The 288,358-nt window shown below is 38.7% G+C and overlaps 4 protein-coding genes across 16 annotated transcripts; 2 read left to right on the top strand and 2 right to left on the bottom strand.

The window, feature by feature from the left end:
- Nucleotides 1-67,481: 67,481 nt before the first annotated feature.
- GABPA (GA binding protein transcription factor subunit alpha) lies at nt 67,482-103,742 on the bottom strand. Of its 7 annotated transcripts, none has more exons than XM_036850020.1 (10): nt 103,656-103,742; nt 95,719-95,828; nt 91,973-92,117; nt 88,748-88,832; nt 86,413-86,658; nt 80,077-80,271; nt 76,250-76,303; nt 75,176-75,316; nt 74,744-74,936; nt 67,482-68,550 (listed from the first exon to the last, which is right to left on the bottom strand). In XM_036850020.1, exons 2-10 carry the CDS (start codon nt 95,793-95,795, stop codon nt 68,322-68,324), a joined length of 1,365 nt encoding a protein of 454 aa, XP_036705915.1. In that variant the 5' UTR covers nt 95,796-95,828; nt 103,656-103,742; the 3' UTR covers nt 67,482-68,321. The 7 variants fall into 7 exon arrangements, with proteins under 7 accessions (XP_036705915.1, XP_036705916.1, XP_036705912.1 ...); XM_036850021.1 differs by having other exon boundaries at nt 95,719-95,820; XM_036850017.1 differs by lacking the exon at nt 103,656-103,742 and adding an exon at nt 103,143-103,351.
- On the top strand, nt 103,075-110,860 carry ATP5PF (ATP synthase peripheral stalk subunit F6). 3 transcript variants are annotated; one of them, XM_036850025.1, is made up of 4 exons: nt 103,075-103,737; nt 107,462-107,638; nt 110,102-110,226; nt 110,730-110,860. In XM_036850025.1, exons 2-4 carry the CDS (start codon nt 107,475-107,477, stop codon nt 110,765-110,767), a joined length of 327 nt encoding a protein of 108 aa, XP_036705920.1. In that variant the 5' UTR covers nt 103,075-103,737; nt 107,462-107,474; the 3' UTR covers nt 110,768-110,860. The 3 variants fall into 3 exon arrangements, with proteins under 3 accessions (XP_036705920.1, XP_036705919.1, XP_036705921.1); XM_036850024.1 differs by lacking the exon at nt 103,075-103,737 and adding an exon at nt 103,765-103,865; XM_036850026.1 differs by lacking the exon at nt 103,075-103,737 and adding an exon at nt 103,839-104,059.
- Nucleotides 110,861-117,959: 7,099 nt separating this feature from the next.
- Nucleotides 117,960-185,496, bottom strand: JAM2 (junctional adhesion molecule 2). 2 transcript variants are annotated; one of them, XM_036851371.1, is made up of 10 exons: nt 184,924-185,491; nt 145,142-145,207; nt 137,813-137,920; nt 136,241-136,393; nt 133,266-133,468; nt 129,316-129,415; nt 124,728-124,835; nt 122,943-122,958; nt 120,157-120,199; nt 117,960-118,575 (listed from the first exon to the last, which is right to left on the bottom strand). In XM_036851371.1, exons 1-10 carry the CDS (start codon nt 184,988-184,990, stop codon nt 118,543-118,545), a joined length of 897 nt encoding a protein of 298 aa, XP_036707266.1. In that variant the 5' UTR covers nt 184,991-185,491; the 3' UTR covers nt 117,960-118,542. The 2 variants fall into 2 exon arrangements, with proteins under 2 accessions (XP_036707266.1, XP_036707267.1); XM_036851372.1 differs by lacking the exons at nt 117,960-118,575; nt 120,157-120,199; nt 122,943-122,958 and adding an exon at nt 122,965-124,601 and having other exon boundaries at nt 184,924-185,496.
- A 29,962-nt stretch (nt 185,497-215,458) lies between these two features.
- Nucleotides 215,459-237,700, top strand: MRPL39 (mitochondrial ribosomal protein L39). Of its 4 annotated transcripts, none has more exons than XM_036851280.1 (10): nt 215,459-215,626; nt 216,427-216,633; nt 218,427-218,566; nt 220,955-221,054; nt 222,109-222,176; nt 225,949-226,061; nt 228,588-228,653; nt 229,893-230,046; nt 234,625-234,684; nt 237,593-237,700. In XM_036851280.1, exons 1-10 carry the CDS (start codon nt 215,563-215,565, stop codon nt 237,602-237,604), a joined length of 984 nt encoding a protein of 327 aa, XP_036707175.1. In that variant the 5' UTR covers nt 215,459-215,562; the 3' UTR covers nt 237,605-237,700. The 4 variants fall into 4 exon arrangements, with proteins under 4 accessions (XP_036707175.1, XP_036707176.1, XP_036707178.1 ...); XM_036851281.1 differs by having other exon boundaries at nt 234,625-234,686; nt 237,597-237,700; XM_036851283.1 differs by lacking the exon at nt 229,893-230,046 and having other exon boundaries at nt 215,520-215,626.
- Nucleotides 237,701-288,358: the final 50,658 nt, after the last annotated feature.

Genomic DNA, 288,358 nt, shown 5'->3' with positions numbered 1-288,358 from the left:
GTTCTGAGTGATTGGACTGAGAAAGTAAGGGGAAGAATGGTAGCATGAAATGTCAGGGATGGAACACAAAGGCACATGATGCAGGACCTCGTAGCTAGAGCAGGGACTTTGGATTTCATTTTTATTGATACTAGAAGCCATTGTAAATATGATCTGACTTATGTTTTTAAATTATTATTCCTCCTGCCAAATGGAGAAGAGACTGCAGGGGGTTTATTCATTCAGGAAATAGAAACCACCCTAGGTATTTCAGGATGATCCTAATTGGAGCAAAAAAAAAAAAAAAAGGAGTCTTTTTTCCTTCCCCTTACTTCTCAGCCTCTTTCTAGTGCCCCTCATTGTCAGAACTAGTGGGAAGCCAGGGGCAAAGAAGCGCAGTTTGTGCAAAGCAGGATCCAGAGAGCAGTTTGTATCACTTAGGGATGAAATAAGATGCACATCAAAGAGAAATCTATGAACAGTGGCTTCAATAAGTAAGGACTGATTTTTTTTCAGTAGAAAGAAACAGGGTGGGGATGGGGTGGCTGTGAGCATTGGTTCAGTGATTTAATGGTGTCCGGACATGTGTCTTGGAGAGTCTCTGGGATGTTACAGTTCCAGGCACGGCATTCAGAGCATCTAGAAGGAGGGAACAGTACCAGATCCCAGAGACCCTTGATTGTAATTCTTCTGACCTCTTATTGACCTGAATAGTCAAATGGCCACTTCAGCTGCAAAGAAGACTAGGGAAGTGAGAGCTTGTCTTCCTGTTTCTCTAGTGGATATTGGCAGGGGAGAAAGCTGTGGGACATCCGTGTTGAAACAGACAGTAGTGACCACCATATGATCTAAGGGGGTCAAGCTTTGAATCGGAGGAAGAGTAGGGAATGCTATGAAGACTCAATGAACAAGCTTACTCAAAGATGCTTCTTAAATGAAAGAAGCTTCTACTTGGCTCTGTCCAGTGTGGTAGACTCTGTCTAGCAGCTACATGCAGCTGGTGAGCACTTGAATGTAGCTAGTCTGAATTCAGGTGTGCGATATATGTAAAGTACACAGCAGATCCCAAATTTCTAATACAAAAAAAATTTTTTTTAATCTCATCAGTAATTTCTTATGTTGATTACATGTTGAAATGATATTTTGGATATATAATAAAAAATTTAACCTATTCCTTTTTACTGTGTTTAACACAGCTGCTAAAGAGTCTTAAGTTACATATGTGCTTGCACTATATTTCTGTTGGATTGTGTTGCTCTAGATTATTGAATGACCCTTTCTTTCTCTAAAGAGAGTCCTTAATTTCGCGTCTCTAAGTCAACTTTTCCTCTCCTGAGGATGCTGGTTGTCGTGGTTTTCTAAATCTGGGAAGAACTTACCAGAAGTGCTTCTTCCCTGATCTTTGTTGGTCTGATAGCTCAAAAGGTATCTTCCAGTGACAGGTTGAAAAAACAACCCAAATCCTCCTCACAAGACACTAGCCATGGCTATTGTATATATTTCAAGCTGAAGTAGAAAAGAACAATTATAAAAGTGATTAATTCAAGGAAAAGATTTAAATGAGGAATGAAATTATTCAACATCAGTAATACCCCAAGCTATCTGATGAGATGATTTGAATAACTGGTGAAAGGGAAATCCCAATTTAACTTAATCCTTTACTTAATCCCTAATTTTTTTTTCCCACTGGATGCAAGGAATCATGAAATTCTAATTTGCTACAAGCCTGTCCATGGCTTCGCATTAAAAATTTCTTCAGTGACTTTGGTGGGAAGATGGATGAGATGGATGATGAAATCTGTGGCCAACTTGTGGTAGGCAGAATAAATACCCCCCTCCCACCAAAGATGTCAACATTCTAATTCCCAGAACCTGTTAATATGTTACCGTATATGGCAGAGGAACTTTCCAGGTATGATTACCTTAATGGTTTTGAGGTGAAGAGATTATCCTGGATTATTTGGGTAAACCCAATCTAATCTCTCTTAGGTCCTTACAGCAGAGAATCTTTCCCAGCTGGAATCAGAGGGAGATGTGACTACAGAAAAAAAGGACCAAGTGATGCAAAACACTGCTGGCTTTGAAGATGGAGGAAGGGGCCATAAGCCAAGGAATGTGTGCAGCCTCTTGAATCTGGAAAAATTAGAGGAAATAGATTCTTTCTGAGAGCCTCCAGAAAGGAACACAGCCCTCTTGACACCTTGATTTTGGCCCAATGTGACCCTTCTAACCTCCAGAATTATAAAATAATAAATTTATGTTGTTTTAAGACACTGAGTTTGTGGTGATTTGTTCCAGCAGCAATAGGAAACTAATATAAAACCCAAAGAGATAAACATTAAAACAATAAAATGAAAACATTAAATTTTGAGAATATTGTTGTTTTCTGTCAAACTTCTATCCTCGCAAAATTCTCACCAGCTTCCCTGTCAGCTATTAGAGGCTAAAAGTAATAGGGCAACCAGTTTATGAGACGTTATTCTAATGTGATATTCTCCTTTATTCATTATCCCTTCTCCCCACATACACACAAAAATGCACAAACATTTCCCAAAGGATTAAAAACAAATTTCCCTCTCCTGCTACTTACTCTTTTCAAATAATACATAACACTATAGGTTTAGGGGAAGAAGTATCTTTTCATTTCCATGTTTATATCTTATTTTTGCTAGCTGATAGATCGGTTTCTTTTGCCTTACCCTTTATCTTAGTTTCTTACTTACATTACAGAAGTCATTTTATCCATCCCTCTCAACTGTGGCGATACTTAGACTACCAGGCCTTGCTCAACACCGTTTGTCTGTATCAGGAAATAGGTTCGTGCAAGAGAATTTTGCTGTCAGCAATAGAAACAATAAATTCTATCCACTTTGTATTTAGACCAGATGAAATTGAACAAAATCATATATGATGAAATACTATCCACTTCATGAGCAAGAGTTTATTTGAAAATTTAGCACTGGGTTGACAATAAAAATCGCAGAGAACTAAGCAAATATAATCTGAGGGAAAAACTGGTAAGGAGATATCCATCTGTTACCAAAGTTTCCTTCAAGAGTCCTCTTTCAGATCTCCAGGGAAACTAGGGAATCTTTAGGGTATCTCTTACTCATATAACTGAAAGGTCTTCAGTCTTCCAGTCATTAAATGGGTCCAGATCAAAGAACTCCAAGCCCATGCATAAATGTGGCTGTTACAGCACACCCAGAATCCTGCTTCATCGTCTCCCCCATCATGGCTGGCTCTCTGAATCTACCTCCTGATGCTGCTTCAGGTCTCTCTGATCTACCCTGTTCCTGAGCCCCAGAAGGTAACCTACTAACATGAGGCTCTAGGGCATGAAGGATTAAGATTGTTGAAAACAAGATAAGAGGCACAAAACAGAGTCATTTATGCTAAGCTCCATGTCACGAAATCAAGACTTCATTACAGTTTCAGCTCTCTCAGGAATGGCATCTTAAGCCAGTTCATCCGGAATCTCCTGATCAGAACTACTGAGGTCACCTGCCTGACAGACCCTGCCATCCTCTAAAGGAAAGTGACCTTGCAATAACCCACACACTTTTTTGTCTAGTCTAACTTCCTTGATCTCTCCCACTTCTGCCAGTAAGTCTCTCATTTTGTACAGCTCCTCAGAGCTCCTTTCTATCTGCTGGATTGGATGCTGTCCAATTCGAATTGACTTTTGCTCAAACTCTTACAACTTTTCTTATGCTTCAGTTTATCTTTTCTCAAAAGAGAATAATTTGCAGCAGGTAGAATTAGCAGCCCTGATGCTAAAGTTTATCTACCTTTCCCTGCCCCAGGGCATCTCTCGATGACTTTTTCCTCCTCTAACCTCCCATTCTTCCGTCTTGTCATTTCAGCCTGTTCCCTCCCCGTCTTCCCTAAGTTCCAGGGATCTGACATCTACTCCTTCTGGAAGCCCACATAGTAGCTACCATCCTAGGTCACTCTCTCCATCCCCAGGGAGGACACCATTTTAGTTGGTCTGTTACTTCCTCTCTAGCCCAGACTGGTTCAGGCCTTTTCGTTTTATAACCAAAGGGCCCACTAAGTTGTTTTTCTAAACAAAAGCATATGATTTTCCATGAGGTGAATTCTGCTATCCCCACAGAATAAAAATGTGGCTAGTCAGTTGAGGTTTTTCTTTAATAATAATATTTTTCTTCCCGCTGAAATATAGGATGTATTTCTTCATCTTTTTTTGCTGTGTAAGCCCACAAATAGTTGCATTAACATAGGACGTTGGTTTTAACAAAATGCTATCGCAGCACATTGGAAAGTGGTTCTGCCCATCCAGCGGGGGTACAAAAGTGCTTTAAAGAGGGGGAAGGCACTGGGTTAGATCCTAATTGCATGTTATGCCCTGGGGTGATGCCAAAGAGGGCAACTCAAAATGAAATTTTCCTCTATTCCAGCATCACATAAATGGAAATGGCAATTTCTGAGTATATCCAGAATTTCTTAATTTCCCTTTACAGTGTAGGTCTATTTTCTCAAAGTGTATGTAGTCTAGAGACCACTGTATTAAAATAACCTCTGTTTGTTAAAAATGTGGCTTCCTGCCCAAGGTCTCCCTGTCCAAATGAATCAGAGTTTTCAGGAGTAGGACCCAGGAATGTGCATTTTTAAAACTGGCAATGCGGGGAATTCCCTGACGGTCTAGTGTTTAGGGTTCCGGGCTTCCCTGCAGGGGGCAAGGGTTCCATCCCTGGTTGGGGAACTGAGATCTTGCATGCTGCATGGCACGGCCAAAGAAAATTAAAAAAAAATAAAAACGGCAATGCAACTTTTATGGCCAGCGAAACTTAAAAGCCATAGCCAGAGTAAAGTGGCTTCAATACATGGATTAAGCCATTGAGCATTCCAGGAAACGTATCTTATCCTTTGTAGTCATCGTTTCCCAGAATAAAAAATAAGGGTCAAAATAAGGAGTAACTTTACAATAGAGAAACCTGACAAATACTTCTCAGCCAGGTGATCAAATTCAACAACTACAGTGATAAATTGTGTCGATAGTAGGTACCTTGATGTGATATGATGAAAATGGTACTTTACCTCTGTGATCTTCCCCTCAAAGCCCATAACCCCCATCAAATCATGAGTAAAACAGCAGATAAATTTCAACTGAGGGATATTCTACAAAATCCTAACCAGTACCCCTCAAAACTGTCAAGGTCAACAAAAACAAGGGAAATTTGAGAAGTCACAGCCCAGAGGCGCCTCAGGAGACATGATGACTGAAAGTAATGTGGTTTCCTGGATGGAGTCCTGGAACAGAAGAAAGACATTAGGGAAAAGTGAAAGACATCTAAAGAAAGTATGGACTTTAGTTAATAATAATATATTAACATTGGTTCACCAATTGTGAGAAATGTACTATATTAAGGTAAAATGCTAATAACAGGGGAAGCTGGGTGGAGGATAGACAAAAACTCTCTTTACTACCTTCACAGCTTTTCTGTAAATCCAAACCTCTACTACAATTAAAAATTCATTTGAAGTTTTTTTTTTTTATAATTTTTTTTTATTTTTTATTTTTATTTATTTATGGCTGTGTTGGGTCTTCGTTTCTGTGCGAGGGCTTTCTCTAGTTGTGGCGAGCGGGGGCCACTCTTCATTGCGGTGCGCGGGCCTCTCTTGTTGCGGAGCACAGGCTCCAGACGCGCAGGCTCAGTAGTTGTGGCTCACGGGCCCGGTTGCTCTGCGTCATGTGGGATCTTCCCAGACCAGGGCACAAACCCGTGTCCCCTGCATTGGCAGGTAGATTCTCAACCACTGCGCCACCAGGGAAGCCCTCATTTGAAGTTTTTTAAAAATGGGAGTCAAGACAGAGAAGATTGATCTACACTATTGTTCTTTGCGCTGACTTCCTAGTCCATCAATCAAAGCTCTATTCCACACGGGTTAACATCAGTAAGATAAAAAAGTTGATCAAATAACTGATATCATGGTATACGTAACCGATAGGTTTAATTCTTCTATGTTGTTTACACACAGGGCTCCCATGCTGTACAAGTCCAGAAGGTTCTAGTCACACAAGGTGAGAGTGAAAGAAAACCATTTCTGTAAACCTGTAGGGGAGGAAAGACTTTCCCTACCTTCCTAGGTCCAAAAGCTGAGCCTATGAAATAAATTGACAACGGTACATTAACAAGAGAAATTGTTTATAAATTTATTAACTTAGTACTACATGTATGGAGGCATCACAGAAAAAAAAAATAGCGCAAAAAAGAGTGATATATGAGAGCTTACATATTGTCTTAACAGGTGGAGGGGTGATGTAGACCATTTAAAGGAAAGTAAATGATTTTTAGGAAAGATGAATGAGCCCTTAGAAAAACAGATGGGAGACATGATAATTTGTGATAAAGTCTGTCTGAGTGTGGTTTCCACTTCTACTCTCCTCTCCTGTGATTAGAGCATATCTTCCCTGGTTGAAGAAATTCCCAGAGAGGAGATTTATAACTGCATTCCTTTTGAAGAATCTGTCTTTAGGCAGAAAAGGGGAGTTCAGAGAAAGTCTCTCCCTGCATTTGCTGTTTCTCAAGTGCCTATAGCTCAAAATAATCAATATACCAAAGTGGCATATTTTGGGGCAACAGGTCCTGAACTTCAGAATACAATATGAGTATCTCTGGAATTGTTCTAACTTCTGGCCTATTTACATACCACGAGTAGGAATGATCAACCCATTTAAGCTTCTAGTGGGTAAAATGTACAAGTAGGATATAAATAGGGAGCCTTTGGTGTGCCATGTTTATTTCTCAAGTAAGTCTACCAAGAATAAAAAAAAAAGGCCATCCCCCAATGTATCTGCTCCTGCCACCACTAATCTTTTCTTATGAATGAATACTCTATTCACCTTCTCAACTGGCAGGACATTGCTTCTCTCCATCAGTAGTTATCTGCTGTGCTCATTTCTCCTCACTCCTTTTTAGATAACTTAGTCTCCTCCAACTGAGAACCCACTTCTCACCACTCATGTCAAAATGTGAAGGGAAGAGTGAAAAGGGAGAAAACTCCTAAGGGTCTTTCCCCAACCACTTGTTCATGTGTGTTACCCTAGAGCAAGTGCTTATTGGCTTGCTTGCAAGAATCTGTTGTTACATCTACAGCAATTTTGTAAGTTGGTTGTTAAAGTATTAATAGCTTTAAATCATCATGATCGGAGTATTTTATACTCAAAAATTGGCAAACACTACAAATCGGGGCTTTTTTCCCCCTCCAGTACCCACCACACCTTATTTCATATACGAATCTACAGACCTCAGAGCCCTGTTCTCTTCCCCATTTCCTGTAAAAGTTCCTCTGGCATGTAGAAGATGGGTTTTGGGTTTTTTTTTTTCCTTTTTTGTTTTTATCCTTAAACACCTAGCTCCATTGTCTTGGTCAAACTGTTTTGGTCTCAAGAAACTGAGTCCCAGTCATCATAACTCAAAAAAAGAGATAAGAGTTGTGATAGTAACTGAAAAGACACAGAAGAATCTCAGATAAACCAAGACAGAAAGTACACAGTCTGATGTTAGGGTACATGAACCCAACAGGTCCCCACCACTAGGAGTCACCCAATTAGCTGGTTTATGGTACAATCAGCCACAGGCTGGGGAATCTCTCAGTAAATTCGGCTGCCTCTCTGCTTACAGGGCCAAGGTTCACACAGGCTAACACAGTGAAACATGGCCAGCACATCTTCCTATAAGAGTTAGGACTTGTCTTTCCCTACAGGCTCTGGGTAGAAATCGATGCCTTATTTTTATTTAACTGTTTGCAATGAAACTCACAAGATGCGTCCAAAAAGCTGAGTTCTTACCTGAGTTGACAGTAGAACTTGAGTTCTATGTAAGAGGCAGGAGAGAAACTATCAAAGTATACAATCCTCCTTAACAGATCAGGAATGGTTATAAACTGGAGGGATTTCATTTCAACGATGATATAGCCCCTCATATGTGACAGGAAATGTGGTTAGACAGTCATGATAAAGGATTTATCAAGGATCAATCTTTCCAGGAACCCATCTTTTAATAAGAAGCTCATGATCTAATTGGAAATAAAGGATGGTAACAGCAGACTTTGTAGCATGTTGTAGAGTAAGTCTTGGGGGTTTCAAAAAAGTCAGACTGAGTTCAGAGGTTACCCTGCAGGTGGTTCATGTCTTCCAGGTTCTTGTTGCCTCCTGACTTCTCATTGTCTGTTTGGTCCAGAGGAGACACCTCCTGCTTAGGTGGACAGTGGAAGCATCATTACTTTCAAAGACAGCAAGTAGAGGGTGGAGAGAAGTGTGGTCCCTAATTTCACTTTTAAGAAAGATACATTTCTGGCTCCCTAAATGGAGAGTCTAAAAACATCCCATACAACAATCATTACAAATGATGGCTGGATTTTCTAGCATTATTCATATGGAATTCCCCCTCTGAGTAAGACTAATAGGATTCCTTAATCTGGTTGTGAAACCTAACATTGTTACTCTAGGGAAATTCACTGCAAATTAAACCATCGGATTGCAGCTGGACTTTTGGAAAGAAGGGCATCCCTCCCAGCCAGCAGAAATAAGACTGTTGATCTGGGTGAGAGTTCAAGCCACTGACCTCCCCTTCCCCACCTTGCAAGTGTGCCTGCAATTTAGGAGAAACAGGAAGTTAACCCTGAGAAGGGAATCATAAGTTATTGTAACAAATTAATTGAATTCTTGACTGGAGACTTCTCAAACGCAAGGGCTTCCTATACAGATACGGATATTTTCCTGTTTTTCTTTTCATTCTTCAGTTTTAAGAGTAAAGGAAATTTTGAAGAGCATGGCTGTGAAAATTATGGATTTCCAGTCAATCTTTTCAGTGTCTAACACTCCAAAAATAATGTTCTAAGCAATTTTCATTGATGAAAACAGCTAATGTGGAAATAAACCTCCACCCTCTAAGCTATGTGGTTATAAGACATTGCGGCCCTCCCTCTAAGACCTGCTGAGTTCTTTTTGTGTTTGGGCTGTGAACATAATCAACCAGCTGTTCCTAATCCCTAAATTACAGAGTTTGGGGAAAACAAGAAACAAAGAGGGCAAGAAGGCAAAACAAGAGCTTTGTCAGTCGCTCCATGTATATATTTTGTTGCTATTAAGTCATTCACAAACATTTATTGAGCCCCACTATTTGCCAGACACTTTAGTTCAGCACCGGGGATATATTGGTGCACAAAAAAGATATGTTCCCTGCAGTCCTAAAGAAGTAAAAGCTAGAGAATTCCCTGTCAGTCCAGTGATTAGGACTCCACGCTTTCACTGCTGAGGGCCCGAGTTCAATCCCTGGTCAGAGAACAAAGATCCCACAAGCTGTGCGGCGTGCTCAAAAAAAAAAAAAAAGGTAATAGCTAACATTTACGTAGTGCTTATAGTTTCAGACTTGTTCTAAGCATTTTCTTATATTAAACTCATTTAATTTAATTTATGAAATAGGTACTGCTATCATCTCCAATTTAGAGATGAGGAAACTGAGAAGCAATTATACTCCAATAAAGATGTAAAAAAAAAAAAGAGAGATGAGGAAACTGAGGCATAGAGAGTTTTAAATGATAATCACATAAATTCACTAGTGAATATATAATTTCAAAGCAATCTAAGGTCTCTGATGGAAAGTTATACCAGTGGCTCATTTCAAGCAGTGGATCTTGGGATCATACATCATTCCTTGAACAGTTCTATGGTAAAGGGCAGATCCAAAAGATGTGTTATTAGGCAAGTGGCTTTAGTCCTCAAAAAAAGAGCAGTCAGTTAAATATAGAGGAATTGTCTCTCTAGAATATCTCTCTAGACTTAGAATGTTAAAACTCCATTCTGTATCTCTATCTGCCATTGCCCTGTGAGGAAATGTCATAAGTCTTGGTCTTCCTGTTTTGGGGAAAAACATCTCCTACGAGATTGATGTCTGAATAAAGTTTCAGCCATTTTCAGGTATTATTGTAAAAAATGTTCTCTGTAGGAAAATGAATTTCATATCATCAGAGATGCAGACTAATACACTGAGTTTTATCCTGGAGCAATAGTGAATGGGTGTGTCTAAACCTGGTAACCCAATGGCATGCATTGGAAACATGCTAAGTGGATCAAGAGTTCTAATCTGGTCGAGGGGAGACAGTTTTTTCATTAGAGCTATGCTGTACCTTTGTCTCATCAGCACTGTGTTCTCGTCAACCAAGCCTTCTGGACCAGCTCAAATGCTGTTAGTTTCAGTGGCAGAGTCTACCTCTCCCAGGAAATGTGCATAGCGTTAGGTTAACAATTAGCATCAAACAATTAGCATTAAATTAAGACACAATCATTTGGAAATGTATGTATTCAAAAAAATGATAATAGAAAACTACATAGAAATGCTACCATTAAAATGACAATATAAAGACTACATAGAAATATAATTTGTGACTTGAATTCATTGGGAAAAAATAGGATATAAAACTGCATGAATTATATTTATAATTAAATGAATTATCAAAGCACCAAAGACTAGAAAGTCACAAAAAATAAAAAGAGGTTAAGATTGAATCAGAGTGAAGAAATTATGATACTTCTTATACCTTTCTAGCTTTCTATAATGGGCTATGTCTTTTTAAATTGAAAGGAAGAAAATGTAATGTTTTATGTGCTATTTTAAGATGTCAATGGCCTTGGTTTACTACTAACTGCTCTTGTCAAAGTTCAGAAATGGGAGCCATACCATGACTAGAGGTATAAATCCACAGACTTACTGTGTCCTCCTTCATCAGAATAGAAATCCTGAAAAGAAGAAAACAAAATCTATCTGCATAGCTCCAGAGCACAGAAAGATCACATGGTGACTTTACTTAATAGGACATACACAACCATTTTTTAGGAGGGTTCTGGAATAATGCATATTTGTCTCCAGTCTTAAATACCTGTGATGCTCTGTTGTTTAAAAAAAGATCTTGGAAATTCTCTGGCAGTCCAGCGGTTGGGACTCTGTGCTCCCACTGCAGGGGGCCAGGTTCCATCCCTGGCTGGGGAACTAAGATCCTGCAAGCCACTGTTCAGTGCGGCCAAAAAAAAAAAAGATCTTGTGCACATGTCTCTGTCCTCCCAGCTCCCAGGCAACTTCTCCTTGGCAAGCCTGTGATTCAAGGCTGTCTGTGTTAGAGCGTGGATACGGGCTCTGCGCCACTGGCTCATCCCCAGTCCATATCTCACCGGCCTGGGAAGGGGCTGAAGGGACCAGCAGTTCTGAGTCTCTGTCGCGCCCGTATTTATTTACTCGAAGCAGATAGTTAATGTTCTTTCAGTGGTTCTCAAAGTGTGGTTCCCCAGACCAACTGTGTCAGCATCACCTGGTATCTGGTTAGAAATGCACATGTTTCAGGCCCCACCCCAGACCTACTGAATCAGAATTTCTGGGTGAAGCCCAGTAATCTGTTTAAACAAGGCCTCCAGGTGATTGTGACACTCACTACTGAGAACCACTGTCCTGTTCCATAAGCCTAATTATAATATATTTCTACTGAGATACCAACACAAGCAGCAAGAATATATTACTTTAAATTCTAATTTGCTATTGTAATCACAAATTATCTTAACATCTTATTTTTGAAATAATTATAGAAGTATAGAAGAAATGCAAAAAAAAAAAAATGGTACAGAGACATTTTTATACCCTCCACCTAGCTTCCCCTAAGGCTAACATCTCACATAATGAAGGAACATGAATCAAAACCAGGAAATTAATTTTGGTACAAGACTCTTAGCTAAACTACATTTTCCACTTGGATTTCACCAGTTTTCCCACCAACGTTTCTTTACTGTTCCAGGATCCAATACAGGACTTCACATTGCATTTAATTGTCACGTCTTCTTGGTCTCTTCTCATCTGTGACAGTTCCTTGGTCTTCCCTTGCTTTCCATGACCTTGACATTTTTGACGAGTACTAGTCAGATAGTTACAGAGTATCCCTCAGTTTGAGTTTGATATTTTCTCATGATGAGATTGAAGTTATATGTTTTGAGGAAGTAAAATACAATGATGATGCGCCTTTTTATTGCATCACATCAGCTAGTATAGTATATTGATAATATATCTTATTAAAGGTGATCCACTTGGTTAAGCTGGCATCTGCCAGGTCTCTCTACCATAAAGTTACTATTTTTCCCATTATTATTAATCATTGAGGCTATGCAAATATTCAGCATCTCTTTAAACGTCCATCTACTCACCCTAGCGTTTATTGGATAATCACATATTTTAAAAAATATATCTCAGGCTTCCCTGGTGGTGCAGTGGTTAAGAATCCACCTGCCAATGCAGGGGACACGGGTTCGAGCCCTGGTCTGGGAAGATCCCACATGCCACAGAGCAACTAAGCACGTGCACCAGAACTACTGAGCCTGCACTCTAGAGCCCGCAAGCCACAACTACTGAAGCCCACGTGCCTAGAGCCCGTGCTCCGCAACAAGAGAGGCCACCACAGTGAGAAGCCCGCGCAACGGCAATGTAGAGTAGCCCCCGCTCGCTGCAACTAGAGAAAGCCCGCACACAGCAACGAAGACCCAACGCAGCCAAAAATAAAGAAAATAAAATAAATTAAAAAAAATATATATATATATATATCTAATCCACATCACCATAGTTTAGGTGGCTCTGGCTAAGATTGGCTGAGCAGGGCACACAGGTCTCGTCTGTGACAGTGGTGTTTGAGGCATAGTTGCTTGGGATGGAGACAGAAGACCTGAGGAGACAGAGGGCAACAGGATCACACACTCTTTGCCAGTCCCAGGGATATGTCTGATCCCATATAGAACACTACTGAAGGGAATGATTTCCAGCAGGGATTTTAAGAGCAGCTTATAGTACTGCTCTGGGTCTCAGATGATAAAATGGAGCCCTGAAGTGGGAAGAGAGGCATACTGATTTCTGCATGGAACGCCAGCAAAAGAGTGACAACTGACAAGAAAACATAAGGAAATTTCTAGTAGGAGAATCGTGTTCTTCCTTAGGGCAGGGGTGAACTACAGCCTCTGGGGACGCCACCTTCAGTAAGGATGCCAGAGCTAAAGAAAAGAGTGGTCTTTTTCCAGAGGAGGGGGAGACTTTGTGAGGAGGCAGTGAGAATTGTGAGGTGGTGAGTTGCCAGGGGAGTGAATAAGCCAGAAAGCTGAGGTGAATAATGTGACAGCACTCCATTTGTACCAAAAGACTCTGGTGGAGGCAGAAAGGAAGGGCCTGGGCATATAATTATGCAATCATACATTCAATTCATCACATGACCAACCAAAACTCTATTTTTTTTTTTTAGGGGTTGCAAATATTTATTTCACAGTTGACACCTTTCTTCTCACTTTGTATAAGGCATTCCTTACCTTACAGAAATGAGTTGTTATTTTTTAACATCTTTATTGGAGTATAATTCCTTTACAATGATGTGTTAGTTTCTGCTTTATAACAAAGTGAATCAGCTATACATATACATATATCCCCATATCTCCTCCCTCTTGCGTCTCCCTCCCACCCTCCCTATCCCACCCCTCTAGGTGGTCACAAAGCACCGAGCTGATCTCCCTGTGCTATGGGGCTGCTTCCCACTAGCTATCTATTTTACATTTGGTAGTGTATGTATGTCCTTGTCACTCTCTCACTTCGTCTCAGCTTACCCTTCCCCCTCCCCGTGCCCTCAAGTTCATTCTCTACATCTGCCTCTTTATTGCTGTCCTGCCCCTAGGTTCTTCAGAAACTTTTTTTTTTCTTCTTTAGATTCCATATGTATGTGTTAGCATATGGTATTTGTTTTTCTCTTTCTGACATACTTCACTCAATATGACAGTCTCTAGGTCCATCCACCTCACTACAAATAACGCAGTTTCGTTTCTTTTTATGGCTGAGTAATATTCCATTGTATATATGTGCCACATCTTCATTATCCATTCATCCGTTGATGGACATTTAGGTTGCTTCCATGTCCTGGCTGTTGTAAATAGAGGTACAATGAAAATTGTGGTACATGACTCTTTTTGTATTATGGTTTTCTCAGGGTATATGCCCAGTAGTGGGATTGCTGGGTAGTATGGTAGTTCTATTTTTAGTTTTTTAAGGAACCTCCATACTGTTCTCCATAGCAGCTGTATCAATTTACATTCCCACCAACAGTGCAAGAGGGTTCCCTTTTCTCCACACCCTCTCTAGCATTTATTGCCTGTAGATATTTTGATGATGGCCATTCTGACTGGTGTGAGGTGACACCTCATTGTAGTTTTGATTTGCATTTCTCTAATTGTTAGTGATGTTGAGCATTCTTTCATGTGTTTGTTGGCAATCTGTATATCTTCTTTGGAAGAATGTCTATTTAGGTCTTCTACCCATTTTTGGATTGAGTGTTTGTTTTTTTGATATTGAGCTGCATGTAAATTTTGGAGATTAATCCTTTGTCAGTTGCTTCATTTGTAAATATTTTCTCCCATTCTGAGGGTTGTCTTTTGGTCTTGTTTATGGTTTCCTTTGCTGTGCAAAAGCTTTTAAGTTTCATTAGGTCCCATTTGTTTATTTTTGTTTTTATTTCCATTTCTCTAGGAGCTGGGTCAAAAAGGATCTTGCTGTGATTTATGTCATAGAGTGTTCTGCCTATGTTTTCCTCTAAGAGTTTGATAGTGTCTGGCCTTACATTTAGGTCTTTACTCCATTTTGAGTTTATTTTTGTGTATGGTGTTAGGGAGTGTTCTAATTTCATTCTTTTACATGTAGCTGTCCAGTTTTCCCAGCACCACTTATTGAAGAGGCTGTCTTTTCTCCATTGTATATTCTTGCCTCTTTTATCAAAAATAAGGTGACCATATGTGCATGCGTTTATCTCTGAGCTTTCTTTCCTGTTCCATTGATCTATATTTCTGTTTTTGTGCCAGTACCATACTGTCTTGATTACTGTAGCTTTGTAGTATAGTATGAACTCAGGGAGCCCGATTCCTCCAGCTCTGCTTTTCTTTCTCAAGATTGCTTTTGCTATTCGGGGTCTTTTGTGTTTCCATACAAATTGTGAAATTTTTTGTTCTAGTTCTATGAAAAATGACGTTGGTAGTTTGGTAGGGATTGCATTGAATCTGTAGATTGCTTTGGGTAGTATAGTCATTTTCAAAATATTGATTCTTCCAGTCCAAAACATGGTATACCTCTCCATCTGTTTGTATCATCTTTAATTTCTTTCATCAGTGTCTTATAGCTTTCTGCATACAGGTCTTTTGTCTCCTTAGGTAGGTTTATTCCTAGGTATTTTATTCTTTTTGTTTCAATGGTAAATGGGAGTGGTTCCTTAATTTCACTTTCAGATTTTTCATCATTAGTGTATAGGAATGCAAGAGATTTCCTGCATTAATTTTATATCCTGCAACTTTACCAAATTCATTGATTAGCTCTAGTAGTTTTCTGGTACCATCTTTAGGATTCTCTATGTATAGTATCATGTCATCTGCAAACAGTGACAGTTTTACTTCTTCTTTTCTGATGTGGATTCCTTTTATTTCTTTTTCTTCTCTGATTGCTGTGGCTAAAACTTCCAAAACTATGTTGAATAATAGTGGTGAGAGTGGGCAAACTTGTCTTGTTCCTGATCTTAGTGGAAATGGTTTCAGTTTTTCACCATTGAGAACAATGTTGGCTGTGGGTTTGTCATTTATTATGTTGAGGTAAGTTCCCTCTATGCCTACTTTCTGCAGAGTTTTTATCATAAATGGGTGTTGAATTTTGTCAAAAGCTCTTTCTGCATCTATTGAGATGATCATATGGTTTTTCTCCTTCAGTGTGTTAATATGGTGTATCACATTGATTGATTTGCGGATATTGAAGAATCCTTTCATTCCTGCGATAAACCCCACTTGATCATGTTGTATGATCCTTTTAATGTGCTGTTGGATTCTGTTTGCTAGTATTTTGTTGAGGATTTTTGCATCTATGTTCATCAGTGATATTGGTGTGTAGTTTTCTTTTTTTGAGATATCTTTGTCTGGTTTTGGTATCAGGGTGATGGTGGCCTCATAGAATGAATTTGGGAGTGTTCCTCCCTCTGCTATATTTTTGAAGAGTTTGAGAAGGTTGGGTGTTAGCTCTTCTCTAAATGTTTGATAGAATTTGCCTGTGAAGCCATCTGGTCCTGAGCTTTTGTTTGTTGGAAGATTTTTCATCACAGTTTCAATTTCAGTGCTTGTGATTGGTCTGTTTATATTTTCTATTTCTTCCTGGTTCAGTCTCGGGAGGTTGTGCTTTTCTAAGAATTTGTCCATTTCTTCCAGGTTGTCCATTTTATTGGCATACAGTTGCTTGTAGTAATCTTTTATGATCCTTTGTATTTCTGCAGTGTCAGTTGTTACTTCTCCTTTTTCATTTCTAATTCTATTAATTTGAGTCTCTCCATTTTTTTTATGAGTCTGGCTAGTGGTTTATCAATTTTGTTATCTTCTCAAAGAACCAGCTTTTAGTTTTATTGATCTTAGCTATTGTTTCCTTCATTTCTTTTCATTTAATTTCTTATCTGATCTTTATGATTTCTTTCCTTCTGCTAACTTTGGGGGTTTTTTGTTCTTTCTTTCTTTAATTGCTTTAGGTGTAAGGTTAGTTTGTTTATTTGAGGTGTTTCTTGTTTCTTGAGGTAAGATTTTATTGCTTTAAACTTCCCTCTTAGAACTGCTTTTGCTGCATCCCATAGATTTTGGGTCGTCGTGTTTTCATTGTCATTTTTTTCTAGGTCTTTTTTGCTTTCCTTTTTGATTTCTTCAGTGATCTCTTGGTTATTTAGTAGTTTATTGTTTAGCCTCCATGTGTTTGTATTTTTTCAGATTTTTTCCTGTAATTGGTATCTAGTCTCACAGCACTTTGGTCGGAAAAGATACTTGATATGATTTCAATATTCTTAAATTTACCCCGGCTTGATTTGTGATCCAAGATATGATCTGTCCTGGAGAATGTTCCATTAGCACTTGAGAAGAAAGTGTGTTCTGTTGTTTTTGGATGGAATGTCCTATAAATATCAATTAAGTCCATCTTGTTTAAAGCTTGTGTTTCCTTATTTATTTTCCTTTTGGATTATCTCTCTATTGGTGAAAGTGGGGTGTTAAAGTCCCCTACTATGATTGTGTTACTGTTGATTTCCCCTTTTATGGCTGTTAGCATTTGCCTTAAGTATTGAGGTGCTCCTATGTTGGGTGCATAAATATTTACAATTGTTATATCTTCTTCTTGGATTGGTCCCTTTATCATTATGTAGTGTCCTTCTTTGTCTCTTGTAATAGTCTTTACTTTAAAGTCTATTTTGTCTGATATGAGAATTTCTACTCCAGCTTTCTTTTGATTTCCATTTACGTGGAATATGTTTTTCCATCCCCTCACTTTCAATCTGTATGTGTCCCTAGGTCTGAAGTGGGTCTCTTTTAGACAGAATATGTACAGGTCTTGTTTTTGTGTCCATTCAGCCAGTCTATGTCTTTTGGTTGGAGCATTTAATCCATTTACATTTAAGGTAGTTATCGATATGTGTGTTCCTATTACGATTTTCTTAATTGTTTTGGCTTTGTTATTGTAAGTCTTTTACTTCTCTTGTGTTTCCTTCACTCTAGATTAGTTCTGTAGCATCTGCTAAAGTTTATTGCTTCTGAACATTTTCTAATGCTTTTCTTTTCAAGTGGCACTAGAATGATCTTAGGAGTTGAGACCATATTATCCAACAAGGCCATGAGAGAATATCCAATATCCAATTAGATGTCATTTTAGTATCTAGTAGGAGTTGGGACCTTACAAGATAAGGAAATTAGGAAGAGGATGAGGAATTCCCTCAAGTTCAAAATGTTTTGGATCTAGCTGGAAAAACATTTAAGTATATTATGCAGCAAAGAAATGTAAAATTCAATTAAGTAAAGTACTGTCCTGGGTCTGAGCTGCAATCTTTTATCCGTAGATGGAAGGAAAAGATAAGGATATCAGGCAGTCTCAGGTGTCATCCTTTACTTTATGTCAACTTGACTGGATCAGGGATGCTCCGAGAACTGACTAAACATTGTTTCTGGATCTGTCTGTGAGGGTGTTTCCAGATGAGCTAAGCATTTGAATCTGTAAAGTATATTGCCCTTCTTGGTATGGGTGGCCATCTTCCAATCCACTAGCATCTGAAAAGACAAAAGACAGAGGAAGGGAGAATTTACCCCTTTCCGGCCGGAGTGCTTGAGCTCAGACATCAGTCTTCTCTGCCTTGGACTGAGACTTAACACCATTGGCTCTCCTGGTACTCAGGTCTTTGGATGTAAATTGAACTATAGCATCAGCTCTTCTCGTTCTCCGGTTTGCACATGGTGAATTCTGAGACTTACCCTTCATAATTGCATGAGCCAATTCCTCATAATAAATATATATATATATAAAATACATGTTTATAGATATAGATATATAGGTATATGCTATTGGTTCTTTTCCTCTGGAGAACCCTAATACACCAGGGAAATGATAACTCTCTTCTCTAACTTTGGAACCATGATACAGTGACTGTGCTTGGCTTAGCAGTTGGGATGGGGAAGAATCAATCCAGTCGTCATCCTAGGTAACATTTCCACTTGTTATGCCACCTCAACCAGCTGTTTTCTGGAAAACTTTAGAATTAGGTCTAGAGATGTTTCAGAGAATCAAGCGCATAGTATTAACGTTCTTTGTATTGTGCTTAAGAAAAATACATATAATATTTGGTACTTAAAACCTGTCATGCTTAAGAGAACTTGGCCTATTACAAAAACAATTCAGCCTATGATATCAACTTAAAACATATCATTGATTAATTGATCTTAACTCATGATTTTAATAGAAAGGAATGGGAAAAATTCTTACTGAACTTATGACATTGAAGTTATACAAAGGTTTAGGATAGACCATATTAATAAACTTTATTTTTTATTGAAGGATAGTTGATGTACAATAATATAATATGTTACAGGTGTACAATATAGTAATTCACAATTTTTAAAAGTTTTACTCCATTTATAGTTATAAATTATTGGCTATATTCCCCATGTTGTACAATATATTCTTGTAGCTTTATTTATTTATTTATTATTTATTTACTTTTATTTTTGGCTGCATTAGGTCTTCATGTGCGGGCTTTCTCTAGTTGCAGTGAGCGGGGGCTACTCTTCATTTTGGTGCGCGGGCTTCTCATTGTGGTGGCTTCTCTTGTTGCGGAGCACGGGCTGTAGGCATGCAGGCTTCAGTAGTCACAGCACATGAGTTCAGTAGCTGTGGCTCTCGGGCTCAGGCTCAGTAGTTGTGGTGCACGGGCTTAGCTGCTCTGCAGCATGTGGGATCTTCCCAGACCAGGGCTCAAACCTGTGTCCCCTGCATTGGCAGGCGGATTCTTAACCACTGCGCCACCGAGGAAGGCCCCCTTGTAGCTTATTTTATACTTAATAGTTTGTACCTCTTAATCCCCTACCCCTATGTTGCCCCTCCCCCCTTCCCTCTCCCCACTGGTAACCACTAGTTTGTTCTTCATATCCGTGAGTCTGCTGCTTTTTTGTTACATTCACTAGTTTGTTGTATTTTTTAGATTCCACATGTAAGTGATAACATACAGTATTTGTCTTTCTCTGATTTATTTCACTTAACATAATGCCCTCCAAGTCCATTATGAGAGTTATAAGAATTTAAGTACGTTTGAGGTTTATTTGATAATTGAAGTATCTTAAAAGGTAATCAAATATGTAAACTGTGGTTTAAGCTGCTGAAAGGAGTTTAAGTTTGTAAATGAAACCAAGGATCAAACCCCTATATTAGTTTCTATGGCTTCTGTAACAAATGACCACACATTATATGGCATAAAACAACAGAAATTTATTGCTTCCCAGTTCTGAGGGCTAGAAGCCTGAGATTAAGATATCAGCAGGGCCACATTCCTTCCAAACTTTCTAGGAAATAATCCTTCCTGCCTCTTCAAGCTTCTGGTGGCTCCTGGCTTTCCCCGGCTTGTGGCAGCACCCCTCCAATCTCTGCCTCCGTCTTCATATGACCCTATTCTCTGTGTATTTTCTGTCTCTAATAAGGACACTCTCATTGTATTTAGAGCCAGCCCTAATCCAATATGATCTCATCTTGATCCTTACCTAAATATCAACTGCAAAAATCCTATTTCCCAAATAAAGTCACATTCTGAGGTTCTGAGTGGACATGAATTTGGAGGGGACACTATCCTACTCACTACACATTTTGAGAGTGATTGTTAGAGTTTGCTAGACTTATAAGTAGAATAATGAGATTTGTAATCTAAAGATTACTAAGAGCAAGGGTTTTGAGTATGTTTCTTTAACTAACTGATTATTAATTTGAAAACCAAGGTCACCTCTGAATAATCTATTCTGCACTCAGTTCTCTCTCAAGGTCACCCAGCAACTCACAGTCACACAAAAGAATACTTTTATTAAAAAGGCTCTGGCAAGGTGGCTTTCCTCCTTCTCATTCTGCTCTAATATTTCTCTTTGAAGACAGCAGCATTTCTGCCTGTTATTCACTTAAACTGACTAAACCTGGGCAAAATGAACACCTGTCATGACAAAGCAGTTTAAGAATAGGATTCGTATCAAAGGCCAGAAGAATATCCCAAACACCAGGATGAAACAGCTCTAGAGAACAAAGCTGCAAAGCTACAGTCTCAGGTGAAGCCCAAAATACTCTTTAGCTGATTAAAAGAAAGTAGACCACAACAAAAACATAATTTGTCAGTGTTTGCTATTTTTAGAGTCTTCAGGAAGCAGAATTATAAGACAGAAAGGATTTTCAGATAAAAACATCTTAGCTAACTCTAGCAAATCTTGCAAAAGTCAAACGATCCCGAGTACAGATGAACTCCTTCCAGATTTCTTGGAGAATGGCTTCTACTCCACTGCCAGCTGCTGAGGGCTCAAGGCAAGGGGCTGCAGGTCTGGACCCTGCCCATTGAGAACATTCAGGAACTTCATTACTTCCTAGAGACAACCTACAGCAAGAGCTTAGAAGAAATGGTGTATGATATGTCTGTCTCCAGGCGCTGGTCTGCAACAGGGCGAGGGAGGTAATGAGGAAGCTCCTATCAGACAGATAAGACATCACACAGAAGCTCCACTCAACTCAGCTTTACAAATGGTAAGAGAAGCAAAGGCACCAAGAGCAACAATTCCTAGAGGCTGATTTCCCCAAAGAAGTTTAGATAAAGCAGTATTTGATCATAGGAAGTAGGCTTCTTTTTTAACATTCATTGTATGTGGCTTTTTAAATGTACATATTTTTCAGATAATTATGGTACTTCTCTAATAATATCCTCATCTTTAAGGAGGCTGGATAACAAATTCTTTGATTTACAGGTGTAGTTCCAAGTTCTCTCTTTAGAAACATTACCGTTATTTGTTAAACAATCCCAAAACCAAGTAATGAGCACTCTTCAGACTGCTACCCTCCTCCAAAGAGCTGAAAGCACTTTATATTAGTTGCCGAAATAGAGTTCAGATTGGAGGTGGGGAAAAGAAGAAAATACAGAAAGTAAAAACTTTGATATAATAATGAGAAAGAATTTTCTAGGCATAGAAGAAAATAAGATATAAGATGCAATAAACAAATTGATAGGCAAATAGCAGACTGAAAAGAAGTTTTCAAATAATAAAACAAAGAAAAATACAAACAGTTAAGAGTCTTAGTTCATCAAGAGCTTAAAATCAATGAGAAAATATTGATGGGCCATTACAATTTGGCAAAGGATTGAACAGGCATTTCCTAAAAGAAAAAAATATGACAAAAAAACATGTGAATATATATTCAACATTATTAATTGTCAAAGACATCCACAACAGAAATCACTGGGCACAGATTTAATGTGTGAATGTAGCACTTATTAGACAGTATTATATAGCTTTGCATCTGCCAATCATTTAATTCTTGCAACAATTCAATATTAGTAGTACTATTATTATCCTCATTTTACAGTTGAAGAAACTGAGACACAGAAATGTAAGTAATTTAACCAAGGTCATGTGGCTAGTAATTGGCTTAGCCAGACTCCATGCCCAATAGCTGGGCTCCCTGCCCAGGCTCTTACCATCAGGCTTTACTGTCTTTCTGAATACTTACAATGAGCCGAATGTTTGTGTCCCCCTGAAATTAATATGTTGAAATCCTAACCCCCAATATGATGATATTAGGAGAAGGGGTATTTGGGAGGTATTTAGATCGTGAGGGTGGAGCCCTCATGAATGGGATTAGTGCTCTTATAAAAGGGACCCCAGAGAGCTTTCTTGCCTTCTTTCTGACATATGAGGATACAGTGAGAAGTCAGGCAGGGGTATTTGGGAGGTACTTAGATCGTGAGGGTGGAGCCCTCACGAATGGGATTAGTGCTCTTATAAAAAGGACCCCAGAGAGCTTTCTTGCCTTCTTTCTGACATATGAGGACACAGTGAGAAGTCAGGCAGTCTGCAACCCTAAAGAGGGTTCTTACCAGAGCCTGACCATGCTGGCATCCTGACCTTGGACTTCCAGCCTCCAGAACTGTGAGAAATAAATGTCTGTTGTTTATAAGCCACCCAGTCTATGCTAGTCTGTCACAGCAGCCTGAACGGACTAATATAGCACTGCTGGGTGCAGTGAGACTCCCTCTCACATATTGTTGGTGGACAGGAAAACTGGCGCAATTGTTGTGGTAATAGGTGCAACTGGTAAATGAAGCAGTGGCTTTGTGTAAAAGTTCTGAAATATCTTTGTATGGAATAAGATTTTTTTAAAAGGAATAAAAACCTTGATGACAATGAACAGCATAAATGTGGACTGGATCCCACTGACAACTCTGGCGCCAGGAGTGAATGCAGAGAAAGGGGTCTCTACCTAGGGCTAGGTTGCTGGCAAAGCTGGAACTGCAGAAGCAAAAAAGGGGAGGATTGAACACGTGTAACCGAGGGAGTCCCATTTGGTGGCCTCATCTTCTCAGTAACACTGGAAGCAAAGTCACTGGCAGAAAGCTTTGAGAAGCGGGAGAGAAAGGATGCCTGGCACAATCACTGCATGGATTGTGGTAAGGAATCAGAAGAGATGAATTAAAATTTTTCTGAGCCGCGGAAGGATGAACTTTAAGCAAGACAATGGGAATTTTCAACGGACTTGGATTTGGTAATGAGTTATGTCAGCCTTGGTGTCACCCTGGACTAAGAAGCTCAGCTGAAGATAGGGGCAGGAATCCAAGGTTTGGAGTGGATGAGAAGACAAGGGGAAAAGGACATAAGGATTACTGAGAACATGGGCATCGTGCTGGACCATTACAACATGATTCAGGGTAAATGACAGCAAAAAATACCCAGGAAAACAGTACACAAACCCTGAAGTTTCACATTTGTGAATTGCTTCCTTGGGAGATCTTCAAGCACCTCACTGAAAATGTCAGGGAACAAATCAACATTCTTACAAAACGCCAAGCATTTAAGAGAAAATGGAAGAAAATTTCTTACACTCTCTCATTGACTTTATCAGAATCTGGGGAACTGATTTTCACTTACTTGACGGAGAAAGAGCGTTACCTGCTTCCTCCAATACTAATTGCACATGTGGCCACCAACACAATTAAGATATAGGACGTTTTCATAGAGAACAGACTTGTGGTTGCCAAGAGGGAGGGGGTAGGGGAGGGGTGGATTGGGAGTTTGGGATTAGCCGATTCAAACTATTATATATAGAATGGATAAACAACATGTCCTACTGTATAGCACACGGAACTATATTCAATATACTGTGATAAACCATAATGGAAAAGAATATGAAAAAGCATATATATGTATATATATATATATATATATATATGTGTATAACTGAATCACTTTGCTGTACAGTAGAAATTAGCATAATATTGTAAATCAACTATACTTCAATAAAATAAATTTTTTTAAAAAGATACTGGACATTTCCATCACCCTGAACAGTTTTCTTGTGTCCCTTTGCAATCAATTTTCTGTCCCTTCTCTCTGGTCTGATCTGCTTCCCACTATTATAGATTAGTCTTGTCTGTTCTAGAAATTCATACAAATGAACCATATAGTAAGTACTCTCTTGGTCTGGCATCTTTGGCTCAGCCTAGTGTTTTAAAAATTCATCCAAATTATGTGTATCAATAATTCAGTCCTTTTTATTACTAATAAGTATTTCATTGTGAATTTCACAATTTGTTGATCTATTTACTTGTTGACAGATACCTGGGCCTTTTCCAGTTTGGGGCTATTAATGAAGCTGCTGTGAACATTCCTGTACAAGTCATCTTAAGGACATGTTTTCATTTCTCTTGGGTAAAGTGTAGCAGTGGAATTGCCAGGTCTTATGTAAAGCGTATGTCTATCTTAATATGAAAGTGCCAAATTGTTTTCAAAGTCATTGTACCATACTATATTTTAAATTTTTCTTTTCTTTAATTATGGTAAAATACACATAACCTACAATTTACCATATTAATCATCATTAGGTGTATAAAGTTCTGGAGTGTCAAGTACATTCACATTGTTGTACAACCAGTTTCCAGAAGTCTATTCACTTTGCAAAACTGAAACTCCATATCCATTAAATAACAACTCTTCATTCCCCCCTCCCCCAGCCCCTGGCAACCACCATTCTACTTTCTGTCTCTATGAATTTGACTATTCTAGATACCCCTTATAAGTGGAATCATACAGTATTTGTCTTTTTGTGATGGGCTTATTTCACTTAGCATAAAGTCCCCAAGTTTCATCCATGTTCCTTTCATTTTCAAGGCTGAATAATATTCCATTGTATTTATATAACACATTTTGTTTATCTATTCATCTGTTGATTAGGTTGCTTCTACTTTTTTGCTATTGTGATGATGTTACTAAGAACATGGAGTACAAATATCTCTTCAAAACCCTGATTTCGGGCTTCCCTGGTGACGCAGTGGTTGAGAATCTGCCTGCCAATGCAGGGGACACGGGTTCGAGCCCTGGTCTGGGAAGATCCCACATGCCGCGGAGCGACTAGGCCCGTGAGCCACAATTACTGAGCCTGCGCGTCTGGAGCTTGTGCTCTGCAACAAGAGAGGCCGCGATAGTGAGAGGCCCGCGCACCGCGATGAAGAGCGGCCCCCACTTGCCGCAACTAGAGAAAGCCCTCGCACAGAAATGAAGACCCAGCACAGCCAAAAAATAAATACATTAATTAATTAATTAAAAATTTTTAAGAAAGCAAACAAAAAAAACCCCCTGATTTCAATTCTTTTGGCTATATACCCAGTAACGGAACTGCTAGGATCATACGGTAAACATATTTTTAATTTTTTGATGAGCCACCGTGCTGTTTTCCATATTGGCTGTACCATTTTACATTCCCACCAACACTGCACAAGAGTTTCAATTTCTTCACATCCTCATCAATACTTGTTATTTTCTGGTTTTTTGATAGTAGCCACCCTAATGCGTGTGAGGTGGTATCTCGTGATTTTGATTTATTTGCATTTCCTTTATGATTAGTGATGTTGAGCAACTTTTCATGTGCTTGTTGATCATTTGTATATCTTTTTTAGAGAAATACCTATTCAAGTCCTTTGCCCATTTTTAATTGGGTTATATTTTTTGTTGTTGTTGAATTGTAGATCTTTATATATTCTGGATATTAATCCCTTATCAGATACATGATTTGAAAATATTTTCTTCCATCCTATAGGTTGCTTTTTTCACACTGTTGATCGTGTCCTTTGATATAAAGAAGTTTTTTTAATTTTGATTTAGTTCAATTTATCCATTTTTACTTTTTTACCTATGCTTTTAGTGTCATATACAAGAAATCATTGCCAAATCCAAAGTCGTCAAACTTTTCCCTTGTTTTCTTCTAAATGTTTTATAGTTTTAGCTCTTATGCTTATGCTTTGATCCATTTTTAGTTAATTTTGTATATGGTGTGAGGTAATGTCCCAACTATATTCATTTGCATGTGGATATCCAGTTTTCCCAGCACCATTTGTTGAAGACTGCCTTTCCCTATTGAACAGTCTTGGCACCCTTGCTGAAAAATCATTTGACTATCTATGTGAAGGTTTATTTCTGAATTTTCCATTCAATTCCATTGTTCTATATGTCTGTGTTTATGCCAGTACCACATTGTTTTGATTACTGTAGATTTGTGTACCATGCTATTTTATATTTCCACCAATAATGTATAAAAGTTCCAGGTGCTCCATATCCTCATCAAAATTTGGTATTGTCACTCTTTTTCATTTTAGCCATTACAGTGGAGATACAGTAGTATCTCAATATGGCTTTAATTTCCATTTATCTTGTGACTAATGAGACTGAGCATCTTCTCATGTGCATATTAGCCAGTTTTATATCTTTAGTGGAATGTTTGTTCAAATCTTTTGTCCATTTTTCACTTAGTTGTATGAGTTTTTTGCATATTCTGAATACAAGTTCTCCGTCAGAAAAATGTATTGCAATTCCCGCCCCACCTCTGACTGTGGCTTGCCTTTTTCATTTCTTATAACACAGTTGTTCAAAGAACAGACACTTTTAATTTTTATTAAGTTCACTTTATCATTTTTTTTTTTTTTTTGGTTAGCAATTTTTGTATCCTAGTAAATCTTTACCTCCACTTCAAGATTGTTTTAGAAGTTTTATTTTCTTTTCAAAATGTTTTTAGTTTTAACTTTTATATTCAGTTAATCAATTATTTAGAGTTAATTTTCATGTGTGGTGTGTTGTAAGGTTGAGGATCAGTTTTGTTCACACAGATACCCAATTGTTCCAGAACAATTTGTCAAAAAGACTCTCCTTTCCTCAAATATTATTTTAGCAACTTTGTCAAAAATTAATTGACTGGACTTCCCTGGTGGCACAGTGGTTAAGAATCCGCCTGCCAACGCAGGGGACATGGGTTCGCGCCCTGGTCCGGGAAGATCCCACATGCTGCGGAGCAGCTAAGCCCTTGCGCCACAACTACTGAGCCTGCACTCTAGAGCCCACAAACCACAACTGCTGAGCCCACGCACCACAACTACTGAAGCCTGCGTGCCTAGAGCCTATGCTCTGCAACAAGAGAAGGCACTGCAATGAGAAGTCTGCGCAGCACAATGAAGAGTAGCCCCCCTCACCGCAACTAGAGAAAGCCTGCACGCAGCAATGAACACCCAACGCAGCCAAAAATAAATAAATTAAATAAATAAAAAAATTTTTTAATTAAAAAAATTAATTGACCACATAAGTTAGTGGTATATTTTTGGAATTTCTATTTTACTTCATTGATCCTTACTCCAACACTATATTGTTTTGAATATTTTATTTTATGTCAGGAAATTGGGTGATGTAAATCTTCCAACTTTGTTCAAAATCGTCCTGGCTATTCCAGGTATTTTGTAATGACGTTTCACATAAATTCACAATTCACATAAATTGTAGAATCAGTTCATCAATTTCTACAAAAAAGCCTAAGGGATTTTGATTAAGGATGCATTGAATCTACAGATAAATTTGGGAAGAATTGTTATCTTAACAGTATTGAATCTTCCAATCCAACAACATGGTGTACCTCTCCATTTACTTCTGTCTTCTTCCAGCAGTACTTTGTAGTCTTCGGTACACAGATAAATCTTGCACAAAGTTTTTTTCAACTTATCCTTTAGGATAATAATGTTCTGGGTGCTGTTATAAATGGCATTCTTCATTTTAACTTCATTTTCCAATTATTTTCCGCTAGTCTTTAAAAATTCAATTGATTTTTGTTCATTGACTTCTTTCCTACAAACCTGCAAAATTTGCATAGTTATCAGTCAGGTGCAATAAGTCAACAAAAAGAAAATTAGAAAACAGAAAGATTGGAAAAGAATGTGTATTTCTAATCCATTAATTATTTTTAAATCTTTCTTTCTGAAAAAGTCTGATAGTCTATGAACTATGATATAAAGTAAACTGCAATTTGAAGTCCATGAGTTTATTTTTAAAAAATTTAAAGGTGATACTAGAAGAATAATGGCTGTCTACTGGAGCAGGATTTATAGAATCCAGGGTTTGAAGGAATCTTAAATTACCTAGTCCAACCAATCTTCTACATCTTCTCAGCTAAACACTTTTACTACCTGGGATTAAACCCCTTCAGAGATAGGAATTTCCTTTCTGCTCCACCCACTTCATCTTTGGTTGGCATTATAAGAATGTTCTTAATTTGAGCTCAAAACTGTCTCTCTGAAGGTTCTATTCATTTCTTTTAAAATGTATGATATGACATAAGGGTGGGCATTCAGCTGGTACATACTGGTGCAATGTACTAGTTGCTAAAATATTCAAGTACCAGTTATTTAAAAACCACACTACCTTAAGTCCACACTACTGCCACTGGACAGTTCTGGACCACTTCATAATCTGGGAACTAAGTGACCCAGCAGAGGGCCCTGGGGCCCTGCTCCAGAAATATGACCTATACCCCTTCTGCTGTACTTGGTATTTTTAACATCATCCTTGCTTATACCTCTACCACATAGAAGCTTGTTACTTGGCTTCTAAAAAGCTCGAAAGCCTTGCTAGTCAAAGAATGATGCATCACCTTGGAGTTTTTGAGATATGCAAAATTGCAGGCACCACCCCAGACCTACTAAATCATAATCTACATTTTAATGAGACCTCCAGATGATTCATATGCAAATTTTGTTTGATTTGTGCTAGCTTAGATCTTGCTTCTAGGTCGGGGCTTGAAACCTAGTGGAAACAAAGCCTTGGCAGTAGTGAGGGCTCAAAGTAGTGGTTATTTAACAACCACTACATGAATATTTTAACAACTAGTACATTATACCAATATTTACCAGCTGAATGCCAACTCTTGGGTTGTATGATAGATTTTCAGAGAATTGAATAGAATCTTCAGAGAGACAGCTTTGAACTGGTAGATTAATAATGTAGAGAGAGGAGAGTTCATCAAAGGATCTAAATCCTTGAGAAGGCAAAATGTTCTAAGTGCATTGGGCCAAACTGGCCTTTGAAAGGAAGAAGAAATAGGTAGGAAGAGGAAGCCAATGCAGAAGTAGGAGTTTTGAAGATTTGGTAATGAGAAGGTAAGGACATTTCTCTCAGATGGATTTTGTCATTTCAGTGAAACTTGAGGGAGTTTGTCAGCCGAAATGGGTGGGCAGGAGAATATGGAGGTTTAATCAAAGAGGAGAGGCTGTTGAATTAGTCATTTCAGTGAGTAGACAGCCTTATTAGAAAAATGTTGGTAGATTCCTGGACAGCGTTAAGTGTGTTTGAATGTTGTAAACATGAATTTAAAGAGAAATCCGTCAGCCCATTTGGGGCTGACTTTGCTCAAGTGCTAGCCCAAGGATGACAGATGACAGATGGTAAATTGCAGCCAGTGTTAGGATTTTGTTAGCCAGATAAGTCAGAAAGCTGAAAAAGCAAGGAGTTGAGGACATTGCAAGGATTTTCCATAATGTCATTCAAGACAGACAAGGAGGGAAGTGAATGCAGAAATGGGCTGGGAGCTAAGTGAGAAAGTTGCTGTCATGTCAATGGATGGAGATCTTAATGAGACTGAGAATGCTGGAATGCTAGAATAAGTGGGCTTGAAATACAGGCGTTTGTAGTGTGAGGGTGAAAGGCTAGAAATGATTTTGGAGGTGGTAATGTACCAGAAAACTGGGTTTACTTCTTGGTGGGTGGAGAGCCAAAAGGCACAACCAAGCCAAAGATCAGGAGAAGGATTTATTACTTTCATCAAGTAAGGAGAACACCAGGGATCTTTCTCAAAGCAGTGTCTCTCCGAAAGCAAAATTGGTAAAATTTTAAGCCAAGGGTACATGCATATTCATGACGGGGCTTCAAATGGAGAATTCAGCATAGAATTAGGGCAAAGGTCAACAGAGTCCAAGCTTTAATTGACTGAAGTCACGAGGGTCAGAAAAGGTCAACCTCATCATTCCTTAGGTTCCAGTTGATCTGATGGTAGAGCACTTCAGGCTAATCTTTACCACCGAACTGGGAGTCTTTACAACTGATTTATTATCTTTGCTGTTGTTATTTTTCTTGCCTGATAACAGTTTGCTTCTGCATTCTCTTGTTCCCTTAAGATCATTAATTACTGAGACCTGTTAGAGGACAAGCATTGTAGCCAGGCTTAGATCACAAGATGGCTTAGGACCAAAATGGTTTCTCTTATTTCAAGAAAGCCATGCCTGGTTCTCTTTCTCTGGGGACCCCTACCCTATCTGCTTACAGTAATTTGTGTTGGCAAGGTTAAGTATGACCATGACACTGAGTGGTTCAAGTGGAGTAGAAATCAAGGACCTGAGAGACCATGGTGTTGGCTGGGACACTTACAGATATTTTATTTAATGTTTTATTATGGAAAACTTTCAACATATACAAAAGCAAAGAGAAGGGTATAATAAACCTCCATGTATACATCACCCACCTTCAACAATTATCAACTCATGGCCAATCTTCTTTTATCATTGGAAGCAAATCCAAACACCACATCTTGATATCTGTAAATATATCAGAATGCATCTGTAAAAAATAAGGACTCTTTTTAAAAACATATCCACTCTACATCATCACATTTAAAACAACTAACAATAAGTACATCATATCATCAAATACCAGATCAGTCACATTGATGTTTGAAGTTCCTTGTCATTATGACAGGAATTGATTTGGAGATAAAAGTTGACAGCCAGGAACTGATTCCCAAGGGAGGAGGAGGAGGGGCAGAGATGTTGCCAGGTGACAGCAATAAAGAGGGAAGAGATTTCCAAGTCAGGTAGCCTAAGCCTCAAAAGTGCAGGTGAAACCCCGCCCCCCGCTTCCAAGAAAGGTGGAGAAATGACTTGGAAATGGCAGTGAGAAGCAAAAAGGAAAGCTTTGAGTCTCAGAGTCTCACCTTGAGAAGCAAGGAGTATTAGAGCAAAACTAGTCTCCACTTGAGAGATTTGAAGGGCGAAGACATTTCACAGGGAGGAGCCAGGTTTCAGGTGAATTCAGGAAGTGAAAAAACGTTTATCAAAGAGATGGAATGTATGAGGATCTGCTGATTGCAGACCTGGAGCGCATAGTGAATAATATGGACATGGGTGAGGATGAGGGTACAGAGAAGCAAGTTAGATTTATGGGGAGATGTTCTGGACAGTGTAGGTCATGATTAGGGTGATAATACATCCCATTTTCCCAAGACTGTTCCCATTTATATCTCTCACCCTGACATGCAATTTACTATATGTCCAGGTTCAGATAATAAATTATGTGATCTCCCTAGACGGAAAGGTTGACTGAAGTCTGTTCTCCAGGCAATGACTGAGTGAGCAAGGAAGCCCAGCACGGTGAGATTGGTCCTGAGAACCAGTCTGTTCTAGCTCCGTGCAACCTTGCGGTGACCATCACCCTGCAGTGCTGGGAGCTGGTGCCTAGGATGGTCTTTTCTACACCAGTGAGAGCTTTTGGTGTGAAGAATGCGAAACTTTAGATCCAGATATTCCAAAGCTGAGAGTCTCTCCCTAAGGAGATAATCAATACTGCAGACAAAGATTACTTACCAAAAAATTCTTGCTTCCGTATTATTTATAAGAAGCTAGACTCCCCAGGATAAACAGAGACTATAATTAACCATCTTTAAATGAATATCTCTACTTCTCTCCTGGGGAATAAACTACACAGAATTATACATGTGTGAAATGTCTGAATCTCAAATAACTACCTACAATTCTCAGCATCTGCCATCATGACCTTGGATTTGAAACTCATATATGACACCACTAAGGGAGGCACTGATATCAGCGCATTTAAAATGCTTATCAATTTTTTGAGTTTTTCTCTTTTTCTTGAGCTAATTTTAATGTATATCATTTTTGAGATAATTACAAATGTGTAATTTTTCAAATTTATTGGTATGAAATTCCTCAAAATACCTACTCATGATTTCTAAATTCCTTATGTTTTTCTTTGTTCTCTTTCTTTTACTTGATCCAGTTCTAGTTTTTTGACACTATCATTTCTTGTTTTATATCTCATTCATTTCTACTCCTGCCTTTATTTCTCTTCTAATACTTACCTTGTTTATTTATCTAGCTCTTGAGATAACTTCTTACTTTTCAATCTTTCTTCTTTTTTTAATGAATGTATTTCAGAATATAAATTTACTTCTAAATGTAGATATTTGAATTCCACAAGTTTTGATATACCATACTTTAATTATTATTCAGTTCTAAATATTTTCTAATCTTCTCTTGGGAATTCTTTTGGAGGAAGTTTTTAGGATTGCAGCTTTTTAATGCAGTTTTTAGGACTGGGTATTTTAAAAAGTGATTTTATTGTTGATTTCTCATGTTACTGAGTTACAATGAGAGCACACCATATCATGTTAACTGACATCTGCTGAAAATTCTCAGTGATCCAGTGAGTGGTTAATTTTTGAAATGTCCTGTATAATTTTTGTTGGAGGCAGAGTTCTAGATATCTATTAGATAAAGCTAGTTTATTCTGTATATGTTCTTTTTTTATATATAAATTTATTTATTTTTGGCTGCATTGGGTCTTCGCTGCTGCACTCAGGTTCTCTCTAGTTGCAGTGAGCGGGGTCTATTCTTCGTTGTGGTGCATGGGCTTCTCCTTGCGGTGGCTTCTCTTGTTGCAGAGCATGGGCTCTAGGCACTCGGCTTCAGTCGTTGTGGCATTCAGGCTCAGTAGTTGTGACACACAGGCTTAGTTGCTCTGCGGCATGTGGGACCTTCCCAGGCCAGCGCTCGAGCCCATGTCCCCTGCATTGGCAGGCGGATTCTTAACCACTGTGCCACGAGGGAAGTCCTGTATATCTTCTGATCCTTACTAATTTTTGATCTAATTTATTGGCTTCTGATAGAGATACATAAAATCATAGACATTAAAATCTACGACTATGGCTGTGGTTTTGTCCACGTCTCCAGGTAATTCTATCAGACTTCCCTTCATAGAAGTCTGGGTTTTGTTATAGGTATAATCAAACTCATAAATATTATATTTGCTCAATGGATTTTTCCTTCAGTTATTAGCAATTGATCCTTATTAATCCCTATTATTTTTTGCCCTATATTTGATTTTGCATGGTATTAATATTGTTACACTTTTCTTTTTTTTTTAATTTTATTGAAGGATAGTTGATTTACAATGTTGTGTTAATTTCTGCTGTACAGCAAAGTGATTTAGTTATACATATATATATTCTTTTTTATATTCTTTTCCATTATGGTGTATCACAGGATATGGAATATAGTTCCCTGTGCTCTACAGTAGGACCTTATTGTTTATCCATCCTCTATATAATAGTTTGCATCTGCTAATCCCAAACTCCCAATCTACTGCTCCCTACCAACCACAACTCTGTTCTCTATGTCTGTGAGTCTGTTTCTGTTTCATAGGTAACTTCATTTGTTATACTTCTTTCTTTAGGTTTCTATTTGAATGGTATATCTTTTCTCCATCCCTTTTTTTTTAATAGTATATAACTTTTTTCTTTGAAATAATTACATATTCACAGAAATTTGCAACAACACACAAAAAATATACAGGGAGGTCCCATACACTCCAATCAGCCTCCCCCGGTATTCACATCTTGCATAACTATACATCCCTTTGTTTGAAATTTCTGAAGTATGCTTTTTGTAAGCAAAATACAGCTAGATTTTGTTTCTTTATCCAATCTGATCACTTCAGCCATTTTAAAAGGTGAGTTTAATCTGCTTACCTTTGGAGTTATTTATATAGCTGCAATTGTTTCTACTTTCTTATTTTCTTTCTTTCTTTGCCTCATTTTTCTGCTCACCACCCTTTTTATTTGCTTCTTTATTTCCTCTTTCCTGCCCTTTCATTTTCTTGTTGCTTAGAGATATAATTTTATTTTTTTAGTCAGTAATACTCTCACCAAAATATTATATCTGTTTCCATACTTACAGTTATTCCTTGTCTTCCAATGCCTTTTCTCTGGGTTCAGTGTTCTTCATGCTGAAGTACATTTTTTTATAGTTTTTTTGTTTTTTTAGTTGAGAGGATGTGTGTAGTAAATTCTTTTTTTTTTTTTCATTTATTTTATTTATTTATTTTTGGCTGCATTGGGTCTTCGTTGTTGCGCACGGGCTTTCTCTAGCTGCGGCGAGCGGGGTCTACTCTTTATTGAGGTGCGCAGGCTTCTCATTGTGGTGGCCTCTCCTGTTACAGAGCATGGGCTCTAGGCACGTGGGCTTCAGTAGTTGTGGCACACAGGCTCAGTAGTTGTGGTGCACGGCCTTAGTTGCTCCACGGCATGTGGGATCTTCCCGGACCAGGGCTCGAACCCGTGTCCCCTGCATTGGTAGGCAGATTCTTAACCACTGTGCCACCAGGGAAGCCCTGTAGTAAATTCTTAACCTTAGTATATCCATCATTCTCTTAGTATAAAAGTCTAGGCTGATAATTATTTGCCTTTAGGACATTTAAGATACTATTCTCCTCTCTCTATGCATCTCTCTTTGCTGATAAACTGATAATAATAATAAACCATGAACATGTGATAATCTTTCTCCCCAGTAATTTTTAAATTTGCTTAGAGAGTTTTACTATAATATATCTTGTTTCAATCTATTTTTATTCATCATCTTTGGTACTTAGAATACCCTTTTCATTTAAAAACTTAGGTTTACTTTCAATTCTGGGAAAGCCTTAGCTAATCTCTTTAAATATAATTTCTCCACCATCCCCTCATTCTCTTTCTCTGTACCTTCCAATAAGGATATGGGGGTGCTTTTCAAGTTAATTGCTATTTCTGGGTGAATATTTCCACTAAATAAGTTTTTTCTTCCATTATGTTCAGTAGTTTATCCCATTTCTTAAGGTATATTTATGACTAAATTTTTCATTTCTAATCTTTTTATTTAGTTATATTTCATAGCCATCTATTCTTGGTTCACTTATGCTTATTTTGTTTCATAATATTTTACTTTTGCTTCTACTTTTTCATTCTGAGCAATATGTCTCCCTTTATTTTCTCTTTAAGTATCTTAAAATATTTATTTTAAAGTCTTCTTTTCAGAAGGTTCTATTATATTTAATTCATTCTAACCACTTTTACCTCATGATTTTGCCAGTTGTCTTTCTTGGCATTATATTGCTAGATGCATTCTGAATATTTCGTTTGTAGGCTTTTTGGATGTTGCTTTTGTTTCTGTTTTCACTCTCTCAGTGGGCTCACCTCACACTGTCCGGTGGTTTGGCCATTGCTGGGCCCCAAGGCAGAACCAGTTCATCGCCAGGAGGTGCCGCTGGAGAGAAGACGGTTCAGTCACTGAGCAGCTCGGCGGCTTTAAGCAGCTCCTACTCGTGAGTGTGTGTATATCCTCTCTCTCTAGGTCTGCAGTGGCACAGAAACCCTAGTGTCAAGTAACAGTCAGCAGCAGAAATTCTGAATTATATTTCAGAGGCAGGGGATCCACATCAGCCTTTGCTTCAGCAATGAACTAACTCTGCCCTTTGTCTTCTATGGATCAACTTACTTTATCAGAGTCAAACTGCCCGTTCTCTCTGCCAGGTTCCAGAGCCACAGACCTGGGTCTTCAGCTCTCCCACCTCTTGCTGGTTCCTAGTCTACATCAATTTTTTTTTTTTTTGAGTATAATAACTATGTCTTTTTACTTTTCCATTTTATACTTTATCTACTAGTGCTGTATGTTGGAACAGAAGGAATATCCCAAAGAGTGAAGTTAAGGCCCTCCTGAATGGAGATTCTGTATTAATTCCAGGTCAAGGGACTAAAAGGAAAAATATAGTTTTAATGGTTGGAATATTTTATTTTAGTTGTTCAAAAGAGTTGCAAAGCATAGTAACTATGCTCTGATACATAAGAGTTTGTAACAATGCTGTTCAGGGGCTATTAGGTGGTATTTTAAAATACTCTACATGCAAACAACCCACTAAGCATTTTATTAAGTGTCTCGTGATTTTTTTCTTTGTGAAGCCTGGGACTTTTTCCAAATTTGTGTCCAGGCTCATAGTCTTTTCACTTTCTTGAGAATTGCAACAACCAATAAGGAAAATTAAAACCTCAAAGAGAGAATATTTTGCCAAACTAGTAATGGCAGGTACAGAAAGCAGCAGAAAAATAGAATATCAGAAGTCAGAGTGACTTTATCTTTCCTAGTTCCATTCCCTGTTGGAAGGATGATCTTATTCCTTGGGGGTTGCTAGAATGGAGGGGAATCTAATTTCCATATAGCAATTGGTTATAGGGAGAAAAAAAATCTATGCCACAGGGAATAAACTTTTTCTAAAAACCTATTTTTAGTTTCAGCTTCGTGCTGTTTATAATTCCCTCTGAGTATGACGCCTCTGACATTTTCTTCAACAAAATTCATGCCAAAGTGGAAGCTTTTCTTAAAGTATGCATTTCTTACATTGAATTTAATGAAATGTTAATGTTCTAAGTTTTAAAACATTAATACAATAGAAAATGTATTATTGTGCATAACTCAAAGTGCATAACTTGTGCATAACTCAAAGTCTTATATTTGAGGACTTGTCAGGCTGGAGCTCATCATATTGATTTCTAGCTTGTTAGCGTATGGTGATGGTGTGTGAGTTTAGTCTAACTATATTAGACAAGTTACTATTTAAATAACAGGAGACATGGAATGGTGAATAAAATCATTGCATGGCTATTGGTTGCAATTATGAAAAGGCTGGAATTATCTTAAACTCTTTCCATTTTTCTGTAGTGGGTTTAAGAGTTTTATTTCTTTTATAAGCAATAAGCTGTATATTTCTATATGTTGTCAATTAAAAAGCACTTTGGTACTTGTTTGAAAGGGAGTTTTGTGGATGTTGTGTACATGCATGTGTGTCTAAATATACAAACAAACACATACATACACAACACATATGTTGGCTGAGAGAGCCTTGTAAATGAACATCTTACGCCCCATTCTCTTAGGAAAACCATTATAGATTTTTTTAACATCCCTGTTTTTAGCTATCAAATTGCTAATTGTGCAAAGAATGCTATAAAGTTGCTAGCTTATCATAAAGAGAAACATAAGCCCCTCATATTGAAAGCCAAAATACAGCAGCACTTTGGGAAGGAAGTTGTTGTGAGAGAGAAAGCACCAGCTTTGGAGTCAGGTAGATCTAGACTGGACCCTGTCTCTGCCACTGACTCACAGTATAAACTTGACTTTGAACTTCTTTCCATGCATTTCCTTACCTGTGAAGTGAAGATGATCTCTGGCCTGAACACTTGTGCGATGTCAACGCTTTTTGACCAATGACACATCCAGAAACTAGGACAGGGATACTAGTAGAATAAGAAAATCAAAGATGTATGAATATGAAAATAATGTTTCAAAGCAAGTGGCATGCAATGTAAATGGGATATCTGAAGACACATGGGCTGTTATCTTCCTAAGAAAAGCAATCCCATCTGATATAGCTTAGCTTTAGCTGGTGGATACTGGTCATGAAATTTTGTTTCCTGAACTCTTCCATTGTTTCCCACTTCTCAAGACCCCCTGGATATAATCTACTAAAACTCCTACAGATTATTAGTTCTCTATTCAAATGCTCTCTGACTTGGCATCAGGAAAGGAGCACTTATTCCAATGTTTGCTGGAAGATTAAGAAACATACCACATCAACAGATTTTACAGTGTTAGGAGCCCTTTAACAACTACAGCAAGGCATCCTTTTAGGGGCTATAAAAGTGAACTTCAAATTAAAATGGGCATCCAGAGAGCAACTCCTAGTGCAGTTACTGCAAAAGTTTTCATTAAAAATCTCTGCAGTGAAATTAAGAAAACACTCCCATTTACCATTGCAACAAAAAGAATAAAATATCTAGGAATAAACCTACCTAAGGAGACAAAAAACCTGTATGCAGAAAATTATAGGACACTGATGAAAGAAATTAAAGATGATACAAATAGATGGAGAGATATACCATGTTCTTGGATTGGAAGAATCAACATTGTGAAAATGACTCTACTACCCAAAGCAATCTACAGATTCAATGCAATCCCTATCAAACTACCAATGGCATTTTTCACAGAACTAGAACAAAAAATTTCACAATTTGTATGGAGACACAAAAGACCCCGAATAGCCAAAGCAATCTTGAGAACGAAAAATGGAGCTGGAGGAATCAGGCTCCCTGACTTCAGACTATATTACAAAGCTACAGTAATCAAGACAGTTTGGTACTGGCACAAAAACAGAAATATAGATCAATGGAACAGGATAGAAAGCCCAGAGATAAACCCACGCACATATGGTCACCTTATCTTTGATAAAGGAGGCAAGCATATACAGTGGAGAAAAGACAGCCTCTTCAATAAGTGGTGCTGGGAAAACTGGACAGGTACATGTAAAAGTATGAAATTAGAACACTCCCTGACACCATACACAAAAATAAACTCAAAATGGATTAAAGACCTAAGTGTAAAGCCAGACACTATCAAACTCTTAGAGGAAAACATAGGCAGAACACTCTATGACATACATCACAGCAAGATCCTTTTTGACCCACCTCCTAGAGAAATGGAAATAAAAACACAAATAAACAAATGGGACCTAATGAAACTTAAAAGCTTTTGCACAGCAAAGGAAACCATAAACAAGACAAAAAGACAACCCTCAGAATGGGAGAAAATATTTGCAAATGAAGCAACTGACAAAGGATTAATCTCCAAGATTTACAAGCAGCTCATGCAGCTCAATAACAAAAAAACAAACAACCCAATCCAAAAATGGGCAGAAGACCTAAACAGACATTTCTCCAAAGAAGATATACAGATGGCCAACAGACACATGAAAGAATGCTCAACATCATTAATCATTAGAGAAATGCAAATCAAAACTACAATGAGGTATCATCTCACACCGGTCAGAATGGCCATCACCAAAAAATCTAGAAACAATAAATGCTGGAGAGGGTGTGGAGAAAAGGGAACACTCTTGCACTGTTGGTGGGAATGTAAATTGATACAGCCACTATGGAGAACAGTATGGAGGTTCCTTAAAAAACTACAAATAGAACTACCATACAACCCAGCAATCCCACTACTGGGCATATACCCTGAGAAAACCATAATTCAAAAAGAGTCATGTACCAAAATGTTCATTGCAGCTCTACTTACAATAGCCAGGACATGGAAGCAACCTAAGTGTCCATCATCGGATGAATGGATAAAGAAGATGTGGCACATATATACAATGGAATATTACTCAGCCATAGAAAGAAATGAAATGGAGGTATTTGTAATGAGGTGGATGGAGTTAGTCTGTCATACAGAGTGAAGTAAGTCAGAAAGAGAAAAACAAATACAGTATGCTAACACATATATATGGAATCTAAGGGAAAAAAAAAAAGGTCATGAAGAACCTGGTGGCAAGATGGGAATAAAGACACAGACCTACTAAAGAATGGACTTGAGGATATGGGGAGGGGGAGAGTTGAGATGTGACAGGGTGAGAGAGTGTCATGGACATATATACACTACCAAATGTAAAATAGATAGCTAGTGGGAAGCAGCCGCATAGCACAAGGAGATCAGCACGGTGCTTTGTGACCGCCTGGGGGGGTGGGATGGGGAGGGTGGGAGGGAGGGAGATGCAGGAGGGAGGAGATATGGGAACGTGTGTATATCTGTAGCTGATTCACTTTGTTATAAAGCAGAAACTAACACACCATTGTGAAGCAATTATACTTCAATAAAGATGTTTAAAAAAAAAAATACCAAAAAAAAAAAAAAATCTCTGCAAACACTGACATCAGTAAAAAGTCATAATACACTGAAAACCAAGACTGACATACAGCCAGTGGCCTGAATCTCAAAGATATACCACAAATTGTAAGAAAGATGAAGTCGAAATAGGAAAATTAATCAGTGGTCTGCCTTCTACCTTAGAGCTGCGGGCACTTGTGGTACCTTCCTGAGTCACCTCCCCAAACTATCGTACTCATCCCTTAACCAGTATCCCGGGGCAGAATGGGGTATAAATCCAGTCCTGCTGAGAGTTAAGTTCTGTCCCAGGTCTTAAAACTTGCTTTTGTCCCTCACATTTATGTCCAATCTATTCCCCATTCAGAGTCTGGGTAATAGTTAAAATGATGATGATAATAATCATGAAACAGCCCAAGAACCAGGTTCTGTTATCATCAGTTTTACAAATGAGGAAATCACACCCTGGTCAATCTGCCTCCAAATTTGATAAGAGAATGAAATAAGCTTTCTATCTTGTTTAAGTTCCTCTTCATTGGGGTGTCCCTATTCCTTAAACCAAAATTAGAAGAAATATCAATATAATACCTCATTTTTTCTAAGGCTGATTTTATGAGGTACGTGTTCCTCTTATCTTTCTTTCAAAATTACTTTAAAAAAAAAAGCCAGCAGTTAACCTAAGCAGTTTTTGCAAGTCTACGGTCATGCTGAACTTTCACTTTTTAAATACTATTTCCAGAGATAACCTTTCTGTCTTTTCTCTATGTCCTTGCTTTTGTATCCTTTTACACCGGATCTTTTAAATGCTACCGACTTATTTATACCCTGCTGCATTTGGAAATGGATGGGAGGTGACTGCTTAGAGATCTTACACAATTTCATACTCAAGAAACCCCAAATATGCCTTGCCTGAGAGCCTTGGCCGAGTCTGAGCTGCACCATCCCAAATATATGTGTTTTCTTACAGCTCTTCAAAAAAGCAGGTTCTGCCAGCTTGCTTGGTAATGAGGTCACCTTCTCAAGCTAGATATTTAATTTTTTAAAGAAACAATTTTTGTAACAGTTTTGGATTTACAGAAAAATTACAAAGAAAGTAAAAAGTATTCAGAGATACACATGCCCCATGCCCAATTTCCTCTATTATTAACATATTACATTTGTCACAACTATTGAACCAATAACGATACAATTTTATTAACTGAAGTTCAGCTTTTCATTCATTTCATTCACTCATTTTGCCTATTGATTTCCTGTTTTCAATTTCAATGATTCCCACTCAAAATTTTATTTTATTTTTTCTGCTTGCTTTAGCCTTAAAATTGCTCTTCTTTCTCTCGTTTTCTAAGGTGGGAGCTTATATAATAGATTTTAGATCTTTATTCTTTTCTAATATATGCACTTAATGTTATAAATTTCCCTCTAAGCACTGCTTTCACTGCATCCCAAGAATTTTGATAAGTTGTATTTTCACTTTCATTTAGTTCAAAACATTTTTAGTATCTCTTGAGACTTCATCCTTGACCCATGAGTTATTTAGGATTGTGTTGCTTCATTTCCAAACACTTGAGGGTTTTCCAGCCATCCTTCTGTTCTTTATTTCTACTTTACTGCCTTTGTGATCAAGAACATACTTTGTATGATATATGTATTTTTTAATTTGTTCAGGCGTGCTCCATGTCTATATGTTCCATGTAAGCTTGAGAAAAATGTGTATTCTGCTATTTTGGATGAAGACTTCTATAACTGTCAATTAGATCCAATTGATTGATGGAGCTGTTCAATCAACTATATTCTTATATACATCCTTACTGTTTTTCTGCCTGCTTAAACCATCAATTACTCAGAGAGGAATGTTGAAGTCTCCAGTTATAATCGTGGATTTGTCTATTTCTCCTCTCAGTTCTATTCGTTCTTGCCACATGTATTTTGACACTCCATTGCTAGGTGCATAAATGTTGAAGATGATTTGTTTTCTTGGAGAATTGACACATTTATTTTTATGTAAAACCCTTCTTTATCCCTGATAATTTTTCTTACTCTGAAGAGTCTCTTTGTCTGAAATTAATATAGCTACTCCATCTTTTTTTAAATTAATGGTATCATGGAGTACCTTTCTCCACCCTTTTACTTTTAATTTGAGTCTTTATGTGTAAAGTGGGTTTCTTAGAGACAACATATAATTGAGTCTTGTTTGTTAATCTACTTTGACAATCTTTGTCTTTTAATTCATATATTTAGACCATTTCTTTGACAATCTTTGTCTTTTAATTCATATATTTAGACCATTTCCATTTAAAGTAACTATTTAAATACTTGGATTAATATCTACCATGTTTGTAAATGTTTTCTATTTTTTTTCCTATCTTTTTCTGCCTTCTTTGGTTTTAATTGGGTATTTTATATGACTTCATTTTATCTCCTTTCTTAGCATATCAATTAAACTTCTAATTTTTTAGTGATTGCTCTAGAGTTTGCAACATACATTTGTAACTAATCTGTCAACCTTCAGATAACATTATATACCACTTAACATACAGCACAGATACTTTATAACAGAGTATTCCCAATTCCTCCTTCTCATCCCTTATGATATTTGTCATTCATTTCACTTATCCATATAATCGCTCACAACATTGTTACTATTGTTACTTAAATAATTTCTTTTAGCTCAATGAGAATAAGAAAAATAAAAATTTTATTTTACTTTATTCCTTCTCCAACAGTCTTCCTTGCTTTATGTAGATCTGAGTTTCTGACCTATATCATTTTCCTTCTCCTTGAAGAACTTCTTTAAACATTTTTTATAGGACATGTCTGCTGGCAATGAATCCACTCAATTTGTGTTCATCTCAGAAAGACTATTTCTCCTTTATTTTTAAAGATAATTTTGTGGGATATAGAATTCTAGGTTGGTGGGGTTTTTTTCTTTCAATGCTTTAAGTATTTCACTCCACTCTCTTCTTGCTTGCATGTTTTCTGATGAGATGTTCATTGTAATTCTTGTTCTTGTTTCCCTACATGTAAGGATTTTTTTACTACTCCCAAACTTCTTTTAGATTTTCTCTCTGTCTTTGATTTTCTGCAGTTTGAATATGATATGCTTATGTATAGATTTTTTGGTATTTGTCTAGCTGGTGTTCTCTGAGCTTTCTTGATCTATAGTTTTGTGCCTGTCATTAATTTGGGGAAATTCTCGGCTATAAATACTTCAAATATTTCTCCTGCTTTATCCTCATTCTTCTCCTGTTATTCTTATTATGGGTAAGTTATATCTTTTGAAATTGTTCCACCTTTGCTGGATGTTCGTTCCATTTTATTCATTCTTTTTTTCTCTTTGTATTTCAGTTTGGGAAGTTTTTATTGACAAATCTTCAAGCTCACTGATTCTTTCCTCAGCCATGTCCAGCCTACTGATAAGCACATCAAAAGCATTGTGTGTTTCTGTTACAGTGCTTTTGATTTCTAACATTTCCTATTGACTCATTCTTAAAGTTTCCATCTCTCTGCCTATATTTCCCATCTGTTATTGCATTAGATCCTTTAACATATTAGTCATGGTTATTTTAAATTCCCTCTCTGATAATTCCAAAAGTTGTATCATATCTGAGTCTAGTTTTGATGTTTGCTTTCTCTTTCAGACTTTGTGGTTTTCTTTCTTTTCTTTTCTTTCTTTCTTTCCTTTTTTTCAATTTTTTTTTTTTTTTTTTTTGCCTTTACCATGTCTGGAAATTTTTCTGTTGAAAGCCAGACATGATGTATCAGGTAATATGAGCTGAGGGTATAGGGTTTTGGAATGAGTTTGTATGTTAATCTGACTAGGAATTGTGCTGTGTGTAACTGTCCGTGCCAAAGACTTCAGATTCCTCTAGTGTCCTTGTTTATGTCTCTCCTGTTGACTTTGTGTTTCCTTAAGAACTCCTCAGAGAGAGTCTGCAGCTTGCAGTTTATGTATTTTCTAAGAAAGGAATCAAAAGGAAATTCTAGGAATGAAAATCATTGTGACAGCAATCCACTGCTATTATAGTGGAGCACTGTTGGTGTGGTGGTAAGGTGTGAGGGATAATAAATTTTCTATGCTCTTAGAATAAATCCCAGTACTTCTGTGGAGCCTATGTCCCTGGGCTATGACTTTCTTGTCTTCCCTCTTAAGTGAGAAGGGGAGAGGGGGGCTGGAGTGGGAAAAATGCCCTTTCTCAGTTGAGATAAAGTCTTGTCCACTAAGGAGTCTCCTTTGTTATGGAGAATGCCTTGGGCATGTTTCCTAACAGTTGCTCTTTCTCTCTACCAGAGCCAGGAAGGGATCTTTCTTGGATCTTCATCATGAGAACCTGATGAGATTCTTGGAAAAACCTTTGAAAGGATGGAGTTCCCCTTAGACTGGACCCCAGGAGTTTTTAACTCTCAAGCTCGTCCAAATGAAGTCTCCAGCAGTTCATCAAAATTACCAGTTAAGTGTGTTCCTACCACTTTATAGCTCTACTAACTTCTATTTGAGTGGAAGTGAGCAGATATTGGCTCTCTGAATTCACTTGTTTTGCCAGGTTTCAGATGGCACTTCATCCTGTAATTTCAACCCTCTGATGGGTCCAAGAAAAGTCATAGATTTTCAATTTGTTCAGCTTTTTCTTATTGTGAGGACAGGAGTGATAACTTCCAACTGCTCTACATTTTGGAGCTAGAATCAGAAGTCTTCCAGATATTTAATTGTAATGCTTACATTTTTCTAAACTCAAGAAAGTGCTGTGAATGTGACATAACAGTTCCACAGTAAAGATTTATTCCAAGTGTGGGTAGAAATATTTTCAACTTGCCCTCATACCATATCCAAAAATAAGCATAAACACATCATATCAGAATGTACAGTTTCAGGCCAAGAATTTTGTGCTACCAGTGATCTCTGTGTGATTGTCATATTTAGACTTGCCATCGCCACCCCAAGGCTGTAGTTTTTCCCTTCCTCTCTCTTCTTTCTTCCAGACTCACTGTTAATTACCATTTACTGAGAAAGTTTTTAATATATATGCCGACAGCTCTTACAGTCATGAAATACTTTGATGTGCTTTGTTAAGCTTCTTCCTACTGTGATATAAAACATTACTGTTGTAATGTTCCATTTTCTGTGAACTTGTTCCATTTTCTGTGAACTTGGAAACTTAAAACTCCTTGTCTCATTGTAAAACAGACCCTGGAATTTTAGAGTTGAAAGAATTCAGAACTGATACTAAGGTGCAAAATTTACCAAAGCACCAAAAAACTCAGTGATTGGGGTAAATAATATTTTAATGCAATATTTTTTTAAATGTATGCAAAGAAAAATCCATGATGAACAAAATATAGGTTTTAAATATAGGTTTTACATCAGGAACGGTATATTATCTCGTCTAAACATTGCAAATCCTTCACACCTGGGCCAAACATGGAACCAGCTCTTTACTTGCTCAAAGCACATATGAGACAGAGCACACTCTTTTATAAGACTTTTTACTCAGGACTCAAAGGTTACAGAAAGTAATTTCAATGTAATAGACAAGCAGTTTTATTTTTGCTATCAATGGATACTGCTGCTCTCAGAGCTCTTCAGACAAGAGTCATCCTGACCGGGTACCTTGGCCTAAACTGCATGAGGATAGAGGGTATTTTACCCTCCAATGAGAGTACCCTTGAGCTTGTCTCCTGACATTACTGTCCTATCCTACCAGCAGAAGATCTACACAACAAAATCAGGATCCATCCACCTCCTTCTAAGCTAACCTAGACTGTATGATCACTCCTAATTTCCTTTTTTAGAAAGCATTTCTTCCTGGGATAATTGATGGTAGGAATATCCCCTTTGTTCAACAAAAGACTTGCCTACAGGGCTTTGAATTTGTCATAGGGCCTCAGTAGGAAACTACATCAGAACACATTAGTAAAATACCAGAACCTTTCTCCAAATATGGATGATTCTGTTTTAATAGCTCCACAAGCAGGAAATCAACAGCACAGTCTGGGCTGAATTCCATCTGAGAGGTCTGGTTCCCTCTTCGTGTGAGATGAAGATCGGGCTTCACATGATTTCCAACAACATCAAGTCTCAGCTCCTGATCCCTTATGAACAACTTCTCAAACAACAGGAGCAACAATAAGAACAGCAGCAACACACACACACACACACACACACACACACACACACACACACACATACCATCTCCATAAAAGAGAGTGGCAGATCAAAGGCATAGGGCAGTTTAAATTCATACAGAGAAATATGATACACTCTACAAATGCCACCCTGCCTTCACTCCTCTCTTTCTCTCTCTCTCTTTTTCTTTCGATTATTATTACATAGACCCCTCTACCTCTTTAGGATCTCCTCTTCAGGTTTAAGGAATCTGCTTAATATATGCATTGCCAAATAATCTCTTCTGGTGGTTTCCCCAAAACAAGAGGCCTCGGGATATATACAGGTCTTCACTTCCTGCAAGGTTTTCACCAGGATGATTAAGGTTTTGAAAATGCTGGAACCAAATTTCGGTTCGGGCATCAAGTTACAATAATATTGTCCTCGTATTTTAGCAGAACAGCCCCAGTCACTAATAAAGACGTCAAGATTTCACTCGTTCTAAAAACAAGGACAAATCTATAAGACGTTTAAAAGGTTAAACGCATTTAGTTTACAGGATATTCCTTTGTTCCTTGATTATAGCCTTATTACTTCTTGTTTCCTGTTAATAAATCATTTCTTTTATTAAATTATGATGGCATCATATGTTGCTTTTTTTAACTTCTGATTTGGCAAAATAAAAAGTTTGAAACTACGTGTCATCCACTTAGGGTTGTTGGTTTGTTGCTGTTGGTTTTTGCTATGAGCTGAATTGGCCCCTCCCAAGTTCATATGTTGAAGTACTAACATCTAGTACCTCAGCATAGGGTCTTTAAAGAGGTAATTAAGTCAAAATGAGGTCATTAAGGTAGACTCTAATGCAATGTGGCTGGTGTCCTTATAGAGGAGATTGGGGCACAGACACACACAGAGTGAAGATCACATGAGGACACATGGAGAAGAAGGCCAAAGAGAGAGGCCTCTGAAAGAACCAACACTGTTAACACCTTGATCTTGGACTGTTAGCGTCCAGAGCTGTAAGAAAATAAATTTCTGTTTTTTAAGCCATCCAGTCTGTGGTACCTTGTTGTGGCAGCCCTAGGAAAATAATCTATTCTTGCTTGTATTGTCTATGTAATTTTACCCTTCCATGAAATCCCCAAATCTTAGGAATCTCATCTCAATTTATTTGCCTTACAAATGGATGACAAATGCTTCTTTTGTATCTCTCAGCATAGAGTAGACATTTAATCAATATTTGTTGAAACCTTGGGATACAGAAAAATTTGCCAGAAAGATCACTGGGGAAATTGTAGATGAAGAAAACGCTTCAACACACACTTACCAGACAAACCGGTAACTGTCTTGCTGTTAATTCTAAACCCAAACTTGAAAAACAAGATGTATTTTGACAGAATTTGCTTCACAAAGACCATTTTCCTTTCTAGATTTTATTCTGTGAACAGGAATCAACCTTTCCTCTCTCTCTTTTTTCTGTGCTCCGTTTTACCCTGGTCATTATTAGTGTTCCACTCCAAGGGGTTTCTCTCTCTGCCTCTGCTGTGGGATGAAGGTATTTCTCAGATACTTTCTAGGAACCAGCTCTGTCTTCCTAGACACCTAGCCCAGGAATCCCATTCCAGGCCCATTTGTAACCAAGTCCTGGTCAAGGCCACGGAAACCCACATCCTCTCTGTATCTTTAAAACCCATTTCATGGTTTCAGTGCCTGTTTCTGAAACACGAGAGCATCAGGAGACTGATCTTCCCCATTTTTCCATCTTGGGCCTGATACCTTCCCCATAAAACCTGGCCTGAGGCCCCTCTCTGGGTACCATGACCCTCACTGATGGAGTCCTTCAGCAGCTAAAACTGTGGATGGCCATGTGAAAGTCAGGCTGCACAATTCTGACTTTCTCCAGCAGAATTCCAAATCAATGTCCCATGCTCATCACTATTACCGGTTCATAGGTCTAAAACAGAAACAGCAATTCTTAGTTGATGTGCTTAGTTACAGCTTTAACACTGATGACGTCGCACGGTCTTGCCTTGAATTTCCTTCGACTTCACAAAGACTTTTTCTTCACTGGGAGCATTCAGTATCTTGATGTGGAAAATTGAATTTTAAACAGGTTTGGTTTCCTACTTTTAGGCAGAGGAAAAACAAAACCCAGAAACCAAGAGTAGTTGTTCTTTGAAACAAGGTAAAAGCAGCTTATTAGTATCTTAATTAGAAAAATCACCTTTCACATCGAGTGTGACAAGAGGAAACAGTCCGAAATGAGATTGTCCTTGAAAATCGTGTTCCCATAGAGTCAAGGTTTCATAACAGAAAACATTTGTGTAACCTCAGCTTGAGCACTTCCCACTTGTATCACGATATGCTCTGTGGAGAGTGCTAATGAATTCGTCTGTTTGCATCCCTGCACAGCTGAGTAATATCTGAAAACAGATCAATTTTCCCATTTCAGAGAAACACCCAGTATATGCTTGTGGATGAAGTGTTTCAGTTACGTTAAGTTCCTTTACCTTGCCATTTAAACTAACACTACAAGATAGAGGAAGCCCTAAACAGCTGCTGAAACTCAAGGACTTATTATTTACTTTGGAGCCTAACGTGCCCAAGTGGATGTTTTAATTTCAGCTTCTGTTAATTTTCGGATACTCTGAGCCGTTACCACTCCTTTAGATAAACAACGTTGTCCTTGCTGTGGACTTCCTCTGTTATCTGTCCTGACTTCCAACAGGGAGAGAGACAGTACACCTGCCCATTGCCAGAAATTTAGCCTCAAAGGGTCCATTTACTACTTTCTAAAGAGCCTAGAAGCCAGGCTAAGGCTGTAATCGGCTCCCTCAATGCGTCATGGCAGTTCAGATCACCGGGAGATTTACCTGCTGTGTCTTTGCAAAGAGCAGCAATTTCAGCAGCTTCCAAACTCGTTATAGATTTGTTTGTTTACTTTTTTACTGACTCTTATAAGATCAGATAAATGCATTCACGTAGCCACTGATTCCCAAGAATTGAATTCTCATGTTTTGCCTTGTTCCCCGTCCACATTTTAGCAACATCCCCCAAAACACGTTTCCTCCTGATTCAGCCATATTATTAGATTTGTATCTCCTCTCTCTACTGCTTTATGCCAGATGTTTGAGATACCTTTGCCATAGTGACATCAACTGGAAAAAGTTGGAACTGGAACCTCTAAGCATCACAGAAACCCCCAAATTCATCACTTTCTACGCTACTAGCCTTTACATTTTTTAAAAAGTAGATTTCTAAATAAATTCATCCTACAAATTAACAGCCAATTAATACTTAATACTTTTGGATAAATTTATTGGAGTAGTCATTCATTTACTAGGAAAATAAATCTTTTAAAATCAGATTATATGTAAGGCATCAACAATGCAAGATAGTTACAAATATGCATAATTCTTGGGTGCTCTGCCTCCTGGGAATTTACAGTACAACTAGACAAAGCCACTTACAATAAAATTGGACAAAACCCATAAAATATAGGGTGTGTCAATTGCCATAAAAGAATGCTCTAAGAGTTTAGAAGAAGAAAATCAGCATCTTAGTTGGAATTTGAAGAATAAGAGGTTTTTTTTTAATAATGCAAATAAGAAATACTATATTATTTTTTATTTTTTTATTTTATAAGGACTTTGAAGCTTTGTTCTGGGACTAAGCTTGTTTTTTAAAATTTGTTAGGTGGGACCAAAGCAGCTTTTAGTCCCTAGTCTTCTGAGTACCCTAGTCAATGCCTCATGAATTGCAAAGTTTTCTTCTTTGGCTGGTGGAAACAGCTCTTCCAGCCCTGGGGGAGCTCTGAGCATTGGTCCCTGGGCTCCTGTCAGGTGGCTCTTTCCTCAGCCTTGGGTAATGTCCTCACTTATCTGTACAGATCAGCGCTCAGCAGAAGACTCCCAGGGAACCCCTTGCGTTTCTCCCAAGCTCTGGCTCTACGTAGCCCTCTTCCCTCCGGGATCCCGTTCTGCAAACCCTACCTGTCTTGGCCTCCCAGTGGCGTCTCCCCAGTTCCCTCGCCCCCATGCTGCACGCTGGAATCTCATTCCAGGCCGTATGCTGGGGCACTCCCAGGGCTTACCTCATTTGTTTCCCCCTCTTATGATTGCCATCCGGTGCTGCTTGATGTCCAACGTCTGGAAAATGTTGTCTCATCTTTTTTATGGTTTTACATTTGTTTAAGGAAGGAGGGTAAATCCAGTCCCCATGTCTTAGCCCATTCAGGCTACCATAACTCTACCACAGCCTGGGGAGCTTATAAGCAACAGATATTTACTCTCACAGTTCTGGAGGCTTGAAATCCAAGATCAGGGTGCCAGTGTAGCTGAGGGAGGACCCTCTTCTGAGCTGCAGACTTCTTACCGTACCTCATGTGGTGGAAGGGGCAGGGAGCTCTCTCAGGCCTCTTTTATTATAAGGGGATGAATCTCATTCATGAGGGCTCCGCCCTCATGACCCACTCACCTCCCTAAGGCCCCACCTCTTAACACTATCACATTAGGCATTAGAATTTCAACATATGAATTTTGGGGGGACACAATCATTCAGACCATAGCACCCTGTTATTCCCCCTTGACCGTAAGTGGAAGTATCACTACAGCCATATGGTTTTATTATAGAAAATTTGGAATATACAGTTAAAAAAAAAAACCAAAATCATAATTCTAGTACCTGGAGATAGATAACAAACATTTATATTTTAGTGAATTACCTTCTAATTCTTTAAAAGTCATATACAATATACTCAAATGTATGCACACACAAACACAATGTCAGCCCAGAGGCTTTTTACCCCTCAGATTTAGTCATGTTTCTCAGTTAATTGCTTCCAAATCTACTATTCAATTCATTTGTATGTGAAGCAGAGATTGTGCAGGTGCAGGAAGGCGATAGAGGGGGATATATATACATATAGACAGAGAGATCTAGATTTATATCTCTATCTCTATCATCTATCTATCTATTTATCTATCTATCTATTATAGCAATGCCAACATCTTAAAATTCCATATGTGGTATTAATTTTGCTAAAAGATTCTGCAACTCAGGTCTTACAGACATGTTTGTCAGCTCTCCTCTTTTCTCTTAAATTCTGGGTCAAAAACAATGGCAAGAAAATCTTATTTTCTTGTACAGAACAACTTAGGCCTCCCCAAACCCTACCTTTAAATTCAGTTCTGGGCTTTCCTTCATGTACCCAAAGTCATGAAGATTCTGAAGAGAATAAAAAGGTCTGTTAAGGAACAGCATCCACATTTCTTATAAGTTAGCTGTGGTGTAAATGCTACATAAATACATGCAATTTACATGTATAGATATAGATGTATGTACACCTCAAAGTGAAATTTTGAATACTATGTCATAACCTGTTTTTCCCTTAATAAAACGTTGTTTATATGCTCTGTGGCTTAATACGCAATATCATTTTTAATAGATTGAATTTTTATGGGTTTCCATAATAAACTCAAATGATACCCTCTTGTGAGAAATTTGGGTTATTCCTAACTTTTTACAATTATAAAAACACTGTGATTAATATTTGAAATTAAACAACATATTTTGAAATAATTCAAGGGTGCAAAACAGGAGATCATAAGAGCATTTAAAATATATTTGAAGTATAATGAAAATACAACATTCTAAAATTTGTGTGATGCAGCTAAAGCTGTGTTTAGAAGAAATGCACAGCTTTAAATATTTACAGTAAAAAATTTTAAATGTGTAAAATCAATAACATAAGTTTTCTCCTTAAGAAGCCAGAAAATTATGATTATATTAAAGTCAAACAAGAAGGAAAGCAATAAAGATAAGAGCATAAATCAATAAAGTAGAAAACAAATAGTAGAAAAAATTAACCAAGACAAAAATTGAGTCTTTGAAAAGATTAACAAATTGATAGATTCCTAGCAAGACCAATCAAGAAAGACAAGAAAAAAGCAAGTTATCAATATCAAGAATGAAAGCAGGGTATTGCTATAGATTCTATAGACATTCAAAGGATAATAGCAACTTTATGTCAGCAAATGACAGCTTAGGTGAAATGGACAAATTTTGGGGGGGAAAAAAATCAACTTATCCAAACTGACCTAAAATGATATTTAAAAATCTTAATTTTCCTGTATCTATTTAGGAAAATTGAATTTGTTATTAAAAAAAAAGTCTTCTCACAAAGAAAACTCCAGACCTAGATGGTTTCAGTGGTGAATTCTACCAAATATTTAAGGAAGAGATAATACCAATATTATCCAGAAACTTTATGGGGTCAGCATAAGCCCAATATCAAAGCTTGATAACAAAAGAACAGTACAGGCCAATATCCCTAAGAAAACAGAAAGAAAAACCAAACAAACCCTCGGCAGAATACTAGTAAACAAAATACAGCAATATGTTAGAGCAATAATACATCAGGACCAAGCAGGGCTAATTCTAAGAAAGCCAGGTCAGTTTAACATTTTAAAATTAGTCAATATAACTCACCATGTTAAAAGAGGCTCTTCCAGAAATCCTCATGAGTACTCTAGGCTTGACAATGGGTTAGTAGTAGTGGAGTTGGAGGTGAGGGGATGGATTAATGACAGATATTAGTGATAGAATATTTACTGATAGATTGGATGTAAGGATGTGGAAAATGGAGGAATCAAGGAAAATTTTAAGTCCTTTCTCTTGAGCAGTTGGGTGGGTGGGGAGCTACTTACTGAGAAGGGAAATCTAGGAAGAGCAAAAGTGGGTTAGAAACTTAAAAGTACCACCTTCTACATATTTAGAAATGTCTTATTATGTATCCTTATAAGCAGTTGTCTTGGATATTGTTATATTATTATGGATATATTATTCTTGGATTCTGGGTGAAGTCAAGACTAGATATTAAGATTTGCAATCAATCGCATGGATGGTTTGTAAAGTTATAGTCACCTAATGTGAAGTTGAAGGAAGAAAGGGGGCCCAGTATTGAGCCCAGAAAGTAGGTGCCATTGAGGTGGGAAGATCAGGTTTGTGTAATGTCAAGGAAAGTGTGTGTGTTCAAGAAGGAAGGGATACTTGATTCAGGACAATAAAGGGTGATAAGATTTTTGACAGGCAGAGAAGTGGGAGGAAAAGGAAGAATAAAGAGAAGAAGCATTTCAATCAAAGGGAATAGGGTGAAATATAGTCCTTATTCATACTTCACTACAATGAGACACCAAGCTGACATTCTAGCTATCAACTTTTGGGAAATGGAGAAAATACAGAAAGATTTACTTCAGGAACACAGTATACTGTGTCTGGAGTAGAGATGTCCGAAGCACAACTCCCTCAGATTTCTAGGACGCTATTTACAAAGCTGAGATCAACACTGACTTTCAGAAAGAGTACATCCAGCTTCCAGGATGTGTCTAATTTACTCTCAGTAGGTCCCACAGGCTGATTCAAGTTCAACTATTCCTCATCTGAGAAAAAACACCTGGGATGATCCTGTTTCAAAGATACTGCCAATGACGTGAAAATCAAATAGCCACAGGAAACTCTGGTATCTTCACAGACGAAGTGAAAATGTAGAAAACCACCTTACTTTGATTTACCTTTGCAAAGATACATAGCATTGTTTCTCAACAGGGATGAAATAAGCTAATTTTCTTCACAAGAAATAAATATGAGGAAGAATTTTTTTTTCCCCCAGCAGCACAAAAGTTTACCAAATACATATCATGGAAAGTTTCAGCTCTAAATCCACCAAGGTGAATGATTACACCTCTGCAAGATTTTGACTTCCTGTTTGCTAAATTCTTTCGAAGCTTACTGCTATTCAATAGTTCATTGCTCTGCTTCAGTACTGAGAATTTGACAAGAACTTGTCATGAGAATTCTGCCTGGCAGCTGCTTTTTTTCAGCTTACAGAACAAGAAAGGTTAGTATGAATTTTGAATCCTTGAATAATATCTTAACTGGAGGGTAATTCTGCCATTTCTGGAATTCTGCACCAAAAATCTTCACTTAAAAAATAAAATGCAATGGACAGATCATCCAAAATGAAAATAACTAAGGAAACACAAGCTTTAAATGATACATCAAAGAAGATGGACTTAATTGATATTTATAGGACATTCCATCCAAAAACAAGAGAATACACTTTCTTCTCAAGTGTTCATGGAATGTTCTCCAGGATAAATCATATCTGAGTCACAAATCAAACCTTGGTAAATTTAAGAAAATTGAAATTGTATCAGGTATCTTTTCCGACCACAACACTATGAGACTAGATATCAATTACAGGAAAAAAATCTGTTAAAACTACAAACACATGGAGGCTAAACAATACACTACTTAATAACCAAGAGATCACTGAAGAAATCAAAGAGGAAATCAAAAAATACCTAGAAAAAAATGACAATGAAAACACGACGACCCAAAACCTATGGGATGCAGCAAAAGCAGTTCTAAGAGGCAAGTTTATAGAAATACAATCCTACCTTAGGAAACAAGAAACATCTCAAATAAACAACCTAACCTTACACCTAAAGCAATTAGAGAAAGAAGAACAAAAAAACCCCAAAGTTAGCAGAAGGAAAGAAATCATAAAGATCATATAAGAAATAAATGAAGAAGAAATGAAGGAAACAATAGCAAAGATGAATAAAACTAAAAGCTGGTTCTTTGAGAAGATAAACAAAATTGATAAACCATTAGCCAGCCTCTTCAAGAAAAAAAGATGACTCAAATCAACAGAATTAGAAAAGAAGTAACAACTGACACTGCAGAAATACAAAGGATCATGAGAGATTACTAAAAGCAACTATATGCCAGTAAAATGGACAACCTGGAAGAAATGGACAAATTCTTAGAAAAGCACAACCTTCCGAGACTGAACCAGGAAGAAATAGAAAATATAAACAGACCAATCACAAGCACTGAAATTGAAACTGTGATTAAAAATCTTCCAACAAACAAAAGCCCAGGACCAGATGGCTTCACAGGCGAATTCTATCAAACATTTAGAGAATAGTTAACACCCAACCTTCTCAAACTCTTCCAAACTATAGCAGAGGGAGGAACACTCCCAAACTCATTCTACGAGGTCACCATCACCCTGATACCAAAACCAGACAAAGATGTCACAAAGAAAGAAAACTACAGGCCAATATCACTGATGAACATAGATGCAAAAATCCTCAACAAAATACTAGCAAACAGAATCCAAAAGCACATTAAAAGGATCATACACCATGATCAAGTGGGGCTTATCCCAGGAATGCAAGGATTCTTCAATATATGCAAATCAATCAATAAGATACACCATATTGCCAAACTGAAGAATAAAAACCATATAATCGCCTCAATAGATGCAGAAAGAGCTTTTGACAAAATTCAACACCCATTTATGATAAAAACCCTCCAGAAAGTAGGCATAGAGGGAACTTTTCTCAGCATAATAAAGGCTCTATATGACAAACCCAGAGCCAACATTGTTCTCAATGGTGAAAAACTGAAACCATTTCCACTAAGGTCAGGAACAAGACAAGGTTGCCCACTCTCACCACTATTATTCAACACTGTTTTGGAAGTTTTAGCCACAGCAATCAGAGAAGAAAAAGAAATAAAAGGAATCCAAATCGGAAGAGAAGAAGTAAAGCTGTCACTGTTTGCAGATGACATGATACTATACATAGAGAATCCTAAAGATGGTACCAGAAAACTACTAGAGCTAATCAATGAATTTGGTAAAGTAGCAGGATACAAAATTAATGCACAGAAATCTCTTGCATTCCTATACACCAATGATGAAAAATCTGAAAGTGAAATTAAGGAAACACTCCCATTTACCATTGCAACAAAAAGAATAAAATACCTAGGAATAAACCTATCTAAGGAGACAAAAAACCTGTATGCAGAAAATTATAAGACACTGATGAAAGAAATTAAAGATGATACAAACAGATGGAGAGATATACCATGTTCTTGGATTGGAAGAATCAACATTGTGAAAATGACTATACTTCCCATAGCAATCTACAGATTCCATAAAATCCCTATGAAACTACCACTGGCATTTTTCACAGAACTAGAACAAAAAAATTCACAATTTGTACGGAAACACAAAAGACCGCGAATAGCCAAAGCAATCTTGAGAAAGAAAAGCAGAGCTGGAGGAATCAGGCTCCCTGACTTCAGACTATACTACAAAGCTACAGTAATCAAGACAGTATGGTACTGGCACAAAAACAAAAATATAGATCAATGGAACAGGAAAGAAAGCTCAGAGATAAACCTACGCACATATGGTCACCTTAGTTTTGATAAAGGAGGCAAGAATATACAATGGAGAAAAGACAGCCTCTTCAGTAAGTGGTGCTGGGAAAACTGGACAGCTACATGTAAAAGAAGGAAATTAGAACACTCCCTAACACCACACAAAAAGTAAACTCAAAATGTAGTAAAGTCCTAAATGTCAGGCCAGACACTATAAAACTCTTAGAGAAAAACGTAGGCAGAACACTCTATGACATAAATCACAGCAAGATCCTTTTTGACCCACCTTCTAGAGAAATGGAAATAAAAACAAAAATAAACAAATGGGACCTAATGAAACTTAAAAGCTTTTGCACAGCAAAGGAAACCATAAAGAAGATGAAAAGACAGTCCTCAGAATGGGAGAAAATATTTGCAAATGAAGCAACGGACAAAGGATTAATCTCCAACATATGAAATCAGCTCAATATCAAAAAAACAAACAACCCAATCCAAACATGGGCAGAAGACCCAAATAGACATTTGTCCAAAGAAGATACACAGATTGCCAACAAACACATGAAAGGATGCTCAACATCATTAATCATTAGAGAAATGGAAGTCAAAACTACAATGAGGTATCACCTCACACCGGTCAGAATGGCCATCATAAAAAAATCTACAAACAATTAACGCTGGAGACGGTGTGGAAAAAAGGGAACACTCTTGCACTGTTGGTGGGAATGTAAATTGATACAGCCACTATGGAGAACAGTATGGAGGTTCCTTAAAAAACTAAAAATAGAACTACCATACGACCCAGCAACCCCACTACTGGGCATATACCCTGAGAAAACCATAATTCTAAAAGAGTCATGTACCAAAATGTTCATTGCAGCTCTATTTACAATAGCCAGGACATGGAAGCAACCTAAGTGTCCATCGACAGATGAATGGATAAAGAAGATGTGGCACATATATACAATGGAATATTACTCAGCCATAAAAAGAAACGAAATTGAGTTATTTTTAGTGAGGTGGATGGACCTAGAGTCTGTCATACAGAGTGAAGTAAGTCAGAAAGAGAAAAACAAATACTGTATGCTAACACATATATATGGAATCTAGAAAAAAAAATGGTTATGACGAACCTAGGGACAAGATGGGAATAAAGACGCAGACCTACTAGATAATGGAGTTGAGGACATGGGGAGGGGGAAGGGTAAGCTGGGACAAAGTGAGAGAGTGTCATGGACATATATACACTACCAAATGTAAAATAGATAGCTCGTTGGAAGCAGCCGCATAACACAGGGAGATCAGCTTGGTGCTTTGTGACCTCCTAGAGGGGTGGGATAGGGAGGGTGGGAGGGAGGGAGACGCAAGAGGGAAGAGATATGGGGATATGTGTATATGTATAGCTGAGTCACTTTGTTATAAAGCAGAAACTAACACACCATTGTAAAGCAATTATACTCCAATAAAGATGTTAAAAAAAAAAATTGAAGCCAGTGAAAACAGAGAAATCTAAACACATTCATTGTTAATTTCGTTCTGGATATTTTCTGTTCTTTACAGCCTTGTTACACTGAGTGTCATCCCAGACAAATAGCATTAGCATCCTCTGGGAGCTTGTCAGAAATGCAGAATCTCATGTCCCACCCCAGACCTAATGAATCAGAATCTATATTTTAACAGGATCACCAGGTGGCTCATTCACAAATTAAAAGTTGAGAACAAATGAACAGAGCATTGCACACTGTTGAGTTTGATGCTTTCAATAAATGAAGAAGTGTTTATAGTACATTAGTTCTATTGAAAAGAGCATTTCATTTGTATAGACAAGTCCCGTAGTCAAGAAGTAACTTAAATGTATCCATGTATTACACACTAACTGGTTCTAGATTCCTTAAATAAAATAAGTTACTAATATTCAGTGCCCTAAACTGATAGATTTATTAAAAGCTTATTTATGTTAGGTATTAGTTTTTAGCAATTTTGAAAATATCTGCAAAGTTGCATTTGATTAGTTTTCATTTTGTCTTAATAATATGTATTAAGTGTTTTCCTTGAAGAATAATAAAAAATATCAATGGATGTTTAATATTAAGGATCACAGGGTATTTAGTCTTATATTCAGAAAATTACATTTTATCATTTTCTCACATTTCAGAATTTCATGTGGGAATTTTTCTGTTTATACTAATTTCTTTCAAACATCTTTAAATTTTTTTTTGTTATTTTAAATTTTCAGCATTTTTAGGATTTCAATGAATTCTAAAGTAGGTATAGTTTAGTTTGTTATATTTAATGACAGAGTCAAAATTTAGTATGTGACACAGCTGATTTCTGTCATCTGGGGTCATTTTAAATCAAATTTTATGGTTAAGGTATATCAATCTAGAGTAGTAACATGGTACATTTAGTAATGCCTTCTGAGAATGCTCACTTCCTTTCTTCTACTTTGAAAAGTTCTTCCCTAGCATGTTAAATTTTTTTGCAAATTATTGAGTCATTCATGTATCTAAACTGCTCTTTGTTAGAAACAAAAGAAGTATCAATATTTCATAAAATGTCAACATCATATAAAGTTTACAGCAAAATGTATTATATGTGATAGCTTCAACAGAAAAATAAATAAAATAAAATAAAATGCCACAGATCATCTTATGCCCTTCACTTTTTCAAACCTAAACCATTGGTATCAGCTGCTGTGTGTTCATAATGAGATTTGGAGTCAATCAGTGCAACAACCTAAATTTTCCATTTAGGAGAAAATACTTGAATGCAAAATAGTTTCTACAATGTTAGTTCTCAGATTGATTTTAGAAGGCATATAAAAATCAAATATATTATGGAAAAGAATTAAGCATTGAAGTGCCGAAAAACTGTTTTCCCTGTGTCTCCTATTTACCCAAATATGAGCACGCACTTTACTACCATGGCATGTTTCTTAAAAAAGAAAAAAGGGGCTTCCCTGGTGGCGCAGTGGTTGAGAATCTGCCTACCAATGCAGGGGACGCGGGTTCGAGCCCTGGTCTGGGAAGATCCCACATGCCGCGGAGCGACTGGGCCCGTGAGCCACAATTACTGAGCCTGCGCGTCTGGAGCCTGTGCTCCGCAACAAGAGAGGCCGCGATAGTGAGAGGCCCGCGCACCGCGATGAAGAGTGGCCCCCACTTGCCGCAACTAGAGAAAGCCCTCGCACAGAAACAAAGACCCAACACAGCCAAAAATAAATGAATAAATAAATTAAAAAATTTAAAAAAAAAAAGAAAAAAGAAAAAAGAAATTCCACACAAATTTTATTGTTTTCATGTCAGAAAGAGAAAATATTTCAATATAAATATATTTTTAGAATCAACAAATGGGCATAATTACCCTATCAAGTGGATAAAAATATGTGATCAATAAGCTATTCCTAATATTTTTTATAAGGAATGTGGTGTGAGATCAATTTTTCTTTTTCTTTTTTTAATATTTATTTATTTACTTATTTATTTGGTTGTGCAGGGCCTTAGTTGCGGCAGGCAGGCTCCTTAGTTGCGGCACACACGTGGGATCTAATTCCCTGTCTGGGGATCAAACCCGGGCCCCCTGCATTGGGAGCATGGAGTCTTAACCAGTGTGCCACCAGGGAAGTCCCTCTGATATTTTTAATCAATTTCTTTTTTATCTATTTCCCTATGCAATATTGATGCTGACAGTAATGTGTTTCAGCAGATCCAAATTTCAATTATATCCTAAAAAACCATAGGAAAAAAAGCAGTTCTCAAATATAATACTTATTCTTTATCTATAAAATAAGTGATATAAGATGCCATTCACGATGAATGCAAATCAAAACCACAATGAGGTATCACCTCACACCTATCAGAATGGCAGTTATCTAAAAGACAACAGATAACAGGTGTCGGTGAGGATGTGAAAAAAAGGAAACCCTCGTACACTGTTAGTGGGAATGTAAATGGCTGCAGCCACTGTGGAAAACAATACGGATGTTCCTTAAAAAATTAAAAATAGAACTACCGTACAACCCAGAAATTCCACTTCTGGGTATTTTTCTGAAGAAAACAAAAGCACTAACTCTAAAAGATACCTGCACTCCATGTTCATTGCAGCATTATTTACAATAGTCAAGATGAAGAAGATACACAATGGAATATTATTCAGCCATAACAAAGAATAAAATCTTGTCATTTGCAACATCGTGGATGGACCTAGAAGGTATTGTGCTAAGTGATCAGAATTAGCCATTATTTATTTAGTCATTCATTCAGGCATTCAACAATATTTTACCATTTTTACAGCATTTTGTCATTTTACAATATTCTATCATTTTATCATTAAATGAGATAAGCACTAATTTCAACAATAGAAAACAGTATTCTTTGGAGGGTAATTTTCTTTTCCAGACCTTTGTGCTTGTTTAGTGTTACATAATTGTAAGATGCAATGCTTTCACCTACATGATTCCATTTAATCCTCTCCATACACCTGCACTGTAGACAAATGTATCAACTATCCTAGCTTAGACAGGAGGATATGGAAGAGCAGAGAGGCTAAACGACTTGCCCTCAGTTTCGTATCTAGTCGGTGGCAAACCTAGGACTATGACCTAGTTCTTCTGGCTCTTTCCTTGACATGCTGCCTTATATATTCTGTACAGTTAGGTACTCTGTATTTGTTTAATCACTTAATAAATTTCAGACCAACAGGGTAGATATTCACAGTTAAAGAATTTTCTTTAAAATAAAAGATCCTCTCCATTTTATAATCTGAGAGCTGAAGACAAGAATCCTACTATGGGGTTCTTAATGCATAACTTTTTCCTTTAATCACTAAGCCAAGCGAACATTCTGGTTCAACTACACAGTAATCCTGATGGATGTACTAATGTAATGTGTACCATATCCTTTTATCCATAAAGTAAAACCAACCTTAGAGATAGAAGGCTTCACTTTTCCTTTAGTATGGAGAATATAAGAACAATTTTTTTGCATAGATTTCTAAGCAAGTGAATTGAAGAGTTGCTCATAGATACACTCAATAGTTTATTATCTTTAAGTGTCGTTCTATTCCATTCATATCTAGTTACTGTTACACCTAAAAATAGCATAGGTGTTAATTGGGTGTTAGTTGTGTCATGAAGTACAGACCCCAAGATCAATTACCTTGTTAGCAGATATCAGAAAATGCTTTCCTCAGATTACAGAGACATTTTCATACACTAGTGACATTGCCATAATCATTCAGTTAAAACTGATGTTCATCACCTAATGACAAAATATTCTAAAAATCAGTATGGTCTGCAGATGAATATCAGTCAACTCTTGTTATCTGTCCACAGGGAGATAAGGACAGACATTGAAACAATTACAGCAATTTGACAGGGTAATCTATGTCTGTTGAACTTGATAAATTTTAAAAAGTGGGTATTTTTGTCTTTCTCATTTCATCATTCTAGTAATTCAGTTTTTAACTTTATTGAGGTGCAATTTACATAGCCTCACACTCCCAGTTTTGCATTTAGTTTTGGCAAATTTCTCCACCCATGTAATTGTAGCATAACATAGAATGGGCTCATCAGCCCTCAAAATTTTATTGTGCCCAACGCAGAAAATCATCCCCCATCCCCAGCCCTAGGTGACCAGGGATCTGCCTTCTGTTCTTACACATTAGATGCGCCTTTTCTAGGGTTCTTGGTGAAGCAGTTGCTATTTTTTATTGCTGAGTGGTATTTCCATTGCATGAGTATTCCACAGTTCGTTTGTTCAGTCACCTGCTGATGAACATTTGTATTGTTTACAGTTTGGGGCCATTATGAATAAAGCTGCTATAAACGTGAGTGTACAAGTCTTTCAGTAGATATGTTTTATTTCTCTTGGGTAAAAGCTTTGGATTGGAATTGCTGGGTTGTGACAAAAATGTGTTTAACTTTACCGAAGTAGCGTGCTATTATTTTACATTTTCACCAGCGACATGAATGACTTCCATTTGGTCCATGTCATCACCAGCACTTGGTGTTGTGAGGCATTTAACTTTTAGCAGTTATAAGGAATATTTAGTGGTACTGAATTGTGCTTTTGTGTTTCCCGATGACTGATAATGCTGAGCAGTTTTCCATAGACTTTTTTTTTTTTTTTTTTTTTTTAATTAATTTATTTATTCTTGGCTGCGCTGGATCCTCGTTGCTGGGGGCGGGCTTTTGCAAGCGGGGGCTACTCTTCGTTACGGTGTGCGGGCCTCCCATTGCAGTGGCCTCTCCCGTTGCGGAGCACGGGCCCCAGGCGTGTCGGCTTCCGTAGTAGTGGCGCACGGGCTTAGCTGCTCCACGGCATGCGGGATCCTCCCGGACCAGGGCTCGAACCCGTGTCCCCTGCATTGGCAGGCGGATTCCCAACCACTGCGCCACCAGGGAAGCCCTTCCATAGACTTATTGACTATTTGCACATCTTTTGTGAAATGTCTGTTCAAATACTTTGACCGTATATTACTGGATGGTCTTATTAAGAGATCCATATATATCTTTGAAATAAGAACTTGGTAAGATAAGTGTATTCCAAGTATTTTTCCCCAACCTGTGTTCTGCCTTTTACTTTTAGTGTCTTTCAAAGAACAGAGCTTTCAAAAGATTTGAAGTCTATTTTACTGATTTTTTTTCTTTATGATTCTGCTTTATTATCTAAGAAGTCTTTGACTATCTCAAGGTCATGAAAATTTTCTTGTTTTAATAGTTTGAGAGGTTTTAAATTTTTTATTTTTAAATTGAGGTATAGTTGATTGACAATATTATATTAGTTTCAAGAAGTTTGAGACTTTTTATGTTTAGATTTTATGTTTAGGTTGATGATCCATTTTTAGCCATCCAATTTTTATGTGTGATGGGAGGTAAGGATTGAGGTTCACTTTTCTCCATAAATATATCCAATTTTCATAACACTTGTTGAAAAGACTATCCTTTCCCTATTCAGGTACCTTGTCACCATTGTCAAAACCCAATTAGCTATATATGTGTGAGTCTATCTCTGGACTATTCTGTTCACTAGTCCATATCTATCCTTATCTCAATACATCGTGCTGTATAAGAATAGCAAAGCTTTATATAGACAGTGCAAGTTCTCTAATTTTTTTTTCAAATTATCTTGGCTATTCTGGGTCATTTGCAATTACATACAGATTTTATAATCAGCTTGTTTACAAAAAAGACTGCCAGAACTTTGAGTTGATTATGGATTTAGAGACAATCAACATTTACAAAACTGAGTCTTCCAATTGACCATTATGGTATATATCTTTTTTTTTTTCACATTTCTTAGCAATTTCTGTGGTTTTCATTGGACCAGTCTTACACAAATTTTGCTACATTTCCCCCCAATTACTTCATGCTTTTTAATACTATTGTAAATGGTAGCTTTAAATTTCAATATCCAATTATTTGTTGCTAGCATGTAGAAATAACATTGAGTTCTGTATACTGACCTTGTGTCTTATCTCCCTAAACTCACTAATTCTAGCAGGTTTTTAAAAAAAAACTATTCTTTAGGATTTTCAATATATTTGCTGTATTCTTAAGTTTTATTTCCTACAATACATATGCCTCTTTTTTTCTTGCCTTATTTCCAGGTAGTCTTCAGTATAGTGTTGACTAGAAATGGTGACAGCAGATATTTCTTTGCCTTTCCCCAAATCTTAGATGGAAAACAAACCATTGTGCATGATGCTAGCTGTAGGTTTTTCATACGCTTTATCAAGTTAAGGAAGTTCCCTTCTAATTCTAGTCTGCTCAGAGATTTCATCATGAATGGATGGATGTTGAATTTTACTGTATACTTTTCCTGCACCTACTGAGATGATGCTTTTTTCCCTCTGTATTGTTAATTTGGTGAGTTAATTGAATTTTTAAATTCTCCTGGTAATTGATTTTTTATAAAAAAAGCTTTGTGGTAAAATACACGTACCATAAAATTTATCATCTTACCCATGCCTAAGTGTACAATTCAGTAGTGTTAAGTATATTCATTGCTGTGTGACCAATCTCCAGAACTTTTTCATCTTGTAAAACTGAAACTTTCTACCCACTAAACAACTCCCCATTTCCCCCTCCCCACATTAATTCACTTTTTATTTTATAAAAGTTTCAGTCTGTGACAAATTGGAAATAAAAAAGTCATTCTTCACACCACAGAAAAATTTAAAAGTCGTGTTCTAAATCAGTTTGCCAGTAGTAAAAAGTCTTTTAAACATGTGCTTATTAGCTTGCAAATTAAGCTTTAAAGTTGTACACAAAAAAAGTGTCTTGGGAGGACAAATATACCTCACTAATTTCCTAACGGATGATTTTCATCACTTCAAACTAGATAAAATTAGACAGTGTGAAAAGCAGTTTATTTCACTCAAACTGTTTCTTTTTAAAGCATGTCAGTCAAAATGTGATCACTGCTTGACCATAAACAAAAGCTTAAGTCAGGTTGTTCTCCTGTCCCCTTTCACCCCTCTATACTCTGGTCCTGGTTTCTCAGCCAACATGGAGAGGTCATTTTTCATAATTAAAAACAAAACAAACCAAAAAAACCACAAACTTTACTAAGAATTTCTATTTTAACGATCATCGACTTCCCTTCTGACAAGTACTCAGTGTTACCATTTCTTCTGTTGCTATTCTGAAACAGTTCAGCTTTGTGGATGGGGTTTTCATTTATTTTCTTAAGACTAAACTCTCTAACACCTAATTTTAGTTCAGTGGAATTTGTTCTTCCCAAATTGATAGTTTTTAAGTAAAGTATATGGGAATTATATGCATAATATACTAGATGTGAACTGTCATATTTTCATCTAACCTAATACCCCAGGAATTTGAGACTATCTGTATGATGGGGAAAAAACTTCTAAAAAACACAGAAATATACTGTATAATAGTTTTATTTTTCTCATTTTACTATTTTTACATTTTATGCACAAATATTTTTTTATCTGAGTAAAAATAGAAAATAACTGTCTTATGTAAAATTACAAAAAAAAAGCCACAAAGAAATACATAATTGTTGTTATGACAGTACAAGTGTCTTTATTTAAAGAGTAAAAATGTATGCAAAAATCCTCTTCCCTCTTACAAAAGATTGAGAATATTTTTTTCTGGCAGCAAGTGAAATATCACTGAAATATCAATATTTTTATACCCTCTAGATATGAAGACATTAAGTTAGTCACATGTTGTTTTGAAATTATGAATTTTAAAACATTTTTGTGCTATTTCAAAGATACATTAGTTCTTTTTAAAAGGCAGTAGCATAAAATGATGAATATGTAAAACAGCAGACCTCACCAAAAATATTCGGAGGCACAATCCTTTAAAGAAATATCATAGTTGAATTTCACCATTTATTCAGGGGAGAAAAACAACTAAACAATTTTTCCTAATTAACTGACACAGACTGACACAAAAATAAATGTGATGAGTCAATTCATGTGACAATCAACCACAGAGCAATTCTGCCTAATTTGTTTGATTTTCTGATGCCAACACAAATTTCTAAACTTAAGGTCAGCAAGATATGTATGAAAGTTGGCTCAATGAGAATCTCATGTGGAAAAAAAGTTTTAAAACAAAACTGAACACACTTCATTATTTTTGTACTTACATGGTATGGAAGATGGCCAATAATTTTATCTTTCTCCCTTTTGAATATATTGTAAATTCTTCTATGGAAATTTCATTCATAAAAGCAGAGCAAATTATTTTATATTTTCTTTCAGAACACAAGTTATCTTTCAACAAAAGAAAAGACTACTTGGCTTCTGATAACTGCAACCTCAATAAGGACAATGGAAATAGTTTATTTATAAGTTGAGACAAAGTAACAAGTTTCTTGAGTCAACTGGGGAAATTAGTCTCATTACTTATGCTATGGTGCAGAAAACAATGGTGAGAGGCAAAGAAGAAAAAAGAAACAGCACCTGATCATGTATGAGAACTGTCTCTGTTCAAATGATAATGAGGAATAAAATTAAAACTGCAAAAGGAAGAAAATGGATAGAATGTGGTTTAAAAAAAAAAAAGTATCTGAGGAACACATAAGGAAAAAAGAAATAATAGTTTGATTTTAGGGATCTAGAAGAAATATGGGTGTTCCTTGTCTTAAAAATATATATACATACAGTTGAGACATAACGGAAATCTGTCATCTTGGCTAAAACTTTAACATGTCTCCCCCAAAGCATTTTAAATCAAAAAGTCAATATTTTTAAGCTCTTGATAATATACCAGAAGAGTAAACTTTATTATTATTATTTTAAAACTGTAAGTGGCTTGTCAACTTCCCAGGCCGTAAGAGGATGGTGCAAACCTTCTTTTTATCTGTTTCTTTATCTGTTATCTGAACTAGAGCTTCTATATATTATTTCATATTGCTGTTCTATTCAGATATTCTTGCAATCACAGCATCCAAATTAAACTAATAATTTGTCAGTCTATTCTGTATGTGTTTATAAAAAGGTAAAAATGGAAATTACAAATTTTACTCTTTTTAGATTCTACAGCAGGGTCTTAGAGGACTTAGACACAATAAAAATATGAATGACGTGACATTACACGTTGCAGTCCGACAGCAGAACACTTAGTAGTATGATCTGAGGTTCCCAGAAAAGCAGGTCACCGACGCCTTCCTCTACGCGTTGCCCCTAAGACCCCTGCCCTATGGCTCTCTCCAAACCACCATTTAGCACTAGCGGCAGCCACTGCTAGCAGCGCCTCTCTGACCGCATTAGCATGGGACTTTCCTCCTAGTTAGTCAGAAGTACTGAGCTCTTATTAAGCTGTTTAGAGGGATGGATTTAAAGGCGATGATGAGGGAGAAGGTACATAAAGTAATATTTGAGAATCAATCTTCTGCTATAAGAGGATTATTTGCCAGTATCTCATATCATGATTCGTGCATAATATCTTAAAACAAAAAGAAAAAAAGCAAGGAAACCAAGCACAGCAAGCAAGAAAAAAAGAAAGACATTTCTAGCCATTTCTGTTTCATATTGGCTTGTGTTAAGTAAACAGTTTTACATATGTAAGAATTATTTAACTTTTAAAGAATTTTTTAAATGAGTTATCACCTTTTTTTTTGAGTTATCACCTTTTGAAGTATCTTTGCTTTGAATATTATGTCTTCATTTATATGTGTGTACATGTATATATATATAAGATGGTCAACTGGACATATAGATATCTGTACACTCATATATAATATTCAAAGGAAAAAATTAAATACATGGGAAATTTTGTTTTAAGAAAAGTCTGCCTACACTGGAGTTCAAAACTTCCTTTTAAAACTATTTGCAAGTAATTTACTAATGTCTTGAAAGGTAAAGTACTACTGACTGATTTAAAGTCTTCACTTCATCAGAAACCCAGGACTATATAAGCTGCTTTGTATAATAAACCAGCACTACAGGGTAATTAAAAAAAAAAAAAAAAGCCATACCAAACCAAACTAAACCAAACTTTTATTTTCGGGTTGAGGTATACTTTTTCAGTTTTTTAAATCTCTGATAGGGAAAGCAGAGATCATTTGAGAATTTTTGTAATAGTTGGTTTATTAGAATTTAATGCCTCTCTTATAATAACTTAAAACTCTTGGCCTGACATTATGAAATAGCTATACAGTAAATTCTTAAAATTGGCTTGAGTAAAGCCAGATTTAAACCTGGATCTCTTTCTTCAGCACTGTTCCTCTGCCAGTCTTTTTACTGTCCTTTGCTTGCAAATATATAAATTACTTTAATAACGTGATGTTCTTAGTTCAGTAATTTATCAATATTATAATTTTATTTGATATGACTATTTTAGCTCTGCTTGATTAGATGAAACAGGCATACATGCTTCAGCTGTGAAAAATTCCATTTTCTGGTTCTATGTAAAGCAACATCTAAAGCAGCAGAGAGGGGAAACAGTTATATTTTCAAAAATAGTTAAGCCAGACTGTTTCCTGGAGATACTTTCATTTATTTTTCATCAATAGCTACTGGCTATTTTTGGATGGGCTAGACATTAATACTGACCAGTTTAGCTTTCTTGACTGTTAACAAACTATCCCACAATGAACCTGCCTAAAGACATTGTGGTGATCGTTTAACATACATATTTTCTAAAATATATGCTCAAAGTAAAAAGATCCAAATTCACAAGAGTATGAAATATTTATAAAAAAATCATGCAACAGATTGTACAGTCTAGAAATAAAAGAAGATTCAAATTCAGTAATAAAGGTAAGAGCAATACTTGCTCTAACATTTAAGAAAGACCTTGGACTCCCAAAAGGTCCTGGGCTCAATTATCCTTTTCTGTTTGCAGAGACGCAGTAGCCAGGGCTACTGCTGTGACTGGCTGGGCAATTCCATGGAGTTGCATCTTTGCAAGTTTCTTCTGTTCACATTCTGTGACCAAACGGTTCAACTCTGCTGCACTGTATCCAATAAGAGTCTTCAAGTCACAGACAAACTTGTATACAAATCTCTTGCCTTGAACTTTACAAATCATGTCCCCATCATAATAATACCTTTAAAAAAGAGAAAACACATTAGGACTATATAAAAAAATTTTAAATTTGGACTTCTTGGGAATTCCCTGGTGGTCCAGTGATTAGGACGTGGGCTTTCACTTCTGTGGACCGGGGTTCGATCCCTGGTTGCAGAACTAAGATCCCACAGGCCGTGTGGTGCGGCCAAAAACAAAACAAACAAAACAGAAAATAAAATTTGAAATAGAATTACCATACGACCCAGCAATCCCACTACTGGGCATATACCCTGAGAAAACCATAATTCAAAAAGAGTCATGTACCAAAATGTTCATTGCAGCTCTATTTACAATAGCCAGGACATGGAAGCAACCTAAGTGTCCATCAACAGATGAATGGATAAAGAAGATGTGGCACATATATACAATGGAATATTACTCAGCCATAAAAAGAAACGAAATTGAGTTATTTGTAGTGAGGTGGATGGACCTAGAGACTGCCATACAGAGTGAAGTAAGTCAGAAAGAGAAAAACAAATACCATATGCTAACACATATATATGGAATCTAAAAAAAATGGTTCTGAAGAACCTAGGGGCAGGACAGGAGTAAAGATGCAGACGTAGAGAATGGACTTGAGGACACGGGGAGGGGAAAGGGTAAGCTGGGACGAACTGAGAGAGTGACATGGACTTATATATACTACCAAATGTAAAATAGATAGCTAGTGGGAAGCAGCCGCATTGCACAGGAAGATCAGCTCAGTGCTTTGTGACCACCTAGAGGGGTGGGATAGGGAGGGTGGGAGGGAGATGCAAGAGGGAGGAGATATGGGGATATATGTATATGTATAGCTGATTCACTTTGTTATAAAGCAGAAACTAACACACCATTGTAAAGCAATTATACTCCAATAAAGATGTAAATAAATAAATAAATAAAATTTAAAAATTTGGACTTCTTACAATATTTCACAGATTATTCCATAAGAAGAAGCCTAGTATTGTATCTATCACAATAGCAATTAACACTGAGTTTATATAAAATATTTAATGTTATTATCCAAGGAAACTTCAGAACAAAATTTCAATGCTAAGCACTCTAAAATTTTATGTACTAAATCTTCAAAACATATTTTCAAAAATTACGATGAAACACTGATTTAAAAATAAACATTACTGGGGGCTTCCCTGGCGGCGCAGTGGTTGAGAATCTGCCTGCCAATGCAGGGGACACGGGTTCGAGCCCTGGTCTGGGAAGATCCCACATGCCACGGAGCAACTGGGCCCGTGAGCCACGATTACTGAGCCTGCGCGTCTGGAGCCTGTGCTCCGCAACAAAAGAGGCCGCGACAGTGAGAGGCCCACGCACCGCGATGAAGAGTGGCCCCCACTTGCCACAACTAGAGAAAGCCCTCGCAGAGAAACGAAGACCCAACACAGCCGTAAATAAAATAAATAAATAAATTTTTAAAAATAAATAAATAAATAAACATTACTAAGCAAAACAAAAAACTTTGGGAGCAGTAATAGAGCCTAAGAATAAGGGCTCTGAATCAGAACGCCGAGATTCAAAACCTAACACCTCAACTTATTACCCTTTGTGACCACAGGAAAGGCACATTTTCTCTAAGCTTTTATCCCTCATTTATAAAATGACATTAAAACAGTATTAACGGGCTTCCCTGGTGGCGCAGTGGTTGAGAATCTGCCTGCCAATGCAGGGGACACGGGTTCGAGCCCTGGTCTGGGAGGATCCCACATGCCGCGGAGCAACTAGGCCCGTGAGCCACAATTACTGAGCCTGCGCGTCTGGAGCCTGTGCTCCACATCAAGAGAGGCCGCGACGGTGAGAGGCCCGCGCACCGCGATGAAGAGTGGCCCCCGCTTGCCGCAACTAGAGAAAGCCCTCGCACAGAAATGAAGACCCAACACAGCCAAAAATAAATAAATAAATTAAAAAAAAAAAAAAGAAAGAAACAATGTTTCTAAACCTACACAGGTACATTTGGGTAAATCACTCTAGAAGTCTGGTTTATTGCTGTTTTCTATGGATATAAAACAGAGTTGGATTTATACTTACTTTGGAAAACAGACTTTATTTACCCCAAATGCACTGCCAATTCCAATAATAGGAAAAAAGGTAAGTCGAAACTTTTCTGGGCTGGCAGATTTTGGAGCCTTTACTTTAAAACTGCACTGCCCATTTGCGCCATTTGACGAAGAGCTGTTACAAAAGAAACAACTATTTGCAAAAGGACCAGTGGTACAAACGATCACATTTAGCAGGATTTTATTATAAAAATCACTCAGTTTAACCAAAAATCCATTAATGAAAAGACTACATGCAGGAAATTATGTCATCTTTCCCTAATTCTAGAACAGCTAAAGTATAATGGTTATGTTCACTTTCCCAGTAAGAGATATAACACACTGGGCATAGTCTCCTGTCTCCTTTTTTGTCAATTACATTAATACAGAATTTAGATCTCAGCCCACAAACCACAAATGCTTGTCATCCAGTTAAAATGTTGTAGGCATTTCAATTTCTTAAGAAAATTTCTACATAATATGTAAGGCTGTAACAAATAAGACACTTGCGAAAAAAGGAAAATGAAGAGGGAAAGTGGTTTTACATTTCTAAAACAAAAATGGAGTTGGTATAATCATATGTTTCTTGGTAAGAGGTTATAAAACGTCATACACATACATTCTCATTTAAATTAACACTTAATTTTACTTAATACTTCCTCCAATCTAGTAGATGCGTCATACGACCACATATAACAGCACTCACTGCATTTGTTTCCTCCCTAAAATGAAGAAAGTAGAAAGGTACACAATGCCTGTATTTTCTTTCATTCATTCATTCATTCATTCATTCATTCATTTATGGCTGTGTTGGGTCTTCGTTACTGCGCACAGGCGTTCTTCTTAGTTGCAGCGAGCGGGAGCTACTCTTCATTGCGGTGCGCAGGCCTCTCATTAAGGTGGCTTCTCTTGTTGCGGAGCAGGGGCTCTAGGCGCGCAGGCTTCAGTAGTTGTGGCACATGGGCTCAGTAGTTGTGGCTCGTGAGCTCTAGAGCACAGGCTCAGTAGTTGTGGCACACAGACTTAGTTGCTCCGTGGCATGTGAGATCTTCCCGGACCAGGGCTCGAACCCGTGTCCCCTGCATTGGCAGGCGGATACTTAACCACTGTGCCACCAGGGAAGCCTCGATGCCTGTATTTTCATAGATATGATTTCTTTTCTCCCCACCCCTTTTTTTTATCTTATATTTTTAAAAAACTTTGAAATTGGGAAATATATTACACAAACAGAAAGGACACGAAAGCGAACAGCTCAGTGATTTATTACAAAGTGGACAGTCCCCTGTTAACTGTGACTCAGGTCAGGACACAGAACACTGTCAGCACCTTAGAGCTCCTCTGCGGCGCCTCCCCGTCATCACCCCTCCCTTGCTCTAAAAGGTTACACAATCCTGTTTCATGATAATAATTCCGTTGCTTCTTTTTATAGTCTTATCACCCAAACATGCATCCATAAATGCTGTAATTTAGTTTTGCTGTTTTTTTTTTTAACTCTACTATATAAATCCAGTATATACTCTTTTGGGTCTGGATTTTTTTCACTGAACATTATGTTTGTGACATTCACTCATATCAGTGCATTTTTAATGGATACACAGTATTCCCTTGTATATTATAGTTTATTTATTCACTCTACTGTTGATAGATTTTTGGGTGGTTTCTGGTTTGGGGATGTTATAAATAATACTGCTGTAAGCATGCATGTGAACATATATGTACATTTTTGTCTGGTACATCCTTAGAAGACAAACTGCTGGGTTATCAGCCACAGTTTACATTCCTACCAAAAGTGTAGAAGCATTCCCACTGCTCCATATCCTCACCAACACTTGGTACAAGCAATTATTTTAATTTTAGCCACTCTGGGATGTGCACTGTACCATTTTATCGTGGTTTTAAAATACATTTCCCTGGGCTTCCCCGGTGGCGCAGTGGTTAAGAATCCGCCTGCCAACGCAGGGGACACGGGTTCAAGCCTTGGTCCGGGAAGATCCCACATGCCACGGAGCAACTAAGCCCGTGCGCCACAATTACTGAGCCTGTGCTCTAGAGCCCGTGAGCCACAACTACTGAGCCCGCGTGCCACAACTACAGAAGCCTGCGCGCCTAGAGCCCATGCTCCACAACAAGAGAAGCCACCTCAATGAGAAGCCTGCGCACCGCAACGAAGAGTAGCCCCTGCTCGCCGCAACTAGAGAAAGCCCGCGCGCAGCAACAAAAACCCAACGCAGCCAATAAATAAATAAATATAAATAAATAAATAAAATACATTTCCCTGATTACTAATGAGGCTATGCACCACTGCATATGTTCATTGGCCATTTGGACAATCTCTAGTCTAATGTGTCTGCTTAAGTTTCTTGCCCATTTTTCCTAATTTTCCTATGGATTTGTAAGAGTTCTTTAGATCTTCCAGGTAAGAGTCTTACGTCAGATATGTGTGGCTTGACTTTCACCCTCCTAATGATGGTTTCTGATGACCGGAAGTTTTAAATTTAAATGTAGTCCAATTTATTGATCTTTTCCATTATGTTAGTGCTTTTGGCTCTGTTAATGTCTTTCCTCATCTACTGAAGTCAAGTAGGTATTTCTAGATGCCTCCCTATTTTACTTTCACATTTAGAGCTACAAGCGACATAGAATTGATTTTTAGTATGCTATGAGGAAGGGGTCAATATGGATAGTCAACTGTCCCAGCACTACTGATTGAAAAGTAGGTCTTTTCACCACTGCCATCTTTAAATCAAATGTTCCTATATTCTTGGTTCTATTCGGGCTATCTACTCGAATCTTTGGTCTATTTGTCTATCCTAAGCAAATAGCACACTGTCTTACTGTTGTTGTAGCTTTACAGTGAGTCTCAATATCCTGTAGAGCAAGTCTTCCCACTTTGTTAACTAATCTTCTTCAGGTGTCCTGGTTATCATGATACCTTATATTCCTATATAAATTTTACAATTATCTTGTCAAGTTCTATGAAAACATTTATTCAGGCAGTTACTGCATTGAAAGTTAGACCAATCTGGGGAGAAGTGACATCTTAATTATTAATTCTAATAATTCATCTGTAATTTTGAGGGGACTTGTATGTACACAATCACATCAACTGTCAAAACTGATTATACAGAAAGGATCTTCAGATAGTTGGCAAAGTGTTTGAGACTGAATAAGTGATAAGTACATTGAAAATAAAGCACTGTAGTTACTTATGTATGCTAAGGAAAACAAATGGTCATTCTGGAAAAGAAAAATAATCATGATAAACTATGTAATAGTACTTACATGCCATGATTCTGTAACAATAAATACTGATCTAACCAACACTTCCACATAATTATATAATTACACTTGGATGAAGGGATGGGAAGGGTGTGTGTGTTAATGATGAGAGGTAAATCGTAATCTCCGTGTGCAATTCACAATGCTCTAGTGAAACATGAAGTAGCAGTAAAAGCATGTTATTTAGGAATACGGAGGTAAACTGCAGAACTGCTTTACCAAATTCACTCTTCCAAAAAAATAGACATAATTCCTATATATCCTACTTCTCAGATACTTAAGTGCACATACTGAATTTCTATCGTTGTAATAAGCATAATTTATGACAGTAATTATGTCAAAAACTTTCATACCACTTACGAGAAATTATAAATAATTATTCTACTCCAACTCAACTGATGTAAAGTTTGGATATTCAGATTTAGGCAGATTGTGGGGGAAGGAAAAACAGGGAAATGGGTTGACATTTTGCATCTAATTATAAAAATTGACAATATCTACGTATTTGCTAGAATTTACACTCATTCAGTTCACCTATACCAAACGATAGCATCTCTGTTATGTAAACAGCAGAAACCTCAAAGATTAGATATGCTGGTTTTAAACATAGTACATGCTTTTAAATCAGATAAAAACAAATAATCTTAGAATCATCTTTTAAAAAACTCTATGTACCTCAAATTATTACTAAAAATTTTTAAGAAGTAATTTTTAACATAAATGTGAATTAGTTTTTATTTATATAAAGAAAACAACATTTTATAAACAAGTATTTTAACATCATTACATAATAGTGTTTACACTAGAATAAGAAGCTATTTTTTAGAAAGGTTTGATACTTAAAGAAAAGTAATAAATTCTTACCTTAATGCACGACTAAGTTTCTCATAGTTCATTGTAGGTTTATTTTTACGTTGTCCCCATTTTTGTGCAACCAGTTCGGGCTGATTTAGCTTAAATTCTCCTTCATCACCAACCCAAGAAATGCAGTCTCGAGCATCCTTGTCAGTAAGTAGTTCTAGCAAAAACTGCCACAGTTGGATTTGGCCGTTGTTTCCTAAAAATTGACAAGAATGACAAACATTGACCACAATGCTATGGATTAACAGAGGGCAAAAGACAACACACAGGTCTTCTAGTGCATACCTCAGCCACACTAAAAACACAAATTTTTTTTTACAAATGCTAAGTATCGCCAGAGAAACAGTCCATATTCACATTTTCATACTGTGAAATAAAACGAAATATACATAATTCGACAAATTTTATAAATATCAGATGATAATGCAAAAATACCTGTTCTGTTCCCAGGTGAACTTCTATCTTCTCCTGAAATCCTTGGAGCTCTTTGTACTTTAGCTGCCTTTGCACTACTATTTATAGCTTTAATGGCTGTTGGTGTAGCAGACTGCACTGATGCTGGAATAATTTGCACAGCTGCAAAGCAAGACAAGGGAAAAAATTTTTTTTCTCCTTCCAATACAAACAGTGAAAAAAATTACTGAAAGAAATAAAACGCAATTAGTTTAACTAACGCCCCTCTAATTACCTCAGCACAAGTTCAGAGGATAAGGTATAATGTCGGTATTACAGTTTGTGAATCTTAACATGGCGAATAAAGTTGGTCTCCTTATTTTGGAAAAAGTTATTGATGTGATAAATCTAGTGATACATTAAAGTTATTTAAAAAATCTATTTTTTAAAATATTTGTTCATAAAAAATGGTTTATCAAATTTTGGAGAATGTGGACAAATGAGAATTCACGTTCCACTGCTGATAAGAGTACAAACATACCCTCTTTGAGAAAAACTTTGGTCTTACCTAGTAAGGTTGAAAGGGTAGAAACCCCAGGATATTACAACCAGAGAATCTCACATGCATTCTTACAATATTCATTCAATGATGTTCACAAAGTTTTAAAAATAATATATAGCAGTGAAAATAAAATTGAACTACGTGTATCAACATGGGTCTCATAAATGTTAAACAAAAAAGCAAGTTACAAAAGGATATGCACAGTATATCACCATTTTTCCCCAAAAGTTTAGACATGTATACAACAATGCCCTAAAGTGTTTATGGTTATGTAAGTTGGTAAAAAGATAAAATATGCATAGAATAATAAACATCAAGTTCAGGACAGTCATTTAAAATGGGATCTATAACAGGTAAACCTGATTATATTATAAAGTTTTATCTCTTATGGTATATACAGATGTTGGTTATACTTTATTATTTCTTTGTATAACTAAAATACTTCATACGAAATTTAAAAATTAGTTTTTCTTTTTACTACCTTGCAGTACTAAATAAAGAAAACATTTCTTAGTGATAAATGGGCCACATATTATGGGCACATGAATACTCACGTTGATCAATTGTAACTATTTCATTCATCTGTTGTTCTTGGCTTGCCAATACATCTGAAGAACACACATAAAAATTTTTTGTTTTCACTTAAATCAGAAATGCAAACTCCAATCCAGTAAAATTCAGTAAAAAAAAAAAAAAAAAAAACCAACTCCACAACTAAAACAAAAACCAAGCAAACAAAAAAGCAAAACATCAAACAATTGAAACTTATTGGCATAATAACCTAAAAAAATCCTTGATAATCATTTTACAGGGAAAAGATATTTTTATGAGAAGTAGCAGAAGGAAAGTTCCAAATTCTTTTCATGTTCGGAAAAGTTATTCAGAGAACCAGGGTTTTCTAAATGTAAATACCTATTCTAAATCTATTTATCTATGTTTTATGTAAAATAGGAAATCTTCAATAACAGATCAAAGATGAGAATATACATCAGAATGAAATTATTTAGATACACTTTCTTCATCAAAAAGGTTCTTTCTCTTCAAGATGATCTGAGAGAGCGTCATAATTTACTTTTCTAACATCCATTTTTTAATAAAATGGCTTTAACTTTAGAATGCTTCTTCTTAAAGACAGCCAAATTTTCAGTGGAATTGTAGCCGTCCTCAGTGTCACAACTGAACTAAATAATTTAACATGTCTACAAATACAGCTCTCAACATGAGTTACAGTGTAAAAGGTCCTAGTAAACCTTTGGAGAACCATTCATTACTCATCTGTTGCTATTCCCTACTTAAATGCTATTCTTTACCTCACAGACAAGAGTTACACTTCCCAGTCTATATTCCTTCAGCCTATTTAGTGCCCGTCATAGACTGGATGCTTCTCTCTTGAACTGAAATTGCACCTACCAGCAGTCATCTGTGTACTGAGTGAGTCCTGGGGCCTGGGCTCCCAACACAGTTCTACTTAGGATGCCACGCCAGGATCCAACTAAAGACACAGAGCTGGAGAGGACTGGGAAACTAAAAAGAGATCTGAATCCTACCTATCAGATGGGAGCTTTCTTTGGGGGTCCTGAGTTTGGGAGTTTAAACAATTACATGGAACTAGCCTCAGATCTGGGTTCTGATCTTAGCACTCACTTACTGGCTGTGTGACTATGGTAAATTATTCAACCAACTTCACCACTGATTTCTTCATGTTGAAATGAGATACCCCCACCTACCACTTTATGAGGTGCTTGTAAGGATTATAGGAAAATATTTTTAAGAAGCACAATGCCTGAAACATAGTTAACTTTTCAGTAAATTGAAGACACTATTCTTTTATCCACATTCCTAGTTCTGAGCATTCTCCCCAAGAACCACTGCCCCTCTTGAAGAAAAATGCATGCTTTATATTTGTGGTATATTTTCCCTCACATTTTATAAAAGTAACTTGAAAAGGCAAAGTGCTATTGGAATGAAATTGTTCCATTCGTGACTGTAAATGAACACAGTGCCCTAGACCAAAAAGAGGCGAAAGAGAGTCACCACCACACAGCACAGGCATTACTGATCTGTAAGATCAGCTTCTCAGCCCTGATTTTCAGAGTGGAGTTGGTTTGTTTCCTGGGGAACTCTCAAGATAACAAGGCAGAACACAGAAAGAGAGGGGCTTTGGAAAGGCTAGTCCAAGACCACACAGGCACTCTAATTATCATATTCCTCTATAGCCCTCAAATCCTGGTCATGCATGAAGGAAGCAGAGCCCTAAGGGACAAAGCTCTGAGCGTACGGAGCCATTTTATGAAGAAACTTTGGACCCTTAAAGGTATAAGGCAATTCTTTTTTCTAAAGAAGACCCTCAGCAAACTGAGAGTTTTTTGCCTTTGGTGACAGAAGACATATTCACATGAAGAAGGACATCATAGAGCTGGTACTACTGGAACGTTTCCTAATTATCTTCCCCATGTATTGTAGGACTTCGGTGAATTTCACCAGAAGGGAAGCTGCAGGAAGCTGGTGGCTTGGGTGGGAAAACTAACACAAATATGTAAAGATGGAGCGCTATCTGTTCAGTACTGCGTCTCCTTGGTAGATCATTGAGGAAGACATAATAAATGCTGGGTTAATAAATGCCTTTCAGAAATATGCTGTAGACTTCACTCTACAGGAGGGGCCAGAGAACTAGACCCAAAGGAGCCTGTTCTGAGAGGTAAGGCTTGTGAATTATAGAAAGTCTGCCAGAAATAGCCTTACACATCACCCTATCCATTCCCAGATTCTGAGAATTAGATTCCCAAACCAGATGGGATTTCCTCACCAGGCAAAGAACCACGGCCAGATAAGCAAGGAATTCCCTAAGATACTCATCTAGGCTCTGGGGCTTTGTTACTTTTGAAAACAAAACAATTCCAGAGCAGATCTCTTCTGAAGAAGACCCATTCTACTACTGACTGCAAGGAGATGGAAAGATACACAAGATTTCTCTGCCCCCTGTACTAGGAAAAGTCTCCGAATGAGCTTTAACATTTGAGATGCACTGGGAGAACCAGAGAGAAACAACCAAAAAGTGCTGACCCGGGAGACAGAGCGAAAACCATGAATTTGAGAAAAACTAAACTGTATTCTAAACACTGTCCTTGTTCTATTCTCGAGAGTCCCTACAAGAAAATGTTTCTGTAAACATAACTTACATGTTAAAAACCTGAAACAATTCAGAATTTACCTTACTCAGCTGAAAAGCTCTGCAGAGAAGAAAACCTGTGAAGCCAAGGATAAACTTTCAACCAGAACATTCAACTTATCTAATAGGAACTGAAACTGGAAATAAACCCTGTAAATATAATGAATGTAATAAGTCTTTTAAATATTTTTTTCCTCCTAATATTTAAGAGAACCAACACAAGAGAGATACTACCAATAAAAACAATGAAGGAAAGCCTCTTTACAGAGCTCATTTCTTATTCAACAGCAGATGAAAACCCTAAACATTAAATGACTGTGAAAAATCCCTCTACCAGATCTGTCCCCTTACTGGGTACACAGTAGGATGAAATGCTACCAGTTACATTTTCATCCATAACCATTACAAAACAAAGTCAGAGTGTCCTATTCACAAATTCTGAAAACTATATGGATTTGGCTAGCATTCCTGATTTATTTAACAGCGTCAGGGAATGGGTTACTGCTAAGATATTTTAACAGTCACTGAAATATAAGATGGATTAAAATTCAAGCAAAATAATTTACATCTATTTGAGCGCTTTTTGTTGGACAGCCATAATCATAATAATAATGTCTGTCAAGCAACATGGTAACACTATAACCAGTGGCTTCCAATTCAAGATGGTGGGTTGCATACTTACACTTCCCCTTTCTCCCTTAAGATCCCATTCAATTAAAAGACATTTTAAAAGATTTAATCCCAATAATGAAGGGAATGAGAGGGAAGCCATCTGTGAACAAATAATCTTAAATTTCTAGAAGATGAGCATAAAGGACAGAAGTGACTGATGAAACAGAAGTCAACAACTAGAATATGTGAACAGAGCTAAATGCAGGGCATAGAATTTTACTTCAGAACTTGGATTCTAGAGTTAGTCTGCCTGGGTTTGGATCCTGGCTCTGCCTCGCCCTAGGTTCTATAACCTTGTAGGGGCTCTCTAAGCCTCAGATTCCTATCTATCTGAAAAGATAAGGAAAGTAATGATCTGTGGCATTAGTACAAGATCAAATGAGATAATACATATAGAACTCTCAGCACAGCCTTACACAATTAATAAATGTTAATTATTATTGCTATTATCAATGAACAATTTAGATGAAAACAAAGTTATAAAGAAATAAAACTAAACTTAAGCTACAATGCAAATAGACAATAATTTCAATTTTATACATTTTCGAAGAAGTTCCAGATGACTCCAGAGAATTTCTCCCCGAGGAACCCGCTGAAAAAAATCTTCTTGGTTGAGACTACAGAGTTCTCTTCCGGAAATATTCAGCGTAGTGAGGTCTATATCGGTCATGCTGAATTCCTTCATTACCCAAACAACCCAATGCAGGACTTGGTCTGTGGACCACTGTATGGGATCTAAAGAGAAAAATATTAGCATTGGCCTAGTTGCATCTTAGATATTATATAAATTTACAGTTAATTTGTCAACACACACACACACACACACACAAACACGCAGATAAAATCCAGACAGGTTGTTATTTTTCAAGTAAGTGAAGTAAATAAACTCATTATATGAAATAAAAAAGATTCTTATGCTCTATTTTCTCCTTAGCTCCTTTTTTTTAATTAATTAATTAATTAATTAACTAATTAATTTATTTATTTATTTTTGGCTGTGTTGGGTCTTCGTTTCTGCACGAGAGCTTTCTCTAGTTGCGGCAAGTGGGGGCCACTCTTCTTCATCGCGGTGCATGGGCCTCTCACCGTCGCGGCCTCTCTTGATGCGGAGCACAGGCTCCAGACGCGCAGGCTCAGCAGTTGTGGCTCACAGGCCTAGATGCTCCGCGGCATGTGGGATCTTCCCAGACCAGGGCTCAAACCCGTGTCCCCTGCATTGGCAGGCGGATTCTCAACCACTGCGCCACCAGGGAAGCCCTCCTTAGCTCCTTTTCAATTTCTTAATCTAAATTTCTGATGGATTCATTTATTTCTCCATCAGTTAGTCTGGAATTTTCCCAAGAAAAACAAAATGCAAAACTGCTCTCCAGTGGGCCAAATGGAAGAATAAAATACATGATTACCTTGTAGGAAATGGAGTAAATTAAACAAGTTTTTAAAAATTATTTTGTAGTAGTGTATGATTTGATGCACTGAAAAAAAAAACTATGAGGGGTTTCTGGGGAGACGTATTCTCCAAAATATGAACGTAATCTTTCCTCACTTTTACTTCTTCTTCTTTTTTTTTTTTTTTTTTTTACTTTTACTTCTTGTAAAAAGCTAGTAGCTCCTGCACTTACCCTTATGGTGGCACTTACCCTTATGGTGGCACTTACAATACAACACGTTAATTGCATGTCTACTCAGCTGTGTCCCCCTATAAAACCTTGAGGTCTTAAATATAAGGACTGTGTCTTGTAAACCACTGAATCTTCAGAGCTTACCACGGCGCTTTGTGCGTACATTTGTTAAATCTATAAAAGGTGAATCCAATCCAAATAGTTTCATTTTCTTCATCATTTTTTACTATTGAATGAATTCACAAATAAAAAAGATGGCCAACATGTGTAAATAGTTCATGATTGTATCCCTGGCACGTAACGGAATTTCTACCCACAGAATTTTAATAAATACTAGCTGAATTAATTTTGGTATAGGTATTTCTGCACGGAGAAGGTAATCTATCCAAATGGTATTGATTATATGTCCCCAAGATGCATGCTATTCAATAAGAAAATAAGTGAGGAAAAATAACACTTAGGTACTTATCAAGAGCCAATTTACAGTAAAAATGAATCAAACATAATACAGGATTGAAAGCCACAGAATTGATTTTTTATTTGATTTTTTTCACAAAGAAGTTAAGGAAGGAAGATTCTAAGAAGATGGCAGCAAAGTTTTAAAATTTCTCTGACTGCACACATAAAACAAAACAAAACCCACCACTAAAAGCAACTAGAGAGCAAAACCAAAAATCCATGGACATCTACAATTAAACCAGGTGACATGATATCCCTATGGAACCCAAAATACATGCAGGTGAAGACAATGCAGTAACAGTCACAAGACCTGTATGGTATCAGCATCTGTGCAGGAGAAAGCAGAGGGAAGCAAAGGAACATCTCACTCTCCATCCTGAGCATGCAAAAAACTGAACACAGCCAGGAAGCATTCTTTGAAAGCACAGTTTTGCCCAACCCAATAGCAGAGGAATACAAAGGTCCATGGTCAGCTTTAAAGGGGATGGAGCAGTGAAGTACCTGTGAAATTTTCAAACTAAGCCAAGGATCACTTCCAGAAGAGAAGACCACAATAAGGAGAAACTGGTGGGAGTGGAACTGAAATTGAGTAGTATCGAAACTCGAAGGAAAGGGAAAGGGAAAGAGGAGGTCCAGATAAAAGTGAAGTCAAGGAACAGACAGGAACTGAGAAAGCAAGAGGCTCTATTTTTTAATACTACTCAAAAACAACAAACAGAAGTTCTGGAAAGTTAGAAAAGCTATCCTGAAACACACTTCAAAGTTCAAGTAAGCACATTTTATGTAAACATGAACAAAAAAGTATCAAGATCAAAAAGTTAGGGGAAAATAGTTAGTCCGCCTTGTTTTCTTAAATAATATCAGGTCTTCTAGTTTAACATAACTAATTGCCATGCATGTTCTCCCTGCCTCTTTTCTCTAAGTCCTTAGTAAAATGACAGTAAAGAAACTTCTGAAAGATGTAAACTCACAGGAACATGAGTGGGAAATGACAGAAATGAAAGCATCTCCCCACCACGTAGGCACCAGGAACACTTTAGACCAGTCTACAAACCGAAGAGTGAGACCCTCTCCACCCACTCCACTCCCCTTTCCACTTCCAGAATGCAACATTCACACACACACATCAACCCTAAATCCTCACCCCAACCTTCTACTCCTGACAGGTGTTTGGCCAATTTTCCAGAGAAGTTGGGAGACCCAGGAAAAAGATCTATACATGCTGACACTTGAAAATCTTTTAATAAAATGACCAACACCCCATTTTACCAGCATAGTGAACAAACCCCTTCCAGACTTCAAACTAACTAGCTTTAAAGTTATTCACTCTTAAATATGAACAGATGGTAAAAAATAATCAGACATTTGAGAGACTAAAAGGAAACCACTAGACGACCAAAAATAAACAGAAAAACAGAACCCAGAGGAAGCAGAAATAATGCAATAACAAACTGCAAACAACAAAAAAATAATAATAAACCCCCACTTCACTGTAATCAACATAGAGAGGAGAGAAAACATGATATCTGTAATATAAGATCAGAATGCTATGGAAAGGGAACAACCAAAATAAATAGCCCTTGTAAATTGAAAATAAAAATCAGGTTGCAATATAAAGACAAGAAAGGGACTTCCTTGGTGGCGCAGTGGTTAAGAATCCTCCTGCCAATGCAGGGGACATGGGTTCGAGCCCTGGTCCAGGAAGATCCCACATGCTGCAGAGCAACTAAACCCATGTGCCACAATTACTGAGCCCGCGAGCCACAACTACTGAGCCTGTGTGACACAACTAATTGAAGCCCACGCGCCTAGAGCCTGTGCTCCGCCAACAAGAGAAGCCACTGCAATGAGCAGCCTGTGCACCGCAACGAAGAGTGGCCCCCACTCGCCACAACTAGAGAAAAGCCCACGCGCAGCAACGAAGACCCAACGCAGCCATAAATAAATAAATAAATAATATATAATTTAAAAAAAAAAAAAAGACAAGAAAATTTGGCAGAAAGTAGTACAAATAGATATGAAGATGAAAACTAAGGAAGAAAAAAGATGTAGATGATCAACCCAGGAGATTCGATAGGAGTTCTAGAAAAAGAACAGAGAAACACAGAAGGTTATTATCAAAATAATAATGAAGGAAAACTCCCCAGCACTGAAGGCTGAAATTGTCTAGATCAGCACTGTCCAACATAATGCAGGCCACAATGTAACTTTAAAATTTTCTAATGGCTACATTAAAAAGGTAAAGAGGGCTTCCCTGGTGGTACAGTGGTTGAGAATCTGCCTGCCAATGCAGGGGACATGGGTTCGAGCCCTGGTCTGGGAAGATCCCACATGCCGTGGAGCAACTGGGCCCGTGAGCCAAAACTACTGAGCCTGCGCGTCCAGAGCCTGTGCTCTGCAACAAGAGAGGCCGCGATAGTGAGAGGCCCGCGCACCGCGATGAAGAGTGGCCCCCGCTCGCCGCAACTAGAGAAAGCTCTCACACAGAAACGAAGACCCAACACAGCCAAAAATTAATTAATTAATTAATTAATTTTAAAAAAAAGGTAAAGAAACAGATGAAATTCGTTTTGATAATAATTTCACTTAATACATCCGAATGTTTTCATTTCAACATGTAATCTAGGTAAAAAATTTATAAGATTTTTACATTCATTTCCTTTTGTACTGGGTGTTTTACTCTTACAGCGTATCTCAATTCAAACCAGGCATATTTCAAGTGCTCACATGGGACTGGTGACTACGGCCCTGGGCAGCACAGGGCCAGACTGAGATGCTACACAAAAAACCTGAAATTGACAGCAAATGAAAAGATCCACACTGCCACTAGACTTGGTCTTAACAGCTTTCTTATTCTTTGAGGAATGGCTTAGGTCTCATCCTTCAAACTGGACTCTTTTATCTTGTTATGCTCCAGTGAATAACTCCTATCCTTGCTTCTTTAATCTTTCCTTCTCCCACTAGTTCCACACCATTTGTCTACAGATACACTCAGGTCACCACCAACTATTGAGCCTTCAATATTATTTATTTATTCCCCCAGCATTCTTCCCACCTGCCCCCCCCCCCAAATTAATACTCAATTTTCTCCATTTCTACAATGTTTATTTAGTTCTTATAATTCAGCTTTGTCGCTCCAACTCAGCAGCTGCTTTTATCTAAATCTACCAATGAGCCTCTAATGACCAAATGTAATAGATATTACTCAGTCAGAATTCTTTGACTTTCTCAGCAGTGTTGAGACTTGTGACCATCTAAAACTCTTTCCCAATTTCATCGGCACTATATACAGTTCTTATTTTCCTTCTATCTGTTAAGCTTTCCATGTCTCCCCCCCCTTCCTGTTCCTCAACCCTAAATGTTGACAAGGTCCAGCATTATGTTCTCTTCCATTTTATCTCTCTCCGTCAGAGACTGCATCTACTTGTAGGACTTTAACATAAATTCAACGTGACTGAGTCCCAGATAACATCTTTATCTCCAGTCCAAATTTTGTGCACCTGAAACTACTTTCTGGTGACCTCCAGTTGAATTTGTACTATTACTTGAAAATCAAGTACAATCAACACTTTCCCTTGAAAAATCTTTCCAATACCAGACTTTCCTACCTTCCCCACTAAGGTTTAGAAGGCATGGACTATCTTTCCTGTGCACTACTGAAAGCCCAGAATTTAACATGGTGCCTGGCTCAGGAAATATGTAATGAAGATGTAACCAATTCTTATATTATTATTGCCTAGTCACCCAAGCTTGAGAAGTTAGATCAATACTTGAATCTCCCCTCTCTACCCTCACACAATCCATCAATCAGTTGCTCAGTCCCATCACTATTTTGATTCATCTCCTGCTTTCTGCTCCCACAGAAATCACCTGGTCTAGGCTAACCTAAGGATTATCACCTAGTCACACCCAAACTACCTGCTCCAACTTATGCCATATACCACTGCCACATTCATTTTCAACTGTCACTTCCATCAATCAAAAACAGTTCTACAGGGCTTCCCTGGAGGCGCAGTGGTTGAGAATCCGCCTGCCAATGCAGGGGACACGGGTTCGAGCCCTGGTCTGGGAAGATCCCACATGCCGTGGAGCAACTGGGCCCGTGAGCCACAATTACTGAGGCCGCGCGTCTGGAGCCTGTGCTCCGCAGCAAGGGAGGCCGCGATAGTGAGAGGCCCGCGCACCACGATGAAGAGTGGCCCCCGCCTGCCACAACTAGAGAAAGCCCTCACACAGAAGCAAAGACCCAACACAGTCAAAAATAAATATAAATAAATTAATTTTAAAAAATGTACTTTAAAAACAGTTCTACAATGCTACAGAATAACTCCTTACCCACTGCACCGTCTCACTACTCACACATACTCCCACTTCTCAGCTTTGCACAAACATTTCCTGTCGGCAATGTCTAGCAGTTTCCTCGTCTATAAGAAACTCTTTCCCAATTTTCCCCCAGACCACTATGATCCTTTTGAGATTCTAATAGTATGTTTCTTTATACCAGTTATTGACAGCTTAAAAACATGTTACCTTTATAGCAATTATCTTTTTTCATTTATATTCTCCCTCTTCAACTACATTGTGAATGCCCTAAGGGCAGATTTTTTTCTTTGTATCTTTGTATTCCCAGCACCATCATATGTTACAGTCCAAAAAAAAAGAAAACAAAAACAAAGAAAATCAATATATTTCCTAAAATTTCTATATTTAAGATAGATAATTTACTCACCCTACTGTCTTCCACGTCAAGCTTAATTCTTATTATTCTACCTAACATAATTATTATGTATTTTATTACCATAGGGTATCCCAAGACGTTCTTGCTCTTTCCTGTAACCTTCCAGAGCAGCAGCCCATCTGGTCACTTGTTCCGAGGTTTCATCTGAAATGGTTGTAATGTGTTTCGTGCCATCGAGCGTTATCACTTGAGCTTCCTCGACAAGATGTGCTTCCGCTTCCGCGTGGTGGGCATCTGGATCAATAACTACTTCAACTGTTTCCGCAGGTTTAACAATTTCCAGGATGTTTAGCTTTGGTTCAATTCCTTACCAGTGATTAAAAAAAAAAAAAAGTATATCTAAGTGAAAACACGCAAGTCTCTAACAAATTAAAATTTAGTTTAGCTTATATGTTCTCAAATGGTAGAGCAAGGCTCCATTTTAAATATTTTTAGCATTATGTCTAGAGAACTTCAACAGATTTCTATTAAATGATAAACACAACAACAATTCAACAGAACTTTGATAGATTAGATAACAGTATTGTACCAATATTAATTTCCTCATTTTGATAACTGAACTGCGGTCATGCAAAAGAATTTCTTGTTTTCGGAAAACACACTAACGTATTTAGAGATAGGAAGGAATAATGTCTACATCTCATTCTTAACCAGGTCAAAAAAATAATGTGGGGATGAGGGAGAGAGAGACTAAAGCAAACGTAGTAAAAGTTAATATTTGGGGAATCTAGGTGAAGGATATCCAGGAATTCTTTTACTATACTTGCAACTCTTCTATAAGTTTAAAATAATTTTAAGAATAATACCACCACCACCATGCATATATACACACACGCATGCACGCAAGCACACACACACCCCACCTACAAACATTAGGAAAAAAAAGTACCAATATGGAATAGAAAATTAAAACTACACTATGGAGAGTATAAATGAGTAGCTACTTATCCTGATAAGTTGAAAAAATTAAAATTATTTACTGACTCCTTTTCTTTTTAGAAGACAAAGTACATGTATTAAAAATGAACAGACACTAAGTTTGTTACATTAAATTCACATCATTAAATTCTGATTTTCATTTTCAATTGAATGAAGAAAAACCCAAATACTTAAGATATTCAAAATAGGATAAACTAGCCCTTTATGAAATAATCTCAGATACTTATGTTAAAATAACAGCTCTAAAAAACTATCATACTACTTAACAGCTACTGTTTGCTCACCGATTCGGTTACAATCTATATCAAAATTTAATCAAAGTATACTTGAAAGAAAAAACAAAACTCAATTTCAATATTCTGAAGTTCAATCAGGAAAATCATTATTACAAGAAAATATACAGCTATCACTCATCAGGTGGTGTAAGTAGAAGTCAGTTTTTTCAAATATACATGAGGAAAAAAATTATAATTTTTGAAGATTTTTCCTAAAAATTATCCCCTAATCCTCCATTCAAATTGCATCAAGTCAACTCTTCTTTAACACACCTGTACTGAGAGGTCACTAAACTTTTAAAGATAAAAACAAAGATTGATTTTCTTTCCTATTCCCAACAATAGTAAATCCTGGGGAAATTAAGGATCATAAGTAGGTAATTACCATTTTCATAATGTGAAGAAAACTTTGGTTTGGGAAACATAATTGTGAGCAATACAGTATGTTCAGAGATGAAAATTAGTCTAAAACTCCGGTTAGAAATCCCAAAAAGCCACATTTAAAAAAACTAAAATTCAACCCACCAAAAATGGTTTCTTAATTTTCTAACTTGTGTATTTACACAGATCAGTAAAATACTGTGATGGATATGGCTGACTGGGTCACATCACATCCTTCGCAAATTCCTCTCTCTGTGCTAAATTGTAGAGACTATACATTTCCTTGCAGCTAGGGTTGCAGATGTGATTTAGGTTCTAGAATCACTGCCATGAGCGTTCTATTTGGAGATGAGTTAAGACGGGACAAGCAAGCACACAGCATCCATTTTTCGGCTAATGTGAATCACTGAAAAGGCAGCATGGTTCCAAGCCGATAGCTATAGTTGTGGCTTTCAGATGTGGCATTTTCCAGATCCCGGCAGAGCAGCAGCTTCCTTGGCAGTCCAGTTCTACAGCGTGGCTGAGGCATTCTTAGAAAGTCAACTAGAACCTGTTCTTTCAGCCCTCCCTGTGATCCTGTTATTTACTACCCTGTAATATACCCTTTCCCAATTAAAGTAGGTAGAATGTGTTACACTATCTGCTTCATCCTGACAGATAAAACAATTAAATCAAAAGCATGAATATTTGGCTATAACATCACATTAATTTAGACAACCATCTAAAACTTATAAAATTGAGTTCCCATATTATAAAAACATGAGCTAAACTTTTAAATAACAACATTAAAAGTAACTTACCTTGGTAAGAAATTACCTGTACACTAAGCTGTACAGTTCCGTCTGTCTTTACTCCTTGGTCAAATAAACTTCGTTCTGGATCCAGCTAAACACAGATAAAATGATTTAGATTATTTTAGCTCAGTCATCTTGTTTAATATAAATGGATGTGCCAAACAGAACTTAATTACTGAGGCATACTAATTAAATTATAAGAACACGTTTAATTATTCAAGTTGTCCTATCATTTAATTCTTTGCCAAAACTGAAAATAACTTAACCACTGTGGTAGCAATTAAGAACACAAACGACAGGATTTATTGTAAGTGGTGGTTTTCTCTAGCTCTGGAGTCTAGTTTAGAATTTTAAATAATGCCAAAAGGCAACTATTTTTTCCGTAAAAGTATTTAAAGTAGAAGATAATGCTATTTATCTGCCATGAATAAGCAAGGGTGTTTTATTAGTGGGGACAATTTATATAAATTTATTTACATAATTCTTGCCATATCTCCCTTGTAACCAATGATACACATTTAAGATCAGGGTTAACTCTAAATTTCTGATCATAAAGTTAATGAAGTTAAAGGACTTATAACCTTACTACTTGACCTAGCTATGAATATCTTTAATCATAATTCTGTATCCTTTCAGTATCTTTCAGTATCAGTGCTTTTGAATACATTTCACACAAATGGCAAAAAGTAATTCTGACTTCTAGACATTTTGTCACCCATTTAAAAACAGGCTTCTGTTGTAATTATTTTGAATAATGTGTATCTCTGTGTGTCTGCATATCATACAGCTGGAGGTACAAAGCTCCTCCCACTGTCATTCCCAAGAATTCAGCCAATACTGTAGTCATGCTACAAACATATTTTCTAATATTAAAAACATGATACACATAAAGCCTAAAATCTTAAGTGACTATGCATCTAACTTAAACAGAGACAAGACAAACTTTGTAACCCTACATTCGGACAGGTCAAACGTGGCAGCTTCACTCCTTAATACAACAGTCTCTGCCTGACATTTTGTTAAAAATTCTCCTCACAGCAAGATTTCTCCCCTCTCCAGTAGACACTGGTATTATCTACTAGAAGCTAAAGCCTGTGTAACTCTGAAGAGGGCTCTCAGGTACTGGACACTCTAGCTAGTGCAGTTAAGAGCTGGCACAAGGACAAAACTCAAGCATGATATTTGATCTCAGGTCATATTCCTTAGAGAAGTGCAACTCAACTGTTGTTCATCAGCTCTGAAGTCAGCACTCATCCGAAAATACAAAAGCATTACCACAAGCAGCAAGCATTCTGACTCCAACTGTATATTTGCATTAACTGACATGGGAACAGAAGTTACTATCCTCAGATCCTTTTTGAGGAGAAGAAGGGGGAGGGGTACAGGAAGAAATGCAAAATGCCCTAGATGCAAGGCCAGCTCTGAATTCTATGATACTATAAATTATGCATATTTCCATTTATTCTACCAATATGTATTGAGATCCTATGATAGGTTGGGTACTTTGCAGGTGTTACTTTCGTTTTGGTTAGGTCAGGTATTATAAGAGCAGCAACAAATATCAGAGCTAAAAAACAAGTAAGAGATTGAGTCCAGATTCCCCTTAATTTTACATATGAGAAAAAAACAGGTCAAGTCCAGTGACAATGAATTATTCAGTAAAAACTTTATTAAAAAGCCAGTCTCAAACAAGTGAAGAGTTTTAGAGTCACACAGGCCTGGGTTCACATTCCAATGCATCCCTTTGTAGCTATGCATTGGGCAAATCATTTACTTGCTTTAAATCTCAGTTGCTACATCTGCAGAATATGATTAAGAATATCCTGACTTCAAACACTGATGTGAAGAATAAATAAGATAATTTAGAAATGTTTTGCAAATATTTTTTCATTCAATCTAAATTGCCCATATAGCTCTAGTTCACCATTTTTTAATGGCTGCCTTGAATTCCAATCTATAGAATTTATCTAATTTCCTATTTTTGGATCATTTGAGATATTTTCAGTTTCTGCACAACCATGCAATATACACCTTTGCTCACCGAGGTGAGCATTTCTTTAAGAACAATTCCTTGAGGAGAAACTGCTAGATATTTCACATTCAACATTAACAAACACTAATGCCAAGTTACCTCCCAAAAAGATTATATTAATTTACCCTCTCACTGTTGAGAGACGTGAAACCTTAAATCCTAAAATTATAATAATATTAGAGCCACCTATATTCTCTTTAGAAGAACAACTTCCCTCCTCCCCCAACATTTATTAGACTTGCTGGAAAAAAAAAAGTATGGTTTAAAGGGCAACTAAAATTCACAAATTTCATTAAAATTTCAACTTATTCTACATCAAAATCTGATTTAAAAATAGACATATGATGATTTGAATTTTTAAAAATCTAAGGCAAAAGTTCTATAATATATGGAATAGCTATATTATAAGGCAGGGAAGGGGAGGAGTAAAGAAGAAAACAAACCAAACAATCCAAAAGATGACATAATACATTAGTATAAAATAGTCTTAAAAAACAGAATAAACCTCTAGTACTTATTCATATGTTCAAGGAAGGTCTGGAGAAACTATTTGAGCAATCCTATCTAGGCAACTACCTTTGATACATATTGTAAAAATACTCCTTTTCTTGAAAGAATACCATAAAACATGACTATAAATATGTTGCAAACACAATGTGTTATTATAATACTACCACAGGTAAAATCCTATTGCAGTAATTTCCAAGAAATATACATATATATTGGTATTTAAATCCTTATCCAAAATTTACTGCTGGAGCAAATAAAGATGGAAGGGAATGTAAACTCATTTGGTCAAATTATCTCTAAAAGATGAGGAAACTGATGCACAAAGAAGTTAAAAGTTAGTTAGAAACAGGGTGGGAGGACACACTTCTTCAGCTTCCAAGGTCAATGTGCTTCTCACTACTCTACGTTTTATGCTCTGATTAAAATGTATTTAAACTTCTCTGTTTATATTTGTCAAAGTAAAAAAAGAATGTTTGATTTATTACTCAATCTTTTAAAAATAATTTTAAGTGGAGGAAATTTTGCTGAAAGAATTCTTTTTACTTCTAAATGCTTACATTTTATAATAATATAGGTCAAATGGAGAAAAAGGCTACAGCTAGAGAGAAAAGGCCAACAACAACAACAAAACATTTCTAACGCAGACATAAATGCTGAAATACAAATCTCAAAAAAGAAAAAAATAATACCTGGATATCTTGCAGGCAAATTTCATGAGCATCCAAAGAACACTGCAGTCTTGGTTCTAGTAGTTTCTTTAAATTGCCTATTGGTTCATTGATGTCTATGGCCTGGCTTACACATTCAGCTGGAGTGTAGGTTTGTTCAACAATGCTAAAGAATATAATGTTCAAGGATCCAGTGTTAAAGAATATAATGGTTAACAATTACATTCTTACCCTGGATATTAATGCAATGATATGGTGAAAACAAAATTCAACACCAAAACACATTTCTGGCCTTTGAAACTCCTTTCTGCACAGACACCTTTCACAGCGGCAGGCTCATCGCCAGCTAGTGCTGCCAAGCTTAATACTGAATCACATCGCACAGAGAAATGCTAGCTTGAAATTTAAGGCACCTTTGCAAATACACCTCATTATATACATACATATGTATGCATGTGTGTATACACATACAAATATTGCGTATACAATATTTAAGGGGAAAAGTTTGCATTTATATTATATTTCCAAGTTATTTTGAAGAATTTTAGGCTCAGAAAGGAATATAAAAAGCCTCTTCAAAACTTGTATGCATGGACATATATACACTGCCAAATGTAAAATAGATAGCTGGTGGGAAGCAGCCACATAGCACAGGGAGATCAGCTCGGTGCTTTGTGACCACCTAGAGGGGTGGGATAGGGAGGGTGGGAGGGAGGGAGATGCAAGAGGGAAGAGATATGGGAACATATGTGTATGTATAACTGATTCACTTTGTTATAAAGCAGAAACTAACACACCATTGTAAAGCAATTATACTCCAATGAAGATGTTAAAAAAAAAAACAAACTTGTATGCCATCTCTACTAGTCAATTTTTCTTCTCAAGATAAATACAATAATATAAATTATAAGACATGAAAATATAAGTTATCAAAAATATTTTCCATTTAATCTAATCTGAAAACTACTGGTTATAATCAGTCTAGATCCACCTTAAAAAATTATAATTTTCCTTTAAAACTCTCTAAGGGCTCTTTTGCATTGTTATTTCATACTTTGAATGCTACAAAGTTCCTTTAGGGTAAAATCTGTGGTAAGTAATTCTACGTATCTTTTGTGAATCCTTATTTGAGGCCAAACAGAAAATAGGCACCAATTAGTATTTGCTGAATTGATAAACCTAGAATTCAATCAAGTTTCATGACATGTTTAATTTATATATGGTTTAAATTCATTTGCAGTTGTCAAAAAGTTATGTATTTAAAAATTTGTCAAGTTCCATTTTCACATAAATTCCAAGTATAATGCAACATACACATGATATTCACTGAATGTATTCAGCCTAAATTCCTAAACCTTTTAAAATTTATAAAAGAGAACAGTCATGACTGAAAAAACCAAGATTATTTTAAAATAATAGTAAACATATTCTTATTATTACTATTTGTTAAGGTAAAATAATTGGGTCTTTTGGCTAAGTGAGTATTTTTACTAATTCTTCAGCTATAGCAGAGTGGGCTATATTTTTCTTTTTTTCATAACAATAATCTTTAAAAGAGTCAAATGTCACTTTAACACAGATTTTTAAAGACCTATTTTACATGAGCTCAACATTTAAAACATTTTTTAATATTCTGTTGCCACCATTTAAACCTTGGGAGATCCATATAAAAAATCTGATTACCAATTTCCCTTGAGAAAGTGTGGATGATCTCATATCACTGGACCTAAATTTCTGCATAGCAATCTGCTACAACTAGACAGCTAGCTATAACTGCTCCCTTTACATAGCTACTCCCCAGGTCAACAGTAACTATCAACCACAGTAACTACCAATCTCTTACATGAGACATCAGCAAAGGTTTTCTGTAAGGGGTCAAACAGTAAAAACTTCAGACTTCGTGGACCATTTGTATGTATGTATATATAAAAATAAATACGTGCATGTCAGTCTCCAAGACAGCCCAAATGATTCTTACCTCCTAATATTCACACCTTTTTATAGTTCCCTCCCGAATTGTACCAAGGTTGGACTGTGTGACCAAAGGACTAAGGACTAAGAGTGATATATGTACTGCTTCTTAGATTAGGTTATTTAAAAATAAGACACCGTGGCGAAGGCTCTCTCTCAGACCATCTGCTTTAGGGAAAGCCAGCCGCCACGTCATGAGCAGCCCTGCACGGAAAGAAGCCCATGTGGTGAGGAAGCGAATGGTCCTGTCACCAGTCTTATGAGTGATCTCAGAAACAGATATGCCAGCCTCAGTCAGCTCTTCAGATGACTGTAGCCCAGACGAACAGCTTCACTGCAAGTTCACAAAGTACCCTGAGCCAGAGCCATCCAGCTAAACTGTCCCCAGGTTCCGGACTCTGAGAAGCTCTGTGCGATAATAACAGTTGGGTGCTTTAAGCTGCAAAGTTCTGGGGTAATGTGCTACATAAATAAATAAGTAAATGTATGTATGTACGTATACACACACAACCTAAACATTTATATGTGCATATGTATGAAAATTAAGAAAGGCATGTAGCCTATTGTTTCTTCTGCTGGAGAAAATAGCATAATCGAACATGTTGAAAAGCTCCATTAAAAGTTTAAGGTCTCCCAGGCAGTCATGTCAAGGTATTTTAGACCTTTTCTGTCAGGAAAATGTTTCTGTGCCAGGGCATGGTGGGAGAGGACAGGACGGAGGACACTAAACTGGGGTTTGTCTTTTGAGCTAGAGCCAAACGTCTCCTCTGAGCAGGAGGTGGCATAAGTAACCGTGGCCTCAGGGCAGAAAAAATGAGGGAGTTGCCAATTAACTGGCATGAAATCTCAATTATGCAAGACGAATAAGTTGTAGAAATCCATTGCACAACATTGTGCCTACAGTTGACAATACTGTATTGTACACTTAAAAATTTACTGAGGGTAGATCTTGTGTTAAATGTTCTTACCACAATACAATTTTTAAAAAATTTAAGGTCTTTAACCTCAGCTGCACTCTCAACACTCAGCATCCTACTCAACTTTAGTGATCTTCTCCATTCCCATCATAGTTGTTCTAAACCTTCGTTACTCTATGTAAGTTTTCTACTACCCTTTAGGTCCTTTTACTTTCAGCATATTATCTCATCTCCTGCTTTACAGAGTAAAGTAGGACTATTAGCCATTACCCTCCTCAACCTTCTTGACTCCCAAATCCCTATTTTTTACCCATATTCTCTCCTTGGATTCTGAACTCAATACCACTGCCCTCCTTCCTTAATGGAGTAAGTAATATTCTATTACTATTCCAAAAACTAACACCTTTCACTTTTCTGTATGCTTAGTACTGTGATGGCTCATACGGCTGTATGTTTCCTCAAATACAAGGTAGTCTCTACAAGGGCAAGTTACAGTCTCATTTATTCATGTACTCCAGACAGCTGTTATTTGTTGAATTAGTTCAGGGTGTGGATTAAACTCTTACTGAAATAAAAGTAATCAGCACTGACAAAAGGAAAAAGAATCAAACAGTGCCTGAGGGGGAAAAACCATCACAATCAATTGCTTGATCATTATCAGCTATGCTTATTACTATCTTTAGTTTAAAACTATCTTTTCCTCCCAGCTACAAAACCAACAAACCCAGTAAGTCTGAGGGAAAAGGCAATACATGATCCCCCAAAATGCTGAGGTCAGTTGAAAAAAAAAAAAAGGCCCCCAAAAGAACTTGGCTTGATTCTTAATTTTAATTAGGCATGTTGATAATATAAAAAGTGGTAAATTCAAAAAATACCAACCTTTCTTCTGTGCACTCTGGTTTCTCTGTTCCATCAATCTCAATTTCTATCAGCTCCTCTGCTTCTCTTTTCGTCATGATTGAAGTATTTCAAAAGCTGACCCTACAAAACTTAAAATGTAAGACATTCTGAAATTATCTGCATAAGCAGACACGGTATACAAGAAGTAAAGACCCAATTCAAATAAAAGCAGAGGATAAGCAGAAGAGGAGGAAGTAATCTTCACATATAAAAGAAAATCCACAAGTGATATTTATAAACTAGTTTTTGTTTAAATGGTGTTTATTAGCCTGACATGACATCATTATCATTCCCTTGGATTTACTGGGATGTTTTCAGCCCAATCTCAGTCAATAAATTAATTCAGGTTACTTCAAAATTAAGTGAAGGCATGTCAACTATGTTACGGCAATTCAGTCTTAATAACAGATTCAAACCTGCAGCTTAAAAATCAACATGGAAATTCCCTGGCGGTCCAGTGGTTTGGACTCTGCGCGTCCACTGCAGAGGGCATGGGTTCCATCCCGGGTCAGGGAGCTAAGATCCCTCATGCCGCATGGTGTGGCCAAAAAAAAAAACAACATGGAGATGAACAATTTACAATCGTTCAGCTAAAAGCTGTACCTTATTAGCAGAGTTTATTGCAAACCATTATACTGACAGAATAATATAAATTAAAAGTTAATCCCAGCTTTGTGTTACAAATTACATTTCTTATAAATTCCAGTACAATATTCTCAAACAGCAAAATAAAGTAACAAAATCATTATAGGTATGTGCATTATTGCCCTGATTACACACTAGAATTTTTTTTTTAATTTTTTATTTATTTATTTGGCTGCGTTGGGTCTTTGTTGCTGAGCGCCGGCTTTCTCTAGTTGCAGGGAGCGGGGGCGACTCTTCGTTGCCGTGTGCCGGCTTCTCATCATGGTGGCTTCTCTTGTTGTGGAGCACGGTCTCTAGGCACGCAGGCTTCAGTAGTTGTGGCACGTGGGCTCAGTAGTTGTGGCTTGAAGGCTCTAGAGCACAGGCTCAGTAGTTGTGGCACACGGGCTTAGTTGCTCCGCGGCATGTGGGATCTTCCTGGACCAGGGATCGAGGATCGCTGTGTCCCCTGCACTGGCAGGCGGATTCTTAACCACTACGCCACCAGGGAAGTCCCAACACTAGAATTTTTTATGATTGTTTTTCAGATGTGGTTTTATACATTTTAAACAAACCATTACTTCAGTTTTTAATTCTCTCGTGTAAAATTATTACCTGCTACATTAAACTTCCACTGATTTTTGTACCATTGATACATTATGTGCCATTTTGTACCATTTGTACTCCTGATACTAAAACATTATAATTTAAAATATGCTAAGTAATGCATAAAATAGCTGCATATATTGGTATTTCTTTATGGCCATTTCCAAGGTGTTAATGTTGTAAGTTTCAGGCCGTTAGGACCTCACTTGTAGGTCAGTGAATTTGTCTCTGGACTCGATATATACTCTCAGTCCAGAATAGAGTTTTCTAAGTTTACTACTACGTCTAAAAAAGTACTTCTAAGTGCCTTCGACTCTTTGACTTACAAGGAATGGTCCTCTAAATCTGGTACTTTAATGTTTACAAAGGAGTCCATGCTCCCACTTTAAAGATCTGACAAAATGAAGAATTCAAATATTCATTCCTATTAATAATAGCCATTATTTACTGAGTATCAGGCACCACATTCAAGTGCTTTACACAGAACAATCTTATTCTGAGTCCACCCTCATAGGAAAACTATCCAGAGATGAGTGAGGCTGAACTGCCTGTGGCTCCACAATGTCACGCTTTAGGTCCATCAACTTCAGGACATGCTCTGCACTGCAGACATACACTAGAACGAGAGCCACCACCTCTCGTACCTGCAACGGCCTCTTCCTGACACGCTTCCCTGTGTTGGTGCTCTTGCCCCCCTGCAGTCTGTTCTCAGTCAATACAACTGCCAGTGTGATCCTTTTTAAAAGTGAAGTTACATCATAGCACTCCTCTGATACCAGTCACAGTAAAAAAAATCTAAAGACTTCACAATGGCCAACAAGGTCCTACATGATCTACCCCCATCCCCATTCTACTACTGCTCTGACCCCCTCTCCCACACTGGCCTCCTTACTTGTCCTTGCATCTTTCTTCTTGTCCATAGCACTCATCCTCTAACATACTAATAATTTACTACATTTAATGTCTCTTTTTCTCTGTTGGATCATTGTCAAAGTGCAAAAACCAAAACTGTCCAAAAGTGACCCCAGGAACTTAAATTGGTTTGCCTGGCCTACGTACGGACTTCCCCTAGCTACTGGAGGTGGGAGGGGCTTTCCCAGGTCCCAACTTCTCAAGGGACCAAGGTCTTTGTGGTAGGCACAATAACAACCCAGAACCTGTGATTATGCTAAATCACATGGCCAAGGGGAATAAAGTTTACTAATAAGCTAACCTTAAAATACAGAGATTATCCTGGATTATCTAGGTGAGTCCAAGGAAATCACAAGGATCTTTCACAAGAGTAAAAGAGGGAATCTGAAGAGATCCAGAGTGATTCAAAGTGAGAAGGACCTGACTGGCTGGCTATGACTGGCTTTGAAGATGAAAGAAAGGAGCCACAAACCAAGGAACGCAGGCAGCCCCTAAAACCTGGAAAAAGGAAACAGATTCTCCCCTAGAGCCTCCAGAAGAAGCGCAACTCTGCCAACATCTGATTTTAGCCCAGAAAGACCCATTTCAGACTTCTGACTTCAAGAAATGTATGATAAGAAATAGTTTTCAAGCCACTAAGTTTGTAGTAATTTGTTACAGTAGCTCTGGGAAACTAACACAGTCTTCTTTCCCACTTTAAAAAGGACTGTAGGGCTTCCCTGGTGGCGCAGTGGTTGAGAATCTGCCTGCCAATGCAGGGGACACGGGTTCGGGCCCTGGTCTGGGAAGATCCCACATGCCGCAGAGCAGCTGGGCCCGTGAGCCACAATTACTGAGCCTGCGCGTCTGGAGCCTGTGCTCCGCAACAAGAGAGGCCGCGATAGTGAGAGGCCCGCGCACCGCGATGAAGAGTGGTCCCCGCTTGCCACAAATGGAGAGAGCCCTTGCACAGAAACGAGGACCCAACACAGCCATAAATAAATTTAAAAAAAGAAAAAAAAAAAAAAAAAGGATTGTCACTCTCCTCAGGTCCAAACATCTCCAAATGCTGGGGAGCCGGTTTTCTGACAACTTAGTCTATAAATCGCTGGCATCCAAATCTAGACTGCCTAGTACAAAAATGATCTGACTTTCCCCACATTATTAAGGTTGCTCTCACAGCTCCCCTACAATAAGAAAGGATAATAAGAGGGTGGGGCTCTCCACTGAAACAGATACACATCATGCACATCCAGCAGAATGCCTAGGGCCCAGAAGATTTTGGTCCGGATGATGAAAGAATGAAGGGCTTTTGTTTTCTTTTCTTGCTGACCCTGCTAGTAAGTCTTCCCTTTCCCCATAAAACCTATTTCTTAACAGATACTATGTGTAAGACTGTGGAATTCATCCTGAGCACTCGAGCAAAACAGGTGGTGGTGACCCAATAGGGACCATCCTTGTAGGACAACAAAAGCTCACCTGGGAAGGGGTATTTGTTCACAGATGTATACAAAGAACTTTGAACAGTGCCTCTCCCTTTGTAGGCACTGTATTAAAATGTGTTGGATAAGTGAATGTTATAACAACTACTACACACTGTATAACTGACTCCAGAAGCCTAAAAGGCTTCAATGTGAAAGGTAAAACTATGAAGCTAATAGAAGAAAATGGTGGGAATTTTTTTGTGGTCTAATGATAGAAAAGGATTTATTTCTTAAATAAAATTCCAAAAACACAAACCATAAGGAAAAAAAACTGATAGATTTCCTTACATAAAAATTAAGAGTTATATTCAACTGACAGGCTACAGAGTAGAAAAGGATATTTCCAATATCCATACATGACAAGGGACTAATAATTGGAATACACAGTGAACTCTTGCAAGTTGATAACACCCCCCCAAAAGTCAGGACAAATTAGAAAAGTCAGTAAAGCGTAGAAAAAGGAAACTCACATAAAGAGAAACCAAAATGGCTACGGACATGAAGAAATGCTCACATTCAAATTATTCACTTTATACTGTGCATATATGGGAAAGCTAGAATGTTGAATACTGAAAAGAGTTAGCAGGGACATGGGGGCATAGAGTATAGACCGGACTACTGATAGAGTATAGACAGGACTATTTTGGAGAAAAATGTAGCAGCACTTGCTCAAATAAAGTGCTTATACCTATGACCCAGCAATCTTGCCCTTAGATAAGCATTCTAGAGACATTCTCACAATGATTGATAATAGGATGTTAAGGGCAGCTTTGCTGAAGATAGCTGAAAGCTGAAGCCAATACAAGTATCCATGGTAAGAGAGTACTGCGGATACAAGAAAATGTGAAAGAAGCACACACTATGGAACTATAGTAGCCGTTAGAAACAAGGAGATAATGTACACACACATACACAAAAATCATAAAAACTGTACAGAAAAAAGTAAGAAACAGAATAAGGTTTATAGCAGGACAGCACTTAAAAGGATCGTTTATGTTATATTTTCAGGGCCTACAAGGACATCCACTCCCATCACCATAACCAACTTTTAAAAAAAGATTATAAAACAAGTGGATTTTCTAGGAACTTTGGAAAAACAGAAAGCCTAAGAAGAAGTAACTGTAATCAGATAGGGTAGGCGGTACCCAGAGAAGAAGGACCAGGCATGGCTTTCTTGACATAAGAGGAGCCATTTTTGGCCTAAGCCATTTGGGGATCTAAGCCTGGCCACAATGCTTACCCTTGAACAGGTCTCAGTAATAATGCTCTTAAGGAGTAACAATAGCAAAGATAACAAATCAGTTATAAAGACTCCCAGTTCTGTTTCCATGGTAAAGATTAGCCTGAAGCACTTTCTTAAGCTGTTTTTCAGAATTTAAACCCCCCTCTAGCGCTCAACCACCAGATCAACTGTAACCTAAGGGATGATAATGTTGACCTTTTCTGACCCTTGTGACTTCAATCAACTAAAGCATGGATGCTGTCAACCTTTGCCCCAATTCTATGCTGAATTCTCCCGCTGAAGCCCCTTCATGAATTGGCATGCACCACCCAAGACCTTTCATGAATATGCAAGTACCCTTAGCTTAAAAGGGCTTCAATTTTGCTGTTCAGGACACCGCTTTGGGAAGATCCTGGTATTCTCCTTGCTGCAAGTAGTAGACCCTTTCTTCTTCTGATCTTTGGCTTGGTTGTGTCTTTTGTCTTGCCACCCACCAAGAGATGAACCCAGTTTTCTGGTAACAACCAGAAGCTTAGAAATGGCCCTGAGGGCTTATCAGCAGGGGCACCTTTGGTACCTCTTAGTATAAGCACTAAGACAGAGGACTGCTAAGAAATTTACCCTGTGATCTTCCAAAAAAGTCATAGATCAGTCTCTAGAAGGTGCCAAATAAAGAAAAAAAAATGAATCCAATATACTTTTGGAAAAAATCATGTTACTTACAGTCCCTGAATTGATCTTCCTCTTTCTCAATTCTCTAAAGTTAAGCTAAAGAAGCAATGGAGAGATTTGGGAAACTGTCCAAATCTTTGATATCACTGCTTGAGTGGGTCTTAGCTCTTTTTCTGGAAACAATTCCCCAGGATTCTATATCAATACGTAAGAAAATGGAGAAGAGAGCATTACTTGGAGCCCTTCCCCCTAGGAAAAGGTGCCCCTTGACACCCTGGTTTCTCCTAGATTAAATCTAACCTGGGTTCAGAACACTGCACAAAATGAATACAAACTAAATTTATATTTAACTAACAATTCCAGGAAAGGCTACTATTCTTTAAAATACAGTTATGTTTATCATTCTCTTTTAGAGCCACAGATACAATTTGAGGATTATTCTTCACTGGAACACATTATTAGTTTACAGAGTTTAGGCCAATTTTTCCCAGTAAAGGACAATAAATAAATAAAGGATACATAAATACAAGTGCAATCTGGGAGTACCTGCCAGATAACTGCACATTTTTTCAAGCTAAAAAGTACTGTTAAATATCCTGAGTAAATTAAAAGACATTTTTGTTTTTTAAAGATAAAGTCAATAACTAAGAAAAAGTAACACACATACATCTATCTGTGTGTATACACATGGAGAAAGAAAGCAAGAATGGAGAAAGGTTAACACTTGGTGACCCTGGGGGTGAAGGTGTTCCTTGCATAATTTCACTGTATAATTTTTTCAATTTTCCTGTAAACTTGAAGTTTCATAAATAAAAGTTGGAGGGAGATTAAAGTCAACAGTTTTAATTTAGTATTCCGCCTCCACATGCTCTCATGACTTGCCTCAACGAAACACCTAGCTCATTATTTTCTTATTTCAAGACTATACACCCCTCATGGCATTGGTCCTGTAGACGCAATCCACGTAAAAACTGCTTAAGTACACCTAGTGTCAGAATATGTTTAAAAATAAATAAGCTTGGATCAAACCCTAAGAGAGAGAGATTATTATTCCCTTAAAGCAGTTCCGAACGAGTTGACCAGTTTCTTTTGATATTTAAGACAACAAAGTACCTAAGAACTTTATCACTGTCAAGTTCTTCACTTTGCTTAAGTGGACCTTTCTAAAACTTTGCTCCTCTCACGACTCAGACCTACTGCGTGTATTTCCAAATCACTACTCGTCATCTTGCAGGTCAACATTAGGCGTTGTCCTCTCTGCCGTAACCTAATCAAACTAGGGTTCCTAAATACAAACACGCGCGGGCGTATCTTCCAGTCCACAAAAACTAAAAAAGCTGACAAGCTACATTATCTCATCATTTTCCCCTTGCCTCACACTTCCTCGTTTTTAAAAGAAACCCAACGGACACCATATACATTAATAGATGGCTTTGATGCAACTGTAAGAATTCTAGAAAGACAACTGGATACGAAGTGAAAGCGAATCGCTGAGTTGGCAAGGAGGCTGGTTTTGCACGTTCCTCTGAAATCCCCGGGGCGTCAGGATGAGATCCCAACCGCGGCGAATGCGGACCACGGCGGACAGTCGAGCAGGGGACAGTGAGGGAAGGGGGCGGCGAAGGGTGACACGAACGACCGGGGCCCCTAGGGCGCACGGCTTAGCAGAGCCCCGCGCCGCGCGCCCCCCGCCCCTCCCCTCCGCTCCCCGCACAGCCTCCCCCGCCCCTCCCCACCCGGCTCCCTCAAGTCTCCACGAACGGAAATGGGAGTCACAGCGCCGGGGACCAGCGGAAACAAAACACAGAGGCGGCCGCGGGGGGGCCGCTGTGGGGGAGAAGGCCCCGGAACGAAGCCTGCCCGCGCGGACCCGCGCTCCCCTCCTCCCCAGCGGCCGCACTCACCCGCTCCGGATTCGGCCCCGTCGCCCCCGCCCGCAGTCCAGAGCCGGCTGAAAACCGCAGCGGCGCGGGCTCCACGTGCAGCGTCTCTCCCGGTAAGACCCGCAGCTCCAGCGACTCGAAGTGAGAGGCCCCTGGGCCCTTCCCGCGAAAACGGCGCAGAGAAACTCCAACCCCCCCTCCCGCCTCCCAGGCACCCCCGGGTCCGGGACTACAACTCCCAGCAGGTTGCGCGAAACGAACGCCCGAGGCAACGGCGGCTCACGAGGCACAAGGGAGCCCAACGCCCCAATCCGCTTTGTTTTACACTCTGTCACTTTGCCTGCACAGTCGTACACCTCAACCACCCCAAGGAAGAGGACGCTGACTCGGGGCGGTGGGGATTGAACTAGGGGAAAGGCCAGTCCAAGTGCGCATGCGTACATAACAAGGTTTCCGAGAGGGAAGAAGAGAGCAGGTCAACTTGGGAGAAGGAAAGATGGCGGAGGCGTCGCCAGGAGACCCGGAAGCACTTACCCTCCACTTCCTCCTCCTGTTTGGCTTCTGTCTCACCTAGAGCCGTCCGGTCGCCGACTGTCTCCGAGACGCTTCCTGTCCGGTGAGTGTCGACCGACTGAAACGGCGGCCCATAATGCATTGCGATGGCGGGTAGGCGGGGGGGCGGAGCCAGGGCCGGAAGTAAAACGGCGGCGGCGGTGGCTCTGGCAGCTCGGGACCGAGTGCAAGGTGACTGGGAGGGTAACTGGACTCACTTGGCCTCTAGGGACGAGGATTCTGGGTTTCTTCACGAGGTCTGGGATGCCTATCACCTCTGCCCTTCTGGAAGAGAGAGCAGCCTGTATCCCGGACACCTTCACGACCTGGCCCGGAGTCATTGCTGACCTCGGCGCCTTTAGGCCTTGAAGTTTGCGGTAGACTCAGTAGGTAGCCCTGATAATACCGCTCTCAGGGCCAGCCTGACGCTCAGGGTGGCGCGGGAGGCAGGGGCGCCGGCGCTTCATGGACCCGCCGCCCGGCTGGGGCAGCCAAGGTCATGCCCGCGGGGCCGGTCTGCAGCCAGGCCTGCTCAGCCCTGGCGCGCGGGCCATTGTTCTGAACTACAGCATTTAAAAGTAGAACGTAAGAGGGGAAAGGGTGATGGTAATTTTGAAAGTTTGCAACCCACCTAAAAATGTTGGTGGTGCTAAAACTTGGTTAAGCAGCTTTGTTTTACATCACGGATTCCAGGAGGGAAAAAGGGAGCCGGTTAAGTCAGGCGAGTTGTGGATTGACTTCAGCAATGAACATGCGCCGAATACGCAGCCAGAGGCTGGTCAGTCATCACTGTAAACGGGAGAACCGTGCTCCCTCTCAGCACAAGGCCGCCTCTTACGCTGCACCCTTTTCTTGCTGTTGCCGTCCCCAGTCTTTCTGAGTGTGTCAAATCCCAATCATAGGCTGGCGTGGCCCCTCATAGTACTCGAATAGAGAACTTAATCATAGTTGGTATTTTATACCTATTTGTGTAATAACATGTATCTTTCTCACTAGATATTTAATCAGTGGGGGGAAAAAATGAAACGGAATAAAGGAAAAGGAGCAAGTTTTGATAGTGAGATTATGTGTTCATTTTTTAGATAAGTTGAATTTGAGGGCCCGGTAGGACTTAGGAAAGGATGAGAGCTGTCGAATGTATAGGTTTGGAGTTCAGGAAAAAGACCAAAATTAGAGGTGTGATTTGGGAATCATTCGTACTTAGATGATAGAAATAGAAAAAATGAAAATGGGTTTTACCCGTGTTGCAGTAGATCTTTGCAATGTTAGACTTAGAGCAAATTAACTGTGGGAATATGAATAATCACTTTTCTTAAACATTTTCTTATCTTAAAGGAGGGATAAGAATACCTTTCCCTGTTTCTTCACAGTATTGCCATAAGGGTACAAGGAGAGAATATGTCTAGAAGTACTTTGCAAAATACCTAGGGCTGAACAAGTGTTAGATGACCACATTGCAGAGTGTTGTGTGTTTTTACGTTGCCAAAAGGGAAAATATACACTGAATTGCACAATTTGAAAAATATGTTTGTGTCCTGTCAGATTCTACTGTGTAACCTGGGATCAGGTACTTACCGCTAAGCCTCAGTTTCTGTGTGTGTAAAATGAGAATGCTATTAAGTGGCACCTTAAGGTCATTTGTTGTTTGCTTGGAGTCTCCCCTCCCCCCCCCCCTTTTTTCCCCTCTGATGAGGTATAAGAGTGATGTATGATGAAATCTTTAATTTCTTCAAATAGTTTTCTTTCATGCTGGCAGGTGAAGGATATTTGGTTGATTGTAGGATTTCTTTTGTTTTTTTTTTTTTTTAATAACAATACTTTATTTATTTATGGCTGTGTTGGGTCTTCGTTTCTGTGCGAGGGCTTTCTCTAGTTGCGGCAAGTGGGGGCCACTCTTCATCGCGGTGCGCGGGCCTCTCACTATCGCGGCCTCTCTTGTTGCGGAGCACAGGCTCCAGACGCGCAGGCTCAGTAGTTGTGGCTCACGGGCCCAGCTGCTCTGCGGCATGTGGGATCTTCCCAGACCAGGGCTCGAACCCCTGTCCCCTGCATTGGCAGGCAGATTCTCAACCACTGCGCCACGAGGGAAGCTCTCTTTTGGTGGTTTTTATGTGCAATTTCAGGGCTTCTCAACCTTTGCACTATTGACATTTTCGACCAGATGTTTCTTTGTTGCGGGCAGGCTATTGTTGTGGTTGTTGTTGTTGTAGGATGTTTGGCAGCATCTGGTTTTTATCCACTAGAGGCCAGTGACACTTGCCGCTATCAAGACAACCAAAAATGTCTTCAGACATTGCCAGATATCTCCCAGGGGATACCGCCGCCTGTATTTGAGAACTGCTGTGCTACTCCACTGTCGTCTAGCTTAGTGCTTTCCAACTCTCATTAGTAAAGGGCCATTTTCCCCTCAACCCTTGTGGATATTTTTGAAGAATACAGTAAAAATGAATTACTGGAAAAATTAGTAGATGAAAAACAAAACAATGAAGACACACAAAATATGAACTCTTTTTTGTATTATTAAATTCAACAGATATGAATTACTCTGTCAATTTGCTGTAAACGTTTCTAAATGCTTATTCCCAATTTTGGTATTACTGTAGACCAGTAAGACAATACTACCGCTGGTCCCCAGACCACACTTTGAGCAGTAGTATTATAATTTAATAGTAGTCCAGTGTCAGTGAGATGGTGCTTATTGTTATTGTTGTTATTAGGTAATTTGGTGGGGGGGGCATGGGAATCACGTTAGCATGTTGGGTTTTCACTTTAAGGTTCAGAAATTTTACCAGGCTATATTGAGGTGTGAATCTTTATCATCATCCCAGAAGGGTCTGGTAAGCCCTTTCAGTTTAATCAGTCTTTCTTCATCTTGGGCAGTTTCTTCTAATTATTTATGGTTTCCTTATTTATTTCTTTTCTTTTGGAATTTCTGTTTGCATACAATTTTTTTTTTTTTTTTTTTTGCGTTTGATCTTTTCAGGACACTAAATGAGGTCTCAATTGAGATCATCCTCTAATTTATATACTGTAATTTTTTAGTTAGATAACCATGTATTTTAGCTTCAGGAAGTCTAAGGGCTTAGAAGTCTTTAAGTCCTTATTTTTAAAGTTCAGACTTTTTTCTCCTTCACAAATTCTATTTCACTAATTAGATTGTACTGCTTGATTTTCCCTCTCTTGTTGGTGGGCTCCCTTGGACTAGTTGCTGTTTTTCCTTGCTGGTTCTTTTGGACTTAGATTTGGTTTTTACAGTGTCCTTGAATGTCTAGAATCCTGCAGTTGTAACAAGCAGAGCAGTTTCTTTCCCTGTGGGCCCGGGAAGTAGAAACTGAGGCAACTGTCTCTAGTCTCCCTGCACAGCTCCCTTTTTGCCTTTTGAGAGAGTCAGGGAAACCTGGTACGTTAATTTGGGGATCAGTATTATTCTTTTTCTGCTGAGGGTGGGCAGCCAAGAGTAATAAATTCATGGAGAAGAAAACACCCCATCCCAGATTCTAGGCTTTCTTTCTGCGTCTAACCCTAGTGGAGCCGCACGCAGGCCTGAGTGGTTCCTAACTGCTGCTAGGTCCCGGGGCCTTTTGGTTAAGAAGCAAAAAACTTGCAGTGCGGCGTAGAGAGGGGAAGGGAGCTATGGTCAGGTGACTGTTCTTAGTGTTTACTGAGTTCTGGTATGATTTAAGTTCTGTAGCAATTAGTAGAATTAGATGCCCACTATAACACATTAACAGGTGTTTTACAATTATATCTATTTTAAAGTATCTTCACATTCTGGTGCTTGTTTCCAGTAACAGAATCACCATGATTCTTCAGAGGCTCTTCAAGTTGACCTCTGTCATTCAGTCTGCAGTCTCGGTCTCTTTGAGGAGGAATATCGGTTTTACAGCAGTGGCATTTAATAAGGAACTTGATCCTGTACAGAAACTCTTCGTGGACAAGATTAGAGAATATAGAACTAAGCGACAGTAAGTGGGTAGATAATGAACCGTCGTGTAAGTGTGAATATTCAAAGTATGTAAGTTTTGAGATGGTAATAAAAATTTACTTGGCGTTTGAAAGTGTCTAAGACCTTCACTGAGCTGATCTCTGTCATAAAGGTTCATTACCTGCTCCAAAAAAGAAGATGAGAATCTTGATTTTTTTTTTTTTTAAGTCCCAAATTTTATCTTCCTTATATGGGTTCCAAGGGAGAATCCCATTAAATCTAGTGCCATTTTAGATATATCCCTACTATAATGTCATTTATTGTAAACTGGAATCAATTCATACAAGTACATGGGATCTTAGAAATCATTTAGGAACCATATTTGAGAAAACTAAGCCCCTTAGACATTGATTAGCCTAAGGTCATAAAACTAATTGTGGGGAAAACATAATCAAAATATTCTAACTCTCAATTCAGTACCCTTTCTGTGACATCATGATTTGGGGGAAATGTATAGACACAGCATTTTTTCTTTAATGCTACTTCCATATTTATATATTTCTGGGAATATCAAAAGACTCCTGCTTTATGGCATAAAGCAAGTCCAGGAGAAACATAATAATGGAACCACACAGTTTTGGAGATGAATGATGACCTTAGTCAGCATCAAGTTCAACGCCCAAATCTTTGGAAAAGTGATACAGATCAATTCAGAGTTTTGTTTTATTTAGTTGTCTACCATGTGCAAAGCACTGGACTATTAACAGTGGTGGGCTACAAAGAAAGAAGCCACTTTGCATTTCCACAATATTCTTAAAGTCTGATGGGGTAGAAGGTTTCTAAGCAAGTAAATACAATATAAGTTTAAATAGGTTAGATGCTAAGATAAGTGACACATTCAGTGTTTGGAGAACTCATAGGAAGGAATGCTCCTTTCTAGTTGGTGCATTTTGGAAGGCGGCTTGGAAGAGTGAATGTTTCTAAAAGCTTGTGGGTCCCAGAGCTGGACAACAGTCATCAAAGTATCTGGTTGAAGGCTCTATCTAGAACTGAACTGTATGTCTCTGTAGCTATTAATCACATGTGACTATTCAAATTCTAATGAAGTGTAAATAAAAATTCAGTTCCTCAGTTGCCTTAGCCACATTTCTAGTGCTCAATACCAGATATGGCTAGTGGTTACCGTATTAGACAGCACATATATAGAGCATTTCTATTACCACAGAAGGTTCTATTGCACATGCTGATGTAGAAGAAAATTGGGTCCATAACAAGAAACATCATTAACAAGTTCTTAAATTAGAGCTGGCTCAGTATTTTTTGTGGAAATTCTGTAGCATAAATAAGATCCTATGTTTTTATCATAGGCATGGGTGAAAATATTAACCTTGATAGAATTTTCACTTATAAATTTTTTTATTATATTGTTCATTGATAAGTGGGCAGTAACATTATGACAAACAGAATTTGTGCAAATAATTAGGTCTAATTGGCCCACTGCTGGTCCATGATGCTATATTTATCTTTCCAAAGCACAGCTCTAATTTTGTCATTTTACTGCTTAGCAAAGAAAATACAAACTCCCGGGCTTAACATTCTCGGCCTCCTGCGATCTGGGTCCTGCTGGCTTTTCCATCTAGGCTGCTTAGTGTTCCCCACATACAGCCAGTGCTTTACCACCTCCTCATCCTTGCTTTTTCAGTCTTAGAATGTCTCAAATTAAAATCTGACCCAAATGCATGGTTTGTCACAAAGGCCACCTTTTTAAAATGAAATTTCCCTGTTTAGCTTAGCAAAAGTGATCCCTCAATTCAAGTAGCTTTTTGTTAAACCGTGTCTTTGTAGGTTATCACCTAACTCCCTTACAGCATAATTGTTTATAAACATGTTATTTTTTTCTTCTAAATGGCAAAACCTCTGGGGGTAGGAAGTAATTTGCTTCTTTGTTAGGCCCCTATTATAGAGACTTAAAGTTTTTGAACGCCGTCCAGTGGTGGTTGATTTAAATCACAGTGATAGTAGATAACTGAGTGCTCACTGTGTGCCAGGCACTATGCCGAGTGGTACATGTACACAATCTCTCATTCTCTCAACGCCACCGTCAGGTAAGACTTCGAGTTGTAGGTGTAGAGTTTAGTTCACACGGTTTGCTCTAGTTCACACAGTTACTAAATTGTAGAGCTGACGCTGAAATGGAAGCAGTCCCAGAGCCCGCAGACTTGGCCATTATATCTTATTGCTGCTTAGACCCTGAGAGGTTCTGACTTTTAATAAGTATCCTTGATACTGACAGACCTTGAATCTTAGAGGTTTGTTTGAAGTTGCTTCATTTATGTGAAACCTCGTAATAGTTAAAATAGTTTGAGCTGAAATTCAAGTGGAAATGCTTGTTATCTTTCGGAAAAGTCTGCTTTTCCCTACATTTAGAAGATCTATGAAACTTAATTTTGTTTTTGTAAACTAATGCTTAAAATCTGTTTTTACTTGGTCATTTATACAACAGGACATCTGGAGGACCTGTTGATGCTGGCCCAGAGTATCAACAAGATCTAGACAGGGAACTTTTTAAGCTTAAGCAAATGTATGGTAAAGCAGACATGAATACGTTCCCTGACTTCGCATTTGAAGGTAAGTCTTTTTAATCACAGATTCATTGTTGTGGGAGATCATTTTAAGTGGAGAATATTTATACTAACTTGGGTTGTGTAGAGGATTAAATGACAATTACATGTGAATTTATTAGAACAGTGACATGTGCATGGGAAGCTCTGGGATAAATGCCATTGGAGTAGGAGATCACATAGCATAGAGATTAAATGGCAGGGATCTAAAATCAAACTCCTGACAATATCACTTATGAGCTGTGTGATTTTAGATAGTTAATTGGTCCCTCTTTCTCATCTGACATTTGGGGAGAATTATGCTATTTTCCTTATAATGATGGTTGTAGTTAAATGACATAGAGAGCCTGGCTCACTGTAAGTCCTGAATAAATCTTAAGCAGTTGTTATATTTCCATGTAGATGTTTCTTCAAAAAATCAGAAGATTGATGAGTTAAATATTAAAACTTTCTAGAAGATGCACTTTATTGCAGTATGGCTAAGCTTGAACCTTTTTTTCCTCTTCTTAGATCCCAAGTTCGAAGTCATCGACAAACCACAGTCCTGAAGAAATAATGTAAAATTTATCTGGTAATTTGTCCTAGATTAGTTGTACAACTGATCAGAAGTAACAGAATAAACATACATTTCACAGCTGTCATATGTTCTTTTAATTCTGATTTCAAATAAATTATTTGGTGGTGTTGGGTGTACACCTGAGTGTATTGAATTCTGTGTTTTTAGATCCTCCCGTTTGGTTATATCAAAGCAGATGGAGACCTTGGATTAATTGGGTACCACTTGCGCATAACTTGCCAGATTCTTCTGAGTGCAGGGGTGTCCTTTTTGCTGCGGAGACTCACTGCCTGAGGGGAGCCACCCTGACTTCAGGAACGTTTGCTGTGGAGAATGTTACACCCGTTCCCAGAATATGAAGAAATGGTTCATAAATCCTTTATCATAGCTTTTTCAGGAAACTCAAGTGTGATTGTGAATACGTCCAGGAACATCCCATTGTGTTTTAACTTCCATCTCCTTGTATGTTAAATGCTTTTATTATCCCAGTAACTCAGGTCCCTCCTCTTCCCTTGCAGTGTAATGATCACAGTGTCTATTATGGGGCTATATGGGTAGATCAGGGGGAGCTGGGAGCTGGGGAGGGGAGGGTTCTACAAAGGAATTTCCTTTAAAATATTCAGCTGTATGGTGTTGTTTGCCCAGCTGATGGAAGATCCAGCAGGTATGATGTGCCAGAGAAGTGGCAGAGCAAGCACATCAAAATTTCAGAGAGTAGATGGTTCTATTTTTAATTATTTTTTTTTAAAAAACAGGAAAAACAGCTGTGCCTTTTTCTATCTGGCAGTCTCTCTGACTTGTGTCAGTGAATACCTGTCTTTAGTAAAGCTTTAGAGATTTTCTTTAAAAATGTGAAGTCAAAAATACAGCCTTTCGGGCTTCCCTGGTGGCGCAGTGGTTGAGAATCTGCCTGCCAATGCAGGGGACACGGGTTCGAGCCCTGGTCTGGGAAGATCCCACATGCCACGGAGCAACTGGGCCCGTGAGCCACAATTACTGAGCCTGCGCGTCTGGAGCCTGTGCTCCGCAACAAGAGAGGCCGCGATGGTGAGAGGCCCGCGCACCGCGATGAAGAGTGGTCCCCACTTGCCGCAACTAGAGAAAGCCCTTGCACAGAAATGAAGACTCAACACAGTCATAGATAAATAAATAAAAGAACGTGAATTTCTTTAAAAAAAAAAAAAATACAGCCTTTCTTATGAGGTTAGCTCACTTCAAAAGAGAAATAGATTTTTACTATGGCATGCCATACTAGCTGAAGTCTCAACCTGGTGAGGAATACCTTTTTCAAAAGATCCACAAATATTTCCTGATGGTATAGGTGTGATTAGAAAGATGTGAAGAGATTGAATTGGGGAGGGTAAAGTAGTAGGAAGAAACTGCCCAATTTTCTTCAAATGAAGCTAAGCAATGACGGGTCAGTTGGACTACTTTTAAATAGTTGTAGACGTTGAAACAGAATTCGATGTTTCATTATGGCACCATTAAAGGTAACCAAGGAAGCCTCATTGATCTGTTCCTTTGTCTAACCTCCCCTCCCCTGAAGTGGCTCTACTCCACCCTCCTGTGGCAGGCAAGCAGCCTGGGGTCAACAGCGACCCTGCCAGTCTAGGTGGAGATGGGGCTGACCCTTTCTGTGCATGTTTCCCTCCCCCATTCAGAGTTTAGTTGAATTTTACCTTTTATAATCTCACACCTATTATCTTCATAAACTTTTTTTTGTCTGTCTTGCAACTACTTGGAGTTTGCTTGAACATCCCAATGTCTTCATTATATAAACAGAAGGACTCCATTTGTGGCTTTACTGCAAGAATACCGTGTTAAGCATCCTACTCTTATGCCCTACATCTTAGGGCTCTGCATTTAGCTAAATTTTGACCAGAGAAGTGCTCTGTTTTTTCCAGCTGAATGCTGTAGTGGTGCTTTGAGTCATGGATGTTAACTATTGCCCCATCTTCCTCATAGCCCCTTCAACTTTCTGGTGAGACTGCCCCAAATTTGCAAACTCCAGCCTCTATCTGTTACTTCAGCCTACAAGAAAGTGGTCCTGCAGTTATCATTTGGGACCACCTTATATGTTATTACAAATGACCTCAACCTTCTAGGCTTTTAGCTGTTTAAAATGGCATTTTTCTCCCTTGCCTGGTGGTGTGGGCTGAATTGTGTTCCCCTAAAGCTCATATGTTGAAGCCCTAACTCTCAGAACCTCCCAATGTGATTGTATTTGGGGATTGGGACCCTTAAAGGGGATTAAGTTAAAATGAGGTTTTTAGGGTGGGCTTGAATCCAGTCTGACTGGTGTCCTTATAAGAAGACTGGTGTTCTTATAAGGGCATATTTGAGTTGAGGAAAGGTACAGGAACTGGAAATGGACATGTGCCTACCTGTTATGTATCTAGTACTCCCTTTAATAATAATAGCACTAACCAAAGAGGGCTTCCGTTGTAGGCGATTTTTACTTAAATCCATTTAGTGTAGAATTTTGTTTTTGATTGTTGCTACCCTTGGTGTGGCGGGCCTATAAATGCTGACTCTGGTTAGATTCTTTTTTTTTTTTTTTTTTAATTTTATTTATTTATTTATGGCTGCGTTGGGTCTTCGTTTCTGTGTGAGGGCTTTCTCTAGTTGCGGCGAGTGGGGGCCACTCTTCATTGCTGTGCGGGGGCCTCTCACTATCGCGGCCTCTCTTGTTGCGGAGCACAGGCTCCAGACGCGCAGGCTCAGTAGTTGTGGCTCACGGGCCTAGTCGCTCCGCGGCATGTGGGATCTTCCCAGACCAGGGCTCGAACCCGTATCCCCTGCATTGGCAGGCAGATTCTCAACCACTGCGCCACCAGGGAAGCCCTGGTTAGATTCTTAATGTATGAGTTCTTGGAGGGCTCTGTGGGCTAGAAAGTGTTCCTCATTATGCAGATTACCTTAAATGGGAGGTCTGACCCATCTCTTCCAAACTCCCCTCAGCTCCCACCTCAATGGTACAGTTCACAGAGTCTTATTTCAGATGTTTGCTCTCAGACACTGGCAAGAAGGCTCAAGGTCAGCTACTTTCAAAGATGCCTACTTGACCACAGGAAACTCACACATCCTTGCCCTGAGACACAATCGGAAGATAGGTGCTTCACCATTTCCCCTGCTCTCTACATTGATATCTTTTTCCAACTCTGTTTTCACTCTGCTCAAATAGCTCTTTGCTTCTTGGCAGGTGCCTTCGATTGTTGCAGGTGATTCTCTTTAAAATTCTCTTTACTTGCCTTGGGGGTGAGTTGGGAAATAGAACTCACAGCTTTGACAAACTCACACGACTTGGACAGTTCATTCTCTGTCTCTCTCCATTGCTCCCCACCCCCAATCCATCCCTATACACTTCAGTTTATGGATTTTGTGTGGTGGGGTAAAGGAGAGAGGACCAGGGTAATAATTTCAGGGTAGCACAACCGTCTCTTCATGAACATCAAAGCAGGTATTTATACCCAAATTAGTTATGGGTTTCTTTAGAAAGTGAGGTAGTTGTCAGCCTTCAGGCAACAGGAAAAATGCCAGTAGACATTCTGTTACATGAATATGTCTTTACGTATAAAATTTTTTCTAATCCTTTTTGCTATATGTTATCCTACAATTTAGAAAACAAAGTTTCTTGACCTACAGCAACTTCAGTATAATTCATGGTAGTTAAATATTTGGAAGGAAAGGAAGCTTGAGAATGAAAAGTTAAATGGCAGGGGGCAACTTTAGGAATCTAACTACAGGTCGTAAAAAAATCTCAATTTTTACACCATCTTTAAGAAGCACTTCTGTGTAGCACATTCAGTGTTGAAAACAGATTATAAAATGGAGCTTTAAAACCATCTGCCCTCAGTCTTAAAGAGGTTAAATAAGTCCTTTGTTGACACACTATTTGTTTTGAGAACATTTTCTTAGTAAGAAGTATAAAGACATATTATACTCTAGTATGTCTTACTTGAAAGTAGAAAAATATTTTAAGATCTTTTTAAGAACTGTGGAAATGGATGCCTAATAACTCATAGGAGTAGAATAAAAGTCATGTCTGTCCAGCCTTAATTCATGGAGCATTAATTTGTGTGACTCTGCATAACAAATGAACGGGATTATAATAACATTGCAAAATACAGTATGTTATTAATATTCTAAATCTATGGAGAAATTTTATCAATAAATATTTAAATTGCCCTTTCACAAGTGCTCTTTTGATCTTAAAAAATTCATTTAGCACTTACTGGATACCGACTACACATTAGATACAGTTAAATACTTTGGGGCTTATAAATATGTATGTAAAATGTGGCTCTTTTCTCAAAGTGCTTCTATTAATAGATTGGTGGTAATGCCAGAGATGTACATACATAACTGTATTAAGAAATATAAAACCAACAAATGCCATAAGAAAACCAAGTGCTATGGAAATTCAGAGAAGAAAGAAACTTCTTCCAGAAGGGAGCATGAGGGAAGGCTGCATAGAGGAGGTGGAATTTGAAAGATGTCCTGAAGAGTATCTAGAATCTACGTATCTTGTGATTAGGAGAATCAGCTTTCCAGGTAAAGGAGGAGAAAAAAAGGGTCGTTGAGATACAATGACCTTAGTTCAGTTTGATGGGTGCATAAGGCAACTAAAGAGGAACAGGGGAACATGTGGCTGAACAGGTAGGTGTGACAATATGACAACGTGTGTACGTGGGGGGAGGCCCTGAATTTCAGGCTAAAATGTTTAGACGTCGGTGAGAGACTATGTAATGGAAAAGAGTGGAAGGTTTTCAGCAAGGGGATGGGAGAAAAGGGAGAAGGGGGTTGACAGTGTTCAAGTGAGTAAATCTGGCAGTAACTTAGACTGATGGGGTGTGTGAGGGGGAGACTAGAGGGCAAAGGAGCCTTCAGGACGGGAGAGATTACAAGTGCTACTGAGAGGGGGTACTTGAGGGAGGAAGGTACCAGAAGACAAAAGGTGTGAGATAGTAGCCGGAGATAAAAAGTAGTGACAATCGCGCCAATGATGGAGTCTGTGAATAAATGGGAGGTTGAAAATGGAGATAGGGAGGGTGGTAGTGGTAGAGAATATAATTTAAATGGTGGTTAAATTTAAATCGTGGTGAGCTTCAATCTTGAAAAAAGTAAGATTAAAGATTCGGGTATCTGTGGCAAGGGGATGAAGTGACCCACCATGGCATTTACCTGGGGTAGCGGCAAAGGGAAGACAGAAAGCATCACAGGCTGTGAGACTAGGCAGGGTGAAGGGAAGCTGTCCTAGGAGAGAAGAATTTGAGAATTTAAAAAGAAGGAATGTTGGGGGCAGAGAAAAAACATCTTGTGTAAAACATCCTGCATCGGATAGACCTGGGTCACGTAGACACTGCCTCTTCACTTGTCAGCTTTGTAAACTTGGCAGTCACTGACTCAGTTCATCTCAGTTTCCTCATCTGTAAAATGACGACATTGCCCTCTTTATACAATCGTTGAGGTGAATGAGATCTTACACAGCCTCACCTCCATCCACCCCCCACTTCCATGACATATATAAAGTGTTCAATAAATAGTTGTGACATTTTACTTTCAGAGCGTTTTTTCAGCATTGGAAAAGGTTGGCAGGCACCCAGCCTGAGATGAGATTCTCATCTTAGGCAGCTAAAGCATTAGCCTTGTAGCTACAGACGGTAAGAGGGACTAGTTTCCTGGGTTTCATTGAATAAAAATAGGTGAATGACTCTTCCCCTGCACCATTAAATGGGGCTAAAAAATTGAACACGTTCAGCTATTTTTATTAATGTAGACTTTAATCAGACACCACCACCTGTGAGATGAAGTTTTTTGCAAGTTTGAAAAAACAGTTCCAGATTTAATTAGGTTAAACCCCGAAGTAAACATAAATTAAATCTAGTTACAATGATAATAATTAAAACAAAACAAAACTTGCTATTAAAGATACTAATGCCCTAACCTTTATAAAACACAGTTTTACTTCACGAAAACAAAATCAAAATGTTCTAAGAATTATAATGATAGTTTTTTGTTTTTTTTCTTTTCATGCTTCACCACCGAGAGTTGGGAAACTATGCATGTGGGCCAGATCCTGTCCTTGCCTGCTGTTTTAAGAACACAAACATGACCATTTTAAAAGTATTGTCTGTGGCTGCTTTCATGCTACAATACAATGACAGGAAAAATGGCAGAGTTGAGTACAGTACAGGCAGTTATAGCAGGGACCATATGGCCTACATGTCTTAAAATATCTACTACCTGGCCCTTTACGGAAACTGTTGGAAGGGGTCTGGTGAGAATCACTGAATGTCACAGACAAGTGGGGGCAGTGTGACAACAGGCATCTTCCCAGTGACCTGGTGTCCAGGCATATATTTGGCACTTGGTGAATACTTAATCCAATTGCCTGTCCCGTGAATCCTGGCGATTCGCTCTGCCTATTGGGCAAAAAGAGTGGACTCCTTTAAAAGCAGTTTAACCATGTTCAAAGTTGTCAAAGGCAGTGAGGGACCTTTTCGTCTAGATTTGCCTGGAACTGGAAATGCCCTAGCCATATCGTCTTTTCAATATGAAACGAATAATCAAAATAAGTTCTGGATGCTTATGCTTTTAACACAGTCTAATTACTCTCCCTATTACATGGATCATTGGAATTTTCGCTGTGTAACACTAGCTGGAGGTCTTTGTGATCTATCAGTTTAGAAACCAGATGATCGGACCCATTTTTCATTTCATTTCTCCTGTGTTTTCTACGTATCAAGTGTAGCACCAGGTGCCAGGAGCCACACTGAGCTGTTTCATCTCATTTTACTTGTCAGGCAACCACTCCTCCCCTCCATATCGCTGACTTTGCCATAAGCAGGGTTGGAAAACCACTGGCCGTAACAGCGAGGGACTCGGCCCAATGCAAAATTTCACTGCACGATTTTTAGAGACAGAGAGATGTGAAGTCACCATCACACAGGGACAAGTATCTGTAGGGTTATGTGTGTTGGTTCCAATGGCGAGTTCTGATGTCAAAGTCACTGATCCTCTTCAAAGGGGTCTTAGGGGAAGGAAATAGCAACAAGCAGCTCTGGGGGTGAAATTAGACACTTGGGTTTGTGTTTAACTCTCAGAACGATGTTTAATGAAGAAGTCAACGACACACGCCAGGTGAGTGAGCTCTGGCCCTTAGGTATTTTTCTTCATGTTGCTTTTGGTTCTCAGACATGAAAGTAAACAAAAAGTGCAAATCCTCGGGTATAAGACCCTTCCTGCCACTTCCCTTCTCTGAATATATTAGTGATAAATGAGCAACAGAATAAGCATTGTATTAGGGGGAAAAGGAGGATTCTGGGAGAAATGAGACCAGAGGTTCCTTCTGCATCTGTCAGAGTATTTTCTGAACCCTCTAAATCAGACTCTTGCACAGAGAGGGTGCACACAGCTTATACTTTCATGCTCTGTGGATTAATTTCACAACCAGTATGATATATTTTTAGTAACTTACTCTAGAAGTTACGATATTTAACACTTCACAAGCCCGAGAATATTACAAAGTATTTTGACTCCTTTAACTTTGTCCAGACACAAGAAGCCAGACTGTATTGTAGCTGCTGACAAAACTATTTGTGTAAAATAAAAATTTCAAGTGATGTAGCAGTCATAAAGACTATAATGAAACACCAACTTCACCTCCTCATGTACCTCTTGGCAAATGTAAGACAAAGCAGAGTTTTATAATCTTTTAATAGTGCAACAACTGTGGTTTTGGTGCATCGCAAAGGTGGAATTCTTTTAAATTATAAAGGATTTTGTGTGCTTGAAATCCTAGGAAAAGAAAGAAAAACCAAGTTTAAATATGATGTATTACTTAACGTTTAAAGAAATATAGAAATCTTATGAATACAAAGATACATCCACTATGAGAATCTTGCAGGTACAAACCAGCGTATATTTAATTAAATCTATTTTATGGGGAATTAAATAATTAAATACCAGGAGACAAATCCTTGAAACTTTGCCTAAAGAGTAAAGAAGTAGGAGTGGGAATTAGGACAGGAGAAGTCCTGTTTGCGGGGGGCATGCTACTGGCATCTAGCAGGTAGAGGTCAGGCGCCCCTAAGCATCCTACAACGTACAGGACAACAAAGAATTATGTGACGTTATAAAAAATTCGTTATATAAGCCTTAGAAGAAATTGTCATTTCTTATATAAATTGTTATATAAGAATTAGAAGAACATGTCAGTAGTGCCAATGTTGGGAAACCCGGCTCTAGGGCAGAATTCAAATTGGACACTCTTGCTCTTGGCCGATGAGGGCAACGGAGCGGAAGACAAAGAAAAAGAGCGAAGCTTTTGTTCTTCCGACTCAGCCACAAAGTGTCTCTTCCTGTTTGGTCAGGTGAGATTATTTTACTCCGCACTCAAGGAGCATTTTCTACAAATTATAGGAGCAAATATAGAGTCAACACGTGGCTTGTCTGCTAATTAATGAATAATATGCTTTGGTATTGTAAACCGCAAAATAAAGTGATTTCCGTGATAGATTCTGGAGTAGACAATTTTTTAAATTTTTAGCGGAAAAAAAGTCTATGGAACAGTACGTAGGTCTTAAAGGTGAGTGTCCATCAGAGTCACTTAAGTGTTTAAAATACACGCCCCACCCCAAGCTCTACTGAAAGGAAATCTAAGCAAATCCCTGCCACAGGGTACTAAGGAATTCAGGGAAGTAGAGCTCCATTTCTCAAGAAAGGGCTTAGACTTCTAAAAACATCGGAAACCTCCCTTCCCTCACTGTATTGCTGAAAAATAGTCCAGAAGGCTGAATAACCATCCAAAGAGCTACAAAATCTGAGCAATGATGGTATTTACTGCTTCAATGTAGTGCTTACAAATGCAAAAGTACACAAGGGTCCAATCATCTAAATTATGTTCCCTTAACCATCTGAATTAGATAATTCTTGCATCTTTTCAAGGATTTCTGAAATGTTCCTTTCTGCAAAAGCAGAGGATATTCCATATCCCTAAAATTTCCAAGTGCTTTGAATAACCACAGGAGAGTCCTGGAACCACAGATCTTCTGGAAGTGATCTGCTTGGTCAAGCTGACAAGAATCAAGGTACCTGCGTCCCAGCTTGGCCATTGTAATACTGTGAGAATATGTGTCCTAATTTCTTCATCTATAAAATGGAGCCAATAATGCCAGATCTAATGATACTAAGGAGGCCGACTAATAATAGAAAACACCATGACAGAAAATAATGGGATGGTAAAGCCCCACTGCTCTACAAATGCTGCTTTCCCAGACAGGGGATGGGAGCTAACATTTATTTAGCTCCTTCTAAAGACCAGCGGTAGACACTAGTACAAGGTATATTAAAAGGGAAATATACTTTAAAAATACTCACATTTTCACTCATTGCAGTGGCTTTAGATGCAGAACTACTCTTCCTGTTTGTGGAACATAAAAGACAGCATTTACTATATTATTGCTTCCAATTCTAAAACATATATCCTCTTTTAGTTAATGTTACCTCCACACATTTTCTCAACAGGAAGATGAACATTTATCTTAGCCAGGTACAAAAGCCCCCAGCAATCCTAACTGAATTTCTTATATTTATAGACAATATTCATAGAGAAAACCATGCAACAAAATATCAGTATGTGTGAAGCCCTTTGTGTCTACTTGTAGCCTAAGGCTAGATACTAACGACTTTTGCGGAATATGCAAACCAGAGACTTACTAACTTTTAACTCAACTCATTGACATTTACTATTTTGAAAGTTTAATCATTATAATCTCAAATTTCATTTTTTCCATGGAAAGAAAGTTTTATGTGGTGACTACGGTTCCAGTTACCTGTTATGGGCTGAACTGTGTCCCCACCAAACATTCACAGGTTCAAGTCCCAACCTCCCAGTACCTCAGAATGTGACCGTATTTAGAGACAGGGTCTTTAAAGAGGTAATTAAATTAAAATGAAGTAATTAGGGTGGGTCCTAATCCAATATGACTGATATCCTTATAAGAACAGGAAATTCAGACATAAACAGGGATGTTTAAACATAAGATCGTGTGAAGACAGGGAGAACACCACCTTTAAGTCAAGGAAAGAGGCCTGGACTTCTAGCCTCCAGAACTATGAGAAAATAAATTTCTGTTGTTTAAGCCACCAGTTGATGGCACTTTTAAGGCAGCCCTAGCAGACTAATACAACATCCAATTCATTGTCCAACAAATTTTGAGGAGCATGGATTTGACAAACGGAAGATGTGTCTAGGAATAAAGATATTGCCTCCCAGATTACTGCCTGGGTTAATAGAGACAGTAATAGGGACTGAATGAAAGAATAATAACCTCCCTCACCCTAGCATTGCCAGCCTTTCCCCATACATAAGATGATGTCTCTCCTCTGTTCATAACCCTCCCTCCAATCACTTTCCATCTTACTCAATAAAAGTGGGAATCCTCACAATTGCCTGGGGTGCGATGGGGGGTTGGCCATACCACCATCAGGCTACCCTGCTTTTCAGAACTCACTCCTGAACTGGCTACCGCTAGTCCTGCTAACTTGGACCTCATCCTGGACTTGCACTGGGATATTATGAGGCTCAGAGACCATCACTGAGGAGCAAGTCTAGGAACAGGAAATCAATGGCATCTCCTTGGTCTTCAAAAGACTTAGGAGATGACAAAGTCTCCGAAGCATGGCAGCTGAGAGTAGAGGGGAACGCCCATAGAGTCGAGGTTGGGTCTGCCATTTCCGTACATACAAGAAGGACAGGCACAAATCAACTGCAAATTAACTGGAGACTCTGGTGATCTCATCCAGATCTCATGCACCAATGACTCCTAAATTTCTAACTCTAGTTAAGATGTTTCCCCAAACTCCAGATTCATATATTCAGTTACTCACTAATTATCTCTACTTGGCAGTATAATAGGCATCTCAAATATTTAAAAAAATTTCAAAGCACTCCAGACAGACCTCTCTACCTACCTCCACCACCACTCTCAAACATGCTCCTGAAACCTTTCACGCTTCAGTAAATGGTAACTTCATCTTTCCCAGAGCCTTGGAGCCATCTTTGATTTCTCTCTTCTTCTCACAGCCCACATCCAATCAACCAGCAAACTGTTCAAAATATATCCGGAATCCTATCACTTCTCCACATTTCTGACACCATCACGTTGGGACCAGCCGCCATTTTCTCTTGTCTAGATTAGTTAGTAGTTTCCTAACTGTTCTCCCTGCTTCCTCCACCCTCTGTCACCTTACAGCTTATTCTCAACAGAGCAGTCAGTGTGAGCTTCTAAGAACTAAATAAGAAGATGCTACCCCTCTGTTCAAGGTCCTCCAATGATGTCCCATCTTACTCAGAACCAAAGCCAAACTCCTCACAACTGCCTGGAATGGACCCCATATAATCTGGCCCCCACTCACTACTTGTGTTCACTCATCTCCTCCCTGCATCGTTCTCACTCTGCTCCAACCGCACTGGTCCCCTTGTTGTTCCGCAGATACTCCAGGCACGCAGAGCTTCGAGATCTTTCCCTTTGTTCTCTCCCCTCTGCTTATCTGCATATCTCAGACGTCCCCTCATCAGTGAGGCCCTCTCTAACCACCTATTTACAAGGGCAATCTCCACTCCTCCCCTGTGCATTCTCTGTTCTCTTACCTGCTTTATCTTTCTCCGTAATACTTATCACAATCTGAGATACTGTCGCACTCATGTAATTGTTTACTTTCTGCCTTACTCTACTAGAATGCAAGCTCCGTGGGGCAGAGGGGTTTTTTGGTCTATTTTATTCACTGCTCTGTTATCAGTCCCTAGGACAGGGTTGGACATATATTTGGTATTCAATTAAATGTAAAAATGACTGTGAGGGAAAAATTTATTTGAACATTTTAAATTTAGCAAAACACAGGAAAAAAAAGTTTTTCAAGTAGTACTATGGAAATGCCTACAAAGTCAAATTAGTGACTGTATTTCTTCTCTAGGTAACTAAGCATCATTGACAAGTTGGCATGAGGCATGAGGTAGGATGTGTTCTTTGATGAATTTGAGTCACGGCCCATAGAATTAAACCCACACAAACAACCCAACTTCCCATTTTTGACTTTAAACAGATGATGAACAAAAAAGTAGTTGATATGGGGGAAGGCATGCATTAAGAAAGTATACTTACTGGAAGGAGGTTTCTTCTACAAAAGAACAAGTATATATCATTAATGCAAGAATTAATAGGGTATGATACAGATTCATATAAAAATGAGTTTGAGCTTAATTCCTTTTTCTCAGTGTTGAGTCTCACTTGCTGACATTGTATACCTTCTAAATCAAGCGTTGGCAAACTTTTTCTGTAAAGGTCCACATGGCAAATGTTTTAGGCTTTGTGGGCAAAGAGGTAAAATCGAGGATATTAAGTAAGTACTTACATAACAAAAGAGAAAACAAATTTTCAAACATTTTTATCAATGAATTAAAAATATAACAATAATAATCAAAGTCTTGTAATACAGGTCTACTAATTAGACGAATGGAATTCTTTGGAGGGATAACATTTCTCTTATTTGGGGGTTCAACGTGAGGGTTCCCTATTATCAAATAGACTGCAATGTTTATATGTAAAAACCATTCTTAGCTCGTGGGCCATAGAAAATCAAGTGGCAGACCAGATTGGGTCCCTGGGTCATAGTTTGCCAACCCCTGTCTGAAATGCAAGTTCAAGAAAATGGTTCTCTTAGATAGATTTCCTGCTAGATGAAAACGGGAGTAACATTCTTAGCTAATGAACTAATAATATTCACGTAAAATCTTTAATTATTTCAGTGTTTTAAGAAAAAACGTTTACCAAGTCTTTAATAAAAACACTCAGACAGGTATTCTTTGCAGGTAGAGAGAAAAGACAAGAATTTTGAATGAGCAACCTTATCTGTCTGTATTTCCACTGGTGACCAGCAGGGGGACTCAGCCGGATTACATTACACTGGACTGGATAGGAGAACCACACAACAGCTACTATTAATTCACAGAGCAGTTATTCTTAATTATAGGGAATATCCTTGAAACCACATTCATGGATACATTTTACAATACCTATTTATAGGTATTATTACAAACCCCCTTTAAATTTAAGTTTTATTTTGGTATAAGATATTTTTTAAACCTAAATTTCAAAATTAATGTTCCCTATAAAACAGCAGGTCTAAAACTTGTTCATGCTATAAATTTATTATCCTTAAAAATTCTACTTTATACACTATTTTTAGTGGACTTGATGGAGTTCTGCAACTTTGAAGGTCTCAGATAATTTTAAAGACTGGGAGTAAAGAAACGCATTAAGAGAATAAAACACTTAAAAATCTCATCCATTTACATCAAACCTATTGTATCACCAAATGGGAGTTCCAAGAGACCTAAACTTGAAGAATTAAAAACCTCAGAAGCAACTATAATACAATAGGTTTCTAGTTTTTAATTGAACAATTGTCTTCTAAATACAGTTGTGCTAAATTCGACATTCAACATTCCACTGTTCTATACTGATAAAACATTTCACAGATTTATTGCAATGAAATTTCTTATCATAAAACTAGAAATTAATTTTCATCTTGAGATATACAATCCCTTACTTAAAATAAAAGGATCTTAAATACATGTACGTGTACTATAAATATCCACCCCCATTGCACATCTCTCAGTATCGCTGCACTATGCCCCTCCCCGGTGCCTCTCACATATTCTGTGATGATTCCTGGAATGTTGCGATAAGACACCTCTGCTTTTCCTCCCTATATTCGCCGGGGTGCTTCATGACTCACCTTCGTGTCATCTTGGACATTTTCTATTGCAAGAAAATGAACGAAAAATATTCTCCAGAGTCTGTTAGAACATCTTAGGAGAAACAGTGTCTCAGAAGGAAACTCTATATCCACAAGAAGTTGTCTGGCAAAGAGTGAAATTCACTTACTTGAAAAGTAGCCTTTCCTCTGAGCATAGCACACGCCAAGGCCACAGACAGAAATCACTAAGGCCACAACGACTACAGCTGCTATGATGCCACTTATGTTGAGATCATCTGGAATGCAAAATAAACCAGGCATGAATTCATGTCAAAAAGACGGACCGATGTAGTCATTAAATCAAAAAAGCTCAAAAAACTCCCCTTGGACTTCCCTGGTGGCGCAGTGGTTAAGAATCCGCCTGCCAGTGCAAGGGACACAGGTTCGAGCCCTGGTCCGGGAAGATCCCACATGCTATGGAGCAACTGAGCCCGTGCACCACAACTACTGAGCCCGCGTGACACAACTACTGAAGCCCGCGCACCTAGAGCCCACGTTCCACAACAAGAGAAGCCACCTCAATGAGAAGCCCGCACACTGCACTGAAGAGTAGCTTCTGCTCGCCGCAACTAGAGAAAGCCCGCGCACAGCAACGAAGACCCAACATAGCCAGAAATAAATAAATAAATAAATTTATTAAAACAAAACAAAAAAAAGCTCCCCTTTGTAGCTATACCATAAACACAGATAGTTTCATGCTTTTTAAGCCTGTTCCACTAACTCACTTCCACGGACATGGTTCAAAATTGATTGAAAATATTAACAGAGCTAAGTCTTGCAAGAATCTTAAATTTTAAAAAGTTCTATGATCCAGAAATAAAATGTATGGTATTCTCTTGCATGCATTTGGAGATGCAATAATCCATATGATTAAATACCAGATTGGAAGTGAGCTTTGAAGTTCAGTGAGTTCAAGTATTCTACTACAACACTCCCCTCAAATTTCCCTTAAAATTCCTCTACATCGTCATCTGTGTCAATTTCACAAATACGGAAAATTCATTCAGCCCCAAAGAAAGCCCATGCCACTGTTGTTCTATAAAACTAGGTATCAGAAACATCTTCTTTCTTGAATTTATATGGGCTTGTGGTTGGGTGTGTGTACACACGCACACATACACACCCACATACGTATATGCCATTAAACTGTTATCCCATTAAGTTAAAAATGAATTAAACTTCCCAAGGCTTTTTCCTGTTGCTACTAAGTCACCTTTCCTCTAACCCAATATAACTGCATTTTTTGGACCTAACTTTGAAATATCACTACCATGTTACCAACTTGTGAGGTTTTTCCAGTTACTGATTCTGTTGCCCAAGAATTAGATTATTAACCTTCTGAGGTTAATATTTCTGCAACTGGGAACTGCATCAAAAATACATTCAAGTCATTAATAAAATGATAAACATGACTTTGGGAAAGAACTATTTAACAGGCTATTAGACATGTATCTTCATATGACAAAATTTACTAGCATGCTCTGGGTGAGGTATCCAACCATGTGTGAATCCATCTACACATTCAATTTGGGTCACATTTTTCCATCTTGTCCATGAGGATTTCACGAGCCACACTCTTCTGTCATTTAGACACTTCTTATGTATTGATCAATATGCAAATTCCTACATTTTTAAAGGAACAAAGAGTTCTTTTTTTAAAAGCAAGTATTAATTAGCATATGGTTAAATAACTTGGAGAAAATATTAGGTAGCAGTTTCTCAATAGTAATTTTAGATATTTTAAAGCAGTGCACAGTTTGGGAGTGATTTTTAAAGAAATATTATTTGAATGAGTCTGCTTATCATGAAACTTCCTGGTCTTAAATTTTTTTCTTAATGCCAAGTGTTATTAATTTTTCCAGATGCCTCTGAAATATTAACTGATTTTTTAAAAAAAGGTAACTGGGTCAATCTTTCAAAAGGCTGAGTAATTTGATTAGAGTAGGAAACCTTAATTATTGCTTGATATAAACTCAGTTCATATTTGCTTGGGTATTGGGAGGTTGAGATTCATCTATTTATTCACTTGGATAAAAAATAGCAGAGAGGAAAAAAGGAACTCCACAATAATCATAAACTAAGGCAAAATTAAATTAATAACTAAATAAAACTCCTGAGAACCAAACTGCCTACGATTTTCTTTGTAATAGTCAATGATTTGACACCTACAAAGGGTTTAACCTAAGGGCTATAATCACCCTTAGATTGAAATTTTCATTGACAAAAAACTGTCCTGTAGTTTGTCAATGAATCTGACATCTATGAAGGATTCAAGCTAAAGGCAAATTCTAAACAAAAAAACTGTCTTATCCTGTAAGTACTAACTCATGGTATAAACGTTATTTTATTTTCTTCAAAGAAATAGAAGATAGAAGACTTGTAAGTTAGAGGTAAGTTGTGTTCATCCCATTTGTCATTACTGTGAGATTCTGAGCAAGTAATATGCCCACCTTATTATGCCTCACTAAAGAGAAAATGTAATAACGTGTATGAAAATATTGTGTGTTCTTTCTTAAAAAAAAAGCTACAATAAAAGGAGGGTATCATTATTCTAAAATAAAAGGAAAGGGACCAAATGCTAAAATGCTAAGTGTGAGCAGAATTTTCTGGAGTTGTACAATGAAGTAGCCTGGGAATAATCAGCAAACCCATGATTTACTTTCTTTCTGTACTTCAGAAAGGATTTATTTAGAACAGTAAACAGGTTTTGGTTACAAGTTGTTGGTGATAATTCACAAAGAAAACTGGAAATAAGACTTCATGAATTATGTATTTCCAAAGATCTGAATTCCAAACCAAGGATGTAAAACATCGAGGATCAATGGGTGAGCTTTAAACAAAGCAATTCTAACTTTTAAGTCAACTTATACCAGAAAGAATAGATGCGTGGAAATCATGTTCAAATTAAAGTGATACTACTAGCAAAACACAGAACTTTAAAGTTTGTTATGTATTTATTCACTGCATGCTAGGAAAAATTTAACTAGTATGTCAAAACCATGACTTCACCTATATTATTTCTTAAGATAAAACTAAATTAGGGGGCTTCCCTGGCGGCGCAGTGGTTGAGAATCTGCCTGCCAATGCAGGGGACACGGGTTCGAGCCCTGGTCTGGGAAGATCCCACATGCCGCGAAGCAACTGGGCCCGTGAGCCACAACTACTGAGCCTGCGCGTCTGGAGCCTGTGCTCCGCAACAAGAGAGGCCGCGATAGTGAGAGGCCCGCGCACCGCGATGAAGAGTGGCCCCCGCTTGCCACAACTAGAGAAGGCCCTCGCATAGAAACAAAGACCCAACACAGCCAAAAAAATTAAATAAAAAAAAAACAAAAACTAAACTAGGCACTGAAATTAAACATGATCATTTAAAGAAAAAATAAAATGTGATAGTGAATTTTCTAATAACTCCAAAGCAGCACTGAGAGGGATATTTTCTCATAATTTAAGCAAATGCTTATGTTTGACTTTAAATGTCAACACTTGAGTGAGTTGGGTAGATAATATGTGTCCCCGAATTTTTTTTAAAAACCTGAAATTCAAACTTACCTGTGGAGAGTATACTATTGAATATCTTATACTTTGGATATCCTGAAGTCTAATAAGATTATATTTTCTTTAAAATATCATGCTGAGTTAACTGTACACAGACAATATAAATTACTGCCCACGTATCTGCATAGTTCAAGACGCGTGGAAAAAATGCATAGTTCAAGTGACCTTTAACCCCTCGGGTGACATCTCCAGCTTCTCCCTCTCTATTACACAACCATTTTCAAAACACGGCTTTCATACGAGGACGAATTTAACCAAATTGTTAAAAGTAAAATGAGAAACAATGTTTGCTCTGAAACTCATGTAATCTGAAAAGATAATTGAGCCTGAATTTTACTCGACTCTAAGCAGCTTATTTTGTGTAATATAATATATGGCAGCTATGTTTTATAGCAAACTAGATCCATAACTATATTCAACATGTCTTGGGAGTTCCGTGATGGCCTAGGACTCGGCGCTTTCACTGCCGTGGCCCGGGTTCAGCTCCTGGTTGGGGAACTGAGATCCTGCAAGCCGCGCAGCATGGCGAAAAAAAAAAAAAAAAGTGTCTTTTTGGACAGCCTGCTCTGCAATAAGTATAAATATACTAAGTAAAAACGTAGTATTTCAGGGGTTTGAAAAAAATTACCAACAATTAAAATAGCCAGTACCTATATAGTGCTCAAAATACACCAGTGCCATTCTAACACTTTCGAATATTAATTATTTTAATCTTCCTAACAATTCTATGAGGACAGTGTATTATAACTTCAATTTTGGGGAGACTGAGGCACGGAGGTTAATTAACTTGCCCAAGAGCGTGTAGTTAATAAGTGGCAGAGCTGGAATTCGAACCCCCATTCTGAATTCTTGACTCCGAGCAACTTATAGGGCTCTTAGATTTTGTTTGAAAGAGGATTGCTCAGATGAGCATATTTTAAAATTAATTATTTGAAAAATTCAAAAATCTGTAAAATACAATGATAAATATTCCTGTCTTGCTTGGAAGCTGGATTAAAACAGCATGTTTGCTTTTTGTAACATTATGTCAAACTGATTTTAAACATTCCCTTCCATTTATCCTTCAAATAACTCAGCTCTTACTTACTCCTTGCTCCTTCCACCCCCAAATATTTGCACGTACTAATTGCAAACCATTTGTTCCTCCCAATATTTTGTGCTTACCTATTTGCATTCGTTTCCCAGGACACCTGCGATGTCCAACAGAATTACGGGCTTCGCAGGAATATTCTCCACTGTCCAGTTTTGAAACAGTATTAAATTGCTATTTGTAGAAGAAAAAAATACGTATTTATTTAAGCAATAAATCTATCAGTAGACTCCCAAAAGAACTGTGTTCCTTAAATTTACCATTAAGTTGGTCTTTCCTTTTCAGTGACTTAGGACTTTATAAATTTATTTTTAATTTTATTTTTGGCTGCAGTGGGTCTTCGTTACTGCACGCAGGCTTTCTCTAGTTGAGGCAAATGGGAGCTACTCTTCTGCAGTGCGCAGGCTTCTCATTGCGGTGGCTTCTCTTCTTGCGGAGCATGGGCTCTAGTCGAGTGGGCTTCAGTAGTTGTGGCTCGCGGGCTCTAGAGCACGGGCTCAGTAGTTGTGGCGCACGGGCTTCGTTGCTCTGCGGCATGTGGGATCTTCCCGGACCAGGGATCAAACCCGTGACCCCTGCACCGGCAGGCAGATTCCCAACCACTGCGCCACCAGGGAAGTCCCTAGGACTTTATATCTTTACAGTGAATTCAGAAATCTGCCATGTCTTCAAGGAGTAATTAGCTAGGCCTCTGTTTAATTTGACAGAGAAAGACTTAAGTATATACAGGAAGTGTCTTTTTTAGTGTGTGATACTGAAAAAGTAGTACAGTTAGGAAGACAGTGGGCATTTTTTAAAGTTTACAGCACATGGTAGTATTAAGTACTGTAGGTAGTTCTAAATCCTAGGAAACACCATTTATAAATAAAGGCCTCCTTGGCCTTAAAGGCAGTTTTCTAAGTCACAAATGAGTTCACTGCAGCAGCAAACAATGAACACTTCCTCTAAAGAGCCAGAGTTACTACCAGGAAGTAGCACAGGGCCTAGGAAAGTCTTGATGTCATTTATAGGATTACAAATTCTATCAGTTGTAGAATTTGTGAAAATTATGAAAAGATAAAGTCCAACCAACCCTTGTTCTGTCTACTCTGTGCCAAAGCAACTGAGAGGCAAGACTTTGATGTAACAGGCTTCACAGTAGTTTAGCACCTTGGAGAATTTCAGGAAGGAAGGAAGGAAAGAGAAGGAAGGGAGGCAGGCGGGCAGACAGGAGGAAAGAAACAATGGGTAGATAGATGGATAGAAGGAGAGAAGTTGGTTAGGTAGTTAGTAGGAGGGAGGGAATTCAGTGTGTTCTGGACACCTTCAAGGATCCTGCCAGGACCTAAGGAGGGGGAGAGGGGTGCTCAGACCCATTCCTTCAGTATCCTCCTGTCACACCCTCGGTACCACAGTGGTCACTGCTGACTGCCTCCAAGAGAGGCCATGAACCTCCAAGGAGCACCTCCTCATTGTCTTGTATCCTCATGTAATATATGTGCCTAAAAACAGCCAGGGTTTTGATCTATTGAAGGCCTTTTCCTCTCTTTTCCCTACCCACTACCCATATACCTCTTCTTTCTGTATCCTTCAACATGGTGCGATAGAAAGCTTTCCCTTGTGTATTCTCACTTTATGGAAGCATCAGTCCCAAGAGCCAGACTCCTTTAAAGATGTTCACCATGAACTCAAAGCCAAGGTTATGTATAAACAGTAAGTTAGACTAAAACCGAAAATGATCTTCCAGGATATTATAACTGGTGATTAAAAGGAAGCCGTTGTCTTCCATACACTGGAGTCTTTGTTTTGCTCATTTTTCAGAAAATAACCCATCCTGGTTCTGCCCTGGTGCACCCCTTTGACATCACAGATATTTCAAGGGTTGAGCTGAGGAAAGTGAATCTGTATCTTTTCAGACTTGCCTTGGGGCTTTTCATCACCTGCTCTGAGAAAAAATAAATTTGAAAAGTAAATATAGCCAAGTGTGACAGCAGGTTTTCTGCCCAATTTCTCAGTGTAAAATCACTCGGACCTGCTGACTGAGCCTGCTGACGCTGAAAGGGCCAGAGCGTCCCTTCCTTGGGGAGTAGCCATATCAATCCACCGATATGTTTATCTTTCAGTCACTTTATCAATATGCTTTATTACTTACCAGAGGATCTACTTTTTAAATGTTATCGTGCACTTGTAGACTGAAGGGATGAAAGGAAATACTATACCTCCTCTAAAAATTTATTAAAATTTGTTATTACCATGCCTTTAAGATTCTTTTGATAGTGGTTGTGATAGTAATTCTGGCTTGCTGGAAATGCAGCATTTTTAAACTGACATATTACTTTGAATAAAAAAAAAAAAGCTTCAAATTTAATTGTCTTTTTTTACTCCCATCTCTACCCTAAAATGTCAGAGACAAAAACAGTAAAAATACTTTTATTTGTAAATGGCATTAACTTTAAAGATCTTATTTACAGATTTCCAACAGGATTCCTTAGAAAGGCTTTTCAATCGATCAGACAATCTGGACTAAATCTAAAGTAATAGATACTCAAGTCACAAAGTCAATTGTTGACGAGCTAGTCATGGAAGAGTTTAGTAACACAGACATCCTATCATAGGTTGGCAAGAGTCACTATTCTCACATGGCTGGTACTGAGGTCAGGGCATCCCCAAGAGAGTTTTCTATTTTTAAAAAATTTTTTATTAAAGTATAGTTGATTTACAATGTTGTGTTAAGTTTCTGGTGTTCAGTTATACATACATGTATATCTCTATTCTTTTTCAGAATCTTTTCCCTTATGGTTGATTACAAGATATTGAATATAGTTCTCTGCACTATACAGTAGGACCTTCTTGTTTACCTTTTTTAAAAAAATTTATTTATTTATTAATTTTTGGCTGCATTGGGTCTTCATTGCTGCACGCAATCTTTCTCTGGTTGCGGCGAGCAGGGGCTACTCTTTGTTGCGGCGCGCGGGCTTCTCATTGCGGTGGCTTCTCTTGTTGCGGAGCACTGGCTCTAGATGCATGGGCTTCAGTAGTTGTGGCACGCAAGCTCTAGAGTACAGGCTCAGTAGTTGCGGTGCGTGGGCTTAGTTGCTCTGCAGCATGCGGGATCTTCCTGGACCAGGGCTCGAACCCATTTCCCCTGCATTGGCAAGCGGATTCTTAACCACTGTGCCACCAGGGAAGCCCTGTATCACATTTTAGATTCCACAGATAAGTGATGTCATATGATATTTGTCTTTCTCTGTCTGACTTACTTCACTTATTATGATAATCTCTAGGTCCATCCATGTTGCTGCAAATGGCATTATTTCATTCTTTTATATATAAATACAAAAGAATGAAATATATGCGATATATATGTGTGTGTGTATATATATGTGTGTGTGTGTGTGTGTGTGTGTGTGTGTGTGTATATATATATATATACAGCACATCTTTTTTATCCTTTCGTCTGTCAGTGGACACTTAGGTTGCTTCTATGTCTTGGTTATTGTAAATAGTGCTGCTATGAACATTCAGGTGCATGTATCTTTTTAAATTAGTTTTCTCTGGATATATGTCCAGGAGTGGGACTGCAGGATCATATGGTAGCTCTATTTTTAGTTTTTTAAGGAACCTCTGTACTGTTTTCCATAGTGGCTGCATCAGTTTACATTCCCACCAACAGTGTAGGAGGGTCCCCTTCCCAAGGGAGTTTTCATGCATTTCCCTGATATAATAAATATGAGACTGCACCTAGTACCTTTCCAGGCCTGATCCATCATCATGACTCCATCTTGGCCTGCGTCAGGCCCCTGGTGCAGACCTTTTTGTGTCCAACTCCCTAGTTCTCTGTTTTGTCTTCTCCTCTCCTGTGGCAGCCTTTTCCATCACTTCTCTGTGTCAGTGCTGCCATCTTTCCTGCTACCCTTTCCTCTCTCTACTTAACGAGCAATGGTATCAGCCCTCTACTCTCCATTATTTTAGTTCTAATATATTTTTTTCCAAATGCAAGACAGTTATTAGGCCTTACCAGAGTTCCAGATTGAAATGACCTTACCAGAGTTCCAGATTTCGTATTCATTGTGTACGAGCTGTTGGCACTTGGAGAGCCAAGTTTTGGATTCTCTAGCAAACGGATGCCATCCTTAAACCACGTGTATTCAGGAGCCGGGTTGCCTTCTTTGTCTTGACATCGCAACTCCACCACAGTTCCACGCAGTGCAGAACTCGGTACTTCACATGATGGAACTGCCGGAGCCACTGGAAGATGGAAGTCAAATGGCATTGGTTATTTACAAGCTAAATGAGGATTTTAACAGCCAGCTAAAGATGGATTTATTGGACACCTGTGACAGAGACTGGCTACTTGTTCAAGAGACCCACTTCCTTTCTTCACAGGCACACAGCTAGACCACATTTGCCAGCCCCCTTGTAGCCAGATGGGATCACATGCATGAGTTCTGACCAATGGAATCTGGGGAAAAGTCATATATGCTATTCCCATGCCTGATCCATAAAAGCTTCCTGTATGATTCTCCATCCGTTCCCTCCCCTCCCCCTCCTACTACCAAGGTGGTGTCAATAGCCATGGTGACCTCAGAAAGCTATGTATCAAAGATGTCACGCTTACATTAGCTTGGGTCCCTACTGATTTCATTAAGTAGGGCAATACAGTTCCACCACTGCTATCTCTGTCTCCAATTATTTAGACTTTACTTACATGAGAAAGAAAGTTCCATTATGTAAGCCACTCACTGAGAGTTCAGGGCTTACCTGTTACACTTGCAAACACTACATTAGCTACTACAGCAGCTATTCTTTTCTAGATAAACAATCTCTACTTTTCCCCTCATCAATGATTTTAATGTGTTATTATCAACTATATTCAAACAAAGTCAAACCTGAGTATATTTTCAGGATCAGTACTCAAACTAAAATCCCATTCAGGCCAAGATAGAGAATACCTGAATTAAGGTTATTCTGGTCCCAGGGATTTGTAAAGTAAACCAGACTTTACTTAAATCCAGGAAAACCCAGAACTGTCTGTGTAGGCAGAGTTCTAACATGGTCCCCCAAGTTCCCCGGCCCTGGTGTATGTACATGTTCTCTCAGTTATTCAATCAAACACGAATGTAGCTACTACACTGAAGGGATTTTAGAGATGTAATTAAGGTCCCAAATCTCTTGTCTTTAAGGTAGGGGAGATTATTTAGATGGGTCTGCCCTAATGACATGACCTCTTTTTTTTTTTGATGTTTTAAAAATTTATTTATTTGTTTATTTATTTAGGCTGCACCGGGTCTTGTGGCATGCAGGATCTTTGTTGCGGCCTGTGGACTTCTTAGTTGCGGGCATGCATGCGGGATCTAGTTTGCCGACCAGGAATCAAACCCATGCCCCCTGCATTGGAAGCGTGGAGTCTTACCCACTGGACCACCAGGGAAGTCCCCACATGACCTCTTTAAAAGTAGTTTTCTCTGGTTGGTCACAGAAAGGAAATTCAGAGATTCAAAACGCAAGAAGGATTCAACATGCTTTTGTCGGGTTGTAGATAGAGAGGCCCCATGGCAAGGAATGTGGTGGCTCTAGGAACTGAGCGTGGCCTCCAGCTGATAGCCAGCATGGAGAGGGGACCTCAGTTCTACAACCATAAGGAACTGAAATCTGCCAACAAGAATAAATGAGCTTGACGGCAGATTTGCTTCCAGAGCCTCCAGTCAAGAATTAAGCCCAGCAGACTCCTTGATCTCAGGCTTGTGATATCCTGGGCAGAGAACCCAGCCACATTGTGCTGAGCTTCTGATCTACAGAACCGTGAGCTAATAAATGGGTGGTTGTTTTAAGCTGCTAAGTTTGTGATCATTTGGTATGTAGCAGAAGACTAATACACCAGCTGAATCTCCTGCAAGGTTTTCTGAATGAAATTTCTTCTATAACAGTAAGTACATCATTAGAATTTTAGAAAGAGCCTGGACTATATAGAAAAAGGAAGAGGAGTTGTTTTATTCTCTTTGCTTAGTAGTTTATAGTAACATCTATGGAGAAGAACTGATCATTTCCTCACCAATTGTCATCATGGGCAGTTGCTATCTATCAGTGAGTCTTAGAGTAACTAAATATATTGGCTTTGAACTTAACCCCATCTGGATCCAAATCCTGGTCCAGATACTTACTAGCTCTGCAGCCTTAGGAAAATCACTTAGCACCTATCTCCTCATCTGTAAAAATCAGGTTGTTAGTAAAGATTAAGTAAAATTACACATGTGAAAGAGCCTAATGCATACTAGCTGCATAATAAATGCTAATTTCCTTTCTTTACCAAAATAACTTCTATACTTCCCCAGCCTACATTTTTAAAAAAATTTATTTTATTGAAGTATAGTTGATTTATAATGTTGTGTTAATTTCTGCCGTACAGCAAAGTGATTCAGTTATACATATATATACACTGGTTTTCATATTCTTTTCCATTATGGTTTATCACAGGATATTGAATATAGTTCCCTGTGCTATACAGTAGGACTTTGTTGTTTATTCATTCTATATATATAATAGCTTGCATCTCCTAATCCCAATACTTTTTTTGTTTTATTGCTTTTCTATCATCTCATTTGAGACTATTTTATATGGTAAGAGAATTACTACCTTTGCTGAAAGTGATTGAAAAATAAACTCTCGATAAAGCAGAAACTAACACACCATTGTGAAGCAATTATACTCCAATAAAGATGTTAAAAAATAAATAAATAAATAAACTCTTGGGGAAAATGCTTCTATGTACAGTGGAGGACCATTAAGGTTTACCTCAATCTTAAGTGAAAAGAGATTTTGTCGTAATAAGTTAGTAACAGTAAAATTTCAGCAGCCAACGAGGTGAAAAAGGAGTAATAGCCAAGATTCTGCAGGAACAGCGGTGCTGGTGGTCCACCTTTATAACTTTACTCTCTGGGGCCCTGAGTTGCCTCATTGCTCCAGGGTTGGATGATGGGGATGAGGGTGGGAACAGTAATCACACAGAGACAAGCACATCACCTAATACTTCTAGAGTGAGTGTATCCTCTTCCAGGTTTTGACCTTGTTCAGATGGGGCACTAACTTCACAACGATATTTCCCGGCATCATTTCTCGTAACATTTTTGATCCGTATGCTGAAATCTATCATCTCAGCTCGATCTTTAAAATCTCCTTTTAGAAAAAGAGGACAATGATGTTAATAATGATATAATAACTTTCTATACAGTACCTTTCTCTAGTCACTTCATTCAGTAACCACTGCATTTATTTTCCTATTAATAAACTCAATTTAAAAAGTATATATGAGTGCTGCTCTTTCAAATTTCTATTTCTTTTTTAGAATGTCATGCTGTTCACAAAAGAACACTCAGTTCCGTATTCCCATATTTTATTTTAAAGAATTCAACCCTCATTCCTGCCTCATCCCCTTTTTAGTATGCTAGAATAAATAGATTCACATCTTCAAAAGATACTGGAGAGCCTAGTTTAACTAGCTGGAACAGTAACTTCATGTGTGGTGGCTTGCATGATACTGCCACAAAAAAGAAGGTGAGGGGGTCTTTAAAAACATTCTTTGGATTAGTTTTTGATAGTAATTTGTGCGGAATTAAAATAGTGTTTTGTATCATGTTAGATTAGCATTACAGAAAATTCTAGTAAAGACAGCTGTGCTATTAGGCCTCTGCTGCCCGTAATCCTATCTTAACAGGTAAGAACCAGAGGGATATTTTAAATTTTCTATGAACTTTAAACATTTGCTCACTTGTTTAATTCTTTAAAATTAAAGTAAAACGTATTTTAAAATAATAACCTGTTTATTATACTTAAGTTGTATTTCCAACTTTTAAAATAATTATAATGGAAAATTTCAAGCATGCACAAAATTAGAGAGTATAGTAAAATGAACCTCAACAAACCATCACCCAACTGTAATTTTAATCAATGCTAGGCCTGTCTTACTACATCTGTACCTTTAACCACTGGATTATTTTGAACTAAATCCCAGACATCATTGCATTTTATCTATCATTACCAATACTTTAAATTAAAAGTTCACTATATATTCAACAAGAAGGGTAGGGAGTATAAAGAAATGTATAACAATAAAAAATGTAAAAATGAAAGCACTGGATAAGGGTAGCTGTATTTACCTTCCCCTAAGTCTTAACTCCCTAAACTTCTCAGTGATGGCCTTGCTTTCTCAATGGTGATATGGAAAAAGGGTAAAGTTACTACAATCGAGCAGTGACCCTTCATCCCAACCCCACACCATCTTTTCTTCCTTTCTCTCAAGAGTTTAATCTACTGGGCCAGCAAGAACAATGGCATCTTACATCCTCTAGAAGTGAGGTGAGAAATGAGGGGTCCAGGGCCTCCATGGAGTTCATGCATGGAGGTGAATTTCTTCTGTTCTCTGTCCTCTGTTTTTGTGGTTGTTGTGTTTTGGGTCTCAGTCTCTACTGGTTTCATCTCACACTTACAGAAACACATTCTCAGTCATCAGCCATGTCCTGCCCTCATTGGTTAATTAAAGGACCTGGGGTATTTGGTGCTCTCTTGCTCTCACCTTATCGAGTCCCAGCATCTTACCTTGAAGAGCCTGTTGATAGTAGACAAAGGAGACACTGTGCCCCAGTTTCTTCCACTCCAATCTGGAGGAACTGGTCTTCTTTGGGTATTTACAGGCTAAAATAACCTCTAGGAACAAAAACAAAAATACTTTTTAAAAAAATTGTCCCTCTGAAATAATCTTTTAGTTAATTAATAAATTTTTAACATCCTTAAATTATTCTTTTATACATTCATTCATTTATTTATTTATAAATTTCCTCAACAGGTACCATGTTGGCTTAATTCAAAGATGAATTGAAAGCATTACGATTATTTCGCAAAATAATTTTGTGACACTATGCTACTTTCCCTAGTTCTTGAGCCTCAGTTGTCATCTGTAAAATAAGATAGTATCTCATAGAGTTGTTGAGTCTTCATATACAATAATATATGCAAAGCACACATGCCTGGACATAGTAAGTCTTTAAAAATGGCAGCTATGATTAACTATTTATCTTTTTCTTCCCCATCTATCTCAGTCTTCAAGGAGTTTACAGTCTGGTAGAAGAGACAAATAAGACAGTGTAATTTCAGTCCAAGGTGATGAGTGCCAGGATGGAGGTAAATAGTGGATGCTCACACCTACTGCCTAAGAAAGGCACTTATGGGCTTCCCTGGTGGCGCAGTGGTTGAGAATCTGCCTGCTGACGCAGGGGACACGGGTTCGAGCCCTGGTCTGGGAAGATCCCACATGCCGCGGAGCGGCTGGGCCCGTGAGCCACAATTACTGAGCCTGCGCGTCTGGAGCCTGTGCTCCGCAACAAGAGAGGCCGCGATGGTGAAGAGGCCCGCGCACCGCGATGAGGAGTGGCCCCCGCTTGCCACAACTAGAGAAAGCCCTCGCACAGAAACGAAGACCCAACACACCCAAAAATAAATAAATAAATAAAATATTAAAAAAAAAAGAAAGGCACTTAGCCCGGCCCAGGCCGTGCTATGGAACCCCAAATGGTCCCTCAACACGCTGCATTCTCACTCAGATCCCTTTTTTGATAACCTTCTCTGAAAATACATTAATACACACCCAATATGGTCTCCTAATAAATCATTGACTCCTACCCCTCACCTCAATCCAGAAAAATTATTCAAAGATTTAATCTTGGCATCAGGTTTAACCGCCTCAATGTAGCTCACTAAGGTTACTTTACCACAGGGAATTTACTGCACTTATGTCATTAAAGAATTCCTGGAACTACCCAAGGAGCCCCCTCTTTTAACTGTCCAAACAAGATGACGGACGGAAGAAAAACCCAGGGCCTGCCTGCCAACTGCTTCAAGTTGCCAAATGGAAACCTCTAGTTCTAACTATTTTTTAAAGTATGTTTCAGCCAGCTCTCCGGAGTGTCAACTTCATATTTTTTTAAGTTTTTATTTTATATTGGAATATAGTTGATTTACAATGTTGCGTTAGTTTCAGGTGTACTGCAAAGTGATTCAGTTATACATATACATATATCCATTCTTTTTCAGATTCTTTTCCCATATAGGTTATTACAGAGTACTGAGCAGAGTTCCCTCAACTTCATATTTCTGAAACATTTTTTCCTCCACAATGCATACAGTTTGACCTAAAAAACAAAGCGTCTTTGACTAGAAGAGAAACTATGGTAAAATCCTTCTCATACCTCTGATTTTGATGTTAAGCAGACTTAATGCCGTTAAAAAAAAAATAATTCAGGATATTACATGACATGGTAGATTAGAAAGCAATACTTATAATATTTATCCCAGGTTTTATTAAACGTATACACATAGATATGGATAAAAAGCCTGTATAAATATGTATGAAAATATTAACCCAGTGATGATTTCTGTGTGACAGAATTATGATTTTTCTGTTAAAATGTAGTTTCTAATTTTTTTTTTTAGTTCCACACACATTGCTAGAAATATAGAAATAGAATAACAGGTAATGGAAGATAGAAAGTAGGATAGAGAAAAGAAAGACAAGGAAAAAAAATCTAAAAGTTGTTTTTAAGGATACCTAGTTTTAAAAACAGGTTTTATGTTACAAACAGACATCATTTTACAGACGTGTTTACAATTACGTTACACAGACAAATGTGTGCCGAGGGACTTGTCTGAGGAAACGTGGTTCTGTTCTGTTATTACGGAGAATGGGTGGTGGCCTTCCGGAGTCTTGAGTTTTAGATAGGTTTCCTTCCCGTATTTTGTTGAGTTTCCAACAATTAAACACACACCCACACTCATTTTTAGCTCACACTCCTAGGTCTTAGGAATAAATTTACACTCAAATAATCATATTGTTTCACATATTTAACTGGACACACACACACACACACACTCACACACACGCTCCTTTTGGTCAGTTCTTCCTGATTTCTATACTCATTACTCTGTGGAAAACCTCTGCAGAAATTATGTTAAAAATGTAACCAATGGTTTTCTTAAGTGAAGTGACTCCACTCCAGCCTCAATCTCATTGACCATATAAAATGTGGAGAAATGGTCTATGCAATTTGTCCAAAATATATTGAGTATTTACTGTGTGTCTGGCATTGTTCTTGAGCTATAGCAGTGAGCAAAACAAAGATCCCTTCCCTTCGGGATCTTACAGTTTGCAGGGGGTCAGACACACAAGAAATACCACGAAGTGAATTATACAGTATGTTAAGAGGTCATGAGTGCTATGAAAATAAGAGTAGATCAGAGTACAGGAAGTTTGGGAATCTGGGGATTGGGGGTGCAGTTTTAAAAAATAGAGCAGTCGGAGTTCACCTCATTTAGAAGGTGATATTTAACCAAAGACTTAAAAGAGGGAATTTGAATTTTTGAATTTCCTGGAATCTGAATTTCGCCTTGTGGTTCTTTGGGAGTGTTCCAAGCAGGGGAACACCTTGACCTCCAAAACTGTGAGAAACAGTAAATCTACTAGAATCACGGGGCCAACATCTGAGGATAAAGAACTAAGTGAACTGAGAAGCTAACTACCATGAACTCTCCTCTCTCTTTTCAGCCAAAATTCAACATCCGTGGCCAGCATAATTTTCTGTGTCTAGCCCTCGGCGTTATTATGCCATAATATAGTGGTTTAAGGCGCAGGCTTTGAAGTTAGACCTCTGCCATAAACCAGATGTGTGATATTGAGCAAATTATTTAACTTTTTAAAAAAAGATGTGATTGTGTTCACATCTGTAAAATGACAAAAACAACATTACTCATCTTGCAAAGTTGTGGTAAAGATTAAATGAGATAATATATTTACATACTTGGGTGCACATGGTACTCTGTATATAGTCCATGTTCCATAAATGGTTATTATTACTTTTACCCATGAGGCACTTCTCTTACTTGTAATTGTAAGCTTGCCTTGGCATGGTAGAAATCCATACTTAATAACATCATAAATCTACCTCCAAATTACTCAGATTTGAGCTAAAGTGTTTCCTGTGTTTGAGACAGCAAAGAAAATAATATAGACATAAATCATACTTTCTCAAAGCAAGGCATATTAGGACAGAAAAATGCACCAAGTTTTTCTATTAAGATGATTATTACATTGCCAAAAATACCTGTTCCAGTTTGGATTGAGAAAAGATAATTCTTTGTTTGGAAAAAGCATTTGTTCAACATGTAGCAAAATAATCACTTTAAGGAATCACACCGCTAGAATCATTGTGAATTTTAATTTTTCTAAGATTCTGTATTGTTGACTCTTGTTTGATTTCATTCTCTGTGCTCAAGTTAAAAATCATCAAAATCTTACATAATGCAAGAAGAGAATGGATACTACCAAAGTAGTTCTGGAGAATTACCATAAATTATTACTTCTGTGGAGAAAAGCATGCTATTAGATTCTGATTTATTGCTCTCAGGGTTGTGCTCTCTGCATAAGGCTGCTCATGTAATTTACAAGCCTGGCAGAGCAGCCCTCGCTTTACCCTCATTCTGCTTTTGGCCTCACTATGGGAAGTGATACAGAAAAGCAGTACTGAAAAGAAGGAATTAATTAATTCATGATTTATTGACATCAGAGAGACAAGAGACAAAAAACTGAATGAATTGGGGGGAACACACATATACATATACACAAATCATAAAATATTTTAGTACAACTCAACAACAAAAAAAACAAACAACCCAATCAAAAAATAGGCAGAAGACCTAAATAGACGTTTCTCCAAAGAAGACGTACAGATGGCCAATAGGCACATGAAAGATGCTCAATATTGTTAATTATTAGAGAAATGCAAATCAGAACTACAATGAGATACCACCTCACACCAGTCAGAATGGCCATCATTAAAAAGCCTACAAATAACAAGTGCTGGAGAGGGTGTGGAGAAAAGGGAACCCTCTTGCACTGTTGGTGGGAATGTAAGCTCGTGCAGCCACTACAGAAAATAGTATGGAGGTCCCTCAGAAAACTAAAACTAGAATTACCATATGATCCAGCAGTCCCATTCCTGGGCATATATCCGGACAAAACTATAATTCAAAAAGATACATGCACCCCTATGTTCATAGCAGCACTATTCACAATAGCCAAGACATGGAAACAACCTAAATGTCCATCGACAGATGAATGGATAAAGAAGAGGTGGTACATATATACAGTGGAATACTAACTACTCAGCCATTAAAAAAAAAAAGCCATTTACAGGGGGCTTCCCTGGTAGTGCAGTGGTTAAGAATCTGCCTGCCAATGCAGGGAACAAGGGTTCGAGCCCTGGTCCGGGAAGATGCCACATGCTGCGGAGCAACTAAGCCCGTGCGCCACAACTACTGAGGCTCCACTCTGGAGCCCGCGAGCCACAACTACTGAACCCAAGTGCCACAACTACTGAAGCCCGCATGCTCCGAAACAAGAGAAGCCACTGCAATGAGAAGCCCGCGGACCGCAACGAAGAGTAGCCCCCGCTCGCTGCAACCAGAGAAAAGCCTGTGCGCAGCAACAAAGACCCGACATAGCCAAAAATAAAATAAATAAATTAAAAAAAAGAAAAAGCCATTTGCAGCAACATGAATGCCGCTAGAGATTATTATATTAAGTGAAGTAAGTCAGAAAGAGAAAGCCAAATACCATATGATATCACTTATATGTGGAATCTAATATATGACACAAATGAACCTATCTAAAAAACAGAAACAGACTCACAGACATAGAGAACAGACTTGTGGTTGCCAAGCGGGAGGGAAGGTGGGGGAGGATAGACTGGGAGATTAGGGTTAGTAGATACAAATTATTACATATGGAATGGATGGACAACAAGGTCCTACTGTATAGCACAGGGAACTATATTCAGTGTCCTGGGATAAACTGTAATGGAAAAGAATATAAAAAAGAATGTATAATGTATATATGCATAACCAACCGAGTCACTTTGCTGTGCAGCAGAAATTAACACAACATTGTAAATCAACTATACTTCAATTAAGAAAAGTAAAAACAAAAAAATATTTTAGACTTTAAGTAAAATTAAGTTACTGCATAAAATATCCTAAAAGTGAAATGTTGAAGAAGATAGATAGAAATTTATTTTTGCTTTATGGAAAGCCAAGTTGGAATGATTGGAGCACATATAAAATAGAATCAAAATATAATTTTTTATTAAAAGGAGCAGAGGCGAGATTAAAAAAATAGAAAATACTTGGGAGTAAATAAGACTAACATTTGATTGCAATAAACATAGAAGGATTTTCTATTTCCTATCTGTAGAAGGATTTATTTTCAAAATAAAACATACATTTTAAAGTGATATAAAAATGGTACAGGGTTTTAGTTTAGAGTGTTGGAAATGCTTTGAAACTAGATAGAGGTGGTGGTCACACAACATTGTGGATATAATAAATGACACTTAATCGTTCACTTTAACATCGTGAATTTTATGTTATGTGAATTTCGCCTTAATACATTTTTTTAAAGTAATGTAAGACTAAAGAATACACTTTTTGCATCCTAATTCAGATATCATGGCGTAGGGCCTGGGGAGGCAGAGATGAATATCTGTGGTATCCAGTTGGACCCAACAGTAAGATCCTCCAGAAAAGTAAAAAGTGAGAGAAATTAACTTTGTTTCCTTTGTCCCACATGGATACCCTGATCCCTTTTCCTCTCACTGTGCTCACTCACTGGCTTTTCCAGTCTCCTTTTGGGCATCTCACCCAGCCCTGTTTGTCTTCCCTGTAAGTACTCCATAGTCCCAAATTACTGCCAATCATTAATTTCTGTTTCCCATCTCTTCCCATTTAAAACTACGTCATGATAAAGAGTGTTTTATTAGGTTAATCATGTAAAATATTAGGACTTCAAAGAACCTGAATAACCTAAATAATTATTTAAGTGAATGACTGATTCACTGATTCTTATTATAGCATATTATTATTTAACAAGCACATATAACTTACTATATGCCAGGCATGTCTGTAAGCACCGGTTAAATACTAGATCATTTAATTCTTCTCACGCCAGGCCCCTTTTTAAAATCTTTTTCTCTTCACTCCAAACCTATCTCTCTCCAACTGCAGGAAACTAAGACATGCCTAAAGAAAAGGGATCAGACATTTGAAATGAGTTTCTTAAATGTTTATGGTCTAAAGAAGCATCACATTTAAGAAACAGTAATTTTTCTGGTTGCCCAGTATTATTAATGTGTTCTAGGTAAAAACCCTTCAGAGAAGTAGTAGATAGTCAACATTTGAAGTAAATTTATAAAGGCTCATAATTCTTTTTGGTTATTAGATCCTTAAAAAATTTTTTTAATTGTGATAAAATACACATAACTTAAAATTTACCTGCTCAATGATTTTTACTGTACAGTTCAGTAGTATTACATATATTCACATTGTTGTGCAAGCAATCTCCAGAACTTTTTCATCTTGCAAAATTGAAATTTTATACCTGTTAAATACCAACTCCTCCCTTATAAATATTTTAAGAGGCTAAAATAAGTAGCAAAATGATACCCCAACAATAGGCTATATTAACTTTATCTTAAATACATAGAGTGGGGTTTGCAGTGTTAATTCCCATTTACCAAATTTAGCTGACTGGAAACTTTGCAAGATCTCCTTCTCCCAGTTTTACAAATTAGATTTGCTTTGTTGCAGATACTTTATGTAATGAGACATTCTTTGTACATCAGGTCTCTCGTGGAATGTCCAAAATTTCTACTGAGGAGGTGGAGAAACAGTTCTCAAGGGGGAAACAGCAGTGAGCAGCATTTCAGCAGAGGAGTTAGCACGAAGTGAGACAGAGGTTCCTGACAGATAGAAAGGCACTAACGTGTGTCATCTCTGTGAGTTATTTCAACAATACAGACCGTGAAAATCAGTCAGGTACTCTACCTTGATACTCTATTGCTGTGACTACTTGATGATCTTTTGAGGCAGAGAATCCATAGGCCTTATGATCTGAAAGATTAAAAGAGATAGGATAATTAAAATAGTGCAAAAGGCCATTTTCAAATGTTTGAATGGGATGCCATGTTAAAGAAAACTAGCCTGAAGTTTGGTGACAGTTTCACACAATTCATAACACATAAGTTTTAAAGTATCGAAATAGGAAAAGCTAAGGCAAACTATATGTTTTTTCCATTTTCTATATTGTGGCTTTGCCCTTTAAGCATTTCCCAAAGCAGAACTCATGCATCTATTTGCGCCCCTCCCCCCTGCAGCCCCCCCAGACAACACACTCTCACAAGCTCAACTGCTAAACAAGAGTTTATGTCCTTAATTCAGCCTAATGTGCGATCTAGTACTGTCACAGGTATTGCCCCCTGCAAATAAAAGCTAATTATTTTTAGTGCTTTATGTAAGGACATAAATTGCTTTATGAACTTATCCCTGACTATACCTATATCATATAGAAATGAGTCATTCAACGTATTTACTATGAAATGTACATAGTACATACATAGTATGTACATGACATATACATGGTACATATGTACATAGTATATACATAATATATAATGATTACAAACTTTGTATAATAAAGTTCTGATAAAAAATGCAAACAGAACACCTTTGTTATCCCCCTAAACAGTTCCATGATTTTCCAATCCTGGAAAAATCACTGATCTATAGGACTGAAATCCCTAATGGGATCTGATATGATGATGATGATGATGATGATGATGATGATTGATGGTGACGATATTATCAGTTTCCCCACCTGATGAAATCCACATATTTTTCAGGTGGGGAAACGGAGGCACAGAGAGGGTAAGAAACTTGGCCAAGGTTATATTAGTAGTAAGTGGTGGATCTGGGATTTTAACTTACCTAAATTATACCCAAAGCCCACAGTGTTTATTACTCTTCTATACTGGGCCTCACATCACGTTCCTCCCAAGCTGAACTATGAGGAAGGACTGCAGATTAACAAAGATGCCTGGTGGAAAAGTCCACTGGTCTAATGAAGATGGCATAGGTTGAGAAATTGGTGGTAATAAGCAAGGCAAGGACTGGCTCAGAAGAGTAACAGGAAGATGGAAGCTAAGAGGCTATGACTGGAGAAGTAGGGCACTAAGGTAACCTCAGAGGAAAGCTCTAGATAAAGCTTTCTCAATGTTGACACTACTGACATTTGAGACTAGATCATTCTTTGTTGTGGGAGGCTGTCCTGTGCATTGTAGGATGCTTTGCAGTATCACTTGCTTCTACCCACCAGATGCCAGTGGCATCCCTACCCCCCTACCCCAAGTCATGACAACCAAAAATGTTCCTAGATATTGCCAAATGTCCCCTGAGTGTAGGATGGGGAAGTCCTACCTGGTTGAGAACCACTGCTCTAGACTTACAGCTAGGCTGGTTTGACAACCCAGGAATAGACTTAAGGAGGGCAAGGAACCATGAGTTCAAGGATTTTGAAAGTTCCTATAAGATCAGAATTTCTTAACTATGAAATAATTTATTACACTTTTGTGAAGGAGAGAAAAATCCTTCATATGACATGGCATCTTGTCTTTCAATCATTCATCTATAAGTACATTGACATGTAAATGAATCTTCCACTGTGGCAGATTTTATCACTCCTGAAGAATACATGCTATTTGGATAATTTTTTTTTTTCCTTTCTCTCTTCTCTTGGAAGCCTGGACAGCAAATCTAATTGTGAAATTAAAAATCTCAAAAAACTATAAACCTCAAATGTCTAGCTCAACTGTTCAACATTGTTTAACTATTCAGGTTCTACGTATCTCTAAATTGAAAACATCTTCACTAAGGAAACTGGCAAATCTATGTGAAGAACGTAGGCCTGAACTGATCCTTTTTACTGACCCTTGTAAATATACTTGTATAAAGCAGTAACCCACTTGGCTCAGTCTTAGAGAGGTATTGGAGCCACCAAAGAGTAATTTCAAAATAACTCTTTTGCTTGCATATTTCAAAAACCATGAAGGGGTCCAAGAAATCTTTTAAAATACTCTATTTTCCCTTTTCCATGTACTTTTGTCACATGCTAGAATATGTCCCATAGTCCTCTGAACCGCTCCCCCCCAGCCCCTCATGCCTTTCTTTTCCAGCTTCTCCTCTCCTGCCTCAACTTTATTTTGTAGAGTCCAAAAGGAGGGTTTGGATTTTCAGACAGCAGAGGAAGGGAAGAGACTAAGCTGGCCAAGCCAGAATCCTCTTAAGTGAGCTGGAGAAAAGTTAGGGTCTCATGGGTCCTCGTGCATTACACCTACGTTTAAATGACCTGATCGTTGAATGTTTTTGCCTGTGATTCTGATTCTAAACCATTATTCTGTGAAACTTTCGAAGTACACTTTGAAAGAGTCTCTTTTCTCCTTTAGAAATGTGTAAATTAGTGTGCTCAGAGAAGTTCCAATTATGACTGGCGTTTCTCGTGACTTTTGAACTATTTTAGTATACTTTTTAGACAAAACAATGAAGATTCATATTCCCTAGAAACCAGTTGAGGGGACAATGTTGGCAAAATAGGAAAAGATAATCTTTGTTCCCTTCACATCACATCTTTGAACTTTTCAAACACCACACTGCCTACTGAGAATGTTTATTTTCTTTAGGAGTCTTGGGCCTACTTTCATTTGAGGCAAACATTAGTCCAATCTGAGACTGTAAGATTTAGGATCAGATTGAATCATCTTTTCCTTTTCCTTTTTTTTAAAAAAGTAATTAATTAATTAATTTTTGGCTGCGTTGGGTCTTTGTTGCTGCGTGCGGGCTTTCTCTAGTTGTGGCGAGTGGGGTCTACTCTTCGTTGTGGTGCACAGGCTTCTCACTGCAGAGTCCTCTCTTGTTGCAGTTGCAGAGCATGGGCTCTAGGCACGCAGGCTTCAGTAGTTGTGGCACACGGGCTCAGTAGTTGTGGTGCACGGGCTTAGTTGCTCCGTGGCATGTGGGATCTTCCTGGACCAGGGATCAAACCCATGTGCCCTGCATTAGCAGGCAGACTCTTAACCACTGCGCCACCAGGGAAGTCCCTCTTCCCTTTTCTCAGTTCCACTTTTCTACTTGCTAAAACTTCCTTTGAGAATTATTTCTTCAATTTTCAAAAATCACTTTTAAAGTTCTATGGAAAATAACAGCTGTTAACTTCAGGAATTTTATTAATTCCCTCATAACTTTTGTATGTATATATTTGAATAGAAAAAAAAATGTGTCTCAGACAAGGAAAAAGAAAGGATTGGTTGAATTGCAAAAACTATGAAGGCAAAAAAATTATAATGGGGCTTAGTACTATTAAATTAATGAATAGATAGCATTTCTTGGTAGGCTGAATATTTCCTTCAATGATTTTAAGCATCTTCTCCTAGCTGTCTTGCTTCCTCTAATTCTATTTACTTCAAGGTTTGCCTTTAATTAAGTAAAAATATTTTTTAAAGTGTAGTCACTTACATTGAACTTATTTAAACAGAAAGCTCTAAATCTTAAAAAAAAAATAAGATTTCTACTGTTTTCCAGCCTAAGTCTTCGAATTCAGTTTTATTTTTCTAACTTGAACCCAATAACTCTATTTATGAAAGCAAAATGTTTTGTATCAATATTTCACTAGCAGATGTTAGGAATAGGATCTGTTGGCCGTATTCTTTTTTTTTTTTTAATATATTTATTTATTTATTTAATTTATTTATTTTTGGCTGTGTTGGGTCTTTGTTGCTGCACGCGGGTTTTCTCTAGTTGCGGCGAGCGGGGGCTACTCTTCGTTGCTGTGTGCGGGCTTCTCACTGCGGTGGCTTCTCTTGTTGCAGAGCACGGGCTCTAGGCGCGTGGGCTTCAGTAGTTGTGGCACACGGGCTCAGTTGCTCCGTGGCATGCGGGATCTTCCCAGACCAGGGCTCGACCTGTGTCCCCTGCACTGGCAGGCTGCTGGCTGCTTTCTTGAACTGATTTTTTTTCTTCACTTTTCTTGAGTAAGTTAAGTAGAAAAATAAACAAAAACTTGTCACGTAGGGCCGCTGGTTAAGGTCAAAAATTGTTTTAAACCTAGCTACAAAACGTCTTTCATAGTTATGGATGTGTGCCAAAATCACTGGCAGAAGTTCATAAAATGAGATTAAGAGATGATTATTTCCATAACTTCTAAATCTCCAAGTCAAGTAATTCCTAGTCAAATAAAACCTTTGTGATTCTTTTCTCCCCCCACTGTAAGAATGTAAGTTCTTATATGTCTATCACCCATCTAAAATAATTTGGTTTGACTAAGAATAAATATGTATTCACACTATCACAGCTTAAAAATTTACTATAAAAGTGTTATTTAAGTGAACACTTTTCATTGAAAACATGATTAGGAAAAACTGAGATGTTACAGAGGTTTTCTGTTTGTTTTAAAAGTACATTATAGAGGACTCCCCTGGTGGCACAGTGGTTAAGAATCTGCCTGCCAATGCAGGGGACACGGGTTCGAGCCCTGGTCCGGGAAGATCCCATGTGCCGTGGAGCAACTAAGCCCGTGCGCCACAACTACTGAGCCTGTGCTCTAGAGCCCGTGAGCCACAACTACTGAGCCTGCGTGCCATAACTATTGAAGCCTGTGTACCTAGAGCCCGTGCTCCACAAGAGAAGCCACCACAATGAGAAGCCCGCGCACCACAACAAAGAGTAGTCCCCGCTCGCCACAACTAGAGAAAGTCCGCGTGCAGCAATGAAGACCCAACGCAGCCAAAAATAAATAAGGACTAATAACTAACTAATAAGGACCTACTGTATAGCACAGGGAACTCTACTCAATACTCTGTAATGACCTATATGGGAAAAGAATCTAAAAAAGAGTGTATATACGTATATGTGTAACTGATTCACTTTGCTGTACGCCTGAAACTAACACAGTATTGTAAATCAACTATACCCCAATAAAAAATTCTTTTAAAAAAGTACGTTAGAGAGAATACCGTGCATAAAAGCAAGTCATAAAAACTGTGAGTATAAATTATTTCATAAGTTTTCAAAAATAAAAATAGCCATGTGTTTTCTTTTTTAAAATTTATTTATATTATTTATTTTTGGCTGCATTGCGTCTTTGTTGCTGCATGCGGGCTTTCTCTAGTTGCGGCGAGCGGGGGCTACTCTTCGTCGCGGTGCGTGGGCTTCTCATTGCGGTGGCTTCTCTTGTTGTGGAACATGGGCTCTAGGCGTGCGGGCTTCAGTAGTTGGGGCACGCAGCCTCAGCAATTGTGGCTCTCGGGCTCAGTAGTTGTGGCTCGCGGGCTCTAGAGCGCAGGCTCAGTAGTTGTGGCGCAAGGGCTTAGTTGCTCCGCAGCATGTGGGATCTTCCTGGACCAGGGCTTAACTCATGTCCCCTGCATTGGCAGGTGGATTCTTAACCACTGCGCCACCAGGGAAGCCCTTAGTCATGTGGTTTAATCACTTATATACAATTATTAGAGTAACAAATATTAAAAAAATCCATAGGGCTAGCAGTAACAATAATACCATCCAGTATTTATTACAGATAAACATTTATATGGATAGAAAGTAACCCAATGAGGTAGGAATTAGGATATATTAGATAATATACTCATCTCTCTCACTATCTGTCATTCAACCATAATAGGTCATAGAAGGGGAGGGAGAGGAGAGGGCGGAGGAGGGAGAGGAAGGGAGTAAGGGAAAGGGAGAGAGAGACAGACACACAGACGGACACGTTCTTCTAGTCTCAGGCCATTCTGGCCCTTCTTCTTAATGAGACATTGGCATCCTATGTTCAGAGAAAGGAGAGCCACACAAAAGCACAAGGAGGAATAGAAGATGTGTTTGACCTTGGAGCTACCCATGGCTGATGTCCTGGTGAGTTAGTGATGACCTAAAGAATTTAAGGGTGATTTTGACAATGAATAAATTTTCCCCTTAAGAACCTAGCATCTAACAAAGACGTGACTCCACTCTGTTAATATCCTTATTTGACAGATGTGACAATTGAGAGAGGTTAAGTACCTTGCTCAAGGTCACAACACTAGAAAGCAGGGAAGCCAAGATGTGCATCTACCTACAGAGAGTTTAGTCTGGCTCCACAGACCTCCTCCCACCCCACCCCCTCATCCCCCATTCTCAAATCTGTGCAAAGCATTGGGAGAAATCAGTATCAGACAATGTTACTCTCAGGCACTCTGCAGACAACTTCACATCCACTATCAATCTTTAGGGCTGTAAAAATATTATTCAGGGAGTTTATAACAAATTGCCATTTTAACAGAGAAAGTGTTAACGGACAGATGTTTATGGTGAATGAATTAATTTGAACAAACTTTGTATATTTGTTATATACTGCACAAAAGTTTTATGCTCCCTCCTTTTTCTGATTTTTTAATCATTTGAATACAAGAAGGACAAATGATGCTTTGGAACTAAGTATAAGTTGTTTTCATAAAACTATATGCGTTAGTAAATTTAGGGAAACTGTCACAGTTTTCCGTTACCCAAACAACTGGACGATTAAATTTTTCATGTGGTATTCGCAATGAAGTAAATAAATTAACTTCTTACAGTAAAATAAATTCTCAAAAATTTCAAAGAAATGTTCTTCAAGCACATCTTCAAATGTTTAATGGTGGCCAACAGCATCAGAAAGCCATCAGTAGCTGAATTTCTCACCAGATACTCACCACTAGGACATGAAAGAAGCCCTTTGAGCATTCTGAGATCTTTCTTTGACACTCCCCAAGTGACAACCTCAGCCAAACACAATTTGTTCACCAGTGGCATTGACTATAGATTTTAGATAGACAACAACAGTCAACTCAAATCCAGCAGACTCTCAGACAAGATGAGGAAATGCCATCTTCCAACACTGATGCTAATAGGAATCACATACTCAATGTAAGGCATGGATATTAACCATTCTATGTCCTAATTCGTTCTCCCTAAGATTAGGGTGCCAGAAAACAATGGCCTTAACACTCTGGTAGTGTAAAATAAGAAATCATTACTAAAGATGTCAAGTATCAAAATAGACAATGGCCAAGATACTAAAATGGGAGATAAACCTGAGTGTCTCTCTTCACTAATTGATTTGTGGTCTGGGTTGTGTCTCAGGAACATCCTTAAAATACAGATGGTACATCAGGCTTTGAGAACTTGATACTTTAAGATTATTCATTGCCCTTTAATCTAAAATTATAGTTGCTAATTCTTAAACTTCAATATAGTTTTTCAAGATTAAAAGTCCAGAACCACCACCAGCATTCGATAGTTACTTTTCTCAGCAGCAAAAACATACTAATATAATTGTCAAATAAACAGTTTTTGAGAAGACGTATTGTTAGTCACTTCTCCAGAATTTTGATCAGTTCTGAGCAAAGATCTAAAACCAAGCTTCTGAATCTGGATTCTGAACTCTGGTTCTGAATTTCTACGATATGCAGATCTGCACAGAAAGTCCTAACAACTGACAACACAGATTATTCAGTGGCTGTTTGGGCCAGGGGACAATGAAATGGTTATTCTACAGTCATTTGATATTTATAAATCCACTTAAGCAACATATGTGAGAAGATAGCTCTTTTCCATCTGTTAAGCTCTCTCTATCCCCTACTCTATATAGATGTTTGTTTTAAACTTTCTTTCCACTTCAAGAGTTTTATTTCTCCACCTTACTGACTGAATTTCAGGAATCAATAGCAACCGTTAAATGCAGCAAAAGTTATGTTTTGAAAGCATGAACATGCAGCTATGAATACAAATTGTGTTTTACAGAGACTAGCATAAAGAGTATCAAAAAGATCTCTAATATCACCAGTCTGTTAAATTTATAATCTGCAAATGAAGTTATCTTTGCATTTCTCAAATGAAGATAGGGCACAGCTAATGTTTTCGATCTTTTTCTGAATTAGAAGATTTATAGAATACAATGAATAGACACATAACAGGAGACAGACTGACTGAGTTTAATAAGGCTTAAGCTTTGGGGCCCTCCCTTGCCTGGACACCTCCTAAGGGCCTGGGGGTGAAGTGAAGAGGGCCTAGTAATTTGTGCATATTTTGTAAAATTTGCAAGGATAAGATTTTTTTGTATAATTTTTCTTAGTGAGAACTCTAATAATCCATCCCAGCACACAGTTATGGACTGCTCCTTATTAATGAGTTTATTTAGGTTTCTAAATTTGACCAACCACAGTAAAGTGGTCTTCAGGGTCCACTGTCTGATAGTTCAACCTTTAAAATAGTAAGATTTTTTAAAAATTTTTTTTAAAAATTAATTTATTTTATTTTATTTATTTTATTTTTGGCTGTGTTGGGTCTTTTGTTGTTGTGCGCGGGCTTTTCTCTAGTTGAGGTGAGCAGGGGTTACTCTTCGTTGCGGTGCACGGGTTTCTCATTGCAGTGGCTTCTCTTGTTGCGGAGCATGGGCTCTAGGCACGTGGGCTTCAGTAGTTGTGGCACGTGGGCTCAGTAGTTGTGTCTCGTGGGCTCTAGAGCACAGGCTCAGTAGTTGTGGTGCACGGGCTTAGTTGCTCCGCAGCATGTGGGATCTTCCCGGACCGGATCTCGAACCTGTGTCCCCTGCATTGGCAGGCCGATTCTTAACCACTGCGCCACCAGGGAAGCCCCTAAAATACTAAGATTTTATATGACCAAGTAAATTGTATTCTCTTTCTCAAATTTCAATTCTTAAAAATGAGAGTTGAATAAATTTTAGTTTTTAACTCTCCTGCCGGATGATGATTCATAAAAGCTTTAGCCCTTAAGTTTCATACATGTGTTATTAATTAAATTCTATTACCATAAATGCTTCCAGAAGAGATCTGAAAACTAAGGGAAAGCTTCCCAGTTTATTGTTGCTTCATGTTTCCCTTGATTAATCTTCAGGAAGCCAAAGGAACAAGAACCATTTATTTTGAAGCAGAACATGGAAACAATGGCTTGGCGTTGCTTAACTGTCATATTTTACTACTGTCAGGCAAGATTGCTCAGGGTTAGTTACCCTGATTTCTAGGGTGCTCAAATCCAAGAACTATAATTTCCCCTTCCTTTTATTAAAGACAGTTCTCTGACTCATTCTTTTATTTCAAAACTGGTCCTACACATCCAACTGTGAGCTAACACCAGAATGCATTTTTTAGGGCCAGTCAACTAGGCCAATTGAAAGAAATGATTTAATGAACATCTGTGTTATGGACTGAATGTATCTCCCCAAAATTAATATGTTGAAATCCTAACCCCCAATGTGATGGTATTAGGAGGTAGGGTTTGGGGGAGGTGATTAGGTGTTGAGGATGCCGTGCCCTCATGAATGGGATTAGTGTCCTTATAAAAGGGACCCCAGAGAGCCCTCTCTCTCTCTCTCTCCACCATGTGAGGATACAAGGAGTTGGCAGTCTGTGTTGTTAATAAAATCCAAAAAGTCGAAACAAACCAAATGTCCATCAACTGATGAATGGATACATAAAATGAGGTCTAGCCATACAATGGCATATTATTTGGCAATGAAAAGGAATGAAGTACAGATAACATGATACAACACAGATAAACTTTGAAAATATTATAAGTGAAAGAAGCCAGTCACAAAGGTCATATATTATGACTCCACTTTTATGAAATTTCCAGCGTAGGCAAATCCACAGAGACAGAAAACAGTACGTAGTTGCCAAGGGCTGGGGAGAGTGACTGTTACAGGTATGGGGTTTCTTTTGGGGGTAATGAAAATCTTTTGGAATTGGATAGTGGTGACAGTTGCACAAATCTGTGAATATGTTAAAATAAAACACTGAATTATCTACTTTAAAAGGGTGAATTGTATGGTATGTGAATTATATCTCAATAAAGCTGTTTAAAAAACAAAACAAAACAAACAAACAAAAAAGTATCAGTCTGCAACAAGGAAGCAAGCTCTCACAGACACTGCATCTTCAAACACATTGATCTTGGACTTCTAGCCTCCAGAACCATGAGAAATAAATGTTTGTTGCTACCCAGTCTGTGGTATTTTTGTGATAGCAGCTCAACATAACTAAGACAATCTGCATGCATTCAAATCAGCGGGGCCTACAGAGCTACATCCTGGAATGGTCGTAAAATGAGTAGTAGAGATCCAATTTTTGACCCTTATTCAGATCAAGTATTAAAAAGGTGGACAAAGGTATTTGTGTCCAAATATGGCAGGCAAGGGCTTCCCTGGTGGCGCAGTGTTTGAGAATCTGCCTGCTAATGCAGGGGACACGGGTTCGAGCCCTGGTCTGGGAGGATCCCACATGCCACGGAGCAGCTGGGCCCATGGGCCACAACTACTGAGCCTGCGCGTCTGGAGCCTGTGCCCCGCAACGGGAGGGGCCGCGATAGTGAAAGGCCCGCGCACCGCGATGAAGAGCGGTCCCCGCACGGCGATGAAGAGTGGCCCCCACTTGCCGTAACTAGAGAAAGCCCTCGCACGAACCGAAGACCCAACACAGCCAAAAATTAAAAAAATAAAAAAAAAAAATATGGCAGGCAAAAGTCTAATTGCTGGGACTTCCCTGGTGGTGCAGTGGTTAAAGAATCTGCCTGCCAATTCAGGGGACACAGGTTCGAGCCCTGGTCCGGGAAGATCCCACATGCCGCGGAGCAACTAAGCCTGTGCGCCATAACTACTGAGCCTGCACTCTAGAGCCTGTGAGCCACAACTACTGAGCCCGAGAGCCACAATTACTGAGGCTGCGTGCCACAACTACTGAAGCCCGCACGCCTGGAGCCCGTGCTCTGCAACAAGAGAAGCCACCTCAATGAGAAGCCCGCGCACCGCAATGAAGAGTAACCCCCGCTCTCCGCAACTAGAGAAAGCCCGCGTGCAGCAATGAAGACCCAACACAGCCAAAAATAAATTAAAAAACAAAAGTCTAATTGCCATAACATAATTCAAGCGAAATGGCTTTGACATCCTGTACAGCATGAGGAAGACTGAATTTGTGGCAGAATCAGCGAGATATTTTGAATTATGTAGAGTCAGTCTCAGCATTTCAAGTTTCTGATGAGGAGATATTAGAACTGACTTCTCACCCATGGGAATAAAGAGCTAAATAGTATTGTACCTCCAACACCACCACCTTCCACAGGTTGGCTTTTTGACTGAATATCATCCAAAGGCAAACAAAAAGCAACATTAAAGTCCAGATGGGTGCAGAAAGGGTAGTCTGATAGAAATGTGACCTAAGTCTTTATTCCAGATGAAAACAGAATCATTCTTTGTCTTCAGGAAATCAAAACTGACAGAGAGGAAATGAGATCTATCTAGGTTTGAAACCCTGTTCTATGAATGATTAGTCACTTCGCCTTGGGCAAGCCTCAATCTTCTAAACTTTAGTTTCCACTTAGGTAAAATGAAGCTACCAATGCCTTCCTTATAGGTTGTAAAGATTAAATTAAAGTACGTAATTGCTTAGCCTCGATCCTGGCAAGGGTCCAATCTCTACAAACATTTGTTTCTCCTCTCCCTCTCCTCACTCCACATTGTTTTTTATCCAATATGTTGATGCAAATTTAGTTTCATAAATGACTCCATAGTAATCATGTATTAGGATGGACTATAAAAATATAGAATGAATTTTTAGAGTTATTACTTTTTCTTCCTTTTTTAAATTAATTAATTAATTAGGCTGCGCAGCTTGCCTTGTGGGATCTCAGTTCCCCCACCAGGGATTGAACCCAGGCCATGGCAGTGAAAGCGTCAAATCCTAACCACTAGACTACCAAGGAACTCCTATTTTTCTTCCTTTTTAAAATGACTAGCTTGACTTCTTCATTACAGTGGCTGCCTAGAGAAGGGAAGACCTAGGTTTCAATTCTTGCTTTGACATATTTGGGACAGTTATAGCCTCTTTGGATTGTGTCTTGTCATTTGTAAAACATGATTTATGATGACACCTTCCCTAACTACCTTAATCTCACACAATTCATCATACCCTTCTCCTTTATATGCTTTTTGCACTTAACGTCCAGGACAACACACTTGTCTAGGTTTCCTTCTCATGGATCTTATGATGGGACATCTCCTCTTCTCTGTCTATACTTCCTTCCTTAATGATGTGATCCAAACTCAGGGCATTAAACACTCCCAGATGTTAACAACTCCCAAATACATAGCTCCAGTCTAGGTGTCTCTGCTGAACTCTGGACTCAGATCCAAACGCCTATTCAACCTTGAAGGTTTAACAGACATTTCAAACACTACGTCCAAACCTCATCTTTATTTCTGAACCTGCTCCACTTTCCCCACCTCAGATGATTATTCTGGTTGCTCTGGCCAAAAATCTTGCAGTTATCTTTAATGATTCCACTTCCCAAAGCCCATGCCATATCCAGTTCATCAGCAAACCCTATTAGCTCTACCATCAAAATGCATCCAGAAACTGTCTATTCTCACTAATTCCACTGCTACCACCTGATCTGAGCACCACTGTCTCTTGCCTGGATCACTGCAATAAATTCCTGACTGGTCTCCTACTCTATCCTGCTCCTGCAGAATTTCATCTCAACACATACACTAAGGTGATCCTTTAAAATGCTAAATCAGATCGTGGCACCCTGGATTAGTTCTTTATTTCACCAGAGTAAGGGTAAAACTCCTTCATTGGCCGAGATGGCTCTATACAATTTGGCCTCATTGCCTTTCAGACCTTCTTTCCTTAACTCTTCCCTCCCTCTGCTCCAGGGACAATGGCCTTCTTCTTCTTCCTCAAAACAGGCCAGGCTCTGTCTATTTCCTCTTCCTGAAAGCCTCTTCCTTCAGATGTCTACAAAGTCCTTCACTTCTTCAAGTTTATTCTCAAAAGATACCTCCTTGATGAAGTCTATTCTGATGACCCTGTTTAATATCACAATCTCACCTGCACCTGACCTTTTCCCTTTCAAACTCCTGCTTCCCTTAATCCTGCTTTGATTTCTCTTTTTTCCATTGAACCTGTCATTCTAACATAGTATATAATGTACTTATGTATTGAGGGCAGGGGCCTTTATTTCTTTATCAATAGCCCAAGGGCTAAGAATAATGCATGATGTGTAGTAGATACTCAATAAATATTTGCCAAATGAATGGAAATGAATTTAATTATGGAGAAAATGAAAATGGAATATAAAGAGCTATGCTTAATTTTTTAAATTAAGGGATGAGACGCACAAGATTAAACAATAAAAAATTTTGAAGCAGCCAATTTGAAACTAAAAACACTTAGTTTATCACAGCATCACTGTGGAGAATCAATTTTCATATTATGCTGCAACAAAAAATTAAACATATTTGATGCTAAAAATGATGAGTCAACTCCTAAAATATCTTTCTGAGTAGTTACCTTAAATGTGATTTTAAATGCCATAAATCACCATTCTTGTTTTAAAAACATCTTTGTCACCTAAAAGTAAAAATAAATTTAATAAAAAATTCTAATTTTAATAACCACAAAGGTGAGAAGTTTTATCTTTTAAAACAAAATTATTTGCTTTTTAAAAGTTTTGATGTATGATTTAAAATAGCATTGTGATGGTTAATTTTGTGTTCACTTGGCTGGGCCACATTGCCCAGATATGCGGTCAAACATTTTTCTGGATGTTTCCATGAGGCTGTTTTTGGATGAGATTAACATTTAAATTGGTAGACTTTGAGTGAAGCAGATTGCCCTCCATAGTGTAGGTGGGTCTCATCTAATCAGTAGATGTTCTGAATAGAACAAAAGACTGAGCTCCCTCAAGCAAGAAGGAATTATGCCAGCAGACACCCTTGGAACTTGAACTGCAGCGTTGGCTCTTCCTTGGTCTCCAGCCTGCTGGCCCACTCTGCAGATTTTGGACTTGCCTGCCTTTTTAATCACATGAGACAATTCCTTAAAATAAATCTATATATCTATATATTTATATCTATATACACGCACATATCCTATTGGTTATGTTTCTCTGGAGAATTCTGACTAATACAAGCATCATAAGGAATTACAGTAATAAATTAATTTTGGAGTGTCTAATTTAATACAAGTGTTCTTTGTATCTTAGGAGTTCCTTCTGGAGGTTCAGCAATACACTGTAATTTTAAGAAATGTTCCATAATCATTTATGTTCTGAGAAAGCTCATCTAGAATAAACTTACAAAGTCAATCACTCCTCTTTAAACTTTAACAAACACCCTTCTCAGAGCCATGTCTATATCTCCAAGAACATGTTTAATTTAATCTTCCTTATTATTTTCACATAAGTCTTCACTTGGAGGGGAGGTGTGGGCGTTAAAATTCTCCATTAAAATTCTTTCCAATCTTCAAGGTCCCTCTTAAGTCTCACCACCTCTAGGAAGTTCTCCTGTGAAAGCTCTGAATGCCATTTTGACTACCCATGGAACTTTCCTTTCCAATCTACTTTGATAAAATTAAATAGCATTTTATGATTTGGCTCATTTGGTGGCTTTTGTGACACCATTTCCCTCCTGGTTCTTTTTTCTGATGCTCCTTTTCTGTCTCCCATCCCTCAGATTGGCCATTGACTTTTAGCATTTCATAGAAGAAGAAGGTTCCATGGTCATAAAGATTTGACAAACATTGGGTTAGCAAGTTAAACAAAGTTATCTATTGTAGGACTTTACAGAGCTCTTAATATGCTAAGGAGTATTGTGACTTTCCAAGAGGGGGATATGATTTATAGTAGAATAAGAGAGAAAAAGTCCAAGAGAAAAATATGTAGAAGATTGAGAAGAGGCAATCAGAGAAGTAAGAGAAACCAGGAAAGAATGATGTCATGGAAATCAAAGATGGGCAGACCTGCAAAAAGGGAGTATCAACAATGTCTGAAGTCCCAGAGGTCAAGTAAGTTTTTGATGAAAGTAAGCTGTGAATTTAGGAACTAGTAAGTTACTGATGATACAATGATAGTAATTTCAATGGCGTGGGAAGGGCAGTTTGACGCAGGTTGAATGGTCAGTAAAAAATGGAGAAAATAAATATAGAGCATCAATTCAAGATGTTTGACTATAGAATCATGGTGGATCTTTTTCCCTCTCAAAATTGCGAGACTTGAACACGTCTATAGCCTGTGATAAAAGAGTTAATAATGAAGATAAGTTGAAGATATATGAGATAGGGAATAAATGCTGAAGAAAAGGATCCAATGAGACTAGAAGAATAGCATCATGAGCACAAGTAAGGAATTAGCTTTCGACAGGAGACACTCCACTTCCTTTGATTCAGGAGGGAAACAGCCAAGAATGAATACAGATGTGGACAAGTTCTCAATTCATCTGCCGCCCTCCTACACGAGTTAAGATTCTGAGAACACAATCTGATCATATTTAGCTTCCTTCAGAGGCTTCCCCTTTGCCTTCAGGATGAATTCCAAATTCCTTCAAATGGCCTTTCAGAACTAGCTCCTGTCTTTCAATCTCCCCCTCAATCACTGCCCCGCTCCATATCCTATGTTCAAGTCACCCACCATGGGGCTCCCACTCATGCGGGCTCTTTTCACTCCAAAAGCCTTTGCAGTCTCAAAGGCTCTCTGCCTCAAATCCCCGCTCCCCAACACTCTCCTGAGAAATGCTGAACTTCTCTGTATAATTCAACACCCCGCTGAAATATCAGGAAAGGTAAAGGCTTCACCAGCCCCTTCTGTCCTTCTATACATACTCATCCATTCTCCTATCTGACACAGCACTTTTTACGAGCCCTTATTTGTTTGCTTTTACAAACTGTCTCTTACATATCTGATTCTTCCATTGGGTAGTGTTGGCACATGGTGATATTAGGAACTGTACCTATATTGCGCTTAACACACAAAAGGAGATAATTAAATGTCTGTTGTAAACAAGACTGAACATGTTTTGTCTTCAAATCAGATGTATTATAAATTCTTTTACAGTATTTTATATGTAGTATAAACTATATACCTAATGTAAAACATATTTTAAATATACTATAAACTATATATATATTTTTTTTTTTAATTAATTAATTTATTTATTTATTTTTGGCTGCTTTGTTTGGGTCTTCATTGCTGAGCGCGGGCTTTCTCTAGTTGCGGCGAGCGGGGGCTATTCTTCGTTGTGGTGTACGGGCTTCTCATTCTGGTGGCTTCTCTTGTTGAGGAGCATGGGCTCTAGGCGTGTGGGCTTCAGTAGTTGTGGCACGTAGGCTTCAGTAGTTGTGGCTTCCAGGCTCTAGAGCGCAGGCTCAGTAGTTGTGGCGCACAGGCTTAGTTGCTCTGCAGCATGTGGGATCTTCCCAGACCAGGGCTTGAACCTGTGTTCCTTGCATTGGCAGGCGGATTCTTAACCACTGCACCACCAGGGAAGTCCCTAAACTATATATATTTTTAATCTAGGACAATACCTGACATACTAGACCAATGAATAAAACTAGCTGAATTAAAATAAAGTATTAAGCTTTAGTTATATTTTAACATTTCTTTGATTGTATTAAAGGTTTATAGCCTCTTTGTACAAAAATCTAAAATATTGACACTGCATAACACTAAACTAGAAATACCTTCACTACATATAAAAGGAAAAAACTACTTTAGCATATTTTAGTGAAATGTGCATATATGCACACATGGTTTTCCTGCAGTGCATTCTGTAGTGTCATTATTTTTAACATTTTTCTCCCATTTCACTTTTTTTTCTCATGTCAGCTAAAAATGGACCTTGGAAAGGGAAAAGTTGGTTCCCTAAAAATAGAATATATAATAAATTTCCTACCTTCAACTGCCACTAACTGAAGAATTTAGTGCAATGAGGAAATACATGTAATTTACATTTATTTATTTTAACTCACTGGTTCTCAGCACTATCAGAATCTCTTTTCATAATAAATTTTTGATGCCTCTTTTATTATCCTGAAACAAAATTTATAGATAATTGACATTATATATTTATATTATATATACAGAATTTGGAAAACTAAATATAAATATAATATTTATAATAAATATAAATATATATAATATATTTATAATATATAATAAATATATTTTTATATTATAGAAATATAATATTTATCTATACTATATAAATATAATATTCCTTTAATATTAAGGAGAAATAAAAGGAAAACAATTTATAGTAACATAATATATATTTCAATTTATAAATGCTTGTACATGAGTACACTAGAAGACACAGTGAAGATGTCAGATATTAATCTACACTTATTGACAATAGCCAAGATATGGAAACTACTATCGATGGGCAAATGCATAAAGAAGCTGAATAAATATTATTCAGCCATTAAAAAAGAGTGAAATTTTGCCATTTGCTGCAACATGAATGGACCTTATGCTATGTGAAATAAGTCAGAAAGAGAAAGACAAATACCATACGACCTCTCTTATATGTAGAATATTTAGAAAAATAAAATTTCTTAAAAAGCTCATAAAACAGACTTCCCTGGTGGTCCAGTGGTTAAGACTCCATGCTTCCATTGCAGGGGGTGCAGGTTTGATCCCTGGTCGGAGAACTAAGATCCCGCATGCCATGGTGCGCGGCCAAAAAAAAAAAAGCTCATAAAAAATAATAATAACATTAAATTGGATTTAAGAGAAGTAAGAAAACCGGAAGCCATTCCAAATGGTACCGAAAAATAAAGAACCGGGTTACTGTGGACATTAGAATAGAAAATTGTATATTTAGATATATATTAAGGCTGTGCAACAACAAAAAAACTGTGTTCATAGGTAAAAAGTTTACGCTTATATGAACATGCAATGGAATCTGAGGAAGTCATGGAGGATGAAAGGTGAGGGACACAGGGAAATTATTTTGCAGCGTGGCTTGGCACACAGATGTTTATCAGCCTGGTCCCTGTCCCGCAAACCACCCATCACTGTGACAATTAAATAGGTCCTACAGAACTCCATGACACCACCTGGGGCAGGAACACCCCTCCTGGGGATAGTTCCCAATTGAATTCCTTGAACACACTCTGAGCTAACGGAAATTTGGAAGCTTTGTTTAATAAACTGAAAGTGCTCTCCACTTATACAGCTGATGTAACATAACCATAAAGTTAATTTTTCAAGAGTGAAACTTATGATCAGTATCATGATACACTGGTGGTACCTGTCCTCACAACAAAACTGCAAATGGGGTACCGGAGAGGATACAGGATTTATTCAAGACCTATTTTATACAGTTTGGAGGCTTTTCAATTCTGTTACTTTCTATCTTACCTCTTTCAACTTTGAATTACTCACTGCTCCAAATTGAAGCCCAATATAATTCTTCCTACTCACAATATGCTGTATTTCAAAGGATAACATTTTCAGCTAAGAAAACTTTAACTAATTTTGATGAATTTAACTGGGATAATTGATGTCTCTTAAGTCTTCTTATCTCTCAATAACAGTATGCCTAAAACTATTTTATTCTTTTTCAGGCATGTACTATCACCCTTTTAAATGATCTTTAAGATCTCTGATCCACATCTTCAATAAAAATCTTTGGAAAGGTAAGCATATTGTGAAATCATAACCCAGTTTTCTCCACCTTCAAAGATATAACACACGGCTTCCCTGGTGGTGCAGTGGTTAAGAATCCGCCTGCCAATGCAGGAGACACGGGTTCGAGCCCTGGTCCGGGAAGATCCCACGTGCGGCGGAGCAACTAAGTCTGTGCGCCACAACTACTGAGCCTGTGTTCTGAAGCCCGTGAGCCACACCTACTGAAGCCCACGTGCCGCAACTACTGAAGCCTGCGTGCCTAGAGCCCGTGCTCTGCAACAAGAGAAGCCACCGCAATGAGAAGACCTCGCACCACAACGAAGAGTAGCCCCCGCTCCCTGCAACTAGAGAAAGCCCGTGAGCAGCAACAAAGACCCAACGCAGCCAAAAATAAATAAATTTATTTTTTAAAAAAGATGTAACACAGAGACTCATATTAATTAAGCTATAAGTGCCCGAAGCCTAATTAGAAATCCTGGACTCAACATTCTGAAAGATCTTATAATATTAACTTTTAGAAAAAAGGCTAGAAATTAGGGGGACTTTTTCCATTTCCCTTTTAAATGATCTGTGATGCTCTTAGGTTGACTAAATTCGATAATAAATCCCTGATGATATTGAATATGCTCATTTTTGGATATTTTTCCCATTTACTTAAACAAGATTTTCAGATCATGAAATATTTATTGCAGGCTTATGGGTTACCCTTCGGGTTAATATTGCTCTGAATTCAATTTGAGTTGTGAACATGGAAGGCATTTATATATGTTGAGACAACCACAGTGCAAATATACGAAATATCAAAAAGTATTTAATAACTCATTAAGATATTTAAACCATGAACCACATTCCAAATAGAATATTCAAATTATCTTCTTATTACGATAGAAACAATTAGTCATTTTTGCACTGCGCCTGCAGGGCACTGTGTGCTGATTCTAAATCTGTACATAACAAGACGGAGGGAAGCTCCCTCTCTCCCTGCCTCGTGCATCATGTTGCTGAAGTGAACACCAGGAAAGAGCATCTTCATTTCCCCCCGAATCTCATCAGCCTTCTAGCTTTCCTGATACTTTGTCACCCACAAAGGAAAAAAAATGAGATTTGGAGTCAGCAGTTCTAACTTCAAGTCCTGCCTCTGAGTACCATATCCCTAAAGACATTCTAAGCCTCTGTTTCTCATTTATGAAACCGTGATAAAAATAGTTCTAGGTACCACAAAGGGATGTTAACACGAGAATTAAATACCATAATCCCGGTGAAAGTTTTTTTTTAATCCTAGAGTTCTATTCAAATGCTAATTTTGTTCTTTCTTTACTTTTTAATCCCTCAGGTTGCCCGTTACTTCACTCTGATCTTTCCCCTTCTTCATCCTTCTTAGCCTCCAGGTAACAACTGACTTGGCAAAATTCCTCCCCTCATCCATGACACTGTTCCGTTGCTTGTGTATTATTTCCCTGGGCACTTTTTCTTCATTGTTTCTGCTCCTTTACATTCTTTAACTGAGCACATTCTCCCGAGGTCAGTCCTTCGCCCCCTACTAATCTACCTGCATGTTTTCTCCCAGAGTGAATCTACTTTACTGTTTTTATTTACCACTTAAATATAAGGGATAGGGAATTCCCTGGCGGTCCAGTGGTTAGGACTCTGCGCTTCTACTGCAGGGGGCACAGGTTCGATTCCTGGTTGGGGAACTAAGATCCTGCATGCCACGTGGCATGGCCAAAAAAAATGTAAATAATATTATAAATACATACATACATGCAATACATACATACATACAGGGGATAGGTACAGAGGAGTTACGCTTCTCACACTCTTTCCAATAGTCTATACAGACATTTCTAGTTGGCTATTTTGTTGCCTCCTGAACTATAGACAATAATCACTCCTTTTCCATTTAAATACTATGATTTCTCTGGTTCTTCATGTTTACAATACTTGGAAGTATTGTTCTGATTTCTTTGATGTCCCCTATATTTAATCAAGCACTAAGACTTACCAATTTCTATTTTAAATGTCTTCTGGATTTAACTCTTTTTAAACAATTTTTTTGACAGCTACCACTTTAATCTTGGACTGTATTACCTAATACCTGGGCTAAAGTTACCTTTTTCCTCCTGTCTATCCTACATGTAGAGGTCAAAATTATTGTTTACTTCAAATACCAATTTTCTGGCATATTGTTTCACTCATCAAAACTTCCAGCAACTTCCTGTTGCCTACTGCATCAAATAGAAACTAAACATAATATACATGAAGATATGAGCTCCATGAATACCAAGCCACTTTTGGAGCCCACGTCTTGCTTCTTTTCAAAACAAACTCTGTGTTTTAACCAATAAGAACTCGGAAAAAGGCAGTTTAGAATTAAAACATGTTCACAACTCCACATAATCTTATCATCACAGGCTAAGTATGGTACATTTCCCCCATTAAAAAATATAAAACGTTAAATTATAAAGAACATTATCATCATTAAATCAAACCTCCTCCCTCATTTTACAAATAAGGAAAATAAGACCTGAATAAAATTAAGCCGTTTTCTAAAGCCATATCATTACTAAGAGCAGAACTGACACAATCTTAGTTCCTTGGATCCCAAGCTCCATTTTATTTACATCATACTTTTTGCTTCCTTGTGAACAAATGTGACATTTATGGTTTAAAATATAAGGAGGTTCTTTGAACCATCCAGTAGAGACATTTCACATGGATATTTAACCTATAAATTTGATAATGTATCACTGTCAAATATACATTAGAAATATAATTCATAAAATTAATTTAAAAAGTGAAGGTGATTCTGCCCATCATCCCAGTCAGTTTGAACATGCCCCAGAGTCACCCTGTCAGGGAAAATGTAATGGATATTCCTTCAGGTAAAAGATGGGAATCCACTGTCCTCTGGGAAAAAACATTACTATTCTACACACTCATTGGTGAGGTAACTTAGCTTTATAAAAAAAGTATCTCTGTGTCCCACTTCCAAAATCACTTGTCCTTTTTCTTCCTAATAATTAGAAAAATACATTTCTTCAGCTATTCTAGCCCATGTAATGCAAAAGGCTAGTTTTGACTGGTCTCATCATTCCTCAGCAGATTTGGTGTCTCACCGCTAAACATATAAATAGTTGAACGTGTAAAATGGTACAGGCTAGAGAGATAAGACTTGTTTGTTCAAATAATTAGGACTCTAAATATAAATTCTATTAGAGGGTGGTGATGCAACCTTGCTTGCACTCTAAAACCAAGAAATAACAGAATGGAAGGTGAAGTGAAACGCTTTCATCTATTAACATCTACATTCTCTTGCTCATGAATTCATGGCGCATTGGGGGAAAGTGTTGAAAATAGCTTCTGACATAAATGACCACATTGCTAGTGTGCATAAGCTGCTGACACAGGCTCTAGGTTGCTTCCAAACGCCTCTATTTCTTCCATTTTTTCCCCACAACCAGAGCCTTCTCTAGAGAATCCTTAGAGCTTTGGAGTCTTCAGGGTTTGAGGAACTATGGGAAATTAAATCATATAAAGAACTCATTTCAGGGACTTCCTTGGTGGCGCAGTGGTTAAGAATCCTCCTGCCAATGCAGGGTACATGGGTTTGATCCCTGGTCCTGGAAGATCCCAAATGCCATGGAGCAATTAACCCTGTGCGCCACAACGACTGAGCCCACGTGCCACAACTAGAGAAAGCCTGCTCGCAGCAATGAAGACCCAACGCAGCCATAAATAAATAAAAGAACTCATTTGGAACTTGACATTAAGTTATTAATGACATGGGTTTGAATGTTAAATATTTTAGAAAGTATGAGCAATTTTGAAAGAGTTGATAATGTCAAATGCTGGATATGACCTTACTCTATAAGAAGGCTGCAAGTGTTCTCTTTTGTTGTTTAGAAGAGCCAGATGCTTGATAAGAAAGACCTGATTGAGTCAGCCTCCATTAAATAAATGCAGGAGAAAAAATTTTAAATATTTAGGAATTTAATCAACTCACTTTTTTACATTCATCTTTTCTTGCCATCTGTCTATGAATATGACATGCACTCATCTAATGGGTCCTTTCACATTTTAGGGAATAAAATATTAAAGTCCCTTTCAAAATAAATGAACCGAAAGATCCACACTACATCATGAAGAAAAACGGCTGTTATGCAGTGGATTTACTAAAAGATTTTGCAGTGTAACCCAGGATCAGTGGAGTTCCAGTTAGTGGCAGGGTGTTCATTTGTTTGTCTGAAGGCATTTTATTAGTGTGAAAGAGACAAACTAGATTTAAAAGGGGGCTATTTAAACAGAATGTGGGTTTCTTATATTGACTACCCTCGCTAAGGTGTAGAGTTTAAGAAAACAGATAATTCAGATATCTTATGTAGACTCACTTTGGTCTATTTATTTTCTCTTTAAACCAGTAAACTCTAAGGTAGAATGTATAAGACAACCCAGAGGGGTGAATAAAAATATTAGAATTTCTATATATTTGTCACATTCTTCTCTTTATTTGTATTTATGGGTTTAATTAGTTTTTTACTATGAAAAATTTCCAAATAGACATAAAAGTGGAGAGAACAGAACAATAAACCCCATATTTCATTATTTGGATTCAACAGTTATAAAGACTTTGCCACATTTACTTCATCTACCCCTTTTTGTTGTTGAGGAATTTTCAAGCAAATCATATATATTAACAATTTTTTCTTTAGTAAATATTTAAGTAGGTATCAACTCAAATTGAAGACATATGTCTACAACTCCATTAGAACAACTAACAAAATTTAAAATAATTCCTTGGTATAATCTAATAACCAGCCCTAGTCCAATTTCCTTGATGTTTTATTTGAATCAGGATCCAAACCATGTCTCAACATTACATTTGCTTTGTAGGCTTTTTCTCTTGGTTTGTTCTAATCTAGAGCTAACCTGCTCTTTCCTCCCTTTTATTTTTTCCTTTCATGCCATTGACTTGTTGCAGAAACCTGGTCAGTTATTCTGTAGAAAAGCCCAGTTTCTGAGTTTGTGTGTGGCCTTGTGGGGTCATTTAATCTATGTATCTACTCTCCTTCAAAAAGAAGCTAGCTTGTCTAGAGGGTTGATTCAAGCAAAGGTCACTTTTTTTTTTTCAGGGATGGTCAAGAATACTACATAGGGAATGTTATATGCTTCCTATTTTATCACTGAATGTTTGGTTGTCCCACTTTTAATGATGTTAAGACTAAATAGTGGTTTCAGGTGATAAACAGACTGATCCCTCCATTGTAAAGTTTCCCATCAACATTATTTCTGTTTTTACCCCTTAATAATCATATCCTAAGCCAATTACAAGTTGCAGGATAATAATAATTAGATTCTATTTTTTTCTATTATCTTTGCACATTTATTAGCTTGAATTCTATAAAGAAGAACTTTTCCTTGTCAATTAAGGATGTGGTTACACATGCAAACATAAAGGAAAGCAGGACAAAGCCTTATTGTTGACTGCCAAATATCAGAGGAAGAAGAAACTGACTTAGTTCAGATGGTGACCAAAGGGTGGTATCTGTCTTTTTTTTTTTTTTAATTGACTTTCTCTCTCGTTTTGGTATCTGCATAATTAATACATTAAAAAATATATTCAACATCTTTAAATCAATTGCATTCAATATTTTTAAAAATTTTTTTGATTCTCAAATTGCCTCTAATTTGGCCAAAGAGAGCCCTTTTATGTTGATTCCTGTGTCTTTTAGACACAACCTCAGTAGCTCTGAGAGTTCTAACTTGCTTTCTGGTGCAACAAAATGTCCCACACTTATATATGCCCAACTCTAAACACGGAATCAGATGCTCCTCCAAAGATCCCGAGTCACTGCTAGTGTGGAATGGTATCTAGATCACAGTCTGTTTGTGAACATTTTTATGGGGTTGTAGAATAGATTATATTATTATTCCCAACTACTCATTCTCTTCCCACTTATTATAGCATGATTTCCAGGGCATCCTGGCAGGCAGAATATGCTCCCCTACCCCAGTTCCAGGTCTGGCCATGTGACGTGCTTTGACCAGTGGACATCCATCATGTTAAGTGGATGCTTTCAGAGCTGTTGCATGATTTAGCTCTGCCTCCTGCCTTTGCCCTTGGCCACAAGGACTGTCTCTCCCAAATAGGGGCAGCTCTTTTAGCCTGGGGCCTGGAATGAGACATGTAGAGCAGAGATTTTGCAGCTGACCTGGAGCCACCAAAATTGAAAAGCAGCAAAAATGATGCATATAGTTGCAAACTACTGAGACTTGGGGGGTTTTTGTTACTTCATAAAAGCTGACTGATACAGGTTGTGATTTCATCTAGGCCTTTTTAGTGGACAGACACAGAAAATGTGTTGTTCTTTTTTTTTTTTTTTGTATTTTTCTTTTTCTTTCATTTTTTAAAATTTAAGTATAGTTGATTTATAATGTTAGTTAGTTTCAGGTATACAGCAAGGTGATTCAGTTACTGTATATATATATACATATATATGTTTATGTATATATATATTCTTTTTCAGATTCTTGCATCTGAAAAAAGCATCATGAGTTCATAGTGATTTTTCAAATCAAATATAACATTATAGGGCTTTTACTTACCTTTTTAAAAAACATTATACATGTATCTCTTTTTTCCTACGATGAAAATCTTTATCTTTCTATATCGATATAATTACTGATTTGAATTGTCCTGTAATACAAAGTAGTTTCAAAAGAACAAAACCACTATTTTAAATTACTTTAGTTTACAAAGTATTTGTAGCTTTATTCATCCCTAAAGTATATCCTACTATTCAGGGGAATATTATTTTCTAAGCTCAGACTGGAGCTTCTTTCCTCTATGTGGTTATATCACTGATTTGATATACAGTAGGTTCATCTCTTTCCATCTGTTTTCAATTTTCACAGATGGATGCTTTAATGAATTTTATCTTTTAAGTACAACCTTTAAGTTTTCAAAATCAAATCTATGTAATAAGTTATTAAGAGAAATCTGTTCTATTCTTGTCCCTTCTACCCATTGTGAATAGTTTTCATTTAACTTCCCAGCATTTCTTTCTTCCGAAAAATGTACCATGTGAAGCTATACAGTTCTGTACCTTGCTTTTTTCACTTACTATATCCATGCATGGAGACTGCCCTCATTCCTTTTCATGACTACATTGCACACCATTTTATTTATTCAGCCAACCCCCTACTGATGGGTATTTGATTGTTTTCAGTCTTTTTTTAATAAGTAATTTTGAAATAAATAATATTATGCATGAATCATGTCCTGTTTTATACAGCTCTGGAACAGGATCCCAGTAGTGGGGTGGATGAGTCAAAGGGTAGATATGTAATTCTTCTACACATTGCTGAATTCCACTCCAGAGCAGACACCTCATTACACTGCCCATCAAGAGTGTGTGAAAGTGCCTATTTCCATACAACCTCAGTAAAGGAACATGCAGATGAGTTATGTGTTTTTGCTAATCTGGTAGGCAAGAGATGCTGTCTTTGTGAAGGTTTAATAATTTATATTTCAAGTTATGTTGAGCAGAGCTTCATACTTATCAGTTGTTTTTTTTTTTTTTTTTTGGCTGCGCAGCTTGTGGGATCTTAGTTCCCTGACCAGGGATTGAACCTGGGAGCCTTGGCAGTGAAAGCAAGGAGTCCTATCACTAGACGGCCATTGAATTCCCAAGAGCTTAATACTTGAAGAATCATTTGAATTTTTCTTCCGGGAACTCTCTGGGGTTTGCTTGTGTGTGTGTGTGTGTGTGTGTGTGTTGGCATGCCCATGTGCCATTTTTCTATTTTGTTCTTTATATTTTTATTCTCTTTCCATTTTTATAGGTCTTTGTTATATCAGTGATAATACTCTTTGGTTGAGGATTAAACTGCAAATATATTTTCCCAATTAGACATTTATCTTTTGATTTGTGTATAGTGTTCTTTTTCATGCAGATGCTCTTTGGATATATAGTCCAATTCATAGAAGAATGTACCATGCTTTGTTCTGTTTTGTTTTGTTTGGGGGCAATGGTCTTATTTATTTGCTTACTTACTTACATTTAGATCTCTGATTCATTTGGACTTTATCCCTATGTACACTATCAGGTTCAGATCTAATTTCCCTTAAATCACTGCACAACTGTTGTAACAATATTTAATAAGAATTCTCAATGGTTTGAGATGCTACCATTTTATACATAGATAAATAAACAGATAGATAGATAAATACAGACATATAGAAAGGTAGGTTTAGATAGATAGATCTCTATTTTTATCCCTATCTATCCTAAATTTATAAGTGAACTTGGGCCAATTTCTGGACTTTATATTCTGTTCCATCGGTCTGTCAGTCTTTTCATGTACCAGTCCCACAGTGTTTTAATTACAGAGGCTTTATCAAATTCTGTAATATAGGGCTACCACCACTTCATTTCTGCCCAAAGGTATTAGTGTTTATTTTCCAGCATCTAGTATAATATTTATTTTATGTATATTTTATAATTAATGTAATATATTGATACAAAAACACATGTATGTAATCTATAACCAAAAACTTATGTTGGGGCATACGCTCTTTAAAAAAAAAAAAAAGTAGAATATGGAATCAAAAAAAAGTTTGAGGACCAGTGCTCCAGACAGCGATTTTTGAATATTCCAGCATCCTCAGACAGACTTTTGGGGGGGAGTAGCACAATAGAGCTGAGATTCTTAAGACGTATCTAATCTTGGCATTTACCTAACGCTGAACTATGTGATGGTACCCTTGGACTGAGATGATGAGTTACCGGGATTCTGAGGAAACTTTTTCAGTGCTAATGAGGAGATCCCACAAGAAAATGTTACTGGACAAGAATGTCTAAGAAAACCATCTTTGGTTTGGAAGTAAAGATCACTTTATCAGGCCCTGTCCTCTCATCTTTCTTAATAAACTTTTCACTATTGTGGGACATGAATTGCTATAATATCAACTGAGTGGCAAAGGGATTGAACCTTGAGGGGAAAATCTGGAATCCCTTGTCCCAGAGAGTACTTTTAAAACTCTGTGGGAATTCCCTAGCGGTCCAGTGGTTAGGACTCCATGCTCTCATTGCAAAGGGCCTGAGTTCAAACCCCGGTCGGGGAACTAAAAAATTCCACAAGCTGCGAGGTGCAGAAAACAAAACGAACCAAACAAACAAAAAAACCTCGGTAACATCCTATGTTGTGTTTTATCTCAGGCAGTTTGTGAGGAGGTATTGTTTAATTCATCTGAGTTTATAATCAATGTTTGTCAATTCAAGAGAAGCTTATGTGTTTTTATGATACAAGGAGGCATCCAGCAACCGGCACCTGTTTAAGGCAGATCTGTCTCTATACTTCCTAGTAACTCTAAGGAGGTCTCAGTTAACAAGCAAGGAGGGAGTTCGAGGAGCAGTAAAATCATACATTCATTAAGGACTATGAATTTTACATGTCTCCTGGGATTTGTATTACTAAAAAGTTATGTAATTTTATGAAGCTAAGAGGCAAATAAACAAACATTTAAACTCCAGGTTACTTACTTTTATTTAACTAATTATTAAAGAACCACTCTGTGCCAAGCACCACACTAGCTGCTGGGGACACAAAGATGTGTTGTCTCTGCCCTTAGCGAACTCATAATCCAGATGCACGTGTAAAATGATAACCGTACAGCCCAATAAGTACCGTAAGAGAACCAGGAACATGCCAAGAGCACCAGGATTATAATAAGCAGTAGACTTTGGCTTTGAAAAATGGATGACTTGGAAAGACTTAAAAGAAGAGGTAAGAGATTTTGGACTTAGACCTTCAGAGAGGACTTGCGTTTGGCAACATGGAGAACATTTGAACAAGGACGACAAAACAGTAGAAGAGATGGAGGCTGGGAGGAGAAACATTGTATCTAGATAAAATGGCATAGAGGTTCACTCCCTTACACACATACACACACACACACACGGGGCACAGACACAAAAGAATCTGACTTCTTCTGGGACCAAAAGCATTATATGGGGTCATAGTACAATGATACCATAGCTCCAATCAGTTTATGTAAAACTTTTATATATTTTATGGCAGAGCTCACTGTGTTTAGATTATTGGATTAAATAATAAGAACCAGTAATTAAATTATTGGATTGAATAGATCAGTGTTTATTTACACTTGAGTCATTGTTTATTTCATTATGTCCATTCTACTTCTGATTAGAATCCACTCCTATTTTAAAGTGACTCTACAGCATTTTTTTTGAACATAAACACAATTCTCTCTTTTCAAATTTAGCACTTTCCCAGTAGCTCAACGTGTTCCAATTTTATTTGTGGTCATTACTTCTTTCCTCTCCTTTAAAAATAGCAGCAGCTTGCACTTGTCTGTAAATCCTAGCTGGTGCTGGTGTCTCTGTCCTCTCTGGCCCTTACTCTCTTCTCCTTTGGATTTTTTCACTGGGTCTAGGTTGGAATTTTTCTCTTTCTAGTTTTGATCACTGGTTTGGGAGTTTATTTCCCTCTGTTTTGTTATAGCACTTGGTTTCACTACTTATATTTAATGGTTTTAACTAGAAGATAGTCCCTACTGCATCTTAGCACAGGGTTTTAAAAAGGCCTCTTCAAGATGTTATCATGAGTCCTGTTTGGCGACCCAGCTTTGGGTTATGGCTTTAGCTCCTGGTAAAAATAGATACTTTGTAGGAAAGCACAGAATATTATACACAATATGATTTGATCTGTTGGAAGGTGCAGAACATTAAGCACAGTAATTTTGATTTTTATTTTTGAAGAAACTATACAGGTATGGTCATATATGCTGGAACTACATTCCCCCCCCAACGATTTTTCTGGAATCACATGCAAGAAACTTAAGAGTGGGCTACTTCATTGATGAGGAAGTGGAGAAAAGGGAACCCTTATACACTATCGGTAGGAATGTAAATTGGTGCAACCACTGTGAAAAACAGCATGGGGGTTCCTCAAAAAACTAAAAACAGAGCTACCATATGATGCAGCAATTCCATTTCAGGGCACATATCTGAAGAAAACAAAAACACTAATTCAAAAAGATACATGCACCCCAATGTTCACAGCAGCATTATTTACAGTAGCCAAGATATAGAAGCAACCTAAGTGTCTATCAACAGATGAATGGACAAAGAAGATGTCTCATACACACACACACACACACACACACACACACATACACAAAAACACAATGCAATATTACTCAGCCATAAAAAGAGAATGAAAATTTGTCATTGGCAACAACATGGGTGGACTTGGAGGGTATTATGCTTAGTGAAATAAATCAGAGAAAGACAAATACTGTATAATATCACTTATATGTGGAATCTAAAAAATAAAACAAACTAGTGAATATAACAAAAAAGAAACAGACTCACAGGTATAGAGAACAAACTAGTGGTTACGAGCGGAGGGAGTGAGGGAAAGGGACAACATAGGGGTAGGAGATTAACAGGTACCACCTACTATGCATAAGATAAACAAGCTACAAGGATATATTGTACAGCACAGGGAATATAACCAATATTGTATAATAACTATAAACGGAGTATATATAACCTTTAAAAATTGTGAATGTCGTATATCTGGAACTTATACAATACTGTACATCAACTATACCTCAATTAAACAATCAGATTAAAAGAGTGGGAGTGGAATAAAAATCAGGAGGACTGTAAAGGAGACAGTTCTCATTTGATAACTTTTCTGTGATGTTCGAATTCACCATATACATAAATTATGCTAGTTGAACATGTAAGTAGATGCATGTAACAGTGATCTATTTTTGTCTTTGATCACGTCCATCATAAAGTATTGAGCAAGTTTTCATAGTGTGAGAAAAGCTAAAACTGAAAACAGCAGGCGACTGTTTTGACAAGATGTGAGCCAGCAAACCGGAAACACCTTGCATAAAGGAGAGAGACCAGCTAGGCTTCTTCACTCTGTACAAATATAAAGACAAATTTGTCCCAAAATGTCCCTGTGAGGCATTTGGAAAACTAAAACAAAATAGAAAAATCCAACGAAACAAATAAAATCTTGAGTCCAATGACATCAGAGAGAGAGAGAGAGAGAGAGACAAGACTCTTTAGTTAAGGACTAAAACTCACGTCAGTTATGCTGACGAGGATTCTTGCTCAGGGCTTTTGGAGCCCAGACGGTGGAAAGCTAAGAGAGTGGCTCTTTTTCTTTTTTAAATCATTCAAGAGATAAATAGACTGACACCAAGCATTGTACATGGATGACCACAACAAAAGCAACAATGATTGCAATTACCAAACATGAAACACACTCATACTATGTCATAATATTGACATTCAGTCCAGTAATCCTCCACTGTAACAGCTCCTTTACTTTGCAGTGAAAATTGATTTGTATATTCTTTCAGAATGCAACTAGAGAAAGCCCGCGTGCAGCAACGAAGACCCATCCAAAAATAAAATAAATAAACTTATTTAAAAAAAAAACAAAACAACACATCAATCTGGGCAGAACTCAGTCTATTTATCTCTTGTAAAAATAAAATACAGTGTGTGTGTGAAAAAAAAAACACAACAAAAACATAAAAAAAAACAACAAAAATGTAAAAAAATAAAAAATAAAAAAATAAATTCAATAAATTATGGGAGAAAACTGCCATAAAAATAAATAAATAAATAAAATAAATAAATAAATAAAAATGCACACTGTATAACAAGAAAAATTGATGTTGAAAAATCAACATTGAGATACATATGGTAGATCAGATTATTATTCAGCAAATCATTCCCTTCCCTGCTACCTATATTAGAGAACCACTTCCTGCTCCACTGATATTTGTCTTGGCCAAGTAACTGCTTTGGCTGAAGCAATATGGGTAGACGTGCAATGGGCCTGTTCAGAGCCTAGGCTCTGAGTGATTTGAGAGATTCTGCATGCCCTTTGTAAGCCTGTAATCACTGCCTTTAGAAATTCATGACCCAATACACACTGCCCCGTTAGCTGGATCCCAAAATGAGATGCACAGAGCAGATCCTCCCAGCTGACCAGCAATCAGCAATCTGAAGCAGAGTCGCCACAGCCAAAAAAAGAAAAAAAATCATTCAAGAGCACTTCATTTACTCACATAGAGTCCCCTCTTGTATGTTTCCCCACTTCCAGTTTCTAGAAGGAAATATTTGACATTTTTCTCCACAAAGTTTCTTTCCCGGTGGGCTGTTAGCAATGTCAACAACAGCAGTAGGAGATCCTCTGAAGATCTGGAGAACGCAGTTGAACAGGCATGAATGACCCGTTTACTTAGAGTAAAATGAAGTGTTTACCTCTATTTTCAACAGTTTTAGAGAATTTCTGGGAGGAAAATCATGGTTTGATCAGTACTCGTCGAATTCTGTCCCTTAGAACATTATACAGTTCTGTGGTTGTACTTCGGGAACCGTTCAAAATTGTTTCCGAAAAATATATTTTTTAAATTATTATTTTTTTATTGAAGTATAGTTGACTTACAATGTTGTGTTAGTTTCAGGTATACAACAAAGTGTATATATATATATACATATATATATATATATATATATATTCTTTTTCAGATTCTTTTCCATCATAGGTTATTATAAGATATTGAATATAGTTCCCTGTGCTACATGGTAGGTCCTTGTTGTTTATCTATTTTATACATAGTAGTGTGGATCTATTAATCCCAAACTCCTAATTTATCCCTCCCTGCCCTTCCTTTTTAGTAACCATAAGTTTGTTTTCTATGTCTGTAAGTCTATTTCTGTTTTGGAAATAAGTTCATTTTAGATTCCACATATAAGTGATATTATATGCTATTTATATTTCTCTGTCTGACTTACTGCATTATTTCATTCTTTTTATGGCTGAGTAATATTCCACTGTATATATTTACCACATCTTCTTTATCCATTCATCTGTCAATGGACATTTAGGTTGCTTCCATGTCTTGGCTATTGTAAACAGTGCTCCAATGAACACTGGGGTGCCTGTATCTTTTCAAATTAGAGTTTTTGTCTTTTCCAGATCTGTGCCCAGGAGTGGGATTGCTGGATCATATGGTAAGTCCATTTTTAGTTTTTTAAGGAACCTCCATATGGCTTCCATAGTGACTGCACCAATTTACATTCCCATCAACAGTGTAGCAGGGTTCCCTTTAAGAGAGCAGCTCTTGACCTACTTCACAGGACTAGGTCCAGGACAGTGTTTTGCTTCTCTCCTCATAAAACATAAGAACAATTCAAACTGCAGAACACTGCTGACCCACTCATTGGTTTGAAGATCCTGAGTAGGGTTCTGTGGACCTGTCAGCAGGCATTCATTTGGGCACACACATCCTCTCTCTCTCTCCCTCCCTCTCTCTCTCTCTCTCTCTCTCTCTCTCATGCACACACTCATACCCTTAGTAACACAGAAGGCCACTCTTCTTCCCATCACAACTAATCAAATCACCCTCCAAAGGGTGGCAACTTGCTGAAACTCTAAAAACACTTAAAAAAATACTGGTGGAAGACAAACTCAGGTATTGGAAAAGAGAACAACACTGAAAGAAGAGAAATAGTAACCCAAAGAGCTACTGTTTTACGTTTATATGCTGGGAGCTGAACAGAAAGTTGGAAACACCTGCAGTATACGTGACTTTTTAAAAAATTCCTTAAAAACCAAAGAACAATTTTTCTCAAATCCGTGATTAATTAACTACATTTCAAATAATAAAACAATTTTCTCTGGGTATATGTATATGTTTAATGATCTATGTTTGTGTATGTATATATTTCAGTAAACTATATAAAAGACATACTTAGGAAGTAATTGCCTGGACCACTCCAATCGCTGGTCTCCCCACTTCCAACTTCCCACCTACCCATTCTGCCCATTCTCTATCCTCCATCCACCGTGTTCTCTTTTTGAAATGCAAATCTGACTGATATTAAAAGCCTTCAATGGCTTCTCCTTACTTTAGGATAAATTCAAAATCCTAATTGTGTCTCACAAAGCCCCCCCACCCCCTGGTTGCTGTCTCTCACTCTCCCCTGCTCTCCATACTCTGGCCTTAAAGAACTTATTTTATTCCTTCACCCTCTTCCTGAACGCTCTCCCCCAAGGACATCTGTGCATGCTGTTGGCGCCATCAGAAATGGTCTCCCTCATCTTCTTTACCTGGTTACGAGTATAATCTTTTCATAGACAGATAGATAGAGACGTATGTGTGTGTATTTTGTAATAAAACTTTAAAAAACACATTCTAAAAAAATTCTCTTTTTTTAACATTTTAAAGTTTTTAATCTAACATTTTAGTTATTTTATTTTATTTTACTTTTTGGCCATGCTGCGTGGCTTGTGGGACCTTAATTCCCGACCAGGGATTGAACCAGTGCCCCCTGCAGTGGAAGCGTGGAGTCCTAATCATTAGACCGCCAGGGAATTCCCTAAAATAAATTCTTAAAATAATAAAAGTAAATAAAACAGGCTGTTTAAACTAGTACAGTACTTATGAAACAGTCTATTCTTTGTCTATGACTCTCAAAAACGTCAGAAATCCATTATAAGTGATAATATGAATGTTTAGCTTCATTGCCCCAAAATTTTAACAATAATAATAGTAACAGTTTTTTAAGTGCTTTATACATGTGAACACATTTCTTTCTCCCTAAACCTCTATGAGGTAAGTACTGTTATTGGGATTATCACCATTACAGATGGGTCAACTAACACACAGAAAAGTCAAATAACTTGTACAAGGTCACAGAGCTAGTAAGTGAGCAGAGTTCAGCATCAGAGTACGTGCTCTTTACCACTACACTATGCCATCAGAAATACAGCTCAAAAAATGCAAATCTGTAACACTATGAAGTATAATTTAAAGGGAAGAGTTATGGTTGCTCCATAGGCTCTAGAATGTTCTTGGCCACAACACCGATTACACACATCCTAATTTTGGTTCCTGTGGTAGGCAAAATAATGCCCCCCCCCCAAGGTGTCCACATCCTAATTCCAGGAACCTATAAATATGTTACCTTACATGGTAAATAGGAAATAAGGTTGTAGACGGAATAAAGTCGCTAACCAGCTGATCTTGAGATGAGTAGATTATTCTGGATTACCCAGGTGGGCCTGATGTAATTTTAAGGGTCCTTATAAGTGGAAGAGGGAGGCAGAAGAGAGAGAACCAGAGATATGGCAGCCTGGCATTGCTGGCTTTGCATCTGGAGGAATGGGACCATGGCTGGCCTCTAGAAGCTGGAAAACACATGGAAACAGATTCTCCCCTAGACCCTGCAGAAGGAACACTGCCCTTCCCATACCTCGATTTTAGCCCAGTGAGACCTATTTCACACTTCTGACCTCTAGAAATTTAAGATAATAAATTTGTGCTGCATTAAATTTATCGTAATTTGTTACTGCGACAATAGGAAACTAATACAGTTGGGCTTTTTTTTCTGAGTTCTGACCTCAGTAACACCTTCCAAGAAAGTAGTGCCCAGTTTTAAGTTTTCTTTTTCTCCTTTTGCCAAAGAAAGCACTTGACCCAGATTCTGACTCACCCTCATCTTCCTCGAAACATCAATCTGGGGAGCTTCCCTGGTGGCGCAGTGGTTAAGAATCCGCCTGCCAGTGCAGGGGACAGGGGTTCGAGCCCTGGTCCGGGAAAATCCCACATGCCGCGGAGCAACTAAGCCCGTGTGACACAACTACTGAGCCTGCGCTCTAGAGCCCACGAGCCACAACTACTGAAGCCCGCACGCCTAGGGCCCGTGCTCCGCAACAAGAGACGCCACTGCAATGAGAAGCCTGCGCACCGCTCTCCGCAACTAGAGAAAGCCCGCGTGCAGCAACGAAGACCCATCCAAAAATAAAATAAATAAATTTATTTAAAAAAAACAAAAAAACACATCAATCTGGCAATACAAGTAGCCTGGAGTATCGTCTCAGCAGTGGTGTCACTACATTGTTATGGGATGTAAAGAAATGTTATTTTAAACAATGGTTTTTACAGATTTCTGCTGGTCTGACTTTAACAAACACAGTAGCTCTTGCCTCTATGGTCTAATACATCTTCTCCACCAAAGAGGCCCACTGGAGGAAGACAGTGTGATAGAAACCATGGGCAGAGCAAATGTGTGTAAATTCACATGGGCTTCTCTCATTGAACTGCTCACGTGGAGGTAAATGAGTGTCCTCAGCCATAGGGAACTCACTGTTCTCTTTATGCTGATATTTTTGCTTTTGACATCTTCCTTTTTAATGTCATGTCTGTTACTGTCTTAAAATGATTATCAGGTCTACCAGCAAGCACAATTTGACCTTTGCATTCATCTTGACTATGTCAAGATGGAACCAGTTCTCTTCAGCAAGTTGATTATGATGCTTTGTTCTTAACAATGTTGACAGAGGGCAGAATTTTCTGGGCACCGGTTTCCTGGAGTGCTGTTTTGGGTCAATTCCATCATAGAGGCAGAACCTTGTAATTTTGCAGAAGATCCAAACCTCTCTCCCCCTCCATGGTCCTTGTCAGTTGATGAGAGATTACAAACTCAGGCCAAGTTGCCTGGCTTGGGTTCCAGTCTAGATCTGAGGACCAGCTGCCACCAGCTGTGTATTGCCAAGAACAGCACACTGCTCTTGTTCACATTCAACTCCTTTTCTTAAGTGTTACCTCAGAGAAATCTGACATCTCACCTACGTAGAATAAGTTAGGGCTTCATGATTTATAATACGATCATTAACTCTATCCATACATTTCTTCCACCCACTCCACCTTAACCCCTTCCCCTTCGACAGGTGTATATTTACCCGTACTATTAACCAAGCACTTTGCTCAGCACTGGACATACAGTAGCGAGCAAACATCAAGAAATTTCTTCCCACATGGAGCTTCTATTTTAGTGGGAGAGAAAAATATAATTCAACTAAACACACAAATAAATGTCCACCTATCAACAGGTACACTGAAATCAGAATTTAAATAACAGCAACAACAACAAAAAGCAATCCTCCTGACTACCAAAAAGAAACAAAGAATATTGACAGATAGAAGTAAAAAGAAAGAATGGGAATGAGCATGATATTATACATATTAGGATTGAGACAAAAGAGTGGTACAGTCGTATTTGGGATGAATATCAAGAAGATGAGTATATAATTAGAGCACAAGGAATCCACTGTCTTTCCTTGAATGAAGATGGCAAAAAGAGTTTAGTGCTCAGAAAAATGAGAGGAGTGAAGGCCAGCTATCTACGCAACAAAGTCTCTGATCTTCAAATCCCAGTTCCACCTCTTTCCAGCCTAGATAAGTGAGCTTAGACAAGTGACTTAGCTTTCCTGAGCCTTAGGGTCCCTACCTGTAAGTTGAAGATATGTTCTATCTCATGCATCTGTTGAGAACTTAAAAAGAGAAAACATACAGGAAAGTCCTAGGAACGATGTGATACATAGGTAAGCCTTCAGTACAGTTTTTGGATCTGAATGTGAAACCTGAGTGGATAAATCCAAAATAGGACGGTGGAGTGAAACTTAGCCTCAAAGAACATTCTTGTTTTTTCAACAACACCCTAAAAGCAGTGAATGTACCTAGTGCCCAGATCTTGGTTTCTAATACCATTCTCCAATCAAAGGGACCAGGGCTCCTTGGAGCAGTGGCTCATTCTGGAACTGGAGCAGAAAATATACACAGGATCAGCCTGGAGCATTTTGTGGGACCAGAAAGTAAGGAAGTGCTTAAAACAAACAAACAAACAAACACACATATATACACAATGACGGGGGGATGTCAAAGGGACACAGGAACCAATTTTAAGAACTCCCAATGGCCAAAGCTGGACAAACTAAAATAAATAAAATAGTATTGGACTGTAATCCAAAGTGCAAAATAAATATTGATGAGCTTATACTGAAAAAAACACAGATGAATGAATGAATGGAGTGGGGGGGAGAGACATCTCTCAAGCAGAGAAATTCTAAGTAATTTATGGAGCTACTCCACTCTCAAGGAGGTGGATTATAACTCTTCTTCCTTAAGTGTGGGTTGTACATAGTGACTTCCTTCCAAAAAATACAGTATGGAAAGTTGGGGGGAAGGTAACCCATGGAGATACCTGGCATACACTACCCGACCAGGTGATAAAGGTTAACATCAACAGTGATAAGTCATGGTCACAGTAGGTACCCTTGATATGATGTGATGAAAATGATACTTTACCTCAGAGATCTCCCTCCAAAAAAACCATAAATCCAGTCCAGTCATGAGAAAAATATCAGAGAAATACCAATTGAGGGACATTCTACAAACTATTTCGCCAATACGCCTCAAACCTGTCAAGGTAATAACAAAACAAGGGAAGTCTGAGAAACTCACAGCTAAGAGGAGCTTAAGGATACATACAGGATTACTAAATGTACTGTGGTGTCCTGGATGGGATCCTGGAACGGAAAAGAACATCAGGGAAGAATGAAGGAAATCTGAATAAAGTGTGGACTTCAGTTAATAATAATGTATCAGTATTGGTTCCTTAATTGTGACAAATATATCACACTAATGTAAAATATTAATAATAGGGGAAAGTGGGTGTGGTGTATATGGGAACTCTCTATACCATCTTTGCAATTTTTCTTTAAGTCTAAACTGTTATAAAATTTAAAAAATGTTTAAAAAGCAAATAAAACATTCTTGCAATACCAGGCCTTTTGGCATCCCAGGAACAATACAGAAAAGATCCCTGCACACTTCCAAATTAATCCCCTGTAGGAGTCAGGGTTAGGAGGGCCAAAGTGTTAAAGTTAGCCAAAGCTTGAAAAAGCGCTTATTCTGCCTATTCATCTAAGCCTGTGTTTGCCTCTGGGTTATTCTTGGCTACAGTTTCCAACTTAGGGTGTCTTGTTTCTATTTTGATTACTGTATAGGAATACCAGAGTAAAATCATTTTCTCTGTTTTTAATTAGTGATAATTCTACACTAAAGTCAGTCCTTTTTATTTCAAATTTAAGACTGTCAGTGAAATACATAACTTTCCCAGTAGTTTTGTTACAATTCCTCCAGCCTTCCCCTCTGTTGCCTTTCGGCATTAGTGATTTTTTTGTCTGTGTTCAACATGATACCAATTGATGTGTCAAAATTGCGTAATGGTTTTTATTGTGAAGCCTTGACTTCTTGGTTTGATTTCCTATAATATAGGTCAGCACATGCCCCCTTCACTGAGACAGCTTGCACCTTCTTTCCCCACTTAGGGACAAAAACTCACACCACGTTGAGCTGAGCAATACTCAGGCAATGAGAGCTCGAGAAAAAGTCATTGTTTTATGCTATTAGACACGCAACCTGCAGGTTATTTTAAGTATCATATTACCAGAACTTGAATAGCAACAACAATAATGCATTCTATTAAAAATAAATAAAAGGAAAGAAAAAAAAAGTTAAAACGAAAGAAAAAGGAAAACTTCGTTTCTTAAGTGTGCTAAAGATCTATTGTAATCTCCATTTTTCTAAAAAGTTAACGCGAGGAAAACAAAATAATAGGAACCATTCCCAGGATTTTAAATCTTATGAGCCCAGAATCCGTGAAAATCCTGTTTAGAACCATCCCGTGAAGTTGGCTTTGGGACGTCCCCCGCTACTGCATCAGAGCTTCTGTATCTTTCTAACAATCATCCCGTTGGACGTCCCCTGAGGACACAGCAGCTGGCTGGAGCGCCCAGACCAGACTCCTCTAACTGAATGTAGATGTGCAGGTGGAGAGGATACAAGTAATTCTGGCTCAGCAGCCAGGAATTTCCTTCCACCCCGCGTCCCAAAAGTGCACTGCATATTAGCGGCACAATTGGGACCCTCAAAAGCCAAGAAAATTCTAATAGTGCCCCCTGCTCTAGTGCGAAGAGTGTGGCCGGCGCCTGCCTCCGAGTGATGCCATCTTGGGATCTTAGCATCTTCTAAGGAGTTAGTGAGTTTTGCATTCTATTCACGTCTCCGTGTCTTTGAAAACTTAACCCAACTTTGCAAGAAGATGAGAACCTGCTGGTGTGGAGCCTTAACTTTCTCTAACTAGAACTGACAAAATCAGAGGCGGTTTACACTAAACCGAAGACCTCCGGCCCCCCGCCGCAGACGGCACCCCCGAATTCTGGGCTCGCTGGGTGTCAAGTCAGCTGCCCCGCGGCAGACCTTCCGTCCGGGGCCCCAGAGAAAGCCCTCCGCCAGCGCCGAGCGTAGTAGGGGCTGTAGGTTTGGGGGAGCTGGTCTCAGCAGGAGTGGGTGGGAGGGTGGCGGTACCCCAGCAACTTACAGTCCAGGGCGACCACCAGGTAGCGCAGCAGCAGCAGGAGGAGGCGGTGGCGGCTCCTCCTCGCCATCTTCGCGGGGTCGGGAGCTGCCGGCTCCTCGGAAGCCGAGGGTCCCGGCGGCGGGAGCGCGGGAGCGCGGGAGGCAGCCCGGGGGGGCACTGAACTTCTCCGGGCGGGAGAGGAGAGACTCGTGCAGGGGAGGGGCGGGGAGGGGCGGGGCCTGATGGGATGTCAGTTTCCCCCTTCCAGGGGCGTCTTCTTAGCCCGCTGCCTAGAGGCGGGTCTGGCCTAACCAGGGGCCTGGGGGGGTCTGGACAGTTCTTTTTTTGGGGGAGGGGAGCGTGCGGGGAGGTTGGGACGGGGCGGGCCGAGGAAGCCGGACGAGGTGTCGGCTGGGTCCTAATGAGGGGGCCGGAGGAGGCGACGGGCGGAAGGGAAGCCCTGGTGGGGCGGGCGGCCCCCGCCCCCACCCCCGCGCCGCCGGGATTGATCGGCTTTGTGTCTGGTCCCGCGCGGGGCTGCCAGCTGTCCCCCAGGGCGAGGAGCCCGGGCGCGGGAGGCGCTGGCCGCAGGGCTTGGGGGTGGGGCGCGGAGGAGGAGGGACTGCGCCTGCCTTGCTCCGACTCCTCTCTTCCCCTCCTTGGCACAAAACTTCTTTGGGGGTTTTCAGCCTAAGGGTGGAGATTTTTGGAAAATTTCTGGCCAACCCGCGAACCTGAGGGGGAGGCGCTCCGGGGAGATGGGGTTCGCCGGCTCCGCCTTGGAGGCGAAGGGGGGAAAAAAAGCAATCAAGACTCGAGCTGGAAGGCAGGACTCAGATTTTAGCAATCGCCTTGGCCTCTCCTCGGTGTAAGCTTTCTGCTTCTTTGTGGAGAGTTGAGGTGTGTTTTGTGTTCTTTGCTTTTCCCGTGTCAGAGTTAGAAGTTCATCTAACGGTATGAAATATTTATCATGTTTCTTTCCAGTTATATAACTGCCGCCTGTGGAGTTCTCCACATGTTAAAACTCTACAGCTGCCCTTTGTCAGGTTTATTTTTGGTCTGCAGTGCTTTTAAAAGCGAAACCCATTATGAATGCTCTGGTGCGCGCTTTAAAATTGACCCGCACTTATATAGTGCACACAGTGCAAGGGCTAAACAGGCAATTTATATATTTCCTCCTAGGGACCGAAAATGTCTGCTGCATTCAACAGTACTGACAGGTCTGGAAAAAGACCATTCCCAAGAGAAGAAATAGTTATACGTTGTTGTTGTTTTTTTAAACGTAGAATAATGGATAAAGTTCTGTGTAGAAGACAGTCGATTTAGTGGTGTGCACACGAAGAATTTAGTTAGCTCGATGGACAAAGGCAACCAGGGTTCAGATAGGCAGAGCTGTGAGGAATGAGCATCCCTGCTGTTTCCTTGGTGACAGTGATGGAAGCTTAATGCCCATGGCGGGAGAGGGGCAGAGGACCCAGAAAGGAAAGTCAAAATGGCAAAAATGTGAGAGCTATACTCTAGTCAAGCAAGGAGAAAGGATACAGATTCAACAACAGGCTTACGCCAGTTTTTCTGGGCAGTAACAAGAAAGATTTAATGCTTTACAAGAAAAGTTGTTGGCACCCTCTTTTCTCATTCTTGCCGCAACCATCTGCCCTTTTGCTCCTTGCTAAAGATACACACAAAAGGGGTACTTTTTGGGGCTTCCCTGGTGGCGCAGTGGTTGAGAGTCTGCCTGTCAATTCAGGGGACATGGGTTCGAGCCCTGAGCCCTGGTCTGGGAAGATCCCACGTGCCGCGGAGCAATTAGGCCCGTGAGCCACAATTACTGAGCCTGCGCATCTGGAGCCTGTGCTCCACAACAAGAGAGGCCGCGACAGTGAGAGGCCCGCGCACCGCGATGAAGAGTGGCCCCCACTTGCCGCAACTGGAGAAAGCCCTCGCATAGAAACGAAGACCCAACACAGCCATAAATAAATAAATAAAATTTTTTTAAAAAAGGGGTACTTTTTAAAAAAATTCTGTGACACCATAGGTGAGTAATTGATTCACTCAGTTATCTGTCCCCCAGTCAAGGCATTTGTCAAATAGCTACAATATGCCGGCTGCTGGAGGACAATGATGAACAAGATCAAGTCTTTGCTGCTAAGGAGCTCACAGTCTTGAGGAAAGAGAGAGTGAGTCCCATCTGGAAAGACCTCTAATACCATGTCATAAGTGTTACGGGAGGACAGAAATTAATACGTTTTTTATTGAGTGCTTTCTCAGCAGTGGAGTCTGAATAGTGCAATATCTAATCCTCCAACAACCCTGTTAGAGAGAAAATATTATCATTCCCACTCTACAGATGAGATAACCAGGCGGAGAGATGCTAAACAGCTTGTTCAAGGTCAAGGGTCAAGGCTAAGGGGAGGTTGCTACGTTGGGGATGCATGCAGGCCGTATAACCTACACACATCCTCCCATATACTCTTTATCGGCATGGAAAGTTGGGGCAACTTTTGAAAGGAAGGAAATAAGGGAAGGACATTCTAGGCAGAGCAAAGAGCAGGCTCAAAAACTGAGAGACCTAAAAATTATGGCTTGTTTAGGAAAAGCAAGTTTCTACAGTGCTGGAGTAGAACATGTGGAATGGGGGCAGGGGAGGGGGCAGGAACTGAAAAGACGATTGGATTATGAGTGTCATTCAACGTCATACTATAGACTCTAGACCTTATCCTGTAGGTAAAGAGCTTTTTGAAAGCACTAGGGTAGGATATAAAATAATCCACAGTAGAACTGCTCTGTCCATTACAGTAGCCTCTAGATTCATGTGGCTATATAAATTTGAATTCCATTAAATTTAAAATCCAATTCTCCGGTCATGTTTGTCACGTTTGAAGTTCTCAATAGCCACATGGGAGTAGTTTCTGTCCTCCTGGACAATGCAGATATGTAGCATTGCCATCATTCCAGAAAGTTCTATAAGACATTGTTGTCCTAGAATGATGATTCATATGGAAATGTAGAGAATGGTTTAGAGATAAGAGAATCAGAATGTTAGACAAATCTGAAAACCATTGCAGTGTTCTGAGAAAGAGATGAGGCATGAAGTAAATGGCCACAGTAAGTGAAGAGGCAGGTAGATTCCAATGGTATTCCACAGCAGGATTGTGTCGTCTATATAGATGATTGTGTCAGCTACAGAGGTGAGAAAGCAGGGGAGTTGTAGTAACGGAGATTTCTAGCCTGGGTGGCTATATGTGGTTATAAATAGCATCATTACCTGAAAAAGAAACATAGGCAGCATACATAGTTCCAACAGGATTGGGATGAGTTGACTAAGGGTTATCTAGTGAGATGACCAGCAACTATTAGAAAAATTGGGCTAGAATTCAGGAAGCCCTCAGAATTGATAAAGAAATAAATGTAGGGCTTCCCTGGTGGTAGAGTGGTTAAGAATCCTCCTGCCAATGCAGGGGACACGGGTTGGAGCCCTGGTCCAGGAAGATCCCACATGCCGGAGAGCAACAAAGCCCGAGCACCACAACTACCGAGCCTGCGCTCTAGAGCCCGCGAGCCACAACTACTGAAGCCTGTGCGCCTAGAGCCCGTGCTCTGCAACAAGAGAAGCCACTGCAATGAGAAGCCCACGTACCACAACGAAGAGTAGCCGCCGCTCACCACAACTAGAGAATGCCCGCACGCAGCAACGAAGACTCAACACAGCCAAAAATAAATAAATAAAATAAATAAATTTATTTAAAAAAAAGAAGTAGATGTAAATATCATCAGCTTCCCTTAGAACAGTGATCGCTAAGATTGCTCTTTGGAATCTCCTAGAGATCCTTAAATATGATTCTCTACTTAAACTTATGTTAGAAATTCTGAGTCCCAGAAGTTTCAATCTCAGGGGCACCTGGGAAGCTGTACAGTCTCGTCCTTGGTGCCTGAGGGGGACTGGTTTCGGGACTCCCCGTGGTTACCAAAATCTGAGGATGCTCAAATCCCTTATATAAAATGGCATTAGTATTTGCGTATAACCTATGCAATCCTCCCATATACTTTAAATCACCTCTAGATTATTTATAATACCTAATACAGTGGAAGTGCTATGTAAATAGTTGCCAGCACGCATCAAATTCAAATTTTGCTTTTTGGAATTTTCTGGAATATTTTTTCGAATATTTTTGATCCGTGGTTGGTTGAACCTGAGGATGCAGCACCTGTGGATTCAGAGGGCTGACTGCATTACTGATAAGCACCCTGGTTGACTCTGATGAAACTATTCAATGGACTGGTATTTGAGAACCTTTCTAGAAGATGGGAGAAGCCATGAGAGTGAATGAATGAGATCAATCAGAAAAAGAAGTGAATATTCATCTAGAGGTAAATCTAAGGAAATAAATCCAATAAGAGGTAGGAAGAAGAGCCATGTTAAAAAATAAAAGTGAATCTAGACACAGACCTTATATTTTTCACAAAAAATGAACTCAAAACGGATCACAGACCTAAATATAAAATGCAAAACTACAAAACTCCTAGAAGATAATGTGGGGAAGGAAAAATAAATTTTCCTCTCCCCTTTTAGGTTCTTGGCTGAGATCCCTCCGTAATGAAAAGACAGGTTAATGGGAGAAAAACAAACATATTTAGTAACTTGTATACCTTCTATATTCAAGGGAGATATCCAAGAACAATGAGTAACTCTCCAAAATGGCCCAAGTCACCACCTTAGATGCCGTCTGTAGTTAAAGACAAAAGATGTTGCGGTCTCCCCCTACCCCCACCCAGGCCAGTTATTGGAGGTGACCAGCAAAAGCACAGTAAACAAGGGTAAGGTTGTTCTGCAGATTTAATTCACTGCCTTCTCCATTAATAAGTGTTTCCAGAGATTTAGAATCACCCTTCTCTTCCCGGTACAGAGAGGGAGATACCCATGCAAATAGAGATTTCCCTTAGAAATATAAATGTCTCCTACAAAAGGAGCTTTTGTACTTCTACTCAGTTTTCAGGGCTTTTCCTATGTTTGCTGTTTCTTAAAAATATCAGCCTAAAATAATTCTCCTGCCAAAGAGGCATATTTTGGGGTGACAGGTTCTGCTCCCCTTCAATAACAAAGGACAAAATCTAGAGGACCTTGGGTTTGGTGGTGACTTTTTTTGTTTACTATGCGCCGGATCTTAGTTGCAGCATGTGAGATCCTTAGTTGCAGCATGTGGGATCTAGTTCCCTGACCAGAGATAGAACCCAGGCCTCCTGCATTGGGAGCACTGGACTACCACGGAAGTCCCTGGTGGTGACTTTTTAGATAAAATACCAAAGGCGTGATTCAAGCAAGAAAGAATTGATAAACTAGACTTCATTAAAGTTTTTAAAATTAAAAACTTCTGCTCTTTGAAAGACAATTTCAAGAGAATTAGAAGCCACAGACTGGGAGAAAATATTTACAAAAAATGTATCTAATAAAGAGCTATTACCCAAAATATACAAAGAACTCTTAAAACTCAACAATAAGAAAACAACTCAATCTTAAAAATTGGTCAGGGGACTTCCCTGGCGGTCCAGTGGTTACAGAGTTCGCCTTCCAATGCAGGGGGTGTGGGTTTTTGACCACATGCCTTGTGGCCAAAAAACCAAAACATAGAACGAAAGCAATATTGTAACAAATTCAATAAAGACTTAAAAACAAAAAAAAATTGGTCAGAGACCTTAGTAGACACCTCACCAAAGAAGATATGGAGATAGTAAGCATAAAAAAATTAATTAACAGAAACTTTGGGCTTCCCTGGTGGCACAGTGGTTAAGAATCCGCCTGCCAATGCAGGGGACACGGCTTCGATCCCTGGTCCGGGTAGATCCCACATGCCGCGAAGCAACTAAGTCCGTGTGCCACAATTACTGAGCCTGCGCTCTAGAGCCCGCGAGCCACAACTACTGAAGCCCACGCACCTAGAGCCTGTGCTCCGCAACAAGAGAAGCCACCGCAATGAGAAGCCCGTGCACCGCAACGAAGAGTAGCCCCTGCTCGCCACAACTAGAGAAAGCCCGCGCGGCAGCAACAAAGACCCAATACAGCCAAAGATAAAATAAATAAATTAAAAACAAAAACAGAAACTTCAATTAAATAGAGTCGGGGGACCAGAATGAGAAGCTCTCATGCCCTGTGACAATAGCAGAGCCCAAGAGGAAGAAGAAAGACTCCTTCCCTGGCAAGGACTCAACCAATGAAAAGCCATGGACTCTGTTTATTTTGGCCCTCCCAACTTCCTTTTACCCTCTATAAAAGTGTTCTCCTTCCCTTGCAGTGCAGGGACTCGCATTTGGCTCACCATGGATGCAGACCCCAAATTGCAATTCTCTGCAGATCCCAAGTAAACCCATCTTTGCTGGAGAAATAACTCGCAGTCTATTTGTTTTAGGTCAACACATGCAACTATATGAAAAGATACTCCGCATCATATGTTATCAAGGAAGTGCAAATTAAAACAACAACAAGGTACCACTATCACACTTATTATAATGACCAAAGTCCAGAACACTGACAACATCAACACCGTCAAATGCTGGTGAGGATGTGGACCAAAAGGAACCCTCATTCATTGCTGGTGGGAATGCAAAATGGTACAGCCAATTTGGAAGCGACTTCGGCAGTTTCTTACCAAAGTAAACATACACTTAGTGCATATGATCTTTTTGCATGGGATTTTCTTCCGTCATACCAGACAATTCTCCCACTTTCTAAACACCGAGGGGGGTGTCCTGCAATTCAATTCAATTCTGACACTAACTACCCAGAATTAGTGCAGACCCCCCAGGTTCAGGGCTCAGTCCCATGAGAACTGAAAAAAAAAAAAGCACAACCTAGAAGTTGAGAATTATGTTTTATTCGGCAAACTTTCTGGGGGCTTAAGCTTGGGATACAGCCTCTCAGCTAAGCTCTGAGAGACTGCTCGGAAGAGGTAAGGGAGGAACCAGGATATATAGGAGTTTTTGCTCCAACAAACCAACCAACCCATGTAGTAGAACGTCAAAAGATTACTGCTAATCACAAAAACAGACATTTCAAGTTAATGAGTTTAGTGCTTTTCTTTGTACAGGAAGATGCAAGAGTCAGAGCTCATTAAAATCATTCCTTTGATATGCATCTTAACTATCCAGGGCCAGTACCCTGTTTTTCACCATCCTGAATTCCCCTCAGGGTGCACCGCTGCGGGAACCTGCAGTGGTTGATGGCTTGATGGCTGTCAGGCAATATTTCTTTGTCCACAGTCCCAACCCATAGAATGTACAGTACCAAGAGTGAACGCTAATGTAAACTATGGACTCTGGGTGATTGTGATATGTCAGTGTGTGTTCACCAGTTGTAACAGATATATCACTCTGGTGGGAGACATTGATCATGTGGGAGGCTACGATGTGCTGGGGGCAGGGCGTGTATGGGAAATCTCCATACCTTCTGCTTAATTTTGTTGTGAATCTAAAACCTAAAAAATAAAGTCTAATAACAAACTTAAAACAAACAAAAGAACACAAGAAAGAGCAGTCAAAAATGTATGAGAGGAACTCGGAGAGAATCAGGAGCCAAAGGTGGAGGTATTTACTGTCTTCAGTGCTAAAAAGACGATTGAAAATTGTCTCCTGCGTTTAGTAATTATGAGGGCATTAACCACTTGGACAATAGAGAAAGCAAGCCTCCAAAGAACTAGTAGAAAAAATTTAAAGACTTGTGTTCTTTACTTAATAAAGTATAAAACTAGTGCGAAGATTAAAATGAATACTGAAATGATTACAAACAGCAGCAGCATAGGACTTCCCTGGCGGTCCAGTGGTTAGGACTCAGCGCTTTCACTGCCAAGGGCCCAGGTTCGATCCCTGGTCAGGGAACTAAGATCCCACAAGCTGCATGGCAGGGCCAAAAAAACAAAAAGAAAAACAAAAAAAAAAGCAAAACAGCAGCAGGATGGTGAAAGGAATAGTAATAGTTAATGCCGCTTCATTAATGCCTGGTTGGGAGTGTGTTTCGTTATTGATCTGCTTGTAAGAATCCCTACCAGGGAGCATGGGGCAACTGTAGGGAAGAATGGGGAGGAATTACCAGGGGCGTCCCTCCAAACTCTATTCTATTCTCCAGGATTGTATTGGCCCTCCCTGCCCCCTCCCATGTGTCATAATCACTTTCACTCTGATACTATAAGCATTTTGTCAGGTAAACATAAATGGGGTATTTTAGGATGTCTTACCATTTTTCCTTCTTTCCACCCACTCTAATTCTGAATTCAAAGTAATGTTGAGGAGGTGACAAGGCACATTTCCTAAAACAAGCAAGGCAGAGAAGGGCTGGGTTTAAGCTGAGTGACTTCTCACAACATCTCAGATTTGGTATTTCTGTGTTGAATGGGTTATTTTTCCTCATGGGTGTGGAGAAGTTGCTGGTAAATGCCCACACTCTGCAAATTAGAGAAAAGAGCGAAACAAGTCTTCCATTTCCAGAACCACGTAAATTCCCAAGTGTCTCTCATATACATTTTAACTGCCTGTGGATAGAATTTAAGGTCTTTCATGGGATCCTTATTACTCATCCCTCATCATTATCCCTCAGATTGTTTTCTGGAATAAGCCTGATTTCAGCTTTTCATTCTGATATGCCCATAAGCACACTCATGACTTGTGCTCAAGTAAACCTATTTAGAGAAGCCCTATTTTACAGCCCCTCCAGAATGTAGTCTTCATGACCCTCCCAAAGTGACATCTTTCTTCCAGTTATTATAACAATACAGTGCTCAAAACTTTCTTCCAAGAAAGAAAAAAACCCTCACTAGCCTTGTAACAGGGGAGAGCTAAATCGGACTCCACGTTTCTTTGACTTTAACCTTTGCTTTTCGTTGCTTTTGTTATCATCATACATAGTGGCCTGCCTCAGGGAACCCTGCCGCTCTGCCAGAATGTTACAGTGCCTCTGTTCAGCTCACAGGGAGACAATCTGACCAGGCGCACTTGTGGAAGGCTGCAAGAGACAAGAAATTAACACATCCCCTCCCCAAGGCTTGCCAGTTACAGGGGATATTTGCAAAATTTATGGCCTTTTTACTTTACTTCCTCATCTCCTCCCCCTCTCTCTGCTATAAAAGAAACTGGCATTCAAACCCGCACAAGATGGTTTATCAGAGACACTAGTCTGCCACCTTCTCGGTCTGCCGGCTTTCCGAATAAAGTCCTATTCCTTGCCTCAGCACCTCCTCTTCGATTCACCGGCCTGTCGTGCGGTGAGCAGAGGGAGCTCGGTAACAGCCTCACCTGGTTCTAATTACTACAAGCAGGACAGTCTTTCACAGTCTCTGCTCCTACGTGGCTTAACAGCTCCAGGGTGGTTCTACCTGACAATTAAGTGAGGTTCACCAGTCATCAGTAAATTAGTTATTAATGCTTTCTTTTTTTTGTTTTATTTTATTTTTTTTAATCAGTCATCAATTTTATACACATCACTTTATACATGTCAATCCCAATCAACCAATTCAGCACACCACCATCCCCACCCCACCGCAGTTTTCCCCCCTTGGTTTCCATACGTTTGTTCTCTACATCTGTGTCTCAACTTCTGCCCTGCAACCCAGTTCATCTGTACCATTTTTCTAGGTTCCACATACATGCGTTAATATACGATATTTGTTTTTCTCCTTCTGACTTACTTCACTCTGTATGACAGTCTCTAGATCCATCCACGTCTCAACAAATGACCCAATTTCATTCCTTTTTATGGCTGAGTAATATTCCATTGTATATATGTACCACAACTTCTTTATCCATTCGTCTGTTGATGGGCATTTAGGTTGCTTCCATGACCTGGCTATTGTAAATAGTGCTGTAATGAACATTCGGGTGCATGTATTAATGCTTTCTTTTCTTTTCTAAAAGCACATTTATTATCAACTCAGTGGTTGGTTTTTTAAAATTGAAGGATAATTAGCAACTTCATAGGGAATTAAGTAATATGAAAATGACTTTTTAAATGGAATTTTCTTGGGGAAGAGACAGCATTTAACAAACATTTGCCAGGGTCAGACAAAGGATGGACAGACATCAGTTAGTCTATAAGGATGGAGTCATAACAACTAAAACTTGGGGAAAAAGATACTTCCCAACTCCATCCCCTCCCCACATTTCCCCTCCCTCATTTCACAGTTAAGAATGATGAGAACCAAAGGAGTGATATAATTTACCCAAGGTCACACAGCAAGATAAGAAAAGAGCCAGGCCTGGAATGAATGCTAGTTATGTCTTTCCTCTGCAGTCCCCCAAAGAGTGTAGATCCCTCAGTGCTGGCTGGGAATGGATTTGCGTTTTTGTATATAACTTGACCCACATTATATCTAATTTTCTCCTGAGACCCCTTGCCTAGGACAGCTACACTTAATGTATGTCCTTAATTGAAGAGTGAGTGGGGGAAGTAAAACTCCGTTGGGTTGTGGGAGCTTTGCAGTCTAACTCACCATCTTGGATCTATAGCAGTACAGCCCAGATGAGAGGATACTAAAAAGATTTAGGAAAGATGCAGTGATTCTTCCATTTGGTTGCTGCTCTCCAGAACACTTCTAAAGACGATGATGATATTAATTGTTACCATGTATTAAGTACTATTTTCTGGCACTGAGCAGACCACTTTATAGGCGTTATCTGATAAACAACTTTGTGAAGAGGTACTATTATCATCTTACAGATGAGAACAAAGGCTTAGGAAAGTTAAGTCCCTGACTCAGGGCTAGGCAACTAGGAAATAACTGAGCCAGCTTTTTTTTTTTTTTTTTTTTTTAAAGAATTGTTTTAATAGATTTTTTTTTAATTTATTTATTTATTTTTAGCTGTGTTGGGTCTTCGTTTCTGTGCGAGGGCTTTCTCTAGTTGTGGCAAGTGGGGGCCACTCTTCATCGCGGTGCGCTGGCCTCTCACTATCGCGGCCTCTCTTGTTGCGGAGCACAGGCTCCAGACGCGCAGGCTCAGTAGTTTTGGCTCACGGGCCCAGTTGCTCCGCGGCATGTGGGATCCTCCCAGACCAGGGCTCGAACCCGTGTCCCCTGCATTGGCAGGTAGATTCTCAACCACTGCGCCACCAGGGAAGCCCCTGAGCCAGCTTTAAACCCAGATTTGTCTGACTTCCAAGACCCATGTTCTTAATTACTAAGATATCTGAGAAGATGGACTCCAGTGGAGTGCATTTCTCTCTTCTCCTAGGGAGAAGAAAAAGCCATCCTGAATGTTGTCACTTGTTCCCTGTCATGATAATGTCATCTTCATTTGTTTGACACAGTATTTTGCAGGTCCTTTCATACGCATTTTCTCTTTGGATCTCTGCAACAACCCAATGAGGGAGCTGGGGAAAGGTATGATTATGAATTTTTAAACAGCCCTATCTATAACTGCTGGGTATCAGTAAGTACCTGATCAACTCCAGATGCTAAACAAATAGAAGATCAAAATCTGTATGATTTCTGTATGATGAATGTTCAGGGTACTCTGAGTGACCAGCTGGGTATGAGGCAGCCTGGGGATGTGGGAAACACACTATTGGGAGTCTGGCTGGCTGTGATAGGGACCTATCTCTCTATATATCTGTCTGGTGACTTAGAGACTTACTAACCTGCCCACATTCACACAGGTAATGAACCCAAACCATCTGTCTCTAAAGACCCTGCTATTCCCCATTCCCTTACTTCAGCTATCTTTCATGTTCTAATAACTCTGTAGTCTATATCTCTTTAGCTCAGATCTTTCTCTTGAACTCCAAATCAGTTTTCCATGTTTTTAGAATATCTAGATGTACCACTCAAAATCAGTTAAAATTGATTTTTAAATATTTAAATTAAAATCAAGTCTAAAATTGAGTTAATTTTATCACCGCTTCACCCTACTTCAATTTTCTCCACTTTTTTACCTTCTTCCTTCTCTCCCATCCTTTCTCTCTTTCATTACCCAACATGAAATAAGCACCTACTATAGGCCAACCACTATGCTGATGGCTTGGGACACAATTATGTGCAGTAACAGACAATATATCTCATCTTGTGGATGAGATAGACATCAATCAGGCAAAGCAAGCATGGATACTAGGGGGGCTAATTAATTAAGGGTTTGCATATTTGGGAAGTCAGGGAAGGCTAGTCTTGAGGGAGTGACGCTTAGTCTGGAAGTTGAAGGGAGTAGGAGAAAACAGGTGGGAAGAACAGTCTATGAAAAGGGAACACCAGGTGCACAGACCTTGTGACAAGTACACAGAGTGAGAGTCGGCAGGTGGGACTGTAGCACAAAGGTTGAGAGGGAGAGTGATGGATGCCATGGAGAGCCTGGCTGAAAACCTTCAAGGACTCCAGCAGCTTTCAGAATAAAAGGAGAATATACAACACCACTTTATTCCCTTTTTCTCATCATGCTACCACAGGGCCTTTGCATATACTGTTCCCTCTTTGCACTTGGATCTTCATTCTTTGTTCTTTCTTTAGTATTATCTAGCATGTATTGAATATTTGCTATACACATATTAGGCACTATGCTAAATTCTTTTCATATTACCTACTTTAATCCTCATAATCATATAAATGAGAAAATCTATTATTTCCATTTTACAGGTGAGGTCATTGGGACAGAGAGATTGAGTGACAAGCCCAGAATCACAACAACTTGTGGGGGGTAGAGTAAGGTTTGCAACGGCACTGGGCTTAGTCCAGATTCAACGCACTGAACTGTTGTGTGCATTGCTGTCAGTTCGCCTCCATCTCAGCTGGTCACCACCTCTTCATCCTTCTGTCTCTGCTAAACTTCAATTTCCTTAGGAAATTTTCCTGCCCTTCCTGACTAGATCAAATCCTACTATTGCAAGCTCTCGTTACCCTCTTCCTCTCTGGTATCAAAGCTGGGATTTTAAACTCAATTGGTCACAATCAGTCACCAGTAGTAGACTGTGAACTCCATGAAGACAGGGTCTAATTTTTAATCTCATTATTGCAGTCTCTTTTCCTAACAAAGTGCTTGTCAGTTATTAAATGCTCAACAGATATATAGCTACTGGTTGGATATATGGATCCGTATATCTTTGACAAGAGTGTGATTGTACTGTAAGTTTTTTTTTAACCTAACAACTTAGTTCAGGCTGCTATAACAAAGCACCAGAGTCTGAGTGGCTTATAAACAACAGATATTTATTTCTCAAGTTCTGGAGGATAGGAAGTTCAAGATCAGGGCATTGGGAAAATCAGGTTCCAGCAAGGGCCCCCTTCCAGGTTGTAGACAGCCGATGTCTTGTTGTGTCCTCACACGGAGGAAAGAGAGCTCTGGCATCTTCTTATAAGGAGACTTATCCCATTCATGAGGGCTCCACACTCATGACCTAATCACCTCCCAAAGGTCCTACTTCCAAATACCATCACATTAGGATTAGGGTCTCAACATATGATTTTTGAGGGAACACAAACATTCAGTCCATAACATCTAACAATGTCTTTTTAAAGTCAGTAGTCGGGACTTCCCTGGTGGTCCAGTGGTTAAGACTTGGCCTTCCAATGCAGTGGGTGCAGGTTCGATGCCTGGTCAGGGAGCTAAGATCCCACATGCCTTGAGGCCAAAAAACCAAAACATAAAACAGAAGCAATATTGTAACAAATTCAATAAAGACTAAAAAAAAAATAGTCCACGTTAAAGTCAGTAGTACTGCTTTTAAGCTTCAGTATCTCTACATGCCAATCTCATTGCTAATCATTGCTAAGTGCTCTGTGTTCATGATCTCCTTTGATTCTACATATGAGGGAACTGAGGGTCTGAATGAGGTCCAATAAATTGCCCCAGGACACCCAGTTGGTCAATGGTACAAGACATGGTTCCAGGTCTGTCTATATCTAAAGCCTTTACTCTATAGCACTGCCATGTTACCTCCACTCTTATAACCATTTTTCCAAGTCAGCCAATCTACTACGATATCAGTGCTGATGGCACCATTGTATTCGCTGTAGGGATATAATAACTGTTTAACAGATCCATATTTATTTACTTTTAGGTTGTTTTGATATTTTTAACATCATAAAGCTGTGATGCACATTCTTGTATGTTTGTACTCTTGTCTGATTATTTCCTCAGGGTAGTTGGTGGTAAAAAAGTCAGAAGTTTTGATTCATATGGCCAAATTAGCAGCAGTAGAATTTGAGTTTTTAGTAGTGGATTCTATTACCTGCCTATTTGCCAAGAGGGTATGTTTTGGCATTGGCCAACAAAGAAAAACATGACATAAAAATATTCTTTGCATTTTCATTAATTTATCCTGGAGTACAGAAAAAAAGATAAAATCCACTGCAGCCCTTTTTCTTTGGACCTAGTTCTCAAGGCATATTTTTGAAGTACAGAATTTAGTATGTACTCCAACTTAAGACGGATAAATAGGAGTACTTGTAGCAAAAACAGGCTGCTTTTGATTTGTTTAGTGTTTACTATGTATCCTGAACACATTTTTCTCTAATGTATCTGTATAAACCTTTAATTTTTTTGCGTAATCAAATTCTTAATGCTGATGAAATTCTATACCTCAAATAACTTTTCTTACCAGCATCTCAACTGCATTTTTCATCTTTAAGACCTTTGAGAAGGGGTTAGAGAACATGAATAAACTTGCTTCAGAAAAAATTAGATGGATAGACAAGAAACAGAATGACGCCTTTTTACTCCCAAAGATTTAGGAATCTGCTATGTTCTTGGATCTGTCCCCTTTAAAGCAGGTGGATAGTTTTAATCTTTCCGGAATGCTCTTTTTGGCCCTGATGAAAAGTAGCTGACCGGAAGAGCAGCAGAAGGTTAACATTTGGTTTCACGACCGATATAACCCTCTAAGTGACAACATTCTGTCTACCAAACAAGCCAAGATTTGTGTTTCTCTGGAGAGGTCAAGAAAGGGCATGTTTTCTCATATGATAACCTTTAAAACCCTCTTGCTTTTCACTGAATTTTAAGGTTTGCCTTGTGCCTTATAGATGTGAGTGCTCCTAGGAATTGGAAGAGTTTTCAAAAATATTTTTTTCCTGGAAGTGTGATATTCTAACAAAGGCCAGGCTGTTGATTCCCTGAAGTGCTAGGAATCCTTGCAGGGACAGAAGTTCAAATGTTTGTCTGCTGGCTTGGAGCCAGTGAATACAATGGCAGGGAACTTTGGTGGAGACCTTGAAAATGCCTGATGGGGTGGATGCAGTTTAAGAAGCAGGATATGGGAGTTAGAGCCTATGGCGGAAATGGCCATCCTTGTCATTCCTCCCTAGGATAGGGCCTAAACATCCTGGAGCACTGAAAATCAAAAGTGGAGATATATTGGCCATTCCAGAAACTACATCTTTTTCCCTAGAAACACTTTTAGGTAAGCCATCTAAAACCTCTGGAATTTTGGTTCCTCATATATAGAAAATGGGACTGAGGTATGTGATTTTAAAGGCATTTTCAACTATAAAACTAGGCTACTCTTCAAATTCAGAAACAGAGAATAAGCAAGTCTTCTAGTAACAATACAATATTTTATTGCTGCTGGAAAGTTGTCAGTATGATAAGCAACCTCTACTCAACTACTACAGATTTTTTCTTTTCCCTCCTGCCCCAACCACTGAAAACACACACACACACACACACACACACACACACACACGGTCTATCTCTCTCTCTCATAAACTGTTTAAAGCATATTTAATTTTGTCCTAGTAAGTCTAGAATCTTAGAACAGGACTTCCCTGGTGGTGCAGTGGTTAAGAATCCGCCTGCCAATGCAGGCGACACGGGTTCGATCCCTGGTCCAGGAAGATCCCACATGCTGTGGAGCAACTAAGCCCGTGCACCACAACTACTGAGCCTGCGTTCTGGAGCCCGTGAGCCACAACTACTGAGCCCACGTGCTACAACTACTGAAGCCCATGCACCTAGAGCCCGTGCTCCGCAACAAGAGAAGCCACTGCAATGAGAAGCCCGCGCACTGCAACGAAGAGTAGCCCCTGCTCGCCGCAACTAGAGAAAGCCCGCGCCCAGCAACGAAGACCCAACGCAGCCAAAAATAAATAAATACATACATACATAAATTTAAAAAAAAAAGAATCTTAGAACAGAAAGGGATATAGGGAGATAGAAGAAAGAGATGCCTTGATTGTGGTATCTGAGTTGGGGTTTATAAGACTGTTTCTTTTCTTCTCTCTTCTGATCGTCCTCTTATCATCACTTTTCTCTTTTCTATACTCCCTTCCCTTCTTTCTGCATTCAAAATCTCCAACATGTTGACTGAGATTTTTTTTTTTTTTGACTGAGATTCTTTTTTTTTTTTTTTAATTTTTATTTATTTATTTATTTATTTTTGGCTGTGTTGGGTCTTCATTTCTGTGCGAGGGCTTTCTCTAGTTGTGGCAAGCGGGGGCCACTCTTCATCGCGTTGCGCGGGTCTCTCACTATCGCGGCCTCTCTTGTTGGGGAGCACAGGCTCCAGACGCGCAGGCTCAGTAATTGTGGCTCACGGGCCCAGTTGCTCCGCGGCATGTGGGATCCTCCCAGACCAGGGCTCGAACCCGTGTCCCCTGCATTGGCAGGCGGATCCTCAACCACTGCGCCACCAGGGAAGCCCTGAGATTCTTAATTAAAAAAAAAGCTACTGGTATTTAGCCAAATCTTTCCACTGCATTTTTCAATGAGGAGCGCTTTGGCTTTTGGCCTAAGTTGACCACAGTCTTTGTCAATAGTTTAGAATTAAAGAGATTTTTGCTTTCTGATGTCAGGGCCTTTCTGGAAACACCAAAAAATAAAGTCTCAGCTGGTACTTGGACCAATTCTAACAGGTCCAAGTTTTTCCCTCCTCTCCTGCTAGTAAGGGAAAGAGTGATGGGAATAATAATGAAAGCTTTGTGGTACTGGAAATCTCTCCAGTTTTAACCTCAAAAGTTTTAGTCAAGTGTAACTTGCTTTTATGTAAGAAAGTGTCATTATTATTAAAAATATACACATTGAAAAATTAGAAGTGAAATGTCATAACATCTGTAATTTATATTAAAATGGTCAATAATATTATAATAGCTTTGTACAGGGACAGATGCTTACTAGACTTACTGTGGTGATAATTTCATAATGTGTGCAAATGTCAAATTGCTGTATAATACACCTGAAAGTAACATAATATTGTACATCAACTCCACTTCAATTTTAAAAATGAATAAAAGAAAATATTTCATAAAAACATGGAAGAAGCAAAATGTGGCAAATTGTTAATCTAGACAGTGGGTATACGGCATTTGTTATACTATTTTTTCTTCTTTTCTGTACAGCTGAAATGTTTCACACATATTTCACACACATTTCAAAATTTCATACACATAACAAAAAGTGAATGAAAAATTAACCTCATCTTCATAAATAAGAAACCAAAGACTTAACTTAATTTGGTATCCTCTCCTCCTATGCAAACTTGCTGGATCTTCAAAATCTCTCTGCTATGTTACTGGCTCCACTTATTCAGTTGATCCAAGAGAAGTAATCTCTATCAAAACAAGTTTAATTTTACGGAGGTCTTGACTGCAAGTTGGAAGGCCAATTCACTGGGGGAGAGAAACAGAAACTTCTCTTCACTGTTTTTATCTTGCTCTCTCCAACTGATTCTAGCACTCCTGCTGTTCTTTGGGGGAGAAGAGCAAAGGAAAGAAAGGGGAGGCAAGGGAGCATGATGACACCTCACCAGGATTTTCACTTGCCTGGGAGAAGTAAATAAAATAAACTTTTCTGAAGAAAAACAAAACACACCCAACTTAATTAAGCTTAAAAGCTTTTGTACATCAAAGAAAGCCATAAACAAAATGAAAAGACAACCTAGAGAATGGGAGAAAATATTTGCAAATGATGTGACTGACAAGGGATTAATTTCTAAAATATACAAACAGCTATACAACTCAATAACAAACAAACAAACAAACAAAAAAACCAAACGACCCAATCAAAAAATGCGCAGAAGACCTAAGTAGTCATTTCTCTAGACGAGATTGGGCATGTTCAGGAAGGTATGGCCGTAGACAGACATTTCTCCAAAGAAGACATACAAATGGCCAACAGGCACATGAAAAGATGCTCAACATCGCTAATTATTAGAGAAGTGCAAATCAAAACTACAATGAGGTATCACCTCACACCAGTCAGAATGGCCATCATCAGAAAGTCTACAAATAACAAATGCTGGAGAGGGTGTGGAGAAAAGGGAACCCTCCTACACACTGTAGGTGGAAATGTAAATTGGTACAGTCATTATGGAGAACAGTATGGAGGTTTCTTAAAAAACTAAAAATAGAGCTACCATATGATCCAGCAATCCCACTCCCAGGCACATATCTGGAGAAAACTATGGTTTGAAAGGATACATGCACCCCAATGTTCATTGCAGCACTATTTATAATAGCCAGGACATGGAAGCAACCTAAATATCCATCAACAGGAGAAGATGTGGTGTGTATATATATATATATATAAATATGCACAATGGAATATTACTGAGCCATAAAAAGGAATGAAATAATGCCATTTTCAGCAACATGGATGGACCTAGAGATTATCATACTAAATAAAGTAAGTAAGGCAGAGAAAGACAAATATCATACAATTTCACTTATATGCGGAATCTAAAAAGATGATAGAAATGAACTTGTTTACAAAACAGAAATAGACTGACAGACATACAAAACAAACTTATGGTTACCAATGGGGAGAGTGGAGGTGGTGGTGGGAGGTTGGGGAGAGAGATAAATTAGGAGTTTGGGATTAACATACACACACTACTATATATAAAATGGTAAACAACAAGGACCTACTGTATAGCACAGGGAACTATACTCAATATCTTGTAGTAACCTATAATGGAAAAGAATCTGAAAAAGAATATATATATGTATAACTGAATCACTTTGCTGTACACTTGAAACTAACACAACATTGTAAATTAACTCTACTTCAATAAAAAAATAAATAAATAAAATTATTTAAAAAAACAAACAAGCGTCCCAAATGGCTCTGGGACAGGTCTTTCCCTATTATGCCTTGGCACATTTGTCAAAACTCAACTGATCATAAACCTAAGGGTTTATTTCTGGACACTCAGCTTACTCTGTCATTCTATGTCTATCTTTATGCCAGCGCCACATTGTATTGATTCATGTAGTTTTGTACTGAGTTCAGAAGTCATGAGGTATGAGTCTTCCAACTTTGTTCTCCTTTTTTGAGATTATTTTTTAATTCTGTTTGAATTTTAGAGTCAGCTTGTCAGTTTCTTCAAAGCCAGCTAGGATTTTGATGGGATTATATTGCAACTGTGAATCAATTTGAGGGGTGTCACTATCTTAGCAATATTAAGTCTTCTGATCCATGAACATGGGATGTCTTTCCATTTATTTAGGTCTTTAATTATTTTCAGCAATCTTTTGTGGTATTCAGTGTACAAGTCTTGCACTTCTTTGCTAAATTTATACCTATGTAATTTGTTCTATTTGATGATATTGTAAATGGAATTATTTTCTTCATTCTATTTTCAGAATTTCCGTTGCTAGTCTATAGAAATAGAATTGATTTTTGTATATTGATCTTGTATCCTGCAATTTTCTTGTACTCTTTTATTATTTCTAATAATTTTTTAGTGGATTCTTTAGGATTTTTTATATACAAGATCATGTCATCTACAAATAGAGATAGTATTACTTCCTCCTTTCCCATCTAGATGTTTTTACTTATTTTCTTGCCTAATTGCCCTGGATGTAACCTCCAGTACAATGTTAAATAGAAGTGGAAAGAGTAGATATCCTTTTCTTTCTTGTTCCTGATTTAAGGGAAAGTATTTAGTCTTTCACTGTTGTATATAATGTTAGCTGTGGATTGTTGAGGAAGGTCCTTTCTATTTCTATTAGATTGGCCAAAAAGTTCATTCGGGTTGTTCTGTAACATCTTACGGAAAAACCCAAACGAACGTTTTGGCCAACCAATAGTTGAATGTTTTTATCAAGAATGGGTGTTGTAGGGGCTTCCCTGGTGGCGCAGTGGTTGAGAGTCTGCCTGCTAATGCAGGGGACACAGGTTCGAGCCCTGGTCTGGGAGGATCCCACATGCCGCGGAGCGACTAGGCCCGTGAGCCACGGCTACTGAGCCTGCGCGTCTGGAGCCTGTGCTCCGCAACGGGGGAGGCCACGATAGTGAGAGGCCCGTGCACCGCGATGAAGAGTGGCCCCCGCTTGCCGCAACTAGAGAAAGCCCTCACAGAAACGAAGACCCAACACAGCCAAAAATAAATAAATAAAAAAGAATGGGTGTTGTAGATCAGTGGAACAGGAGAGAAAGTCCAGAAATAAAACCACGTACTTATGGTCAATCAATCTATGACACAGGAGGCAAGAATACACAATGGAGAAAAGACAGTCTCTTTAAAAAGCAGTGCTGGGAAAACTGGACAGCTATATGTAAAACAATGAAATTAGAACATTCTCTAGCACCATATACAAAAAATAAACTCAAAATGGATTAAAGACCTAAATGTAAGGCTGGATACTATAAAATTCCTAGAGGAAAACATAGGCAGAACAGTCTTTGACATAAATCACAGCAATATTTTTTTGGATATATCTTCTAGAGTAATGGAAACAAAAGCAAAAATAAACAAATGGGACCTTATTAAACTTAAAAACTTTTGTACAGCAAAGGAAACCATAAGCAAAATGAAAAGACAACCTACAGAGTGGGAGAAAATATTTGCAAATGATGCAACCCACAAGGAATTAATTTCCAAAATATACAAACAGCTCATACAGCTCAATATCAAAAAAACAAACAACCCAATCAAAAAATGAGCAGAAGAGCTAAACAGACATTTCTCCAAAGAAGACATACAGGAGGCCAACAGGCACATGAAAAGATGTTCTACATCGCTAATTATTAGAAAAATGCAAATCAAAACTACAATGAGGTATCATCTCACACCAGTCAGAATGGCCATCATCAAAAAGTCTACAAATAATAAATGCTGGAGAGGGTGTGGAGAAAATGGAACCTTCCTACACTGTTGGTAGGAATGCAAATTGGTGCAGCCACTATGGAGAACAGTATGGAGATTCCTTAAAAAACTAAAATAGAGTTACCATATGATCCAGCAAACCTCCTTAGCATATATTCAGAAAAGATGAAAACTCAAATTCAAAAAGATACATGCACCCCAGTGTTCACTGCAGCACTATGTACAATAGCCAAGACAGGGAAGCAACCTAAATGTCCATCGATAGATCGATAGATGAACGGATAAAGATGTGGTATATATGTGGTATACACACACACACACAATGGAATATTACTCAGCCATAAAAAAGAATGAAATAATGCCATTTACAGCAATGAGGATGGACCTAGAGCTTGTCATACTAAGTGAGATAAATTAGACAGAGAAAGACAAATATATGGCATCACTTATATGTGGAATCTAAAAAAGTGATACAAATGAGCTTGTTTACAAAAGAGAAATAGACTCACAGACATAGAAAACAAATTTAGTTACCAAAGGGTAAAGGGAGGAGGGATAAATTAGGAGTTTGGGATTAACATATACACACTACTATATATAAAATAGATAAACAGCAGGGACTTACTGTATAGCACAGGGAACTATACTCAATATCTTGTAATAGCCTATAATGGAAAAGAATCTGGAAGAGAACATATATGTATCTGTATATTATATATATACAATTTATGTATGAATCACTTTGCTGTACACTTGAAATTAACACAACATTTGTAAATCAATAGAAAAAAAAGAGTGTTGGATTTTTCAAATGTCTTTTCTTTTTTTTAAATTAATTTATTAATTTATTATTTATTTTTGGTTGCATTGGGTCTTTGTTGCTGCGCACAGGCTTTCTCTAGTTGAGGCGAGCGGGGGCTACTCTTTGTTGCGGTGCACGGGCTTCTCATTGCGGTGGCTTCTCTTGTTGCGCAGCATGGGCTCTAGGCATGTGGGCTTCAGTAGTTGTGGCTCACGGGCTCAGTAGTTGTGTCTCGCGGGCTCTAGAGCGCAGGCTCAGTAGTTGTGGCGCAAGGGCTTAGTTGCCGGATTCTTAACCACTGCGCCACCAGGGAAGTCCTCAAATGTCTTTTCTTCATCTACTGAGATTATTGTTTCTTTGTCCTTTATTCTATTTTATAGTGTATTATACTGATTGATATTCATGTATTAAACCACCCTGGAATTCCTGGGATAAATCCCATTTGGTCGTGGTATATAATATTTTTGTAGATTACTGAATTCAATTTGCTAGTATTTTGTTGGGAATTTTTTTGCACAGATATTCGTAAGGGATATTGGTCTGTATATTTTTCTTTTGATATCTTTTTCTGGTTTTCAGAGTAATTCTGGCCTCATAAAATGAGTTGGAAAGTTTTCCTGCCTCTCCTATCTTTTGGAAGAGTTTGTAAAAAGTTAATATTAATTTTCCTTGAAATGTTTAGCTGCTTTCACCAGTAAAATCATCTGAACCTGGTCTTTTATTGGTGGGAAGGTTTTAAATTACTAATGTGATCTCTTTTCTTATTATAGGCTTATTTTCTACTTTTTCTTGAGTCAGTTTTGGTAGTTTGTGCCTTTCTAGGAATTTGTCCATTTCCTCTAAGTTATCTAATTTTCTGGTATACAGTTGTTCATAGCTTTCCTTATAATCCATTTTATTACATTAAGGTTGGTAGTAATGTGCCCTCTTTCATTCCTGATTTTAGTAATTTTCTTTTTCTCTCTTTTTTTCTTGGTCATTCTAGCTAAAGGTGTGTCAATTTTGTTTATTTTGTCAAAGAACCGACTTTTGGTTTCATTGATTATCTCTATCGTTTTTCTCTTCTCTATTTCTGTTTCTCTATTTTTGCTTTAATCCTTATTACTTCCTTTTTTTCTGCTAGCTTTGGGCTTAGTATGCTCTTCTTATTCTACTTCTTTAAGGTATAAAGTTAGCTATTGATTTGAAATCTGTTTTTAATGTAGGCATTCACAGTTATATTTTTAGGGAAGGAATGTAGACTATTTTGGGCCTGAAGAAGATGTAATAGTTTGACAGAAACCTACCAGTAAAACTGAATTATAATTTTACTTGGATGTTTTTGCTTAGCCTCTGATTCCATGGCAATCATCCAAATTGCACAGGTTAAATACATACACCAGTGAGCTTTTGTTTTAGCAGTTACAGTTATTGAAGGAGTTCATATAATTTTTAATTTTGAAGGGTGATTTACTTGATGACAATTGTGAAACATTCTCAAACCTGTCACATATAGTAATTCTGCAGTCTGAGAAATTGTTACTGGCTTTTGCAAGCATGGCAGAAATTTAATAAACTGTCGCCAAACCATTTGCTTGTTTGAATGCCAAGGTTTCCTTCCCCACATCACATGCAGTGTCCTGTTGCCAACAGTTATCAAAATACTCCCACAGTTGTCACAGAAAGAAATGTTCAGGGAGTTACTATTTCTTTATTCTTGTTGTCCCTGTATTTCATTGCTTTTGCCACTTCTACTTGGAGAGTTATTTGAATAACTCGAATAATGTCAGTATAGAGCAGTTAGACACTAAGTAATGGATTGAAAAAATAAGAATATCTGAGACATAGCTATAGATATATAGATACAGAGTGCAGCAAGATCTGGAAGGAAGTGTTTCATACTTTATTCTCTATATGTTCCTAATGTTTGGATTTTCATAGAGAGACTATTGTTTGTGTAATGTAAAACAGCAATAAAAAATGTAAAAATAGTTGAGAGGGAGTCTAGAGGAAAACACTAAGAAAAGTCTAGTTAGATCAACTCATTCTAATCAAAGATATGCAATTATTTGGCACAAGCCTTTATAATAGGATTTAGAGATACAATCCAGCCCTCTGAACTACAGATTGACAGAAGCTGAAATTATTGGCTCTGAGTTTGCATTTTCTTTGATGACTCCAGCAAATAAATGCCAGACTCGAACAGGCGAATGCCTGGCCAGGTTGAAAAAGCTCTTGCATCTGAAACACGAAAGGCGCAAGATTGGAGGGTGTGACCTTGGACCTCAGTTGCAAATTCAAAGATTCGGGGAAAGTGTAGCCTTTTACCACTATGATAATATTAGAAACTATCATCTGGAATAAACGTATCTCTGCTTTGTCTTGTCTGTTAATGGCTTTGGTGGACACTTTGGAAGCACTTATCAATATTTCAAATGATATACATTTGACCAAGCAATTCCACTGCTAGGAAGCTCTTCTATAGGAATACTTATACCAGTGCGCAGATTTTTAGATACATAGGTACTCATTGCTGCAAAATATTTCAAATATCCTAAGTGTACCTCAAAGAAAGTATGGTTATGTAAGTTATGGTCCAACTGGCCCAAGGCCACAGGGCTAAGAAGCGGAGATCTGGGATCTAACTGATGCTTTTACTCCTCACGTTACTGTATTTCCTGAGTTAGTCTGTGGGTGAAGGTGGCTTTGGGTGATCAGGACTCAGCTTGTGTGTTCTTCCCAGGGCAGGTCAAGATTGGATGGTGGGGAGGGGAGAAAGGACAGGCAGATGTCATAGCCAAGGGATAAGGAATAAGACGGGGGGAGTCAAGAGTTTCAAACAACAATAAAGAGTGGAAAAAAGGCTATGTATAATTAAGGGAGAGCGATTCTGGAGGAAAGTATTCTGTTTCATCAAAAGAGCATTGCCTTAGTTAATTTTCACCCCACCACCCCAAGAGCATGAACCCCTCACTCTGAAAAACTCTGAATTTGTAGGTGATCTTTCCCACTCTGAAATAGGATGGGTGGGTGGTGCTGAAGGAGGAGCTTACTTCTGGAGACGCAAGCTTATATCTGTCCCTCTTCATCAAAGAAAACACACATATTAACATGTGTTTGAGGGATTAGTACATCTTTGAAACCCTAAGCAAATGGGAGAATTCTTGCAGTGTCCACAACACTATGCAATGAAGGATTTGCTGTGGCTGCCGCAGGGTGGGATGATCCAGAGCATTCTAAAGAACACATGCCAATTTCAGGAGTCCTGGCATTTTTCACATGCCCTGGTGTTTCCCGTCATCCCAGATGCTACGCTAGCATTCTGTATGACCTTGAGCCAAACACTAGCCTTTCTGTAACTTATTTTCTCTATTAAACGAGTTGGGGGTGAGTCGAGTAAATGATCCTTACTATCTCTTCAACTTGTGGTTTAATTTATAGTTTTCAAGACTTACTGAATCATTAGTATTTTAAATAAACATTATCTGGTATCTATTAATAAGAGTCAGAAACAAAAAACTGTGTTACTTTCTTAACACAGTTTATATACACACATGCACATACATACATGCATATTTTTTAAAAATGAAAAAGGCAATATTATGTACAAGAAACTCTGTGCCTTGATGATCTGTATCCTTGGGTTCTCTCTTTACTATTAGGAAAAGCACTGATACGATTTTCTTGTGGTATAAAGAAGAAAGGGACGGTTTAAGGAGGAATGGTAGTGGAAGAAGTGGACTGTATGTACATCTTTATATTCAACTGCATTTCATTTCTCCAGAAACCCACCAACACACACAGGCATACAGTCACACCCCCACACACCCTCCGCTGCCACCTCAGCCCATTAGAGAGTTGGTAAGGACTGATGTTGAAGTTTAGCTATGGGTTGCACCTGCTTTTTCTCTCTTGCTATTTCTTAGGGGTAGCTTGTCCGTCCTCACCTGTCAGGCCAGGTGCAAGCGGAGGGTATTGTGCCCTGATGTGAGATAACTGTTAGAAATGTGCGTGTGTGTGTGTGTGTGTGTGTGTGTGTGTGTTTAACACGCAGGAAATGTAAAATGCATAGCAAGGGCTTCTTTCACTTCTTAAACACAGCTTATCTTGTGTGCTTCACAGACCTCCAAGTACAGGGAGCGTCACTGACCGAGAGCCCCAGCTGCTGACTCTGAAATCCATGGCCATGTTTGCAGCCATACCCCCAAAGGCTGCTCCCAGCCAAAGACTGGGTGTGGCCAGGACACTAAGGCAGGTCCACTCCTGCGAGACTGGGACCCCCCTGGTGGTGGGCTTTGGCTCACGGACACCCCTCAAGGCCTTGATGACCCTTCTTTAGCCTCCTCTCTACCTTCCTTCCTTCTCTATTTTATGAGGGGTCAGCTTTACCAGGCTCCTCCCCCTTTTCTCTCATAGGTGTTTCCCCTAATAAAACCCTTGCTTGATTAACTCTGTCTTGGTGGCTCTTCCTCAGGGGAAACAGATGAAGACAAACTGATAAAAAGTACAGCTTTTCAAGGCAAAGAACCACATGTTTGCTTGGTTGCATTTTGGGTCAAAAAGGGTGGAAAATAAGATTATCTGTTTGGGTTAGCAGACTGAGGCCTCAAGAACTCTCAAGGATACATGAGAAATTAACAACACTGGTAACCCCTGTCAGGTTTTGGTTAAGAACTTGTGAATGGGGCAAGAAGCTGGGAGGAAATATTCCACGGTATGATATTTTTTTTTGATTTTGCAAGCGAGTAAATGTATAATAATCTGAAGATGTAAAATCAACTATTTGGATTTAAAAAAACATGTAGGGCTTCCCTGGTGGCGCAGTGGTTGAGAATCTGCCTGCCAATGCAGGGAACACGGGTTCGTGCCCTGGTCTGGGAAGATCCCACACGCCGTGGAGCAACTAGGCCCGTGAGCCACAGCTACTGAGCCTGCGCGTCTGGAGCCTGTGCTCCGCAACAAGAGAGGCCACGACAGTGAGAGGCCCGCGCACAGCGATGAAGAGTGGCCCCCGCTTGCCGCAACTGGAGAAAGCCCTCACACAGAAACGAGGACCCAACACAGCCAAAAAATAAATAAATAAATAAAATTAAAAAAAAAAAATTCAAAGGAAACAACCTTTAAAAAAAACAAAACAAAACATGTAAATTTGAGAAAAAAGAAAGCATCGGCTTTGGAGGTCGATCTGCATTCAAGTCCCAGCTCATCTCGTGACTGTGGGAGGACAACTGTGTTACTGGATTCTAGATTTCAGTGTTCTGTTTCTAGAAGGAGACTTTTATAACCTCATTTACAGGCTCCCTGCAGAAGGCACACACCTCCTGCCGGACTCCACTGGGCTTGGCTGTGGCACTTGCTGGGGTGAGGGGACTCGGAGGCCGAGAACCAGCTGGATCTGAGCAGAAGCTCTGAAGGGTCCTGATGAGTCCTTGCTCTCTTTTCCTTTTGCCACAGAATCGCAAGTCCCAAGCAGGGGCCGCTCTTACCGCGTGCATTCTGGGATAATACTGCAGAGCCCCAGCGGGCCTGTAGCTGCTGCCCGTGACAGGCAGTGTGCGCAAAACCGACTTTTGTGGTTGAAAACTACTGTGGTTATTCCCCCAACTTTTTATTTGGAAAAATTTGAGAATAAAGTTGAAAGAGTGGGACCATCAGCACCTCACTTAGCTTCACCAATTGGTAACGTTTTGCCACATTTGCTTCCTTTCTCTTGCTCCCTCTCTGTGTTTACTGGGCTGTTTGAGAGTTACTTACAGGTGTGAATGAAGAGACCGCATCCCTAAATATTTCAACATTATATCCTAAGAACAAAGCCTTTCTCCTATATCAGTACAATGATCATATCCAAGAAATATAACATTGATGCAATAATATTAATTAGCAGTTTATATTCAAATTTCTTTCATAATAATATCCTTTGTACGTTTTTTTCTTTCTGATCCATGATCCAAGCAAGGATCATACACAGGTACTAGTTGTATGTTTCTTTAATCTCCTTTAATTTAGAGCAGGTCCCTGACCTTTTTTGGTCCATCTTTCATGAAACTGATATTTTTGAAGAGTACAGGCCGGTTGCTTTATAGAATGTATCATTTTCTGGATATATCTGATTTTTCTTCCTCATAATTCTTTAGATTCAGGGTCAACATTTACAGTAGGAATACTACATGGATTATTTGTTTATATCACAACAAGGAGGCACAAATAATGTCAAGCTGTCCCATTCTGGGTGATGACAAGTTTGACCACGATGTTAAGGTGGTATCCACCAGATTTCTCCATTGAAAAGTTTCCTTTATCCCTTTATGTTTTGTCAGTAATCTGTGGGGTGATATTTGTGAATATCTTGACCCTCAACGAACTTTCCCCATTGGTTTTAGTATCCACAGATGATCCCTTCCTGAATTAAACATTACATTGGTAGTTGCAGAATGGTTGACTTTTCCCCATTCTGTTATTCCCACTCTATGTGTTTACTTGGCATTCTTTTGTAAAGAAAATGTCCTCTCCACTCTCTACTCTCATTTATTTTTGAGTATCACTATGGGCTCATGGATTTTTAGCATATATAACGTTATAATCCTTCATCATTATTCTTTTTGTAATTCAAACTAAATTTGTACAATGGGAGCCCCCTTTAAGCTGAATCCTGTGTCCTTTTAACATGTTTCTTCCTGTCTTTGAGTATTTTCTTGCCTTCTGGCACAATAAGATGCTCTAAGTTCACCTTCGATATTTACTGTCACAGACCTGATTCTTTTTATTTGGGAGGGAAATTGAGAAAGTGAGACTAAGATTTGGGGAGAGGGGTGATAAAGAAGGGGGCAGGATAGGAGATTTAGGGTAAGGAAATATTTTGGGGGATTCTTGGCCAAATATTTAACTCGGGTAGGTCTCTCAAGCTCTCCCAACCTGAATTTCCTCTCCTAGAAAATGAAGATTAATATGCTTATTGCATGGGTAGATTGTGAGAAAACCTGATTGATTGGCATGTTCAACATGACTGGCCATACATTCAGTATTTGTTGGACAATATCATTTCTAACATCCTTCCAGCCAAGTTAATTTCTGTGATACTTGTGACTTCCAATCACTGCTTCCTGTGCAATGCATGATTAAACTTGCTTAAATTTATGTTCTGAGGCTTTGTTTAAGTATCTCTCTAAAATGTTCTGAAGGCAACTACATGAGGTTAAATGGGGACAGACTCGAAAAGGCTAGCGAAACAAAGATCACCAAGGGATCAAATTTAAGGAGGAAGCAAAAAATACACATTTTTTGCTGATACATACACATCACACATATATATTGATGTATGCATATTTCGTGTTTTGAAATAGTATCTTAATTGAGAGGTGGTCCGGTAAAACGCAGACTGGGTTTAAATCCAAGTCCGGACACTTACTTACATTCCTCATTTAAAAAGTGAAGATAATTATACTTTCCCTGTGCAGTTGTTGCGAATGTACAATTTTGGCCAAGGTGACAGATCTAACAAGCACAGAGTCTTCTTTTTTTCTTGCAGTTTTATAAATAATGTACAACTCTGTTTAAGGTGTACAGCATAATGATTTGACATATGTATATATTGCAAAATGATCACCACAATAAGCTTAGTTAACTTCCATCACCTCATAAAGTTACGAAAACAAAATACTTTTTCCTCGTGATGAGAACTTTTAGAATTTCCGCTTTTAGCAACTTTCTGATACACCGTATAGCATTGTTGATTATAGTCATCATGTTGTACGTTACATCCCCAGTACTTATCTTATAACTAGGTTTGTGCCTTATGACCACCGTCCCCCAATTTCCTGGCAAGAGGGAGTCTTAACGGTGCCCATCTGTTCCTTAGCCAGTATCGCCACCTGGCGATGGTGTGTTTCAATTGCAAGTCAAGGAGCAGAGTGGGGAAAGGCCTTGGGCTGAATTTGTCAATTTACACGATTTAAATAAAGCTATAGCAGTAAACAACTTTGAATAAGAGCATTTCCATACTAAACCTCTGGGACGCTTACTTCAGTAGCAGCAACATCCTAGTCGGACAAAGGAATCAGACACTGCGCTGAATGCAAAGGCATTCAGTCGTTCAACAAATATACATTGAGCGCCTACTGTGTGCCACGCTGCGTTCTGGGCGCTTGGGATCCATCAGTGAACAAGAGACAAAAATTCCACCCTTTAACATGGGATCCTTTTAACGTGCTCTCTAGATAGTATATAAATTAATCTAGATAATTGTAAAACGCTCTACGGATTACAAAGTTCCCTCCAACGTCAACAGGACACGTTTTGAGGTCCATATTACTACGGCTAAATAAATGGAGAAGCCGGGCGCAGACCCACTCCAGCTACCCTAAGAACTCACCCTTGCAAAACCGAGAGTTAAGCCAAGAGCTTGAAGTTGCCATCGACGTGGCCGGCTGGGCTGACCACGAAAGTAAGAGTAAACAGACGTCATCTTTTCTCAGTTTTTCTCCCCAGAAACATACTTTGAGAGAAACAAGGGTTTCGCCCAGCAGGCGGGGATCGAACCTGCGGAGGGCGGAGGGTGACGGCGCGTGTCGGGCTCTGCGGCTCCAAAGGAGACGCTTGTCCCCCCGCAGAGCCCACCGGGTGGCTGACCGGCCGCCGTGGGGCCCAGGACCTCCGGGTCATCCTCCGCGCGCCGGGAACAAGCCAGGCTCTGGACGCCAGACCTCCAGCGACTGACTCTCAGCGAGGCGCGAGCGCGCCCCCTGGTGGCAGATGCAGCCCGACAGCCTGGCCCGGAACAAAACTCTCCGGCGGAACCTGGGGTGCGCGCTCGGAGTTTCCGGGGAAGAAGACGGAGAAGGACCTGTGCGCGGCGGTTCCTAGGGCCGCGGAGGAGGCAATGTTCGTCGGAGTCTGGAGCTTGCGGCTCTGGCGGGCCGCCCCCGGCGGCGGGGCTGGCTGGAGTGAGTTTTAGCGGCCGTAGGGTCAGGGAGGGAGGCTTAGAGGATGGTGTCTGCCCAGATTGGGCCCGAGGCGGGTCCTGGGGGGGGGGGGGCCCGCGGGGTTGGGGGCCGAGGAGGGTCTTTTGAGTCCCTGCTGTGTTGGCCGCCCCCTCCCGGCCTTGGGGTACAAATCTCGGGACCCGAGAGAGACGGGGAGGGCAGGGGCGGGGCCGCGGGAGGAGCTTGGGGCGCCCCTGGGAGGGAGACCACGTTCCGGTGCAAACGTGTCCTTATTTTCCCATTGGACTCGTACATGCCTTGCCAAATCCTCTGATTTGGGGTTTGGAAAATAAGCTTAGCATTTCTCGCTCTACATATGGAGAGTTTTGGCGTGGGACCTGCAGTCTCGTGGAGCTTTCTTGTCCCCAAGACGTTTTCAAAGCGACAGTTTTGCTCACCTTTCCAATGACTGGTCTGGTTTTGACTCCACTTCCTGGTTACTTTTTGCCCCTTATTGTAAAGCACAGATTGGAATACGACCGAGGAAACTGGTGGGAAGTGGCGATCTGATGGTGAAAGAGCAAAGTTGAAGTAAAGGCGCGGATCAGGGCAGGCTGCAGTTCTTTGCCGTGGGCGTTTTAATTATTAATATTAGAAAGGGGTTTAAGTTTACTTCTGAACTCATTTTGGCGAACAGCGTTTAAAATTCCCTTGCCTCCTATTCTTTCCTTGGTGGAGGATGGTGATACGGGAGGGGAACAGGGTGGGGCAATATATTATTTTTTTGGTCAGTTTTCACATTTATTGTAACTTCTGCACAGGATTTATAGCAACATCACCTGCTTCTCAGCTGTCACCGACCGAACTGACAGAAATGCAGAATGATCTCTTTAACAAAGAGAAAAAAAGGCAGCTCTCATTAACTCCCCGAACTGAGAAGATTGAAGTTAAGCACGTTGGGAAAGCTGACCCTGGCACTGTCTTTGTCATGAATAAAAACATTTCAACTCCTTATAGTTGTGCCATGCGTAAGTAACGAATCAGGATACCCTTTTGAAGATTTTGCAAAAATCAGGAGAAGAACCGGTGCAGAGGAGACAAGATGCTGTAATTGCTCCCTGAACTTGCCGGAAGTTCTCCTTTATCTAGCATCTTCCTGCGTGTTCACTGCGGGCTTAGCAGTTGAGGGTACTGTGGGTCTTGAAAGGTTGGTGCTGTAACGCATAGGTCGTCCTGGGACTTGCTGGAATCTGGCTGAGTTTAGAGGGCTGTCATTGTTTCCTGCAGGAGGCAGACCTGAAAGCATTGCTACTAGTGTGCTTGCCCCTTTTAGACACACTGTGGTGTAATGGCAGCAGTTACCATGTGAGTCCCATTAAAGGATTTTGGGGTGGAGGGACTGCGCTGGCCTCAGATGATGAGCTTTTTTTGGCCTTCTTTTCCTTTCCTGCTCTTTATAGCCTAACTTAAGTCTTTTATCCGCTCACCACTTGCCTCTGTGTGTGTTGTGTCTTTGTTTACATTTACATGTACATGTAGTAAATGTGTGAGTGCATGGGGTGAATGTGATTGGGGTTAAAAATGTTTGTTGTGTTCATATCTTAAGGGAGAAAACAAGGCCCTGTGTGTGATTTGGTGTGGAAATGAAGGGAACAAGGCCTCTATGTTATTTTCGATCAAAATGCTTTTGTGGTAGCTTTGATAGAACTGGTAACGTTTAAATTCCGAAAGAACAAAAAGTAGATACGTACACCTACATGCTTGCTCATATATGACTGGCTGCATTGTTCAGATTTTTGGAAAACTCAGTAATGATTCCATTTAAGTAATTAACTTTAGTTAAAAGCTTAAGCTGACCTGCCGAGTGTGCACTCTCAATCTTCCTTTACTTTGGCACTTGAATTAGTACTTATAATTGCTTACTTGTTTGGCAAGCATTTATTGAACCTCTGCTGTAGGATAGGCATTAGGAATACAGAGGAGGCTAAGACACAGCTCAGGCCCTTAAGGAGTTTTACACGCATCACATGTAGAGATGAAGCCTCTGAACCACTCTTAGCATGACCGCTGCCCTCAGACTTGCTTGTCACTCATACCGTCAATCATTCAATAAATTTTATTGAGTACCTAGTGTATTTCAGGCCTGATGCTAGTCTCTAGATATACTGGCGAGTGAGCAAAAATAGGCATGATCCCCGCCTTATGGAACTTATTTAGTCCTGTGGTTTGACCACTTCTGTGAATAGCTGGCTACTCAAAAAACATCTAATCAGGGTTGGAGTTGCATTCTGGAGTCATATAACAGACCAGAGCTGATTGGTTTATGTGTGAATTCATACTGATAATTATTGAATAAAAATTGGTAACTATGGTATTTAACTTGAAGAGTCCATGTTAGGGAAGTAGAGATGGTTTGGGAGCAAGACCCCAAACCCATCTAGAACAGACTTACTGGGATGTATATTTATATATTTTCCCTTCTAAATTGTGTGTGCATCTAGCCAAATATATCCACGATGCTGCTCTCTGAATATTTAAGTGTAGCTCTTGGAAAACTATTTTATTACTTAATAATTGACAGATTAATTTCAAGTTAGACTTAATGATTTTTGTTTGGGTAATTTCATTAATAATTAGCAATACATTGGATGTGTTGGGAATTATTTTTTTATTGGCTATAAATCTTTCTTTTCTCCCCAAAAAAGACAGCTTGCAGAATCTTGCCTTTCTGTTGTTTTATTTCTTAATGTAGTGCTTAAACATGTACTTTTTCACTTGGGTTTTTGTTAGAGTTAGATCTTCAATCTGTTTTATTTCCTAGATTTAAGTGAGTGGTACTGCAGGAAGTCCATTCTGGCTCTTGTGGACGGACAGCCTTGGGACATGTATAAGCCTTTGACCAAGTCATGTGAAATTAAATTTCTTACTTTCAAAGATGATGATCCAGGAGAAGTCAATAAGGTATTTCTGCCTCTATGTTCTTTTGTACCCCTCCCCTCAGTTTTTTTCTAGTCTTTTTTTTAATTAAAATCTGTTTCCTGTGGAGTTTGAAATGTACAGATCTGGCCAAGGTCAAATGTTGTACTGTACTAGATAATTGGGGTTTTACTTGGTAGATTAGGCATGTTCATAGTTCAAAACTCCTCAGTGGCATTAATGTCTCTGTATTTTGGTTTGAGAAAATTAAATGACATTCATATCTTTGTTCAGCTTACTTTTATTAATCACCCTGTATATTGCAGTAATTTCATTCTTGTCTTTCACCATCTTTTCTGGATTATTTCAATAACTTTTTAACTCTCCCCCCCGCCCCCCCCCGCCCTTTTTTAATCTGAAAGTCTTCCTTAATAGTCCTGCAAGAGTTTTATTAAATGATGTGACTAAGGATGATGTCACTTATCCCTAAAGAACTTGCCTACCTGATAACCGTTCATACAACTTTCCCAGTTCTGCGTGGACACTTTTCTCACCCCTGCCTGCCTTTTGAGCTTCACCTCCACTGCATCTTTCCACTTCCTCTTTGCTCCAGCCACACTGGAGGACTTGGTCACTAATGGTTTCTGTTGTGTTATCCTCCTTGCTTTTGTTGATGCTCTTTGAGTATTTTCTTTCCTTCCTATTAAAATCCTGTTTATCTATTATAGTTCAATTAAAATGCCGTATGCTCTGTGGTACCTTCTCAGTTTCTTCTTGTCAGAATGAATCCCTCTTTTCTTCTGGGCCTCACAACACTTGGCTAGTGTCTCTAGATACAGTAGTTTGATTTTCCCTTGTAATACGAACTGTTGAATGTACTGGATTCTTGGCTCTGTGAAGACAGGGATCATGTCCCTTATTAGATCTTGTCCTTGACTTACATACAGTAGGTATTTAATAAATATTTGTTGAAATGAGATACTTAAGGAAATGGTAGACATGATAATAATAGTAGCTAACATTGAACATTTATTGTATGTCAGGTACTGTTTTAGTGATTCACAGGTACTGACTCATTTAATCCTCATTAAAAAAAATCCCATAAAAGGTGCTATTATCTCCTTTTTACAGATAAATAAACTGAGGCAAAGAGAGGTGTAGTAGCCTGACTAAGGTTACCAGTTTGCTAAGTGGCTGAGCCTGGACTTGAACCTAGGCATTGACCCTGGAGTTCACCAGACATTAAAAACAATCAAGTCAGATAGATGAAGAAGTGCATTTTGCTACTGGCCTTCAAGGCCTGGGTTTGCATTTATTTTTAGTGTATTTGTGTGGTTGTGTAGAACACATTCTGGAGCAGTCTCTGCCATGTGCAACCAAATGAGCCCACTCTTGTTGTCCTCAGATACGGAGAAGAGCTTAGGAAAGTCAAGTGCCTAGTTATAGCAGTGCCAGTACAGAGCTGAAGATGGTGTAGGACTTATGTTTGTCTTTATGACTCTGGGAAGGTCATTGCATGGATACCCATATTGGGCATGTCCATGGATCAAAATGCTAGTGAGACGAAAGCCCAGTTAATAGTGAGGTTGCTTTGTTATAAATATGAATAACCTAAGTGATACGTGATGTTAGGTATAGGATAGGAGTCATAAATAATTCTTTTTTTAAAAACAATTTATTATTTAATTTTTATTTATTTTTGGCTGCATCGGGCGTTTGTTGCCGTGTGCGGGCTTTCTCTAGCTGCAGCAAGCGGGGGCTACTCTTCGTTGCGGTGCGCGGGCTTCTCATTGCGGTGGCTTCTCTTGTTGCGGAGCACGGGCTCTAGGCGCGCGGGCTTCAGTAGTTGTGGCACGCGGGCTCAGTAGTTGTGGCTCGCGGGCTCCAGAGGGTAGGCTCAGTAGTTGTGGCGCACGGGCTTAGTTGCTTCGTGGCATGTGGGATCTTCCTGGACCAGGGCTTGAACCCATGTCCCCTGCATTGGCAGAGGGATTCTTAACCACTGTGCCACCAGGGAAGCCCATAAATAATTCTTAAAAGTTGGGTTAACCCTCCATGTTTATGTACATTATAAACAGGTACATATTAATATATTTATTTTACTTTAGCACAAGTTTGTTAACAAGTTAACTTTATCCTGGGTTAAAAATAAAATTACTACCGATGGTAAAACTGTTTATTGGTTGATAAACATTATAGTGTCTGATATCTTACACAAACATTGCTAACCACATGAAGTTGGTGCTTCATTCTTTTGTGGGTTTTGCTTGGTGGTGGTAATGTCATGGTCTGATGGTAACCATTGCTAAATGCAGAGGATGGACAGATATTTGAGAAATGGTTCCTAAGTCAAAAGTTAACCTAAATTTTAATATTAAAGAAATGTTAGTAAATCTTATGTTTATTATGTTTGTGTGTATTTTATTTTTCTAGGCTTATTGGCGTTCTTGTGCCATGATGATGGGCTGTGTGATAGAGAGGGCATTCAAAGATGAATATGTGGTCAGTTTGGTCAGAGCTCCAGAAGTTCCAGGTGATGTGCACATATAAATAAATAAATAAACATATATATATATGTGTGTGTATATATCTATATATAGACACACACACACGCTTTCTGTAATCTTTGAATATTTTGGTACCTATTTTTGATGTTGTATAGAGTTCACTTCTAATTTAGTCTAATATAAATTACCATCATACATACATTCCATTTATTATGGGTAACAAAATCCATCCTATTACTGTCATATATACCTTCTATTTATAATGGTAAAAAAATCCATTTTATTTAATTATTGGCAGTCAATTATTAACATAATAGGATTAGAGGAGAATGTTTCTTTTGAATGTGAATTTCATGTAATTATATTGTGTCAGTATTTATTTCTTACCATTTTAAGTACTTATTTCCAAACAGAAGGTGAGGAGGAGGAGATATGAGTATAAATAGACTTCTGTAGAAAACTGTGTTTAGGTGGTACCATTTCACCAGAAATGACCCTGACACTGGAGAGGAATACCATTTTGGGGAGGTGGAAGAGTTCACATTCTTTGTAATTTTCCTAAAACTAGGATTTTGCAACAGTATATGTAGTAGGATCACAATTGTATTTTTTTAAAAAAGGTGGAAGTTTATATACCAAAAAATATTTGATTTGGCAATAAGAGATTCTAAGCAAAACAAAACAACAAAAAATGAAATTTAGAAGATATTAAAAAAATTAAACATTTCATGTCCATTTAGTTATTCATCTACTTATTAAATATCTTACTCTTTGGGAATTTTTATATCTAGTAACTAATATTTGAGCTCTCTATGGTGGTACTGTTCCTGAAGAAAATGTGAATGGTTAAAAAATACTGGTGATGTTGGGTTAACAAAAAGGTGAGTTAGTTTTATGGTGGGGGGAAAGTTGGTACAGCTCTGACAAGCAGCTGGAATAATGGTGACAATTTTATAATTTGTAGTGTTGGGAGAGATTTTTGACCCTTCATTTTATGGTCTAAATATTCATTTGTTGCAAATTAGTAACTTTCTACCCTAACAGATTTGACTTTGCTTTTTATTTTGGTTGGATTTACAGTAATCACTGGAGCCTTCTGCTATGATGTAGTTTTGGATAAGAGACTTGATGAGTGGATGCCAACAAAAGTAAGTCTACTCTTTGGAGTATTAATTTTAGAGTCTGTGCCTTTCTTTGTTGGAACGATTCTTGTGTTAGTATTGTTGAATGGTACTGCACGTTGAGGATATTTAAAAGAATCAGTCAATCTTTATTGTTGCTTTTTAGTGTATTTAAGACAGATGTATATGGTTGAGGGTATTCACAACAGCGAGGTACCCAGAATAAAATATAGAAGCTTAACTATCTTGGTTGATGTGGGGGTGAGAGGCCTGGAGCCTTACCTCCTTGGATCTTTAGAGCACAATTTGAAAACCACTGCCCTAAGCCATTTTAAGCCTATTGCATCCTGAGATCTTCCTATCAACAAGGGTTACATTGAGAGTTGGGGAGGGGTGAATTAAAATATCAGGCTTTGACAGAGGTAACCCAGATAGCCGCAAACTAACTAGCAGCAAACTAGCCTCTTCGGGAATGGTCCGCCGTCCTAAGGACGGTGCTCCTTGTTGGTCTGGGACTGGGTAGCAGCAGGAGCCTGGCTAACAGAGTGAATCTAGATCAGGTGCTGTGCAGGTAGAGGATGCTGACGGCTTTCAAAAGTCAAGCCTAGAGGCGTAGTTACGATTGGGGAGAACAGACAAATGCCTAATTCTTAATGAAGCAAAACTGTATGTCCTACAGATTGGAAGGCTGGAGATCAGAAGAGGGGAGGCAGTGTAGCATACCATTTTATCAATTCCACTATGTACATTTTTTTCACATTTTAATATCTCTGAAAACAAATGTGTCTTTTGTTTGTTTCTATAACTTTTTTTAATTAAACTTTTTTTTAGTTGAAGAAAATTATAGATACACATGGAGTTGTAAGGAATAATACATAGAGATTCCATGTTCCTTTTACTCAGTTTCCCCAATGGTATTATCTTGCGAAACCATAGTACCATATCACAACCAGGATATTGACACTGATACAGCCAAGAACGTTTCTTTTTTTTTTAAAAATTTATTTATTATTTATTTATTATTTATTTATGGCTGTGTTGGGTCTTCGTTTCTGTGCGAGGGCTTTCTCTAGTTGTGGCAAGTGGGGCCACTCTTCATCGCGGTGCGCGGGCCTCTCACTGTCGCGGCCTCTCCCGTTGCGGAGCACAGGCTCCAAACGCGCAGGCTCAGTAGTTGTGGCTCACAAGCCTCGTTGCTCCGTGGCATGTGGGATCTTCCCAGACCAGGGCTCGAACCCATGTCCCCTGCATTGGCAGGCAGATTCTCAACCACTGCGCCACCAGGGAAGCCTGCCAAGAACATTTCTATCACTGCCAAAATTACCCACATTTCTCTTTAGTCTCCATCCCCCCCCATCCTTAAACTGTGGCAACCACTAGTCTGTTCTCTATTTGTATAGTTTTGTCATTTCAAGAATGTTATGTAAATGAAATCATTCAGTATGTAATCTTTTGGGATTGACTTTTTTCACTCAGTGTAATTCTCTGGAGCAAATGTGACTTACAGTAGATAGCATCTTATGATTATAACTGGTAATGTTTTTTCTTAGTGGTGCATCTTGGATTTAGTGAAATATTGTAGTTTCTAAAAGCAAAAATTTTGGAGTCAGCCAGCAAATGCATGGAAAGATTCTCAACATCACCAGTCATTAGAGAAATGCAAATCGAAACCACAATGAGGTATCACCTCCCACCAGTCAGAATGGCCATCATCAAAAAATCTATAAACAATAAATGCTGGAGAGGGTGCAGAGAAAAGGGAACCCTCCTGCACTGTTGGTGGGAATGTAAATTGATACAGCCACTATGGAGAACAGTATGGAGGTTCCTTAAAAAACTAAAAATAGAACCACCATATGACCCAGCAATCCCACTACTGGGCATATACCCTGAGAAAACCATAATTCAAAAAGACACATGTACCACAATGTTCATTGGAGCACTATTTACAATAGCCAGGACATGGAAGCAACCTAAATGTCCATCAACAGATGAATGGATAAAGAAGATGTGGCACTTATAGACAATGGAATATTACTCATCCATAAAAAGGAGCGAAATTGAGTTATTTGTAGTGAGGTGGATGGACCTGGAATCTGTCATACAGAGTGAAGTAAGTCAGAAAGAGAAAAACAAATACCGTATGCTAATGCATATATATGGAATTTTAAAAAGCCGTACTGATGAACCTAGTGGCAGGGCAGGAATAAAGACGCAGACCTGGAGAACAGACTTGAGGGCACGGGGGGTTGGGGGTGGAGAGGGGAAGCTGGAACGAAGTGAGAGAGTAGCATTGACGTATATATACTACCAAATGTAAACTAGATAGCTAGTGGGAAGCAGCAGCATAGCCCAGGGAGATCAGCTCGGTGCTTTGTGATGACCTAGAGGGGTGGGATAGGGAGGGTGGGAGGGAGGCTCAAGAGGGAGGGGATATGGGGATATATGTATACATATAGCTGATTCACTTTGTTGTACAGCAGAAACTAACCCAACATTGTAAAGCATTTATACTCCAATAAAGATGTGGGGGAAAAAAAAAAAGGAAATCCAAATGACACCTGAAAAAAAAAATTTTGGAGTCAGGGAAGATCCAGGTTTAAATGCTGGCTTTGACAGTTATTTATTGTGTAATCCTGCCATTACTGCTTAATACCGAGAGAGAGAGGAGGGAAACAGGAAGGAAAAAAGAGAGAAAGGGAGAGAGGGAAGAGAGGTATTGGGAGAGATGGGGGGGGTGAGGGGAGAGTTTGGAATGGTTTCTTCATGATCTGTGGACTCGTGGCAATATAATTTTTTTTTTCAAGTCTGTCAAGATTCTTACTTTATTGGGGGAGTTAAGTAAAAACTAAGGAGATGAAAATTTAAGTCTCATTATGTATGAAACTTGCTGCCTCCTTTTCCTTTTTTTAAAGATAAAACTTTAAAAAAGAAATGTACTAGTTAATTGCAGGCACCATGGGGTTTAGAAAGTGGGGGAAAGTTACAGTCAAGTAACAGCTATATTAAACCATGAATGTGCATTGGTTATACAGAAAATTATCCATTTAAGAATGGAGAAGAGTCATTTCATTTAAAAGAGTCTATTAGGAAGTTTATGGAAAGAATTTTATTACAAAAATTATTTGCATAATAGTGCTTGATCTTTTCTGTATTAGTTATGATTTATAGTGTGAAAACTCAACTATAGTTTTTATTAAAAATCTCATAAACATTGTTAATGTGTGTTATTAATCATTTTAATTGTGTAAAATTGACATTTTCATTAAACAGAAATTTCTAATATTGGATTTATGCTATATTTTGGACATGGCCAATGATGACATAACATTTCCTAGTGAAAGTTTCTGAGTCACATAAATAATAATTTTTTCCTCATGCATTTATTTTAAAAGCTTAGTTTTACTCATAGTGTAAACAAATTTTTGTATCTTACCATTTACTTATTAGTATTTCTACTTGTTGCACCATCATTTTAATAAACATTTATAGGGCTGTATAATTTGAATGAAATGTTTATTAAAATTTCTTTGTAGGATTATCCATAATAATTATTTCTAACACAGGCAGCTATTTAATTACAAGTTTTATAATTTATAGAATTGGGAGAAATTGCTAATTGTACATTTTATGGTTCCAGTATTTAATTGTTGCAAATTAATGCTTTCTTTCCTAGCAAATTTGCTTTTTGCTTTTTGTTGTAGTTGGACTTATAATATTAAGCATACAGTTTTATCTGCCTTATAGGGAAATGTTTTTAAGTAAATTGTTACAAAAGGTTAATACTTTCATTTTTAAGGAGAACCTATGTTCCTTCACAAAAGATGCTCGTGCTTTAATTTATAAAGATCTTCCATTTGAAACTCTGGAAGTTGAAGCAAAAGTGGCGTTAGAAATATTTCAACACAATAAGTAAGTGTTGGCTTCCTTTTAAACAAAATTAAACCTCCCAAAGTTGTATGTAATGAAGAAAATTCAGCTCTTAATAACTTTCATATTTGATGTATTTATGTAGCACACTTTTTACTTTTTAGCTCTGGGATCTCTTTTCTGCACCAGCCTATTTGCTTTTGTTCATCTCATTATTTCACTGAGAAGAAGTGCCCCTGCCACACCTTTGATAATTTTCTTACTTTGTCTTACTTCTCTTTTTCTTTGGCTAGTCCTTTTCTTTATATCACCATAGCAATATGTTTCCCTTTTTTCCTTCCATTGTGAAGTGGTGGCCTACGTTAAGAAACTGCATTATTTTGAATTTAAACTTAAATTTATTTAAACTGTTGCATTTGGCAACCTTTCCTTCCCATCTTTCCACTCTTCAGATGAAAAGGGTAAGACAGAAAATACCAGCTGTTCGGAGGCAGCTAACAGCTGAAGTAAAACATTCACACAGATCTTAGTCTTCTGTAGGGGAATTAACCATTTGATAGATTTTCTTCGCCAACATGTTAAATCCTGCCTGCCTTCTCAATTCCCTTTTTCACTCAGAAAACTTCCAATTTATCTTCTACTAATTGTGAGAACATAAACTAAATTTTAATGTTAAACTAATTAAAATCAGAATTAATTAGAATGGAATATCTGCATTGCAAAAAATCATATAGATACTAGATTCTAAAGCCAAAATGTGCACCTGCAAATTGTTAAAGATAATGGTTTGGAATTTCTTTAGCTATTTATAAAATGAGGCACAGATTCTCATGGGGCTAATTTATAATATTTAGCATATTTTGGAACCAGTGTACTTAGAAAGCAGTAGGAATATACTGAACTGGAGTACAAATAATTCTTTACAACTAAATTACCATTAATTCTATAAGAAAATTCCTTAAATTATCAGAATTTATCAAGTCACCTCCCCCACCACAATTCTAGGGCTGTGTGGTCCAATAGAAAAATAACGTGAGTCATCTATATAACTAAATTTCCTAGTTAGCTACATTAAAAAAAAATTCAAAATAAAGGTGAAGTTAATTTTAATAAAACAGTTTTATTTAAACAGTATATCTGAAACATTTCAACATGTGATTGATATTAAAAACTTAATATTTTATAATTCTCTTTTTCATACTAAGTCTTCAGAATCTGGTGTGTGTTTTACACTTAAGGCACATTTCAATTAGGACTAATTACATTGAAGTGCTCCATAGCTACCATATTGGGCAGCGTACTCTAGACTTTCATTTCATGTTACACTGAGATTTCCCTTTCCTCCCACTCAACTGTCAAAGTCTAGGAGAGGCTTGTAGGACTTTGGTAACTTTAGGTGAATGTGTAAAGGGAGGTGGGAGATCATTTAGGGGCAAGTTTGAGGAGACAGAGAGTTTTGGAGGTTGAAGGTGGATCAGTGATGGGGCCTTTCTCCTATAGGGGGAACTTTCAGTGGCTTTGGCTCCCAGGGGACAGGAGTTTCTCTTAGAGGTGGGTCAAGGGGAACAAGTATTCAAGGGAATTGGCTCCCTCAGTAATCATCAGGGCTGTGGAAGAAGGAGTGTGGCAGTAAGTGGATGTTTTTGCACAAACTGATGCTTCCCAACCTTGCCACACATGTGTAATGTTTGTTTAGCATTCTGGGGTAAATAGGCAAGGCTCTTAATAGTAAGTGGTAAGGTCATGATTTGAACCTGGGCTGTGCGGTTCCATCTGTACTATTCATTATACTGACAGACCCTAGTGGATTTGAGAGACATTTAGGCAGTAGAATTGATGTGACTAGGTAATGAATTGGACAGAGGGAATGTGGTGGGAGAAACAGGAATCAAGGAAATCTCTGAAGTTTTTCACTTGGAGATGTGGGTGGTTGGTGGTGTCATTTACTAAACTAGGGAATTCAGGAATAAGAATAAGTTTGGTGAGAAAAGAGAGGGTAAGTTTTTGTTCGGTTTGAGAACTTGGGAGTGTAAGATGCTTGTAGACACCCTGGTTGATGTCTGGAGTGTTTTGGATATACAGTTTGGGGCTCAGAAGAGATGTGGATTAGAAGCAGAGGTGTAGAAGATATAAACACGTAAGTGGTAATTAAAACTGTGCAAATCAAGGAGCTAGCCCAGAGAGGATGCTTAGAGTGAAAAAAGTTTATGGGCAGAACCCTTGAAGGGCAGGGAAAGAGAAGGGTGACCAGAGAGTTAAAATAACAAGCAGTAGGGAATGCCACAGAAGCCGGTGGAAAAGAACACTTTGAGGAGTGGAGGTGAGCAGTGGAAATAAGGACTAAAGAGTGTCCATTAGGTTGGCACCAAGGAGAACAGTTTGGTGGAGTTGTGAAGCTCTGGCCAGATTGAAGGAGGTGAGGTGTGAATGGGAGGTGAGGAAGGGGAGGTTCCAAGTGTAAACCCCTCTTGCAAAAATTATGGCTGAAGAGGAAGAGAAAGGGAAGTGGCTTTAAACACCTTTTTGTACATTTAGAATTAAAACATTTGTTTCTTTGCTGCTTTTTAGGTACAAATTAGATTTCATAGAAGAGAAGGCATCTCAGAACCCCGAGAGAATAGTCAAGCTACACAGGTAAGTAAAAATATAAAAATTGACTGCTATGCTAATTTATGGGAAGGTTTAGTTTTATTGTTACCTGACTGGTGTATGACTGGAAAAGATTTGTACCTTAATTTGTTGTTCTTATTACCTTACTTTTTACTGCTTTGTTCAATTTTTTGCTATGGTGGTAATTGGAAGCTTTAAGTCATCTTTGGGAACAGTTGTGGTTTCTGTTCCTCATTTTATTGTTTGTTATTTTTATTTCTGAAAGAGTTGGAAACCATTGTAAGAAAATGTAATGTTTAGAGTTAATTTTGAAATTGGGCAAAATACTCATTGTTATGAATTGAACATGATTCATATGTATGTAAAAACATGAATACTGACTAATTAGTTACTACTTATGTTACATATAAGGAAGTTATATCACAATGTGCTTTCTGATGCAAGGATGAGAGAAGTAAGACAATGCATTATGCAAAAATGGCTTCACGCCCTGTATCTGTTTTCTCAGCTTCATGTTTTCTTGACTCAGATTTGACTTTTTTCCTCTAGGAAGCTGTCTTACATGCTAAATTCTAAACTCTGTTGCAGTTAGTTGTTATAAGGTGATAGGATATCAGTTTTAGACATTGGATCCACTTGATAGCATGATGTGTTTAGTGATCTTAAAAATCTTTAAGGGGCTTCCCTCGTGGTGCAGTGGTTAAGAATCCTCCTGCCAATGCAGGGGACACAGGTTCCAGCCCTGGTCCGGGAAGATCCCACATGCTGTGGAGCAACTAAGCCCATGTGCCACAACTACTGAGCCTGTGCTCTAGAGCCCACGAGCCACAACTACTGAAGCCTGTGCGCCTAGAGCCCGTGCTCTGCAACAAGAGAAGCCACCGCAGTGAGAAGACCGCTCACTGCAACGAAGAGAGTAGCCCCTGCTTGCCGCAACTAGAGAAAGCCCGCGCGCAGCAACAAAGACCCAGAGCAGCCAAATAATTAATTAATTAATTAATTAATTAATTTTAAAAATTATTTTAAAAATCTTTAAAATTATATCAATTGCTAAGTAAGAAAAAGATTCATTGGTTTTAATTTCTAAAATTTTAGTCTCATCACTTGAGATTGTTGTGTCAGGGGCTATTAGAGATGGAATTGATCCACATGGATTGTTCTTGATTAGGGATGTAATGGCAAAGAGAATGAATAGATTTTTTTTAACTATTGTAAGTGATTTGATTTTGAGGTTTTATTTGTTTATTTTTTAAATCGAATCAGATTTGGTGACTTCATTGATGTGAGTGAGGGCCCTCTTATTCCAAGAACAAGTATTTGTTTCCAGTACGAAGTGTCAGCGGTTCATAATCTTCAAGCCACCCAGTCAAGTCTTGTACGAAGATTCCAGGGTCTCTCTTTACCTGTGCACTTAAGAGTAAGTAAAGCTTAAAGTTTCAGGTCATTCAGTTTGGGTGTGAGTGTGATTCTGGTCTTGATTTTATACCAATTTGAAGGACATACATTTTAATTTTCGTTAAGTTGTGTAACACTAATATTTTGTCAACTTGGGTTTATGATTAAAATAATTTTACCCAGGATATAAACAGATAATTTACAAAAGAAGTATTAGTTGAAAAAATTAAATCAAATTGAGATAGTTTTTCTTTTTTAATAAATTTATTTATTTATTTATTTTTGGCTGCATTGGGTCTTTGTTGCTGCGCATGGGCTTTCTCTAGTTGTGGCGAGCGGGGGCTACTCTTCGTTGCTGTGCGCAGGCTTCTCATTGTGGTGGCCTCTCTCGCTGTGGAGCATGGGCCCTAGGTGCATGGGCTTCAGTAGTTGTGGCACGCGGGCTCTAGAGCGCAGGCTGAGTAGCTGTAGTGCATGGGCTTAGTTGCTTCGTGACATGTGGGACCTTCCCGGTCCAGGTCTTGAACCCGTGTCCCCTGCATTGGCAGGCGGTTTCTTAACCACTGCGCCACCAGGGAAGTCCGAGATAGTATTTTTTTTTTTTTTCGAGATAGTATTTTTAATACTTCAAATTAGTATAGAGGAGGGTGCAGTGAGGAGTGGTGGAGCACATATTGATAGGACCTTCAGGAGTGCCTTTTGGCCTTACATTTGGCACGTTCTTCTCCCTAATCTATTTTGAAGATCTATTCCATATCATTTTCCGTATTACTCCCACCCCTTGCTAATCCTTTTACTTTTTTAATTAAACTTCTGATTTAGAGATAATTGTAGATTTATATGCAGTCCTAAGGAATAATACAGAGAGATCCCAAGTACCTCTACGCAGTTTTTCCAGTGGTAACATCTTGCAAAACTATTAGCACACTCTCACAGCCAGAGTATGGACATTGAAACAGTGACAATACAGAGCAATTCCTTCACGAGGATCCCTCATGTTGGCCTTTGATAGCCACAGCCACTCACACCCACTCCTGTCTGCCCCGCCTCCACCTCCTTGCTTCTGGTAACTTCTCACTTGTTCCCCATTTCTATAATTTTGTCCTTTCGAGAATGTCATGTGAATGGGATCATTCAGTATTGTGATCTTTTGGGATTGGGTGTTTTCACTCAGCATAATTCTCTGGAGATTCATCTAAATTGTTGCATGTATCAGTATATCAATAGTTTGTTCCTTTTGGGCTTCCCTGGTGGCGCAGTGGTTAAGAATCCACCTGCCAGTGCAAGGGACACGGGTTCGATCCCTGGTCCGGGAAGATCCCACATGCCGTGGAGCAACTAAGCCCCTGCGCCACAACTGCTGAGCCTGCGCTCTAGAGCCCGCGAGCCACAACTACGGAGCCTGAGTGCCACAGCTACTGAAGCCCGTGCACCTAGAGCCTGTGCTCTGCAACAAGAGAAGCCACCCAATGAGAAGCCCGTGTGCTGCAACAAAGAGTGGCCCCTGCTAACCACAACTAGAGAAAGCCCACGCGCAGCAACAAAGACCCAAGGCAGCCAAAAATAAATAAAAATAAATAAAAACAAAACAAAACAAAAAAAACAGAAAAAAAACTTGTTTGTTCCTTTTAATTGCTGAGTGGTATTCCTTGGTGTGGATATACCACAGTTTGTTTAGCCGTTCACTTGTTAAAGGATATTTGGGTTGCTTCTGGCTACTTTGAATAAAGCTATTATGAATAAAGCTGCTGTGAACATTGGTGTATAGGTTTCTGTGAATATATGTTTTCATTTCTTTGAGATAAATGCCCAGGAGTGCAATTGCTGGGTCATATGGCAGGGGCATGTTTAGTTTTTTAAGAAACTACCAAGCTACGTTCCAGTTTCTATTCCCACTAGCAGTGTGTGAATAATCAGTTTTTCTAATCCTTGCCAGCACTTGATGTTGTCAGTAATTTTTATTTTAGCTATTCTGATGGGTTTGTAGTGGTTTCTTATTTAATTTTAATTTGCTTTTCCCTACTGGCCAGTTATGTTGAACATCTTTTCATGGGCTTACTTGCCATCTGTATATCTTTTTTTGACGAAATGTCTGTTCTTCTCTTTTGCCCACATTCTAATTGGGTTGTTTGCTTTTTTACTGTTGTTTTGAGAGGTTTTTTTTTTTTTTTAATATTGTGGATGCTAGTTCTTTGCTAGATATGTAGTTTGCATATATTTTCTTTCTGTCTGTAGCTTGTCTTTTCCCTCTTAACAGGTTTTTACAGATCAGCAGTTTTTAATTTTGATGAAGTCCGTTAATCAGTTTTTCCCTTTATGGATCATGCTTTTGGTGTCAATTCTGAGAATTAAAGGCCCAGCCCTAGATCCCAAAGATTCTCCCCTATTCTTTTTCCTAAAAGTTTTATAGTTTTATATTTAAGTTTGTAGTTTATTTTGACTTAAACTTTGTATAAGGTGTGAGATTTCGGATGAGGTTCATTGTTTTCTTTTTCCCTATACTTGTCAAATTGCTCCAGTACCATTTGTTGAAAAGACTATCCTTCCTCTGTTGAGTTGCTTTTGTACTGTTGTTAAAAATCAGTGGTCGTATATGTGTGGGTCTATTTCTGGGTTCTCAATTGTGTTCCATTGATTTATGTGTCTCTCTCTCTTCCAGATATCACACAATCTTGATTACTGTAGCTTTAATAGGTCTTAAAATCAGGTAGAATAATTCCTCCCATGTTATTATGTGTTATAAAAATTGTTTTAGCTATTCTAGATCCATTGCCTTTCTATTTAACTTTAGGGTAATCTTTTTTCTATCAATAAATCTTGCTGGGATTTTCTTTTTTCTTTTGCCCTACCCAGGTACGTGGGGAGTTTCTTGCCTTTTGGGAAGTCCGAGGTCTTCTGCCAGCGTTCAGTAGGTGTTCTGTAGGAGTTGTTCCACATGTAGATGTATTTCTGATGTATTTGTGGGGAGGAAGGTGATCTCCGCGTCTTACTCTTCTGCCATCTTCAATGGTTCTCCCTTGCTGGGATTTTGATAGGAATTTTATTAAACCTGTATATCAGTTTGGGGAGAATTGATGTCTTTACTGCATTGAGCCTTCCAATCTATGAACACAATATATCTTTTCATTTATTTAAATCTTCTTTCATCCCTTTCATCAGCATTTTTTAGTTTTTAGCATACGTGTCCTTTACATGTTTTTTCCACACACCTTCCTTTCCTAGCTTTCTCCATTTCAGCAAATGATACTGTCATCTAGCCAGCTGTTTGAGGTAATTCTTGATTCTCTGTTTCCCTCATAGCCATGCCCCATCCCATCCATCAGCAAGTCCTTTCAACTCTTAACCCTAAAACATGTTCCGAATGCATCCATGGCATAGCAGCTCATCTACTACTGCTTCCCTCCTCCCTGTTGCTCTTTCTCTTCACTCCCCTTCTTTGCTTTCATTCTTGCCCCCACAGCACATTCTCTGCTGAGTAGCCAAAATGAAGCTTTTAATATATGAATCAGATCATGCAGTTCCTCTGCCCCAGACGTTCCAGTGGCTTCTCATGAACAAATGCCAACCCTTCACTCTGTCTCGCAAAGCCCTATGTTGTCTGGCTCCTGCCTTTCTCTGACTTCATCTCATACCGCTTTCTCCATCACCCATTATATTCCACTCACACCTTAAAGTCTCCCACCCGCTGCTCATTCTGCCTGAGCCAGGTATGGTTTTCCCTTTAACATACCATGCTGCTCTTCCTCCAGAAGGTTTGCATGTACATATTTAGTAATTTTACTTTTTATTACAGATTTTACCAGCTCATCCAGTTTGAAATAGTCCCTGACCCACCCATATCCCTCAGTATCACCTTCAGCTGAGTTAGTAACATTGATGTGGTCGTTTTGCACTTTGCAGTTTTCATTTATGCATTCTGACAATCCTCTGCTGCATAACATTGTTACGAATTAAGGAAATTGGTTCTATAACTTTACTGTTGTCTTCATTAGTTTTTACTTGTTCTTTAGGGTAATTTACTAAATCCTCTAGGTCTGCTCTTTCAGTGTGAGATATCACAGTTGTTTTTTTTTTTTTTTAACATCTTTATTGGAGTATAATTGCTTTACAATGTTGTGTTAGTTTCTGCTGTATAACAAAGTGAATCAGCTATACGTATACATATATCCCCATATCCCCTCCTCTTGTGTCACAGTTGGTTCTTAATGAACCTTTCCTTGTGATTGCTTGTGATTTGAAGAATGACCACTAGCATGTTGGAATTGGCTATTTAAGAAAAGAACAGGTGGAAAAGTGGGACAGATTTTTGCTTCCCATTAGAAGGAATGTGTTCTACGGTGGTAATGATTAAGAAGGACAAAGAGGAAGAATGGCATATTCAGTCCTTAAGTCTTTTTTCTTAAATGCTAAACAAAGCAGCTGTTCTGTATAGTATGTACCCTTTTTCCCTACTTGAACTCACTTTTGGAACCACTTAGCCTCATTAGTACTGCCAAACTTTTTATGTATTTGTTTTGTTTAAAACCTGTGTAAAGACTCAGCCTCTTTTATTGTAACTTTTGTGCTTTATATAATTCATAGTAAATCTTTTCTTCTCAAGGCACATTTTACGATATGGAATAAACTATTGGAAAGGTCTCGGAAAATGGTGTTTTTGACAACGTGAGTACATTTCTATGAAGAAATTTTCCTTGAAATTAAGCAACCACTTCTACCACCACAACAAAATAATAAAGAAAAAAGAAAAGAGAAAGAAAGAAAAAAGTAATTAGTTGTCTCAGTAGCTAAAGCGGTATTGTGGTTGTTGACCCTGTTAGTATTTTGGCAAGAGGAAAGTTGTTATTTGGCAATTCTTTTCGTTTTTATTTGTTAGTATCATGGGAATGATATTATAGAACTTGAAGAAAAATAAGAATATTACTGTATAGTAGTTGTAGTTCTTAATGGTTGTAATGGTGTTAATTAGGTCTTGATAATTTTTTGGTAAACTTAATGAACATTTAAAGATTTGCCAGATACGATTTAAAGCTGCCTCGACAGTTGACATATTAAATATGCAAATGTCCTGAAGAACCAAATTTGAATACTTGTGTTACTGTTGTTTATTCTGTGTCACTAGCATCTAGATTTCACAAATAGGAATGATTACATTTCTTGACCACGATTATCCCTGTTCACTCTTTCAGAGACTAAGTGTTAACTTTTTACTTACATTATCTGATAGCTATCCTGTGTAACCTGGCCTCATGAACCCTTCCTAGTTACCATAAGTTTCCACTCTAGTCAAGCTTACAAATACACATCAAACTTACTTTCTTGTTTCTTTGTTTTTTGTTTTCGTTTACCTTCTTCTGTCACTTCATTTTTTTCCAGCTTTATTGAAATACAGTTGCCATACAACATTGTGTAATTTTAAGGTATACTGTGTAATGATTCGTTATATCTGTATATTGCAAAATGATTAACACAATAAGGTTAGTTAACACATCCATTATCTCAGAGAGTTAGCTTTTTTTTATGGTGAGGATGTTTAAAATCTCCTCTCTTAGCAACTTTCAAATATGTATTGCATATTGTTAACTCAAACTTATGCTCAAGTTTGTTTCTTTATGACAGTTATGTCTAGACTCTGTTTCCCATCCTCCTCCTGTCTATTTACATCCTACTCATTCTGCAAGACCTTGTCCAAATCTTACCTTCTCCATGTAACATTCTCAGAGTAATCTCTGAACAAATATCCATCCCTGCAATTTCTGCTTGATTGTATACCTCCTCATATTGTTTTCTGATTATTTTTGCTAGTACATTTACATTGTGTTAACCCATTCAGGGTTTGTTGTATACTATGTGTAATGCCAAAGTTTGAACACAGCACTTGGCATATGGGGGATTACCCAATAAATTTTTATTGATTATTTTGCATGATGATGTGTAAACCTAGTCTTTATTAATGACTTTACAGATAGAATTCACTATTTAGGCACCTAGCTATAATGTTTTTGTGTAAAGGTGATGTAAATTTTCTTTTTCTCATGAGAAGAAAGTGTTTTTGAATAGGGAGAATAACTTTGTCTCTTTGGTTGGTCACAATGTCCATTTTAGATTAAGAAACTAGAGAAAAGAATGAGTCTATAAGAAATGTAGAAAAATAGTAGAGACAGTAACCTAGAGTATCTAGTAGAAATCAGTGATTAGCTGTTTTTGCAACATTTATTTTGGTTCAGTTTCCTTCTTCCACTGTTTGTTTGCTCTTCTAAAGGGAGTAGGTTAAACATACGGTTCATTGATTTAACTACACAGACTTATTGAATATTTGTTATGTGCTAGGTACAGTGGGTACAGTAATGAACAAAATCTTCTTGCTGTCCTCAAGGAAGTTACTTGAACAAGATAACTAGACTTACAAGCAGACAATTCAGGTGTACATGTGGGGCTCTGGCGTAAAGAAGAGAAGGACCCAAACCCAGCTGGGAGGGGTTGGTTAAGGAAGCTTCCCAGGAATTGGTGTTTCTTAAGCTGGTTTTAATGGGTGAATGAAAGTGGGCCAGGCAGATAATTTGCTTGAGGATGGGTTTATCTCAGAGGAAGCTACTCGCCTAAGAGGCGTGGAGGAATGCAGTGCATGGTGAATGTAAGATGAATCTGCATGCACAGTCACACGTAGGGTGGGTGATGAGTCCAGATCAGTTTGTTGGAAATAGAATATGAGGGGCTTGTCTTCCGTGAGGTGGGATTTGCATTCCCCTCCTGAAAGTGATTGGAGGACACTGGAGCGTTTGAATAAGGAGGTGACACGTAACTGGAGAATTTGAATAAGGAAGTGACCTATTGGTAAACTATTCCTGTGTAAAAGCTCATTCTGGGGGCAGCATGGAGGATGACTGTGACTTAAGCCATAGTAGATGATGAGATCCTGAAGTTCCTTCCGGCAGGGCAGTGAAAATGGCTGTGAGAGTTACTTAGGCGGAATTAATAGGACTGTTGATTAAATATGCAGGTAAGAGAACTGTGGATTCTCTCATGCCAGGCTTGGGCACCTGGGTAGAGCCCTTCACTGAAATAGATAATGCAGGAAGTAGGGCAGGTTTTGGGGGTGATGAGGAATACAGTTTAGCTCTGTTTGCTATGTCTGACTGACATATAATAGAAATATTAACATACAGATATCTTTTTCTACTAAACCTGTATTATAGTATGTTCAAAGTAGAATTATTGATTTTTTCAACAAAATAGATTGATTTAAAATACCTTGTTGCAGCACTGCTGATATTTTTCTTATACTAAGGATTTCATTTTATAGATGAAAAATAAAATGACCATCTTGAGAAGCCTAGCTATATGCCTCAGGTTGTATTTTTAATGGAATTGTTGTACTTGGTAATTTATATTGGGAAATTGGTCATGTAAGTTTTCTTCTCTTTCTCCTTAACTTTCTATAATAATTACTATTGAAGGAGAAAGACAAAGACAGGGTCATTATAAGAGAAAGGCTGTGCAGTGATTTTAAATGGTGGGTGAAGGGTAAAACTAAAAGTGTGTATTAGAAAAGTAAAGCTATTTATGTTTTTACAGGTAACTGAAGATCAAACTCAGCCTACAGAGGAAAGTGCATCTGCCTAGTAACTTCCTCAAATTTAGATATGTATAGTAAATTAAAATAAAAGTTTTCTATGTAATGTTTGTGCGTGCTTTTTGTCTTTTTCTCCCTAAGATGTATACTGATGTTTACTTTTTCCTTTCTCTAAAGGATAACACAACTTATGTTCACAATAAAAATTTTACACAGAAACAACCCTGTCTCCTCCTCTCCCCGAATGTAACACTTCGGCATGTTTTCTCCTTTCAGTCCTTTTTTGTACATGTATAAACATATATGCACAAATACAAATGCCATCTTTTACAAACATAAATAGGACCATCCTAGTTTCCATTTTTCACTGTTGTAAACAGTGATGCAGTAAACATCATTGTGCCAAGTGGCAAGTGTTTGTGGATGGATTGACTATTTACTGAGTAACTGAGTATTTCCTATATACTGGCCATTGTGGTGAGCTTTTCACATGGAGTCTCTTATTTAATCCTCACAACAACCTGTTGAGAAGGTGTTTCCATTTTGTAAATGAGGAAACTGGGGCGCATAGAACTGGCAAGTAGCAAAGCTGGAATTTGGACCCAGGTGCTTTCACTGACGTGCTCTTATGTACCACTCTCTTGTTCATGTTTAACAGTTACAGTATGTATTTGTGAATCTTTCTGAAGATACTAATAGAGTTATAGTCATTGATTTGTTCGTTCATCTATTTCCTAGTCCCTGAATGATCTCTTTCCTCTAGAGTTGGATTTTTTGCTTATCTCAGTCTTTCATGTTTCAGGCTTTTTTTTTTTTTTTAAATCTAGCGATTGTTGGTTGTTAGTTTTAGTTGAAAATGCGGCTGTAGGGAGGTTGAGTGGTAGCTCTGTGGTATGGGTGAGGTTTGGCTTCTCTAAAGATGAGTAGGTGAAGCTGGCTGTTATGATGGGGATTTTCTAACGCTAGAATGAAGAGATTGTCAGTCTTGGTGACTGGTTTCTGTAATGACTATTCTCGTTCTCCCCAGACTGTCCTTTTATTTTATGAGATCCCTCCAGTATTTTACCTGTGGGCAAATATCTGGATTCAGGCCCTTCTGTATTTGGAGGCAGGGGGTATGGGGTAGAGATCAACTGGTTTGTATATAGACCTTTAGTTGATCCCATTCTCTTTAGCCCCTCTTCTGTCTTCTGTCTTCCACCATCTTTGAGCTTCTCCAGGCCAGCTGGGCAGGTCGGCTCTCTTCTGCTGGACTCCCGCATGTATTCTAGGCGGTGACATCCTCTGCTGTTGCATTGGTCACTTCACTGTCCATCTTTTAGCAACTGGGCGAAATTTCTTATCTGCTGCTGCTTTCCTCTCCCATCCCCTTTGTTGTTGGGTGGATTTATACTTTGAAATTTTTTTTCTTTTTTTTGTTTTGTTTTGTTTTTTTTAAAAATTATTTATTTATTTATTTTTGGCTGTGTTGGGTCTTCGTTTCTGTGCGAGGGCTTTCTCTAGTTGCCGCGAGCGGGGGCCACTCTTCATCGCGGTGCGCGGGCCTTTCACTGTCGCGGCCTCTCTTGTTGCGGAGCACAGGCTCCAGACGCGCAGGCTCAGCAATTGTGGCTCACGGGCCTAGTTGCTCTGCGGCATGTGGGATCCTCCCAGACCAGGGCTCGAACCCGTGTCCCCTGCATCAGCAGGCAGACTCTCAACCACTGCGCCACCAGGGAAGCCCTGAAATTTTTTTTCTTTTAAAAAATTGTGAAATATTTTGAGCTTACAAAAAATAATTTAACAAACCCTTGTTTGGATGGACATTTTTCATGCTTTTTGGTCACCTAGCCCTGCTTGAACATCCACTGTTTGGTGACTTCCCCCGTTATGTGTCTTACCAAGTGGAGAGTGAAACTTAATTTCCAAACTTTCCTTGCAGTCAGGGCCCAGACAGGCATCCTAGGCTCACTAGTTAGACACACCTGTGTGAAATTTGAAAGTGCTGCTGTGAAGACCATGGCACATGGGATCCAGTTTGTCGAGGGGAACAGTGACATGTAGCTTTTAAGGCAGCAGCGGCGGAGGGTCCCGTGTCGTGGTACAAGGTGTGGGGCTGTGCTCAGTGGTTTTCTCCCTGCAGCTGCTCTGTGCTGTAATAATGGGCATTTCTTTGAGTCCTGTAACCTGATCTCAGGCTTGTGAGCCGTTTGTTTTTTGCTTAAACTAGTAGAGCAGATCTTGTTTGCAACCAAGAATGTTGACCTATAGCCACTATCCAAATTAACCACTGTTAACCTTTTTCCTTTCGTTTTTTTTTTCTTTTTTTTAAGTTTTTAATTTTTATTTATTTATTTATTTATTTATGGCTGTGTTGGGTCTTCGTTTCTGTGCGAGGACTTTCTCCAGTTGCGGCAAGTGGGGGCCCCTCTTCATCACGGTGCGCGGGCCTCTCACTATCGCGGCCTCCCTTGTTGCGGAGCACAGGCTCCAGACGCGCAGGCTCAGTAATTGTGGCTCACGGGCCTAGTTGCTCCGCGGCATGTGGGATCTTCCCAGACCAGGGCTCGAACTGGTGTCCCCTGCATTGGCAGGCAGATTCTCAACCACTGCGCCACCAGGGAAGCCCTCCTTTCGTTTTTAAATAAAGAAAAAGCTGCCTATCCATTGAAAGTTTTCCTCATGTCATTTCCAAGAAGAACTACTGTCCTTTTTTTGTGCATATCCTTACCATTCATGATTTGCAATGTCTATTATTCTCTGTGTTTTATACTAAACATTGGTTTCATGATATGCATATCCTTTTGAAATTTGCTTCCGTTGCTCAGTATTGTGTGTTCACATTTAACATGTTGATACATGTAGAGCTAGTATATGTGCTGAGCTGGTTAATACCTGTAGGAGTATATAGTATCCCATTTGTATGATTAATCCCACAATTAGTTCATTCTCTTATTGACCATTGAGGATGGTCTTGACTTTTTAGTATTATAAACAGTACTGCAGAAAATACTCTTGTTTATGTTTCTTTGTGTACACATTTGACAGTATCTCTAGGGTACATACCTAGAAGTAGAACATGCATCTTCAACTCTACTAAATATTGTTAGTCAGTCACCATAGTAGTTGTACCAGTTTACTCCCTATCAGCAGTCTGATAGTTCCTGTTTCCCTACTCCCTCACAAATACTTGTCATTGTCACACATTCAAATATTTGGTCGGTTGGATATGCATGATCCTATCTAATTAAATTAATTTGTTTAATACTGAGCATATAGTGACAATGAGCATTTCTTCCTTTGTTTAGTATCCAATAAGATTTTCTCTTCTGTGAGTTATCAGTTTAAGGCTTTGCCCCATTTATTTTTTTATTGGATCTTTGGTCCTTTTATTTTTTTATTATTATTTCTTTTAATAAAATTATTTATTTATTTATTTATTGGCTGTGTTGGGTCTTTGTCACTGGGCACGGGCTTTCTCTAGTTGCGGTGAGCGGGGGCTACTCTTTGTGGCGGTGCGTGGGCTTCTCATTGCGGTAGCTTCTCTTTGTTGAGGGGCACAGGCTCTAGGCAAGCAAGCTGCAGTAGTTGTGGCTCGTGGGCTCAGTAGTTGTGGCTTGCGGGCTCTAGAGTGCAGGCTCAGTATTTGTGGTGCACGGGCTTAGTTGCTCTGAGACGTGGGATCTTCCCCGGCCAGGGCTCAGACCCATGTCCCCTGCATTGGCAAGCAGATTCTTAACGACTGCACCACCAGGGAAGTCCCCTCTTTGGTCCTTTTAATACGAGTTCTTTATATGTTCAGAAAGTTAAACCTTTGTCACTGCAAATATCTTTAGTCTGGCTTACCTTTTAACTTCGTTGATGCTGTCTCTGTGGTCAGAATTACTCATCTTTTCCTTTATGATTTATATGTGTTTAGGAAATTTTTAAAAGTCTTCCCTAACTTGAAGTTATGAGGTATTTTGTGTTTTTTAATATTTTAAAGTCTTTTCATATTTAATTGTGTCATTTATTTGACATTTAATTTTGCATATAGAGTGAGGGAAGGGATCTAATTTTGAATCCTCTCCACCCCCACATGGATAGTCAGTTATTCTGTACCATTTATTTTCTTCCTACTCTTAGAGGTTATACCACACATGTATCAGATTCCTTTAAATGCCTGGGTGCACCTCGCTTGTCCATTCGTCTATCCCTGCACCACTGTCACACAGTTTTAATTATTACAGCTTTATAACACATTTTAATTTATGGTATGGTGAGTTCTTATTCTTTTTTTTTCAAAATTGTGATGGTTGTTGGATCAGCGTGTCAACTTCTGAGTGCTAGTCTGAAAATCTGTTTTTCTGATACCAATACTTCTTGTTTTTTGGATTTTATTTTACTTTTTTATACAGCACGTTCTTATTAGTTATCCATTTTATACATATTAGTGTATACATGTCAATCCCAATCTCCCAATTCATCCCACCACCACTGCCATCCGCCACTTTCCCCCCTTGGTGTCCATATGTTTGTTCTCCACATCTGTGTCTCTATTTCTGCCCTGCAAACCGGTTCATCTGTACCATTTTTCTAGGTTCCACATATATGCGTTAATATATGATATTTGTTTTTCTCTTTCTGACTTACTTCACTCTGTATGACAGTCTATAGATCCATCCACGTCTCTACAAATGACCCAATTTCGTTCCTTTTCATGGCTGAGTAATATTCCATTGTATAATTGTACCACATCTTTTTTTAATTTTTTAAATTAATTAATTTATTTTTGGCTGTGTTGAGTCTTAGTTTCTGTGCGAGGGCTTTCTCCAGTTGCGGCGAGCGGGGGCCACTCTTCATCGCGGTGCACGGGCCTCTCACTGTTGCGCCCTCTCGTTGCGGAACACAAGCTCCAGACACGCAGGCTCAGTAGTTGTGGCTCACGGGCCCAGTTGCTCCGCGGCATGTGGGATCTTCCCGGACCAGGGCTTGAACCCGCGTCCCCTGCATCAGCAGGCAGACTCTCAACCACTGTGCCACCAGGGAAGCCCTACCACATCTTCTTTATCCATTCATATGTCGATGGACATTTAGGTTGCTTCCATGACCTGACTATTGTAAATAGTGCTGCAGTGAACATTGGGGTGCATGTGTCTTTTTGAATTATGGTTTTCTCTGGGTATATGCCCAGTAGTGGGATTGCTGGGTCATATGGTAGCTCTATTGATAGTTTTTTAAGGAACCTCCATACTGTTCTCCATAGTGGCTGTATCAATTTACATTCCCACCAACAGTGCAAGAGGGTTCCCTTTTCTCCACACCCTCTCCAGCATTTGTTGTTTGTAGATTTTCAGATGATGCCCATTGTAACTGGTGTGAGGTGATACCTCCTTGTAGTTTTGACTTGCATTTCTCTAATGATTAGTGATGTTGAGCAGCTTTTCATGTGCTTCTTGGCCATCTTTATGTCTTCTTTGGAGAAATGTCTATTGAGGTCTTCTGGCCATTTTTGGATTGGGTTGTTTGTTTTTTTGATATTGAGCTACAGGAGCTGTTTATATATTTTGGAGATTAATCCTTTGTCCGTTGATTCGTTTGCAAATATTTTCTCCCATTCTGAGGGTTGTCTTTTCGTCTTGTTTGTAGTTTCCTTTGCTTTGCAGAAGCTTTTAAGTTTCATTAGGTCCCATTCGTTTATTTTTGTTTTTCCATTACTCTAGGAGGTGGATCAAAAAAGATCTTGCTGTGATTTTTGTCAAAGAGGGTTCTTCCTATGTTCCTCTAAGAGTTTTATAGTGTCTGGTCTTACATTTAGGTTTCTAACCCATTTTGAGTTTATTTTTGTGTATGGTGTTAGGAAGTGTTCTAAATTCATTCTTTTACATGTAGCTGTCCAGTTTTCCCAGCACCACTTATTGAAGAGGCTCTCTTTTCTCCATTGTATATCCTTGCCTCCTTTGTCATAGATTAGTTGACCATAGGTGAGTGGGTTTATCAATGGGCCTTCTATCCTTTTCCATTGATCTATATCTCTGTTTTTGTGCCAATACCATATTGTCTTGATTACTGTAGCTTTGTAGTATAGTCTGAAGTCAGGAAGTCTGATTCCTCCAGCTCCATTTTTTCCCCTCAAGACTGCTTTGGCTATTCGGGGTCTTTTGTGTCTCTGTATAAATTTTAAGATTTTTTGTTCTAGTTCTGTAAAAAATGTCATTGGTAATTTGATAGGGATTGCATTGAATCTGTAGATTGCTTTGGGTAGTATGGTCATTTTCACAATGTTGATTCTTCCAATCCAAGAATATGGTATATCTCTCCATCTCTTTGTATCATCTTTAATTTCATTCATCAGTGTCGTATTGTTTTCTGCATACAGGTCTTTTGTCTCCTTAGATAGGTTTATTCCTAGGTATTTTATTCTTTTGGTTGCAGTGGTAAATGGGAGTGTTTCCTTAATTTCTCTTTCAGATTTTTCATCATTAGTGTATAGGAATGCAAGAGATTTCTGTGCATTAATTTTGTATCCTGCTACTTTACCAAATTCATTGATTAGCTCTAGTAATTTTCTGGTGACGTCTGTAGGATTCTCTATGTGTAGTATCATGTCATCTGCAAATAGTGACAGTTTTACTTCTTCTTTTCCATTTTGTATTCCTTTTATTTCTTTTTCTTCTCTGATTGCTGTGGCTAGGACTTCCAAAACTGTGTTGAATAATAGTGGTGAGAGTGGACATCCTTGTCTTGTTCCTGATCTTAGAGGAAATGGTTTCAGTTTTTCACCATTGAGAATGATGTTTGCTGTGGGTTTGTCATATATGGCCTTTATTATGTTGAGGTAGTTTCCCTCTATGCCCACCTTCTGGAGAGTTTTTATCATAAATGGGTGTTGAATTTTGTCAAAAGCTTTTTCTGCATCTATTGAGATGATCATATCGTTTTTATTCTTCAATTTGTTAATATGGTGTATCACATTGATTTGCATATATTGAAGAATCCTTGCATCCCTGGGATGAATCCCACTTGATCATGGTGTATGATCCTTTTAATGTGCTTTTGGATTCTGTTTGCTAGTATTTTGTTGAGGATTTTTGCATCTATATTCATCAGTGATATTGGTCTGTAATTTTCTTTTTTTGTAGTATCTTTGTCTGGTTTTGGTATCAGGGTGACGGTGGCCTCATAGAATGAGTTTGGGAGTGTTCCTTCCTCTGCAGTTTTTTGGAAGCGTTTGAGAAGGATGGGTGTTAGTTCTTCTCTAAATGTTTGATAGAATTCACCTGTGAAGCCATCTGGGCCTGGACTTTTGTTTGTTGGAAGATTTTAAATCACAGTTTCAATTTCATTATTTGTGATTGGACTGTTCATATTTTCTATTTCTTCCTGGTTCAATCTTGGAAGGTTATACCTAAGAATTTGTCCATTTCTTCCAGGTTGTCCATTTTATTGGGATAGAGTTGCTTGTCGTAGTCTCTTAGGATGCTTTGTATTTCTGAGGTGTCTGTTGTGACTTCTCCTTTTTCATTTCTAATTTTATTGCTTTGAGTCCTCTCCCTCTTTTTCTTGATGAGTCTGGCTAATGGTTTATCAATTTTGTTTATCTTCTCAAAGAACCAGCTTTTAGTTTTATTGATCTTTGCTATTGTTTTCTTGGTTTCTATTTCATTTATTTCTGCTCTGATCTTTATGATTTCTTTCCTTCTGCTAACTTTGGGTTTTGTTTGTTCTTCTTTCTCTAGTTCCTTTAGGTGTAAGGTTAGGTTGTTTATTTGAGATTTTTCTTGTTTCTTGAGGTAGACTTGTATTGCTATAAAATTCCCTCTTAGAACTGCTTTTGCTGCATCCCATAGGTTTTGGATCGTCATGTTTTCATTGTTATTTGTCTCTAGGTATTTTCTGATTTCCTCTTTGATTTCTTCAATGATCTCTTGGTTATTTAGTAACGTATTGTTTAGCCTCCATGTGTTTGTGTTTTTTACGTGTTTTTCCCTGTAATTGATTTCTAATCTCATAGTGCTGTGGTTGGAAAAGATGCTTGATATGATTTCAATTTTCTTAAATTTACTGAGGCTTGATTTGTGACCCAAGATGTGATCTGTCCTGGAGAATGTTCTGTGCGCACTTGAGAAGAAAGTGTAATCTGATTTTGGATGGAATGTCCTATAAATATCAATTAAATCTATCTGGTCTGTTGTGTCATTTAAAGCTTGTGTTTCTTTATTAATTTTCTGTTTGCATGATCTGTCCATTGGTGTAAGTGAGGTGTTAAAGTCCCCCACTACTATTGTGTTACTGTCGATTTCCTCTTTTATAGCCATTAGCAGTTGCCTTATGTATTGAGGTGCTCGTATGTTGGGTGCACATATATTTATAATTGTTATATCTTCTTGGATTGATCCCTTGATCATTATGTAGTGTCCTTCCTTGTCTCTTGTAACCTTCTTTATTTTAAAGTCTATTTTATCGGATATGAATATTGCTACTCCAGCTTTCTTTTGATTTCCATTTGCATGGAATATCTTTTTCCATCCCCTCACTTTCAGTCTGTATGTGTCCCTAGGTCCGAAGTGGGTCTCTTGTAGACAGCATATATATGGGTCTTGTTTTTATATCCATTCAGCAAGCCTGTGTCTTTTGGTTGGAGCATTTAATCCATTCACGTTTAAGGTAATTATTGATATGTATGTTCCTATGACCATTTTCTTAATTGTTTTGGGTTTGTTTTGTAGGTCCTTTTCTTCTCTTGTGTTTCCCACTTAGAGAAGTTCCTTTAGCATTTGTTGTAGAGCTGGTTTGGTGATGCTGAATTCTCTTAGCTTTGGCTTGTCTGTAAAGCTTTTGATTTCTCCATCGAATCTGAATGAGATCCTTGCCGGGTAGAGTAATCTTGGTTGTAGGTTCTTCCCTTTCATCACTTTAAATATGTCATGCCACTCCCTTCTGGCTTGTAGAGTTTCTGCTGAGAAAAGAGCTGTTAACCTTATGGGAGTTCCCTTATATGTTATTTGTCATTTTTCCCTTGCTGCTTTCAATAATTTTTCTTTGTCTTTAATTTTTGCCAATTTGATTACGATGTGTCTCAGCGTGTTTCTACTTGGGTTTATCCTATATGGGACTCTCTGCGCTTCCTGGACTTGGGTGGCTATTTCCTTTCCCATGTTAGGGAAGTTTTTGATTATAATCTCTTCAGATATTTTCTCGGGTCCTTTCTCTCTCTCTTCTCCTTCTGGGACCCTTATAATGTGAATATTGTTACGTTTAATGTTGTCCCAGTGGTCTCTTAGGCTGTCTTCATTTCTTTTCATTCTTTTTTCTTTATTCTGTTCCATGGCAGTGAATTCCACCATTCTATCTTCCAGGTCACTTATCCGTACTTCTGCCTCAGTTATTCTGCTCTTGATTCCTTCTAGTGTATTTTTCATTTCAGTTATTGTGTTGTTCATCTCTGTTTGTTTGTTCTTTAATTCTTCTAGATCTTTGTTAAATATTTCTTGCATCTTTTCGATCTTTGCCTCCATTCTTTTTGTGAGGTCCTGGATCATCTTCACTATCATTATTCTGAATTCTTTTTCTGGAAGGTTTTCCTATCTCTACTTCATTTAGTTGTTTTTCTGGGGTTTTATCTTGTTCCTTCGTGTGGTACATAGCCCTCTGCCTTTTCATCTTGTCTATCTTTCTGTGAGTGTGGTTTTTCTTCCACAGGCTGCAGGATTGTAGTTCTTCTTGCTTCTGCTGTCTGCCCTCTGGTCGATACCGATACTTCTACATGAGATTTCTTTAGGTTAGTGGTAAATATTTTTCCATTCCTTTTAACTTTTCATATCATTATGTTTTAGGTTTTCTCTTTTTTTGTTTTTCAAAATGGCTATTACCATTTTTTTAAAAAATAAATAAAGTTATTTATTTATTTTTGGCTGTGTTGGGTCTTTGTTTCTGTGCGAGGGCTTTCTCCAGTTGTGGCGAGCGGGGGCCACTCTTCATCGCGGTGCGCAGGCCTCTCACTGTTGTGGCCTCTCTTGTTGCGGAGCACAGGCTCCAGACGCACAGGCTCAGTAGTTGTGGCGCACGGGCCCAGTTGCTCCGCGGCATGTGGGATCCTCCCAGACGAGGGCTCGAACCCATGTCCCCTGCATTGGCAGACGGATTCTCAACCACTGCACCACCAGGGAAGCCCTAGGTTTTCTCTTTAAAAAAGCACATGGGAATCTTTTTTTTGTTTGTTTTTTCTGCCTTAAATCTATTCTCCTACAATGATTGTGGATTTGACAATGTATATTTGTTTATTTTATTTTGACACTATTTTGTTAGCATTATGTATTTTGGTTTGGAATTTTTATAACTTGGTGGCAAACTGTTTCTTTTTTATCAGTAAATAAGCATCCTCTGTATCCCTAATAATGCTTTTCCCCCTTAATCTGGTTTCCTCAATCTAGTTTTTCTTTAATCTGGTTCTGTTTTTACATTAGATTTTTGTTAGTATTTATAAGGTATACGTTTTTCTTTCCCTTTTCAACTTTTTAAATGTTGTTATGTTTTAAGTCTTTCTTTTATGAACAGCATAAAACTGTTATTTTCTTTTAAAATCCAGTTTTGGAATTGCTATCTTTTAAGAAATAGGTTTTCATTCATATACCCCTTCCTGTGATTACCATTTCTTTGTTCTTTACTCTCCTTTCTTGCCATATACTGGATTGATCCAATTTTCCTAATTTTATTTTTTCCTTTCTGTTTTAGAAGTTACATTCATTGTTTCTATTCTTTCAGTATATAGTATTCTGTTTGTACTGAATATTGTATTTGTGTTAAATAAAGGTGTACCATTATTTAGTTAGAACCCTGTTGATGGTTGATTTAAAATTTTTGCTATTAAAATAATGCTTCATTGGGTAGCCTTGTACATATGATGCTCCACGTGTGCTAGTAGTTCTATAATATAAATTCCTTTTTTTTTTTAAAAGAGAAACTTCCAGTGTTGGAAGAGTTTTTTCTGTTTGTTTGTTTGTTTTTAAAATTTTTATTTAGTTATTATTTATGCTGTGTTGGGTCTTCGTTTCTGTGCAAGGGCTTTCTCTAGTTGTGGCAAGCGGGGGCCACTCTTCATTGCGGTGTGCGGGCCTCTCACTATCGCGGCCTCTCTTGTTGCGGAGCACAGGCTCCAGATGCGCAGGCTCAGTAATTGTGGCTCACGGGCCCAGCTGCTCCATGGCATGTGGGATCTTCCCAGACCAGGGCTTGAACCCCTGTCCCCTGCATTGGCAGGCAGATTCTCAACCACTGCGCCACCAGGGAAGCCCTATAATATAAATTCTTGTAGATGATCCTATAGGTCAAAGAGTATGTGTATTTTCAGTTTTGAAAAATATAGATAACATCCTTTTGAAGATAAATTTCTTCAATTAGATTTTAGATTTCATACATGGTTAAATATATTGAAAGAAAGGGAAAATATTTATAGTTTTGGGGGTGGCTACTACTGCAGTGTTATTTCTAAGGGATCTCAAAGTTGCATGTTATTATACCAAGCCTGCCTGGAGAGAATATATTTTTAATGATGGAATTTCTTAAAATGAATATGGAGACTTCCTTCTTGAGCTGCAGAATTTAGGAAAAGCCAAATTGATGTTTGAGCTGTCTGTAATGAGTCCATACAAGTCAACCTGAAAAACAATCCCTCAGGTCTGGACATACACATATGCCAGGTACAGATAGTCTCCGGCATCAGAACAAGCTGTATTTCCAAAGTCAGTGGAGACTTGGATACATTTTCCCATTCCACTTAAGCAACTGTGAGCAAGGCCCTGAGCTGAATGGAATACAGAAAAGTTTAAAATGATATTTCTTCCCTACAGGAGCTCATGATCTAGAAGAGAGGACAACGTGTACACAAATAATGGACGCGGGGCACAGTGCGAAGCACTTTTATGAGATACAAACTGTACTTTGGGATAACAGAGGAGAAGGATCACTTTTGGGTGCAACCCTTTTCAGGGCTCTTTTCCTATGTGCTCAGCATGGGCAAAGGGGTCAGAAATTGCTGAGCTGTCAGCATTTGGGAAAGGGTAGGATTTTCCTAAGCGGAGACTGGGTATAAAGGTTGGTGAGGCCTTGACAGCCCAGGGGTGAGAGGGTGAGATAGGATGGCAGCAACATTTCATGCTTGTTTCTTTAGTCAATCCAATTCTTTGTCAGGAACTGCGCCCAATTCCTTCTACTTGACCCTCCCTAACTACTGCTCTAAGTAGCAGCTGATCTGTTAGGCCTAAATAGTAAGAGGTCATTGATTGGTTATAGCTGGTTTCAGTGGGCAACTTTCAAGCCAGTTGGATTTTATTGAGATGGTTACGATGATTTTGGCAGGGAAGGATAATGGGACCTGAAATTTATTGCTGCTTATCCCCCAAAGAGATCAACGATAAGGGCATCTCATCACTCAGCCCACATTGCAGAACCTCTCAGCACGGGGTATAAACTACTGTTTCTCAGAGTCATTTTATGAACCACTTGCATCTGGATCACCTGGTTAGCTTGGTAAAAAGGTAGTTTCCTCAGCTTCATTACAGAATAAGAACCTTGCGGGGTGGGAGCCTAGGAACCTGCACCTTGACAAGTTTCCAAGGTGAGAGTCACTGCCCTAGCTCTTCAGTTATATGTAGAACTTTCCAGTCATTTGTTTGCTATAATGAACCTTTATTTACCCAAAATCACCTCTTTGAGCCTATCAGTATAAAGTGAAATGTTTATTTAAACTTATTTCTGTTTTTACAGTTGGACTTGGAATGATAGTGGTGTGATTAAGTCAGTAAACATTGAGTGGGATACAGAAATGCAAGATGGTGGATGGGCCCTCAGGGGTACCACTTCCTCTAGGGCAATCATTCACACACCAAAACAAATTAGGATACAGTGTGTTAAGTGCTAGTGATCTGGGAAACCCCTGAGCTTTGCAAAGAAGGGTGGAAGAGTGATCCAAGATAGAGGAGACATCTTTGGGATGATAGTTGAGAAATCCACCTAAAAAAATCATTACTTAAGTGGTTAGGAATATGTATGTGTTAGCCAGCTGAAGACTAATACTGGAACACTTAGATTAGTTAAAATACAGTAGTAATAACCACCACCACAACAAACCTTTTATGTGTATATTATTTCTCTATACTCATTGCATATAAGAGAATTTAAAATATAAAGTGGAAAGCTTATGTGCAAGTTTCATCAGTTGGTTTCACCGTTTTCTGGTCATTATAAGTGGAGAACCACATAATGGGTCAGCTTTTTTGAGTGCTGCCCATTTATGGGCTCTATTTTCTTCAAGCTTTTTTCCTCTTCAGGTTTCCCCACCTTCTTTGAACAAAGCCTGGCTCATCTCTATTTTTGGGGAAATTCTAATACTCCATGTTTTCTATACATTCTTTAATCCCCTGACTTCATTTTTTTCTTCTTATTCCTCTATTTCTTTTCCCTTTATTTTAGTTTTTAAAAAATATTTATTTATTTATTTGGCTGCACCGGGTCTTAGTTGTGGCATGTGGGATCTTCACTGCTGTGTGCGGAATCCTCGTTGCAGCATGTGAGATCTTTTCTCAGTTACAGCATGCGGGCTCTCAGTTGCAGCATGGGGGTTCTTTGTTGTGGCATGCGGGATCTAGTTCCCTGACTAGGAATCAAACCCGGGCCCCCTGCATTGGGAGCGTGGAGTCTTAACCACTGGACCACCAGGGAAGTTCCTTCCCTTTATTTTTAAGCTACTGGGTCTATCTGGCTGCTGACAGTGGATAGGAAAGGACTGGTCTCTAATTTAGCAAGTTTCTGGGGAAGTGGGTCAGATCCTAGAAAACCATCTTGACATTCTTCAATTTTTTTTTGTTTTTTTAAGAAATCAGGTCCTGCATAATGTAGTGCTTCATTCAATTCAGTTATTCTGTGTACAAAATTGGGTTCCTTTTCCCTGCACCATCTACCACAGAGCTGACTTTCTCTTCAGCCATCCTTAGGTGTCACTTCAAAACACACACACACACACACACACACACACTCTTTCTTGTCACTTACCCCTTCCTTCAACCCAAACACACGCCCAGTCTTACTCGTGCTCCAGGAATTTTTGAAATGACTGAATATATTGGTCAGAAGGACTCCGTCTAAGACCATGAGATCAGGAACTAGAAGCCTGAGAGGATGGGGCCGAGAGAAAACCCAGTGGCCCTGGCAGTATCTAGGTTCTCTTGGTTGCCATCATAGGCTTACGGTTAGACTGAAGTTACTGGGGAGATCTGCTGTGGTAGATCACTTGATTTAAAGACTGAAATTTAACAGTTTTAAAGCTAGTGTTTATTTAACACCTAATGCACAGTGGACATGGTGCTCTTTACAAACACTTTCATTTAGGCCTGTCATCCTTATGAAATATATTCATCATTTTACTGATGAGGAGACTGAGGCTTACAGAGATTAAGTAACTCCCTTTAGTTTCATGTAGGGTAGTTTAGTGCTCTTCAAAGGAAGCATTTCACAGCACAGTTTTTCTTAATGTGCCTTTTTGTTGGTCATAGCTTTTCATTATCACAGCAGGAAGGTAATACGAGCTTAGTGTATTCCAGGCCCAACACTATGGGACTTGGTGGCTGTAGGTAGCAAGCATTGAAGAACTGGGACTCAAAACAAGGACTCTTCTTGTAGACAAGCAGTGCAGATGAGACGCACAGTCCGAAGAAATACCCTTCAACGTGACATACCTACATGGTGGCTCCATGGAGCCAAAGGGACTCAAAACAAGGACTCTTCTTGTAGACAAGCAGTGCAGATGAGACGCACAATCCGAAGAAATACCCTTCAACGTGACATACCTACATGGGGGCTCCATGGAGCCAAATGTTCACTCCGGGTTGAGGAGAAATTTACCTTGGTAACACATAACTTGAACAGAAATGGGGGACAGGCCAAGGGGATGCCCTCAGATGAGCATACTGTGTCCTAGGAGTCAGGAATGTTCCCCTTAGTATTCGCATAATTTTTTCCCATTGTTTTTTTTTTTTTTATGTGTGTGCATGTGTGTGTGTAAATAACTTCTGAAATTACAGTTTGTACTTTGCAAAAGAAAAAAAGCCATAACAAAAAAATTATTTTAAATCAACTAAAGACTCAAGAGATTTATTTGGTTACAGTGCATAACCCCTTTGACAAAACGTTAAGAAGAGTTGCTAATACAAATACACATTAAATATGCTAACAGTTACAACTAGCTACATATTGGTAAGTGATATAGTTCTATAATTATCGAGAAAGGTTGCATAGGAATCCAAACCTGAAAAATTCTGTAAACCAAATCATTAGCTTTTCTCTAACAAAGTAGGGGGACTAGTTCTTGGATTAATTTTACTATAACATTAATGTAGCACTTTATATTTTACAAACTAGTTCTCTATCTCATGTAAGTCTCACACCAACATCATAAAGTATTAGCCCAATTCTGTGGAAGGAGAAACAGACTGAGAGGAAAAGTGGATTCTCTGACCTCACGGTGTTATTATGTGGATAGATTTGGGACTTAATTTCAAATATTAAACTTTTGATTAAATCTTTGTATCTTGTAGGGAAAAGACAGGGGTTAGCTCTCAGATGTCAATCACCATACTAATTTTTAAAAATATAAAAGATAAATTATTGATAATTGTCATAGCCTTTCAATTCCCCCTTAAGATTCAAATAAAAGTATCCATCTTACACTAAAGTTGTCTAAATAGAATTGTTACATGGGGGAAAATACCAATTTCTAAATCTTTTTATACACGTTTCTGGACAATCCATGATGTAACTAGTGGATAGTGGTAGTCCTTTTAATTTTCAACTACAAGGATATTCTAGAAGCTTGTTTCAGAATGTGTTTAGTCCATATTTTTTCCAGTTGAATTATTGAAAGTGTTTATGAACAGTTACAAGGGACAAACCATAACTTCGAATTAAAAATGACATGAATATATTTTCCATTAAAGATAAAAACAAGGATGTGGGCTTGAGGATTAAAGTAAAAATGTTGGCATTCAGGATACAGCTGATAAGTCTTTTAAATGACCTTACTCTTAACACTTAATTTAAGGTGGAACATCCCAGTGACCATATTATGATTAACAAAAAATAATAAAGCCTGAAGTCTGAGTTTATCCAGCGGGGTGACGCACGCTTCTTTGCCATCCTCCCACGACGGCCGTTTGTCCCACGTGAATGCTAGTAACAGGCACCATACCCTGCTAATGCTAACATGTAGGAGTCAGTCAGAGGTAAAAACCCCTATCACGATTAGCATTAACAGCATACAGCCTCACAGCAAGCCTCCAGGCCTCAGAGGATGAGGCATAAAGAATTTAAACCACAGATTTCCCCTTCCTGGTCTGTGCCACCTGCAATAGAAACAGAAATTGTTGTGTACGCACATGCAGTTATAAAGTTGGAGTCACAGACTATAAATCCGAAAGCAAAGACAGTCTCTTTTTTCTTTAAGGGAGAGAGTTCATTAAATCCTAGTTAGTCATTTGTTCAGGGTAGAGAAAATGGCAATTAAAGGATGATATTTTTACCTTTAAGTGTATTGGAAGACTATTTTAAAATGTATGTTTTCAATTCTAATATAGTTCTGAATTATTTACACATACGGATCATCTTTAAAACAAAAATGAAACCATTCTTCAAAGTCCCCAAATGCTAAAATGCAAAGGCGAGACCTTGCGTTCTGACATAGTACTATCTTTTCTGATTTATATCTCACCTGAGAAGTAGGTAATTGAGGTAAAAGGCCAAAATATTAAAAATGGTACTTAATGATTTATGAAGATTAAAACAGAATTAACTTATTTTACAGAGGAGTTTGGGCTAGATTTTCATTCTGTAATAAATAGTTGTGGTTTTACCTTTATTTATTTAGTTTTCAGGAGATATGATACAGGCAGGGGAGGTCTTGCCTACAAATGAATCCATCATAAAATGGCCCCATCTTCTATTTAGAGATTCCTTAGGGGGAAGCACTACCCAGTGGCTTTGGTTTTGATCTGCGTAAAGGAAGTAAGACTTACAGAGTGCTGTGTTTCAAACTACTTGCCTTCGGCAGAGTGGATTGAAAAAAGAAAAAGATGAATTTGCTACTTCCTGTTAGAGTCTGATTTTACTCTCTCAGATAAAGTGACATTTCTCCCACAAGCTTCTGGTTTCGGTGTTACTATAGCAGAACCTAGAAGTTAGAGTATCATTCAAGTATGTGGTTGCCTTTAGCACAAGAGGGGAATCACCTTCTCTTTTATTTAATCATGAAGCCAGCTCGATGTGAAATTGTGATTAAGTTCAAAAGGAGTGTATAAAGTTAAAAATTCCCCAGTGAATATATTTTGACAGGGCAGAATATCGTGGTTTGGAAATTTCCAGACCAAGGAAATTTGTCATTCTTACTGATAGTACTTTTTTTCTTTAACTTTGCTGTTTTCTGAGATGAATTAGTTTAATGATGAAGAGCTTTGAATTAAATAATGGATTCTAGTTTACTTATACAGATTTTCAGTCAATAAAGCTTATAAAAATAAGGACTTTTTTTCCCCTTCCACAGAGCCTTGGACTCAGTAAATGCTCAATAAATGTATATTAATATCCTAATGTTAGTTCCTCCAGCCAATATCATTCAACCTTCTTTTAAAGAGCTGTGTCTAATTCGTATTTAAGGTGAATTGCTTGCGTACTGTTCTTCCCATAAATTTTACTCCTGTTCTTTAAAGGTGACATCTGAGCACAGGTATTAAAGGAAATGCATTTAGTATAATAATCAGATTTTTTTCTCTTTCATCTTTTTTCACAATTGCCCGATTAGAGTGCTCAGAAAAGTGACAATGGTTTTCACAATACTATATTAAAAATTCTAACAGCTTTTTTTTATTCGTTCAAACACTAAAGGTATGCTGAAATAAAAGCACCACACAGGGCCCCTTTTGTTCATAGTGCTCAGACAGAAACTGTGGTACTGTGTTATCTAGGCAGACCCCTCAGACATGATGAATTCCTAAAACTGCACAGAATGAGCAGTTTGTCTAAATATACTACACGATCTTAAATCTCATTTAAAACATAATAAGAGATGAAAAGCATTAATCCCAATAAACAGAATAAAGGAGAAATTATCCCAGAATAGTATTTTTAAAAGTATAGTCAGTAGATTTTAGATATTAGAACGACCAGAAGGTCATTCAGCCAGCAGTGAAGCTGTGCTCGCTTTCACTGTTTTTGCCTGGGTTTGCAAGGAGGACCCAAGCTAACCAAAACCAGAACTGCTCTGTGAGTCTGAGTGGAAATTAGTGATCACAGACAACAAAGGCTAGTCTATTAGTCAAGGCATTGGGCACAGGATGATGTCATGAGGTAATAAGAAAAGAAGTGGCTTATTCTGGAATCAGTACAGCCGCCCAGCTGGTAGGGCGGCAGAAGAATTGTATATAATTATAGGCCCAGCAATCAACAGCTACAGCTGCTAACCATTTGATAAGACTGTAACAAACACAATGTGTAATGTATAGCAATACAGAGAAATTCATATGGATTATACAATATAAATTAGAGTGAGGGTCTTGACTAGGGCAGTTCTAAAGACATACTTTAAACCCTGTGACCCACACTACTTTTAGGCCCACAGCAGGAAATGTCCATTGTGAATATAAACTTGACTATAGCACAATTCTTTTCAGTAGCTGAAGATAGGTTCCAAGTTCAATGTAGTACTTGACAGAATTTATTACTCAGTAATTGAGGGTCAGAACCATGCCTTCTTATCTTCAATAAAAATCTACCAAAAGGAAGCTCTAGATATACTAGATAAATGACAACAATAGATATTTTTCATTATATGGCAGATCGATTCTCCCTCTGGTAGTTAGCACTAAACTGAAGGCAGCAGTCTGGGGAAAGTTTCTTTAAATTATGCTTTTCTGAAGGATGATTTTTGTAGGGGGGGGCATATTATTTCAATATATCCTTTTCTTCTTACCTTATTGATTTGCCAGGAAAGATGTCAGTAGCTGTACATTCAGAGTAGAATATGTCTTAAGTTTGTCACTAAGGATCTCTTCATATATGAATCATAAGTTAGATCCTTCCACAATTTTATAGACCTATATATTTTCTTATTTTGCTGCTATTCTCAGCACCAACCACTTCATATTTGCATACCAAAAGAACTGCATTCTGGGAGCTATTGTTATTATACATCCTAGCTGACTCAAAGATCCATGCTCTTTTCTCCATACTCACTGCCCCTGCCTTCTTATCCTGAAGGCTTTGACTTCAGATTACTCCACTGTTAGCAGGGCATACCTGTGACTTGTCCTCCCTCTCCAGCCCATCTCCCATCACACCCCCCCACCCAGGCCTTCTGCACCAAGTCATTCCAGTGCCTGATCTCTCAGGAGTCTTACTTTCACCTTTGCATACGGTGTCTCTGCTGCCTGGGGTGCCTCTCTCTCCTTTTTCCCCTAGCCAATAACTTCTCATTCTGGAAAACATCACCTTCTCGGAGAAGGTCTTCTGATGTCTCAAAACAAGAAAAGAACACTTCTTCAGTGCTCCGATAATACTCTGCACCTCTGTCATAGAATATATCACACCATGATTAAATTACCTGTTTATCAGTCTCTCTTACTACACTGAGACAATCTAATGTCTTATTCATTTTCTTATTCCTATGTTTAACAGAGGTCCTGGAATATAGTAGGCACTCAGTAATGCTTGTTGAATGAATGAATGAATACCAAGCATTTCCAGTATCTTCTTTCATGGGTCCTGCATAACTCTTGTCACTCAGTTTGAAAGATTACCCCTTTCCTATTATAGAAAGCCTCAAGAATTTTAGTGTAATATCCTCTTCTAATAAACCCAAACACAAAAACCAACAATAACAACAACAAAAAGCAGAAATCTGAATTGTTGATGTAACAGATATGAAGAGTCTGTCAATATAACAAATGTTATAGAGACATAGATATAAAGATATAGATACAGATGGAAATAGATATGGATTCACAAGATATTTCACTTCACCAGGCTTTTATAATAGGTAATTAACATGAATTTGGAATACATAATATTTTTCCTCTTGGTAAGAAAATTTAGAATACTGTAACCTTTTTCAGAAATATCTCTTTTTTGATGGGAATTATGAATGTGGACATGTTTACAACTCTTATTAGTGTTTGAGTGTGCATATTACTTTCAGATAAACTCAAGAAAAAGGAAACAAATTCAAAGGACTTTTGATGCATATAAAATTAAAAATAAGTGAACAAAAAAAGAAAGAAAGAAAAAAAAAGAACTGCATGCTATGAAATTTTCTTTAAAAAGAAAAGAGTCACAATGATTGACTCTCATAACCAAGCCATCATGAGACAGCCCTGACTTTACTCACCATGAAAGGTGTAAATACTTGGAAACTATTAATTTGTTGCTACAAAGTGAATATACACTTATTTCTACTGAAAGGCATGATCCTATATTGATGTAGCCGTCAAAATCCTAGCTCCAAAGCCATTTTAATAGGTGAAAAGTAATGTAATTATGCTTTTGAAAATTAAAATGATTAAGTTTAGATAACTTCCTTTAAATATTTCCCCATTTTTATTTAACTTTTTTATGTACCAGTAAAAAACATAATCATTAAAATGGAATTCAATGTTGATTCCTATTTGGATCCACTCACTGAAAGCGACTAGCATATAATTGCATAAGAAAGCAGTATCTGGCTTTCCCACCAGAACTTACTCTAATTCCCTATGTTCTGAATTTGCTGTTTTGATTTAGGTCATAAAACTAAGCAGTGAAGATTAATGAAGATATGTAAAAATCAAGATCCTGAGAAAGTTTGTACTTGTCGTTGTTCATCTTTGGAAGAACAATTTCTTGATTAACTTTTGACTAGGGTGCCTGCATACGTGATGCCCCAAGGACCTGCCCCTCTAACAATTCTACATAGTAGTGCTTCCCTTCGCTTCTACTTAGTCTGAATTTCTTACGATTAGAACCATCTCCTTTGGGTGGGAGAACCACGATGGCAGGTAATGTTTCAGGTAAAATGTCCTTGAAAGGCAAATCAGTTATTTGGAGAAGGAGGAGAAGGGTGGGGTTGAAGTCCCTCCATGGACACCTCAACTTAGACTTGTTTGTTAGGTTAGTTAGCTAGTCATCTCTGAAAACAGAGATCAAGGACTGAGGAGGGAGGACCAGGGTGGGTAAGTTTTAATGGGGATAAAGAGAGATTTGGAGGAAAGATGAGGATATACCCTCAAATCATCCGAGAGCTCATTCTTTTCATGTCCAGCCTACAAGACCCACAAATTAAGTATTTAAAACAGTCTCACCTGAGTTTTAGTTCAGTCCTCTGTGTTTCAACCTCTACATGTTATAAAACCACATATAAATTGTTCAATTTCTCAATAATTCTTCATAAAGACCTTCAATATTTGGTGACAAAAAGAAATATTTAAGTGACTGGTTTTCTAAAGTGTGTTTAGTCGTGTGAATTTTTTTTTTTCGTTTTCTGTAGAATATGATTATTCTGTGTTACATCTCAGTAACTCATTTTAGAGTTAAGTCAACTTCTGTGCTGTCAGGAAATGCGGCAAAGAGTATTATGTTCCTCTTGTATTCACATGAATTCCATCATTAAAGAGGGATTGATGGTGTGACCTGCTACTGATTGAGATGGTGGGGATACCTGTATATGTATAGCTGATTCACTTCACTGTACAGCAGAAACTAACACACCATTGTAAAGCAATTATACTTCAATTAAAAAAAAAAGCACAAAAATGCATCTTCTAAAAGTAAAATGGATTGTTCTGTAGAAATAACCCATATCCTGACCTCTTGATAAATGATAAAATTACTTTTCATATCATTAACTTTACATTTAAGGAAAACTCCCTGTATAAGCCATTGCTGGGAAAAGTATTATAAACTCACTATGTCATGATTCTTTCATTTGCTTCCATAAAAAATCGAACATCCCTTTTCTTAAGAGTTCTAATTAAGAATTCTTTAACGAAAATACCTACTTTTTCTAAATTAAGAGCTCCTTACTGGAAAGACTGGTTTGCACATGAAACAGCTTTAATAGAGCATACGTTTCTGTATTTTGAAATTCAGAAAATGAGTTTTTAAAGATATATGCCAATAATGATTTTAACACATAAAACTAAGTACTTCATACTTTTGAACTGTCTCAGAAGAAAGCCAGTGTGGATACACAGGATCACCATGGAAACATTATACCGAGTGACCATTTGATTGTGAATACGCAAATGAGAAAGAATATTGGCCTTAGAGGATTATTCTGCTTTTCCCAATTTTAAAACCAGGAAGTTTTTAGTGAAACTCCCTTGGAACTTATTTACAAGCTAAGTAGCCTTCCCAATAGCTCTATTATGGACAGAGATTAATACCTTCACTTTTCAGATAAGGATGTGGAAAAAAACAGGTTAGAAATATTTTCCCCCAGAGTCATTCTATGGAGTGAGAAGTAGTTTGAGAGCCAGCCTGAGTCCAGCCCGACTCCTGGACCAGTGTATCACAGTGGGGACTTCCTCCATGCCCCGACCTCACACTGGCACAGCTTCAGGCCCGAAACTTTGGGAAAATGTTATCAAACAATCATGGATAAAAACAAGGATCGGGAAGGAGAGAGCTCAGGGGAGATGCATTCTATTACTTTAAATCATAGCCGTTCATTCTTCTTTCATATTTACACAAAAGGTTTTCCACGTGCCTAACAACTTAAACTTTAAAGTATCATATTCCAGAAGAGAATTTTAATCATAATTTTCTCTTTTTCATTTATAATTTATTTTCAATATCTTTTCTCTCCCCTTCCCCTCACCTCCCCCGCCTCAGGAAAAAGGAAAGGTGATGGCAGGTATCAACTCTGGGTGTTTGCCATCCTTCAAGGGTCACCTCTTCTAGGCCTCCTCTGTGCATTTGAGTTTATAGTGCCTATTCTCAACAGTGAATTTCAATAAGATGCCTCCTTTGGAACTTACTATGTGTAACCTGTTTGTTAGTTATATGTACACGGTCCCCTATGTCTGGCATTATAGGAAAAATCAGCTTTTCTACAAGACACAGTTCATAAATTTCTATTTCTACACACCATCACGGCAAGGAAAATTTTGTGTACAGAGAACTATGTTAGACAAACTGAGCAAGTTCTGGGAACAGTTTAGTTTTGCCCATTTAAAAATTAATTTTCTTAAGATGCCTCGTGTATGGGATACCCTGTGTTACAAGGCAAACACGATACCATTTACTTCTTCCACCCCCACAGCATTTTAGTCAGGGCCGTAACACCCCAAATGAGGGTTACGTCTGCTACTCCACACGAAGTCATCTCTAGACATAATCTCATACATACTCTTAGGCACTAGATATTCCTACTCCAAATTTCTCCTCGAAGATAGTCTGGTCCGCCTTGCCTTCTTTCTCTTTCTCTGGCAGAGAGCAAACTCCTGGAGGCTGGGTTCTTTTTGTCTTCTGATGTGACCCTCCCTCCTGCTGTCTCCCCCATGGTGGTCGGCCCTCTCTCCATGCTCCGTCGGAGCACTCATCACACAGCACTGAGATATGTCGTTCACTAGTGCTGAGGTGTGCTTGAGGGCAGGGACTCGGTCTTACCGCAGTACTTGATACATAACTCACGCTCAGTAAATGCTTTGAATAAGTGCTTGAGATCCTCCAAAGGCATTTGTGTCTGTACAACTGGCTTGGATCTGACATGGGAGCGTTTCAGTAAGATTTAACTAATATGCAGATTCTTGGAGAGTTAGGGTAGTAGAAGCTTATAAATGTGGAAGCAGATCAATGAGGTTTGTTGGTATTCCAGATGAGTAATGGACCATTTACATTCAGAAGATTCTAGGCTTGGATCTCAGTCTACAAAGTATCATCATTATAGGATAAAGCTGGAGAATTCTGCCAGATATAATTATCTGAAGTTGTGGATAAAAACTAGGTTCCATTCCTGTTGTTTTTTTTTTTGGAACCACAGTTGGATGCCATAATCATGTGTTTTCATTGTGTAGGAGCATGTTCTCATTCTTAGGAGACAACATGCCAAAGCATTTAGAGGTGAGATGCCAGGTCTGCATATAGATACAGTCGTAGAGAGAGAGGCGGATAGGGACAGAGAGAAATAAAGCAAACGTGGCAGATGTTAACAATGACTGAATCTAAGTGAAAGGTCCAGGGTGTTATTGTTCTGTTGTTTTCAACCTGCCTGGGTTCCATTCCTGACGCCAGCAATGTTACTAGCTGTGTGGTACTTGGTAATTTAATTGACCTCTTTAAGTTTTAGCTGTTTCTCTAAAAATAGAGATAATGATAGAACCTACTGAAAAGGTCGTTGTGAAGATGAAGTGACACAATGAACGTAAAGCATTTGTCGGGTGCTAGGCTCATAATCACAATGGGTGCGAGCCACAGTGCTAATGGCAGCAGTCATGAATACTTGCCGAATGCCCGTAAGTCTCTGTACATCTATTACTGCTGCACTTGTTGTTTTAAAAGTACAAGTCAAGATACATTTACTACTGTATAACTGAATCATTATATAAATTAGAGGTTATTGAAAAACCTGTAGAAGCCAAATAATCCTTTGGTATCCTAATCTCTAAATCATAAGTAACTGCTAAAAGGTACAGCAAGATGTTTCCTTGGAAATGATTTTCTAAAATGTTTCATTCGTTTTTCTTTGGGATCAGGAGAGAAATGCATTCCGAGACTGTTAGAAGCTCTTTAAAACAAACAACTTTTTACTTTGTCAAGAACTTTTAGAGACCACTTTGTACATATATACTTTACTTTCTTAGGCTGTTTTTGTATCTCATTTTCCAAATTGGTTTCCTGAAATATAAAAGATCATAAAGGTATTCATAATAATAGCAAACACTCACTCAGGGCACCCTCTGGACCGGGCAGCAGTCTGACTGCTCGATGTATGCTGACTGGCTTATTCCTCTTAACAACCTTCAGAGTGAGTGTTATCACCTGCCCATTTGCACCTGGGGGCAAGGAGGCACAGACAGGTGAAGTAACTTGCCCAAGGTTAAACTGCTGGGATACCAACGAGGGCAATCTGGCACCGGCGTCCATGCTCTGAACCACAATGCTGGCCTGACCATGGCTGAGCCACATAAATGAGCATAGCATTTTGTTAAGACAGCCAAGAACCTCTACTGCGTATAGAACGTTCTCATTTATGGAGTCACAACACAAACGTTATTATCTGTCATTGTCCTTATCCAAACATCAGCTTCACAATTTCATGAAATCAGCTGTCTGATAGCCTTCAGTAATCTTTCCTTCTGCCAGTGCCTTAATGTACCCACGCATGGTTCCTGTTTTTCAGAATTAGCACAGATGTATTCACAGTCTATGTAGTACCATGCCCCCCGACTGATGTTAAGCCCCATTTTCTGGCTAATGTGTCATCTTGCGTAAGGGTGGGAATTGTGCCTTTTGGTTCAAAGTGTTTTTCCACATTGCTGTGAGCCTTGGAGTTGTGAGTGAGGGTGTTGAACTGTTCAGACACGTGGCATATTTATTTAAGGATAGATGTGCTTTTGGGGTGGTTTTGCTTGAGGCCCTGGGTATTGTAAACCCAAAGACAAGATTGATGGACCGAGCTTAAGTGTTTCACAGCAGATGAAAATTATACAGCAGTGATCAAATTGAAAATGCTGCATTTACTTAAGAGTCTGAGATAAAGATGTATTCAAAAGGTGGGATAAAGAGCAGCTTTTAAAATTTAAAATTTTAGTAATTTTCCTTGAGAAAAATAAGTTTCACAATTTTCTTATTCTAGCCAATTTCAGCCAACATGTGACAGTTTTGAAGCAGTAAGATCAGTGAAAGACAAACATATATTCTCTAGTCAATTATACTGGTACTTACTGGTACGCTCTCTTTGGACATAGAGGATATGAATTCACTGAGCCCAGCTGTGTCTTAGGAGCTATATGAAAATGAAGTGGTAGTCACGCTGGAATCATAGAATTTCATCAGTTTAAGAGACTTTGGAAATGACTTTAATCCCAGCCACCCATTTTAGAGATGAGAAGAATGAGGCACAGGCGTTTGCTCAGAGCTTGGGACTTAGAAACCTGCCATGATTCCCAGGCTGGTGCTCTTTCCATAATACCAGGCTTTGGAGGCCTAACACCAAAGCAACGAAGGTATAAAAATCGACGGCTTCAGCTGAGCAATAGCCAATGACCTCACAAAACTGTAGAGACGCCAGCTTGTCAAAGACAGGGGTGCTCAATCCAGGGGCAAGGAAGAGTCCACCCACCAGTCTCTACCACTCAAGCTCTTTAGTCCTACTAGGTTTAGAATAGAGATTATGAAACTCCTCCCCCAGGAGGATCATGGCTGAGATTCAAGGAAGCCTGGAGCATCCTGACACTGAATGCAAAATTGGGTGTGAGCATGCACATTTAAAAAAGAAAAAATTCTGGGAGAAGCATATATAACTTCCATTAGATCTGAGATAGGAAAAAAACAGTTAAGAACTATTACTTTGATATGAAAAACCTCCTTTCAGTTGAACGGTAGCTCTTAGTCATGACATAAAACACCTGATGAAAAAACCTTTCAAAAGTTAAAACTTAGGGCTTCTCTGGGTGGCTTTTTTGATTCACAGAAGACCGATTTGACGACAGAAGCAGAAAGATGAAGGTTATTAATTTTCCATGTTTGCGATTGGAAAGTACAGAATGACAAAATTCACAGCACATTCTAACTAGTTATGTTACTGCAATTGAATTGCATGCACGGCAATGGCATTCAGGGATTTTGTTTGTTTGTTTTGTTAAGACCAAGAAGTTACACTTTTTACACATGATTAGTTAGGTAAAAACAAGACTAGAAGTTTGTGCCAATGCCACTGTCCTGCCTTGAAAGAGCGCAGGTTTCAGCCCGCGCTCAGGTTTCTCTTTGTTAATATATGTGGTTCGGAAGCTTGGTCCGGTGGCCAGGGAGAGCTGACCCACTGCATGAGGAAACTCGGTTATTACCAGCCATTACCCACTAGTCCGTGCAGCAGAAGTAATTACTCAGGGTGCTTTGGCCCTCTGAAAGAAATCAGGGGGGCAGCAAGTACAATGGACATGAGCTTAAATGGAGTCAAAAGGCTCCTGGGCTGAACAGCCCCACGCCCCACATCACACATCCCATATCCGTCCCTAGAAGCAGGCTTTATACTAAGGACCTAGTGACCTTATCAGAGAAAACATAAATTCCCCAAGCCACAAGTCCTCATGGGCAAAATGGGGATAACACCACCTACCCTGCTAATTTTCTATTATGATGACTCTATCAAACTAGACAATAGGCAGGAAATTGCCTTGGCAACTTTATAGCTTATATTACTGTTCACATGGATAGACAATTCAATACTATATACGTATCCATTTTTAAAAGCTCAGTCCCATGATTATTCAAAGTTCAGCTGCCCTACAGTCATTTAGAGTATACATTATGTTAAAGCCATACATCAGAGGCACTACTTCTTCAGAGAGATGAATGGAGAGAAAGAGTAACTCCGGCTTTATGTAATCTTCTACATAAGGTCATATGAAAAGAATATCTCCACTTGACCTCAACTATTTGACATAAAATATAGACTAAATTATGAGCATTATTAGATACCTTTGGCCTCTTCAAATCACATGGGGTCTTGGATCTGCTGTGTGACATTGGAAAAGTAACTTCACCTCCCGGGTCCTCAGTCTTCTCGTTTTAAAGGATTGGATTCTGGCTTATACGTTTGTCAGCTGTCAACTTCAGTAATTCCAGGTTAAATTTTATTCATAATCATCCCAATCTGCCTGCTTTAGATAACAGAAAATTCAAAGAACTGGTCCACCCTTGGTACATGGAGGACAGACACATACGGGGGGTTTTGTGGGAATAAAGAGAGCTAACCAACGTGCTCTGCCAAAGTGCACCCTGGCACGATGGGAGCAAATAAAAACAGAAGCTCACGGTACGTCTGCTCAGTCCTCACGTCGATTAAGTAAAGACCTTGATATCTAAGACGTTATGATTCTAACTTTATAAAATGAAGGTATATTATTTGTTATTTTTCAAAAGAAAATAGAAAAGGCTCCTGTCCTGAAGGCAGTCCCTTTTGATCCAATCCACCCTGCCCCTCAAGTCTGTTCTGCACACTTGTCTGGCCGCTCCATTAGCTAAGCTCGTCCAGGGCCACGTCCCTGGTACCCCTCCTACCAACTAAGGGAACTTTGGGGAGAAGCCGAGGGCCGGGTCTTGAGCACCCCTCCTTCCCCTTCCCCCTTCCTCCCCAGAAATCCATCCCGAGCCACCTGATGGCCCGGGCGAGATCCCCCGGACGGTGCCCCTCGGACGGACGCTCGCGGGCCCGGGCGGGGCGCTAGGTGGTGGCCACGTGCGCGCCGCCCCCGCCCCCGGCGCCCGGCGTGGGGGGTGACCCGGGAGCCGCCGCCGCCGCCGCCCGCCGCGTCCCGGCGCGGAGAAGCAGAGGGCAAAGTCGGCGTACCTTCCTTCCTTCCCCGCGTCGCGTGATCGCCGCTGGGCTCGGCTCCGCTCGCGTCCCGAGGCTGGAGGCGGCCCGACGGGACCTCGGGGCTGCGACCCGGCTCGGCCGCGCACAGGAAGCCCGCGCCTGCGAACGTGCGACCCTTTTATAACCCACTTGTGACTCATAACCGACCAGGCGCCTTTTCTGTAAACCCCCGCCTCGCCCCCCCTTCTGCCTGTTCTTGGAACCTACAGCTTGAAAAACTTTTTTCTTTTTAAAGGAAAAGTCGAAAAAGCCCAGCGCGGGATTGGTGTTTTCCCCTTTCCCTTTCTCGTGGGTCATTGTGTGTGTGTGTGTGTGTGTGTGTGTGTGTGCTCTCGACACATGTCGTGTACTTTCCGGCCCCCGCGCTGCGAGGCTCGGACTCCAACCTTTGTTCTTAATGAAAAGGAAACGCATTCAAATGAGCGTTCAGTCGGCGGGCAGAGGGGAAGTAGCTAACTGGTGACAGGGGTGTCTTTACAGTTATCCTTGCAGATGAGAAAGAAGAGGGAGCAAGTGGGAGACTTTTTCTTCCCCACCGGAATCGGCTGGAGGCAAGCGGGTCCCAACAGAGGGAGACACGGTCAAGGGACCCCTCCATGTGACCCCTCCCCTCGGTACCGTTCAGGAGTCAGCGTGTGGTCTGGGATGTACACCCAGGGTTTGAGTGCATTCGCGCCTTGCCTGTTACCCACATTTATACTTGAGGGTGGTAGGATATAGGGCCCCGACCTTCTTTAATTTTGGCCTCACCAATATTTTTTCGCCCCCGCCTCCTCCAACCCCCCATTCCCACTCTAAGGTTATATTCCTGGAGCACAAAGGACTTGAGTTTTAATTTTGGTTTCATTGTCTCTCTCTTCACTTTCTCTCATCCTGTCAAGAGCTGGGGCGGCATTTTCCTGGAGCAGGTCCTTTGACACATTGGATGGAAGTGAATAAAATCGATCTAAAACATGACACGTGTATACTGCAAGCCTAGTTGAGTAACTCATTTTTGAGCCTCAGTTCAATAAACTTTTAGACCGTAAGAAGGAAGAAGAAAGAAATTTGAGGGGGAGGGAAGAGGTGGAGAGGAGGAGGGGAAAGTCAGGAATGGACTTGGCCCCATAGCCACGTGACTCATACCTTTTTGTGGCTAAGACAGGACCAGTGCTGGATTGCAGCACAAGTCTCCTATAGTGGGATCTCCATCCCAAGGTGGGGCAGGAGACATTTTAGAATAGTTTGTATTAAGCTGATGTCAGAAAATTAGTTTCTAGAATGCCTGATGGCATGGAAGCTAGAAATGATGTAGTCAATTTACAGACGGCCCAGGTTGGTTAAGGAAGTTGGAGACATTTTAAAACCCTCTGTTCTTAACGCTTACATTTTCCCTATGCCTTGTAATTCGAAAAAGAATGATTATAATAACAAATAACATTTATAAAGCATTTACTATGTGCCAGGCCCTGTTCTAAAACTCCTTACATGTATTAATTCTATTGGTCCTCAGTGTGATCGTAAGAGGGAGGGACACAAAGGCACAGAGAGATTAAACCCTTTGCCTTAGGTCATAGTAAGTAGTCAAAAAGAGATTCAAACCCAGCTCTACCTCAGGTGTATGTCTCCACAGTCCTATCTCCCTGCCAGATCCACGTTGGTCCAGGAGCTGGAGAAGAGCGGTAAAGTGTGGTGGGGAAAGGAATCATGATCCCCACCAGGGTGGGTCATACCCCCTGCTGGTTGTAGACACCTGCAAAGCCTGTCCAAATTCCCTTTTCTCATATTAGGTCCTAGTTTGGAATACACAGTAATGGTAGATAGGTAAATTTTTTTTTTTAATTTTAATTTTATTTATTTATTTATTTTTGGCTGCGTTGGGTCTTCGTTGCTGTGCGCGGGCTTTCTCTAGTTGCAGCGAGTGGGAGCTACTCTTCCTTGCGGTGCGTGAGCTTCTCATTGTGGTGGCTTCTCCTTTTGCAGAGCACAGGCTCTAGGCACACGGGCTTCAGTAGTTGCAGCACCCGGGCTCGATAGTTGAGGCTTGTGGGCTCTAGAGTGCAGGCTCAGTAGTTGTGGCTCATGGGCTTAGTTGCTCCACGGCACGTGGGATCTTCCCGGACCAGGGCACGAACCCGCGTCCCCTGCATTGGCAGGCGGATTCTCAACCACTGCGCCACCAGGGAAGTCTGATAAATCTTTTTTTGAAATTGAACTGACTGACATTTTACACTAGTTCTAGCTGTGGGACCTGGGGATTAACCTCTCTGTGCCTCAGTTTCCTCATCTGTAAAATGAAGATAATAATGTCTTCCATTAGGGATTGCTATGGAGTGAACTGTTTCCCTCAAATTGTTTCCCCCAAATTCGTGTGTTGAAACCCTAAGCCCTAATGTGACTGTATTAAGAAATAGCGTCTGTGAGGAGGTGATAAAGGTTAAATGAGGTCATCAGAGTGGGAACTTAATCTGATAGGGCTGGTGTGCTTATGAGAAGAGGAAGAGATCCTAGAGCTCTCTTTCTCCACACTCACGCAAAGAAAAATTCAGCCAGGAGGAGTCCTCACCAGAAACCGAATCCTGCTTGACCTTGATCTTGGACTTTCCAGCCTCCAGATCTGAGAAAATATATGTCTGTTGTTTAAGCCACCTGTCTATGGTATTTTGTTACAGCAGCCTTAGCAGATCACGACAGGGATACAATGATTAAATAAGATGATGTATACACAGTGCCTGTTTCAAATGAGAGCTTGAGAAATTAGGAGCCACTTGCTGGCACAAGTGTTGTTTCATGGATGTTGTTATGGGTTGAATTGCATCTCCCCTGAATTTATACATTGAAGTCCTAACCCCAGTACCTTAGAATGTGACCCTATTTGGAAATAGGGTCATTGCAGATGTAATTACTTAAGATGAAGTCTTAAGGTGGGCTCCTATTCCAACAGGACTGGTGTCCTTAAAAAAATTGCCGTGTGTAGAGAAAAAGATACACATAAAGGGAAGATGATATAAAGTGACACAGAGAGAAGATGGCCATCTACACACCAAGGGCAGAGGACTGGACCAGATCCTTCCCTCACAACCGTCAGAAGGAACCAACCCTGCCAATACCTTCATTTTGGACTTCCAGCCTCCATAACGGTGTAAGACAATAAAGTTCTGTTGTTGAGGACGCCTAGTTTGTGTTACTTTGTTACGGCACCTCTAGCAAACTAATCCGTATGTGTGTCCAGGGCTGATCTGGCTGGCATCCTTGTCCTTCTCCTCATGACTCATGTCTACCAGAGGCTGAGCAGACCAGTGACCTCCCAGATCACAGACACAGTCTACTTGTTGATATTACTTATTATAGATAATGATGAATAGATTGTGGCAACTGACACAACTATTTACCAATGAAGAAGAACTTATGAACGCACCATAAGTTCATGAAATTCTGCAGAAACCACAATAATCACAGGGAATGATTAGGAACCAACCTACAACCTCTCTCCTTAAAAATTAATCATGGAAAAAATTAAAAATAATTCCCGGAAGCTTAGTATTAAACTCATCTTGAAGCTCAGCCTTTTGGAAGAATATAAGAAAGAGACATTTGTCAGAGTGGATCATACTTTTTAGATGGTGGGTGAAGAAATAGACTGACATTTCAGGCTTGGCCAGCTTATGTAATGTAGCACAGGGTTTCAGTTGAATAATAAAATGGAGATAATTCACTACTCCATGAACTTGTGGATGCTTTCTGTTCCTGGGGATGTAACGGGTTGAATTGGCATCCTCTAGACCCCATCAGTGGCACAACCATAATTAATGCCCAAGGCTAAAAATTTGCCTGCATAAGATGTCCAGACTTAATGAATGGTGTTTGTTTTTGTTTTTCATGCATAGAGCATCAGAAGTTGGGTTTTTTTCCCATCATAATTTAACTTTTATTCCTTTCACTGTTATAACGTCTTGGAAGTAAATCTGAAGTCTATGTTTTCCTACCGGCATTTCCTCTGTAAATGGGTTTCTGGTTTAGAGTGTTACATGATACTCTTCCATGCTGGGATGCCTGTCTTCCCCTTCAGAGGATAAAGGCGTGTCCCCCTCTCCTTTTTAAATCTCTTTCCATTAAAGAGATGAAGTTTACAAATTACAATTAACCTTTCAACTTTGTCTTTCCCTTTCACCCCTTCTAAAAGGACAGTGGAATGAAGTCAGACATCTAAATAAGAGAGTAGTGTTCGTTGCACTGAGTTATAGGCTCTGATTAGCTATGCCCTAATTGTCAATCATTTGTACGCACCAATTACCTCATGAGAATCCTTTTGTCTATATATATGCTGCCTGCTTTCTGTAGATAACGTATTTTATAACCTTAATGTTTAAACTTTATGGTAATGAAGACTTTTTGCTCTTAGACAATTTCTCCTTTTTTATGTTTTGGGAAGCCAGGTTGTCACAGTGTGTTGGAAAATTTCAAGTAATAAAGGAAGAGTTAAGGTCTTGGGATTGAATGGAGATCCTAAAAATATTTTGGTTTATGAACAACATTGGCAGGGAACCGTTCTGCTTCCCCATCTACCATCATCACATATAGAGAAAACTCCTTCAGCCACCCCCCCCACGGCACTCCCTTCACTCAGTATCTGACCCCAGCCGAGCTCTTATCTCTACTGGCCTGGCCCAGCGTTCTCAGCTTCAGTTGGTGAATTGATGAGTCACTCGCAGTAAATCACTCTCCACTGACTTTTTTTTTTCTTCTTCTCTGAAATGACCAGAGAGACTTCTCTGAGCGCCAGCACTATCCAATCCTGTGTTCTGTTTCTGCCTGAAGACCAGTGTGTACAAACCAGGCCCTGGAACCATCCTGCAAACTCAGTGGTACTTTGATGTGTTAACTTAGTTGGCTTGGGGTGACATAAAAATTAATGTAGATTGGGGGGCCTAAAAAGCAGACATCGATTTCTCACAGTTCTGGAGGTTGGGAAGTACAAGATCAAAGTGCCAGCCAATTTGGTTCCTGGTGAGGACTCCCTCTCTTCCTGGTTTCCAGATGGCTAACTTCTTGCCATGGCCTCCCAGGGCCTTTCCTCAGAGCATGCACATAGAGAGGGATGTCTCTCTCTTCTTATAAGACCACTAGTCCTGTTGAATTAGGATTTCACCCTTATGACCTTGTTTAACCTTAATTACCTCCTAAAAGCTCCATCTCCAAGTACAATTACATTGGGGGCTAGGGATTCAACATATGAATTTTGGGGGGTATAATTCAGTCCATACCACTCATTGACTATCATAATGGTGTTTGGTTTTCTCTCTGTATTCTTTTATATAAATAAAATAATCTCAGTTTTCTCTTTTCAGAGATTTATTTTTAAATTATCTAAATATTCCCAGTGGCTCTTTTGTACCCTCTTCTGCATCTCCAGGCCTGTTTTTTTTTTTTTAACATCTTTATTGGAGTATAATTGCTTTACAATGGTGTGTTAGTTTCTGCTTTATAACAAAGTGAATCAGTTATACATATACATATGTTCCCATATCTCTTCTCTCTTGAGTCTACCTCCCTCCCACCCTCCCTATCCCACCCCTCTAGGCGGTCACAAAGCACGGAGCTGATCTCCCTGTGCTATGCGGCTGCTTCCCACTAGCTATCTATTTCACATTTGGTAGTGTATATATGTCCATGACACTCTCTCACCCTCTCACATCTTACCCCTCCCCCTCCCCATATCCTCAAGTCCATTCTTTAGTAGGTCTGTGTCTTTATTCCCGTCTTGCCACTAGGTTCTTCATGCCCCCCTTTTTTTTTTCTTAGATTCCATATATATGTGTTAGCATACTGTATTTGTTTTTCTCTTTCTGACTTACTTCACTCTGTATGACAGACTCTAACTCCATCCACCTTACTACAAATACCTCCATTTCGTTTCTTTTTATGGCTGAGTAATATTCCATTGTATATATGTGCCACATCTTCTTTATCCATTCATCCAATGATGGACACTTAGGTTGCTTCCGTGTCCTGGCTATTGTAAATAGAGCTGCAATGAATATTTTGGTACATGACTCTTTTTGAATTATGGTTTTCTCAGGGTATATGCCCAGTAGTGGGATTGCTGGGTCATATGGTAGCTCTATTTTTAGTTTTTTAAGGAATCTCCATACTGTTCTCCATAGTGTCTGTATCAATTTACATTCCCACCAACAGTGCAAGAGGGTTCCCTTTTCTCCACACCCTCTCCAGCATTTATTGTTTCTAGATTTTTTGATGATGGCCATTCTGACCAGTGTGAGATGATATCTCATTGTACTTTTGATTTGCATTTCTCTAATGATTAATGACGTTGAGCATTCTTTCATGTGTCTGTTGGCCATCTGTATATCTTCTTTGGAAAAATGTCTATTTAGGTCTTCTGCCCATTTTTGGATTGGGTTGTTTGTTTTTTTGATATTGAGCTGCATGAGCTGCTTGTAAATCTTGGAGCTTAATCCTTTTGTCAGTTGCTTCCTTTGCAAATATTTTCTCCCATTCTGAGGGTTGTCTTTTGGTCTTGTTTATGGTTTCCTTTGCTGTGCAAAAGCTTTTAAGTTTCATTAGGTCCCATTTGTTTATTTGTGTTTTTACTTCCATTTCTCTAGGAGTTGGGTCAAAAAGGATCTTGCTGTGATTTATGTCATAGAGTGTTCTGCCTATGTTTTCCTCTAAGAGTTTGATAGTGTCTGGCCTTACATTTAGGTCTTTAATCCATTTTGAGTTTATTTTTGTGTATGGTGTTAGGGAGTGTTCTAATTTCATACTTTTACATGTAGCTGTCCAGTTTTCCCAGCACCACTTATTGAAGAGGCTGTCTTTTCTCCACTGTATATGCTTGCCGCCTTTATCAAAGATAAGGTGACCATATGTGCATGGATTTATCTCTGGGCTTTCTATCCTGTTCCATTGATCTATGTTTCTGTTTTTGTGCCAGTACCAAACTGTCTTGATTACTGTAGCTTTGTAATATAGTCTGAAGTCAGGGAGCCTGATTCCTCCAGCTCCATTTTTCGTTCTCAAGATTGCTTTGGTTATTCGGGGTCTTTTGTGTTTCCATACAAATTGTGAAATTTTTTGTTCTAGTTCTGTGAAAAATGCCAGTGGTAGTTTGATAGGGATTGCATTGAATCTGTAGATTGCTTTGTGTAGTAGAGTCATTTTCACAATGTTGATTCTTCCATTCCAAGAACATGGTATATCTCTCCATCTATTTGTATCATCTTTAATTTCTTTCATCAGTGTCTTATAATTTTCTGCATACAGGTCTTTTGTCTCCTTAGGTAGGTTTATTCCTAGATACTTTATTCTTTTTGTTGAAATGGTAAACGGGAGTGTTTTCTTAATTTCACTTTCAGATTTTTCATCATTAGTGTATAGGAATGCAAGAGATTTCTGTGCATTAATTTTGTATCCTGATACTTTACCAAATTCATTGATTAGTTCTAATAGTTTTCTGGTACCATCTTTAGGATTCTCTATGTATAGTATCATGTCACCTGCAAACAGTGACAGCTTTACTTCTTCTTTTCCAATTTGGATTCCTTTTATTTCTTTTCCTTCTCTGATTGCTGTGGCTAACACTTCCAAAACTATGTTGAATAATAGTGGTGAGAGTGGGCAACCTTGTCTTGTTCCTGATCTTAGTGGAAATGGTTTCAGTTTTTCACCATTGAGGACAGTGTTGGCTCTGGGTTTGTCATATATGGCCTTTATTATGTTGAGGAAAGTTCCCTCTATGCCTACTATCTGCAGGGCTTTTATCATAAATGGCTGTTGAATTTTGTCGAAAGCTTTCTCTGCATCTATTGAGATGATCATATGGTTTTTCTCCTTTAATTTGTTAATATGATGTATCACGTTGATTGATTTGCGTATATTGAAGAATCCTTGCATTCCTGGAATAAACCCCACTTGATCATGGTGTATGATCCTTTTAATGTGCTGTTGGATTCTGTTTGCTAGTATTTTGTTGAGGATTTTTGCATCTATGTTCATCAGTGATATCGGCCTGTAGTTTTCTTTCTTTGTGACATGTTTATCTGGTTTTGGTATCAGGGTGATGGTGGCCTCATAGAATGAGTTGGGGAGTGTTCCTCCCTCTGCAATATTTTGGAAGAGTTTGAGAAGGATAGGTGTTAGCTCTTCTCTAAATGTTTGATAGAATTCTCCTGTGAAGCCATCTGGTCCTGGGCTTTTGTTTGTTAGAAGATTTTAAATCACAGTTTCAATTTCAGTGCTTGTGATTGGTCTGTTCATATTTTCTATTTCTTCCTGGTTCAGTCTCAGCAGGTTGTGCATTTCTAAGAATTTGTCCATTTCTTCCAGGTTGTCCATTTTATTGGTGTAGAGTTGCTTGTAGTAATCTCTCATGATCTTTTGTATTTCTGCAGTGTCAGTGGTTACTTCTCCTTTTTCATTTCTAATTCTATTTATTTGAGTCTTCTCCTTTTTTCTCTTGATGAGTCTGGCTAATGGTTTATCAATTTTGTTTATGTTCTCAAAGAACCAGCTTTTAGTTTTATTGATCTTTGCTATTGTCTCCTTCATTTCTTTTTCATTTATTTCTGACCTGATCTTTATGATTTCTTTCCTTCTGCTAGCTTTGGGGCTTTTTTGTTCTTCTTTCTCTAATTGCTTTAGGTGCAAGGTTAGGTTGTTTATTCGAGATGTTTCCTGTTTCTTGATGTAGGCTTGTATTGCTATAAACTTCCCTCTTAGAACTGCTTTTGCTGCATCCCATAGGTTTTGGGTCATCGTGTCTCCATTGTCATTTGTTTCTAGGTATTTTTTGATTTCCCCTTTGATTTCTTCAGTGATCACTTCGTTATTAAGTAGTGTATTGTGTAGCCTCCATGTGTTTGTATTTTTTACAGATCTTTTCCTGTAATTGATATCTAGTCTCATAGCATTGTGGTCAGAAAAGATACTTGATATGATTTCAATTTTCTTAAATTTACCAAGGCTTGATTTGTGACCCAAGATATGATCTATCCTGGAGGATGTTCCATGAGCACTTGAGAAAAATGTGTATTCTGTTGCTTTTGGGTGGAATGTCCTATAAAGATCAATTAAGTCCATCTTGTTTAATGTATCATTTAAGGCTTGTGTTTCCTTATTTATTTTCATTTTGAATGATCTGTCCATTGGTGAAAGTGGGGTGTTAAAGTCCCCTACTATGATTGTGTTACTGTCGATTTCCCTTTTTATGGCTGTTAGTATTTGCCTTATGTATTGAGGTGCTCCTATGTTGGGTGCATAAATATTTACAATTGTTATACCTTCTTCTTTGATCAATCCCTTGATCATTATATAGTGTCCTTCTTTGTCTCTTGTAGTAGTCTTTATTTTAAAGTCTATTTTGTCTGATATGAGAATTGCTACTCCAGCTTTCTTTTGATTTCCATTTGCATGGAATATCTTTTTCTATCCCCTCACTTTCAGTCTGTATGTGTCCGTAGGTCTGAAGTGGGTCTCTTGTAGACAGCATATATACGGGTCTTGTTTTTGTATCCATTCAGCCAGTGTGTGTCTTTTGGTGGGAGCACTTAATCCATTTACATTTAAGGTAATTATCGATATATATGTTCCTATTCCCATTTTCTTAAATGTTTTGGGTTTGTTATTGTAGGTGTTTTCCTTCTCTTGTGTTTCTTGCCTAGAGAAGTTCCTTTAGCATTTGTTGTAAAGCTGGTTTGGTGGTGCTGAACTCTCTCAGCTTTTGCTTGTCTGTAAAGGTTTTAATTTCTCCATCAAATCTGAATGAGATCCTTGCTGGGTAGAGTAGTCTTGGTTGTAGGTTTTTCTCCTTCATCACTTTAAGTATATCCTGCCACTCCCTTCTGGCTTGCAGAGTTTCTGCTGAAAGATCAGCTGTTAACCTTATGGGGATTCCCTTGTGTGTTATTTGTTGTTTTTCCCTTGCTGCTTTTAGTATGTTTTCTTTATATTTAATTTTTGATAGTTTGATTAATATGTGTCTTGGCGTGTTTCTCCTTGGATTTATCCTGGATGGGACTCTCTGTGCTTCCAGGACTTGATTAACTATTTCCTTTCCCATATTAGGGAAGTTTTCAACTATAATCTCTTCAAATATTTTCTCAGTCCCTTTCTTTTTCTCTTCTTCTTCTGGGACCCCTATAATTTGAATGTTGGTGCATTTAATGTTGTCCCAGAGGTCTCTGAGACTGTCTTCAGTTCTTTTCATTCTTTTTTCTTTATTCTGCTCTGCAGTAGTTATTTCCACTATTTTATTTTCCAGGTCACTTACCCGTTCTTCTGCCTCAGTTATTCTGCTATTGATCCCTTCTAGAGTATTTTAAATTTCATTTATTGTGTTTTTCATCGTTGCTTGGTTCCTCTTTAGTTCTTCTATGTCCTTGTTAAATGTTTCTTGCATTTTGTCTATTCTATTTCCAAGATTTTGGATCATCTTTACTATCATTAATTCTTTTTCAGGTAGACTGCCTATTTCCTCTTCATTTGTTAGGTCTGGTGTGTTTTGACCCTGCTCCTTCATCTGCTGTGTGTTTTTCTGTCATCTCATTTTGCTTATCTTACTGTGTTTGGGGTCTCCTTTTCACAGGCTGCAGGTTCGTAGTTCCCGTTGTTTTTGGTATCTGTCCCCAGTGGCTAAGGTTGGTTCAGTGGGTTGTGTAGGCTTCCTGGTGGAGGGGACTAGTGCCTGTGTTCTGGTGGATGAGGCTGGATCTTGTCTTTCTGGTGGGCACGTCCACGTCTGGTGGTGTATTTTGGGGTGTCTGTGGCCTTATTATGATTTTAGGCAACCTCTCTGCTAATGGATGGGGCTGTGTTCCTGTCTTGCTAGTTGTTTGGCATAGGGTATCCAGCACTGTAGCTTGCTGGTCATTGAGTGAAGCTGGGTCTTGATGTTGAGATGGAGATCTCTGCGAGATTTTTGCCGTTTGGTATTATGTGGAGCTGGGAGGTCTCTTGTGGACCAGTGTCCTGAAGTTGGCTCTCCCACCTCAGAGGCACAGCCCTGATGCCTGGCTGGAGCACCCAGAGCCTTTCATCCACACAGCTCAGAATAAAAGGGAGAAAAAATAGACAGAGAGAAAGAAAGAGGATAAAATAAAAATAAAATAAAATAAAATAAAATAAAATAAAGCTATTATAATAAAAAATAAGAAAAAAATTATTAAGAAAAAATTTATTAAGAAAAATTTTTTTTAAAGTTTTTAAAAATAAATTTATTAATTTTTTATAATAACAAAATGGAAAAAAATGTATTAAGAAAAAAATTTTAATTTTTTTTTTTTTTTATTTTTTTTTATTTTTACAAGACATAAATAGACTGACACCAAGCATTGTACATGGATGACCACAACAAAAGCAACAATGATTGCAATTACCAAACATGAAACACACTCATACTATGTCATAATATTGACATTCAGTCCAGTAATCCTCCACTGTAACAGCTCCTTTACTTTGCAGTGAAAATTGATTTGTATATTCTTTGCCTCTGAGTCCTTGTGGGATTTTTTTTTTTTTAAATTCAGACAGAAAGTCACAAAAATTATACTCATCCTCATCAGTTCACTCAGTCCCATGTAATTAATTTTTTTTTCATCTTGATCTTTTGTTAGCACTTTTATGAGTTCATCAGTTTTTCATTAGAGTTCTGAAAATGCTTATTCATTCAGTTCAGCAGTACAGTCAGTTACCAGAAACCTGTACTTGTCAGAGTCTTTTCCATGAATTTCTTGAAGATGAAACCCTTTTATAGGAACATATTTGCAAAATCATCAGAGTACACCCAGAACTGTCTGTAAATGACAAAAGACTTAAAAATGACCACGGTTAAAGATTTGATGAAAGTTCATAATAATGCAGTTGACAAGAAAATTAGTTATTTCTGAGATATACATTTTAAAGTAATAACTAGGATTATTACTTATAACATTATACCAGAACATATAAGATTTTTAGAAATTTCATGTAATGTCTGAAACATTTATATTAACATATTTCCATACATATTTGCATACAAATACAAATGTAAGATTTTTAGAAATTTCATGTAATGTCTGAAACATTTATATTAACATATTTCCATACAAATAACCCAATGAAAGTTTAGTATTAGTTGTTTTGTTTGTTTTTTTATACTGCAGGTTCTTATTAGGCATCAGTTTCATACACATCAGTGTATACATGTCAATCCCAATTGCCCAATCCAGCACACCACCATCCCCACCTCACTGCAGTTTTCCCCCCTTGGTGTCCATATGACCATTCTCTACATTTGTGTCTCAACTTCTGCCCTGCAAACTGGCTCATCTGTACCATTTTTCTAGGTTCCGCATACATGCATTAATATACGATATTTGTTTTTCTCTTTCTGACTTACTTCACTCTGTATGACAGTCTCTAGATCCATCCACTTCTCAACAAATGACTCAATTTCGTTCCTTTTTATGGCTGAGTAATATTCCATTGTATATATGTACCACAACTTCTTTATCCATTCGTCTGTTGATGGGCATTTAGGTTGCTTCCATGACCTGGCTATTGTAAATAGTGCTGCAATGAACATTCGGGTGCATGTGTCTTTTTGAATTACGGTTTTCTCTGGGTATATGCCCAGTAGTGGGATTGCTGGGTCATATGGTAATTCTATTTTTAGTTTTTTAAGGAACCTCCATACTGTTCTCCATAGTGGCTGTATCAATTTACATTCCCACCAACAGTGCAAGAGGGTTCCCTTTTCTCCACACCCTCTCCAGCATTTGTTGTTTGTAGATTTTCTGATGATGCCCATTCTAACAGGAGTGAGGTGATACCTCATTGTAGTTTTGATTTGCATTTCTCTAATAATTAGTGATGTTGAGCATCTTTTCATGTGCTTCGTGGCCATCTGTATGTCTTCTTTGGAGAAATGTCTATTTAGGTCTTCTGCCCATTTTTGGATTGGGGTGTTTGTTTCTTTGATATTGAGCTGAATGAGCTGTTTATATATTTTGGAGATTAATCCTTTGTCCGTTGATTCATTTGCAAATATTTTCTCCCATTCTGAGGGTTGTCTTTTCGTCTTGTTTATGGTTTCCTTTGCTGTGCAAAAGCTTTGAAGTTTCATTAGGTCCCATTTGTTTATTTTTGTTTTTATTTCCATTACTCTAGGAGGTGGATCAAAAAAGATCTTGCTGTGATTTATGTCAAAGAGTGTTCTTCCTATGTTTTCCTCTAAGAGTTTTATAGTGTCCAGTCTTATATTTAGGTCTCTAATCCATTTTGAGTTTATTTTTGTGTATGGTGTTAGGGAGTATTCTAATTTCATTCTTTTACATGTAGCTGTCCAGTTTTCCCAGCACCACTTATTGAAGAGACTGTCTTTTCTCCATTGTATATCTTTGCCTCCTTTGTCATAGATTAGTTGACCATAGGTGCGTGGGTTAATCTCTGGGCTTTCTATCTTGTTCCATTGATCTATGTTTCTGTTTTTGTGCCAGTACCATACTGTCTTGATTACTGTAGCTTTGTAGTATAGTCTGAAGTCTGGGAGTCTGATTCCTCCAGCTCCATTTTTTTCCCTCAAGACTGCTTTGGCTATTCGGGGTCTTTTGTGTCTCCATACAAATTTTAAGATGATTTGTTCTAGCTCCGTAAAAAATGCCATTGGTTTTAAAAATTTTAATTTTTTAAAATAAAAATTAAGAAAAAAATTATTAAGAAATAAATTTTTTAATTTTTTAAAATAAAAACTAAGGAAAAAATTATTAAGAAAAAATTTTTTAAGTAAAAAAAATAACAAAACGGACGGACAGAACCCTAGGTCAAATGGTGAAAGCAAAGCTATACAGACAAAATCTCACCCAGAAGCATACACATACACACTCACAAAATAAGGAAAAGGGGAAAAATCAATATATCCTGCTCCCAAAGTCCACCTCCTGAATTTGGGTTGATTCGTTGTCTATTCAGGTATTCAGCAGATGCAGGTACATCAAGTTGTTTGTGGAGCTTTAATCCGCTGCTTCTGAGGCTGCTGGGAGAAATTTCCCTTTCTCTTCTTTGTTCCTACAGCTCCCGGGGTTCAGCTTTGGATTTGTACCCACCTCTGCGTGTAGGTCGCCTGAGGGCGTCTGTTCTTCGCTCACACAGGATGGGGTTAAAGGAGCAGCTGCTTCGGGGCCTCTGGCTCACTGAGGCGGGGGTGGGGGGGCCTGGGGAGGGAGCGGTGCGGAGGAGGCGGGGCAAGCCTGTGGTGACAGAGGCCGGTGTGACGTTGCAGCAGCCCGAGGCACGCCGTGTGTTCTCCTGGGGAAGTTGTCCCTGGATCACGGGACGCTGGCAGTGGCGGGCTGCACAAGCTCCCGGGAGGGGAGGTGTGGTGAGTGACCTGTGCTCGCACACAGGCTTCTTGGTGGCGGCAGCAGCAGCCTTAGCGTCTCATGCCCGTCTCTGGGGTCCGCGCTGATAACCGCGGCTCGCGCCCGTCTCTGGGGTCCACGCTGATAGCTGTGGCTCGCGCCCGCCTCTGGAGCTCGTTTAGGCGGCACTCTGAATCCCTTCTCCTTGTGCGCCGTGGAACAAAGAGGTGAGAACAAGTCTCTTGCCTCTTCGGCAGCTGCAGACTTTTTCCCGGACTCCCTCCTGGCTAGCTGTGGCGCACTAGCCCCTTCAGGCTGTGTTCACGCCGCCAACCCCAGTCCTCTCCCTGCGATCCGACCGAAAGCCGAGCCTCAGCTCCCAGCCCCCGCCCGCCCCAGTGGGTGAGCAGACAAGCCTCTCGGGCTGGTGAGTGCTGCTCGGCACCGAGCCTCTGTGCGGGAATCTCTCCGCTTTGCCCTCCACACCCCTGTGGCTGTGCTCTCCTCCGTGGCTCCGAAGCTTCCCCCCTCTGCCGCCCGCAGTCTCCGCCCGCGAAGGGGCTTCCTAGTGCGTGGAAACCTTTCCTCCTTCACGGCTCCCTCCCACTGGTGCAGGTCCCGTCCCTATTCTTTTGTCTCTGTTTTTTCTTTTTTCTTTTGCCCTACCCAAGTACGTGGGGAGTTTCTTGCCTTTTGGGAGGTCTGAGGTCTTCTGCCAGTGTTCAGTGGGTGTTCTGTAGGAGCAGTTCCACGTGTAGATGTATTTCTAATGTATCTGTGGGAAGGAAGGTGATCTCCGCGTCTTACTCTTCCGCCATCTTGCCCCCCATCCAATGGCCATTTTTTTTCTCCAGGCCTGTTTTTAAAAAAATTTTTTTAAATAGAAGTATAGCTGATTTACAATATTGTGTTAGTTTCAGGTGTACAGCAAAGTGATTTGGATATATATATACACTTTTTCAGATTCTTTTCCATTATAGGTTATTACAAGATATTGAATATAGTTCCCTGTGCTATTCACTTGGACCTTGTTGTTTATCTATTTTATATATATTACATATATATAATATATATAATATATATAATATATATATATAATATATATTATATATACTATATATATATATCTGCTAATCCCAAACTCCTAATATATCCTTCTCCTGCCCTTTCCTCTTTGGTAACCATAAGTTTGTTTTCTATGTCTGTAAGTCTGTTTCTGTTTTGTAAATGAGTTTATTTGTATCATTTTTTAGATTCCACATATAAATGATATCATATGATATTTGTATTACTCTGTCTGACTTACTTCACTTAGTATGATAATCCCGAGGTCCATCCATGTTGCTGCAAATGGCATTATTTAATTCTTTTTTATGGCTGAGTAGTATTCCATATATATATATATAAAACATCTTCTTTATCCATTCATCTGTCAATGGACATTTAGGTTGCTTACAAGTCATGGCTATTGTAAATAGTGCAGCTGTGAACATTGGGGCACATGTATCTTTTCGAATTAAAGTTTTCTCCAGATATATGTCCAGAGTGGGATTGCTGGATCATATGGTAACTCTAATTTTAGTTTTTTAAAGAACCTCCATACTGCTCTCCATAGTGTCTGTACCAGTTTACATTCCCACCAGCAGTGTAGGAGGGCTCCCTTTTCTCCACACCCTCTCCAGCATTTATTATTTGTAGACATTTTTTAAAAAAAATTTTTCTTTCTTTCTTTTCTTTTATTTTTTTGGCTGTGTTGGGTCTTCGTTGCTGTGCACGGGCTTCTCTTGTTGTGGCGAGTGGGGGCTACGCTTCATTGCGGTGCGTGGGCTTCTCATGGCGGTGGCTTCTCTTGTTGCAGAGCACGGGCTCTAGGCGCGCGGGCTTCAGTAGTTGTGGCACGTAGGCTCAGTAGTTGTGGCGCACTGGCTTAGTTGCTCTGCAGCATGTGGGATCTTCCCAGACCAGGGCTCGAACCCGTGTCCCCTGCATTGGCAGGCGGATGCTTAACCACTGTGCCACCAGGGAAGCCCTATTTGTAGACTTTTTGATGATGGCCATTCTGACTGGTGTGAGGTGATACCTCATTGTAGTTTTGATTTGCATTTCTCTAATTATTAGTGATGTTGAGCATCTTTTCATGTGCCTGTATGTCTTCTTTGGAGAAATGTCTATGTAGCTCTTCTGCCCATTTTTTGATTGGGTTGTTTGTTTTTTTGTTATTGAGTTGTATGAGCTGTTTGTATATTTTGGAAATTATGCCTTTATTGGTCACATTGTTTGCAAGTATTTTCTCCCAGTCCATAGGTTGTCTTTTTGTTCTGTTTATGGTTTCCTTTGCTGTGCAAAAGCTCATAAGTTTGATTAGGTCCCATTTGTTTATTTTTACTTTTATTTCTATTGCCTTGGGAGACTGACCTAAGAAAACACTGCTATGATTTATGTCAGAGAATGTTTTGCCTATGTTCTCTTTTAGGAGTTTTATGGTGTTATGTCTTATATTTAAGTCTTTAAGCCATTTTGAGTTTATTTTTGTGTATGGTGTGAGGGAGTGTTTTAACTTTATTAATTTACATGTGGCTGTCCAACTTTCCCAACACCACTTGCTGAAGAGACTGACAGCCTTAAATCTTAAAGTTCTTTGTTCTATTCTTGTTGTTCTTCTAACCATTAAATGATCACTTTTGCATTTACATGCTGTCTTTACCACTATACTTGGAAATCATATTCGCAAATTATACTGAGAAACAATGTAAAATAATTCAAGAAGTTCTACCTGCATTGGGTCGATTTGTAGAAAACAGGAGATTCCCACCTCATATGGAGAAAAAGTGTGTATAGATTAGTTTATTAATAACTTTGGCATCCTTGGAGTAATAAATTGTGTGCAAACACTAATATAATCTTTTAGGGCATTAGATATGCTGGGATCATGAATCTACTGGGCAAGTGTCCAAGGATGTACAAGAGAATCCAGGACAAGTTGTGTATTCTTTTTTTTTTTTTCTTTAAAGACTCTACTTTTTAAAGAATAGTTTCAGAGACACAGCAAAGTTGAGAAGGTACAGAGATTTCACATATACCCCCTGCCCTCACACATGCAGAGACTGCCCCATTATTAACATTCCCACCAGATTGGTATGTTTGTTAAAACCAATAAACCTGCATTGACACATCATAGTCACCCCGAATCTATAGTTTATCTTAGAGTTCACTCTTGGTGTTGTACATTCTATGGGTTTGGACAAAAGTATAAAGACATATATCTACCATTATGGTATCATTCAGAGTTTTTCATTGCCCTAAAAATCCTGTGTTCTGCCTACTCATTCCTGCCTCATACTCCAACCCCTGGCAACCACTGACCTTTTTACTGTCCCCATAGTTTTAGAGTTCCCAGAATGTCATATAGTAAATAGCCTTTAAGATTGGCTATTTTCACTTAGTAATATGCATTTAAGATGCCTCTATGTCTTTTCATGGCTGGATAGCTCATTTAAGTGCTGATAATATCCAATTGTTTGGATGTACTACAGTTTATTCATTCACCTACTGAAGAACATCTTGGTTGCTTCCAAGTTTTGGCAATTATGAATAAAGCTGCTGTAAATATCTGTGTGCAGGGTTTTGTGTGGCCATAAATCTTCAGTTTTAGGATCATTTTAGGAATTTAGGTAATTAGGTTTTAGATATTTAGGTAAATACCAAGATGCATGATTGCTGGGTTGTATGGCAAAATTATGTTTAGTTTTGTAAGAAACTGCCAAACTGTCTTCCAAAGTGGCTGTGTCATTTTGCATTCTTTCCAGCAATGAATGAGAATTCCTGTTGCTCCACATCCTCTCCAGCGTTTGCTGTTAATGTCCTGGATTTTGGACATTTTAATGTGTGTAGTGGTATCTAGATGTTTTAGTTTGCATTTTCCTGATGACATATGAGGTAGAGCATCTTTTGATATGCTTACTTGCCACCTGTATATCTTCTTTGGTGAGGTATCTGTTAAGGTGTTTGACCCATTTTTTAATCAGGTTGTTTATTTTCTTATTGTTGAGTTTTAGTTGTTCTTTGTATACTTTGGATAACAGTATTTCAACCGTTAGGTCTTTTGCAAATGTTTTCTCCCAGCCTGTCATTTGTCTTCTCATTTTCTTGACATTGTCTTTCACAGAGAAGTTTTTAATTTTAAAAAAGTTTAGCTTATCAATTATTTCATTCATGTATCATGTAGCCTTCAGGGTTGTATCTAAAAAGTCATCAACACACCCAAGATCTTCTTGGTCTTCTATGTTTTCTTCTAGGAGTTTTAGAGTTTTGCATTTTACATTTAGGTCTATGATCCATTTTGACTTAATTTTTGTTCATGCTGCATATTCTTAAATTTAAAAAAATATGTTATGTAACAGGCAAACTTAGCTCTAGAAATAGCTACCGGTGTAACTAATTATGAGACTTCTAGGGATTTAAGAAGCCTGGTACCATGAAGATAGTAAGATCATTTTTGTCTCATCCCAACGAGAGAAACTACAAGTGCCCTGTTCTTGCTGTAGCTAACCACCCATTCGGTTTTACTGTCCCTGTCTCTCTGGGTTGTGTGAATATGGGTTCTGAATAGTGTAGGTTTTCTGTCATTGTCCTTTTCTCTTCTCATTACTACATTACTACCTTCTGTAACAAAATGTTCGCTTTAATTCGCTAGAGTGTTAAGTACTTTCGTTTGCTCTTATCAAAATTATCTGATGGGGCAGGATCCAAGCATTTTGATTGACCACGATTGAATGCTTTAAGCACTAGGCTGTATTCAATTTCCATGGAGCAAATAATTTAATAGCACCAAAGCTGCTGGGTTGGTGTTCACTGGGGAAAATTCATGAGTGCATTGGCAGCAGCAGATGTGAAGTTTCCTTTTTACCATTCACATTCTAAGGTGGGTCACAGCAACCTGATAGGAAAAGACTTAGATTTTGGGAGAGTGATATTGACTCCTGGGCTGTGTGGCTTTAAGCATCATGATTAGGGAGGCACTTGCCTTTCTCCTGATGTGATCGGGGGCCAGGGTCCCAGCCTTCTGGTTGTAGCTGTATGATCTAACAAGTTAGTGACAGAATTCACCACATTAGCATTCGTAGTTGGGGAAACATAAACCTCTTTCCTGGCATGTCCTGGGTGAGGTGTTTAGTAAGCAGAATAATGGTCTTCTCAGAGATATCCTCGTCCTAATCCCTGGATCCTGTGAATATGTTATGTTACATGGAAAGTGAGAATTAAGGTTTTAGTTAGAATTACATTTGCCAATCAGCTGACCTTAAAATTAGATTATACTAAATTCTTCAGGTGGACCCAATTTGATCACAAGGGTCATTTAAATGTAACAGAGAGGAGCAAAAAAGTCGGTATCAGAGTATAACTTGATGTGAGAAAGACTGGCGCAGCCATCACTGGCTTTGAATATGGAAGAAGTCCATGAGCCAAGGAATGTGGGCAGCTTCTAGAAGCTGGAACAGGCAGGAAAACAGATTCTCCCCTAGAGCCTTCTAAAGGAACAGAGCTCTGCTGATCCACTTTACAATTCTGCTTTTCAGAACTGTAGAATAAGAAATCTATGTTGTTTTAAAGTATTAAGTGTGTGGAGGTTTGTTACAGCAGCATAGGAAACTAATACAGAGGGAGTTGCTAGGTCTAAACATCATGCTTGGCCAGGACTGATTGCCTTGGGTGGCTGGGTTGTAGCCAGTTGTCACATAGCTTCGCAGAGGCCAGCTCCTTCTCCTTGCAGGTGACCATTCTTGGACAAGTTAACCCTTGACATTAACTACTACCTCTCACTAATATTTCTAATTCATATTTAAAACTACATGGTATTACTTTACTTTGATGTCACACCTGTATCTCTTCTCTCCCATGCCAGGTATCTTTACATTACTACTTGTTTACTTTACCCTACTACACACACACCAGAGTGTATAACAACAACACTGTTGCTGGTAATATTACTACTGAAAACAGCTTAATACTTTATAATTTTTTTTCACTTCTCTTTGTCCTCAGAGGATAGCCCACAGGGAATGTATATTCCAAATACTTCATTTTAAAGTCACTTGAAGTAATTTCTCCCTGTTGGCTAATAACGTGATTCACAATTAAGTTCACTTCTTTAATTTACTTTCAATTTTTATGTATTGCTTTTTTATTTTGAGTTATTTTTGTTTTATGTATTTTCATAAGTCATTTGCATGGTTTCAAACTCAAATTTAGAAAACAAGTATATTTAGAGAAGTTTATCTTTTCTCCCTGTCTTCTCTCTGTTTCTTCTTTTACTTTCCTTAAAATATATTTTTATAATTTATCCTTCAATTTTTGAACATATATCTTCCTTTCTTACATAAATGTCAGTGCACTGTCTACACTTTTCTTTATCTTGTGTTTCTTGATTTGCAATACATTTTGGATATCACACCATAGCAGAAGATAGAGTTAGTCTTTATTCCTTATTTTAGATGCATAATTGTCTTATACAGTTTGGGCTGCTATAAGAAATATCATAGACTAGGTCAACAGAAATTTATTTCTTACTGTTCTGTAGGATGTAAGTCCAAGATCAAGGTGCTAGCAGATCTGGGGTGTAATAAGACTCTTCTTCCAGGTTTGTAGATATTGCCTTCTCATGTCCTCACATGATGGAGAGAGGAAGCAAACTGTCTCCTGATTCTTCTTATAAAGGCACTAATCTTATGAGGAGGGTTCTATTCTCATGACCTAATTACCTCCTAAAGGCCCCATCTCCAAACACCATCGCATTGGGGATGAAGGTTTCAACATATGAACTTTGGGGGAACACTAGTATACAGTCCATAGCTATAGTCCTCCATTGCAGTCCCCATATTGATGGACATTTTCAATTTTTTGCAATTATAAATAGTGCTATAATGAATACTCTTGTGTTATACCTTTTGGTATTTTTACCAATTTTATTAGTCAGGGTTCCATCAGAGAAACAGAACTAGTAGGATATTTATTGCAAGGAATTGGCTTGAGTGATTGTTGAGACTGGCTAGGTCAGTTGAAATCGGCAGGGCAGGGTGTTAGGAAGGCTAGAAATCTTGCTCGTAAGGTGAAGTTCTAGTTCACAGGTGGGAATTTCTTCTTCTTCAGGGAAACTTCTGCTCTTAAAACTTTCAAACTGAAAGAATCAGGCCCATTCAAACTACTTAGTATAATCCTTCTTACTTAAAGTAAACTGATTATGGCTATCAATCACATCTACAAAATACCTTCACAGCAACACCTAGATTAGTGTTTGAATGAATAACTGAGGACTATAATCTAGCCAAGCTGACACATAAAAACTGATAGTCACACCAATGTGTCTTTTGCATAGATTGCTAGATGTGGAATTGCTGGGTCAAAGTATAAATGCATACATAATTTTTCTAGAGGTTGCCAAATTCCCTTTCAGAGGGACTGTTTTGTATTCTAACTATTAACGTATGAGAATGCCTGTTTCCCCATAGCCTCACCAAGAAAATATATTTAGGATTTTTCTCAATTGCATAGGTGAGAAATGTTACCTCACTGTAGTCTTATTTTTCATATTAGTTATTGTGGTAAATTGAGCTTTGTGGTATATTGGATTACTGTTCTTAATCCATTACTACTTCCTTCTGGCATATAACCATATAGTACACTGGAGTGGGTGTGGTATATTTTCATGCCTGCTATAGACTGAATGCTTTTGCCCCCTAAAATTCATATGTGAAAGTTATAATCCCCAGTGTGATAATATTTGGAGGTGGGACTTTTGGGAGGTAATTAGGACATGAGGGTGGAGCCCTCATGAATGGGAATAGTGCCGTGATAAAAAGAGACA

The sequence above is a fragment of the Balaenoptera musculus genome, chromosome 4 (genome assembly GCF_009873245.2).
Source record: "Balaenoptera musculus isolate JJ_BM4_2016_0621 chromosome 4, mBalMus1.pri.v3, whole genome shotgun sequence".
NCBI lineage: Eukaryota > Metazoa > Chordata > Mammalia > Artiodactyla > Balaenopteridae > Balaenoptera > Balaenoptera musculus.
Note: the sequence above shows the minus strand (reverse complement) of the source record. Positions and strands in the feature narration are given on the sequence as shown.

Coding starts and splice junctions, on each gene's coding strand:
- ATP5PF (XM_036850025.1), top strand. CDS start 107,475: ATGATTCTTCAGAGGCTCTTCAAGTTGACCTCTGTCATTCAGTCTGCA. Junction 107,639..110,101: donor GAATATAGAACTAAGCGACA/GTAAGTGGGTAG, acceptor TTTATACAACAG/GACATCTGGAGGACCTGTTG. Junction 110,227..110,729: donor CCCTGACTTCGCATTTGAAG/GTAAGTCTTTTT, acceptor TCCTCTTCTTAG/ATCCCAAGTTCGAAGTCATC.
- JAM2 (XM_036851371.1), bottom strand. CDS start 184,990: ATGGCGAGGAGGAGCCGCCACCGCCTCCTCCTGCTGCTGCTGCGCTAC. Junction 145,208..184,923: donor CCTGGTGGTCGCCCTGGACT/GTAAGTTGCTGG, acceptor TTAATCTTTCAG/ATCATAAGGCCTATGGATTC. Junction 133,469..136,240: donor ACTCACTCTAGAAGTATTAG/GTGATGTGCTTG, acceptor TCCATCTTCCAG/TGGCTCCGGCAGTTCCATCA.
- GABPA (XM_036850020.1), bottom strand. CDS start 95,795: ATGACGAAAAGAGAAGCAGAGGAGCTGATAGAAATTGAGATTGATGGA. Junction 88,833..91,972: donor TTTGCCTGCAAGATATCCAG/GTATTATTTTTT, acceptor ATCTGTGTTTAG/CTGGATCCAGAACGAAGTTT. Junction 76,304..80,076: donor TCTGGAACTTCTTCGAAAAT/GTATAAAATTGA, acceptor TGTGTTCTTCAG/ATGTATTGGCAAGCCAAGAA.
- MRPL39 (XM_036851280.1), top strand. CDS start 215,563: ATGTTCGTCGGAGTCTGGAGCTTGCGGCTCTGGCGGGCCGCCCCCGGC. Junction 226,062..228,587: donor GAAATATTTCAACACAATAA/GTAAGTGTTGGC, acceptor GCTGCTTTTTAG/GTACAAATTAGATTTCATAG. Junction 228,654..229,892: donor AGAATAGTCAAGCTACACAG/GTAAGTAAAAAT, acceptor AAATCGAATCAG/ATTTGGTGACTTCATTGATG.